This window comes from Cryptomeria japonica, chromosome 3 (assembly GCF_030272615.1).
Source record: "Cryptomeria japonica chromosome 3, Sugi_1.0, whole genome shotgun sequence".
Classification (NCBI taxonomy): Eukaryota; Viridiplantae; Streptophyta; class Pinopsida; order Cupressales; family Cupressaceae; genus Cryptomeria; species Cryptomeria japonica.
This window is the reverse complement of record NC_081407.1, coordinates 177,615,265-177,903,622: the sequence shown is the minus strand read 5'-3', so window position 1 is coordinate 177,903,622 and position 288,358 is coordinate 177,615,265. Positions and strand designations below refer to the sequence as shown.

At 36.3% G+C, this 288,358-nt stretch overlaps 2 protein-coding genes across 3 annotated transcripts; both read right to left on the bottom strand.

Moving 5' to 3' along the window:
* Positions 1-59,451: 59,451 nt before the first annotated feature.
* LOC131048568 (uncharacterized) lies at positions 59,452-239,954 on the bottom strand. 2 transcript variants are annotated; one of them, XM_057982567.2, is made up of 36 exons: positions 238,941-239,954; positions 203,783-203,933; positions 203,134-203,418; positions 202,682-202,864; positions 202,322-202,543; positions 197,829-197,923; positions 197,451-197,628; positions 196,496-196,926; positions 184,498-184,621; positions 167,576-167,674; positions 167,419-167,490; positions 167,136-167,273; positions 161,869-162,022; positions 161,402-161,769; positions 147,406-147,878; positions 146,932-147,282; positions 146,584-146,811; positions 146,171-146,261; positions 145,857-145,934; positions 145,296-145,586; positions 144,980-145,177; positions 144,338-144,823; positions 144,016-144,177; positions 143,586-143,915; positions 143,397-143,479; positions 143,142-143,246; positions 142,820-143,057; positions 114,594-114,932; positions 105,588-105,689; positions 86,548-86,679; positions 68,396-68,484; positions 67,913-67,995; positions 67,580-67,695; positions 67,308-67,393; positions 67,092-67,191; positions 59,452-59,832 (listed from the first exon to the last, which is right to left on the bottom strand). In XM_057982567.2, exons 1-36 carry the CDS (start codon positions 239,864-239,866, stop codon positions 59,767-59,769), a joined length of 7,653 nt encoding a protein of 2,550 aa, XP_057838550.1. In that variant the 5' UTR covers positions 239,867-239,954; the 3' UTR covers positions 59,452-59,766. The 2 variants fall into 2 exon arrangements, with proteins under 2 accessions (XP_057838550.1, XP_057838551.1); XM_057982568.2 differs by having other exon boundaries at positions 202,697-202,864; positions 238,941-239,953.
* On the bottom strand, positions 87,433-89,431 carry LOC131874588 (uncharacterized). The gene is made up of 4 exons (XM_059218143.1): positions 88,836-89,431; positions 88,392-88,727; positions 88,186-88,258; positions 87,433-88,083 (listed from the first exon to the last, which is right to left on the bottom strand). The coding sequence occupies exons 1-4, from the start codon at positions 89,379-89,381 to the stop codon at positions 87,554-87,556; spliced, it is 1,485 nt and encodes a 494-aa protein (XP_059074126.1). The 5' UTR covers positions 89,382-89,431; the 3' UTR covers positions 87,433-87,553.
* Positions 239,955-288,358: the final 48,404 nt, after the last annotated feature.

The window sequence follows — 288,358 nt, the reverse complement described above, 5'->3', positions numbered from 1 at the left end:
TATTCCCATGTTTCAATAGTTAGTTAAGTTGAGAGTTGAACAAGGGTGCATACTTAGTTGACAACATTACCATGAGAGGACATTTGATTCTCATGACACATATTTTGACCCCTATTAAACTAGATTTTTGATTTATTTTATAGTTTTATCACCATGACAATGCATGATTTTTGTTAGACATTCTTGAACTTGATCCTGCTACATATAGGCAAGATATTATTTCTTTTTATGTTTTTTAGATGCTCATCTTTGCTCTTCTTGGGTACATATTTTAACTCATTTGTCAATTTATAGGTAAGTATGCTTGAGGAGTGAATCTCATAATTAACTGTACATTTACATCTCATTACCATATTTTGATACCCAAAATTTTAAAATTATATGATAATACTTTATTTTTTATGACTTTTTTTATCTTCATCTCCTCACTTTATGTGCAATCCTTTGTAGTCCAGGAAAAATGGGGGGTATATTATCTATTGATCATATTTTTATTTTATGTATTGTCCCATAGGATGGAAAACCACATTTTATTGAATGGATTTAAAATTTCATTAGAGAAAAAAATCAATATCTTTTTATTATAGTTTTTTATTTTAACATATGTCTACTTTGACATGTGTGCATATAGTTTTGCACATATGCAAAAGTGCAGAGAAAATGTATAGTTGAAGAACGTACAATCTAACACTTTTATGTTGTTTTTTACACCACTTTTGGGTTGATGCATTGGATGCATGATTCTAGTTTAAAATCTGGATATTTTGAGGTACTCACTAACCCAAGATATAATCCATTAGCTAGACATGACATTGTGATGGATGAAAATGGGATCAGGTAAACTAGGACCTAGTCCTACTCTCATTCATACATTGGGATATGAAAGAGCCTAAGGAAGTGATTCTCTTTGACTACTTCTTGTGAAAGAGAATTAAGGAATACTTTTAGGGTTTCTATTCCTTTGCTGCTATGAGAGGCAAATGAGTCTAATGTAAAGTAATGATAAATTAAGCTAGTGAAATGTATGAAAGCAACTATATTAATTACAATAAAAGAAAGATACAAAAATGAAATTGAGACATAGACTACAAATTTGATAATGGAATTCTGATGTGCACATGTCACTGAAATTGTAGGCCCCTCCTTGATTGATCTTGTCTTTTGTGCATCAATAGATCATTTTGATATAACGTAGTTTACTTTATGATGATTTGATGGTATCTAACCATGTACTAACCATAATTCATGATTATATTGGATATGATGATGATTTTGATAGAGCTTGGTTGTCATGGTTGTCTTCTACTGCGTTTGTGATAGGGATGATATCATATCACTCATTGCGAGCATGATATGATGTTGTGATTCTCTTCACTTGCCTGATCATTTATGATACATGTTATCATATATATTGTTGTACGTGTATTGGTGGTGACTGGTTTGCAGGTACCAAACATTGACCCCAGCTAGCTTCACAGGTCTTAGCGTGTCTTATCCCAATGACAAGTTGATCAGAGATGACATGAAAACCCATCCTACACTCTAGGTTTAAGTTGATTACCCTTGTCATTTAGTGTCTTGGTGTGAGTTGTTGTTTAGAGTCAAGTGGTCTCCTGAGTTATCCTATGATTGGATTGCTTTGAAGTGTTATGATTATTGAATGATTTAATTATTAATTAATTAATTAAATGATTTATATAGTTTAATAATGTTAAATTAAATTAATGCATTTACATAGTTATAATAATAAATTAAATAAATAATTGATATAAATATTTACTATTAATGTGCAATTATTATTTATCCTTTGGATTTATATTTAATTGATGATTTTATATCATTGTTTTCTATCAAGGATTGTTTGTTATTTATTTATTTAATTATTAAGTTGTGGCTTTTATACTAATTTGGGTATTTGTTTATACACCTTGGTTATTTTATTATTGAGATTTTATAATTATTTGTGCCCATGGTTTTATTATATTGGTTTATTATATTATTTTAATTGCCTTTTTACCCTCTTTGTTATTTAATTAATTGTTTATCCTACCTACCCTATTTTACCATTGGCTGTGAGCTTGGTAAGTTAGATAAATATTGTTTTATATTATTGGTGCGTTGATATATGATATGGTAGGTTGGAAATATATTATTTTGGTAATAATTCTATTGACTGATGTTTTTGTATGGTTTTGGCTATGATTTTTATTTAATTATTTTTTTGTGCATTCACCCGGGTTGGTTTTCCAGGAAGAATTTTCTACACATTCAGCTGTGGCATTGGTTTTGAATTGGGTTTTGCTTGAAGATTGTTTGGCTTGGTTGAAGTATTGGATTTCTCTTCATCTAATTCCATTTGCCATAACTCCTATTATTTCGAGTTGGAGATTTTAGCCTATGCTATTCACATTTGGTTTTCAAAAGATTGTTTGCTTAGTGTCTGTAGTGTTTGTTTGGGTTGGGATAAATGAAAATTCAGTTGGATATTAATATTATGCTTTGGAATAAAATTTTAATAAGGGGCTTGATTTATATATTTATTGTGTTTGTTGTGAGAGGCTTTCTATGTTTGACACAACGAACTTCCTGCGTATGCTTGTTGTGTTGGTTTACCTTGATTGAGCCATGTTTTGGTTTCATTTGAATTGTTTGGTTTTCATTTGTGACTCTTTTGAGAGTATTTTCAAAATTTATTATTGTCCATGTGATTTTCTACTTTGATTTCCGTTTGTTCAGAGTAAATGCGCTAGACTGGGTTGCAAATGCGCCATGAGCTATACTCCCTATCACAGATGAACTTACTGTCGTAAATGTGCCAAGAGGTTTTATAAAAGCTCTATTTAGTTCTTCATATGCGCTAAAACAGTCAGCAAATGTGTTGTAGGATTTGGTATATGCGCTATTATGTAGATCAAATGCGCTATTCTATCCGTTTTCGCCTTCTGAGTCAGTTTTATGCATTTCTGAGTTTTCTGATTTGGTTTTTTGAATACCTAGAGGTTGTTTTTGATTCTTGAGATGTTTCAGGATTGTTCAATTGACTGTATATAGATCGATTTGGCTTTATTTGGTTATGTATGATTATTTTAGCCGAGCTCATTTGTATTATTTTAGCCAAGCTCATTTGTTATTATTTTAGCCAAGCTCATTTGTTAAATCATGTTGTTGGGTTGATTTGACACCTTGGTATACCAGGTCTTGTATTGTTGCAAGCCCATGGTCATGTTGAGATATTTTAGGTTATGCATTTCTTGGTTGTTACCCTAAGGTCTAGGTGCATGCTAGGGGGAAGTGGGCTTCTAAGTGAATGACTGGGATTGCAAGGGGGTAGACAACCAGGTAACCCAGGGTCTAGATCACCAGATATATCAGTGGGAGTTTGACTTTGTAATCAAATGATAACTTAATTAATAAATCTTGGGATTGGAAGAATAGTTCATCTTAATAAGATTAGAAATGATTGGTGGCCCCTCTGCCTTGCCCAATGTAGAGATCCAAGATAGGATTGGGAAGGTTTTGGCAACCCAGGTAAGTTAATCTCCCTTACCCCATTAAGGTTGAGATGGCTCCACATGTGCATCTAGGATGGTCGGGATAGGTTCCAAGGTAGGGTCGGGACAGGTTCCCAGGTTCCCATTTGTCGCATGTGATGACACTCTTTTCCTTACATGTAGGTCCCAATGCCTTGAGTCTTGTTTGATGTGTTTACTTTGGAGGTTTCATATTGGAGATTTTATGATCTAAATTCTTGCACTTGTTTTGTATTGGTCTTTCCTTTAGTTGTTAGGTGTCAGCCTAGATCTAGAGTGTGAGTGGGATCTTGTGTCATCTCCTAGCACGGGGGGGGGGGGGTGGTTCCTTATGGTTCCACATGGTCGGATGGTTTGATGCCTTCTTCCATTGAGATGTTCATTGTTGGGTTCTCTTGTGTGGTATTATGTAAAGCAATGGAAATGTGATAGACCATCTTGGGATTAGTTCATGATGTTAGAAATGCATATGTTTGGGACTAGGAACATCTGGTATTGGTTTTTTAAAATGAACTTAAAAGGGGTTGGTTAAAGTATGCATAGTAGGTGGATGTACTCATAACAAAGTATAGTGAATGTAATATGTACTTGCATAGAAGGAATAGATAATGCTAGAGTTAGTATGTATTATTTCATGACCTGGTAAATGTGTTATCATGCTTATGATGTTATGTTATTGTTTATGGTTAGTTTAGGTAATGAGAGATGTATTGCGATTATTTACACTTGTGCTATGCGTTTTTATGATTATGTTACGATGGTTAAATGTTCTTTGGTTAATGGATGTTTATTGCATTTGAGTAGTTGGTTGTGATGGTTGCATTAGTTGATGTTTTTCAAAAAAAAAAATTCTCTATTTGCATATTAGTTGTTAGTTCCTCTAGGGTATTTTTCTAGGCATTACAGAAATCCGAGCTTAACTGAGCCGGACAAGGGCATTGGGTGCCTTGGTCCTTGTTACTGTACTGAGCTGAGAATATGAAGTCTATAAATTGAGATCCCCATAGACTGAAATGCCAAAAAATACCAAAATATGTAGAGGACCAGGGCATTGGGCACCCCGCTCCCAAGGATTTGGGGCCTTCCTCTGAATCTAGACTTGTACCTACAAATTCTAGCTTCCCGAAAGTTCACAACTCTGTCAGAATCCTATACCTGCACTTGTAATCTAAAAAATGGTGTATGGGTGGCTATATAGGGATTTTCCTTAGTCAAACCCCTTGTTTTGGTGATTTCCACCTCCACAAATAGCTGATGTAATATTAAAAAGTGTGTGTGTCCTAGAATCTCATGTGTTTGTAAGATCCTAATGAGCTAGAATACAAACTAGAGTCCTACCCTTTGTTTTGAGTAAAAACCCTAAATGAACATAATGTAAATGCTTCAAATCACAAATGCAATATGGATCTACAACAATAATATAAATTTGAGAATGACTGACATGTAGATCTAAAGTTCACATAGAGATATGAAAATAATGTGAAACCATACCAAACCTTAAGGGAGAGGTAGAAGCCAATCAACAGCCGATGATCTCCTTATTATTCTTCACTATATCCTAAGCTTCCATAGATGATGAATACTTTGATTGATGATGAATTTTTTGATTGTAGACTCCACATAAACTTCCACTTTCACTTTGTAAGAGGTCTCCTTCAATTACTAATAGATGGATCCTTCAAATGAGGAAAGGAAAAGTTATATATATGAAACACTAACTTTATTTTTTATTATAGGACAACTTAGAATTGATATAATTTTGCAGAAAACAAGATTTAAACATTATAATTCTGCCAAAACATGATCCCAAAATTCAAGGAGAAAAAGTTAGGACCAGGGCAAATCACCATGGTTCGAGCAACTTTTTTCCAAGTTTTTAGGGATGCAAGGTATCATGATTACAAAGTTAATCCTAGCTTGGTGTGACAATCCAAGGTGTTTAGATATGCGAAATCAAGCCTTGAAGATCAAAATAGGACCTTATTAGGGTTTGATTAATTAATTAATTAAAGAATAAATAAAAAGGGGCACACTTAGGGTCAAGGGTGTAATTTTATAATGTGTGAAATGATAAGAGAGGAATTTAGGTTTAATTAAATTAATAATTAAATGCCTAAGGGAATATTGAAAATGCAAAATGCAACACACTAAGGCAAGTGCTAACCTAAGTGTGGAATTGTATAACCCTAATTAGGGGTGTACAATTTACAACACTACATACATATTGCCTTATTTAGAATCCTTCTAATTTAATGTCTAGTAGTGTATTCATATTGGATACAATCAATGGTATTCTCCCTTGAATTTTATCATTGGCATGATTTTGTCCCCCAATTTTATTCAAATTCTTGGTTTCCAAGGTTTACATTCTATGGATTTGGTTGTTACCCTTTGATGTAGGCACAAAAATTCAAATTAATGCATCTAGGTTTATGTATTTAAAGCATCATCCTAGGTCATTTGCATATATAATGAAATGATACAAAACATATTTTCACAAAGTGAAGTCTCCTCTCCTTTTGCGAGTACACCAGTTCTTAATGACTACTTTGACAAACATATGAAACAATGAAATTCTCTACCATTGCAAAACACATTCTTATCACACTATTTGATAATGCAATCACTCATCAACTTGCATTAGCACTTAAAAAAAATAGCAATTGACTTAGTGATATTCACTACCATGAAAACCTATTGCACCCCATTACATCTTTGCTTTTACTATTAGTTTACTCTTGGTGATTGAGTACGATGCAAGGAAGTCCTAAACTTCAATACTTGCTCATAAAGCCCCACGATACTCTTTAGCACCACCCTAATTTTCCTTACCTCAAATATTAGTAGGTGAATAGATCTTATAGGTACTAAATAGATTTTATAGAGATCACATAAAATAGAAAGAACCACTTTACTAGAAAGATAAGATTGCTAGTATGATTTTGTACTAGGCACTCAATTTCTCAAGGTTTAATTATCTAGCTGTCAAAACCATATTCCAATCTTAGATATAAGATGTCAGCCATATAGTATAACACATCATTAAAGTTCACATTTCAAGGTATGCAATCACAATCCATCTCATTTCAATTTTAACATATGTTTAATTATAATCTCAATTAATTTCCTTTAAGTAAATATTTGGATTCAAATTCCATAACTTTTATTTTTAATATAAAGTTAATTTATTAACCTTCAATATTTGTAAGAGTAGTACTCTTCACTTTGAATGTGAAAAACAATCATCACTATGTTGTAAAATAATTCTAGAAATTCACATGGATACTAATTGCCTTGATCTCCAAAGTTTATGCCAAAGTAAATTGTACATAGCCAGAATGTCAATTAATGGATCTTTTCACATGGTAGTACTAAAGTTGATCTTCATATAAACGCTTTTGATAGATGATGTCCGAATTATACTCAAGTAATAACCATTTCTTTTTTTTTATCTTGGATCCTCTACTATGACACTTATTAAAAAGTCTACTATTTCTGTTAAACTATCATCTCCAATAGAATAATAAAAAAATCAACTTTAAAATATCAATCCATTTTAATCCAAAATGTCTTTATAATCATGGAGACCATTCCCTTTTCCCTAAACCTAAAATATTTAACCATAGTGATTGATGGACATTGAAAAGGAAGGATATTATAGATTATTTTATATTAGGTACTAGGCAGCTACTCCAAAAAAAATAAAAAAAAATAGAACACTATTTTTGGGCTAGATGGTCATAATGTGTGTACTTACATCTAGAAGTTGTCTAAATAGTTTTCACCCAATAAAGTGCTCCCCACGTTTTGAGAGAAATAAAGAAATTATCATCATTCCGAGCATGAAGAGTTGGTCTATGTCTCCCTAAGAGATCACTACAATTATGTCTTTATCTAACATACTTTTGTGGCCCCATTGCAAAACCTACTCAAATGTTTCTTTTTCTATTTTAACATCAAAACAGTAATGCAACATGCAGCATGTTCTCACGTAAACATGGTCTTTTTATAATATAATTACACATTATGATTCAAAAACATGCAACCAATTCACATACAATGTAGGCCCAATGATTTGAGAAAATCATAAAAAACAATTAATTTTCATTCACTTTCTTTATAATACCTATCTTTCTTTATATATTATTCTTCCTATTTTTCAACCAATTTTAACTATTCATAAACATTACTGTGATTATGTGTGTTGATAAGACTAGTATATCTATATTTAAAAAATATAGGTAAATTATGTCGAAAGATATCTTATAATAGAAGGGAATCTGACAATTGCAACAAAATTAGTATACAAGAGGTTCAAAAATATAGATAATAATAGAGTTGCTTAAGTATGACACTCTTCCACTATCATTTGAATGTTACAGTTTCATATATTTTGAGACAAGTGGCGAGGGTTCTATTTTATTTGGAGTAATAAAATAACACCTCCACAAAAACCAAAAGATGACATATTTCATGCATTTACCCGTCATTTGCATGTCAAATTGTTTCAAAATTGAATTTTTGTTTACGAACATTTTGATGCATAATTAAGATCTCCATTTTTTATGCCGAGAGATGTTCATATAGCCACAACATAGTAGATTATTCCATGTAAACAAAAACTCTGCAAGTTTAATTTGACATGCAAAGTTTTTGTTTACACGAAATATTCCATCATGTTGTGACTGTAAGAATGCCTCTTGGCGTAAAAAATGGAGAACTTGATCTTATCAACACACAATCATAGTAATGTTTCTGAATAGTTAAAATTGGTTGAAAAATAAGGAGTATGGTGTATAAAGAAGGATAGGTATTATGAAGAAAGTGAATGAAAACTAATTGTTTTTATAATTTATATGTGTCATATTTGTGTTGTTAGGTTGTTTTTTATATTTGATTTTTAAAGGAAAAATGTGAATGAAAGAGGTAGTTTTCCAAGTGGGGAGTATTGTGGGGGTATAGTTTTTGACTAAATATTGGCGAGCGTTAAACATCACTCAAAAGTAAACAACTGAGCATCTTTGATCCGTGTAATCCATAAATATCTAGAGAGAGTCATAAGAGTTGTTGAACATACAAAAAAAGCACACCACTAATATCATTGTTAGGAGAACAATTCAAAACAAAATGATAATTTCTTCCAAGAGCCATCGAATAATCTAACAAATATCATGCTTGATTGATGAATATGGTAATCTATCTTGAATATGGAGGGGTGTGAACAAACTATAAGTTTTGTTAGGAGGATCATCTAAGTTCAAAGTATTTGGAGCTTCTTGTAACCTTCACTATGGCTAGTATAGGGATCTATTCATGATTTATGTGGAATGTGATTTTTTTAATTATTAAAAAAAGTTGAAATTGTTGATATATGTAATATTTAACTTCCTAATTAGATAATTAAATCACTCTAGTTGAGGCTTCAACTTGGACTTTCACTAGTAATGCTCTATTTTAATCAATCAATCTAGCCTGAAAAAGTCAATTTATTATTATAACTTGTTATCTATTTCCTTACAAAGCTTATCTTAACTACAATATAAGATATATTTATTTTGTACTTTATTCCATGCATGTTTGTGACTCAAATAAATGTCACATACGTAATGAGAAAAAAAACAACTATGAAATCATTCCTACTTGGGTGAATCTATTGTATTGATAGCAACACATCTTGCATCACGTAATTGAATTCCTAACCAAGTTGAGAAAGGTAGAGTGATGAAGTCATAAAAATACAGTTCAATGAAAGACAACTTATTCATGTAGTACACGTTAGTGTGAAAATAAACGTTATTTTTCTAGTTTATACTTATCTAATGCCTAGTAGATATATTCACACTAGCTTAAGATCACTTAGAGATTGTGTTATCTCACCTTATAGGCACATAACACATGTCCTCACACTTATTTCTAGTGTTCTACATGTTTCACACTTCTTGGAAGGTTAGCCAATGTTTAACTTTCACCTTCCTTCTTCATTCTTATCTTACATGCACAACGAGTTTATTTGTACATTTTGCTTTTATTTATGATATTTATGTAGGAATTGATTGGTGACTCCTCAACACCCCCAAGAAGCCTCCAAGACCAAAATAAATTCCACAAGAGATAAAATGGTGAGAATAACTTTCCTGATTATGAATGCAAGAATGGACATCAAAATGTACATGAGAGGCCTTGCTATAAAGGCAAGGTGAGAGGTAGGATTAGACAAGATGTTGCAATGTGTTATAATTCTATAAAATGATACAACTAAAGTGTTGACCTAGGTAACTAATTTTTTTTGTTAAAAGATATAAGATAAGATCATGTGACAACTAATCAATCTTCTAGAAGGATTCATAGGACATGCAAGTAAACTTAAGTCATGTGAATAAGTCCCCTTCTAGGAACTGGTGAATATACTAGGTACATGACCTTACTAGGTCAAAAACCTTATTCTCACCAATAAACCCCCTTAGGGAGTATATTATTATGCAAAGATGAAATATTAGTATGATGGGTCCCAAATACAAAACCATTTTAGGTACCCATGCACAATGCATATGCAATCTCTCACAAATGGAGAAAGGGAGAAAATCTAGTGGGATAAAACTCCTATCCATAAGAGGTAAAATAAAAACAAGAAAGGATGAAGCATGGAGGATTCAATGATATCCCCCATTTAGTAAATCCATCATGAATTTAAAATCAAGGATCCCCCATAGGAAGGAAAAAGAGAGACAAGATATCCCCCATTAATTTAACATCTAGAGTGTATTCATGCTCTCTCTTCTTCCTTTCATGAACTCATAGTTTTGCTATTGATAGTTCATAGATGATGCTTGCTTTGCTGTTTTATGTAATAACTTGTGTTCGTGAGATGGCATTTTCAAGAATGATATTAGTTGTTGAGGCATTTTGATATCGAGGTCTCTTTTGCTATTTGACTTGAGATCTTGTTTTTGATCTTTATCTTTTGGGTCTTATGTGCCTTTGTGTGTGCTTTTGTTTGTCTTTTTGTCTGCCCTTGCATATGTTTGAGTGAGTTGAGATCCTAAGATTGGGGGCCTAGTTCCTCAAAATTAGCGATATGAGTGATTTTGCTCCACATTCTTCATCTCCCTTTCTTCTACTTTACCGTGATTATTTGTGTAAGATAATACTCTTGCTAAAGTGGGGGCTAAATGTAGCATACTAAAATTGCACCCTTTGCAATTTTGACCACATTTTGGGCCCTCACCTTATTGCTCTCATCCCATGCTTGATCGGGACATGTTTGTGCCTCTTCTATGCAACCAAACGTCATATTTGCATCTTACAACTTGCATAGCCCTTTGATCCTGGCCCAAACTGGGGTAGGACCATGGCGCCATGCCCTAGTCCTCCCTAATTGGGACCTATCTTGGCCCCTAGGCCCTATCTCAATTTTGAGCAGGACATGAATCCCCTATGTTGGCCTCTGTCAAAAAATTAAATATTTGACAATAGGCAAGTATATAAGGAGGTCTTCCCCTCTCATTTGGCATAACACACGATATATATCTCATGAAGGCGGAATTAGATCTCAAGGGTTTAGGTGTTCAAGCGTTCAAGCATTTTTCAAGGCTACATATTGTTCACTCATCCATTGGAGCATTATCACATCAATCATTTTCAAGCATGTGTGTGTTAGGGTTTTTTCATGTTCATGCCATTTCATACAACATATGTGATTACATCCAAGAAGCAAATCATCATCATCATCATCTATTGCAGATCTGAAGGTATACCTTTCCATCATTTATTTCAAGTATTTGCAGTATTTTATTCAAGGTTGATTCCAAACCGGGTTTTGACTTAGGCAAACCCCTATTCCCAACCCCTTTCTATGCAAGAAGTAGGTGCGTAGTTGTACTTCTGGAATTAAGCTTTATTTGCATAGACGAAAAAACCCTTTTTGATGCGTGGAAAGTTCAGATGACCGATAGGAGGCCACCCCTATCTGGACACACGATCCCTGCAAATTTTGCCTGATTTCGTGGAGCAGCTTCAAATCATCTCAAACTTCTCAGATCCAGGTGCGCACCTAAATCCGGAATTTGTAGCTCATTGTTTTCTCATACTTTGTCTTCAATTTCAGCACTTTAATTATTCAACTTACTAAAGAGGGTCAACCACATTTTAATTTCAACCAATCTACTTAGTATTTAGTCCTTGCATCATTTAGGATTGGATCTAATAGATTCAACCCCTCTTTTGAATGTAAATTTTTCCCAAGTGAAAATTGAGCTTAGTGATTTTCCCCTTTAAGTGGCGAATTTGCTAAGCTCCAAATTTTCCAATTTATATTTTGGTGAACCTGACTCCTTACACCCTTAATTCTGACGAATTTGCTAAGCTCCAAATTTTCCACTTTATATTTTGGTGAACTCGACTCCTTACACCCTTAATTCTGATTTTTGTTTTCAGATCTGAGTGCATGCAATTTAAAATTCAAATTTTCATTTACAAGCTTGATTTCCTTGCAAATTTCACAAATTTAGAGGTTAATTTCATTAAAACCCTAATTTCTAATTTCAAAATTGGGTTTGTGATTTTATTAATTTGGGTAGATTATTTCAGATCTGAATATTCATTCAATTTGTAAATTCAAATTTTCATCTACAAGTCAAATTTCACAATTCAAATTTAAAATTAAGTGGTTAATTCCAAAAACTCTAATTTTAATTTTTTTTTAAAGCTTGTGGGTTGTTTAAATTTTGAATTTCCCTCTTCAAATTTGATTGCCAATTTCAATTTAAACTCAAAATCACAGTCTTGGATCGAATTTCAATTTTAAATTTAAATTTTAAAATTAAGTGGTTAATCACAAAAGCCCTGTTTTTAAATTTAATCTTGTGCAATTTCCAATTTTTCAATTTCCCAATTCCGCTCTTAAATCCATTTTCAAATTTAATTTTAAAATTAAGAGGTTATTTAAAAGAACCCTAATTTTTAAATTTAAATTATTTCCTTCAATTCCAAATTTCTACATTTTAAAATTAAGAGGTTACCTTTACGAGGCCCTAATTTTAAAACTCTTTTGGATAATTTTAATTTTCAATTAAGAGATTATTTTTACAATAATCGTAATTTCAAATTTCAATTGGGATAATTATTTTCTAATTTTTTTTCATATCTCACTTCTAAATTCTCATTAAATTTGTCAATCTCATTAATTTAAATAAATTTAGAGGTTTTATTGATAAATCTTAATTTATTTTGTCATGGCAATGAATGAGTTTGATCTATTTGCTATTTCACATATGATTACATTGATTTTTACATACATTTATTATAATCATGTGTCGAATAATGGCTTCTTTCACTCCATGTTACTTCTTTTCATTCATAACATTTGGACATATTGCATTTTTAGAATTTCTAAGTTATTTCCTTTTCATCAACTAGATCTCAAAGCATTCAGTTATCATTTACATTGCTTTATGGTGATAGTATATTGCTTTTGTATATCCCAATCCTAGAAATGTTCATAAAATACTTAACACTTGCACATCTCCAAGGGTATCTAATGAGAATGAATAACAAGCTAATTCTCCTATCAATGATCTCTCTAATGAAGATAAAGCATTGAAGAGCAACATGGCCTCATCTTCTTCTCACACACATACCCTTGTGCAAGGTGGGGCAAAATCAAAATATTGGTGTTTCTATCTCTATAGATCATCCTTACTCTCCTAAAGCCTATCTTAAACATCAAAACATTTGTAGAGAAGATGACGTCATGCATTTCATTCATGAGATTTCTCCCCATATAACATTGAGTAAAGATGAGGTCTTAGATGATAAGGATCTCCCTTCCCAATCTACCAAAGAGGATATGCATGATGAAAGAAAGGAAAATCCTCCTTTACAAGATATTCTTTCTTCATCCACTAATCCTTTCATCCCTTCTAAACATCCTTACACTACAAACTTCAAAGAAATTTACTATAATGTTCCCCCACCTTATCAATCAAAAGACTCTTATAGGAGTGGCTTTAACACAATATCACAACAAGGACAAGAACTTGGGAAATTTGACCAAGGATTCAAGTCTCTATAAACTGTCCTACACAAGTTACAACAAAAGGCCTAGGAAACAATAATAAATCTCCTATGGATGATCCCCTTAGGATTCAAGACTTCAAAGATCATCTTGCAAGACAAAGAAGGTGCCAAGAGGCCAAAAGGGTTTCTTCCTCAAAAGTTCCTTTTTGTTCATTTCATCAAACTCATGATCATGATGCTAGTGATTGTTTAGACTTTCAAGAAGGCATACAAAATCCATTTGACAATGGAACTATTAAAATTATTGAAGACAATCCTTCTTCTTTTCATAACAACTCTTGTCCTCAATTTTAAAAGAATAAGTCTATACCCACCAATGATTGAGAAATCTTAGCAACTAGAATCTTTTAGAAATTGAAGTATGATAAGAATGTTGTCTTTCCCTTTGTGAAGTTTAGCAATAAATACAAAGAAGGAAATGAATATTGCCTTTTTCATCATGGTGGTTCTCATTCTCTTGGAAAGTGTAAAGCATTAAAAAAATTTGTTCAAGAACAATACGATCATGCTCGTATATGTCTTTCAACATATCTTTCTCTCTTTCTAGGTGAAAAGGTAGTGCCTCAACACTCCTTTCACCCTCATGTTGCTCCTCACCCTATGACACATGGTTAACTTAATTGGGGGATCTTTGTCATTAGGGGTGGTGTTTTTTCAAATTCAATTATCTTGGGGTAGCAACATGCTTCTCTCCATTCTATCATCGTGTCACCATTTCCCTTGATAGATTGCATTATTTATAACTTGATGTCCTTTCTTGCATAGAATTATTCCTTGTTTCTTGGATTGGACTTACTCCTTGTTTGAGATGGTACACCTTTTATGAATAATCTCTCCTTAGAGAGGATTTTTGATCCCTCTTCTATCTTTCTCTTTCTCTTTGAAGATATTACTTCTTCTTGTGTGTTGTATTATTCATAATGTGATCCCCTTTCTTGCATAGGATTGTTCTCCATGCGAATACATGTACGTCCCTTGTGAGGACCTATCCCTTGTTTGAAATGACATGTCTCTCATGAATAATCTCTTTTTAGAAGATGTGTAATTCTTCTTCTTGTCCTCTTGCTTGTGGGGCAAGGATAGCTTTCTCTCTCTCTTTCCATCTAATCTACCACTATTCCCTTTAGGGTTTGCATTTTTCATGTATGGATATCCTTTCTTGCAAGGTATGTCTCTTATGATTAAAGATAGATTTCTCTCTCTTTCCATCTAATCTACCACTATTCCCTTTAGGGTTTGCATTTTTCATGTATGGATATCCTTTCTTGCAAGGTATATCTCTTATGATTAATCTCTCCTTAGGGGAATATGTTTGATCTCTCTCTCTCTCTCTGAATATTACCACTTCTTTTGAGATGCATTTTGTAGACACCTAAAAATGTCTCATCGATCTTACACTAATTATTTGTCTATTTAATTAAGTAACTCTTTAATTCTTTAATTAAACTAACCTATTCTTCTAATCAATTCAAATCATTATTAATTGTCCAAACTTCTGCATCATTCTAATTAATTAACCCTATCTCAATTATTAATTAAATATCAATTATTTAATTAATTGCGACCTTTTCCTTAGTTAAATAATCTTTATTATTTAATTAATTCAATTTCCTGAGTTTAAATAATTTCATTTAAATTATTTAAATTAATTAATTAAATTCCTCCAATTCCCCAAATTATAATTCCAATTAATTCCATCTAATTTCATTTCATTTTCTCCCAACTTTGAATTTCACTTAATTCCAATTAATTTCATTTCTTCCAAATTCACATTTCACCAAATCTAAATTTCAATTAATTTCATGTGCATTTCAGCATTTGAAAGTCCAAATTCAAATCCAAATTGAAAATGAGAATTAAATTCAATTTCAAAATCCTACAACACATGCTAAAATCAGCATTGATTGATCAAATCAGTTAACTCATCAATCATCTTTTTTAACTCTCAATCACCTTTTTTTGAATAATCCATCTAATCAGTCATCTCCCTAATCAATCCAGTCAACTCGCTAGTCAATTCAGTCTACTGATCAATCAATTGAGTTTACTAGCCAATCTATTTAGATCACTCTCCAATCTATTGAGTTAACAAATCAATCAACTCTGTTAACTGGTCAATCCAAATCAAATATCTATCAATCAACACTTGAGTTCTATTTCTCACCCCCTTTGTGTTGAAAATCTATAAATTCAACCTCATTTTCTTAATTCAAGCTAGAGAATCATAGTCTTCAAAGCTATTGTCCATCTTATGTAGGAAATCAATGCAATACTTGAGAGCCACCAACATCAACGATAATGGAGAAGAGCAATGGAAGTCTTGCTATGTCAATTGAGGTAGTTTTAGATAGATCTTTCTTTCATTTCAATTGATTTTGCATCATTCCATTGTAATTTAGGAGTAATATTAATTAGATTAGAGTTGTGATTCGCTCTTTGATATCTAATTATGCAATTTACACTTATTTTACCCCTAGATACATTTGGTGAACTCAACATGAAAACATGATAACTTCATTTATCTGTTTAAATTGATTTTGCATGTCCGTACTCAAAAGGAGATCCCAATACCGCAATTGCTTAGAAATTCACATTTGACAATATTACACCGCAATTGATAGCATATTACTCTGCAATTGATCAGTTCATGCACCACAATTACAAAAATAGTTCACAATTGCCTTGGGAATTGCAAAATTAATTTGTCTTATGTCGTTTTGTCATTATCTAGTCTTGCGCACCTAAGCCAAAACTTTCATTAAATTCTAGAAATTTTAATTTCTGCATATAAAATGTATCTAATTCAATGGCAAGAAAGGTGAGATTCTAAATTTGAGGTGCAAGGAAGGCAAAACAACATAGGAGACAACAAAGGACGTATCGAAGGCTCTTAAAGGCAGAAAGGGAGCTTTGTGAAATCAAAAGAAAAAGAGGAAATAGCTCAATATCACAGAAATATCCGTCGTTTCTTAGCCAAGTACAAATTTTATGATGACATTGATGTGATGGCTTGAGTGGTGTGGGATAATATCATTGCAGAATAATCCTTCTATATTCTGTCTTTTTCTGCTATTTCTTACAATTCAAAAAAAATATTTTTTTTTTACACTGATGAGCAATTGATCTTATATCAATTCGCAATTGATCAATCATCACATTGCAATTGCTTAAACAATAATTCACAATTGATCTGGCATCAATTCATATTTTCTCAGTAGGTAAGTTGCAATTGTTAGATTAGATTTTTTTCATTACGTTTTAGTTAAGTTCAGGTTTTTATCAGAATTTCTTTTTGTCTGTAAAAAGACAGAGCTCTGTAATTGGAAAATGAGGCTGGATAGCCCACCATGTGCTTACTAACATTATTTTCTGCAAGGGTAGCTTAGAAACACTTCAATTTGGTGCTAATAAAATAAACCACAAACAAACTTGTCTTCTTTTTCACAATTGTGATGAAAGTTAAAACTGAACCCATGCTTTTTTGGAGCAACATCTCCAAATAGATTAGAAAATCATTGCGATAAAAGGTTAAAAAGAACCCTTGTTTTATGTGTTTTTGAAGGGATAGATATTATGCACTCCCCTTCATTGGGTGATAAAAAAGCCAGACTCTCTTCTTTCATGTTTTCATTTATTTCTTGCAATTACATCCTTTAGAAGGCTTGCCCTCTCAAGTTGCCCTTAGGGTGCCATTAAGGTTGGTGAGAGGGGAACGACCTAAGTGGCAATGGCTAAAACCAAGTAATCCAAGCCACTATAAATAAATGTGTATGTGATGAAAATCATATGCGATGAGTGTTACATGTTATCACAATGATGTTATGCCTCCCTCAGTGCCTATCTAGTACGTTAAAATCTGTATAGCGTAACCTCTATAGATTGGGAAACCTCCCTCAACGAAGTGTAAAACACTGTTGATTGTGACCACTCGAATGAAACCCTGTCTAAACACCATAGAAATTAGAAGCCCAGCTGAGTTAGTAACTGGATACTTGTTTTATCACAGTGCAAGGGTGGGGAAGAATCCACCCCCAAGACACTCACCATATATCTCCCAGGATAACGGACCGATTGAGGAGAAATCTTCTTTGGTCTAATTTATGGAAAAAGGCAAAAAAATGAGTGCACCCTAGGGTTTGACGAGACTGTTTGAGTTGACAGAGTATCAATATGTGGGTTGTGGTAATACTTGTGACCTTTTGACCTTAGGAGAGTCTGTTTGATGTGATATTAAATCCCCCCAAATATATTGAAAACAAAATGAGATCTTAAGAAAGACCCCAACATTCATGGGAGTTAAAAAAAATTCCTTAAACAATTGTTCTTTTCATGGTTTTATTTTTTTGGTGTGACTGTTGTGTCCTTTGCTACACTTCGTCAAATTCAAACATTGTACAAAACAAATCAAAACCTCAACAAAGTCAAGTTTCAGTATTCAACAAGATCAATCAAAACATTAACAAAGTTTCAGTGTTCAAAAAGATCAAACAAACCTCAACAAAGTTAAGTGTCAACATCAACATCAACGTCAGATCCAAACCTTGCACAAATTCAAAGATGATATACATGTTACTTTCAAGTGATCTTAAGTCCTAGGCATTCAATTCATGCAGAAGTCCCATTAGAATTATCAGACAAAGTCCTTGCACAAGTCATTTCACTTCTAAGAGTAGTCCTCAATCAATTTTCCATTCACTAATTTAAAATTTCATTTCATTAGAGTATAGGAACCATACCTAAGTCCATGGGTATTAGAGGAGATGGCAAATTTCCATTCGAACAACCCAATCTTGGACTAGACAATGACCAATTAGAAATAATTGATAGTTTGGATAACCTCGCTTGGAAGTAAGAGTCAATCGTGCCCAATATGACATGGTTGAGGCCATCATAGATGATGAAATCCAGAAGCCTGTTCATCTTGATGAGAAACTAAGGAAAAAGATACAAAGAGCAGCTCAGAAAGAAGCCATTAGACAATTGGTAGAAAAGACCATAGTAGCATTTCCGAATCCTTGTTAATATTCTTCATAAAATTAAAGTGTCAATCATTCCTAGGGTTTGCATAGTCTGCATGGTAGTCTTCAACCTATGGGTCTAAAAGGAAATAATAAATTCCCATTTGAGCAACCCGATCTTGGGCCAAACAACGTTCAATTAGAAATAATTGACAGTTTGAATATCCTTACTGAGGAATTGATAGTTGATATATAGTCCAAGTTGTCATAGATGATGAAGTTTGGAAGTCGGTACAAATTGACATAGACCTCGAAAATCAAATCAAAGAAGAGGCACAATTAGAAGCTTTTTGGCAATACGCTGAAAATATTGTGTTTGAATTTAGGAATCCTCGATAGCAAGTCATCATTCATAGATTGAATCATCTGCACTTTAGTCTTTAGGAAGTCATAGAAGCATACTTAGTTGCATTTAATTGAGTCAAGTTCACTTTGAAACAACATTCATTTCATTAACATGTGCTCAAAAGGCAAAACACCAAATGGATCCTAACAACGACCCTTTGGTTAACCCCACATGGAATATGGATCTATCCACACAACAACAAGAATAGGGTCAGAGACCCACAATCTTATCAACAAATAGAAACATGATGCCTTCCATTGATGAAATACAACATAATTTGACAAAACAAGAATTGGAAGTAGCCCAACAAGGTCCTGCGATGCTTATGATTCTCAACGCTCTCATCAATAATGATAGAGACAAATATCTTTCACTATTAGTCCAAAATGGGGCCAAATTACCTCCAAGGGTGGACATTTTGGCTATATTGCCACCAGGAGTGACATTGGATCAAAATGTACCTCAAATGCCTATTGCTACACAGAATCAAGCAACATTTGCTACATCAACACAAGGTATATCTGAAAGTACCCATATGGCTATAACCTTAGCACAATCAATAGTGACATCAACAAGTACCAATGTTACATCTCTGACAACACCCAGTGTGACAATGCAAGCTATAATGGCTCACAACGCTACTTTGGCAAATATAACTCAACCCCCAGTTTCAGTTGGTTCCACCTATAGTAGCTAGAATGTGAATCAGAAAATAACTAGCTCATCTCAACTGAATGTCAATGCATAATTTTCATAGTTTACACCACATAGTGGGACTTATGGTACACAAATACATGGTTAGTCTATATTTCAACAAGCTCAAAGGTACTCTAACACTATCCCTTTTGTGGGAAATACTTATCAAGTTAGTGCACCATTGACCCAAACAAAGACCCTGACTCAACAAATGGAGAATATTCAAAAGCAAATGGCTAGTATGCAAGAAATTAATGATAAAAAGATCTACACAATAGAGGACCTTATTTTGTATCCTTTTGACAAAATGTTATACATGCCACCATTTCCCCTGCATTTTAAAACTCCAAGGTTCAACAAGTATAGAGGGAAAGGTGATCCTTGAGATCATGTTAGAGAATTCTTCACGACATGTATCGAAGTAGCCCACGATGATACATACTTAATGAGGCTATTTTCCAAAAGTCTTGGAGGGACAACATTGGAATGGTTTTCACACCTTCCACCTAAAATTACTTCATGAGGATAATTGGCTGAGTTATTCATATCCAACTTTGCATTCAACATAGATAATCTAGTTACCTTAATGGATTTATGTGCAATAAAGCAAAAAGAAGGTGAAACTTTCACCATGTTCTTGCAAAGATGGAGGGGCCTATACTGCAAATGTCTTAGTCACATCCGTAAAGCTAAGAAAGTAGACATTTTCAATGAAATTATTATGCCTCCAATTAAGTATCCATTGCAAATGCAATGCCTAAACAATTTTAAAGACATAATAGAAAAAGGCATCAAGTGTGAGAGAGAGGCCTGTTAGAACAAGGGATAATGAAACACCACAAGGATAGTGGACTGACCACCAATACAAACGATGAAAGGCCAAAATTTTGGCCTAGGAACAAACATGTCACAAATGATGGAGTTGTTGATGCACATATTGTAAACAAAGCTCAACCAACAATATCTCTACAAGGACCAACTAATTTTGGCAGTAAGAACCAGTCTCAGACAAACAACACCAATGCACTACAGTCAAACAATCCAAGACCACCAAGGGCAAGCATACCCAGAAGAATATTTACACCCCTTGGTGAACCTATTGAATCAACACTCAAAAAATTGATACAAAGCAATGCCATAACTATACCAGAAGCTAGACCATATGAACTAGGTCCATTCAAGCTTGCTTGGTGGAATGACAATGATTTCTGTGAGTATCACCACAATAAGGGTCACAAGACAACAAGTTGCTACAAATTGAAAAACCTCATCCAAGATCTCATTGATCAAGGTGAGATTGATGTGGATACCAATAAGGCACCAAACACAAATCATACCATTTTTAAGGATCCTTTCGTCAAACATGACAAAGGAAAGGCTTCTAGTTCCAATGCACAAAACAATACTCCCAACTATAACAATGTCGCATTCGACTATGTCATAAACACACTAAGTGCATGAGATGAAATGGTGGCTACAATCACAATAAATCCCACAAACAGAGACTGTGTTGTCATCACTAGAAGATCACATTTCACATTACAAGGGGCACCTTCAAACCCCCCTTCAACAACTAGCAACTACAATATGTTGGATCAGTTGAAGCGAACTCCAGCCCAAATTTAATTATTTGAGTTACTGCGCATCTCGTCGGCTCATAAGGTAGTCCTGGACAAAGCCTTACAAGATTCAGTTGTTGCTAGAGATATTGATGAGAACACATTCCAAACCATGGTTGGAAACTTGGCATCTTCAAAGGTCACATTCATTGAACATGATGTACCTATAGATCGACCCATGCATAATGATCCCTTGCACTTATAAGCTTTGGTTCACCAAAAGAAGGTTCGAAGAGTGCTTATAGATGGTGGAGCTGGCCTTAACATATGCACACTACATTTGATCAAAGCTTTGGGATATTCTGAACATTATATTGATTCTACCAAGAGAATCAATATCAAAGCCTATGATGATGAGGAACACCCTTCTAAGGGTGTGGTGACTTTACTAGTACAAGTGGGACTAGTTACAACAAACATCACCTTTCAAGTCCTAGACAAATAATTGGGGTACAATATTCTATTAGGTCACCCATGGATACATACCATGCAAGCAATACCATCAACTTTTCACCAATGTGTGAAGTTCCCATACAATGACATAGAGATCACTATCCATGGTGACCCAAACCCTTTTCAACACTGTAATTATTTAAGGGCAAGCACAGACAATCAAGTACCAAACAATCAGGAAGCCCCACTTCATTTACAAATGGAATCATTATCAATCAGAAAAATAGAGAAACATATACCAATCACATCTTCTTTGTAGATTAAGGAAGTTGGTTGTGGAGGATATTCTATTTCGAGTACCTCAAATGCCAAACAATCATCTTTTTCTCCCAAGTCTTTTGGGAAGCCTTAGAACACAACAATGAAGCAAGATAAAGGAAAAGAGATAGTGAAGTACTCAGATTCATGCTCTTTCATTAGATGTGGAGACTTACAAGTGTTAATTTTTGTAACATCGGTCGTGCTATTTCATGATTTCGATATATATATTAATTAGATTACATATACTAATATGTTAACTAGTGGCATATACGTTAATAAATGATATATAAATCAAAGTTAACTTATCACAGTTAACCAATGGTTACACCATTCAGGTTATCGGGTGGTAAAATGATTCTTAAACAAGTCGTTCTCCTTCCGATCGGGTAAATGAAGTTAGTTTATGAGTTGTGGTGAGAGGTATGTAGGGAAGAGGTGTCTTCCCACGTGGGAAGACGTATCTCCTCACTACGTAACCCCTCATTCACTTATACAACATACTTACGTTGAGGAGGATGCATACATCGAAATCGATAAGTATGGTGCATCCTTAAAATCACACTACAATAGTCAAGATACATAATTATGGTCATATTTCCATCTCTCCTATTTGATCACATAATTTAGAAAGAACTTAACATGGTATCAGAGCCAGGTCTAGGTTAGGAGCCCCAAGCACACAAGAGGTGTGGCTTAAGGGGGGTGTTGGTGTTGGAAAAAAGCCACCCCTGGGCCAACGATGGACTAGTCCAAGAGGGGCCAATGGCTCAGTGGTAGAACACTCCAACAACGTATTGAAGGTCCTAGGTTCGAGTCCTAGCTGGTCCATGTCTCAACATGGTATCAGAGCCAGGTTAAGGAAGATCATATTAAAGTTCTGTAAACGATCTCATAGACTTTCACCAGGCTCTTACTAGATCACATTCCTATAATCCTAATGGCAACTGGAGTTAGGTTTGAAGATCGATTAGATGGAGCATCAAATTTTGTATCTTGGAAATTCAGGATCATGCTTGTTTTCAAAGAAAATAAATTTAACTCCCATATCAAAAGTGAAATTCGTGAACCCTCTGATGATATAGAGAAAATTCAGTGGAGCAAGGAAAATGAGAAGGCTCTTAAGATAATTGTGGATTCAGTGAGAGACCACATTGAGCCAGTTATTTCTAAATATGAGACGACCTTTAAGATGTTCAAAGCACTAGCTAACATTTATGAAATCAACAACACTAGCAAGGCTCTCACCCTAAAGAATCAACTACACCATATAAAGATGAATAAAGGAGAAACAATTATTACATCCTATTTCTTGAGGATCACTGAGCTTAGGGATCAACTATCCACTATTGGACATCTAGTAGACAACAAAGAACTTGCTATGATGGCCCTAAATGGACTTCCTGTCTCATGGGAATCTTTCATTCAAGGAATCAATGCTCGTTCTAAATTTCCTAATTTTGATAGATTGAAAACTGATTGAATTCAAGAGGAATCTTGGCTTGTCACAAGAGGAATAAAACAAAACAATGGTAATGAAGATATTCAAGTTCTAAACTCTAATTCCCACAAGAAAGGAAACAAGAAGAACTTTAAGGGAAAGAGGGACAACAACTCAAATGGGAAGAGGTCTTCAAAGAAAAAGAGATACATTTCTGAAGTACAATGTTTTAGATGTGACCATATGGGCACTATGCAATGAAGTGCCCAGACAGGATCAAGCAACAAGCTTTAATGACAGAAATTAAGAAAGGGAGTGATTCCGAGAAGCTAGTCTTCTACTCAGCCCTCTCTAGTCAAGTCATCTCCAGTTCCAATACCTGGGTGATTGACAACGGAGCATCTCGACACATCACTGGATTTTGTGAGCACCTAGATACACTTGTGGAAAATTAAAATGAAGAAGTTACAATTGGTGATGACTCAAATTATCCAGTTATGGGAATAAGAACCTGCAATATCAACCTAAAGTCAGACATATCGCTACAATTGTCTAGAGTTCTATTTGTACTTGGTATTAAGAGAAACCTTGTCTCAGTTTCTACACTTGAAGATAAGGGTTACAAATTAGCCTTTATGGAAGGAAAGGCACTTGCTTGGCCAAAGAACTCCACCATCAAGAAATCCCACACCATTGGAGTAAGACAAGGGAGCCTCTACAAAATTTGCACCACTCCACCTCTAGCCTTGATTCATGAGACTCCAGATTCGAATGAACTTTGGCACAAAAGATTAGGGCAACTTCATTTCCATGCTCTACCTAAGATAGAGAAGATGGTGATCGACTTACCCAAGCTAAGTCAAAAATCTGAAGGAGCCTGCAAAGGGTGTGCCTTGGGAAAGAATACTAAAGGGTCTTTTAATTATAGCAACAACAAATCCCAAAATGTATTAGAATTAGTTCATTCTGATTTATGTGGACCTATGTTTGTACCCTCCTTAGGGGGATTTTTATATTATGTAATATTTTTAGATGATTATTCTAGGAAGACCTAGATATATTTTTTGAGGTACAAAGAGTCTGAAGAAATCCTTTCTAGGTTTAAGGAATTCAAAGCTCTTGTAGAAAATATGACAGGTCAGAAAATCATAACCTTAAGAACAAACAATGGGGGGGAATACACTTCTGATATGTTTAAAGATTATTGTATAAATGCCAAGATTAAGAGGGAGTTAACTGTACCCTATAACCCACAACAAAATGGGGTAGCTGAAAGAAAGAATAGGACTATAGTAGAAGCTACTAGGGCTATGTTGTTTGACCAAAATATAGAAACCTCATTTTGGGCTGAAACATCTAGGACAACTATGTACATTCAAAATAGATGTCCTCATTCTCTTCTTGATAATAAAACCCCTGAATAAGCCTTTACTGGTAACAAACCTGACATAATCCATTTCCGGATCTTTGGGTGTCCAGTCTATATTCATGTCCCCAAAGAAAAGAGGTCAAAGTTAGAACCTTCTGGAAATAAAGGAGTTTTTGTTGGGTACAGTGAAACCTCTAAAGCCTACAGAGTATACATACCTAGTCAAAGGCAAATTGAACTAAGTAGAGATGTCATCTTTGAGGAAGGCATAACATGTAGGAGGTCCAAAAGCTCTAATGAATTAGAACACCAAGATCCCCCTACAAGCTTGGATGAGGATTCCACCCCTAAGATTCAGAGGGAGACCCCTGAAGACGTTGAGCATGAAGTTCAAGGATTACCTTTAGAAGAACATTATCCCGAAACTAGGAAAATACCACTTTGGGCTAAAAAGGTGCTTCAAGAAGCTAAAAATTATGCTACTCCAAAGGGGACCTTCAGAGAAAGTAAGAGACCTAACCTATTTTCCAGTTATACTGCCTTGATGAGTGAGATCATTGATGCAAAACCTTCCTGTGTTGGAGATACGCTCAAGCATCAAGTTTGGAAAGATGCTATGTTAGAAGAGTATTAGTCAATTTTGAAAAATGATGTCTGGGATATTGTGCCTAGGCCTAAAGGCAAATCTGTGGTATCATCTAAATGACTCTTCAAAATCAAACATGCAACAGATGGCAACATTGAGAAGCACAAAGCAAGGTTTGTTGCTAGAGGTTTTTCATATAAAGAAGGTATTGACTATGAAGAGACATTTTCTCTTGTTGCCAGATACACTTCTGTCCAAGCAGTTCTGGCTATTGCAGCATCTAAAGGATGGAAAGTTCATCAAATGGATGTCAAGACTGCTTTTCTGAATGGTAAGATTGAAGAAGAAGTTTATTTGGAGCAACTTGAAGGTTTTATGATTCAGAAGGCCGAATCACATGTTTGCAGATTAAAGAAAGCTCTTTATGGACTAAAACAGGCCCCCAAAGCATGGTATGAAAGAATTGATCACTATCTCTTGGAATTAGGGTTTTCCAAGAATGAAGCAGATCCAAATCTCTACTACATGGTAATCAATGGTAAATTATTAATTATTATTCTTTATGTTGATGATCTACTAATCACAGGAGAGGATAATTGTATTTCTTGATGTAAGATAGAATTAGCCTCTAAGTTTGATATGAAAGATTTAGGGATTCTTCACTACTTCCTTGGATTGAAAGTTTTGCAGTAGGCAAATGGTATAATCCTTAATCAAGGAAAATACACCATTGATATACTCAAGAGATTTAGAATGATGGATTGTAGATCCATGACCACACCTATGGAGACAAATCTGCACAAGCTAAAGGAAACAACTGTAGAATCAGAGTTTGTAGATCCTACACTCTACAAACAGATTATTGGATCTCTGATGTATTTGGTAAACACAAGACCTGATATATGTTATGCTGTTAATGCACTAAGTCAGTTCATGTGTGAACCTAGGGAAATACATCTTGTTGCTGCAAATCATATTCTAAGATATCTTCGAGGAACTATTGGTTTTGGTTTGAAATATAAACATGTAGAGATTGACCTACATGGATGCACTGATTCTGATTGGGCTAGAAGCATAGTTGATAGGAAAACCAAATCAGGATGTAGCTTTAGTTTAGGATTAGGAATGATCTCATGGATATGTAGAAAACAGTCTTCAGTTGCTCAGAGTTCTACAAAAGTTGAATACATTGCAGCCTCCATGGGAGAAAGAGAAGCGATATGGCTCCAAAAATTGCTTGTAGGACTATTTGGTCAGCCCTTAAATCCCACTGTCATCTACTGTTACAATCAGAGTTGCATCAAGCTTTCAATGAATCCAGTATTTCATGACAAGTCTAAACATATTGAGATTCCTTATCACTATGTTCGAGATATGGTGGAAAGGAATGTGATCTGACTAAATTATATTAGTACAGGTGATTAGATTGCAGACATTCTTACCAAGCCTCTCTCCACGATCAATATTTAACACTTTAGAGATAAACTTGGTATGGTTGAAAATGTTATTTAATTTTAAGATAGAGTCTCATTTATTCTGATATACTAATATATTTAAATATGCTTAATGTGTAAACTCTTTTATTTTTCATGTGTGTGACTCCATGACTTCATGGGCCTTCTGTGAAAATTATTGAAGGGTGACGACTTTTCAATAATGAACACTTGTTTCAAATTGATATTGTAAGGTGACGATCTTACAACTATCAATTTAACTATCTTGATGGATATCATGTGACTTGATATCTATGGACATGTCATGATAGTATATATATCTCTGAGACATTATGGTAGATATATGTTGGTTGATATCATTAAATAAACCATAATTATGATAGAGATCTTCATGGTGAATATTATGAACATAATATTTGTGGACATGCCATGAAATCATTATCAGTATGGTAGGCATCATGTGACTTGATGCCAGTGCACATACCTTACTTGATAACTATGAGTTATGGTGAGTATCATGAGACTTGATATTCATTGTTGAACCATATCTCTAAATATCACTATGGTGTGATATCTCTTCTCTTCACAATCAATGGATGAATTGTGATGTTTTCTCTAACATGAAATATGTCCTCTCTTGTCAAGAGGGAGTGTTAATTTTTGTAACATCGGTCGTGCTATTTTATGATTCCTATATATATATATATATATATATATATATTAGATTACATATACTAATATGTTAACTAGTGGCATACACGTTAACAAATGATATATAAATTAAAGTTAATTTATTGCAGTTAACCAACGGTTACACCATTCGGGTTATCGAGTAGTAAAACGATTCTTAAACAAGTTGTTATCTTTCTGATCGGGTAAATGAAGTTAGTTTATGTGATGTGGTGAGAGGTACGTAGGGAAGATACATGTCTTCCCACATGGGAAGACATATCTCCTCACTACGTAACCCCTCAACCACTTATATAACATACTTACGTTGAGGAGGATGCATACACCAAAATCGATAAGTGTGGTGCATCCTTAAAATCACACTACAATAGTCAAGATACATAATTCAGGTCATATTTCCATCTCTCTTATTTGATCACAAAATTTAGAAAGAACTTAACAACAAAAAGAATCTCTAAGTGAAGATGTCAATCACTAGATGTACATAGAAGAAGATGACATGACCATACCCAGGTTACCTCTACATCGATATGGCAACGACTTTAAGATGTTACAAAAACACGGGTATGATGGCACCACAAGATTGGGACTACAAAAGAAAGGAATGTTAGAACCTGTTTTGCCACATGAAAACCCAAAGAATAAAGGTTTGGGATATAAACATGTACCGCAAATAGCAGAAGCTAGGCAATGTACATTAGATATACTAAACAAGCTTAGGTTACCTTCAAAATACACACCTCAGAATCAGTCATCGACAAGAGTATTTTCCTCTTCATCTTAGAAAAGAAGGAGAGCACCAACATCTCTTATTATGAAATCAGATGGTAAAGACATGAGGCAAATACTACAAGAAACTAGCACACAGTCATCTAGTAGTACAATGCCTAAAACATCTACACAAGCAAATATGATAGTAGATGTGGGGCTTAACACCAACAAATGAGCCAAATCCTTGGTTGTTGTCAATACTTTTGACGAGGCAAACAACTCCAGCTCCTCCATTTGAGTCAGATGAAGAAAGATTGCAAAGACTGATACCAGGCTTAAAAAGGGTATCCACAATACAAAGAAGATCCACTAATATGCAACAAACTCAGTTACAAGAACAAGATGAGATGAGTGACATAGAATTAGAAAGTGAAACATACATAGAAAGTGTCACAAATTCTCATGACTATGAATTACCATTTGATAATGAAGACAACCCACCACCAATTTATGATGAGGACATATTAGATCATAACCAAGTATGCATGGTATCGGGATCTTCTATGACAACAGGGAACAAATACTTACCCCTTATACATCCATATTTGATTGACTAGAAGCAAAAAGGAAAGCCACAATTAGATTGGTTTCAAAATGATGAAGCCATAGCTGAATTCTTGGGTGCAATGGATGGACTCCCTTATGATGATCACAAGGCTGGATTTGCAATAGATCTAGACAAAATTGTATATTTTGGAGAAGCAAACTCTTCTCCTAATCAAGACAATGATAATGAAGCAGAACACATTCCCATTAACATAATGGATGCTCTTCCTATTGATAAAGAACAGTCAACATTATTGGTAGAAGAAACTAAGGAAATCAACATCGGTGATGCTAAGAAAGTTCGTAACGTTCACTTAGCAAAGTCCCTAAATCCAATAGAAAAAGAGAAATTTATCCAATTCTTTAAGCAAAGACCAATCAATTTTGCATGGTCTTATGCAGATATGCCTGGATTAGATCTTGAATTGGTCTTACATCATTTGCCATTGCTTCCAGGAGTAAAACCATATAAGCAGAAGCTTAGGAAGATGCACCCTCACATAGCCTTGTTAGTCAAAATTGAACTACAAAAATTGTTAGATGTGGGTTTTATTAGGCCTATAGACTATGCTGAATGGATTTCAAATCTAGTCCCAATATCCAAGCATACTGGAGGTATCAGGATCTGCGCTGACTTTAGAGATCTCAACAAGGCTTGCCCGAAAGATGACTTTCCACTCCCTGACATAGACATGATAGTGGACTTGACAACTAGAAATGAAATGCTATCACTCATGGATGGTTTTTCCGGTTATAATCAAATCAAAATTGCACAAGACCAACCTAAAACAAAATTCACTTGCCCATGGGGAACACATTGCTGGAATGTGATGTCATTTGGCCTTAAAAATGTAGGCGCCACTTATCAAAGGGAAATGACCACCTTATTCCATGACATGATACACACAATCATGGAGGACTATGTAGATGATTTGCTAGCAAAATACAACACAAGTGATAGTCATCTAGACATATTGGCTAAGATCTTTGATAGACTTGAGCAATACAATGTAAGGCTCAATCCAAAAAAATGTGTCTTCAGAGTAACGTCCGACAAAATATTGGGCTTCATGATATCTAATCGTGGAATTGAGATAGATCTAGAGAAATTAAAATCTATTTTAAACATGCCATCACCTACTACATTCAAACAATCTCAAAATTCTGCAAGGCAGATTACAGTCCATAAGGAGTTTCATTGCCCAATTGGTAGAAAAGAGCCAACCATTTCAACATCTTTTAAAGAAAGGTGTCACATTCTAATGGACACAACAATTCAAAGAGGCATTCAAGACACTAAATGAATATATTTTATCCACACCAATATTGGTTCCACCTATGCATGGGAAACCATTACTCCTATATATAGCTGCAACAAACTCCTCCTTAGGTGCTCTCCTAGCACAACACGATGAGAAAGGAAAAGAGAAAGTTGTCTACTACATCAGTAGAACACTCATTGAATATGAACTCAACTACACACCAATAGAAATAGCGTGTCTTGCAGTAGTTTTTGCATCACAAAAACTGAGACACTATATGTTGAGTCATAAAGTCCAGCTCATTGCACAATTTGATCCACTCAAGTACCTGATGAATAGAGAAGCACTAACTAAAAGACTTGCAAAGTGGGTTATGATACTTAGTGAATTCAACATTGAATATGTCAATAGAAAAGCCATAAAAGGACAAGTCATAGCAGATCAACTTGCAGAAGCATCCCTACAAGATAATCATCCAATGGTGATATATTTTCCAGACAATCAGTATTTGTACTATCGACACAAACAAAATGGAAATTATTCTTTGATGGTTCACACACAAAACATGGAGCAGGAGTAGGAACTATGTTCATAACTCCTCAAGGAGATTCAATTCCCAAATCATTTAGGATCAACTTCCCTTGCACCAATAACATTGTTGAATATGAAGCCCTGATGGTAGGACTATGCACTACACTACAATGGAAGATCATGGACCTACAAGTCTTTGGAGACTCAAAGCTTATTATTAATCAAGTCAATGATGATTACAATACAAAAGATGATAAGATAACATCGTATAAATAGTTGGTGGAAGAATACAAGAAACACTTCACAAATTAACATTTGAATAGATACCAAGGGTGCAAAACAAGGCAACAGATGCAATGACAATTGTAGGTTCTCTCTTGGCTATGCCAAACAATGGAACACACTTTGAATTTTAAGTGGAACAACTCATTGTCCCAGCTTATAAAATACCATCCACTGAATATGTATGTATGATAATAGGACCTGAGTCCCAATGGTACAAAGATATATATGCATACCTTCATGATCAATATATACCTCCTGATCTTTCACAAAATCAAAGGAAGGAACTCATTCGACAATCATAAAAAAAATCAATTATTGTTGACACTTTGTACAGAAAATTGTAGATGGCACCTTACTCAGATGCCTCAATGTTGAGGAGGCGCAAATCACCCTAAAAGAAGTTCATGATGGCATATGTGGGGCACATTCTTCTAGACCTTCTTTAGCAAAAACACTGTTGCAAACATGTTATTATTGGCCTACAATGGAAAATGACACTTACAAGTATGTCCAAAGATGCAAGCAATGCCAAAAGCATGGGAACCTGATCCACACACCTACTCAAGATCTTTAGCCAACAACATCACCATGGCGATTTTCACAGCGGGGATTAGATCTTGTAGGGAAAATAAACCCTGCCTCCTCCAATGGACATAAATTTATCCTCAAAGCTACAAAATACTTCACAAAATGGGTTGAAGCAATCCCGATGACCTTCACAACAAGAAAGAAAATAGCTAGATTCATTTTGAATTATATTATTTGCAGATATGGAGTACCCATGTGCATTGCAATTGATAATAGACGACCCTTCAAAAATCAAGAAGTGAGTAAACTTTGCGAACAATTTCACATCCAACAATGTTTTGCGATACCCTACTATCCCCAAAGAAATGATCAAGATGAGGTAGAAAACAAAACTATTTTAATTTTTTTAAAGAAAGTTGTCAACGACAGTGGACAAGATTGTCATCTCCAACTGAATCCAACTCTTTGGGCCTATCAAACTAGTGTTTGCACAACAAATGGTACCACACTGTTCTCTTTGGTTTATGGTTTGGAAGCTATTTTTCCTATTGGGGTAGAATTGCCATCGCTAAGGGTCTCTCTGAAAAACATTATCTCAGAAGAAGACTATAAAGTAGCATGTTTGTAAGAACTAGAATTCCTAGATGAAAAATGACAAAGTGCTCTGAATAATTTACAAGGATATCAAAACAGAATGAGAAGAAGCTACAAAAAAAGAGTTAACCCATATTGCTTCGAAATAGGAGACATCATTCTTAAGGAAAATCAAAGGAACCTCGCTAAACACAAAAAACCAAGAAATTTTGAGCCTAACTGTTTAGGTCCTTTTGTCATAGCGAAAGTAATTAGAAATAACGCTTATCATTTGTAAACAATGGAGGGAGATCTACTCCTTGATCCCATTAACAACATGCATGTAAAAAGATATTACATCTAAGGGTGGGTTCATTTCAATTTTTAGTACTGCATTTGAATATGTCTTCATTTCAGAGTACATCATAGTTACTTGCATATCATTATTGCACAACATATAGTTGCATATCATTATTGTTTTCTCATATAGTGGCATCAATAAATCAAGGAGATTGTCTGAGTCATTCACCTGTCTGCACTAAAAGGAACGAAGGTTGTCTCATTTCCTAGATACTTGATCATGAAGTCTTTAGGATGCCCTTAGTCATTCATCTTCAAAGTCACCTTGTGATTAAGCTTTATCCTTGGTTGGGTAGAGGTTTCACTATCAAGTCTTGTTACCCAAAATATATCAATTTCTATATCTCACACATTAATCAAAAGCTCTAAGTCATTACAGACACCTAGTTGGTCATGTGGCTAGTGAAAAATCCAATATTATGCTTCAACACCGTTGCAATTTTCATACCTACGTAGGTTTCATTACTTACAAGTTAAGAAAAAAAAAGAAAAAAAGAAAAGAAAAAGAAAATACTATTCCAATATCCATCTCAAGGCAAAATACAAAAAAAATGATATATTACTGAAATATCACGCATACAAGTGCAACAATAAAAGCTTGACTATGGGAACATGAAAGTAACTCCATCAGGGCTATGGATGCCTACTGGCAATGGAAAAATATTTAAGAGATTGCAATGCATAACCTTGTTAGGGCCCTAAAAGCTTGCTAGCAGCAAGGCTCTATCCTGGATGCTTTTGAAGTCAGAATAACTAGCCACATAGGATTCCAAGGGTCTTTGATGGTTATAAGAGTCAAAATGAATCCAAATGCACACACATGGGTAAAATAAGATCAAAATTTCAAGAATCGATGGAGAAGTTTTTCGCGCCTCCATTCATAAATCTTGGTTACATTGTGTGTTAGGTTAGATGGTCTAAGATTTTGTGAGAACGGATTGAACTCCTGTCTCTGAAACGTTTCACACCTCCAATTCAATCAGTACATGTCGAAATGAAGGAAACACACAATCATCCTTGTTCGAATAGGAATTGAATCTTCATCTTGCATACTACATTAGTATACCTCATGTCAAAATTCATTGTCTCCACATACATGTTGCATATCATCATATAGGGTTGCATACCTGGGGGCATAACTGAAAAAATCTCTAAAAATCAGATAAAGTCATGAAAAACTCCTAAAAATAAGAAAAACCCCTGAAAAAACCCCTAAAAATCATAAAAAGACCTGAAAAAACTCTAAAAATCAGATAAAGTCCTGAAAAAACCCTAAAATCATAAAAAGTCATGAAAAAATTCTAAAAATAAAAAAAAGTCCCGAAAACACAAAAAATAAAAACATTCAAATATCAATCCACAAAATCCAAAAACATTCAAATATCAATTAAAAACTTGCAATAAATTGTCTCGCAAGAATCTAACACCCTAGCAGATATCCAACAAACACTTCGCACGAAGTTAAACAAAGGATATAACTATCTTGTCAAAACATCTGCAATCAAGCTGATCAACTTTCTAATCTATCGAATCACTATCAAACTATCAACGCGATCAACATCTTCTCTTAAACAAAATCTGTACACTCGAAACCAGACATGTCAGTCTTAAACGAGCTTGTCTTAAATAGAATCGGTACACTCGAAACCAGAAATGTCAGTCTTAAACGGGCTGCAAAACTTTTGAAACCAGACATTATCAAAATCACATCAAACATATCAAAGCAAAGGCACAGTCAATCCAACTACTGAGTTTTGTCTATTTTGGTTAACTCTTTTTATCAAATTGGCGAAGATCATTGCTTTTGGCTACTCAAGGATGTCCAAAAAGTGACTAGAGGAGCCGTGATGGGAATGATCCTTTTCTTTGTTTGTTGTTTGTGGTTTGAACAAATGAAGTTCTGGGGAAGTTGCTCTAGTGGGTGTTTGTGATAGGAGCATTCAACTTGTGAATGCCACACATACCTCGACCCCTAGCGTAATTCCCAGAATGGAGGGTTCATTCCTTGTCTGCTATGTGTTTGTTTCTTTGCAATGGGATATCTATACATCTTGGCTGCTCATACCCTGGTGTAATAAGCTCCATTGCTAAATAATAAGGATCAATGATGATAATGTATTGCACTACGAATAAAACAATGAAGACTTTCTTGTCAAAATTTTGTCAAATTGTGACTTTCTCGTCAAAATTCTATCAAATTGTTTCTATCATATCCACTTCTGGAATAAATAAAGGTTGATTCAATTGATTTATCATTTCATATCATTCCTTCTAATCTATTCTCTATCTAACAACTAACAATTCTTCCAAATTCACGATTTTCAACACCTATTTTGACACAACAAAAAAATTCATGATCTCATTTTCATATAAATCATTTCACATAATGTTGCATTAGTCCATTGCATTATCACAAGTATTTCATCAATATTCACATATACATACATAGATCACAAAATAATGAAACATAACTACATTACCAAGTAAGCATAAGCATAAAAACAACAAAGAAACATTAGACCATGAAGTTCATCATCAAATAGCTCATCAATAATGAATATCATATATCTAATAGAAATGTGTCAAAATACATCATATCTATAATACAACATCAATAAAAAACTCTCAACCTATGCTACCTCTATCAATAGTTGCATCTCGCCTAACTCCAGTTTGTCTCGATGATGCCCTAGGTGGACCCATCACTCCTCCACTACTAGTCTGTCGAGAGGTAGATTGACTCAATCTCCTCCCCATGAAAGAACTAAAACTAGGCTCCCTGTGAATGGCTCCCTCATAAGCCTGCCTATACTAAATAGTCTCCTGTGCAGCAGTAAAATATCTATCTGCCTGGCTTCGTGCCTCTGTCACTGGCCCAAATAACTGATTGTATGCATCCATGGTGATCTGAGCTCTCTTAACTTCCTCATCCCTCTCCCTCTATAGTTGATCTCTCTCAGTGGCTATCTGATCCCTCCCTATAGTCAACTCCTCCATCACCCACTGATACTGATCTCTATCCTCCATCCGTTGCTGCCGCAAAGTAGCGACCAAGTCCTCTAAACTCCTAACCTGATCTCTCAATCCTTCCTCATCTCCTCTCTCCGTACCTCCTGACTCTGTAGCCTGGGGCATGTCAACATCATGTCCACTGTCCCCACCCTCATCCCCATTGCTTCTCGATGAGCCTGATGCTGACTCATCGCCCTCACTACCACTCCTATCAAAACTGCTCATAGATGCAGTCTCCCTCTCTACCTGCTCTGCAACTACTGCTATCAAATCTATCCCACCTCCATATCTCCCTCCTCCATCTCTCCCCCCACCTCTCCCTCTCCCCCTGGGACCCCTGCCATGTCTAATTTGTTGAGCAACAATCGAAACTGTCAGATCTGTCAAAGGTATGGGCATGTGTTGTATCCACCATATACTATACTATGATGTGGTCCCTAGATCCACTACACCAACCTGCCATCCCCACTGAACAGGAGCAAAAGCATCAAACTCAATAATAGCAACATGAGGCTGCATGCAAGCACCCCAATCACCAACCTCTCGAGTAATGCAAGCAAAATAAGTTGTTACATCCAGAATACCCTGTATCTCCCCGAACCGTCGGAGTACATGGATAGGAAGATGCATATCAATAACCATATGACCACCCACATCTCGACCAATAAGATATCTCTATTGTCTACAAAAAGGAAGATGTTGGGCATCATCAGCCCAACCGAGGCAAGTGAGATAAGGTCTCCATGAGAAATACTATAAGATATCAATCTGATGACACCAATACAAGATATTACCCGATGCCCTATGTCGCACACCAATAGTGTACCTATAAGCATATGGCTGATCTGGCTCTAAATCAACATGTAACACAAGATGAAATATGGCTATGTGCTCCCAAGCCCATATCGGGAGCAAAGTAATGCCACATACAACTAATTTCTACCGCAAGTAAACAATCCCAGGCATCTAATGATATAAAGTGGCAAGAAGACAGGGACCCCAAGAAAATACCCATCTATCAATAATCATATCATGCATCACTCGTCCCCATCCAACATGGAAACCATGGGTACGTCTACCAGGGACCAATAATCCAGCAACAGTACAAGCAAGAACAATGGTGAGATCATCATAATCAAAATCATCCCAATGAATCTCATAATGACCATGAATATGGAGATACTCCTTCGGACACTCAAACAGTGTACGCAAAGAAGATACACCATCACGAGGATCAAAAGTAACTCGTGTACCAAATATTGGAATGTGTAAGATACGCCACACATCCTCAAGTGTGATGGATGCCTCACCTATTGGTAGATGAAAAGAACATGTCTCTGAATTCCACTGCTCAATCAAAGAAGTAATAATGGCCCTATTGGTCGTAACCTCAGGAAAATGCGCTTTGTGATACAATCCAACCTGCCGCAACAAAGCGGTATCCTCTGCATCCAACTCATGATGTCGATCAAGACCATCTAGCCTTGTCTGTCTAGCAAGCAATACTCGACAATGCTCCTGCATTTGAAGGAAAAGAAAAAAAGAAAAAAAAATTAGTTACATCATTCGCATCATCAAGACACATGAATAAATGCCTATCATTATCAACTATAAATTCAAAGTTTCAATTGCGAAATACTTAAACCAACTGCGAGATAATATTTACAAGTGAGAATTAAATTAAACAAGTACGAATTAGTATTGTCAAGTGCGAGCTAAAAAATCAATTGCGAAGCATTAAAAGCAAATGTGAATCATTAATATCAAATGCGAAAAAATCGACATGCAATTGTGAAGTGCATAAAATTGGATCTATCAAACATCGATGAAAAAACAGATAAAACTGAGCAAAAAATCATGACAACTCCCCATGCCACCAGTGTTGGAAGGTCTCTGATACAACCACACTCGCTCGGACAAATGCAACCTCGCTTTGTGACCTGCCATCTCACTCCAAGGATGTCGAAAGCACTAATATCTTTAAGTACTTCTTACAAAGCAAAAGAGTGCAAATGAGCTCAAATCAATACCGATTTTAAATTTATAGCTCACAATTAGGGTTTTTTGCCACCCTGACGGTCGTGGACCCCTCCAACTTCAACGCAATTGTAGACATACCAAACGAGAACAAAACCTTACCAAATTGCACATTATCACTATTTAGCACATTTTCGAAAAAATTGTCTTTATTCCACAATTTTTCGACCACTTTTTCCAAGGGGGCATATTTATACCCTAAGTGTCATCGGGGCATACTGGGGCAAATTTTTTTGTTTTCTTTGAAACAATGTCGTTCTGAAATTGTGTCAAAGAGGGGCAAATGTAGATACCTAAAAATGTCTCATCGATCTTACACTAATTATTCGTCTATTTAATTAAGTAATTCATTAATTATTTAATTAAACTAACCTATTCTTCTAATCAATTAAAATCATTATTAATTGTCCAAAATTCTGCATCATTCTAATTAATTAACCCTATCTCAATTATTAATTAAATCTCAATTATTTAATTAATTGCGACCTTTTCCTTAGTTAAATAATCTTTATTATTTAATTAATTCAATTTTTGAAGTTTAAATAATTTCATCTAAATTATTTAAATTAATTAATTAAACTCCTCCAATTCCCCAAATTATAATTCCAATTAATTCCATCTAATTTCATTTCATTTTCTCCCAAATATGAATTTCACTTAATTCCAATTAATTTCATTTCTTCCAAATTCACATTTCACCAAATCGGAATTTCAATTAATTTCATGTGTATTTCAGCATTCAAAAGTCCAAATTCAAATCCAAATTGAAAATGAGAATCAAATTCAATTTCAAAATCCTACAACACATGCTAAAATTAGAATTGACTGATCAAATCATTTAACTCAATTAACTCATCAATCATCCTTTTTAACTCTCAATCACCTTTTTCTGACTAATCCATCTAATTAGACATCTCCCTAATCAATCCAGTCAACTAGCTAGTCAATTTAGTCTACTAATCAATCAATTGAGTTTACTAGCCAATCTATTTAGTTCACTCTCCAGTCTATTGAGTTAACAAATCAATCAACTCTGTTAACTGGGCAATCTAAATCAGTTATCTATCAATCAACACTTGAGTTCTATTTCTCACCCCCTTTGAGTTGAAAATCTATAAATTCAACCTCATTTTCTCAATTCAAGCTAGAGAATCACAGTCTTCAAAGCTATTGTCCATCTTATGCAAGAAATCAGTGCAATTCCTGAGAGCCACCTACATCAACAATAATGGAGAAGAGCAATGAAAACCTTGCTATGTCAATTGAGGGAGTTTTAGATAGATCTTTCATTCATTTCAATTGATTTTGCTTAATTCCATTGTAATTTAGGAGTAATATTAATTAGATTAGAGTTGTGATTTACTCTTTGATATCTAATTATGCAATTTACACTTATTTTACCCCTAGATACACATTTTACATATACTAATGTTTTTTCTTGCATTGAATATTCATTCATGTAAGATTATTGTGCATTTGCTTCTACCTAATCTCTCCTTAGAAGATTGTGTAATTCTTCTCATTGTCCTTACACTTGGGGAGCAATGATTTCTCCTCCTCTCTTCTCTCTAAGGAACTACTTTTCCTTTGTAGAGTGGTGTTTGTTCATGATTTGGTGTCATTCCTTGTGTGAAGTTATTGTTTTTTCAAGGATTCTCTTTTATATAAGAGGTGTAAGTCCTTGGCTACAACCTCTTCTTCACTTGGTAATGTGTATCTATCATAAACTTACCCCTCGCATTGGGCCAAACGTATGTCATCCTTCATCAAGAATCTCTTTCACCTAGCAATAGGAGGAAGACATGAATTCTTGTTCTCCTTCCCTTATTTTGGTAGAATATGTTATGTTTGTTCAAGGTAACTCCTCTTGGAGGAAGATGTCTTTTGAGAAAAGATCTCTTCTCCTCCTAGGATCCCCTTTACACTTATGGCAAGATATCTCTTTTTCAACTATCTTTTCCTTGCTTGAAGAGTATTTCCTCTCTAGCCCGGATTTATGACATTGTTGCCTAAAGGATATCTCCTTGGTTTTGAACGTAAGGTATCCTTTTTTCTAAGCTTTCTTAAGACATCAACATAAAACTATGTTGATATCTTAAAGGGGGGGCACCCATATCGCTCCCTTATACTATATTGTGCTATGCTCTTGCATATCTTTTTTTTTTTTGCATGTCTTAAACAGGGTGTTCATTCTCAGAACCAGAGTAAAAATCTCTTAGAGAGAGACGCTTCACAATCGAAACCAGACACAACATTTGATATATGTATTAGACGGGGTTAACACATCACTGAAAAAAACAAAGTCTTAAATGAGATGGCCTCAAAACCAGACATGTATCTTTGCCACTTGGCATTTACACATTTGCACACACACAATCATCCCTTGGCATTTGCATTTACATTACATGTCTTAAACAGGTTGAAGCACACTAAAAAATAGAGCAAAGACTCTTACACTGGGTGCTATACACTTGAAACTAGACATCACTTGCACACACACATGAGGATGGGTAAAAATAGCTAAAAATAGCTAGACTATTCTTACTCTCCTCTCCACATGGATCACCTAGATAAAAACATCTAGGGGCGAGTATTCCATGTCCTTTCTCACCATGGGTCACCTAGACAAAAAACATCTAGGGGTGAGTAGTCCATGCTCTCTCTCTCTCTCTCTCATCATTCTTCTCATGGATTACCTGGATAAACACATCTAGAGTGTATTCATGTTCTCTCTTCTTCCTCTCATGAACTCATAGTTTTTCTATTGATAGTTCATCGATGATGCTTGCTTCGCTCTTTTATGTGATCACTTGTGTTCATGAGATGGCATTTTCAAGAATGATATTAGTTGTTGAGACATTTTGATATCGAGGTCTCTTCGACTAGTTGACTTGAGGTCTTGTTTTTTATCTTTAGCTTTTGGGTCTTGTGTGCCTTTGTGTCTTTGCCTTTGTTTGTCTTTTTGCCTTGTTTTGTGTGCCCTTGCATATGTTTGAGTGATTTGAGATCCTAAGATTGGGGGCTTATTTCCTTGAAATTAGTGATCTCTTATACTCTGTAATTTTGCTCCACATTCTTCATCTCCCTTTCTTCTACTTTATTGTGATTATTTGCATAAGCTCATACTCCCACTAAAGTGGGGGTTAAATGTAGCGTCCCAAAATTGCACTGCATTTTAGGCCCTCACCTTACCAGTCTCATCCCCATGCTTGATCGGGACCTATTTATGCCTCTTCTATGCAACCAAACCTCATATTTGCATCTTACAACTTGCATAGCCCTTTGATCTTGACCCAAACTGGGGTAGGACTATGGTGCCATGCCTTGGTCCTCCCTAATTGGAACCTATCTTGGCCCCTAGGCCCTATCTCAATTTTGAGTAGGAAATGAATCCCCTATTTCAACCTCTGTCAGAAAATTAAATCTTTGACAAGGCAAGTATTGAAGGAGGTCTTCCCCTCTCATTTGGCATAACACACGATATACATTTCATGAAGGCGAAATTGTATCTCAAGTGTTCATGTGTTCAAGCGTTCAAGCATTCATCATCAAGCATTTTTCAAGGCTGCATACTCTTCATTCATCTATTGGAGAATTATTACATCATTCATTTGCAAGCATGTGTGTGTTAGGGTTTTGTCATGTTCATTCCATTTCATACATATGTGATTACATCCAAGAAGCAAATCATCATCATCATCTATTGCAAATATGAAGGTATACCTTTCCATCATTTATTTCTTTAAGGAAGTTAAGTGGCGGAACAACTTCCTACACTAACCTTGAGAGGAGGGTTATGCAATTTTTTTACAGATTGTCACAAAAGTTACAAAAACTTAACAAAAATACTCATAAACAACATTCATACCACAACACAGTGATTTACGTGGGGAAAACCCTTTCGGGAGAAAAACCCCACACTCCAAAAGCAGCTCAATATATTATTCATCAATCAATTACGGATTACAATATACTTGTAGAGAAATCTCTCCACAGGAGTAAAACTAATCAGAGACTCAGAGGTAACTCAATAGCCATAAGACTCTTACACACAACCTCTATCTCACACACCTCATATATAGGAGATACAACACAAGAAACCGTCAAATGGTATTACAAAACCATGGGCTAAAACCACCCAATAAAGTTTAGCCAACCTTATCTCCAATCTAGATGCCTTGTCACGTGTTAAAAAACACATCAACACGTGTCCCTCCCTTTTACAACTCATTTATGTGTCCGATGCATTTTATATTTCCTATTTCAGGAGTCTAAACTTCCGAAGGCCATAACTTGTCAACCATGAGTCCGATTGACGAACCGTTTGAAGCACCAAAAATCTCATGGAGTTCTCTATCACCTCATAAAATGTTACACCATTTAAGACCACTTTTTAGGCAGTTTCAAAGGGTATAAATTCACCAAAATTAAGTTTAAACCTTTAATCGCACCCCTCCAAAATGAAAACTTTAATATCTTCAAAACTAGTAGTGATCTTGCAACAAAACTTTACCAACTTGCTTATCTAACCAACCAGAATCTTCTTGAAGAATTTTATACCATTCTATGCTCAAATGAAAATCCACTATAAATAGTAACCTCGTGTAAATGCAAGGTTGAGACACCATTTTCCCAACAATTTCAAGTATTTGCAGTATTTCATTCAAGGTTGATTCCAAACCGAGGTTTGATTTAGGCAAACCCCTAGTCCCAACCCCTTTCTTCTTCTTTATGTGTACAGGAAGCAGGTGCACAACCGTACTACACAGAGATGAAAAAACCCTTTTCGACGCATGGAAAGTTCGAAAGACCGATAGGAGGCCGCCCCTGTCTGGACATACGGTCCCTGCAACTTTTACCTGATTTCGCGGAGCAACTTCAAATCATCTCAAACTTCTTAGATCTAGGTGCACGACTGAATCCCAAATCTGTAGCTCATTTTTTTCTCATACTTTGTCTTCAATTTCAGCACTTTACTTATTCAACTTACAAAAGAGGGTCAACCACATTCCAATTTCCACCAATCTACTTAGTATTCAATCCTTGCATCATTTAGGATTGGATCTAGTAGATTCAACCACTCTTTTGAATGTTAAGTTTTCCCAAGTGAAAATTGAGCTTAGTGTTTTTCCCCTTTCAAGTGGCGAATTTGCTAAGCTCTAAATTTTCCACTTTACATCATCAAAGAGGTAAGAATCCACTCAAGTATGTCTCCTAAATTTCTAGTATGAGACTTACAAACAAGTCTAAAATCCCTATCAAATGATCATCCCACAATGCAAGATTTCAAAGACTATGAACATCCTACTGAAGAGAAGCATCTAAAGATGAAGAAGTAGGAGTTATATGAGTAGTGAGCTCAACACTAGGAGCTAGAATACCAAGATTCAAGTGACCAAAATTCTCCTTAGAAACATGATTTATCCTTGATGAAAGGGTGTGTACTATTGGTGTTTCCAACTAATTGCCCAAGAATTCCTAGGAATTAACCAATTTTTATCAATAGATTCCTAGATCAATGGACAACGAATGACATTCAACCATATACTAATAGAATTCTCTTGCACTTCAAGCTTTGCTAGACCTAGGTGGGTATACCTTGCAATATTTAAAATTTTAACATAGATTCACAAATATTGCACATTAACAAGATAATTATAAATGGAATTCAACCATGGAAACAATGTTTAACCCTTAAATGGCTTCATTCACAATTATTTATCATATTTGCACAATTGAGATCATAATTCTAAACCTACCTTACTCCTACAACATAAATGTAAAAATGATTTATCGATTTGAATTTTCTTTTGAAAATGACAAGGGCCTCTCAAACAGATTGGTGCCTAAATCCTAGGGAGATGGAGTGAAAATCCTGTACAATGAACATGTTTAGCTACCAGAAGTAATTCTAATTAGTGGATTACTTGCAATTATGCATTAAATAACTGAATCCTCTCATGTGATTACAAAATTCTATTTATAGATCCACACTTTCCTTCAAATTCACAACAATCTATATGAAAAATTTAATTCTTTACTTCAAAGACACCCACACAAAAATCACAAAACCACAAGAAATTTGTAGGTACAAATAATAACATTATTGATATTTATTAATTCATATAAAATATGAAGTACAGTGTGGAGAAAAGTCTGCAAGTGTTTTCATTACTTGTTTATATCTGATTGAAACTGTTATCAAAACATTACATCATCAACAAAAATAACTTCAACATTCTAAGCTAGACACTATTCTCTATTTTACCTACCGAAATAATTTGTTTTAGGATCCTTATAAATAGTGTTGGGCTCCCTTTTATAAAACAAGGGAAGAAACAAGCTTCAGACCATGTACAACTGTCACATTTTCGTTTGATAATTTTTAAAATTGTGGAATATACCCTAAGATATTTATATTGCATACAAGACAAACACCATTTACATGATGCAATAGGGAAATACTGAAAATGTGTTGTTTGAACCATTGATGTTGATTCAACTCTAGCTAATTGTATTGCTAACATGAAGAATCTTCAAACTGAATTTGATATGAGAAGAAACAAGGTGGCAAGTTGACAAGTGCTAATTCATAATTGGATACCAAGACACTGAAGTATCATGATAACTCATCGATGTGCAGGTTGTGTACACTCAGTTGCTTTTAATAAAATGTGAGAACCTATGATCTGACTGATCTGGCAAGGTCTCATCCTTGATTAGCTAAAATGCAACACAATTCTAGATCTACATCTACTCTTTTCTCAACTGAATATAAAGTGCCTTTTAACAACAATCTTTAACATGAAAAGGAAATAAACAGATTGGAATTAAAAAAATGGAAATTGAGAAAATTGACAAGAATGCTCAATTGAATAAAATGATGTTTGCTTGAAGCTCTATAGACACCCATGACCTTTGGGTCTGGCAAGGTTCTATATTCTGCTGAGTATATATCCAATGTAATTATCTCTTCCTTCTTATCACATGTATCGAATGGTCAATAAATTGAGTTGGGACCAATTTTCAATGTAATCCTAGCTTGCATGGATGATATTCACAACATTAATTGCTTCATTCCATATTCCAATGAAAAGATTGTATCTTGTTGAGCACTTGTGCTTTCTACACATTTTTATTTATCACTGTTAAAAATACTAGTAGTTCGTGGTAGCATTTGAATTTCCATTCCTCTTGATCCTTCAACTTTCCATCTTCATTTCTAAGGAAAGAGGGAAGAGGAGCATCTCTCATTTGATCATATCTTTTGAGCTCTTTAACAAGCTTGTCATGATATTTTTCATGCTCTTTCATCCATCAATTGATCATCCTCATGATATCACCAGTGATCATCATAATCTTATCATAGGATTCTTGATCATAGCTATCCTTATTCCTCCTCAAAATATGTAACACATTGTGTGGTTTCATTTTTTATTCGAGCTCCTTCTTCATGCACATTAGCCCACCTTCAAGTCTCCTTTGCTCATTAAAGGCCTTATGAGTTGCAACAAATATTAACCAAAAATTTTCAACATGTGTGAGAATCCTTTCAAAATTATGGTTTATCAACCCAATGACCTTTCAATTCCAAGTTGAGTTGTTCTTCTCGCTACTTTATTTTTATTGTTTCCTTTTGCCAATGATTACTTTCTATTAACATCTCTATTAATTTGTCTTGTAATTATGAAGCAATTTGCATAGTTGATAGCGAAGTAGATCTTGAGGAACGTCCCAACTTGTCTCTTAGCTACATGTTTTCATGTCTCATTTTTTCATTTTCACTTTTACACTAGGCAATTTTTCTGACCAACTTTTCAATATGAGATTTGGTAAATTTTGTTGCATTGATTGTCAAATCAACAACATCATCTGGGTTGTCTTAAGCTCTATGGACAACAAGTTGTCCATATATCTTTCTTGGGTCCTCAATTGTGAGTGGAGAAAAAGCATGAAGCTGTGTCACACTTGGGGCTAACAAGGGGTAGTCTGGTTGGACTGAGTTTGACCGGACTACCACCTTGCCACGTGGCACCCTGTGTTGTTGGCATGATGCCTAAATGGTACCAAGAGTTCGCCTGAACTCTTAGCTCCATTTAGCCACTTTTGGTGAGTGCTTGAGCTCAGAATTTTTCAAAAAAATTCAAAATAGTTCGACCAGACTCACCTATATGGTAGGTGATGTCGCAACCAAATCACCTATTTTTTTTGCATTTATGAAACTTTTCACTTCTGCTCAATTTTTCTTCAAGCAAAATATTTTTTTACAAAAATAAAAAAATACCCTTTTGTAGAGCTCGAAGTCACAAATCTAGACATATATTTTTTTTAGTATATTGATTAAATTTAATATTTTTTATTAATTAAACATTGCGAGTAGGTTTTCTAAGCTTGAAAAATGAAGTTGATTAGAAATTAAAAAAACATTAAAAATATATTTTTCACTAGATGAGAGAATCTTATCCAAAAGGTTTTTTTTTTTTTATAATCATAAATTTAGTAGACAAAAGGTGATGTCGAATGAAAACTACCAAATTCAACTATGTTGAACTTTAAAATATTATCATTTTAAATTTTTTTTTTAACATTGCATATATATGTACTCTATTTAGAAAATTAAAATCAGCAAAAAATAAGTTCGTTTTCATTTTGTTTGGTGACGCCGACCAGAACCCCTGATTTTCAGCAATAAAAAATCTGTCTTTGAATATATAAAAAAAATGCCATATCTTTTTATAAAAATAACACATAAATTTCATTAATATTTCTATATTTGATCAGTTTACATTATTTTGAAATTTAATTTAGAAAAGTCACTTTTATGCGGTCGAAGTTAAACAGTTTTAGTTGTGTTGGCCACTTCTTTTATAAAAGTGTGACACAACACTGTGCTTTTACCTAGTGGTCTCTTCCTTGGTAGATATAATGCCCAAGTAGACAAAGAGACATTATCAAGATTAAGTCTCGACCTAGTATATATTTTATATGTAACATCTATGCTTAACCTTTATGTTCTGATTTTCTCTCAAACTATCAAATACAATAGTTGAACTAATGTCCCATCCAACCAGAATAAATACACCCGCTTCTTGCATTAATCTCATCTCTTTCTTTGGAGTCATGCTCTACATTTATTCATCCACCTTTTTACATAGCTTCTTGAAGATTCGATCAAGTCTAATATCTTTCTCTTTATTTGATATGCCTTCCTTTAAACTCCAAAATAAAGGCTTGAAATACTTTGGATGTGATGAAATTATCATCAAAGATAAATTTCTTGCTAGCCAAGTGTCTGACATCAAAAAATTGATTAGATGGTTCCATAACAAGGTGTTGTATATCCTTAGGGGGCTCATATCTTTCAATTTCCAACTCTTATATGATTTCCTCTTCACAATCATCAACTTCCCCTTCCTCATCCAACTCATCATCTTCTGAGTCACTGATGTCAATAAAAAAATTTCTTTTAGGGGTACGTTGTGGTGACCTATGCCTTATTGGTGTCACCCTCTTTACTCATGTGGGTTGAGCAACATGTGCTTTAGGTTCTTCCTCTAATAATTCAAAGATATGAGGTGGAACATTGGCTAAGAGCTCTGATTCATGTTGAAGCAACATCTCAATTATTTTTATTTTATCTTCCTCTTGGTCCACATAAGAACTCTTATAAGAAGGATTATGCCTCATCCTCCATCTCTCTAGTACCATGATCCTATTAAAAATTGCAATCCTTCTCTATATGTACTCATGTTTTTCCAAATTTCTGATTAAATCATTTTATAAATAACATCTCTGATAATATGGGCCTAAACCCACTACAACTTTGGCATTGCTAATGAAATGTTCAAGATCAAATACTCTCCTTGTCTTATCAACAAACAATTTGTAATACTTGATATTTTCTGCCAAAATAGGATACCCCTGAAATTTCATGACTTTGAAATCCCAAAATTACAATGTAGTGGACATAAATAATTGTTTGTTGTTAACCTTGAAATGCATTCAATTGGATTTTCCAATTGCGTTACTATCTCTAAGACTGCAACTCTATCAAGTACTATCCTCGACAACAGGTAAGGAACTCCTTCAAATCCATAAACTCTAAAGTTTTTGCAATGCTAAAAAGAATACCAATCACTCCAATTATGGTTATTCACCACCCTATCTTAATAACCTTGGGGCCTCAGAAATTTCTTGATTATGGGAGACAATCTGTAATCTCAAGGGTGTACTAACTCCATGTAGATTTGTTTTACAAAGAATTCATCAAAGTAAAAATAGTGGAGCTTCTCACATATGTTGTCCCACATAGTTTTCCACATGATCTAAATGGGACACATGTTTTCATTATTATTATATGGTCTTAAAACAAAAGAATCTTTCTAAATACCATTCTCCCATCCTCTATACAAGATTAAATGCATCAACATTGAGTAATGTTTGAAACTTATGATATCATTTCTTCTCTTGATGGAAGCTAGACCAATGAAAACTTTAATGGTGAATATTTTGTATCGGCCATTTAAAAATTGGGGAATAAGTTGGACCGAACAGGGTGGCTGAATCGCCTCGACTTTATCAATTTTTGGTCAAATGCATTTCAATTCGCCTTCATTTTTATTAATTATTTGTAAAGATTTAAATTTTTTGCTAATAGAGTCTACGTTTTCACAATGGTTTGTTTAATATTTTCACTTGCAATTTCGGAAGTCTGCTTCAATTCACTACCATATTCGCCTATAGCCATCAATAGTTTAATTTGCACGAGGACCCAATTCACCTAACATTTTTGGAAGTGTGTCTTAATTCTCTGCAATATTCGCCAATACCATTAATTGTTCAATGTTGTGGGAGGATTGATTTTTCCAATTCTATTATAAGTCCATCCCAATCGACGGTCCATAATTACCTAGTAAATTAAAACATATATGTTTTGTCAAGGTTTGATTTGCCCTACATTTCCTTAAGACATGTTAAAATTAAGTTGGATTCGCCAAATATTTGTATAGCTTTTAAAATTCCTACTGAATTCACCAAATATGGATTGGTATAAGATTGTATGAAGGATCAAAATTATTTTTATACAATTTGGTCGGTTCCAAGATCTCAATTTGGATCAATAGCCAAGTTCTAGACGAGAACAACCATTGCTACATTTCTGACTACTAGTGCTATTCACTAAGAATCTAAAGGTAAGTGATCATTTCTTTGAAATGTTATAGCATTATTCATCTCAATCTATTTGCAATCTTTATTTCATTCTAATTGAGTAGGGAGACCTTAAACATCTAGATTCTAGGCTCTAGGAGCAATGAATCTTATAGTCTATTATTTCTTCTTAAACAAATAGACAATTTTTTGTAGTCTTTGTTTTGTTGGATATGTCAAACAGGAAGGAGGGTAAGACTCCTGAATGTGGTGAAGGCCAAGCGAGGCTAGCAAAATGCAGAACCTTAAATTCGCTCTTTAGCAATGTTTGTGGTAAAAAAGATGAACGTATATCATCACAACTACCACATTCACAAATTATACCGAATATTGAAGAAGGCGGTGAATGCGATATCTCAGATGACAATAAAGAAGAAGATCTAGTAGATATCTAGGTAGCGGGAAAGAGATAATTGACTTGGTTGACAATGTTGTAGTTGATGATGATGCACGAAAGGAGAAAATAAAATCCAAATAAAAAATAGGTCAAGAGTGGGATATGGCCAGGCATTTTCAAATTGATTGGGTTTCAAAGTATCCATTCATTGAACCCAAAGAAAGGTGACCCTCCAATAGAATGCAGGTGTAATATTTGTAGTTGGAAATACAAAAAGGAGAAAAGGTTGCAATTTAATCTTGACACAATAGAAAAACATATCGACAAAGTTTACGAAAAACAAATCATAGATGGAATTGAAAAATCAATGATAACATGGAAAATAAAGGAGCAATGTCAGTATGTTAAGAGTGCCTTAGAATATGATGCACATTTGAAAAGATAGGCAAATCTCACTGAATGTGGAGGTTATCTTGAAGTTGTTTTTGGAAAGACAACGACAGTAGCACAACTGGGAAAAACTATTCAATTAAGTGTTGTTTTTTATAATTTGACTAGAAGGCATCCTATGACAAACTACCCAGAATTTAGTACTTTATTATACTTTTTGCACTTTCCTAACTTTCTTAAAATTCATTGGTCAATATACAGTGGATGGAAATGGTCAAGTTGTCTTGCCGAGGTTGAAAAACAAGATATAAAGGAAAAAAAAAAAGAGTCAAACTTTATTACATTGTCTTCAGATGAAGTTATGATGATAGATAATATGCCTTGGGTATGTATGCATGTTTATACTATATAGAATCATGTCTGCCAACCTCATCTACTATGTCTCTCTAAATTGAAGGAGAGTGTGACAATAGAAATTATATTTCAACTAGTTTAGAATTCTTTAATTGAATATGGAGGTATGGATGAATTGACAATTGGAAAACAACTAGTATGTGTAGGAGTAGATGGAACTTTAGTAATGCAAGGTCATAGGAATGATCTTTGCATAAAGCTACAAACTTCTTGTTCACCCTACATGATTGTCATTCAGTGCATTGCCCACATAATAAATCTAGATTTTAAAATTGTGAGCCAGTATCCTCTAGTACCAAATGTTGAAGATTTAGTCAGTGAGCTGTACTCATACTTTTGTCGAAGTCCCAAACAATTTTGAGAATTTCAAAATTTTGTTGATGGAATAACCGAGGGGAACAAGCTTCTTAAGGATGTCGATGCCAGATGGATCCACTTGCATGTTCCAATGCATCGAGTTTATTTAGAATATCGATCCTTGACTGGATTAATGTACGAACATTGCCACACAGTAGACAAAGCTCCTGACATGCTTCGTAGGTTAAGTGATATAGAGACAATCTTAACTTTACTAGGTCTTCTCCCCATGCTAGAGGAAATAAACCTTCTTGTGAAAAAAGACCAAGAAAGAGCTATGTATATTGCAAAATATACTAAGCTATGTAAAATGACATGCATGACCCTCGATAATCTCTATCAGTCAGAATAAACATTTGTAAATGAAAAATTTGCTAGCTAGTAGACATTGACAAATTTGAACAATACTAACAATTTTTTTCAATTTAATGCAAATCGGGAGTTATGTGCTAGTGTACATGGAATTGAGATACCTATGCACTACCTTTCCACGATCATAGAACTAGGAAAGTGCTCTACGAAGCAAGAAGTAAGTGTCACAAGTGAAGATTTTAGCAAGATTGTTGAGTCTGTGACTGCTAGTCTGAAGAAAATTGCCTCTTTTGTTTCCTTAGAAATTAAAAAATGATTCCCTCATGATGAGTTACTTGAAGCCATGTCTATTGTGTTTCGTCAATATTGGGAACTCAATAGTCCTCATTCATTCTATCATGCCTGAATTTCTTGGCTTGTAAGATGAGTGGGCAATCTTGTCCGCAATTAGCATGAGCTTTGCCTTTTGCAATTTCCTCAACATCGTGTTCGTCGTCCTCAATCCATTTCACTCCACTCCCTAGCTCCAACACCCCTATAATCTTATTTGCATCTACCTCATCATATTCATCTTCATCTAGGAACCCTTTAGTGGTTAGGTAGTCCCAATGCCAATCGTCCTCCTTCGGTTCCTTGATTTTGGCTACATACATGAGGAAATTGATACTACTGAGTATCTCACTCCTTCAAGCCTACAAAAACTCCACATTTTGTCTTTGCACAATCGGAAATTTACGCACCTCACCCCTCCTAATGCAATAGTTTTGCATGATGAGAATGAGGAGGTTCTCATCCAGATTGTCAATAGCCACATCAATGTTGCATATTGTTGAACACCATTTGGGTGAGTTTTTTCGCCCACTCCTTGGAAACCCTCATATATAACACCATGGAAAGAAAAAAGGATAGAATGTCCGAACTGACCCTATGCCTATGATACGCCATCAGAAAATCCAACCCCAACACTGTCTTGACCTCATGCATTATGTATAGGTGGTCATTCACTATGCCCCCCCCAACTATTGACCAGTGACTTCACCCATAAATGATGCTTGTGGTTTCATTCCCCAAAGGATAATCGACATGTCCATCACTCTCACCTCAGCGTTTCCAACTCGAACATGTAATGTGGAAATATGGTAATACCCCAATTTTCAATTTAATGGCATTCGATCAACTTCATCATAAATGTCTCATTAAATGAACCCTTACCATAAGTTTCCATGTGTGATATTTATTAATAGTACATATATATTCTTTTTTTATTTTTCTAATTTTTGATACAAGTTCAGAAATCCACTACAATACGTGTGTAGAAATTTAATATCTTCCTTGAAAATAGAACACAAACAAAATTACACTTTCACAAGAGATTTGCAAAGACAAATAACTTGATACTATTATTCATGTGAGATCAAGAAGTACATTTTGGAGACAATATTAGTAGTAACTATACTGATAGTTCATAAACTAATTAATACTGCTGAAGGAATATTTACATTCTCAAATTGTGAAAGACTCCACATTCTAACTTAGACACTGCTACTCTACTCTTTTTCAAAGAGACCAAGATTCCCTCCAAAAAAGATCTCTTAATTACACCCTTGAAATTCCTTTCATAAGAGTAAGGAATGCAACAAGCTTCAAGCTATTTACAACTGTCGTGATCTCATTTGACATTTGTTTGTTTTATATGCATGGAAATGAAATATTTCCAATATGAAACCTATAACAAAAAAGGATAACTTATCAAACCATATGCACTAAAACTGATATGAAATTGTCATAGACCATGGTGAAGAATAATACATTGTTGAAATTCAACTGCTTGAGCCACACCACCATCGCACTGATAACTTTACTAATGCAAGATTCTAACTATAAAAATTAGAAGAGGAGCTCAAGGATGCATCTCGTCTCTATAAGAAATAGAGGATGAGCTCCATAGAGAAATGTTGTAAGTAGAACAGGGAGTCCGACTTTAGTTATCAATTTTAACTAAAAAAGCTTTTTGGCAAAGCCGACTCTCCCATGTCCTAATTGTTCTCCTCCCTGCTCTCTTTGGCTCTTAGGCTTCAGGAAACAAGGTGGTGAAGGTAGGCAGCCAGGGAAAGGTCATCTGCAGCTGCAATGGCCTTTTAATATCCCTTTAGCTACCTCTCGTGATTTCAATGCCCCTTTAGCTACAAAGCCATTTGTTGTGCTGCTATAAACACAACCTTCCTGAAATATTCTCCACCCAGTGTCATTAAACCTATATCTTATGAACACACATGAAACATCTACATATGGGCATTCCATTTCAAATACTGTCCTTGAACAAGTTTAGAGGGAAATATTTATAATGCTCCTTGATCATCAACAACTACTGATTTATGAAAAACCTCGAAGCTCTAAATTTAGAAGTTCTAAATATTCCTTTTTGCCTTTTTTCCATTTCAAAGAATCAGAACTTAAATCTTCTATAATCATTTTTAATTGCCATTTCAATTTATTCTTCAAGAACAATCTAACATTCGTACCCATGTTAGCATGCAACTCTTCATGCCCCCCCTCGATGAAAGGATCAAAACTTATCAATCTGCTATAATTATTTAATTATAAATTCAACATTTTCTTCAAGAACAAGATAACATTCGTAATCATGCAACTCTTCATCCCACTGACATGCATAAAGTCCTTTGACAGGCGGAATGTTTTCTATGTGAAAGGATCTCTTAGAATCTTAGATCAAGATTTCATACGTGCAAAAAAGTATGTTTCTAATTCCAACAAATCATTTCAAATTAGTGAGCTACTTGAGCATTAATTCCTAACAATAACATAATTCCATGTGTACTTGCACAAATTATTATTCTTATACATCCTATAAAGGGGAAATTTTGATTTGGTAGTTTGCAACATAGAAGGAGAAATCACCAAATCAATTTTCGCTCTGGGGAGGAATTCTTTTACATTCAAAAGAGGGGAGGAATCCACTAGATTCAATTACAAATCAGATAAGGACTAATACTAAGTGCATTGATTAATTATGATTTGTTTTTACCTCTGTTGTAAGTTGAAATACTGATTTAGGGTAAAGTGTTGGCATTGAAGACAAAAGTGAAAAAATACTGAGCTACAGGTTCAGAATTTTGTCGTGCACCTGGATCTGAGTAATATAAGAGGATTCAGATCTGCCTTGTGAATATGCCCCGAAAAAGAAGGGACTGTAGTGCTTCCTCTCGGTCTTTCAAATTTTTCACGTGTCAAAAGGGTTGTTTTGTCTGTGTTTGAAGCTTATTTCCAGAAGTACAACTATGCACCTATTTCCTGCACACAAAAAGAAAGGGGAAGAAGGTTCGGAATAGGAGTTTGCCTAAGTCAAACCCCAGTTTGGAATCAACCTTGAATGAAATATTGTAGTTGCTTGAAATAAATGATGGAAAGGTATACCTTTAGATTTACAATGAATGATGACGATGCTTTGCTTCTTGAATGTAATCACATATGTTGCATGAAATGACATGAACATGACAAAACGCTAATCACACACATATGCTTGCAAATGAATGATGTAATGTTGCTCCACAATGGATAGATGAAGAATATGCAGCCTTCAAGACCTCTAGAAATGCTTGATGATGAATAATTCAATGCTTGAATGCTTGATTGCTTGAGTATAGTTCCCCTTGCCTTATTGCCTTATGTCCAAATGAGAGGGGAAGACCTCCTTATATACTTGTCTTTTGTCAAACATATTAGGTTTCCAACATAGGCCAACGAGGAAGTGATTCCCTCTCAAATTTGAGATAGGGCCAAGGGTTTAAATTAGGGCCCAATTGAGGAGGACCATGGCACCGTGCCATGATCCTGGTGAGGACCAGGGCACTACCTCAATTTAGGGCTAGTGAAAGGGGTCCAGACAAGGTAAGATGCAATATTGATGCCATTATTGCATGGTAGGGGTATAAATGAGTCCAAATTGAGCATGGAGATGAGAACACTAAGGTGAGGGACCCAAATGCGGTCAAAATTGTAAAGGGTGCAATTTTAGGACACTATAGATCCATTACATTACTCCAGACTTACTGTACCTTGCAAATAGACTTTAATTCCTTCCTTCAAGGAAACCCACATACACACTTTACAGTCACATATTGACAAGGAAATTACCAAGAGAAATGAAAATATCTTTGATATTATGATTCATGTAACATCTGAAAAATACAAATGGAGACAATCTTAGCAACAATATAGTAATCTATTCATGAACTAATTGAAAAACTACTGAGAGAAAATGTACATTCTTTCACCATGAATCCACCCTACACACTAGACAAGACAAAGCCATGTTTCTACTCTCCTGAGAGATAAGAAAATTATAGAATCCTTCTTTACGGCCTTGGTATTCCTTTTATAATCATAAGGAATGCAACAAACTACCAGCCATTTACATATGACCCCCTTTTTACCTGCCATTAGTCCATTCAAAAGAGAATGTTCTCCCAACAAAACTCATTTTCTCTATTTTGTCTTGAAGAAAAATTGCTAGGCCAGTATACATGAAATCTTTAGTGCCGAGACATAGAAAGCTTCAATGAATGCCAACTAGCTTATGAGCCATGCCACAATCGCACATTTGTGGTTATTGATGCAGAGAATACCAGCATGAAAGATTCTCGTTGCATTTCCTAGTAGGGGAGAACTTGGAGAGTTTTGATCAAGCAAGGATGCCTAACTCCAAAACCGCATCTCCCATGTCTTCACCCATCTTTCTCTCCGCATTCTACCCATTCTACCCATTATAAGGGAGAAATGACGGTTGGTAGAGAAATTGGAATTATTTGCAATTGCAGCCGAAACCTATAGTTGCACTCAAGCCTTTTAATATCCCTCTTGTTACCTTTGGCAATTTTAATACCCCTCTGGCTACAAGGTAAGTCATCACTCTGATTTACTTCATGGCATCTTCAAACCTTCGACAATGTAGTCCTCTTTAGCCATATCTCCTTATGGCAAAATTCAACTACACCTTCTATGCACTTCATTTTACAACCTCTGCAAGCAAGGCAATAACACTTCCTAACAACTTATCTCTAAAAATGTGTATATCTTCTACATTCTGAAATGCAACGTGTGAATAATGTAACCACTTTGTTGAGGACTATTAATTGGAAACGACTAATGAGTGTATTAATCTGTGTGAGATGTACTTTTCTACCATTTCCTGAAATAAAATTTACCATAAGCAAGCTTTCATTCCAATAGTCTTGCCACTTGTACATGACTCACCGACCTCAAGATCTCTCATATTAGCAACTTCTCATTGAATATTAAATTTGTGCTATCATCCATATTTTTCTTCTTCTAACAAGCGAAGTGTTTTCTATGTGAAAAGGATCACTTAGAATCTTAGAGCAAAATTTCATGCGTGCAAAAAAGCAAGTTTCTAATTCCAATGGATATGCAATACACTTATAGTGAAGGTGTGACATGTTTGTTATATTAGTTTTTTTCCCCAAAAACCAATGAAAAATTTGCCTTAATTATTCTACAATTTTTATGCAATTGAAAAACATTTGCCAATGAAATTATTATTTTCCCCATAAATAATGGAATATTTGCCTTAATTTTTCTACAACTTTCATGCAATAGGAAAAAATTCACCAATTTAATTATTATTTTCCCCCAAAAATAATGAAAGATTCACCTTAATTTTTCTAAAATTTTCACGCAATAGAAAAAGTTTAGCCAAATAAAATTATTTTTTTTCCCAAAAAGAATAAAAGATTTGCCTTAATTTTCATAGAATTCTTATGCAACTAAAAAACAATTCACCAACAAAATTTAATATATTTTTCTTTAAAAAAAAAATTGCCAAAAAAATTAATATTTTCCTCCAAAATAATGAAAGATTCGCCAAAATTTTATACCTTTACCTAGGGCAGTGGTTTCTTAAAATTATCCCTAGGGTCGTACCGCCTTCAAAAATTTGCATCTCAAGCCTCAATTATCAAAATCGGATGAATTATTTATCAAAATTCGTCTCCCAACCTCCCTAAACACAACATGGGGTTTGTTTTGTCCCACAGGGTCAAATACAAAACTTCACCCCCAAAACCCCCATAAAGAAAATCCATGGAAACCCATTTTGAAACATTTTTTTTATAAAACCATATCTATAATAATGCCCACAAATTTACAACCCCAAAAAATGCAACAAACCCTCATATCTTGCTATGTCCTACACTCTTTCATGCATTTCATCAGTTCAACATAGGGTTATAACAACAAAAACCATGGCTCTAATACCATTTGAAAGGAAACTTGTAGCCTCATATAAGACAATTTCCACATATCTCAATTGAGATATCAATCAAATAAATACAAAAAATCCATATGCAAAGAATAGACAACATACCCATTGTAAAGGGGGGGATTTGATTTGGCAATTTCCAGCATAGAAGGAGAAATCACCAAATCAGTTTTCAGTGTGATGGGGAATTGGCCTTTACATTCAAAAGAGGGGAGGAATCCACTAGATTCAATCACAAATCATATAAGCACTAAATACTAAGTGGATTGATAGATTATGATGTGTTTTTCCTTCATTTGTAAATTGAAATGTTGATTTAGGGCTAAAGTGCTAAAATTGAAGATAAGACTAAAAAAATATTGAGCTATAGATGCGAGATTCAGTCATGCACCTGGATCTGAGAGATATGAGTTGATTCGGATCTGCCCTATGAAAATGCCCTGAAAAAGAAGGGATTGTGGCATTGCCTTTTGGTCCTCAGAATTCTTCGCACATTAAAAATGGTTTGTTTTGTCTCTATGTCTGAAGCTTATTTCTAGAAGTACAGTTGCACACATGTTTCTTGCACATAAAAAGAAAGGAAAATAAGTTGGGAATAGGGGCTTGCCTTAGGTCAAACCCCAATTTTGGAATTAACCATGAAATTGAGATAAATGTAAATGAAATGACTGAAAGGAAATCTTCTTTCGAAGAAGATGTTGAATTATGACTGAAATTGAAATGATTATACTTTCTTGTGAATTTTTGCTTGCCTCCACATGTAATTAGGGTTTTATGAAATAGGATATAGATCTCCACTTCAATGCTTGAATCTTGATTTCATTGCTGCTCCAAAGCTTGAAGACTGAAGATGCTCAATTGCTCTTGAATGCTTGAGTGCTTGATGTTGTGCGTGTGCTCTTTCTAATTGATGGATGTTCAAATGAGAGGGGAAATCCTCTTTATATACCTGTCTGTCGTATTAATTGGCTAATTTTTTGACATAGGCCGACACAGAGAGGAGAATCCCGCCCAAACTTGAATTGGGAAAAAGGGTTTAAAAAGGGCCCAAAATGAGGGGAACCAAAGCACCCTGGTCCTACCCTATTTTGGGGCTAGGATCAAGTGCAAAACAAGTGTGAGATCGAAAATTTTGACATTTGTGATGTGCAAGAGCATAATTAGGTCTTCAATCAGGCCAAGGGGTGCAAACACTAAGGTGAAGACCCAAATGCGGTCAAAAATTGAAAGGGGTGCAAACACTAAGGTGAAGACCCAAACGCAGTCAAAAATTGAAAGAGGTGCAATTTTAGGATGCTACACCCATCAAAGATGACACAAGATATACCCTAGGAAACCCTCATGAGAGAAAAACTCAACCTCCAAAAATATCTATCATCCATTTATTATCAACAATGCAACATTACAGATACATCATGAAAGCTTTCAGAACCTCAACCATCAACAAGCACTCCATGTGAATAAGCATGTAACCACACGTTCTATGCCATGCTTTTGACCTCCAAAAATGCTAAACTTGGCTCACCCAAACAATTACCCTTGTGCTTGCTTTTATAGAGACAAGCTCCCACAAAACCACCAAGTGGCATTACATCAAAATCGTATGATGCACCTTTGGCAATCAATTATTAAACGGATGCACTTCATGAACTAGGAAATATTTATTTGGCTATCAAAGGGTAAGGGATACATAAATCTACTCCATCAAATTCCCCTGGAAATCTCATCCAACCTCGAACTCTTTTTTTTTACCCTTCAAAAATTTGACTTGCATTAATGTAGGGCAAGCCTAGCAAGGTTTGATGCAATTCATCATTGCAATACCCTTTCTTTTTTCACCCTTCAAAATTTTGACTTGCATTAATGTAGGGCAAGCCTAGCAAGGTCTGATGCAATTCATCATTGCAATACTTGCCCATTTTACTGCTAGGCAAAACCAAATGGACTCTCTCAATCCTTCTTAAAATATTTTATCAATGGCAGGATCCAGAGATAAATTCAAATCATTAATTTTCTTCACATCGTTCAGATTTCATCTTCTACAAGACATCTAGAAAACAATTCTCCATATAGTTGAGCAACTTGTCCTATTCATATGTACATTATTTTCATGATGGGTTTAGCAGTGGACTTGAAACATTGGAACATAATATAAATAACTGAAGCAATCAAAGAGAATAATAACTCTACTTTGTTCATGCTTGTACATGATTTTGTATATTATAAGTACTTTTCCATCAATTAAAGATGTAACTATCTGTGATTGACTCCATAAATTAAAGATTGTCATTAGTTATAACCTTGATGGGTCCTGTAACTAATTTTTGCGATTGTCATATGGTCCTATAGAAGAGAGCTTTCTAGTATTGACTTGTATGACCATCATGCAAGGGCAATAAAATATCTAAAGCTTTTTATGTGACAGATGTAGCTTGGCTAAATAATAATTCATTTGTAAACCAGCAGTTATTGTCTAGATTTCTTTATAATGTAAGAGAAATTTCTTTCACACGGGTCCTTTTGATGTGCAATTAAATGACAAAATTTAAAATTATGTTGATTCTGCCATGAAACGCTTGATCAGGACTCCAATTATATTGCTTGCTTTTCCTTGGCATAATTGATCATATATTGGAAGCATGCATCAAGAAATTTACATTAAATGTACATGTTCATCTTTACAAAATCATACAAAATCAGTGGAATCTTTTCAATAAGCTATATTACTCGTAGTCATACTGTAACATGAACGAAAATATGAAAAGAAATTCTGATTCACTTTAGGCAAAATTTGGTATGTCATTTTTTCCCAAAATATTGGCGGAACTCACACAGTGAAGAATAATGAATACATAAAAGTGTCTCTCGCATACCTTTACATTTTCCACAAAAAAATTGGCAAGCAATCAACCTGCTGTCAAAACTAATGAAGAAATCATTGATATCATACAAACTGGACGTTTTAATTGCAAGGCAACAATAATTGTCTCGCCTCCAGCATACAGCTATTGCTACATATATTGTGCCAGCCACTGTTTGCACATATCCAACACTGGAAGTGCTCCACTTTTTAAAGCCTGCAAGTCTCAATGAGTTGAATGATCATCAAAAAAAGTTTTCCAATTACATAAAATGAAAAATATATATATGCGAAGATTATGAACATAGAAATCATTGTCATGCATTCATAGTTTCAAAAAAAATTATGATTAGTGTTTTTAGATAAGCAGCTTACACATGCATGATATTGTAAAACAGACACATTAAGTGTTTTAAATTTGTAGCAACTTGCTTATGTTTCTTTGTGCAACTTTAAAAAATTTATGCCACTGCTAGAAAACCTTCCTTGAAATGTAAAGAAAACATTGTAGTTTTTTAGATACTTTCCAAATTTTCCTCAGAATATTTTCTGTTTTTTTTGAGCAAATTGCTACCTAGGGGTAGCTACCTTTCATTAAAAGCAAAGAAAATTACATAGTCAAGTACATAGAGAATGAAATAAGGTCCAGATAGCCTCTATGACTTCCGCAGACCTCTCAATCTGGTCATCTGGGAACAGACTCCCATTGAACTCCATGACCGAGCTATAAGTCTCCATGTTTCTTTTCACTCCATCTCTCAGAACCTTCACTGTGTCCACCATGTGCTCAGAACATTTTCATATGTATTTATTATTCATAAAAACATATCCTCGTGTAGAACTATTTTCTTTCACCAACTTTTGAATGTGATGTAGTCTAAGATACATGTGTACAATGTCTTAGCAGATAGATGAATTGGAGCTCTTTAGAACTAATAAAATAGAAAAACCCGTATTCATCCAACTTTAAAATAACACACACACATACCCACACACACCACAGGCTAAATTAACTGTTAAGGGGTTCCGAAATTCTCTTTAAAGTAAAATATCTCTCTTTCCATATATATTATATATATGAATAAAATCTCCTAAAGCATAAAAAAAAACCTACAGAGCAACTTAAAAACAAAAGGAAAAAGTCTTAAGACGTGTTGAAAGGCATTACAGGGATCAAATAGATTGTATAAAGGAGGTTCATCTTTCCAAGCCAAATTTTTTTTTTAAATTAATTTCCAAGCTTACTACAATTTTTTTAGACATTTTATGTTAGCATTCCAAAGTATGATTCATTTTTAATTTTTTAACATTTCGTAAGGCATTACATTGTTATTTAATATTTATTTTTTGATTTATGTTAATGTAACACGGGATCACATTTTTGTACCTGTTTATATTTGTTTATTTTAAAAGGTATAGGTAATGATATAGTTTATAATGGCTGCTAGTTCTAGTCCAAGGGGCCTAGGGCAGGAAAGACTTTCAAATTTGACCGAGAATCTCTCTTTGGCAACGTGTTGCCATGATTGAGTAGCTTCACAGAGGCACAAGTTATCTTTGGCATTATAACCAATGCCATAACAAGTATACAGGCTCATATAGTTGAATGAATGCTCACTTTTGTGCAATGTTGGCTAAGGAATCAGGACTCACTTAGGGCCTGCCAGGGCAAAGGAGCAAATTCTCTTAAGTATCAAAGAGCAAGAAGAAAAAAGCACAACCAACAGAGAAAAATCCAAATTCCATCCTTTAAATAAGAAAAGATCATACAAACTACTTTCGAGGCCATCTTTTGCTTTGTCAATAATAATTAGAGCACATCCTTAAATTGCAACACCAAATTATAAAAACAAAAGCCTCTTTATTTCCAACAAAAGAGGTCCATTAGAAATAGAATTTCAAAATCAAACATGGGGCACTATAGATGAGCACACTGCACATTTCATTTATGCTGATGGGCATCCTTTCAACCTTGTGAGATCACTATATTGGTCAAAAATAGTTAACACCTAGTCAAACACCTGCAGGTTATATAGATCCTAGCTAAGAAAGGTGTGGCCACCATATTGGCAAAGGAAAGAAATTTTGTAGTGAGATCTCTGAAGTCAGCCAAGGATTCACAGGTCAAAATGGGACTGCCCTTCAGTTTTTTATGGATAAAAGGTTTTTAAGAACATGCCCTTCATTAATGGCATTGGAGTGTTCCCTCAAGGAGTATTTTTAAAGGTAATAGATTGCGACAAGCAAAAGAAGGATGCAAACTTCATTGGCAACATCATCACAGACACAATAGACATGGTGCTCAAAACATTGTCCAAGTCAAAACTGGCAACACTTAAAATTACAAGACAACAAGTTTATAGGTGGAGGCAAAATACTAGCAAATCTTTTGGACACCATGTGTGCTCTAGTCACTCAATTTGGTGATGAAAACAAGATTGGTATATAGATCAAGTGGATCAAAGAGATCTACAAAGGTTGAGATTCAAATGCTTATGACAAACAGCCATATATCGTAAAGCCATTTTCAACTACTCCAAGTTGAATCCCTCTGAATCTCTGCTAATCTCTATTTGTTTCTGTCCTGGAATGTAAATTCCGTAGGCTTTTGAAGTTTCACCGTAGCCCACAAGTATTCCTCTCTTGCCAGAAGGTTCCAACTTGGTCCTTTTATCTTTAGGTACATGAACATATACAGGACAACCAAAGATTCTCAAATGACTGACTTCAGGTTTAACCCCTGAAAAGGCTTCTTCTAGAGTCATATTCTGCAATATCCGATGAGGACATCTATTCTGAACATATACTGTTGTTCTGGAAGCATCTGCCCAAAGAAAGGTTTGCAAGTCTTGGTCATGAATCATGGCTTTAGCTGCTTCAACTGTGTACCTGTTCTTTCTTTCTGCAACCTCATTTTGTTGTGGGTTGTAAGGGACACAAAACTCCCTCTTAATTCCTGCCTCAATGCAGAAATTACGAAAGTTTGCGGAAGTGTATTCACCCCCATCATCAAACCTTAAGACATTAATTCTCTTCCCAGACAAGTTTTCTACTTGCACCTTAAACTCTTTAAATCTATCTAGGACTTCTTTAGACTCTTTAGACCTTAAAAAGTAAATCCAAGTCTTCCTAGAGTAATCATCTATGAAAATTACATAATACAAAAATCAACTTAGGGAAGCCATTGATATTGGACCACATAAATCAAAATGTACAAGATCTAATATATCTTTTGACCTACTTTCACTACTATGAAATGGACTCTTAGTATTTTTACCCATAGCACAACCTTTACAAGTGCCATTATGCTCATGACTGAGCTTAGGCACACCTTTAACCATCTTCTCCAATGATGGGAGGGCCCTGAAGTGCAGATGAGCAAGTCTTCTATGCCATAGCTCACTAGAATTGGAAGAGTCATGTAGAAGTGCTTGAACTGGACAAATGGAAAGCTTGTATAGACTCTCATGCCAGTTCCCAATCACACGTGCTGACTTGATGCTAGAGTTCTTTGGCCAAGCAAGAACTTTCCCTTCTGAAAATGCAACTTAATAACCTTTGTCTTCCAAGGCTGAAATGGAGATAAGGTTCCTCTTGATTCTTGGCATGAACAAGATATCACTTAGATGAAGGGGGATGCTAGATTCTAAGTTGAGAGAGGTAGATCAAGAACCTTTCACGGAGCAGCATGCATCATCTCCAATTATCACTTGAAGATTGGTCTTTCTTTCCACCAAATCTAAAAGATGTTCCCTATAACTTGTGATGTGTTGAGAGGCGCCACTATCAATCAACCAAGTGCTGCTATCGGTTGGAACATTGCTTGATAGGGCAAAGATGAATAGAAACCCTTCTTGGTTGTTCCTTGATTCCTTTTGAGGAGATACTTCACCAACATCTGCGATAGAAGCATGTTGCTTTGGCCTTGTCAAACAATTTCTTGCATAGTGACCATACTTGTCACATCTAAAACACTAGATGTGAAAGAGATCTTTCTTCTTCTTAGAATTAGGTGTGGAAACTGAACTTCTATCTCTACTTCTCTTATAGTTGCCTTTTCTCCCATCTCTTCCTTTCTTATTTTAAGTTTGAGAGGCTAGAACATGATTGTCTACATTGTAAGAGCTTCGGCCATTTCCTCTCGTAGCCAACCTAGACTCTTCTTGGATACAATCAGCACGAAGACGATCAAACTTGGGAAATTTGGATCTCCCAAGAATACTTTGAATGAATGGTTCCCAAGATTGAGGAAGACCATTCAATGCCAACATGACTAGATCTTTTTCCATAACTTGATCTCCAATGGCCGCATAGTTGATCTCTTAGCTCAGAAATCTTCATGAAGAATGATATGACGGTTTCTCCTTTCGCCATCTTGATTTGACGAAGTTGTTGCCTTAGAGCAAGAGCTCTACTAGTGTTGTTGATCTCATAAAGTCCTTCCAAGGTCTTGAACATATCTCTAGCAGTTGTCACCTTGGAAATAAGTGGCACTAAATGATCCTTCATTGAATCAATCAACATCTTCTTGGCCTTTATGCTATTCTTCTTCATTTGAAGTTTCTCAGCTTCATCGGCTGGTTCAGACATTGCATCTTTTTCTACGAACTCAAGTAGATCATTTTCTTCTAGTGCAATTAGAATTCTATATTTCCACGAAGTGAAGTTTGATGCACCTTCAAGCCTATCCTCGACTTTAAGTTCATTCACCATTTTCGCTTGCTAAGAATTACTCCTTAGAATAAGAATAAATTGCTGCTTATAAAGAAATCTGATCAAGATCTTCTTCACAGTGGCTCTGATACCATGTTAATTTTATGATCAGATTAGGAGAAAGCAGATAGAAGATAATTCAATCAAATTTGCACAGCATATACCCTGGGAAAACCCTCCAACATGAGGGAGAAAAACCCAGCAACAAGTATCTTATATTATATATGTCAAATAGTAAGATGTGTCTACAATCTGAATCGCTTCACTCCTTGAAGCTAGATAAGTACACTTGATAATACACGGTCTGATCTGAATGTGCAGATTGTTGTGTGTACAAATCGATAATCTCAGGATGATCCACGGACTGTTGTAGAGGATATACGAACTGTTGATGGAGATATTTGATCTTCCTTAGGAGTACAAACTGTTGTATTTATTCATTGCAAAGTGAGTAGAGTAGATCTCCTTTTATATCCTAGTGGAGGTGACCCTTCACCAAGGGTCGGCTCCCTTCAAACCAATGCTACCTTTCATTAACCATACGGTGACCTTTAAAAAGGGTGGCGGACTTTCCCAAAAATCACCCCCCCTTAATTATTATATTTATTTACAAACAAATGAAGTTGCACATCCATAATATTCGGCCAACCCCAAATGTGCAAAGCTGAAGGCTAATTGCACATTTGGTGGAATCGGCCCAAGGATACTCCCATAGATACATATGTCAACAAGAGGTATGGTCCTTGATGACCGTTTTTGGGCTGATATTAAATTTCTTGTGGACTTTATTAGGCCCATATGTGAAGTGATTAAATTTGCAGACTCAAACAAGCCATGTTTGGGAGAAATTTATGAAGAAATAGATTCCATGTGTGAAAGAGTCAATAAAATAGCAGATGCAAAAATATTTCTTTATATCCTTTGATAGAAGAAATGTTACATAGGTGGAACAAGCTTAACACACCCCTTCATTGTGTTGTCTATGCCTTAAATCCTAATGGTATAATATACAAAAGACCAATAAGGGGGCTCCATACGAGGATAGAGGGGTAATGAAGGGGTTTTAAGTTGCAATTAAAAAGATTTATGGTAGAGGTGAGGATGCTTCAATTATGAGGACTCAATAGAACAAGTTTTCATGGGGGCATGGTTATTTTTCTTCATTGGAAGCTTTATATGGTATGCAAGCAAAAAAAAAAAGACCCTATAGAGTGGTGGTGGAACCATGGGTGTGAAACCCTTGAATTAAAATATTTTATAATAATATTGCTCTCACAAGTAGCTAGCTCTTCATCTTGTGAGAGAAATTCCAGTACTTATGGTTTTCTTCATTCACTAAAGAGGAACTGATTAGGGTTAAAGAAAGAAGAGAACCTGGTGTACATTCATTGCTCACTTCATCTTCTCTCATGTGCATCTTGGATACATAGAGGGTCCTTCAGCAAAATGGGACCACATTTCACTTGATGGAGAAGTTGCACTCATTGTGGAGGAAGTGGTTTAAGCATATGGCCTTAATGAATTACCCCCAATTCTACTACCATCAAAGTAACCTCAGTTTGAGAAAGATGAGTATCTAGAGAGCATCATAGCTAAGGACCTTCATATAAATGATCAAAACGTAGAAGAGTAGATGACAGATTTCTGATTTTTGTTTTTGTTTGTGTATCAACATCAAATTATCAAGATTTTTAATTTCAATATGTATTACAATAATTTGATATGCAATATGTAGCGTGAACTTTGAACTCCTTGACACAATGACATTTGACATTTGTTTATTTAAACTTTAAAGTTAATGTTAAACTTTACCACTGTTCTTGTTTTGAAAGTTCATGTCATGATATTTTCTGAAAATTATTAAATTACATTAAAAAAAATGGCATCTCCAAGTACCCCCATCTCCTATTTTAAAAATTAGTTGTATTGGAACTGGTACTAGTACCATACCCATCTCTTGCTAACCTTGTCTATTATTTAAAATTTAAAATTTAATATATTTATTACTTGTGTAAATATATTTTAATTTATTTTTTTAACATATTTATATTATAATGTATTTAAATTTCATATAATTTATTATTTAATATAATAGTCTTATTTTTATGGATTTATTATTTATATTTTTCAAATCAAATTGTATATAAGACGAATTTAACCACAATTTTTTTTTCCTGAATTTTTCCTTGTTAAACTTTATGTCAATTTTATTTTTGCCGAACATGAACATGAACTCAAACCTTACATATATACTAAATTACCAACAAAGCATACAATATCTGGGAAAGGATATTTATGTGCTTTCCCAATGCTGAAAATAAGTCAGGGATGTATTCTTATAGGTTATGAATAGAAACAAGTGGATTTTTTAAAATTAATATATTAACGACTGCAGTTGAAGACATGTTACATGTGTTTGTGTGTGTGTGTAAAACTGCACTCGGTGCTTAACATAGTCATGATGCATAGGATGGCCATTGAATCAATTAGTATATGCAAACTTTTGGTTGTTCTCTATGCTACGTTTTCTAATCATGCAATTTATTTTGTATTAACTCTTTGCTTGTACTGTAACATATTCAGTCCGGTACACAAACAGACATAAAAGCTTGATTTGAATAAGAAAACCACAATAATCTAACACAACGTATTAATCTACTTGCCACTGGTGATAGATTAAGTAAAAAAAATGACATGACAAAAAGGAATTGCTTAATGGTAAATGACAAAGTCTTCTGGGAGAATTTTCAAACCAAATATTACCTGGTGAGCAACATACTGAACATCTGCAACATTTCCACTTCGAGAAGCAATCTGAAAAGCACTTTTTAAGCGACCACACACAACACATGCCAGAACTTTCCTGTATTATGGTGACAAAGAAAAATATGATGAGTTTAGAGAGGCAATCTTGTCAGTAGAGTAAGTCACTAATGCAGATGAAGCAAGAATAGCAGATTAAAACAGTCAACGGAATACCTGTGGCTGCTAGAGAGCATATCTATAAGTTTATCTGGGCGCTCTCTGTGTCTATTGGCAAATACATTTATAGCTGCCCCTAACACCTGCCGTAGACAAGCATATCCACAATTATCATCAGAACATCCATTTAAGCCTTAGAATAGCACCATGTTCTTTATCCTTCCACAATTTGAATGGCTTGAGTCAAAGATATTTACCAGCCTAAATAATGTCATTTCATTGGAAAATCATACAATAGCATGATCCGAATAGAGACATAACAGCTTTACCTGATCCCAGTCGTCCTCCTCAATAGTACCCTTAATGTTCTTTAGAAATTCAGTCAATTGATTTCCTTTCTTCCTCTCTGCAAGTGAAGCTGCAACACCAGCATAGATGTGGACAGCTGCATGAAAAGTGAATTTGCAGTAAGTATTTGAAGAACAAGAAGAATATGTAGCTTGAAACAGGGTGTAATTACAAATGAAAACTTTATCCAGATTTTGTTTCTAGAGTCAAATATTAAATTTGATGGATTGCACACCAGCTGCTTAATATAATTTACAATGTGAGGACATTTTCCAGGAGAGTCAAAAAAAGATGTGCCTGAGATTGACTCATACCGGGAAGATTGAATTCATAGATTATTTGAAAAGCTAGATCAAAATTCCGCTCAACAAGAGTTTCAGCAATTTCACATCTTCGTCTGCACAAAGTAATTGGCAACTATAAAAATGTCCAAAATGCGATGAAAAAGGATTAACTTTTACAAATTTGGCATATGTCAAAACATAACAGTGAGAATACAAGGATATGCAGAGTCAAAGTATCAGATTCATTCTCATACCCCAATATGTTGTAAATTAAGGTAGATTGAACATATCGTCAAAACACAAAACACAAAAATAGAAAATACACATCAATCACACAACTATCATGCCAACCTTCATTGAATGATGTGTGAACATTAGTTAGTTCTTTTTCAAAGATAAATTTGATTAGGCAACTATTTAAATAATTTTTTACACATTCTAAATTATAATAAAGTTCTCTGTGGGCATTAAAATAGTTCTAAAAATCTGGTTTGCAAGTCTAAGGTTGCAAACCTGAATGTCTCAGAATCATTAGGATTTCCAAATAGTGAATGCTTCCATGGTGGGAATTCTGCATCACTGAAACACCGAACTACATCCATCTGCAAGTTTGATTCCATTACAATAGTTAATACTTGCCCATACAAACGCAACTGGTTGAACTATCAGATTGTAAAGGAAAGCATCAAATTTTATGCTTTAATTTAGAATGTGTTGTAAAAAAACATCAAAAATTCACATCTTGCAGAGAAATCTTTTTCAAGCTTTAAAGAAAGCATCATAGACATTTCCCTGCACAAAGCAAACTAATGGCCTTTTTAAATTACAACATTTTATCCTGTAACACCAGTCTTTCTGTCCTGGGTACTATTATAATATGTTTCAGTCTTGACTTAGTATCCGACATTCTATGAATAGGAGCTCAGGCATTAGGCCATTTCAAGATAGGAATATAATATAGAATTATAAACATTTTCCATGTATATCCTCTGTAAAGTGCTCTAATCTGCATAGTCACATACCTACAACAGAAAAAAAACAGAAAGAATACATAAAAAGAAAAGAACACAAGATATGCAGACAAAAAATTATGAAACGGAAACAATAAGACAGCAAAGAGAGCCACTCAACACACGGGCACACAATCCAAATCACAACATACACGTTCATGTTCAAGTTTGGAGAGGGAAAAATTGGAACAAGTTTGTCAAGCCATAGAAATTGCATAAGAAATTGTGATCACTTCAAATAAGATCTATATGAATTCTGTTTTTTATTATTTTAATTTAAACAAGAAGATAAATAATAAATTTAAGAAAAATCAAAGACAATCTCTAATACAAAATATAAGTTAGTAAATTGAAAAAAAAATTATCAAAAAATATAGGAGCATAAAATGTAATGAAAAATAATATTAACAATTTTAAAATACTTATAATTAATTTATCATAAAATTAACAAAAAAGAATAAGTACTATTTAAATAATTATAAATAAAATAAAAATAAATATGATTCTGGAATCATTGTTTAAGGCATAGTTCTAAAAGTTGTGATTTGTCAAATCTCTGGAAACCCAATTTTGAATCCGGAATGGCAATTCAGCAAAACGTGGGAAATTAAAAAATATACTTAAATCATTAGCTCCTTGAAACTTCAGAGTACTCGCCAAAACTCAACAAGACTCACCAAGATTTAGCAAAATCTCACTGAATACTTGGCAAAACTCACCAAACACTAATCAAGATTCAACTATGCAAGTTAATGTGCAATTTACAGAACTAGCTGAGTACTCAACAAGTTTTGAAACTATGGTAAAAGCCAAAGGTATGAAACAAGAAATATCTTCAAATATCTTCAACTAGTGGTTTCAAAATCTCCTATCATAGGCAAAATCCCTTGTTTGGCAATTTGAAGAATGTTACCTTATTCACACAAGAAGGCAAAGGAATAATCAATAAAGCTGCAAACTATTTGACAAACTTGAGTCTTTCAACCAGTTTACTTGGCAAAACTTGGCCAAGTTAGTTAATGTGTAGTTTACTCAACTACAAAAATAATTCACAAGTACTCATGCATTAGGTAAGTGCTTGCCAAATTTTAAAATTATGGTTAAAAGCATGTTGAAGGGCAACACCTTCAAGTGGCAGCTTCAAACTCTCTTGTTCAAGGAAAAATCCTTTGTCCAAAGATTCAGAAAAATGTGACCTTATCCACAGAACAAGCGAAAGGAAAATAAAGTTGCAGATTAGTTGAAAAACTCATCTTTTGGCTAGTTTCCAATAGTTCATTGGCGACAGTAATAGTATATTGGATTTGGGCCATTTAAAGGATCTACACAATATCCGATGGAACAAAGTTCAAAAACTCGGACTCGCCACAGACTCGGCAAACCAAAAATTTGGACTTGGACTCAGACTCGGCAAAGATTCACGAAAGACTCGGCAAGGACTCGGCAAAAAATAAAACCGTAGTTTTGCAAAAAAACATAAAGAAATTAATGCATTTAGAGAACATAGGAGCCATAATTGAAACATTACACATGTCATATGATCTACAAACGCGCAATATTTGAAATTTGAAATACTAAATCTAAATACCCAGATTTCTTCAATGCTAATTATGTTGTTATATGGAGCCTAATCAGACTCGGAGGTTAAATTTTCACTACTTCCATCAACGCAATTTCCCCCTATATTTTTCGACAGAGGTTTGGGGGCAGCTCCCCCAATTTGGGGTCAAGGGGCAGCGCTCTTTGTGGCGATACAGGGCGGGGTCGAGGGGCAGCACACTGCGAGGCCAAAAATACTTTTATTATTTTATATAGGCATCGGGTGTTATTTCTCAATTGGCAAAAAAACCCTTCATGAGATATTTCACTCCCTCAATTACACCAAATGAAGGCAAAAAAATAAAAATAAAAACTCACTTTTAAAGGTTGCATGACGTTTTTTCTGGGTCGTGTGAGTCGATCGAAAGACTCGCAAGTCCGTGCAAAAGACTTGCGCGAGTCCTTGCAAAAGACTCACAAGTCTTTCAAATGGACTCGCCTCGCGAGTCCTTGGCGCAGCTCCCAACAACTCGTGAGTCCGTGGCAAGTCTGCAATTTTTTGAACTATGCTATGGAAGATAGAAAATGACATTACAAGAATGGGACAATCTGATTTTTCTCTATCTCTGTCCAAATGGTTATCCCTTTCATCTAGTGCTTTTCAGTTGTTTATCCTTGCTCCCCATCCTTTCCGCTTCCCTTATGGGGTTTGAACTCCTTGCTTCAAGGCCTTCTCCTCTCTAGCTGCTATTCTTGTGTTCCTTACCACTTTAATGCTTTTCACTTTTCCATCTGCATAGTGTTGTGACGTTTTCACACATCGTCCCATTGCAAATGGGGACCCCCTACTTTTTAGATTGTCTTGGTCTTTTGGTTGTGTTTCTCTGGGTCTTTTTGCAACAATATCTTCAGTCTCCTCAATTTGGAAGTGTTTTAGGTGAATTTGATCAAGTCTGCAAGTCATTTGAACAAATTCAGCTAAGTCTAGAACTCGTTTGGTCCATTTTGAGGTTTTACCTTTCAGACTAGATTTGAGGTCTTTTCCTTAGGGTTTTAGAAAAACTAAACATTGCATTGGAATCAAGACCCTTCAAGGAAGCTACCAATGAAATTTGAGCCAATTCTAAGCAACTTTCTATTTTTAGAAAGTTCCCATCTTTTAGGGATTTCATTGCCTCCCAGAATGTCTTTATTTTGCCAAAAATTAAACTTATATTTTTAGCAATATCTATTTTTAGTAAGTGTCGTCTTGCCTCGATTTGCCCTAATTTTGACATTTTGAAATACATACTATTCTTAGTAAGTCTATTTTTGGCAGGATCTTCACAGGCAGGGGTCCTGACATTGAAGACTGAGCATTCCTAAATACTTGTCTAAATCCATAAACTCTGAAAAAGCAAGCTTTTGAGCAAGAAATAGCTAAGTCTGGATAGATTCCAGAAGTGGAAAGCATTGGAAATCTTCCAAGGCAGAGAAAATCCACTTCAATTCTAAGTATAGCATCCTGATCTGGAAATGAGCAAAAGAAAATTGACTAAGTGTTGGAAATTCCTTCCTTCAAGATAGAATTCTTGGAAAAGTGAAAAATTGACTAAGTGTTGGAAATTCCTTCCTTCGAGACAGAATTCTTGGAAAGTGAAAAATTGACAAGTGTTAGAAATTCCTTCTTTCAGGACAAAATTCTTGGAAAAAGTGAAAAACTGACTATGTTAGAAATCCTTCCTTCACGACAAAATTCCTGGAAAAAGTGAAAAATTGACTAAGTGTTGGAAATTCCTTCCTTCAGGACAAAATTCCAAGAAAGTGAAAAATTGACCAAGTGTTGGAAATTCCTTCCTTTAGGACAAAATTCTTGGAAAATGTTAAATTTGGCTAGGGATTGAAGAAATTCCTTCCTCGAGAGTAAAGTAGAATCAAGTTCAAGATTGGGCACCAAAATGAGGCTAAGGAGGAATATTTCCTCCACATCAAAATTCCTTCACCATGGAGAAAATGTGCTCTAGGAAAGGAATGGGCTCCAAAATGACATCAAGGAAGAAAAGCCTAATTTTCAGAATTCCTCCACTTCCTAGCAAATGTGCTTCAAGACAAGTAGAAAATACAGAACCTTGATTTGGGAGAAAAATTTCAAAATTTCAAAAAAAATTCCTTCCTTAAGGAAGAAATGCACCCAAGGTGAAGAATTTCAAGGCACGAAGAAAATTGGCTAAAGTTAGAGGATTTTCTCTCTCCAGGACTCTGGTTGACAAAATTCCTTTAACATGGAAAATGATCAGTGGTCAAGAAAATCTTCCTTTAGGACGAAGTGTGCACATAATTTGTCCTTAAGGACTAAATCTCTCTAGAAAGATTTTCTCTCTCCTCGAATTTCTAGGCGTACAAGAGTCCTTCAAAAGTGGAAAAGATTGTTAAAATTTTTCCAAGGCAAGAAAATCTTCCAAAATGTCCTTTGTGAGCCCAGAATAGAAAGATTCTTCCAAAAGATGAGTTGGCGACATGCAAAGAGAATATTCCGTATTAATGAAGCACAACCCAAAAAATTATAGTTCCTATGACAACGGGGTCCACTTGCATGTATAATCTATTGAATGCATGGTGGCGTGATGGCACATTTACTATTGATGGAATAGTTGACCAAGTGGCGGCAAAACGCATGGCAGTCGTCATATTTAATGTAATAATGAAGCATCTTTTGCCTATTGGGCAAACTTTGCATAACGGAGCATTTATTGCATGTAGCTGATTTTGGAGATGATGGAGCATTTATGACATTATGGGCTAACTTGATAGATAATGGTGTATTTAATGCACAGTGGATGCCATTTTTAGCAAGCAGGAATTTATTGTAAGTGGGCATGATGGTCATTTAATGTTTATTCCCACCTTGTTGCATCATGTGTGTGGGATCTTTTGGGTCGAACCCTAATTAGGGTTTGCATGTAAACATGGTTGGAAGCCTATTTAAGGGGGTGACCCCTTCATTTGTAAGCAGGGAGATTTGTGTGAAATTGTTGTGATAAGTTTTTGAGATAATAACAGTGATGCATTGTTCTCTAATGGAGTTCGCTTAAGTTACTTTTCAAAACTTCAATGGTTTCAACTTCCTCACTTAGAGTAGAAGTAGAGTAGTGCTTTGATTTCAATGGAGAATGTAACGGTGTTTGATGAATTTCCACAGTTCATACTTTTTGCATCTTGTTGATTATAAGTTGCAGTGTAAAGTTAGCCTGAGCCACTAAATTTGTGCTAAGTTAGAATGTGGAAAGTCGTTCGGATTGCGCTGATTTGGGTATTCAAATGCACTTTCTCGATGTGAAAATCCTTCAACATCCTCGAAAGATTGCACTAGTTCTTGTGGAGTTGTAGTTGGCGAAGTAGAACTTGGTTTATTTGGAATTCGTCCATTAGAGCATTATCTATTGATATCACTGCCCTTAGGAGTAGATTTAGATCCTTCTAACCCTTTCCCCTTTAATTTTAGTTCATTCCAGTTCAATTCATTCGAAGTATAAGCATCACAAAACTGCTATATCCGATGATGAAGTTCCAGCCACAATAAAGAAGTGAAAGAATGATCCAAACGTAAGCCCCCTTGGATTACCAACAAACATCAAGCCAAACGAGCCTATATCCACATAAAGTCGCTAGTACGCAGTTGGAACCTTGGAGTCAATGTATGGTCTTCCTACAATCTTAGCATACATTTGATTTTGATCAAGAGGGGATAAGGTAGCCGTTGGGAAACTTTATTTTGTGTTGTGCATGGTCGCAAAACGCACATCAACACACAGTCTATTTTTTTCTTTAACATGTTTGTTTCTATTTCTTTCTCTCTCAATTCCTATCTTATTTTGGCAACTTCAAGTCTCCATTCTTCCCCTGCATGTTGCCTTATCCTTTCCTCCTCTAGAGACAACATTTCAATTATTTATTTGGTTGTGGCAAATCCCAAGCATAGTCTTTTCCTACTCCTTTGTTATCCAACATCATAAGACTATTTTAATGCTCTATGGTTGGCTTACAATTTCCTTCTCTACCATTTGGATGGTTCCATGTTGCCCTTATGCTAAGTTATAGCACTACTTGGTCTTTCTCTCGCTACAAGCATCCCTCCTGTTCATCCATTTTTCTCCCACATTGTCTTCATATGTTCTCTCCCTATCTTCAACATTGCACATCTATTGTAGACCTTTCACTCCTCTCCCTCTACAATTTGCCTTTGTCGATTAATGTCAAACTTCTACCTATTGACTCTCAACTAACCTCTGATTCTTCTTTGAAAGTCTCTAATCCCTCTCCTTCACCCTAATCTTCTAGAAGGTAGTTCTGCCAATTCTCTAATCTGCGAGATGGTCAAATTTTGGAAGATAAGCATGTTGAGCTTACCAATCTCTACAAATTTATTGCCTTAAATCTCCAAATATCCAATTAAGTTACAAAGGATAAAGGAATGCAATTTTTCATGAGCATTGGAAGCAGTGTTATTGGACTCAATCTAGACTCGACAAGCTGATTTTTAACTCAGACTCAATGCCCAGACTCGACGTAGACTTAGCAAAGACACGACGAATTGAAAAAATCAAGAAATTTAGATATTTTTATGGATTTAAAACATGTTTCATGCACCCTTTAACAAATAAACTTTAAAGACACAATAACCTCATTAAATAGAAGCTACTTTGATCACATACACAAAGTATATATTGATCACATAAGTAAAAATGCAAATTTTACCTGAAGGAAATGACACATCTAGATATATAAATATTGTCAAATGTATACAAGACTCATGGAATATGAAATCCATGGCATCAAAACTAAAAATATAAGTCTATGGCTCAAAGGAGTCTACATTACTCATCCCAACATCTCAACAAGTTATGCATAAGTGTCCAAGATAGGTCTTCGATGATGATGTAGCCATGATATTTTCTTGTGTCTTAGTGACTGGTGTGAATATTCAAGTGAGGAATTTTTAAGTTTTCTTGAAGTCATCAAGATTGAATGTTTTGTTGTCAAGCTCATTCACAAAGAGGAACAGCTATGCAAAAAGGTAAATAATTATGTTCTAGTTTGACCTTAGCTAGGATATTAATAGATGGAATTGTTCTATGAGTTGTCTGTGCAGAGCATTATGATACATTTATGCATTATGAAAATTTAAATTTCTTGCCAACTATGACTTAACTTGTATTCAGCGCTACAATGATTGTAACATGCCAACTTTGCCTATGGCAATCCTTGTATACTAATCAGGTTGTCCAATGTATGAAACAAGATAATCCTTGATTGTGGCTTTGACTATGAAGATGCAGAGATTTACAACAAGGGATATGTACTTTGTAGATTTTATGATCTTTTAAAGATATTGATTGTGGTCATAGGTTCAAATCCCTAACTCCAACCACCACATGAGTAGAGGAAACTCATGGCTAGAGGTTACAGGGGCCAAGAAATTTGGGCCTGCTATATGGGTCTAGGCTAGTGCGAATTCCTCCATACTAGAAATAAATATAAATAAACATATATATAATGCTTTTATTTTATTAACTAAAACGGCTATTTCAAAGAGCCCCAACCCTTTTACAAAGCTACTTAAAAATGAGATAAGCATCACTCAGAGGCCATAACTACAACAATGTTGCTAGAACAAACAATGGAACAACAATTCCACAACATGAAAAACAACAACATACAAATTAGCAAAGCTAATAACTCTTTACATCAAATGAAACCATAGAAACACATCTGTAATCTCTTGACTTATGAAGTTGGAACCAAGTGTAGGGAAACCACACCTCCTATAGACCACAATCCAAGAGTCAAAAACTCCAACTGCGAGGCACTTCAAAGTTGCATTAGGATCAACATTATCAAAATCAACACACTAAGGAGTGCCAAAAGCAAGAAGAGGAACATCCACCATAATGGCACTTTCAAGATCAATAGAAATGCATTATTTGGCATAGATTAAGTAATGTTCCTTAGACAAATTGTATCTAAGGGGATGATAACAGATCCAATAGTTGAGGCAATCCAATCATTCTTTGGATGAAAAAAAAAGTTAAAAGGTTCATTCCTAACTTTGCAAAAAGAAACAAAAGCCATTTCCAAAGTGCCAAAGAAGGGACAATCATCGAGTTAGGACAAGCAATCAGGTGATTTCTTTGTAGAGATTAAGGAAGCATCAAAGGCAGTGTAGGAAATCTGAGTTATGTCGTCATTGATGTCAAACTTGTTGGTCTGGATGTCGTCTAGTCTGGATATAGTCTTGTGTCATGCAAACTACTGTTGGTGACAATTGGTGACAGGTGAGCTGTTATAATGTTATCATGCAAGAATATGAAGGTTTCTCTATTTTGTATTGTTGATTAAGAAAGTCGGAAATGCAAGTATAGGAAGGTTTCTCTATTTTGTACTATTCATTAAGGGAATCAGAAATTGGTGTCTCAGTTGAGTTTGTTGTGGAAGATGATCAGAGATGTATGATGTCAATATGTGCTACTTGGTGTTGTTGTTGAGTTTGATTGGTACCTAGTTGAGGTTGTGCTAACATTGATGTTACAGTAAGTTATATAAAGTTGTTGCAGATGTTCAGTGGTATATTTGGTCTTGTATTGAGTGTTCAGATGTAATGTCCCCACTTTGAAATAGAATTTAATCATTTAATGGTAAATAATAATAATAATAATAATAAAATTGAAATTCAAATGAATAAAAATTAAATTAAATTAAAATTAAAATATAAAAGAATATAATTAAATATAATTAAAATTTAATTAAGTTTATGAATGGTCAAAAGACATGGAATGAAAAGTTGCAACTCCCTCAAACATGGGATATAAAAGGGAGAAGAGATCCTCATTTGAGAGGGGCTAATTTTGGGAATCAGAAGTGCAGATCTGATTAATATAAGAAGTGCAGATCTGACTGTGAAAGGTTGTGTCCCTTTCAAAGGCAGATATAATGAAGAGTTGCACTCTTTCAAAGGGTGCTAATTGTGAAAGGGTGTGTCTCTTGCCAAAGGGCATATATGATGGAGAGGTGTGACCCCTCCCTAGAACTGAGAGATATAAAGGAAAGAAATCAAAAGCAATTAGTGACATCACCATCGATCAGATCAGATCAGAACTGTTATGAAGTTACAGGCTGTCTCCATACTCAAACAAAGGCACGAATGAGACTGAAGGAGGAAAACAAAAAAGAAAGCAGATTGAACTCACAGCAAATAAAAAATTCTTTGTCATATCAGTGTTTAAGATGTTAAGACACTCTGGTACGTGATCCTGTGCACAATATTCCTACAGCACTCTCTGCATACTATTGTCTGATAACAGTCCACTGTTATGTACATTTACACAGCATATTTTAGAGTTGCTTATGGTTATGGTTGCTGAGTTTTATTGTTTATCTACACGTTTCATTTAGAATCGGCTTTGGAAAACGAGGGTTTGGGGGCAGCGCCCCCAAGTTGGGGTCAAGGGGCAGCAATGCCCCTTAGCCCCCAAAAAAGTCACTTTTTTTTTTAAATTTTAATTTTAATTTTTAAACATTGCATATACTTGGGGGCGATGGGAGACGTCTGGGCGTCTCCCCGTCCTTCGAGAGGCGTCTGCACGTCTCTTGAAGGACGAGGAGACTACCAGTTTGGAGACACGGAGACACGGGGCCATCTCCCCGTCTCTGGTGGCGCTAGGGTGGTGGTGGCGGGACGGCAGGGGACGTCGCGTTCCCGTCCCCCCGTCTCCGAGACACGGCCAAAAAGGGGGGGGGGGGGGCACGTTCCCGTGGAACACTGTCATCAAACCAAGCATTTTCTAGAAAAGAACTTGTTTTCTTTTTCCTAAATTTTGCTGATAGCATCTTTCAAGAATCTCTTCAATCATGCTTGTGATTCATGGGTTATGAATCCCTTCTTACACTTTTCCTTATTTTGCATTATTTGTTTCAAAGCTTCTATGAAGGTAAAGCGGTTACCTTGGGTTAGTAATACATTTCCTTTTACCAAGTGTGATGATTATGTTGATCTACTATCAAACGTTGATTAGTTTTTGGCCAAAGCAGATTAGTACAAAATGGGCTGTGAACTGATTTTAGCTCCACAGGAAAAGCTTCTATTGTTATCTTTGTTATCCTGCCGATCAAGCTTTGTGAGAAAATGACAACATCAACAAAACTCACACCACTATAGCTTTTACATGTGAAATTACCAGATTTCTTCCACCTAACCATACCATTACATACAAGCAAGCCATATGTGCCAAATGAGGTTAGTGATTCTTCACCAAAATAATTAGTAGCCCCACTATCTTCTAAATATCTGGTTCACTAATAGTTTTCCAGTTGCTTCAACCATAAAGGATTGTTATTCTCCTTGTTCCTCAAATGTTTGGATTTCTCATTTGCAGTCCTAGCATTGAAATCGCCAATAAGAATGACTTCCCCATATAGAGAGTACACTAATATATCTTTTTTTAAGGCTGCAAAACGGTCCTTTCAATCTAACCCTCTATTTTTTGTAGGTTTTTGAAGTTTGTGGACCAAAATAGCAAGTTACAGTTCTGATGTGCCTTCTGTTTTCTGTTATTCTAACCCAGATATATTGCTTATTTGTCCCAATTCTTTCCAACAAAATGTTCGTGCCCAAGTTTTTGCTTACTAATACCATGATACCTCCATATCCTTTGCCATTTCTTGTTGCTTCATTCCAAATTGCCAATTTCATATAACCTTCAAATAAAGGATTCTTGCAACCATTGTACTCGTGTTTCCATGAGAGACATTATGTCCTTTCCATCTGCAAAAGGCCCTAAGCAAGGACCCCTACTCCAAGAGCACACTCTATAATTCCAACACACCAAGTCTAGGTGCTCCTGGATTAGGCCTAACTGCTATTTAACTTGCAGTCGATGACTCAGTTAGCAACCTCACCTCACTTTAGCCATGCATGCTTTGATTCCTCTCTTGCTTGCCCTAATTCTGCTGCCCTTTCTTTATTGCCTCCCTGCTATCCTGTGGTGTTTTAAGGCATGGAACTTGTACTAATAGCTTTACCATTTTGTAAACACACCCATTTGCCCTCATTCCTTGCTGCTCTTACTTTATACAATTCTCCCCTTCAGGCCTCTTCTTGCATTGGTGTTAGGTCCTTGTTTTGGAAGAAATGGGAACCTTTCAAGAGACCTCTTTTTCTTAAAAGTTGTTTCCTGCCATCATGACAACTTTCATAGGTCTATTACTTTCTTCCTTTATCTTTCCCACTCTCCTCACATGATAAATTTCCCATTACCATTATAACTTGTCTCTAAGAAAGTCATTGGTAAGATTGAGTGTGTTTTCAATTTCTCCATAATCTCTCACTACCCTAATAATTAAACTTTTTATCCCTCTCATTCCTTGCTTTGTTTTCTCTTGTGATTTGTGGTACTTTGTGTTTGCTTCCAATGTCTTATCTTTTGGCCCTTTCACAACCTGCGCTCCTAATTTTGTTGCATTTAAAAAAGTTAGCTGTGATAGTTTCTTTCATATTTATGCCAGGAGTATTTGCTCGGTGTGGTATTTGCATTTGATCTCTTGTACCCTTCAGATTTGTCATGTCTATGACTGTTTTTGTGGGTTCTTGCATGAGTCCCCAAGCTCGTTTAATGATTTGAAGCTCATGTTTCCCTGCTCTTATTGTTTCTTATGGTATTGCTGCCTGTTCCTTTAAAACTTTGTCATGCTCTTCTAGAGATTAATTCGTTGTAATGAGACTCAAAGCTTGCAGCTGTTTCCTTTTTCCCCAGTTTCCAAACTTTCCAACCTTCCCTTGAAATTCAATAGCTCCTTCACCCTACTTTTGACACTTAGTAGCTTTTGAACATATATGTTTGGTGACCATGTATGAGGAATTGATGTGGGGCTAAAAGATTCTTCTATTTCCCTTGGCCTCCATTCCCATTTATCTCCAAACTTTGCAACACAATCTTGATTTTCTGAAATTTTTCAGTAGCTTTCTTCCTATCGGCCAATTTTCTTAAAATTTTATTTTTAACCTGAGAAAACCTCTGTTTTATTACTCTTCTGTATTACTTTGCATTGACTCAAACCCACTTCCCATTTTATCCTGTAATGCAAGTTTTGCTTGCCCTAGACAGTTTTTCCCTAAGTGATGTGAACCTTGCCAACCTATGTCTGTTTGAATTTATTCCATAAGTTTCAAAAAGTTTTATTTATGATATTGTGTTTGCCAATGTGTTGCCCTCCATCACCCAGACCTTTTCACAAAGAAATGAAAAATAAAATAAATCAAGTAAATAAATATACATAAAAATTTAAGAAAACAAAACTTTTGTTTGCCCAAAACCCTACATAGGACCCCACATTTTCAAATGATAACCAATGAATTACAAAGGAGCGAAAGACTCCTTAAGTAGAGATTACACATGATGTTTCTTAAACAGAAACGATTGAGAACAAGAAATAAAAAAAAAGTTACTAAAACAAACTAAACAACTAAAATGACCACTGCAAGCTAAATATAACAATATAGATTTAATACCCTCCCTTAATGGTCACTCTACTAGCTACACCAAGTTGGCCCAGACTCAAGGACTTGGTAAGAATGTTTGCAGTATGATTCTCAGTTGGAACATATTGCAACATCACTGATCCATTTTCAACATTTTGTCGTATGAAGTGACAATGGAGCTCTACATGCTTTGTACGCTCGTGAAAGACTGGATTCTTGGCAAGCTTTAGCACCCCTTGATTATCACAAAACAAGGCCAGAGGCCCTACTTGAGACATTATTCAAGTCAAAAAGCGTCCTTTGAGCCATATTGCCTCATATGTTGCTTTAACAGTTTCGCGATACTCTACTTTTGTCAAGGAAAGAGCTACTACCTACTGCTTCTTACTGATCCATGTGACTACACCCATACCAAGACTGAAAGCATACGTAGAAGTAGACTTTCTTTCATCAACAAAACCTGCCCAATCTAAATTTGTGAAACCAATCAGCCAAAGATCTTTCTTCTGCTATACAAAATACCAAAGTTAGGTGTGTTTTTCACATATCTCAATACTCGCTTTGCTGCAACCCATTATTCAACTTTAGGGGCAGTCATGAAATGAAAGATGTAACTCACAACACAACTTAGATTAGTTCTAGTGGCAGTAAGATAGATGAGGCTGCCAGCCAGTTGCCAGAAAGATGACTTATTAACCATTGGTGAGTCTCATTTGGCTGAAAGTTACAACCCTTTTTCCATAGGCGTAGATACGATTTTGCAATTCATCATCTTGAACTTGTCGAGCAAACTCCTAGCATATTTAGATTGAGAAATGAAATTACTGCCACCCGTCTGCCAAACTTCTACACCTAGACAATAATGTAGAAGGCCCAAATCTATCATATCAAACACCTGACACAAATACAATTTGATTTGCTCAAGAAATTGTGCCTCGCAACTAGTAAAGATGATATCATGCCCATAGATGACAAGAAGAATGATGTGACTACTAGTGCTCTTGATATATAAATTGGGATCTAAAGGACTCCTCTAAAAGCCCTATGCATCCAAATATTTGTCAATTTTTATGTACCATGCCTTGGGGCATGCTTTAGGCCATAAAGAGCCTTTACCAGTCTGCATACCTAGTGCTCTTTGCTTGCAACCTTGAAACATTGAGACTCTCGCATGTAGACCTCTTCCTCCAAATCTCCATTGAGGAAGGCACTCTTCACGTCCATTTGATGGACTTTCCAGCCAAACTAAGCTGCAATAGCTAGAACAAGTTGGATGATGCTCATCTTTGTTGTAGAAGCAAAGGTCTCCTCATAGTCAATGCCTTCTCTCTACGAGAATCCTTTAGCCACCAACCGAGCTTTGTATTTATCAAGAGTTCCATCAGCTTCGTACTTGACCTTGTACACCCATTTGTAGCCAATGGGTTTCTTCCCTGGTGGAAGATCTGACATAACCCAAGTTTGTTCTTCAAAAGACTATGATGTCCAGATTCCATACCCTTTTCCCATTCACGTTTACCACATTTTGAATGTTGGCCATAAGAGAAAAGTTCATTGTACTCTGCTTGCTCTTGCCTCTGGATAATCTACCCTCAACTAGTTCATTATCCTAAACATCACCAATGGGCTTTTCCCACCACTTAGACCGTAGAGTAGAAACATCTTCTTTCAAATCAGGATGATCATCATGAATTCGGCTACTTGAAATGAAATCATTTGGATGTTGACCTATGTTAAACTGAGGGAAATCTACTACTATAGATTCATGCCTAGGAGATTCCACAAGTTTGGAATCGTTAGAATTTCTCCCTTCAGGTGGAGCTAATGGAAGCCTAACACCCAAATCTTTAGCCAACAGAGGCTGATCTTTAGGACTCTTGATCGAAGAAGAGAGCTGAAAGGGCCCACCTTTTTCATCAAATACAACATCTGTACTAAGACGATCAGTGTCCACATCAATTAGTTGATAGGCCTTATGATTGTCACTATATCCTATAAGCGTCAAGTTTTGACTTTTGGAATCCAATTTGGCCCTCTTAGCATCTAGAATCCAAAGGTATGCGATCAAACCAAAAACCTTGAGATGGCTGATTTTTGGTTTCCACCTAGACCAAGCTTCCTCTAGGGTCATCTTCTTGATGACCTATGTGGGAGATTGGTTAAGAAGGTACACAATAGCATACACTGCCTCAACCCAAAACATCTTTGGAACATTTCTATTCTCCAACATACAACGAGCCATTTGTTGGCATAACTGATGAAGATAATGATGGGGAGATTGTTGGCATATGGAGATGATGATGAGATGAGAAGATGACCGGTAAAGTTATTGTTGGCATAACTTGTAAAGTTGATGGAGATTGTTGGCTAGATGATGATGATATAGTTGTAAGTTGTTTGATGACTTTATTTGTGTTGTCATTGTTGGCAACCATGTTTGTTGAGTCATCTAAGTCATCTAGGCCTACCGGTATAACCTAACCGATAGAGGAATGTGTTAGACATTAAAACTGCTAAGTTATTGTAAACCGGTAAACAAGAACAAAGCGATGATCAAGTGACTAGTACGAACGATCGGTGAAGAGTTAGATGTTGTGGTTTCGAACATATGTTTATGACATTGGCATGAGTTTGTGATTGCAACCGCATCAGCAGATTTGGTATATTGAGTGAGTTATGATTGACTGTTGTGAACTCTATGAAGAAGAATGTATACCGGTAACAAATCTTTAACCGATAATGATTTAAGGTTTGGTCGTGGATCTTATCATGATCATAACTTAGTGATGACGTGTCAGAAACCGTGTGTAATGATAAAATGGTGTTTGAGCATGTACAAAGATCGGATTTCTTGGGAAACAACAGAGTGCTTAGTAGAATGTGACAAGGGTTTGATTGCTTATCAAATCAATGTGCGGTGATGTGCAGTGATCATTCAACTATGGAAATTGTCTAGAAATTTGTTGTAATGATCTGTAATGTAAATTCATTGTATTTTGAATGTAGTTAGGGTTATGTAGCCGACCTAACTGAAAAGTGTATTTAGGGCTAGTTGGAGAAGAGATTTTGTGTCAGTGATTTGAGAACAAGTTGTTGACGAACTAGATTGAAGTGTCTGCATGTGTGTAGCAGAATTGTGCTGAAAAAGATCTGTACTAGCAAGCAAGGAAGTGTTGTGATCAAATCATTTGCCCTGTTGTTCCCTAATCATTACAACAGTTTGAAATCCCTTAACCGAGTAGATCCTACCAAGTCTTCTATTGTAAATCCCTTGACCGGATGGCTCATTAACTTGAGTTCAAAATCCTCTAACAAGGTTACTCCTAACAAGGTTACTCCTAACAAGGTAGAGCTCCTAACAGGGCTGAGGCAAATCCCTTAACCAGGTGACTCCTAACAGGGTCTGCTCTTAACCGGGCATATTGTAAGCTCCTAACCGAGCTAGGCCTTTAATCGGGCGCATTCCGAAAGAGTGCAAATATTTTTGCTAAGAGGACTTGCCTTTGCATTTGTCTTTAGCAATAAATGTTTGTTCCACATTGACTATCTCATTGTTGCTCCCAAAACTACTTCCATCGATCCTACTGCAAGAGCTTGTTGCACAATTCATCAAACTTTTGATCAACATTAGTATGGGTGATGTTGAGAGTTTCAATGAAGTGCTCATAGGATCATGGTAAGCTTTTCAACGTGATAACCACCATATCCTCTTCTTCCATCTTGAGACCAAAGGCCTCCAATTTATCATGAACATCCTAGATCATCATTAAATGATCCTACAAAGACATCTTATCATCCATCATAATTGAGAACATATTTTGAAGGAAAAAAGCTTGGTCTTGGTCAGAGGTCTCATGTAGATTCTTCAGGTGTTCCAAATCTCTGCAATAGTCTTGCCAAAAAATATTTCTGGAAGCATCTCATCAGTGACAAAAAAACTTCAGCAACATAACCGCTTCATGATCAACACTCATCAAACTTGTCCTTGTTTATAGCTGCAACTGTGGGACACACATCATTAACAAGAACGATCTAATCTAAACACCCATACTCGAAAATGGTGAGCATCCTCTATTCCCTGGTATTATAATTTTTACTGTTGATTTTTTGGCTGCTTTCCAACATGATGTTGGCCAATGACACTATCCACCTAATGTAATTTTTATCATTAAATCTTTATGCAAAAAACAGTGAAACAGTCACGTGGAATAATGCCCCATTTGCGACTAGAAAACCCACAATTTTTTTATAAATCGTTCAAAAAAAATTAACAACAATGTTGTGCATTTTTTTTTAAATTCCGTGATTTTGGAGGGTGCCGTGATCAGAAATAAGACCTAGAAAAGAACCCACAATTTTTGAAAGAAATCGTGCAAAAATAAACACCACAGATGTCATGCAATTTTGGAAGAAGAAATCCACAATTTCTAAAATGTAATACTACCATGTTGTTTGCATAAACAAAGCCTGCGAAAAATCCCCATAAATAAAATTGCGATTTTGCTCAAAGATTGACACAATTTTCAGAAGTGAAAAAAAAAAACAGATCCCACGATTTTTTTTTTAAAAATCGTTCAAAAACTCCTAAAACTTCTCACAACACTTTCAGGAAAGAAAATCACGAGTTTTGAAAGACAAATCGCCAAAAAACTCTTAGAGAAATCTCTGCTCATATACAATGAAAAGATAATCAATTAATTAGAAAGGAGCAGAAGACTCCTTAAATAGAGATGACACATGATGTTTATAAAACAGAAACGATAGAGAATAAGAAATAAAAGAAAGTTACTAAAAACAAACTAAACAACTAAAATGAACATTACAAGTTAAATATAACCATATTACTTTAATACATTCAGCCAAACCCACCTCCTTTCACAGAAATCAAACTTTCACTACAAAATCTGCTACTATGTTTGGCACTACCAAACAAAATCCCTATATGTTTGAACCCTTTGTCTATCTCCAATATTATTGTAAACCTGTTCAAAACCTTTGCCAATTTCGTACTTACTGACTTTCCACTACACAAATAAAAATAAATATTCCTATTTGGTCTTTCAGTAACATACTATCATCATTTGGAGCTGCCTGTATGTGATGAAAATAACTTGTAATTAATTAATATTTATATGCTTTAAAAGTTCATTTAGATAAGGGTGCAAAGAAAATAATGTAGTTCCTTCAAAAATCTCTATACATAATGTTTTTTTTCAAATTCCTAAGTTTGTGTTCAGTTTGAGTCCAAATTTAAAATTAAGCCTACCAACTTTGAGTTTTGCTACCATAATTTCTACATCAAAAAAATCATTTTTCCTAGTTAAGATTTAACTAGGATTTAAATTCTGTTTTTCTTTTGTGGACTAAACAAGATTCATTCATAATTTCTATATTAAAAAATCACATTTTCCTAGTTAGATTAAATTCTTTTTGTTGCCAACAATAAGCTAGTCTGTTATTCAATCTAGGTGAAACATTAAAATATTTTCAATCGACTATCTTAGATGCTACTTTATATGTTCAATTAGATTCTTTTAGATACTTGTAATATTCTTCAAATGGCAAAGCACAATCACAATGAGAAATCAGTTTATAGATATCCATACCTGTATAGCAACACGAGCAGAAAATTTCACAAGCTCTTCTTCCGTTAGCTTCTCGGAGGCACTTTTTCCTCGCCCAGGCTTTGGAATGCTTTTCAATTTATGTCTTGCTGTGAGCCCATCCTCAAAATGCATCTGGATAAAAGAGGTTAATGCAAAAATAAGTTAAGAATTAAAAAAACTAAAAATTAAAAATTACATTAAATTTCCACGTTTATACATTGAACTCTTTTACAAGTCCATGCTATAGGTTATCAAAAAGCATTATAGAGCTATTTAAGATCCAAGATAATTCAAAATTGTGAAAAGGAAATCTATGTTCCTTTCATTGAAGCAGATCCTCCTAGAAAATGATTTCACATTCAAGATACTAAAACCATAGTCAATGCATATCTTCCACTGCGCCACGCAAATAATTAGCTTATTGATATTTTATGTTATTTTAGCACTTGTTTTGTGTTTCCCGATCAAAAATAAATTATATATAAAAACCACACCATAGGCTATAAAAAAGCATTATAGAGGTATCTAAGATCCAAAATACTTCTAAATTGTCAAAAGTAAATCTATGTTCCTTTGACAGCCCACACTATAGGCTATCAAAAAGCATAGTTGAAAATCTCGGACTCGCCTCGGACTCGGCAAACCAAAATTTTGGACTCGGACTCGGACTCGTGAAAGACTCGCGAAAGACTCGGCAAAGACTCGGCAAAAAAAAAAAACCGTAGTTTTACAAAAAAACATAAAGAAATTAATGCATTTAAAGAACATAAGTGCCATAATTGAAACATTACACATGTCATATGATCTACAAAGTACAAACACGCAATATTTGAAATTTCATCATTCATGGCAGCATATTCAAGTTTCAAGTTTCAACTCTAAAATGTATAATACTATAATGGCAGCATAAGTATATAAATGTTCACAAAATTACATATAATGATATGTCCAAGTCCAACTGCAAATGTGAAAAACAGCAATGTGAATGAACAAACCAAAGAGAAGACTACATCTTCCTCTTTGTATTTTTCCTAATATAGCTCAATTTTTCAGGCCTTGAGCTAGAAGTAGTAGGAGTGGGTGTTGTGGTATCTAAATGGTGAGATGATTCTTCTTCAAAGTCATAGTCCTCATCATCATCCTCATCTTCGTCCTCATCTTCATCCAATCTTGCTCCTTCTGCATCTTGTGCTGCTCCTCTCTCTATTTCTGCAATTTCTTCTTCGGTAAGGAGGACATCATCACCATCATTTTGTTCATTCATGGTCCAATCACCATATGGATCAATTTCATCCAAGTCAATGGCCTCATGTGAAACACCCTCCACCTGTCTAACTCGAAGGCGAAGGTTGTACCGAACAAATACTAGATCATTGAGCCGCTTTTGTGACAATCTATTTCTCTTCTTTGTGTGAATGCTTTCAAAGACACTCCAATTTCGTTCACACCCAGAAGCACTGCATGGCTGAGACAAAACACGGATAGCTATCTTTTGAAGATTAGGCGTGCCGGCACCATAATTCTCCCACCATAAATCTACAAAAAACATTTAGAAATATTAGAATTGAGAAAAAAATGTAACAATCAAGTTTGTAGATTTTTTCTTGCACTATTGAACTAAGTTACTAAATGTTTTACCTGGTTGTTGTTTTCCTCTCCTATCAATTGCTAGTTGTGATGAGAAGAGTCTCCCCTCTGCACTTTTGTAGATCTTGAACAATGGAATGAACATTTCCAAATTCAGAAATAGATACTAGATAGTCAAAGTGTCAAACTCAAATTCAATAATGAACATTTCCGAATTCATAAATAAAGATAGAGCAATTGCAAATGTCAAATCTCACCTCCAACTCATCAAGAACCTTGTCTCTCAACTCAGGATCAGGTGTCATCTTATCAATGCATGTAATAACACCTGCCATGACCTCCTCATCAGCCCTAAATGAATCAGAGAAGTAGAATTTCGGGTTCAAAAAGTAGGCGAAGGCATGTATCGGTTGGTGGAGTTGGTTTGTCCACCTACGATCAATGATGCGCCAAAAGATTTCACATTTTCTTGCATTTCCACGATAGTAATGTGAAATGGCCTCTTTGGCCCTATCCATGGCCTCATAAATGAAACCCATTGGCATGCCCTCTCCATCCACCATACGAAGAACCCTCACCAAAGGTTCTGTCACCTAAAAAAATTAAAACAAATTTTAAATTAATACAAAATCAACCCCTAAAAAATAAAATCAGCAAATAGACAAGATTGTATAAACTTTACTTTTGTGTTTGTTACTTACCGTAGTCAACTCCTCTCCACTTTTATTGAACCCATCATCAAAAACAATGGTCACAATCTTCTCTGGTTCAGGTCTTTTGGAGTATGCAGACCCCAACCAAGCATCTGACACAAACATTTGCTTAAGATGAGGAATGGCACTAAGAATGCTCTGCAAAGTGATGAAGTGGCTAGCAAATCGTGTCACTCCAGGTCGCACAAGGTCCTTGCCATTTGTGTATTTTCTCATCAAAGCAAGCACCCAAGTATGGTTGTAGATGAATTTGGTGACACTTTTTGCATCTTCAACCACCTTCTTCACCCATCCAATCTTCCCAATGTCCTCTAGCACCAAGTCCAAGCAATGTGCAGCACAAGGACTCCATGTAATCGAAGGATGCCTCTGCATAAGCATTCTACCTGCAGATACATATGCAGCTGCGTTGTCCGTGATAATTTGGACAACATTCTCAACTCCAACTTCCCGAACCACACCATCCAACAGATTACACAAAGTCTCTGCATTTTTTATTTCATTTGAGGCATCAACAGACTTTATGAATACCATTGCACCATTTGAAGCCACCAAGAAGTTGAGAAGAGTCCTATTCCGTCCATCTGTCCATCCATCAGATAAAATGCTGCATCCTTTTCTCTTCCAATACCTTTTCTAATCATCAACCACACCTTCTGTATTTTTCACAGCTTTCTCTAGCAATGGCCCACTGAAGTCATGACCTGTTGGGGCCTTAAACCCCTTACCCGCCACTGTACATGCATTAACAAAACTTTCCCAATACACATTGTTTGCTGCATTGAAAGATAGATTATTGTAAAACCAAAAGTTTGAAGCTGCTATCCGTGCTTGTTCATGCTTCTCTTTATTCCATCCTGTACCTTCAAGTGAAGGTTGTGCACCTGGAACATTGCGTGGTACAAAAAAATTAGGGTCTGATCTAACAGGAGTGCCACTAGCCTCACCCTCATTGTCACCAAAAGATGAAAGTGACTGACGACCCCGACTATGACCAATGGGACCCGAAGTGGACAATGTGGGATTCATTGCAGCTGCTATGGCTTCTCTTGTTTTTTGCCTTTCTTCCTTATGCATATCATTCTCAGCAAGAATGGCCTTCATCTCTCTAATAATTTCAGGAGTTGATTTGGGGCATGCCTCCACACCATATCCAGGTATTTGTGCAAGGTGGTATTTTAATCTATTGATTCCACCAGTCATCCATCTTGTGCATTTGGTGCAAGTGACCTCCCCCTTTTTGCTTCCTGCAATCCCATATTTCCAAGCTTTATCTCTTTGTCTTCCTGACCTTGGGGTTGCCCTTGGAGTTGAACTTGCCATTGCTGATTTAACATGAAAAAAAAAAATCAGCAGGGTTTTATGGAAAATCAACAAAAAAAATGACAATGAATCATTTGGGAAAAATAGCATTCAAAAACAAGAAAAAAAAAAGAGGAAATAACTTAGGAAAGAAAATAGAAAAAAATTTGGCAGCATATCCCCTTGTTTTTCAAGATTTTTTTCAGTTTCAAAACAATGAAATGATTCAAATGAAAAAAAAAAAGAAAGAGAAAAATCCTTACCTAGATCTCTCTTGCTCATTTTTCCTTCTTCCCTCTACTCCTCCAAACCCTTCTAACCTGCTCCAGCCAAAAAAAACCCAAATTGAAGTCAAAAAATGAAAAAAAAAAGTGGTTTTAACCCCCACGGGCGCGTTTTTTCTAGGCCGGCGAGTCCCTGTGAAAGACTCGCGAGTCCGAGCGAAAGACTCGCGCGAGTCTTTGCGAAAGACTCGCGAGTCCGAGCGAAAGACTCGCGCGAGTCTTTGCGAAAGACTCGCGAGTCTTTGCGCAGGGACTCGCCTGGACTCGCCACGCGAGTCCTAGGCGAGTCGACTCGGCTCGCCAAAGGACTCGCGAGTCCGTGGCGAGTCCGAGGCGAGTCAAAGAGTTTTAAAACTATGTCAAAAAGCATTATAGCACTCATTAAGATCCAAGATACTTCTAAATCGTCAAAGGGAAATCTATGCTCCTTATACAAGTCCACGCCATAGGTTATCAAAAAGCATTATAGAACTATTTAGGATACTTCGAAATTGTCAAAGAGAAATCTCTGTTCCTTTTATCAAGGCACATCCTCCTAGAACAAGATTTCACATTCAAGATGCTAAAACCATAGCCAAAGCATATCTTCCACTGCATGATGCAAATCATTAGCTTATTGGTATTTTATGTTATTTTAGTAGTTGTTTTGTGTTCCCTGATCATAAATACACTATATATCAAAAGCCCATTAAAGCATTACCTGCTGAAAACATGCCTTCACAATTGTAGCCTCCTACCAACACTTATATCATATTTCAATAACAGTAAAATACAAATCAGCTTCATACTAAATACAAGAAAATATTATGAACAAAATTACAAATAATATCAGAACTATATTAATAGGAAACAACAACCAAAGATATGAGCACTGATGAATATAAAATTGTCACAGAGATAGGCTATATAGATAACATCATTGATTAATCTCATTAAACTTATTTATAATACTTATGGCTTAATCTAAGGATGAGCATAACACGTATGATAAGCTCATGTATATTTGGGGAATAAAATGGAATATAAAATAATTAGGATTTTAACCCTATCCTATTATAGTTATACAAATAGATAGTTTTAGGAGGAAATTATAATAGATGAATAATCTACTTCAGACAAGAGACTTGGGTGGAGGCTAAATTCTTTAGATGTCTCATTGAAACTCAGTTAACATGTTAGAATTTTAGTTAAGCATATAAAAATTAGGTAACCAAATAATTAGTGAAGCTTCTGCATGTAGACTCATCTTCTCTCTTCAGCCTTCTTTCTTTATAAAGGGCTAACAGTAACCGTTTCAAGAGTTGGAATATAAGATATTCAGAATTATGTACCAGTTTTTTATGAAGATTGATTATCTTCACCAGTTGGGAGTTGCTCACCTCAGACCTTGGGCTATTCCAGAAAGTCTAGAATAGAACTATTCCTCTCAATGTTCTCCTTTTCTACTTTTGCGACATGATAATGATCCAGATTAATAATAGTCTTCTTGAAATGCATGTATTGAAAAACAAATTGTCTATTTTAGTTTAGATTGCAGAAAGGATCATTACTATAGTACCAAAGCCTTGATCCTACCAACCCATAAAATGGATTCAATATGTCTAGAACAAAATTTGAACAAAGTAGTAGTAGGAAAAAAATTCAGGATATGATGCAAGGGACATTTCTACCCCTGATCCGATATATAAATTGCATCAGTGAAGACCTGAGTGAAATGACCCAAACCATGCAAGTTCTAATACAAACTAGGGGCCATAGATTCTCTCCTTCCTCTTTGTTCAGATAATTAAATATTCCATATTAAATAGAGGAGATGAAGGCTCCTTACATGGAGATTACATGACGATGTTTCTAAAAAGAAACAATCAGTTAACAGAAGCTAAAAATAGCGACAACCCTTCAGAAGACAATCTGCAGGTCTTTTGATCACAAACAAAAAGAAGGCTGCCCCTTATCCTCAGAACACTCTGTTGCTGTTGAGACCCTCCCTGGATCTGCAGAATGTTAATGACCAAGAGTACCAAAATCCTTCCAACCTGATGTAACCCTCACACGTGAATAGAGGTGGAAAATCCTTCACGTGTGCACCTGTTCTGACCATTTCACACATCGCCCCATTAGAATGGGGACCCCCTCTGTTTGCTTTAGGTTTTGCTTTCCCTTAGCTAGTTTTTTTTTTTTTTTCTCTGTCTGCTTTCTAGGTTTTTGAGTGAGTGAGTGATTTGCTTGGGCTGGCTAGATTAGGGCTAATCTCTAGAAGCTCGTTTAGGGTTTCTTTCAAGCTAAGTCTAGTCTTGTTTTTGGGAGTTGATTAGTCGTCTGCCTGGAACCTCAAGTTTGCCATAATGAAGCATGCCTTTCAGGAGAGTCAAGTTGGTTAGATCAAGGAGCAGGGTGAATAGGTCTCAGGTCAGGTTTGGTCTAGATTGAAGGTTTTCTTGTTAGGGTCCTGTTTGTTTCCCGGTCTAAGTCAGTTGAGCAGAGTCAATGAAACAAGGGAGTTGATTTGATCAAGATCGATGAAGAATGAAGTAAACTGAGGTAAGACCTGGCCTTGAATATCAATTTCGCTCCTGACCCTTCCAAAGGGTCCAGAGCGAAAATCATTGTAGACCTCCTTTTCTTCTCATTTTTGGCTAAGTGTTGCTTTCTAGGGCATGTTTGAGGGTGAATTGATATGTTTTGCCTGGGGATGGAGTTGATTGATTTTTGAAGAACAAGATTGTTGCCTAAAGGAGAATTTCGCTCCTGACCCTTCCAAAGAGTCCAGAGCGAAATTCATCATAAACCCTATTTCTTGCCTTGGATAGACTTGCAACCTTGTTCCTAGCTTGGAAAATGACCTAACTTTGCCTTATGAGGTGGTTTGAAACTTGAAAAGTGAGCAATATGGTCTGGAATGAGATTTTCACTCCTGAACCTTCCAAAGGGTCTAGAGCGAAAATCTTCTTAAAGCTCATTTCTCCCTAACTTTGGCTAAATTTTGATGTGCAGGGTATCTTGGAAGGAAGGTTGGACATTCTTGTCACCTTTGAAGATTTGAAAGCATGAGAAAATGAAGAATTTTGGACAAGAAGGGAAATTTCACTCCTGACCCTTCCAAAGGGTCCAGAGCGAAATTCCCAAAGGCTCTTATTTTGCATTGAAGAAGGTCAAGTTTTTTGACATGGATGGAAGAAGAATAACTTGCTTTTGCCTCTTGAGGTTGTTTTGAACTGAAAAAATGAAGGATTTAGCCCAAATAGTGAATTTCGCTCCTGACCCTTCAAATCTCTATAAGAGACATTTCTTGCTTGGTTTGGTCAAATTGAGGTGTCCAAGACATGATGAAAGGAAGAATGAACATATTGAAATCCTTGGGCATGTTTAGAAGTTGTGAAAATGAAGGATTCTGACCAGGAAAGGAAATTTCACTCCTAACCCTTCCAAAGGGTCCAGAGCGAAATTCCTTGTAAACCTATTTTTAGCCTTTCTTGGACGTGAAACTTTATTCCTAGCACAAAGAAACATGAAATCCTACCTTGCAAAGAAGTTGAAAAAATGAAGATTTTTGGTCAAGATTGAGAATTTCGCTCCTGACCCTTCCAAAGGGTCTAAAGCGAATTTTCTCAAAACTTCTTTTGCTATCAAAATTTTGCTAAGTCAAGTGTGGGATAAGGTAAAATCAAGAAGGAATCGCCCCTGGGAGTGACTTGAAGTTGCAAGAAATCATGAAAGATGAAGGAATTGAGCCTAGAAGAGATTTTCGCTCCTGACCCTTCCAAAGGGTCCAAAGCGAAAATCCTCAAAGTCATCTTTTCTTCCAAATTTTGGACAAAACTAAACTTAGACAAGGGTGTGAGAAGGCATTTGGTTTGCCTTAGAGTGGATTTTGGTTGCTAAGAAGGAAAATTTTGAAGCCTAATGAAAATTTTGCTCCTGACCCTTCCAAAGGGTCCAGAGCGAAATTTCTAAATTCTTCTTTTTTCCTTGCAATTTAAGACAAGATTTTGGTTTTCATGACTTGGAGAGGAGTGAGGCAAGATGTTCTATGCCTTGGAGGTGATTTGAAGATGAAAGGATGGGAAAATTGCCCTAAAACCTGATTTTCGCTCCTAACCCTTCCAAAGGGTCCAGAGCGAAAATCCTAAAACCTATCCTTTCAAGTTTATGCTACGACAAGACTAGACCAAGGTAGAAATTGCCCTTGAGACCACCTTTGAGTTGATGTTGGCTTCCAAAAGTGATGATTCTAGGTCAGAAGAAGATTTTCGCTCCTGACACTTCCAAAGGGTCCAAAGCGAAAATCCTAAAATCCCCTATTTTGCCTTGCAAAAACAAATCAAACTTGGATTGGGTGAAAGAAGAGGACTATTTCCTAGCCTTGAGTGGTGGATTCAAGATAAAATGATGGAGGAGTAAGCCCAAGCAAAGAAAATCGCTCCTGACCCTTCCAAAGGGTGCAGGGCAAAAAACCCTAAAGTCACCTTTTCCTCCAAAATTTAATTAAAGCTAGGCCTGGACTACAGTGAAAGAAGCCATTTAGAATGCCTTGGAAAGATTTGGACATTCAAAAAATGTGAATTTTGAGCTCAAGAGAGAATTTCGCTCCTGACCCTTCCAAAGGGTCCAGAGCGAAATTCAAGATAGGTCCTGACCCTGGCTAGGTTGTTGAGCAAAATTGACCCTTTTTCCCTTGTGAAGATCAAATCAATGATAGCAAGTTGAGAAGTGGATTCAAACTGAGCAAGTTTTGATGAATTGAAGTGAAGGAGACTAGAAAATTGACCTGAGAAGTGAATTTCGCTCCTGACCCTTCCAAAGGGTCCAGAGTGAAATTCCCAAAAGGGTGGTATTTCCTTCAAAATATTGATGAGTCAACTCAGTATGTGAGATGAATAGATCCTGGAAATTGTCTTGGAGGAGGTCAATGATCAAACTAAGGTGAATTTTGACCTAAAAAGAGAAAATCGCTCCTGACCCTTCCAAAGGGTCCAGGGCAAAATTCACATTTTTCACCTAATTTACTCATGTAAAATGCTAAAATTTGAAATGCAAGACTTTGATTAGGTCAAAACAAACATGAGCTCGCCTTTCAGAAGATTTTGGAGTCAAGAAAACAAGGTACTCAAGTCCTAATTAGAAAAATCGCTCTTGACCCTTCCAAAGGGTCCAGGGCGAAATCATCAATAAGCCTATCATTCAACCTTGTTAGATTGAGTCAAAGGCAAGTTACAAGATTGTGAAGACAAGGACATCAGAATTTGCAAATCTAGGTTGTGAAGATTTTGATTTATGAAGTGAGCAAGTTGGGATAAGGGGTTCGAACCATCACTTTGGATATTTTGATACCTAAGGAGGAAAGAAGCTTTATTAAGCCTTGATCAAACCTTAACATTCCTAAGCTAGCCCTTAATTTTATTAAATTCGCCAATTTCAAGACATTTGGGAAGCTAAATCAAGTTTGCATGAATTAAGGCATTTGCAATTTAATTAATTAATTTTTTAAGCCTTAAAATAAATAAAAATTCACCTTTCAAGCCTTGAAATTAATTTTAAAATTTTAAAAATTAAGGTGAGCGCTCAAGCCTATTATTTTGTTTTTTTAAGCAAGTTGGCCATCCTTTGAAAGGGATTTTGATTTATTTTATTGCTAATTGACTAAGTCGGCCTCATGGAGAATTAGGGTGAGCGCCCTATATAAGGGAGATGTATTGTAGCAAATGTAAATCATTCAATCAATTCTTCTCATGTGAATTTGAAGAGCAGATTAAAGGAGCGAATTCTACCTGATTTGGAGGCAAATTTCTTGCTAAGTTGGAGGATAATTTCCAGAATTTGCCAAGTGTTTGGAGGTTAGTGGAAGGCGAAGTTTTTTGAAGGCTGATTGAAGCATAGTTCATCCAAAGGAAGACCAGAAATTCAGTCCTTATCCAGCAAATTCTGATCTCCTTTTATTCATTTTCCAAGGTTGATAGTTAAGCATTCAAAGAGGAGGTATGAAGAATCAGCTTTTTGAAGTTTTTATTCAAGGTTTATTCTGATTTCCATAGCAATCTTTAAAAATCTAAGTCTTGAAAAATCTGATTTCCATTCATAATTAATTTGAAAATTCATAGTTCCTAGATTTATCATGTCATTTTCAAATTAATATCTAAATTATTCCCTTGAAAGGTCTTAGATCTTATACCTTAAGATATTATGCTCAAAGCCTAACTTTAATCTTTTATGTAGGCATCAAATGACGACCCCCAAAGCCGGAGGATCTACTACTCGGCAGGCTCTCATCAAAGAAGATCAGAGGAATGACGAATTGGAGACCAGGATCGTGTCCAAGTGGAGTAATATCGGAGACACCAACCTAGGAAACTTCAATGTGAGGAAGTTTCGAGAGGCCCCCTACATCAGAAAGCCATCACCTGTTGCAAAGAAGATAATTGAGAGTGGCATCATCAAAGCTGCAGGTTTCCCTCCCGCAGTAAAGTGTCATGAGTTGATGATTGAGTGCGCCCAGCACTATGATTCACACTCAAGGACGATCGTGGCCGATGATGGAACTATCTTAGCCTATCTTTCAGAGGAAGCTATAAGTGAGATTTTTCATCTCCCAGAACATAGAGACATGGTCTACAAAAGTCTAGAAGGAGCTAGGTCCATCTATGAGGATGATCCTGAGTCCTGCTTGAACTTCATCAACAAGAATTGGTTACTCAAGAGCAGACCTCGCCTGAACAAGATTCCCAATACACCGCACAGAATCGACTTCCAAGAAGAGTTCAAGGATTTGATAACCTTGCTCAATCGGGTCACAAGTGCTTCTCAAGCTTTCTTCTTTGATAAATGGATGTTCTTATTCATACAGCTGATCATCCAAGGAAAAGGAATGCTCAATTGGGCCAAAATCATTAGTAACAGTCTGGACGTACAGTTGAGAAGACTAAGACCTACCAAGTCATTCCACATGAGTTCATATGTTGCATACGCCTTGATCAGAGGTTTTTAGCATGCAGGACTACCTCACAGGGGAGTTGTTGGAAGAGGACCCGGAGAAATAAGAGTTTGTGATTTTTATGTTCAGCTTCATCATCCGCCCAGAAGTGACTACAAGCTAGTCAACAACACCTTCACGATGAATATCACCAGGATATTGCAAGGTGGGATTCACAATCGACTGTCTCTGGATGCACAAGAGCTCGTGAAGAAGCATGGTGCATGGTTCATTCAGTTTCCAAAATTCACATACATCAGAGTTCATGGGTGTCCTTCACCTCCCTACATGTTGCCAAGATATCCTACTGATAGGATAGTACTACTTGAGGTGACTAGACAGTTGGCAGCCTATGCGAAGGCATCTAGACACAAGCATGGAAATGGAATTCCCGTACCCATCATACGAGGGAACTCAGTTGAAGTGTGTCCTAATACTCAAGCCGCTGAAGATGCAGAGAAGGAATTATCTCTATACTCATTCACATCTTTTGCCTCAAGAGAGAATTTTGATCCCCATGGTCATATAGAAGGAACAGTGGGAAGATATACAGGCATGAGTCTCAGGTGGAGGACTTTTGGATGAATGTCCAAGATGATGTCGAGGTCAAAAGAAAGATGCATTCCAAGTTGCCTTTGGATCTCATCAGGAAATGCAAAATTTATAGAGTAGCCGATCAAGCCTAGGATAATGGTAGATACCTCCAGTCATCCTATGAGAAGGAAGACAACGAAGTGAAGATAGATTGGAATGAGCCCGAGGTTTTAGACTTCAGAGCTTTGATGGCTCCCATTTTATCTTGCACTCGCAGATGGGTGGATGTACAGCATCAAAAGTTGAAGGAGCAGAATGTATCTATGACATTCACCTTGGAAGCAAGACCAGAAGAAGGAGAAGCAAGTGTGAGTGAGAATACTTCTCATTCCAAAGGCTCAAAGAGGAAAGAAGGACCTGAGAAGAGAGAACCTTCCAAGAAGAAGCAGAAAACGAATCCTGATCGCCCACCAAGCACATCTTCTAGGCATGAAAAGGAAGCAAGTCAAGGGGAAGATCAGAGGCAGATAGTATATGAAATTGATGAGTCTATGGAATCCATGGTACAAAATGATAAACAAGGGAAAGGATAGACACCTCAGCATTCATCAAGTCAATCTCCCCAAGTTGGTGCTAATGAGCAACATGAAGAAAAGAATGATGATGAAGCAACATTTCCTTTCCAGGAAGATAGACCTCTACCTAAAGAAATACAAGTGAGGGAAACAAGATCTGCCATTCCTGATTGGCTGAAAGAGAGGCTGACAAGGGTAGTTGTGGTTGAAGAGGAAGAAGATGTATTTGATTTGGAGAGCCTTATAGGAAATTCTCATGAAGTAATAGAGAAGAACAAGGCCACGAAGATGTCAAAGGTAATTAGAGATGAGACAGGATCCAGAAAAGTGCAAATAGTTACACCAGTGGTGGACAAATATGAGGATGAGATTCTAGCAGAAGAATACGATCTAGAAACATTTGATCTTGGTCCACTTTCCACCAACCAGGCTATGGAAGAAGCAACTGATTCACTGAAAACACTCAAAGACAAACTCAAAGAGGAAGTGGAAAAGAATAAGAAGCTTGAAAAGGAGGTCAGTGCTTGGAGGAATTATTTTAGCCATCTTAACCAGCCTTTGAGATGACAGGATCCAGTAATATCTCCTTTACATGCACTTCCTCTTGAATCAATAAGTGAGGTAGAAAGGGTGAAGAACCTAGTTCAACTCATGAGTTCTTGGATTGATGAATCAAACAAGGGAGCCGTTGAATTTGCAACAAGAATGATGAAGATAGTTCATTGAGCTATCTAGGTCCTTGAGATTATCCATAATCTAATGATAACTGTGGCTGCATTCACTCACACTAGAGATGTTATCATCCCAGTCTTACAAGTGATAAGAGAAACACCAAGACCGATTCTGACGCAAGAAAAGATAATGGATGGAGGAACCCATAGCCTCCTGCAGTGGTCAGCTCTGCTCCAGATGAAGGAAGTCCTTTTTGAAGACGTCAACACCAGATGCAGCCGAGTTGAAGGCATCATCCATCCAATTCAAGATAAGGTGTTTGAGGTGTTGTGTACCATCCTTGATAAGCGGATTGAGATCGAGACAGATGTGGACATCCAAGAGTTGGAGGACAGAATCAAGGTCATCTTTTGCAAGGAAGAGAACATCATCACAGAAAAGCAACGAGATCAAATGTATACTACTATGTTCCTGATTGAGAAGACCAAAGAACTTGAACCTGGATGGGAGACGACTCTTCTCACTGCTTTTGATCAAGTCCTTCACTCAGAAGAACGAATGAAGAATCTTCCTGAGATTCCCATTGCTGAGATTGAGGGAATTGTGTCCAGATTCATTGAATATGCTAGAAAAGAGCATAGGAAAGGGAACAAAGTTCTAGATGAAAAGTTGTTATAGGATGATGTGGCAACTTAATTCCTATTGGTCTATGTCTCCTCAGTATTTGTGCCAATTTTTTATTGGCTATGGATTAATAATGTTTATCTAAATGGGGACTTTTTTGTAACAAACCCTAATTAGGGTTTAGGTGTCAAAATCTCAGCCGTTGATCTTCTTTTGATCCGGGCCATTCATTGTATTTGAAGATGCTATATAAGCCCTCACTCATTTCATTTTAAAGGGTTAGAGAGTTTAGAGTGAAGAAAGTTAGAAAGTTGGAGAGAAATAAGTTATTGTTGTAGCAAAATTGAGTAGTGAAGAGAGAAATTTGAGCAATTGTTGTCCATTTGGTTATGAGATCAATATAATATTGAAGTTATGGTATTTTATTGCAATACTTGTGGCTATCTTCATGATTGTTTATCTTCTTGAATCACTTTCAATTGAAATAGCATTTAAATTTTAAGTTTGAAGGACGAATTGTTGTGCTTGATCTTTGATAAGATTCACATTCCAAACCACTAGCTTCTTACTGATGGTAAGAATGCCTTGTGTGGTCAACTGGAAACATTGAGATTGATTAAGAATTCAATCATCATTAGAAGTATTGATAGGTATCTCCTTGATAGTATCTATATCCTTCCAAAAAATTACAGAGAAACCCTCAAAATTCTTGCTAGGGGAAAATCTCTGCTGAAAATCAAGAGGCATGGCAAAGTATGATACACATAAATTATGAAAACTATATAAAAATACAATTTTATAATATAATATTATATTAAAAAATATATAATATAATATATAATTTTGAAATAACATAGTATTTATATTTAGAAATTATATTATATAGAATATTATAATATATATAATTAACATATAATATATTATTTATAGACTATATTCTATAAATAAGAGTAGCGTGATGGAAATATTGGCATTGATGTCAAAGATGCAAGAAGACAAATTAGCCATGTCAAAGGTGATGATTTATATGAATTGGATAGCTGTGATTTATATGAAGAAGACATCCACATGAAACAATTGAAGGATCAGAATTGAAGACATCTCTATGATCAGATTAATGATCAGAATTTAAGGCATCTCCATGATCAGATTAATGATCAGAATTGAAGATGAACTCCCTATACAAGATGTAGGTATGCAGTGATCATATGCAGCAATGACATATAATAGAGGGCAAAGAATAAAGAACTATTGCAGCAGCTACATGAAATGGCAGTGATCATGATTGGAAACTACAGAGCAATTAGTTTGATTACCAATTTATCAGAATCAGTGATCAAATCGGTTTAATAAAAGATTGAGTTGAGTGGCAGAAATATCAATTGATCCATATAATATTGAAGACATCAATCACTAGTCTCTTAAAGATGACGAGTTGCTTTCAGAATAAATGGTGCAGTGATAACAAGAGAAAGCCAGTTTGAATGAAAACAACAAATCTAATAAAGATATAAGAGACCAGCTTAGAAGGCGATTAAATGGTGAAAGTTTGAATTACAAAAAGAAACAAATATACTGTTTCTTATCTAATTCATGTTATTTAGATTACGGTTATAAGCTCATAATGATATTATCATTAGTCATCAAGACACTACGATGTGGCAAGACAAAACAATATTCAGCGATTAAAATAAAATCCAGTGATCAATTAGTAATGAGCAGTAATTGGCAGCAATAATTAAAAAAAAACTAAAACAGCAATTACAAAAGAAGTTTTGTTTTGATAAAAAGAATTACAAATAAATTATTTATTGGGCCCACCTCCTCATGTTAGAGCTCCCCACTAGAAGACATTTATGGAGCCCACCTCTCAATGTTAGAGCCCCCACTAAAAACAAAAATAAAGAGAAGGGACTGAGATGCATAAAGCAGCAACTAATATATTTAGAGGTGCGATTCATTGAAGACAGACAAATCAGCAAGAAGACGAAGACAAGGGTGCCACGTAACATACAAAGACAAAAGAGTGATTCAATTAAAAAGCGATATAAACAGAGTACCCAGCGATAACTATACAGAGTTGAGTATTATTATTTTTATTTAAAAAGACATGGTGCGATTTTATTATGTTTATCAAATGATACGATTTCATTAACCAAAGGGTGTGGTGAAGAAATAAAGACAAACGGTGAAATAATGATTTGTTAGTCAGCAACCTAATATAAGTGGTAATCATGAAAAGTCAAACAAATATTAAACAAGCTTATTCAAGAAAGATACAATGATAGTATCATTTGTTTGAGAACAGGGATACATAGAAAGGTGCGATATTTTTGTATGATTAAAGAAGGCAATACTATTTTCTTATGAGGTGCGATTTGTTTAAAGAGGCAATTTTTGAAATGTCTATTCCCCAAAAGGTATGACACTTCATACGTATCATAAAATATATAAACGGCACTTGCAATTCATGTGAGGGTGTTGGTTGGAACGAGCAGAATATAATTATGAAATTATCCTTGAGATAGAAGGAGAGTTTTAAATATATTCTATATGTGTGGTATGTGAGTGGCTGTGTATATACATATTTTTGTAGACAATCATTTTTGTATACTAGATTATGGGAAGGTTGTAAATGAAGATATTGTACCAGTTTTAGAAGAGGATTAAGAGATGAATGATGAGTGAAATATCAATCAGACATATACAGATTTGCATATGAAGACATAAGACATATCAATGATGATAGAAGAGACGTGTATGCAGATATAGTGGGAGGATTATGCAGCATTTCATGCAGAGATAAAGAAGATTTATTAGCAGATTTATATATGGAATTTGAGAACATATTTATGACAGATTTATGAGAAGATTATGATCAGATTTATGTGACTGATTAGTAATATTCATCACAGCAGATTTGAGAAGATCAAATTGTCCATAATTCGTTGTTATAGCAACATTGTAAAGGTGGAAAATCAGATTTATGTGAAGTGGGTTGGTGCTCACGAATTCTGAAGCGGGAGTTAGTGCTTCCAGTGGGTTGGTGCTCACAAAATTCAGATTTGGGAGTTGGTGTTTCCAGTGGGTTGGTGCTCACAAATTCAGAAATGGGAGTTGGTGCTTCCAATGGGTTGGTGCTCACAAACTTAGGGGTTGGTGTCTCTAGTAGGTTGGTGCCTACAAACATTGTAAAAGAAGAAATTTATAAAAGCATTAATTTGCCATGGTTTTCTCCTGTAAGGGTTTCCACGTATATATCTTGGGTTCTACTTGTGTTCATATTAGTTAAATCACATATGAATGTTGGTATGCAATGAATATGTTAATGAGATAAGTTATATACTTGTGATTGAAGTTGAAAATGTTTAAATTGGTTGTTATGCTGATTCAACAAACAAAAAAACCCACCCTCTCAGTATAACCGTGTGCTCTTCATAGCGATTCCGGTAGCCATAATAATCAAAGCCCATAATTTTATTGCTTGTTAAGGGGTTTGTAACATATGCCATAACAATGGAGAATGGATGACATGGGTCATACGTGTAATGACTATTGGCATGCTATATCTCCAAAAGGTGGCTCAAGACCTTCCAACTCTCGTATTTAATGATGGACTAACATTATTATTTTGCATGACCTGTGGTCATCAAGGTATATGAATTTATAGCCATACAAAGAAATCACCCTCCCTCATGTATGAGATGGCTATCAACAAGTAAAAGGACAAGTCTTACAGAGAGCACCATGATACCTTGCCCAACTTCCCAATGATGGATTCCCATTTATGTTTACACCCATGTTTTTTGTGCTCCATCTTTTTGATATCCCATTCAGGAACAGTAAGTGCAAATTATGAGAAAGGAATCTCACAGAAACAAAGGATGCCAATAGGGTGGCAGAAAATTTTGCAGAGTATATGAAGAGAGAAAACTCCAATCTGAAGCTGCATATTTGGGTGCTCAGAATGTGGGAACTGGCGAAGGCCATGGACACCATGCCAGGCTATGGGCCTAAGGAAGGCTATGGGTTCTCTTCTCCTAGATGCTGGGTAGTCGATTGGCAAGTGTAACATCTTCAACATAGCTCAGATGCTTAGTTGTGTTCATGGTGGCAGTCAGAACCTTCATGTTGCATGACAGTTTCTGAACCATTTTCACCATTTCTTGGCTGCAATTGGCAAACTACACAAAGGTTTAAATAAATTGGCTGCCACATTGAGTGTTAAATTATCTATCGATATGGAGCTGGGCTTCTGAAATGTTGTGCTTCATCCTCTAATGAAGAAATGGATAGAAATATCAATTAAGTATAGGCCTCTTTGTTTAGTTCCTATGTCAAGGACATTCAAGGTTTGAAAATCTCTTTTTGTACATACAAAAATCCTCTGATGCATCTATACAAAGCAACTGCAGAAGATAATATAATAGAAAAAAGTATTTTCCTTATATGTAACAGTTTCAGGTCTTTATGAAGGATCTGGTGTACCATATGTAGCGATAATTCAAGCTATTTTTGCAGTCCCTAAATGTCTAACTCAGGTTCCATAGCAAAAAACAAATGCCCATATTTTTATAGCCAAAAAAATACTTACTACTCACCCATACTTTAGTGTTGTAATAATGATGAGTAGTCCACATTGCAATAGCACCCTCACTAAGCTACCCTCACCCTTCTAATTGCTACCATATCTCCTCGACAATTTTCACTTTGCAATAGAAAGAGCTCATAAATATATTTCTGTTTTTTTACGTTTTTCTGTGCATCTCCACTTCCACCACCCATTGTTGTTCCAATCAACTACAAGACAAGCTGAGACAACAAGGAAGGAAGCAACCTACATTGAGCCTATATTGCTCTTGCATGGTAAACATGGCAGTTGAGCAACTGCACTAGCCATAGGAGTAAACACCATAAGGAACACAAACAGGAGGTTGCAGCTGAAGCATGATAGGAACAGCTCATAGTGTGCAATGGACCATTAAATGTTATTTAGAATGTTTTAGGCATTTCTTTCAGATTTTTTTGCCAAGATGGCCTAGGTTTACCCGAGGTCCAGCCTAATCCCCTGGGCGACCCCCCCCCAGGCCATCCTAGACCCAAATCTGAACCAAGATCAAGTTTTTACAAAATATGGGGCAAAATCAAAGAACCTGGTAACTTAGATTGAGGCAACAACTATGTTTTTGGTGTTATCTGAAGTAAACTATGTACAGATATCTTACATAATTTTCATTTTAACTCACACTCTTGATATATCATATGTCTGTTGTTTGGTTATCTGAAGTTGATTCTTATATTTGGGCTAAAACATGTATATAATTATATTTATGATTTTTATAGTTTTTGTTTGGACACACCTACAACATATTCAATCCCCAAAAAATGCCATACCAACCTACCCAAATCCCTATATCTAAATCAATAATTTAGCATTACTGATAAATTGAAACAATTTATACTATCGTTTGTAGTTAAGTTTTTAGATATCAATTTTATAAATCATGTTAATAGCTCTCCCCCCACAATCACTGAAAATAGGGAAAAGAAAATAGTCATCTCCAAAACTCATCCCCCAATACCAGATACTCTGTGGAAGACTGATTTATATGTGTTTTCCTGACAAAATGGCATTTCCTAAGATTAAAAAACAAATTATAGGTGCAGTAATTATTTAGATGACTACCACTAACATACAACAATAAATCAGGTGTTTATATTTTATGCTTTATTTAACTTAGAGGTATAGCAAAACAGTGATCTTTATTGGAACAAATATAACCTTTGCATGCTCCAGATGCTTAAGTGCTTGTTCTTGGTGAGGTGAATTGAGAAAGAGTTGAATACAACAGAGGCCTGCAGCAACATGGTCTTTTCGTAAAACCTGCACAACAATAAAAAGTGTCATTTAAGCATTAGTCATTTAGATCCTAGTAAAACAACAAAGAGCATGGTGTTAGTGTAAGGACAACTTTCTCTTCTCTGAAAAATAAATACAGTTATTATTGTGCAAGAGGTTATTTTCTATATAGCTCAACCTCTGTCAAAACATACAGCAAACCTTTGAAACAAGAAATGGACCAGATATTCAAGACGCAAGAATGATATAATTGGTATGCCAAAATACTTTGATTAGCTCAGATAAATGCCAACCATAAAATGATATGTGGGATTGACAACATACATCCGCACAACAACAAAGAGAGAAAATATTTGGGTACATAATTTTATAAACTAAAGGCAGAAAGATAACATACCAGAAATTTTTAAAAAGCCCAAATAAATAAATGGAGTGGAAAAAGGTCCTTATTTATGGAAATTCAGTACATACAACATAAAAGTGGAATACTATCGAATATGGAGAAAAGGATTAACAGTGTCAACACAAGGGTCTGTCAAACCTGTTAAACATCATAGCTCAGTGCAGAGGTATTTTTCAGCATGTTTAGAATGGCATTCAAAGATGTCCTTAATAACACAGTGATAACAACAGCTTGGGGATCATGAGCATGGAGGGATGATAAGATGGAATACTACAAACAAGAACTATCTATCTCCACCCACTCCCCCACTATTCTTTTTTTTATTTTGAATAAAGGTAGTGTTTCTATTGCTTACAAGTATATTTACAAACCCAGATCCAACTCCAGAAGGATTGCAGAATGATATGAAAAACCAGGATGCTTCTGATTAAACATTCTATACATATTCCTAGATGACAAGTAAAAAGAAAGAATCTATACATCTATTAACTAAGAGCATGATAGGCAAAGGAGAAGCCTATCAACTGACATCATTACATTGAGTAATATCCATACAAATACCTAACCAGCAACATGCTAGAACAGTAAATCATTGCAACCCCCGAAAAAATAAACATGGTAGGACATGTTGACGTCGCTAAATCACGAAACTATGACTCTATTCAGCCAATGCAGAATAGAATGATCTCGCCAAGTATCCTATCCTCTCTTGTATAAGGAAGCCCTAATGCTGTTTTAGTTGATCAAAGGGGACAACCTCAAGGTTCCAAATGTCAGTTCTTGACTGCAGGATAGCTCAACGGTTGATGTGTTTTGTTGGGAGCACAAGGGGTCTTATGATTTGCAACAAGATGGTCTGCTGCGATTCTCGGACTGCGAAATCAAATCAAAAGGGAAGTGTTTAGGAAACCTAAGGACAAGAATGATAACAGTTGATGCAGCGGGTAGACAGATTTTGATAAACCAGTTCTTGTTTCGCTAGAGACACTCACAACTAGACAAGAACGGTGCAAGCTCCAAGGGATGAAGGATTTTCAGACGGGAGACACTTGTTTTAGGCACCCAATTCTAGCGCAACCTAAGAGGAACACCTGCAGTTGAACTAAGCACAGTTTGGGTTCAAAGTTTCAAACTAACTATGCACGGTGACCTACAATCAGCAAACCCCCAATGGTATGAACCAAAAATGCATCAAATACCCCTCTACACTTCACCATTAAAATCCTTGCACACTAAAATTAATCAATTGAAAGAAAACATGCAAACAGAGTAAAACAAAAACAACAAAGACCATATTTCAATGTTCATATATTTGCTTCAGCTGCCTATTATAACAATTTCTGCAGCAGTTCTACTCTACTCCTAATCTAACCTATTCCAACTCTAAAATCTAACTACAAAACTCTAACCCTTTACAAAAGAAAGGCCTCTGCCTTTTATAAATTTTACATGTCGAACCGATGGTCAGGGTTGACTGCATCTAAGGGCTGCAGCCTGCCATCTAGAACTTGGCAGCTTTAACCCATGCCCACTTAATTCTTAGTTATCCCTTCAACCACTATCTCAACTACTGACAACTGCTTGGCTTTAATTTAGGTCTATCTGGTAGTTGAACATAATTGTCCACAACTGACCTGTTTCCCCTCTATTTCAAAATATCTTAAGTGGGGCCCATAGACAGTTTTACATTAAAACAATTTCAATTCTTAAAACTGAATTCTTGGAATTAAATCCAGTTGTGTATTTCTCAGGAATGCATACTTTGCAGCATTCAGAGTGTTCTTTGTTTTTGGTCTCGGTGGTAGACTTCAACTTGTTGTTCGGGTGGCACACTTCCCAATGCTTGGTTATGATCTCGCGCTCCTGCATTTTCATCTCCAGCTTCCAGTGCCTAGCTTTGATCTTGCATTAAGTCGTTACTTTAGCTCCTCCCGATGTCGTTTTCTTGCGAACAATCCATTTCACCTTTAATTAATAAATTTGAAAAATCAATTAAATTAATTTAACAAACATTAAATTTAACTTTAAACGGTGTCGGACTCCTTCGATAGAGTTTGAGCTGGAGAAGCTCTTTGTGAAATGTATCTTTTGAATGCCTCTCTTCATACGTGAAATCCGATCTTTCGTCTTGACTCTTCAACTAGCTGAAATTCAGGCCTAAGAGGTAAGCTATGAGATGTTAAGTTTAAATAAGCGACCTTATTCTAAACGAACCTCTTTCATAAAATTTGACCCTTGGGATTAAAGTGAGAAATTCTGATATGTTAAAGACAATGAGCGAACGTAAACTTGCGGATTAACCTTCAAAATGTCCCCCTTAGCAAAATTCAAACATTTCATAAGGAGCATGTGATTTTTGAACACCATTCCTTTGGCATTTTCGTCCTGTTTGTTTCCCTTGCAAACTCGGGCACTGTGAGGGATATAAGCGATTTTAAACTTTGTTATTCCTTTGACAATTCCCAAAATACACGACTGGTTTGAAACGAAACTCAGGCTTCTCTACTTGAAATGCATGACTTGTCTTGTGTCCTCTCTGACTTGCACGATTTGGAAAACTATTTGAAGTTTTTGGTTTGTGAGATGACTTCGTGCGATTTTTTACTGAGAACCAGTTTCGGGAAATTGGTTTATTTTGCGAGTTTAACGTTTTTCGGCTCTTTGAAGCCCTTTTCGCGCGACTCTTCTCACATTTCGGCTTGTTGAGCCGATTTGCGGGCTTTGAACTTCACGTTTAGGAATTTCGAGCCTTTTTGCAAGAATGCGTGATTTAGTTTGAACGCCTCCCTCCATACTTCGGCACCTCACAAAACTTACAAAACTGCCGAGTTTTTCCAATTTTGGGTTTACTCCCTTTCACACGGGGATTTTGGTGATTTGGCAAGCTCATTCGAACTTTGAAAGTTTCCGGCCTGTGAGCTTGTTTTGCGAATTTCAGCCTACTTAGTTGGTTCTCAAACCTTTGCTAGCATTTCGGGAAACTTAGCCAATTTGTGATCCTTATATCCTTGAAGATTTCGGCCTCCAAAGGTTATATTACGCGATTTAATACTTTCTCTAGTTTTCGGCCCTTTACACAACGACTGAAACTTTGGCCATTTAAGGTGTTTTGCGTGATTTTCACTCTTTGGTGAATTTCGGCCTAGAAGTATGATTTGTGCGAACTTTCCTCAACTCTATTTTCGGGAAAGAAGGCTCTTTTGGCAAGAGTTGTCCCTAAATGATTTTTCGGACAAATGGAGTTATTTGTGCGATTTTTGATGTCTCATGTCTTTTCGGCCCTAGAGACCGATTTGAGAGTTTAAGTGGTTTTTCTATCATTTTCGGCTCAGAAAGCCTGTTTACACAATTTGCCTTGGTGGATTTGTTTCTCACAAAATGAATGAAAAGGCCGAAACTCCTTTCCTTCGCGTGATTCTGGCTTTACAAATGAGAATGCAAGACTTTGGGTTTACTTAGCTCGACGATTGGAGGGTATTGTGGTGGATTCGAGTGACTTCACTCCTTTTGTTGCCTTCAAATTTTTCGGGATTTACCTTTAGCTTTGAAAGCCAATGGCTTGAACTCCTCTCTACCACTTAGGCAGATTGCAACCACGAGGGTCCCTGTCAAAAGGACGGGGTTGCAGTGCAGAGCACAACAGGGCACAATATACCAAAAATTTTGTGCCAAAATTGACCCTTTGCAGGACCGAAACTGATCACTAAGTTTAGTTATCAACCACCTTGAGTACAAGATTTATCACTTTCAACATTCAAGGAACCAGTTTGAATTGTTCAAACTATCTCAGGCCTATGAAGCCCAATCAGAGCCACATATAGTGACCTCCCTTGATCTTTGCATTTGGACCACCTGCATTTTAGGGTTAGAAAGGGCACCAAATTACTCCTGTAGAATTTACCCAATTTTCTTGTTGTTGTTCAGCAAAGAAATTTTTCTGGTTTTGTCTTTCAAACAGCGCTGCTGAAAACTGACAAGGTGCACCGCATGTTATAGAGGACATCAACCCCAGTCTATTGTTGTTGCATGCAGTGAACAAAATTGGTAATGCATCTCCCTACAAAGTGGTTATAAATGCAACTTTCCCTAAAAGATATATTCATCTGTTGAATGTTTACAGTAAGTGTTTACAGCAGCAATAAGCAAGGATTCAATGATAGTCCCTTATCAGTACCTAGCATTTCCCCCCTTGGAATTAGAGGTCTAGACTATCATTTGGGCAAAAGTCAAGGTTTAATGCTCTCGTACAGCCAAGTATCCCTCCCTTTGTATGGATTGCCCTCATACGGCCAAGTATCCCTTTCTCCATACGGACTGCGAAGATTTTGTGGCATACAGTCCTACGTCTAAATCCTTGCCGTATGGCATGAGGGTCGAGGGATGCCATCGCCAAACTCTTATAGTGTTATCCGCCAAATGCTATCGTGCCCTCCGTTAAATTTTTTAATTTTTATTGACTCCATTATATTTTGCTTTTTCATTTCATTTTCCCTCTTCATACTGTCAAATGTATTGTCCATAACTTTACACACTTGCATTGGTCGCTCTTCACCGAGGGTTGCAGCTTCAAGGAAATTACATGTTGGTGAAAATACCTCGTAGTCCTCCATTTGCCAATGGAATAGTCCATTCAGGGAACTCGTCTCATCTTCAAAGCAATCTTCCAATTCGAGCACACCTTAATCATTGGGTTCCATGCCTTTCCTCCCTTCGTCCATGCCTAGCTCTCCACCCTGGGACTCTGAGTCAGAGGATGCCAGTTCTTTACTCACTGCCTGGTTCCTCAAGTCGATGACGTACTTCCTCCTGTCACTCACGATTGAGAGTGTGTTCCGCATCCAATTATGATTCGCCTTCACTGTAATCGACCATCCCCTCCCGAGGAGTGCGTCATACGCCTTCTTCTGCAATGGGATGACTACAAAGTCCAAGGAAAATTGTTGTGTCCCAATCATTACTTTTTGTGCCATCAATGTTCCCAACAACTCGATGTCATGCTGGTCGGCACCTACCAAATGGAAGGTCGACGACTAGAGCGTCGGCTTCCCCAAACATTTCCAAGTGTCTTGTGGCAGTATGTTTACTCCCGAGCCTCCATCGACGATGGTGTTTGTCAACTTCTTCCCCGTCTACTTCCTTCTGATGCTCACCGTCAGCAACATTGGATCACTAGCCTCACTCTCTTCATGTGGTGATTTTCTTGTCGGTTCTTCTTGTGGTTTGCATTGTTTTTGGCTAACTATGTTGTCACTGACTGTGTTAGTAATTGCCACTCTCGATGTCTCTCGCCCGATTGTAAGCACCAGCGTACGAGGACAAAGGAACAACTTTCATTTTCCTCTTGAAGGATGGAACAAGTCCCTCCACAAACCACCTCTTCTTCCATCCATCGACCGGTCGGTGTTCCATCTTGTTCAACAATTCTTTGAGCCTACAATTGTAAGCACGTACACACTCACTTTTCCCTTGCTTGGTATTATAGATTTCAGCTACGATCTCATTGTCATCCCTCAGGAGTTTGAACTCCTCCTCGAATGCCTTCTTTAGCTCACTCCACCTGAACTTGGCCTTCACATCTAGATCTGTGTACCAGTCAATGGCAATTCCCCAAAGGGTGGCAGGAATTGCCTTCAGCCAATAATCGTGGTCATCTTGGCCACTCGCCTCCCATATCGTTATACATGTCTTACAATGTCACACAGGGTCCTCTGACCCATCTCCTGTGAACTTCGGGAGTTTTTGCCTCTTCGGGTTATTGCTCCCCACATTCCTGTGCCTCTCTTGCACTCTCGGCCACACACGAGCTCTCTACGCATCCACCTTCTACGTTTTCCGCACCTTGGTCAGCTTCGTTCCAATTCTCTCTCCTCCATGGATTCTTCGACTTAAGCCCCCCTATTCTTAGTTCCTCAACAAGGGGCGAGTTTGTGCAAACTGGTTTCTCACCTTCTTACTCCCTTGTGTGCCAGACCTGGGTGGACTGTTCTGACCAAAGAAGCATTAATCGTTTGGGGAATTAATCGGCAAAACAAAAGTATAAGATTTTTTGAAAAAATCGGCAATCGGCAAAAAATCAGATTAAAAAAAAGGTAAAAAATTATAGAAAAAGAGACAGAATACTTTCTTTTTAAATTTAAGGGCATTTCCATAGCACAAAGATGTAGGTAGGTTGCCGAATTGGAATCAGAATCGAGGTAAGTGGGTACAATACATCAATATGTCAAAAAACTTTGGAGGAACTCAGTACATTCGGTACATCTGTACAAAAAACATATTAAAAAATAAATATATTTTTAAAATTAAATATAGTATAAATTAAATATATTAAAAATGATATAATATACATTATAAATTAAAAATAAATATTATTATATTTACATTTATTAATGGTCTATAAAGATACAAATTTATAATTTATAATTTTTAAATTATTTATATTTCTAATTTACAATTTTATTAAACTATATAATTATTGTATATAGTTTAATAAATGACACTAATATAATATATAATAATTTTAATTAACAAATTATTTTATATATATTAATTAATATTAAAAATTAAATAATATACATTATAAATGAAAAATAAATATTATTATATTTACATTTATTAATGGTCTATAAAGATACGAATTTTTAATTTATAATTTTTAAATTATTTATATTTCTAATTTACAATTTTATTAAATTATATAATTATTCTATATAGTTTAATAAATGACACACTAATATAATATATAATAATTTTAATTTACAAATTATTTTATATATATTAATAATATATTAAAAATTAAATAATATACATTATAAATTAAAAATAAATATTATTATATTTACATTTATTAATGGTCTATAAAGATACTGATTTTTTATTTTTTATTTTTTATTTTTTATATTTTATTTTTAAATTATTTATATTTCTAATTTACAATTTTATTAAATTATATAATTATTCTATATAATTTAATACATGACAAACTAATATAATATACAATAATTTTAATTTACAAATTATTTTATAATGTTAATTATTAAAATATTACTAATTATATATTAAACATATAGTAAATAATAATATAAATGAATGTAAGGATTGTCACTTATAATTTTTTTTATAAATATATAAAGTTTATAATCCCCCAAATTAGATGTCATAGTTTTTAATTTAGAGTTCAAATTTTAATTTAAAGTTCTCGATAATATAAAGTTACCAAAAATAAGGAAACCACGGAAAGCTTATTCTTGTATTTCTCAAGCTTTATCAGTTGCAGAAACGTTATTTCCGATTTTTTATTTATAATTCCCAGGTGAAACAGCAAGACAAGGTGAGGCTCTTATTCAAAATGCAAACAAAAATATTTAAGGTTTCAATTTTCAGTGATACAGAAAGTCATTAAAGTTTTGTAGAGATCAAAATGTCCGGCAAAAAATTAAGGACAAAAAATTTGAACCCTAACTAATTCCATGCAACCTATAGCCAGAATCGATCTATTTTCACATGTTTGTCATTTTTTTAGCCGAGCAAATATTTCGCAATTTTTAAACACGATTTAGCAGAGTTCTACCCACAATTAATCGGCCAAAGTCATTGACTGATAGTCAACGATTTTTTGGCCCGACTTTAGGGAAAAAATTGGCATTTCTAACGATTCACGATTAATCGTGACTCAATGCCGACTTTTGCTTCTTTGGTTTTGACCACTACGATCCGATGCTTTCCCTGCACTCTCGGCCACGCGTGCATCCTCTACATGTCTACCTCCAGCATCCCCAACACTTCGGGTACTTCTAGGTGTGTCGGACCTGGGTGGACGGTTTCGACCGCTACATTTTAGTACTTTCCTTGCACTCTCGGCCACACACGCATCCTCTACACATCCACCTCTAGCGTCCCAACACTCCGAGTACTTCCAGGCTCTAACTCGTCCCTATGCTCCCTCCAACTGAGGGTTGGCGAATCACCTAATCACTTGGTCTTGACCACCCTGTGGCCTCTTCTCACCTTTATTAGGGTCTATGAACATGAATCACTCAAGGCGCCAAAATGTTTGCTACTATATCTGATAAATCAAATACGGGAAATAATAATATACATGACAACGCATACCAGATGCAGCAATAAAATATATCTTTATTCGCACATGCAATTATTACAGAGGAGAAGACCAAAGACGATCGGCCAAGGATTACAATTAATCCAACTATACCGTACTACCTTCCTTGGCAGTACACAACATGTTTAAAGGACCCAACGGTTGCCGAGAGGAACACAACCCTCAACCAACCGATGCATTAGCTGCTCGAGAGTGACAACCCACTTAATACAAACAAATCATACATTGTTGGATAACCAATATTATCAAACATAACAATAAGCAATTTATGCCAACTACAACCATCAATTATAGCATCTCTCCAAAAAATCTTTTATAAAACTGTATACAAGTTTATGGAAAGAAAGAACCAATTGAACAAATAAAGATACCAACAGCAATGTCTTTCATAAAGGGATGAAATACAAACCTGAAACCTGTATAAATGGTTGAAATTGCGATGTGTTTCACAGTAATTGCATATACGGGTTAAAGCATTAGCTGTATGCTGATTCACAACTGTCTCCTGTGCACTAGATCCAATACTTCTCATTGCAATAACATGCTCTAACACAGGCATAGCTCCATGGCTAATGCATAACTCACAAAGATCATCAATTGTCCCATAATCTGTTGCTATTGAATCCTGCCTTTGTGGCAATGAAGGTTGTAGAGGTGTAGGAACAGCATTTGGAGGAAAGAAAAGCAAGCATGCATCTTTATAATGCCCATGTCTAAACATGAACTCAAGTATCTCTGCACGTGCATACTGAGGAAAAAAAAGTATATCAGTAGGATAAATAACCAGTATTCTTTTAAAAATTAATCAGGATTATTCAGCATACATGGTAACTATTTTCTACTACCCTTGTAAGAAATAAGTAGAACCTGCTTTGCCACATTTGAAAACAGAATACAGGTGAAATCACGTAATATAAGATTTTAATCCTCAAGGCTGATCCCAATCATAGGCAATATATTTGACCATAATCATAAAAATTGAATTTCTACTGTGTACACACTGCACACCAATTCCACAAGCTATACCTGTAAAGGCTGTAAGCTACATTGCCTCCAAGAAAATGGCAATTCAACATTTTAGTGAGAAAGACAACAAAATCAAGAATTGTGAACATTTAGCTCATGGAACCTCAATTTGCAGACTATAAGTGAACAGCTCTTGAGAAAACATAAACATCAAAGACATAAAAAAAACTAACACAAAAATTTGGAAAGATGCACATGATATTTATTATTAGTGCTCAATATAAGGAATGATCATTCAGTTGTAAAAGCCTAAAACTGTTCATTCCAAGCAAATTCATTTCTTTGATTGGCTGCAACTTCATTACAATTTAAACTATGTAACATTGCTCCATAATAGTAGAGAGACCATTGCACCAATCTAAACGTAAACTCTACAAATTTAGAAATGACTCCTACAATTATTCCCAAAATCAACACAAATACAAATACCAGAAGGCCTCGAGCAACCAACAATTATCACCAAACTCAAGACAAATGATCCAAGATCAATCAGCCATACAGTTCAAGGCACTCACTCCCAAAATTGGTGGACAAGGTGTCATAGACCTTGCATAATGACACTTAGTGTTCTTGCTAGAAAGATGTGTTGTACATCTTTTTAATAAATATTAAATATCGTTGTAAGTTGTGTTCCTCAGGAAATGGGGCACCACACTTGGGTTTAGGTTAGTTTCTCCCGTGTAATGTTGTATATAACATTGGAATTACAGATATTACAGTGGTTAAATAAGGCCAAGCAAAGAGACAAAGGAATGGAAAGTGAAAGGTCACATGCAACAAGGGAAACCATATTGGATGCCTTGCAATGTAGAAAGACTCTTGGAGGATGTCGAGAGTCACACATGGGCATTTGGATTAACCATGAAGTCACCAAAGAGAAATGCAGTGGGCCTGGCAATTAGGCAGGCAGAAACTTTGTAAAGGGTCATTAGTACAATAAATATGGAATTGGAGAGAAGATTGTGTATGACTATGGGACCATGAATGATAAAAGCTAATAGACTACAATGAGATGAATAAATGCTTAAAGAGTGATATGTCATGCCTGGAGGTAAAGGAATATCATGTCCCCGCCATCTAGGAGAAACGATATTATTTTAATTTAATAGTGTTTCTTTAAACACTAAATAACAATATAAAATTAAAATAATATTAATAACATTAATAAATAAATTTAAAATAATAATAACCTTCCAGGTAGGCCCCAAAAGAGTTTCAAAAACAAGGTCAGCTTATTTGAAAATTAACCCTAATCAGGATAAAAAGGGTGCGCTCAAAGCTCACTGGGGTATCCAAGGGCTTGATGATAATTGAGTTTTCGACTTCACATTGTCTGATGTTGGGACGAAAACCCCTGCGACAGAAAATAGAGATATTTGGATGAAACCCCATATTTCTCCTTGGTGACTTCACTTCTGGTGGAGCAGGTCAGACCAATAAACTGCATTTTTAAGAAAATGTTAAAGGAAATCAGTGAGAGCGCAAGATAGAGATGACAGTCATTGGGAGCTAGCAGCATGCAGGCTACAGAAAAAGTGTCTAAGTTTCACTTAACATCATTTCAGCAACATTATAAGAAGTGCTATTATTGTAGAGTAATTGGACTTCCTTTATTCATTCACAGTTCTGCAATCCTTCCCTTTTGTCAGGATTAGGGTGTGTATATTTGAAGGAGTTGACAACCTTTATAAGTGTCTCCTACACCAAATGGCAAACAAATTGTTGGTCTTACATCTCAGCAATCTCTCCTTGGGACTGGCATTTTGGGAGTGGATACAACCAAGGTATACTGGAGCAGAACACAGGATCAGTTTGGTCAAAGAATCATTCCTTCAAATATCTAGGCACATGTACTGCACAAACCCAAACAAGCCCAACTGAAGCCACATTGTATGTCTACTCAGCTACATGGATCAGGTTCTAGATTTTGATATGTAATGTTTGAATCTCTATTTGTACTCAGATTGGTTCAGAAACAAATGTTGGGTCTTGGTGAATAAATCATGTGTATCAGATTTGCAGTTAAACAAAATTATTGTTATTTCTACTTGCTATGCTGAGATGTTTATACCCAATAATGATCAGTAACTGCCATAGTTGTGAAAGAAACATATTGATACTTCTATATTTCTGTTATTGGTTATTTGACTAAGTTAGTCGCAGGGAGTCTAAGTTGCTGGTCCAGTTTTGCCTAGATTAACTCTTTCTGCTATATACCTTGTGTATGGAGGTTTACTTGCCAGATATCTGTACAATATATTTGCAATCAAATACAGATTTAGTTGAAGACTTTTTATGGACTGAACTGATTTGATTGCGATTATTCTCCCAGTCTGGATTTAAGTTGCCACTATATGATTGATGGAATAATGTCCTGTTACGGTCTCACAAGGCAGTTAACCAGCTGCTAATAATCCTATCAGAGATATTACAGTGGTATTAGAGCACCTTTCTTGCCAGCCTGTGAGTGTATTGTGATGCAGGTTAATGATAATAGGTGATTGGGAAATCAAGTACTTATGGAGGAAGCTATGGGTTCAATGCCATTATTTCAATTGTTCAGAGCCAAATTGCTAGAAAGACAGGACGCAGAGTCCCTAAAGAAAGAACGACAACTAGAAGAAACTACTAAAGAAGTGACAAGATATCATGTTGAATATATGAACTTAGGTCCAGCCGTCTGTTGAGACATGACATTTGTTGAATATTTTGAGTTTCAAATGAATGTTGGGAGGAAAAGAAGATATGGAGAGCAGCCTCGCAAGGAAAATTCTGGAATGGAAAGATGGGATAAAGAAAGGTACCCATTTGAAGCCTTTAAAATCTTTGATGAATATCAAGAGATGTCTGATGAAATCAAATCTGTATTTCCTTTTGATGATTATTTGAGATATCTAGAATGGATAAGTCCAAATAAAAGGGGACTTTATGAGTGCATATGACAAAGGAAAAAAGAAGACAGACATTCAAAAGCAGTTAAAGAGGATGCCAAAATACAGGAGCCAAAAGAATCATTCTTGGAAGAGGGGGAGCCCAAGAAGGTGGAACCTGAAACAATGAAGAGTACACCAGAGACAAAAGCACAACAGGAGGTCAAGAAAGAAGTGGTGATAGTAGAGTGGGGAGAAAGGTCAGATTCTCAATGTCTTGTTCTCAATAGAAGATAGTGATGTCCAAGAAACATCAACCCCATTTTTAGGTACGGACATAATTGCACCAAGTGATGATATGCAAAATATTAGATGTGCTGTTGTGAAGAATGATTTGTTTGAGATTGAGCCCCATGAGAAGGAATTGCATGTTTATCTAGAAAACCCCATGATTATGCACATTGACTATATGGAGGTTGACCCAGAAACATTCTAACTCCTTTGTTCCAAGATTGATAAGATTGTCAATGGGTTAGTTTTGTAATGAGAAGGAGACTTCTTGATTGCACATGATGGGTCTAGGAGAGGCCAACATGGACACTAAAGGACAATGGATGCATTTACCAAGTTGTCACTTCATCCCACTTGAAGACCAAATGGAGATAGTTACCTCGAGGTGTTTGATGCTAGATGACGGTAAGCAATGTAAGGGTCATTTTGATATTCAAGATTTTAAACCAAGCATGATGAGGTGCTTGTGGATCCAAGCTACATACCGGTTGTGATATACCATGATGGCCCCACTATTCCTTGCATCATGAAGATACAACTACTTACTATCTCATTGAAAGGACACAAGGATGAAGGTGTTGGGGATACAATTTTTGATTCAGCAAAAGAAGGTAAGCATTTTGATTACAAACTTTTGGTCATGATGAAAGGGTTAAGGATACAACTTGCAATAAAGAGGATAGACATCCTCTTGCCCAAGTTCAGGTTTGTTTATACAAAACGGTATGGGACCCAGGGGACATTCTGAGGCACAAGGAGGAACATAAAGAATATGTTGTGATCGCTAACAAATTCATTAAAGTTTAATGGTTGCAACCCAGCATGCCATCACCTATCTGCCCATACCTTCAAGGCAATTGTCAATAGAGCAGCTCAAAGACAAAGTTTCATGAACATAGATCGCCCAATAATAAATGATCAAGTATGCACATATTTTAGTGACCCATTACAAAAATGGGCTGCATATGTTGATAGTATAATACTTGTATGGATTGGTAAGCTTCATGCACAGATCAATATGGGATGCACAGATCAATATGGGCATTTGTCTATTTGTATCAATAGGTGTTGCCAAAGGCATGGATGTCTCATCTTCTGTTGTAGAAACTGCAACAATTGCTGCTGCATGTAGATTAGATATTTTAGCAAGCGATTTGGTTCTGCTTTGTCAAAAGATGGAAAACCATGATGATGCAACTCCCTGTAAAGTACTAGGTCAAATAACTCCAGCATGTGATGAAACTTGCAGCCAAGGCCAAGCAATAGAGTCCCAAGCCCTTCTTTGTCTTTTGAAAGATACAAATGTGTAGTTGCTATTTGAATTGGTGAAAGAAATGCCAAAACCCGCAACAACTTTAAGGCTGAAGTGGGCTATAATGGAATTCACTATTTGGTTATACAAACATGAGTTTGCAGATCAATTGAAGCTCAAGATGTAATTACTTGTTAATGCTGGTCATTCTTGTATTTCTCTTTGTGGTGTTGATTATCAAAGCCGAGGGATCTTTGTCACTGTATTTGGCAATAAATCTGAGTCTTTTCATACTTTTCATCCATCCTTCCTCCTTGCATGCATCATAAAAATAAAAATAAATTTTTATTTTTTTTTATGATGCATGCAAGGAGGAAGGATGGATGAAAAGTATGAAAGAAGAACTTGAACAAATTGAGAAAAATCAAACATGGGAACTTGTTCCCAGACCTACTGATAAGAATGTCATGAGAACCAAGTGCGTATTTCAAAAAAAAATACACTAGTTCAAGTTAAAAATTAAAGGACTAGGATATGAGGAGACTTTTTTTTTTATGATGCATGCAAGGAGGAAGGATGGATGAAAAGTATGAAAGAAGAACTTGAACAAATTGAGAAAAATCAAACATGGGAACTTGTTCCCGGACCTACTAATAAGAATGTCATGAGAACCAAGTGCGTATTTCAAAAAAAAAATACACTAGTTCAAGTTAAAAATTAAAGGACTAGGATATGAGGAGACTTTTTTTTTTATGATGCATGCAAGGAGGAAGGATGGATGAAAAGTATGAAAGAAGAACTTGAACAAATTGAGAAAAATCAAACATGGGAACTTGTTCCCGGACCTACTGATAAGAATGTCATGAGAACCAAGTGCGTATTTCAAAAAAAATTGAACGAATAATGAAAAGTGACAAGGAACAAGACCAGATTGGTATGTAAGGGACATTCTCAAGTTGAAGGTATTGATTTTGAGGAGACTTTTTCTTTGGTGGCTAGAATGGAGGCAATCAAAATGTTCTGTTTATTAGTTGATGAGAAATCTAATGATGATAGATCAGATAAAATTGATACAAAGGAAGTAGTTTATGTGGCTATCAAAGATGGATCAGATGAAGAAAGGGATGCTATGAAAAAATCAATGTCTGACATGTAATTAATTAGGGATGCTAAAATTCCAGAAAAAGTCTCCTCAAAATCAATACCTTCAACTTGAGAATGTCCCTTACATACCAATCTGGTCTTGTTCCTTGTCACTTTCCATTATTCGTTCAATTTTTTTTGAAATACGCACTTGGTTCTCATGACATTCTTATCTGGAAAGTATGACTAAAATTCCAGGGATTACATCGATTGCAAAACCAATGCTAATACCACCAGAACACAATATTTTGTCCTCTCTGGTATGGAATCCAGATATAGATAATACCACAAGTTGATATGGCAGATATTCTGGTTTGGTGAACCATTCAGCAGTTATATTATGGGCTTTGAAGAATGCAGATCTTGAAGCTATTGCTTCAGCAAGAGGATCAGAAGTTGTTGCTTGTTTGGCAAAGAGTGTTGTAGTTGTTATAAAGGCATTTGGAATGGAACTCCAAGCATAGCTAAAATGAAAAGAATGAAAATGTGTGTGAAGCTGGTCAAGGATTCACTTCAAGGTAAGATACTCCGCTACAATAGCATTTGGTCCATTTTGAACATGTTTAGGATGGAATACAAAGGATGGACACCCTATGGACCCATGGGGTATTGGCAGATTAAGACCTTGTGGGAAAGAATCATCAACTTGGTTGGGCTAATTGGACTCTTGGTATCAAGGATTATAATATATGGATCATTTTGAGTGATGTTTTCCATCTCAATACTGCTGATTCTGACATTCTCAGCCTTTCCCACATATCCCATGATAGCCATCCAAGGAAAGTTTAATTTCATGGAAAATGCAATTTCTATTATATTTCTTCAAAGAGGTGTTTGGGTTTTATACAGAGAGATTTCCAGCTATTACAACTTTATTTCTAAGAAAGGAAAGGAATGAGGACAACCATGTCAAAATGCTGGAGCTCATTGCATCATGTTTGGACAGTGTTAACCTGGCAAGTGTTGAAGAGTTTCCTTGCTTGAATGTAGAGATAGTATAGGAAAATGTGATAAGAAAATGGAAAGGACCCACAATCGATGAACCTCAGTCTATGATATGCTGCATTGACATGAAGAGGGCAGTGGTTCAAGGAGTTGTCATTGCTTGGGGACAAGCAATACTTGGGACAGGAGGACTGTCATATCCCCTCTTTCTAGGGGCAATGATATTATTTTAGTTTAATAGTGTTTCTTTAAACACTATAAATAATAATATACTAATAAAATAATATTAAAAATTTTAATAAATTAATTTTAAATATTAATAATAATAACCTTCCAAGTAGGCTCCAAAGGAGTTTCAAAAATAAGGTCAACTTACTTGAAAATTAACCCAAATTGGTATAAAAAGGTAGTGAGGTATCTGAGGGCTTGATGATAACTGAGTTTTTGAACTTCACAATGTCTGTTGTTGGGACGAAAACCCCTGCATCAGAACATTGAGATATTTGGATAAAACCTCAAATAATTCTCCTGGGCTTCACTTCTGGAGGAACAGGCTGGGCTAATAAACTTCGTTTTTAAGAAAATGTTAAAAGGAAATCAGTGAGAGCGCAGCATAGAGATGACAGTCATTGGGAGCTAGCAGTGTGCAGGCTACAGAAAAAGTGGCTAGATTTCACTTCATATTATTTCAGCAACATTATTAGCAGAGTTAATATTGTCGAGTAATCGGGCTTCCTTTATTCATTCGCAGTTCTGCAATCGTTACCTTTGGGTATATTTGAAGAAGTTGACAACATTTATAATAAGTGTCTCCTACACCAAATTGCACACAAATTGTTGGTATTACATCTCAGCTATCTCTCCTTGGGATGGGCATTTTAGGAGTATATAAAACCACGGTCTACTGGAGCAGAACACAGGATCAGTTTGGTCAAAGAATAATTCCTTCAAATATCTAGGCAACTGAAGCCACATTGGATGTCTACACACCTATATGGATCAGGTTACTAGATTTTGACATGTAACGTTTGAATCTCTATTTGTAATCCGATTGGTTCAGAAACAAACTTTGGGTCTTGGTGAGCAAATTATGCATGTATCAGATTTGCTGTTAAAGTAAAATTATTTGTTATTCATGCTTGCTATGCTGAGCTGTTTATACCCAATGATGATCAGTAACTGCCATACTTGTGAAAGAAACGTATTGAATCATCTATATTTCTGTTATTAGATATTTGGCTAAGTTGGTCCAAGGAAATCTAAGTTGCTGGTCCAATTTTACCCAGATTTACTCTTTCTGCTATGTACCCTGTGTATGGAGGTTTACTTGCCAGATATCTATGCAATATATTTGCAATCAGATCCAGATTTGGTTGAAGACCTAAGTTGCCAGCATTGATTCAGGAATGGTTATGGGTACGAGAACCAGGCATGCCAGTACGGGCAAATTTTGTTGCCCTTGGGTATGGTACATTTTGGTACGTGTATATATAAGAAGGTTTAAAGAAATATACAGAATTGTAAAACTAAATACATTTGATAGTATGTTACTTCATCATTGATCAATGCCAAATGCAAAAATGGTAGTGATAAAGATAAATATTAAATGCCAATTGATAGTTAAATATTTAATATTTATCTTTATCAATTGGAATTTAATCGTGATAATTTTAAATTTCTTATACGAAAAGAGATCCCAATAACTAGTGGGAGTTTGACAGTGGAGACCCTAATAGGTTTGAGGGTCAGCAATGATAAGCTGCACAAAGTGTTAGGTGAGAAAAACCCCACGATAGAGAAAATGAGAAAAGAGAGAGTGAAAAGAGAAAAATGATCTTTGTAATGGGTGATATGATGCTTTTAGGGGCATTTTAGGGTTTTTGGATGCCCAAAAAAGTCAAAAACTGTCCCTTTTTGTTACTTTTTGGTGCTCAACACCTTTGGGTACGCTGGATATGCCCGGTATGTACCCTAGGCATACCTAGACGCCCAGGTACTTACCCAAGCATACCCCCGGGCAATCCCTACCTAGACATACCCAGTACAGGTGTGGGAGGCCTTAAGGGCGTACCAGTAACTTAGTTTAAGACTATTAATGGACTGAACTGAATTGATTGCCATTATTCTCCCAAATTGAACTGTGAATTTCAAGGTTTCTGCATTGAATAGAACTGATTTAAGTTTCTACTATGTGATTGATGGAATAATGTCCTGTTAGGGTCTCGCACAGCACTTTACCAGCTGCTAATAAATCTAGCTGGGAAAGAATCATACAAGGGGATATTACAAGGGATTATATTGTAGTGCATGGTGTTGTATGTAAAGTGAAAGTAAGATGAATTATGATGTTGATAGATAAGGGATGGTCAAGTGGATACTTACTTACGAAAAAATTAAGAAGCATTGGGAATGCTAAGGAACTTTACAAAAGATTTTGTTATTTTAGAATTTTGATTTCAGCCACCTTTGTCTTTGATCACAAACATTGCAACCTTTGACCAAAACATTGCAGATGATCTAAGTGGCAGCTTTGGGGAATATGCTAAAGATTTTTGGAAAAATATTTATTCTGTATTCTACTACATTTTTTAATTTTGCAATTTTTTAGGCCCTATGGAGCAAATTTTGGCTATGTGATATTTGGACATTACTTATGTCATGGGAGTAACTTGATTACCTCATTACCTAATCTTTCCAACATATAGACATACTCTAAATTTCAGGTAAAAAGCTAAAGTTATAACCCTAAAAATTATCATAGGATCAAAATTAAATCCAAAAAATTATTTGAGTGTCCTAATAAGTTTGCCCTTATTTGACTATCTATTTCTAGCTCCAAGGTGTAAATGGGTCACTACCAAATGTGATGACTCTCATTCTCACTAAGAAACCTAATTTTGTATAAAGTCGCAGTTGAAATAACAATCAATTTTCTTCAGCTTTTTCGTAATTGTCAATCTCGTTTGGTTTAAGTTTCATTCAATTGTTGCCTATAATAAATTGCAGTGTTACCCGAAAACGAGTTTCCACCCTAAAGGCACACGTTTCGGAAACGGAAACGGTTTCAAGTACGGGGGGACGGCCGAAAACATTTCCAAGTAGTCCACGTTCAAGCAAAATTTTCGAAAACGGTCATGGAAACTTGAAAATGGTCAACAATGTGGTCAGAGACCATTGACAGTCCCTTGGACAGCTGGGGATGGCCAAGCCGTCCCTCAACTGTCCCAGGGACGAACAGTCATTTCCAGCAACAGGAGGCATTAAATAACAAAAAAAATTATAAAATCTATTTTTTATATTAAAACAGCAATTTTTTTAATATCGAAGTGCAGCGATAATCAATGGAATTAATAATTTAATAATTAAATTATTAAATTAAATTTTAATATCGATATTAATCAATGGAAGCGATATTCATCTGAAATATGATATCGATATCATATCATTTTTTATGTGATATCAATATAATATCGATATCATATTTGATATTTCATATTTCATATTTGATACCCAACAAAATTTGCAAACTAATAAAGAATTCAAATTGCAGCAGTAACCCTAATTTTATATTTGCATCAGAATTACAAATAGACAATGAAGATACATGGAAACATATCTGGGCATTATCTACTTAGTTTATCATTAGAATAGAAATCTTTCCATAGATCAGATCTGCCTTATAATTCATCAGACAATTTTCTATCAGATTTTTCAACATAGATAGATTGAGTTCCTCAATTAGTAGATTGTCCCCTAAATAACCAATTTAATTCAAATCAACCTTGTCCAAAAGCTGCTTAAGATTTGAAAAAACCTTAGCAAGTCATATCCTTTGAATCGGTTATGGCCCCACTGGCTTGCATATCAGCTATCATGTTCTCACCTCTAGACCATGTTGAGTGTAAATTTCTTGCAACTAGCCAAGCATGTATTGGATTTGTTAAGAAGATTTTAGATTTTCTAATAGGATGACTCTTGTATTTGCCTCCCACTTTTTACTATTTTGTTCTAGACAACTCTATATTTCATAAGTAGCTAATTTTGAGATTCCCTCTCTTTGCATTTCTCATAAAGTGGTAGCCTCAATCAAATAGATTCCATGGAAGTAAGCCTAAAACTTCACTTAGTTGTTTGTAACTATTCCTAAATATTTACTACATGATAGTCATTGAAGCATGTTTTCTTATCAATCTTCCTAATTTTTCAAATCCCTTATATTGTCAAGGTTGTCTTTAGCGGCGCCATCAAACTTGAGTTTAATCCAACCATCTGGAGATGGGTAACATTGAGGCCCTTCTTTGGCCTCGAACTATTTGATATGGTAGTAACATGTGAGTTACATTCCCTCATAAAGTGGTGGTCAAATGTAAGATTCCGAACTGACATCTTATTCAATCTACTGATTTTTGTTTCCAATTTTTGTCTTTGGCCAGTAAAGGGGTTTTGATTGATTTAGTTTTGTTTTGATCTATTTCTGATATTTTTGTGTTTTTGACCTGAATGAATATTGAATGCAAAAATGTAAGGAAATAATTGACTTAAAAATGATTCCAGAATTCTGAATTTTTACAACAGCAAACTATAATTTCAAAAAGAGTACTTATTTCACTAAATGAAACAAATATCATACCAAGAGTCCAACGCCTAGCTTGGAAGAGCACTTTTTTATTGATGGATCACACAAATTAACAATATGGGGGCTTCCAGGTTGTGACAATACCTCCAATGAGGTTTATTTGCACTAACTATAATTATCAAAAACAATTATTACCAAACTAGACAAATCTAATGCTGATTCCTTCAGGTTCCCAGGCAAGATCACTGAATTTAGCCAAATTTCCTCACTAATTTGCTCATATCATCCAGCTATGCTGTAATAAGCCTAAAGAAATGATTTATTTACCAATTGCTACTGCTAACAATGAATTTCCAACCAATTTCAAACCCTAACTGCTGCTGATTTATTTATTCAACCTTGTTGATGACATCATGATGGTACGGCCACCATAGGAGGACCACGTGGGGCTTGAAAATGATATTTGCTGCCCTAAATTTCCTCCAATAACTGATCTTCTTGCTGTTGCAGGTCTGGAATTCTAAGTGAATTCCTCTCAAATATGGCCTGGGGTTTCGTCCAAGCTTGCCTAGAATTGAAGAGTGTTCGTTATCCAACACCTGAATGCTGCTGATCTGATCTCAAAGCTGCAATTTCCCAAAAGAGAGATAAAAATGAACAATAGAATGCCAAATGATTGCCGTACACATTCCTTTATGCTTCTCCAAAACTCAACACCCAAATTAGGGCTCCAATATGCCAAGATGCCAAAGAATATTCTCTCAACTTGGGCATCTAGCTTGAGGATTATAATTCATCATTGATGGGGCCACTTTTTAATTAAAGTTTATTCATCTTTCTTGCCTAGATAGGTGTGCATAAGGGGTAAACTTTATTTTATCATTGACAACTTATTTAACCCCTTTCATAAAGTTACTTTATAAAACATGTCTAATTTTAGAAAAAGTAACTTTATAATGAAATATTATAAAGTTACATGATATAAACTTACCAAGGCCAAAAAATGACTAAGTATAAATCCCCTTGGTTAGCCAATCATCTCCTAACCTGTAAATTTGCCTGCGGAGATGGCTAACAGGCAAATCCATGCTCCTGAGTGGCAACTAGTGGAGAGGGGACATTACATCAAACATGATGAAGTCATAGGTTCCATGTTGATCAGAAGTCAATCAAGATGGTTGTGCCATTATTGGTTTTACTCGATCCGAGATGTTGGGCTAGTGAATTTATATAATTACAAGAGGGCATATTGTTCCTCTCTATCCATATGTGCCAAAGGATATTGCAGGTAGAACTCTTTTGTAATGTCCCCTCATCCTAGCCAGTTTAGTCTTCAAGGTTAGTCTATTAATGAATCCTCATAGACTAATGATATGGATAGAGGACACTTGATTTGATGATTTTCTCCTGATTCAAATGGCACTTTAGAGCACATTTGGTGAGAATCGGTTAATAATAATATTATCACCAAGTTGTCGGTCTAGAACTACACTAGAACCAAGCAATACACCTCCTAAAAGTGACTTAACTCTAGAGAGAGAGTGAGGTGCCTCCTTGCCAAGTACCCTTAAGGAGAGAGAAAAAGATAGCTCAAAGAAGGTTTTAAAAAGTCAAAGTTAATATTTATTAACTAATGTATTTCTCCTAAAGTGACTTTATGTTATAAGATCATTTATAAGCTTATGTTGGATGCCTCCTTAAGAGTGAGTTAAAACAAATAAAAGAATAAAGTAAATCACTTAAGTGGGAAAACCTAATGAGGTGTTAGAAAAAGAAGAAAGCCTAATTAGGATGAAAGGAGATGAGAGAGTTATAAAGACATTGGGATTCATTTGTTAGAAATGTTCTGTTGGATTACTTCTCTTTCTTGTCTCTTGAGAGGAGCGTGATTGAACCCTAGAGGTTAGAGCTGCTTGTGGAGACGAAAACCTCCATTAGCAAAAATACTTGCAGCTGTGAGAGACCAGCCAAGAGTGTGCAAGGAGAATCTACTTCAGGGATCTCAGTTTGGCTACAAAGAAATCAGTTCTAGAAGACTTTTTGCTGGTTGAAAACTTAAGGAGTTGCTTGCTTGAGAGGCCGATCCATACTTCAGCTTGTTTATAGTGTAGGAGAGCACTTTCCTTGCATCTTCAGCATTGAGTTATCAAGTCACATCATGACCAGCAGATTTGAGTAAGTTTATATCAGTTTGGAATCAGCTTTGGATAGTTTTTGTTGTTGTTACAGAAAATCTCAGTGAGGTGCTTGCTACCAACTGCCCCCTTTCTTGACAAAAATAAGAATCCAAAGAGTTCCAATCTACACATGGTGGGTTAGGGCTGCAGAGAAGAGGGTTTGTAGTGTGCAACAGCAAAGACTCAAGTTTAGAAGGTGTTTGGAACATATTTTTTGAGTGACCTGCATGCTTGCCTAGCCGACCCATTCCTAGGCATTTTGAAGTTTTTAAGAGGTCAAATCTGCTATGCTCAAGTTGGAAAAGAATCGGCTGTCCAAGAAGAAAGTTTTAAGAGGTTTGAGCCCTAGGATTTGGGAAATTAAAGTGATTTATCATCAATTTTCTGAATAACCAGCTTGCTTGGCTGGCCATACCATTCAAGAGAAATTTTAAAATAGTAATAGGAGAAATACATATTTTATTTGATGTGAACTAGTGAACTACTTGATAATAGAATATTAAAATAATGTTAATTTTAGTATTAATGCTCAATAGTGTATATTCTATTTTAGTTAGATCGTCTACGATCTTCTCAGCAGTTTCTTATTAGAAACTTGCTATTCTTGTAAATATTCTTGTATTATTTATGAGCGTCTTGCTCATTCTGATAATTAATCAATTCTTTGAAATCCATATGCTTCTGCATTTGTTTTATGGTATCAGAGCGGTAGTGATCTTGGGCGGATTTTTTTCCTGTAATTCACTTTTTCGTGTGAGGACCTGTAATACACGTCTATGTGTGAGGACCTATAATTCACATTTTTGTGTGGGGGCTATCGCAAAGTTTTCTTTTCTGTGTGTTTGTGCCCGCACTGTAACTCCCGCGTGACCTCTGCTTCGGTGTTCCGTCTGTCCGCGACCTCCATGCGTCTGCGACCTCTGTGTGTCCGCGACGTCACGCGACCTGCAACCCTCGGCGACACGACGCGACCTGCACCCTCGGCGACACGACGCGACCTGCACCCTCGGCGACGCGACGCGACCTGCAAACGCGACGCAATCTGCACCCTCAGCGACGCGACCTGCACTCTTGGTGATGCGACCTGCAATCTCGTCACGATCTGCAGTCTTTTTTCCTATGCGTCAAATTTTCTAAGCAAATCATGGCTTCCACGTCCCTCTGTTTTTTCTATTAAGGTGTTTACCTTCAAGTTTTTATCGAAAATAAATTTTTCTTGCAAATTCTTGGTGGGTTTTTCGAAACCTAATCTGGGTAGTTGCCCGATTTTTCTGGGTGCATCGTTTTCCATGCCTCGATTTTTGAGCCAACAGATTTGAATTTGGTTTTCAGATCCCTTCTAGTTTTTCTCTCATCTTTCAATACATTGGGAAACGTGCAAATGGCTTCTCTCACCAATCTGATGTTAGAAGGCAGTCAACACTTTAATGGCCACAATTACAACATCTGGAAACAGCATATGTTGACCATTTTTTAATATAGGCGTCTTGACCAGCTTGTTTTGGGAAAAGAGCTCAGTCCTGGTACACCTGGTGCAGATCAAGATAAGTTTGATGAACGCAATCGCGAGGCAGTTATGCTTCTCAAACTCTCAGTGACTGATGATCAGTTTCCGCAGATTCCTTCCGGCAAGACAGCTTCCGACATCTGGAAGCATCTGAAGGAATTGCATGAGACATCCGACAAGAGCCGAGCATTCTTTCTAAAGAATCAGTTGTTCTCCATTATGATGGACAAACGTATGTCCTTACAGGAACACCTCACGAGGATTAAGGATATTCGAGATCAGCTCGAAGCTATTGGTCGGACTATGGAGGAAGAAGACATGGTAGTAATCACTTTGAAAAGTCTTCCAAAATCGTATGACCACTTCATTGAGACCCTCAATATTACTTCCACTAATGTTGATCTGAAGTTTTCAGAATTGTGCACCAAACTTCTACAGCAGGATCTTTGGAAACAACAGTTTGGTAGTGGTACTACGTCAGCCTCCTCGAAAAATGCCTTCACAGCCCAATCCTTTCACAAGGATAAAGGCAAATTTCAGTCCTCTCAGTCTTCTCAGCAGAAAGGCTCTTCTCAGACATAGGATGGTGCTAAGAAGAAAAATGTGCAGTGCAATTACTGTCACAAGTACGGCCATATGAAGAAAGATTGCCGTCAGAGGCTTGCTTCTGAACAAAAGAAGTAGGGAGGGTCACACCAGAAGGCGCATGTTGCTGAACATTCCGAGCAAAAGGAGTCTGCATTTTATGCCTTTATGGCTAAGCGGTCTTCAGATCATGCCAGGTCTTCTGCTTGGTACATCGACTCTGGTGCATCACGTCACTTTTCTCATCGGCGTGACTAGTTTACAGACTTCTCATCTTTCAGTGATTCCATTGTATTTGGCGGAGGTGAGGAGTATACAGTTGTTGGCAGAGGCATTGTTCAAATACAGTCTGGTGGCAGGAATCTCATCTTCCTGAATGTGTACTATGTTCCTGGTATGGAACTTAATCTGCTCTTTGTCAGTCAGATTATGAGGAATTCTCCTCAGCTAGATGTGGTGTTCAGTGCTCACAAGTGTTCCATCATTGATCGGGAGACTCGTCTTACTGTTGTTGTTGGTCTAGAGGATCATGACCTATACAGGGTTCTTGACACTGGTGATTCTCCTGAAGTGGCTTTGGCAGCTCGTGTTTCTCCTCTCAGCACTTTGTGGCATCAGAGATATGGACATCTCAACATTCAGTATCTCTCTCAGCTATCTCGAGAGGGACTTGTTTCAGGGTTACCTAATATTCAGACTCAGCATCTTGGAGTGTGTGGCCCCTATCAAGCTGGCAAATAGCATCGGACTTCATTCACACATGGAAAGTCTTAGCGCGCATCTAAGGTACTTCAATTACTTCATGCTGATATTTGTGGTCCTATGAATACATCTTCTGTTACTGGTTGCAAATATTTTTTGCTTATTGTAGATGATTTTAGTAGAAAGATGTGGGTGTACTTTCTTAAACACAAATCAGATGTATTTAGTATCTTTCAGAAGTTTAAGTCCTTTGTTGAAAAAGAGTCTGGATATAGCATCATTACTCTTAGTAATAAAATATTAAAATAATGTTAATTTTAGTATTAATGCTCAATAATGTATATTCTATTTTAGTCAGATTGTCTTCGATCTTCTCAGCAGTTTTTTATTAGAAACTTGCTATTCTTGTAAATATCCTTGTATTATTTATGAGCGTCTTGCTCATTCTGATATTGAATCAATTCTTTGAAATCCATTGCGTGTCTCGCATTGTTTTATGGTATCAGAGCTATAGGAGAAATTTTTTCGAAAATTTTTTAATCCTAATTTCCAATTAGTGGAAATTTTCGAAATTATTTTCTGAAAAAAAATTCATCAAAGATTTTTTTTGCCTAAGCTTCTAGGGTGGATCGTCGTTTTTTTTCTCCCCACGACCTGTGTTTTTTGACCTGCAGGATCGTCGCGTGTTGCCGCGACCCTTGTTCTAGACCTGCAGGGTCGTCGCGTTATCGCGACCTGTGTGCGACATCGCGGACAAACTCCGGCGTCGCCTCCACCGCCCCCGTGACCTGCAACCGACTTCGGCGTTGTGTGCAGGCTTCGGCGTCACCACCTCCAACGTCACCATCTGCAACTCGCCCTCTCTGCCACGATCCGCGACCTGCAACATTCCCGCGGCATCGCGACTTCAACCCTCGGCGTCTCTGTCTTCGGTGGTGTCCGTGGCTCGTTTCTGTGTTCCGCGTGAGGTCTTCCTCCCCGAGCCACGTCTTCTTTGGCCTGCAGATTTTCTGTGAAATCCATGGCTCCCACGAACTTCGAAAAAAATTTCGATTAAGGTGTTTACCTTCTGTTTCTTCATCGAAAATAATTTTTTCTTGCAAAATCTTGCTGGGTTTTTCGAAACCTAATCTGGGTGGTTGTCCGTTTTTTCTGGGTGCCTCGATTTTCGTGCCTCGATTTTCGTGCCCGCGGATTCAGATTCTGACAGCAGATTCCTTCTGGGTTTTTCGCACAAATTTGTGGGTTGTCTTTGGATTTTTCTGGGTCAGCCAGAAATTTTTTCTTGGGAAATGTGCAAATGGCTTCTCTCACCAATCTGATGTTAGAAGGCAGTCAACGCTTTAATGGTCACAATTACAACATCTGGAAACAGCATATGTTGACCATTTTTGAATATAGGCGTCTTGACCAGCTTGTGTTGGGAAAAGAGCTCAGTCCTGGTACACCTGGTGCAAATCAAGATAAGTTTGATGAACGCAATCGGGAGGCAGTTATGCTTCTCAAACTCTCAGTGATTGATGATCAGTTACCGCAGATTCCTTCCGGCAAGACAGCTTCTGACATCTGGAAGCATCTAAAAGAATTGCATGAGACATCCGACAAGAGCCGAGCATTCTTTCTAAAGAATCAGTTGTTCTCCATTATGATGGACGAACGTATGTCCTTACAGGAACACCTCACGAGGATTAAGGACATTCGAGATCAGCTCAAAGCTATTGGTCGGACTATGGAGGAAGAAGACATGGTAGTAATCACTCTAAAAAGTCTTCCGAAATCGTATGAACACTTCATTGAGACCCTCAATATTACTTCCACTAATGTTGATCTGAAGTTTTCAGAATTGTGCACCAAACTTCTACAGCAGGATCGCTGGAAACAACAGTTTGGTAGTGGTACTACATCAGCCTCCTCGGAAAATGCCTTCATAGCTCAATCCTTTCAGAAGGATAAAGGCAAATTTCAGTCCTCTCAGTCTTCTCAGCAGAAAGGCTCTTCTCAGACACAGGATGGAGCTAAGAAGAAGAATGTGCTGTGCAATTACTGTCACAAGTACGGCCATATGAAGAAAGATTGCCGTCAGAGGCTCACTTCTGAACAAAAGAAGCAGGGAGGGTCACACTAGAAGGCGCATGTTGTTGAACATTCCGAGCAGAAAGAGTCTGCCTTTTATGCCTTTATGGCTAAGAGGTCTTCAGATCATGCCAGGTCTTCTGCTTGGTACATCGACTCTGGTGCATCACGTCACTTTTCTCATCAGTGTGACTGGTTTACAGACTTCTCACCTTTCAGTGATTCTGTTGTATTTGGCGGAGGTGAGGAGTATACAGTTGTTGGCAGAGGCACTGTTCAGATACAGTCTGGTGGCAGGACTCTCCTTTTTCTGAATGTGTACTATGTTCCTGGAATGGAACTTAATCTGCTCTCTGTCAGCCAGATTATGAGGAATTCTCCTCAACTAGATGTGGTGTTCAGTGCTCACAAGTGCTCCATCATTGATTGAGAGACTCGTCTTACTGTTGTTGTTGGTCTAGAGGATCATGGCCTATATAGGCTTCTTGTCACTGGTGATTCTCCTGAAGTGGCTCTGGCAGCTCGTGTTTCTCCTCTTAGCACTTTGTGGCATCAGAGATATGGACATCTCAACATTCAGTATCTCTCTCAGCTATCTCGAGAGGGACTTGTCTCAGGGTTACCTGATATTCAGACTCAGCATCTTGGAGTATGTGACGCCTGTCAAGCTGGCAAACAGCATCGGACTTCATTCCCACATGGAAAGTCTTGGCGCGCATCTAAGGTACTTCAATTACTTCATGCTGATATTTGTGGTCCTATGAATACATCTTCTGTTATTGGTTGCAAATACTTTTTGCTTATTGTAGATGATTTTAGTAGAAAGATGTGGGTGTACTTTCTTAAACATAAATCAGATGTATTTAGTATCTTTCAAAAGTTTAAGTCCTTTGTTGAAAAAGAGTCTGGACATAGTATCATTACTCTTAGGACAGATAACGGGGGGGAATTTTGTTCTTCTGTATTCTCCAACTTCTATGATACCCATGGCATCAAACGCCAATTGACTACACCCTACACTCCTCAACAAAACAATGTTGTCGAGCGTCGCAATCGTACGGTTGTTGAGATGGCTCGTTCTATGTTACAACACAGGAGTGTTCCGAATAAGTATTGGGCTGAAGCAGTGTTTACTGTTGTCTACCTTTTTAACCGTTCTCCTACTCAGGCTGTTAAGGGAAAGACTCCAGAAGAGGTTTGGTCTGGTCGGAAGCCTCAGATCAGCCACCTGAAGGTTTTTGGCTCTGTTGCCTATGTTTGGATTCCAGATGCTAAGCGTTCCAAGTTGGATTCCAAAAGTCAGAAACTCATGATGACAGGATACAGTGATCACCATAAGGCCTACAGACTGATAGATAGACACTGAACGTCTTATCTTCAGTCGTGATGTTGTATTTGATGAAGACAGAGGATTCTTTCAGTCCCCTTCTTCTGAGCAGAGTTCTGAGGATCAGCCTCACAGTGTTCTTATTCCATTAGGTTCGCCTGATGGGAGGGATGATGCAGAATCTATTTTCGATGATGCACTACCTGAGTTCCCTCCGGAGAATAATCCTCCTCTTGCTGCTCCTGTTCCTGATCCTGAGCCTCTTCCAGCTCCTCCAGATGTTCGCACTTCTACTCTCCGGCCTAAATGGTGGGCCAAGACCATTGGTGATCTCAGGGATACTGAGCTCATTGAGGGTAGAACCTCCCGTAATAAGAGCAAACAGCAGCATACAGTCAATTTTGCTCTCATGGCTAACATACATAGTGTTTTTGAGCCTCAGACATACTCAGAGGCTAAAGGTATACCTGAGTGGGAACAGGCTATGGAAGCTGAGTTCCAGAGTCTTCAGAAGAATCACACTTGGGCCCTTTCTGATCTTCCTTCAAGGAAGAAGCCCATTAGCTGCAAATGGGTGTACAAAGTACAATACAAAGCTGATGGAACCTTAGACAAGTATAAGACTCGCCTTGTTGCTCATGGGTTCTCACAAAAAGAAGGCATTGACTATGAGGAGACTTTTGCTCCTACAGCCAAAATGAGTACCATACGGCTCGTTCTTGCCTTGGCAGCCCAGTTCAGTTGGAAAATCCATCAGATGGACGTCAAGAGTGCTTTTTTGAATGGTGACTTACAGGAAGAAGTCTACATGACGCAACCCCCAGGCTTCAAGATTGCTGGTCAAGAACAGAAGGTCTGTTAGACTAGTCAAAGCACTCTATGGTCTGAAACAAGCTCCTCGGGCTTGGTACATGAAAATTGATAAGTACTTGACAGATCATGATTTTCAGCAGAGTCCATCTGATGCAAACTTGTATATCAAGCATTCTAGTAATGATATTCTGTTTGTAGTTGTCTATGTGGATGACTTAATCATTACTGGCAGTTCAGCACATTTGATCTCTGGGATCAAACAGGAATTGTGCCGCACCTTTGATATGACAGATTTGGGACTTCTACATTACTGCTTAGGAGTTGAAGTCTGGCAGACTGAGCACAGTATCTTTCTCTCTCAGTCCAAGTATGCTAGAAGTCTTGTGGACAGGTTCAGAATGCAGGATTGCAAACCTGCCTCTACTCCTATGGAACCCGAGCTCAAACTTTCAGCTCAATCATCCTCACCAGTTGTGGATGAATCTCTATTCAGGCAACTAGTGGGCAGCCTCATTTACCTTACTGCCACTAGACCTGACATCAGTTTTGCAGTGAGCTACATTTCACGCTTCATGACAGCTCCCAAGGCTGATCATTGGATAGCAGCGAAGCGTGTGCTGCGTTATGTGAGTGGCACTCCTGATTATGGACTTCTGTACACTCGGAGTTCTGATCCTATACTCAGTGGTTACACAGATTCTGACTGGGCAGGTTCGGTTGATGACCGTAAGTCTACAGCAGGGTATGTGTTTAGTTTGGGATCTGGTGTTGTCACATGGACTAGTAAGAAGCAGCATGCAGTGGCTCTCTCCTCGACAGAAGCAGAGTATCGGGGAGCAGTTAAGGCATCTTGTGAGGTGGTTTGGCTTCGATGAATGCTTGCGGATATGCATGTCTCCCAGGCAGGTCCTACTCCCTTGTTCTATGATAATCAGGGAGTGCTCAAACTCGCCAAGAATCCAGTCTTCCATGAAAGAACCAAGCATGTGGAAATGCATTGTCACTATATTCGACAGCTGGTTGAAGACGGATCCATCCAGTTGCTGTATGTTCCTACCTCGGAGCAGCCAGCAGTCATCTTCACCAAGCCCCTTGGTCCTGATAAATTTGTAAAATTCAGGGGGTCTATAGGTGTAGTTAACAGATTGAGCATTAAGGGAGGGTAATAGAATATTAAAATAATGTTAATTTTAGTATTAATGCTCAATAATGTATATTCTATTTTAGTCAGATCGTCTTCGATCTTCTCAGCAGTTTCTTATTAGAAACTTGCTATTCTTGTAAATATCATTGTATTATTTATGAGCGTCTTGCTCATTCTGATATTGAATCAATTCTTTGAAATCCATTGCGTGTCTCGCATTGTTTGAATCAATTCTTTGAAATCCATTGCGTGTCTCGCATTGTTTTACGTAGGACAGATAACGGGGGGGAATTTTGCTCTTCTGCATTCTCCAACTTCTGTGATACCGATGGCATCAAACGCCAATTGACTACACCCTACACTCCTCAGCAAAACAGTGTTGTCGAGCGTCGCAATCGTACGGTTGTTGAGATGGCTCGCTCTATGTTACAACACAGGAGTGTTCCGAATAAGTATTGGGCTGAAGCAGTGTTTACTGCTGTCTACCTCCTTAACCGTTCCCCTACTCAGGCTGTTAAGGGGAAGACTCCAGAAGAGGTTTGGTCTGGTCGGAAGCCTAAGATCAGCCACCTAAAGGTTTTTGGCTCTGTTGCCTATGTTTGGATTCCAGATGCTAAGCGCTCCAAGTTGGATTCCAAAAGTCAGAAACTCATGATGACAGGATACAGTGATCACCATAAGGCCTACAGACTGATCGATATAGACACTGAACGTCTTATCTTCAGTCGTGATGTTGTATTTGATGAAGACAGAGGATTCTTTCAGTCCCCTTCTTCTAAGCCGTGTTATGAGGATCAGCCTCACAGTGTTCTTATTCCATTAGGTTCGCCTGATGGGAGGGATGATGCAGAATCTATTTTCGATGATGCACTACCTGAGTTCCCTCCGGAGAAAAATCCTCCTGCTGCTGCTCTTGTTCTTGATCCTGAGCCTCTTCCAGCTCCTTCAGATGTTAGCACTTCTACTCTCCGGCCTAAAAGGTGGGCCAAGACCATTGGTGATCTCAGGGATACTAAGCTCATTGAGGGTAGAACCTCCCGTAATAAGAGCAAACAGCAGCATACAGTCAATTTTGCTCTCATGGCTAACATACACAGTGTTTTTGAGCCTCAGATATATTCAGAGGCCAAAGGTATACCTGAGTGGGAACAGGCTATGGAAGCTGAGTTCCAGAGTCTTCAGAAGAATCACACTTGGGCCCTTTCTGATCTTCTTTCAGGGAAGAAGACCATTAGCTGCAAATGGGTGTACAAAGTAAAATACAAAGTTGATGGAACCCTAGACAAGTATAAGGCTCGTCTTGTTGCTTGTGGGTTCTCATAGAAAGAAGGCATTGACTACGAGGAGACTTTTGCTCCTACAGCCAAAATGAGTACCATACGGCTCGTTCTTGCCTTGGCAGCCCAGTTCAGTTGGAAAGTCCATCAGATGGACGTCAAGAGTGCTTTTTTGAATGGTGACTTACAGGAAGAAGTCTACATGACGCAACCCCCAGGATTCAAGGTTGCTGGTCAAGAATAGGTGGTCTCTAGACTAGTCAAAGCACTCTATGGTCTGAAACAAGCTCCTCGGGCTTGGTACATGAAAGTTGATAAGTACCTGACAGATCATGGTTTTCAGCGGAGTCCATCTGATGCAAACCTGTATATCAAGCATACTAGTAATGATGTTTTGTTTGTGGTTGTCTATGTGGATGACTTAATCATTACTGGCAATTCAGCACATTTGATCACTGGGATCAAACAGGATTTGTGCCGCACCTTTGATATGACAGATTTGGGACTTCTACATTACTGCTTAGGAGTTTAAGTCTGGCAGACTAAGAACAGTATTTTTCTCTCTCAGTCCAAGTATGCTAGAAGTCTTGTGGACAGGTTCAGAATGCAGGATTGCAAACCTGCCTCTACTCCTATGGAACCCGGGCTCAAACTTTCAGCTCAGTCATCTTCACCAGTTGTGGATGAATCTTTGTTCAGGCAACTAGTGGGCAGCCTCATCTATCTTACTGCCACTAGACCTGACATCAGTTTTGCAGTGAGCTACATTTCACGCTTCATGACAGCTCCCAAGGCTAATCATTGGATAGCAGCGAAGCATGTGCTGCGTTATGTGAGTGGCACTCCTGATTATGGACTTCTGTACACTCGGAGTTCTGATCCTATACTCAGTGGCTACACAGATTCTGACTGGGCAGGTTCGGTTGATGACCGTAAGTCTACAGCAAGGTATGTGTTTAGTTTGGGATCCGGTGCTGTCACATGGACTAGTAAGAAGCAGCATGCAGTGGCTCTCTCCTCGACAGAAGTAGAGTATCGGGGAGCAGTTAAGGCATCTTGTGAGGCGGTTTGGCTTCGACGAATGCTTGCGGATATGCATGTCTCCCAAGCAGGTCCTACTCCCTTGTTCTGTGATAATCAGGGAGTGCTCAAACTCGCCAAGAATCCAGTCTTCCATGAAAGAACCAAGCATGTGGAAACTCATTGTCACTATATTCGACAGCTGGTTGAAGACGGATCCATCCAGTTGCTGTATGTTCCTACCTCGGAGCAGCCAGTAGACATCTTCACCAAGCCCCTTGGTCCTGATAAATTTGTAAAATTCAAGGGGTCTATAGGTGTAGTTAATAGATTGAGCATTAAGGGAGGGTAATAGAATATTAAAATAATGTTAATTTTAGTATTAATGCTCAATAGTGTATATTCTATTTTAGTTAGATCGTCTACGATCTTCTCAGCAGTTTCTTATTAGAAACTTGCTATTCTTGTATTATTTATGAGCGTCTTGTTCATTCTGATAATTAATCAATTCTTTGAAATCCATATGCTTCTGCATTTGTTTTACTTGAGGCAACACAAGGGAACATCAAAAAAGTGGAAAATCATCACCGAAGGAGCTGCTGCAAATCATTTTCTGAGTGACTTGGTTTGATGCTAACTCAGTTCCAAGTTGATCATCAGCAAGCTCAGACTACAAGCTATAGTGATTCCACAATCGGGTATGCTTAGCTGAATTCTTTGTAAGGCTCAAACTACAAGCTGGCCACCCTTTTCAATAGTACCTATATGTTGTAAATCTTTCAAAATCAGAAAAATCAGTAATTTTGTGACTTGTACGCAAGTTGATTTTCAGTTGGCTATTCACTCTATATATAATATATATATAACTAAGTTGGACTCTTCAAAACCAAAACAACACACCTTCTGCAACTTCTATCTAATTCTAAAAGATCACATTCAAAAAAACATATGGTATTATTAATCTAATTAAAGAACAACCAGGTGTTCTACTGTTCAAATATTCAGTGTCCAAGAGAGAGTGGCACATTACATCTTTCCAAGTGTCGTAGAATTGTAGCTTCACCTTCCATTATATGGAGCTTTTTCATAGGCATTTTCTATGGATGTGAGTTGTACACCTTTGGAATTAAACATTTGACCAAGATTGATCTGAAGATATATTTTTAAAGAGCACTGAATAAAAAGATTGTCCATTGCTTCAGCATCTGCTTAGAGATTAGGCTACTGTGCGGATCAATAACACCCTTGGCTTGAATATTATCTGCTGCTAGGATTTTTCAATGATAGAGCACTATATAGTGTTGAGACTCAATGAGTCTCCTTAAAGATTTGTGAGTCTGAGTCGAGCCTGGCAAGTCTATGGCTTTGACTCACAGACATGGCAGAGTATGTCAAAAAACTAGAAAATCAAGTTGTAATTTTTTAATTGCCAAATTTTATCAAGTCAGCTTTGGCACAAAATGTCGAAGGCAAAAAATGGCTTGCCAAGTCCAAGCCTCGACACTATGGTCCTATAACAAAGCTTTTATTTTTGGCCAATTATCAAACTGCCAAAAGGTATTCCACTTTCTGGATCTGTTGGAGTGGTTGTCAACTGATAGTATGCCGAGCAGATCATTTGTTTCTGGCCATATTTTTTGGTTCTTCTTGGGAAATGAGACATTCTTATACTTCATAGTTCTTGTTTTAACCTTTGGCATTATGTTTGTAGTGCAGCATCAAGAACCCCAAGATGGTTGAATTTCCACTCTATAAACCCTTACCGATCAGAAATGCAGAAATCTACAAGAGTTATAATATCTTGTTCCTCATAGTTGTCGAAGTCTTGGAAAAAAATTAGATTGAGCTCTTGTAACCATTTCACTGGTCAGGCCAAAACATGACTTCAATTCCATTTTCTAGTTGTCAAGTTAGGTGATCATGAAGTATCTCGATGTCTATGTAAGTCTGTTTGAAGACACATAAGTATTGCATAGCCATTGGTGATGAGTTTGAAAATAGTATTTTCCTTTCATAATTTGGACTCGAGTGAGTTGTTGAAAGATGTGAAGTCTCCAAGCCATTTTCATAGAAAAGGCTACTTACAACTGCTCCAAGTTTCTTTCCAAAAAAAGTCTTTAACTTGCTTCAATTTTTCCCCTCCAAGTCATGTTCAGATTTACTTTCAGATTTTACATCCTTATTGTTTTAGTGTTAGTTGATTTCTAAAACCTAGGGTTCCTTCTACCCTAACAATTTTCTACAGTAAGTATATGTACTAGAGAGTCTCAGTTATATACTTTGGGCATTATAGAAAATTCATTTCAATTATTCTATTCAATTTTAAGGGACTGTCTTCTTACAGCTAATGACATTTTATCTAGCAACTTTTAGGTTACTTTGTCTTGGCCAAAGAAACGGCAATCGCCCAAAATCACCGAGTTTGGGCGATTTCCGAGTCGAGTCATGCTCGCCGTGTCCAATGGGCTCGGACTCAGACTCGGACTCGGAAGAGTTCGGGTCAAAAAATCGCCCAAGATCGCACTCGCCCAAAATCGCCGAGTTTGGCGAGTCCCAACTCCCAAACTCAGCCAGCGGCATGTAACTTTAAGTTAAAAAAAACACAACTTCTAATATGTTTTGAATTGATTTTTTTTGGTTTATATTATGCTTTGAGCCTAAAAGTGAACTTCATTTCATTCATTTGGCAAAATAGGAGGAGAAGGTTGAGTTGTGAGGAGAAACAATAGAAAAATAACACCCAACGCCTGTATAAAATAATAAAAGTCTTTTGGCCAGGGGCGCTGCCCCCAAACCCCCGCCATAAAATTAGGGGGGAAATTGCGCTGATAAAAGTAGGGAAATTTTAACCTTCAAGTCTGATCAGGCTCCAATTCCATATAACAACATATACTTTCATTTGGTGCATCAAGAGTTGGAAAGGAAGAGTTTGCATCTCATTTGATCATATGATGACATGAATTTTTTATTCCACGAGTTTTGTAACATTGTATACATTTGACAATATTTTTATATATATGATTGTTATTTCCTTTAGCTACAATTTGCGTTTATGCTTATGTGATTGATGTATACTTGTGTATGTAATCAAATTAGCTTCTATTTGATGATGTTATTGTGTCTTTAAGGTGTATTTAATAAAGGGTGCATGAAACAAGTTTTAAATCTTTAAAAATCTCTAAATTTCTTGATTTTTTCACTTTGCCGAGTCCAGCAGAGTTTTGACTCCCGAGTCCGAGTCCCATTTCTTTGGTCTTGGCATACCACCTTGTAATTTGGAATTTATTTTACCACCTTTAAACATAAGAGATCCTCCCAGAATTCCTTTTAGGCTATAATTTAAGCTGCATTGTCAAGTCCCGTTGACCTATTTGTGTCACTTATGGACATCAAACTAATTTTTTTCTATGCAATAGACATTTAGAAACTCACTGCAAACAGTGCTTGGGTTACCATATATATAACACTGTTTAATTTCTTGTTTAAATGTATAAATGTTCATTTTAATTTGAGCCTTTCCCCATATTTAGTTGCACCAAACATTGTTTTACATGTACTAATGTCAAATCGAAAAACTCTTCAGAACTTGAGCTTGTACTATTCTACCCTTAATAATACAAAAAATATTTTTTGTTTATAATTATATACTCATATCTAACTTTATTTAATTATTGGCCAAAATATTGTCGTCCTTCCTGACCAGGATGTGAATCAAAATCACTAATAACTCAACATGTATGATATAATCCAGGGGATTAAAGACCATAATGTCAGACCATTTCAGAAATGTTATCTCAAACAGAGTGAAAAATTATGGCCAAACATAATTGTCCCTTTATCTGATATCATATAAGTCACAGCTTTCCAAACTACCCATTATAACCCACCTAAATATATTATAGCTTACCTCTTGTAAATAACTAACACATTCCATATAACGAACATTGTCCAAGTTACTACGAGGGCCATCTTCTGCCATTTCTTGGGTAGAAAATGGCTTGTAGGGATCAGCAGAATCTTCAGATGACCTTCTTAGTCTTTCAGACCTGGGGAATGATGAAGGCATGTACAGCACATTTAAATATGCATCTGCAGAAAGAGAATCGTCCAAAATGGTAGGTGCACTTTTTGCTAAGTGATCATAGCTGCAATGAACAGAACAGATGAAATAAGTCCTTTCTTTCTGGTTCTTCTGAAAGCATTCGAAGTGCATGGTAGAAATTGCTTACAGTGAATGCACACCAGTTTTATCTACGGGTGGACCTGCTTCAATTGTATTTATAATTTCGCGAATAACAGGTACAGGGTCACCTTTGTGCAACTGAAGAGCCTGCCTGTAATTCATTAATAATAAAATAAGAGACAAATTAGTTAAAGTTTTTCTTCAGTAAAATGATTCTAATTCTACATATAAATGTTGTAAATTATTCATATTTGCTTATCATGCATCACAGGTGAATGTAGTTGTTCCATCAGAAACATACTTAAACTTCACACGAGCTTGGGTATAGTGTTCCATGCGAATTAAAGCGTGACCCCATGCATTCCAGACAGGAAAAGCTTCAATCTGTACAAACAAAAAGAACATACAAGTCATTATGCTAGAAGCTCCATATAAGCTTTTTAGCTACTGTAGTATATTACCTGCGTAAAGATTAGGTTCTCACAAATACCTTACACTTTTTGCATGTATATACAGCCATGCTATACCGTTCATCTTTAATCAATCTGTCACGAAGCTGAGCAGCTGATTCTTTATCTGCAACATCATCCAATGACGCAACTACACCTGATCCTAGCAAACTTTGAAGCAACTCAGCATGACTTAACCACAAATCTGCTTGTGATAGAAGTTCGGATAACTCATCTGTAAGCTGATTTCCAGTGCTAGAACTACCAGTATCAGATGATCCGTCATCAGTCTCACGGCTTTTATTCATGCTAGTTGATGACTCTGCTTTTCCAACAAATTTCCTCAACTCTGTTTTTGCATGTGCTAGAACCTTTAAGTAAAAAGCACTAATCGTTAGTATTGCTCTTTTATGAAAGAAAAGTAAATAGTCATTTTGTACTCAGAATTACATGCTATAAAATAGTTAACACCTGTACAAAAGTCTCTGTAGCATGATATGCCCGACCCACAACTTCAGTTGAAGCATTCAAGGGTATCTGTTGTGCACTAAGTACATGCTTCATTTGTGTAATACACAATTCCAAAGCTCCTTTAGCAGCTACAGACTGATCCGAGCACAAAGAAAGGAGGGCCTACCAGTAGAAAGAATGCTTGAACTCACAAATTCCAATATATATACTCGTAAGAAATTATAATGTTCAAACAATTCCACATGTAAAACATCACTAGAATACATTTATTCTGATATAATAAATCATAATCATAGAACATAACAAAATTGATGATATGCACCTTCAAAAGAATGATGTCAGGTGCACTCTCATATCGGTGAGAAAGACGAACACCCTCGTCTTTAACTGGATCTCCAGTCAATACCCACCCTTCAGCCATCGCTACCGACGCAAGACGTTCTTGCCCATCCACAGAGAACACAGGTGTTCGATCCTCCTGGATACCAGCCATTGCTTCCCATGCAACTCTTTGTGATGGAGGCAACCCTGAGCTTTTTCTTTTCCTGTTCATTTCTTTTGGAGCAATTTTATTTCCACTATCACGGGAGGTCCATGAAAAAGCTCGACGAGCCTCTTTTTGCAGATTGTTTAAGCTGTTACTAAAATTTGATCTGTTTGATGCACTTGTGCGAGGGCTTGGTTTGCTTGCTACATTTGCCATTGATAAGCGCCGTTCACTAGAAGGATAAGCACTAACAGTAATTGCCTTAGCAGCATACGTAAGAATTAAAAGTTCATCTCTCAAGGAAGGAAACTCGTTTAGGAGCTGCAAATGAAACCAAATTAAATGACATAACAATCTCATTCATTTCAACAATAAAAACTAGACAACACGAATCCAATTTCCTTACGAGTTACAACCCAGATTTAGATTATAATGTGCGCACGTACACTTTATGCCAAATAGTAGAAAATAGAATACCTGTTTAGCAGACTGCAACTGTTTCCACATCAATAGAGTCTCCAATATAAGATGTGGATGCTCATGCAATGCTGAACACCGCTGCTGCCATGGCAAAGGCAAAGCCCCAAGCACCCGGAGACCCAAAGCCCACCTGTTCAGTCTGGCAGCTTCTGTATCTGATAGTGTTCCCATTCCCCTCTTCAGAAAAAAATGGACCTACACAAACCACCATTATGGTGTTTTCATGGACACTTATATCCACCTTTTTTGCTTGATAGACAAAAGATAAAAGGCCCTACTCAAATGCAAACTGAGCTCTTAAGTTCACTCATACCAAAAGTTGTTTAGATTGTAAGTTTGGTAGTTGTTGCATGGCACCCATTGCAACAGGCAAAGCATCTTCTGGTTCATGCAAAGAACAAAGAAATCTAGAAGCTTCTGCAGGACCTCCACCACCAATAGGATCAGCTGTCAAAAGCTTTACAAGCTGCCGTCCCTGCAACTCCCGACGTAGTTCAATTGATAAACCGGCACTTTCAGCTACTTCTAATGCTGCTGAAACTGCTCCCTTCCCAGCCAAACGAAGTGCCAGCCCTTCTGGATCTACCTTGCACTCAGCTTCAACCTGTCATGTTAATATGAATAACAAAGTGAATAAACAGTGTTTACTAGAGGAACAAATTCAGTTATACATAAGGTTATAAATATACATTTCAATAACAATATAATCCTAGGTATAAATATAAGTTATACATAAGGTTATAATTATACATTTCAATAACAATATAATCCTAGGAATAAATATAATTCATCATCAAGAAAAAATTCTTCGCAGATTACATCATAAGGAGAACAAAACTTTCATTATATTTTTCATAAAGGCGAAACTATGAACCTCTTGCCAACTGCCAAACCGTTCATCTACACACAAAATGTGGTTACATCTCTGCAGTGCTTGCTTCCTGTGTACCACCTGGAAAAAAGCATAAAAAGAAATACACAATTTACATAAGTTTAGTACACTGAACCACATTATATTTTGACTTCATCAAAGTACTAATCTAGCCAACATAGAAAGGAAAGAACCCTGGTCCCCAAAGCATCTCCCAAAATTCACTAAATTATAAAACATCCAACAGGGGAAAACTAAAGGGATAATCACCATTCCATATAACAAAACCACATGAGATGGTAAAGAAATAAATATACCTCACGTCGCAAAGGATCTTTTTCATCTAAGTGGCAGCTGCACATCGTAAGAACATCCATAGACTTATCTAATTCCCAACGGTGCAAATATCTACAAGCAGCAATATACAAAATGACCACAAAATTATATGGATCTCACATCATTAAAAACACTGGATCCATGGACATATCATCAAAGATAAAATTCAAAAATATAGTTTTACAAAAAGAGCCAAGACATTTTCTTTAAAGAACTGTCCCATAGCAAAATGCAGATGCAAAAAATATTGCAGCCTCTAATGCTTTGAGATCATCATTGTACTAATTAATATAAGGAGTTTTTGTGCATGCAACCATTCCATAAGGAATAATCCTTTATTAACACAGAAAAAAAAAAGAAAAAAAACTTATTTTTATAAAAATCTAAAGAATACTTGAGAGCCAGATTGGCAGCAAGTCTTTTGTCACGAAGCCGAATACAGTATTGCCAGCTATTACTCCAAAAATTTTGATGAGTTCCATATCCATATAGCTGACCAGACTGTAAATGGCCCTCTTCTCCTCGCTCAATAAGCAACTGTAACAAACGATCTGAAGCTCCATCCCGTAAACAGCGATCTGAAAGAGCTAGAGCATCAAGCAATTTCCCTTCCTCTATAAGACTGTAAGAAATAGAACAGATTCAATTAAAGAAATATAGAATGGGACAAAAATTGACCTAAACAAAAAACAAACACTCTAAAGACTGTAAGAGCAAGGAGAAGGCAAAGATTAAGATGAACCTCTCTACAGCCTCTTCATAAGGCACCTCATTGTCCCAATCAAACAATAATGAGTTTATACTGTCTGGCTTTAGATTCCTAGAATTCATAACATCCAGTGGTATAGCTGAAGAGGTGGGATCATCCTTGGATTCAATGTCAAAAACAGATTTTGTAGATGGCATTCCAAGGATAACATCCTCATCTTCTTCTGACTCATTGCCTTCAGATTCACGAAGTCGCTTTACTGTAATCCGTTTATCTTCCTTGTTTTGCAGATTGGTTTCAGTCACACGCCTGGATGTGATTGGGGAGTCAGACAAGCGATGCAAATTTGCTTGCATTTGTATCCAACGGTTGAGAGTCGGAAACCTATTTCAAAATTTCACAAAATAAAACTAGAAAATTAGAAAACAAAACCAGATAACATATCAGATAAATACAAGAATAAATACAAGCATCATTCTGAACAGCTGAACTCAAGGTAGCAAATACCGATATGATTGGTCAAGCGAAAACTCATAAAATATTCTATCTGCATCTGATGAGTCTGATGAAGACTTTTTCATACCAACTGTGTCACAGTATTCATATCCAGCTGAAAAAATGCTACTCCCAAAAACACATGCCAATACAGCTCTAACAGGGGAGATTGTAGCTAGGTGCCTGACTACATTCAACCGAAGAGGATAAAATTGAGCTTTAACATCTTTTGATTTGCCAAAAACAGAGGCGTGAGATCTGGAATGCATTGAAGCAGAAGAAGGATTGCCATGAAATCCATTTTCCACATTTTGTTGGGAATAGGCAGCACGAGGAATGCATGCCCAACCATTTTTAGATCGTGGTGGGAAGACCAGAGGCACACAAGCTGAAATCACCTCATGTACCAAATCTGCCCCCATAACATCTGCTACTTTACCAGCTGCATCAGCACTTCCCCTCTCAAACACCAATCGAGTCAATAACTGCAAAATTAAATTCCAAAGTTAGAAAAGTTAGCAAAGAAGAGCACCCTAATTAACATATACACCAAGCTAACAGAATCAAAGGTATGATAAACATAAGAAATCTATGTACCAGTTACTGGTCTTTAAGACTCTGGCAGCTCCAAAACAACCAATAAAACATCTCATTGGCACATACATGGCTCACTTATGTTTGCAAGTCATGGCATATTGAACTGGAAAAAACAAACTTTTCTTGCACTACAAACAAACCATATGAGAGACATGACACAAATATGGTCCCTCATCCTCACGAGAGGCTTTTACATTAGCTAAAACTTGCTGAAAATACCCCACATAAATATGTATTGTCATTAGGACCAACCTAGACATTGAGTTTTACCCAAAATGGGTGCCTCATTCCAGCAAAGTCATGTACAAGTACATGAACTAACTCTCTACCAGATATTCCTAATAAATATTACTTCATCCCTATGTATTGCACTTTTCCTTACTGTTTACTGTTTGATAATTACTGGACAATCTTACGTGGTTTGGTTTATGATGTGTCTGTTTGTTTGAGAGGTATTTGGACATAAGTTACCTGATGGTTAAGGCATGAGTAATGGAGACCACATCTTCAAGTCTGAACAGTCATAGGCCTCTACATTTCAAAACAATATAAATCTTAATCTCTGATTTTTCAGCCATTAACAAACCAGATCCAAACATATTTAAACCTGGACAGGAATAGGCCTCTACACCTCAAAATAATATAAGAAATGCAAGACACCTATGTGTATCTTCCAAAACTTAAGCTCTAATGTTTCAACCATCATCAAACTAGATCTGAACTATCTCCCCAATCTCCTGCTACTTGCTCATCCCCCATCTGATCTGCACGAGTTTCTCCATCTTCTAGCCCCACTAGGGGTGGGATGGGGTGGAGTAGGGTGATGGGGGGGGCAATTGCCTCCTCACCAGTGCTACACCATTGCAAGCTCCAAATTTCAGCCAAATCCTCACAAATGGCTCAACGTCGGTCAACAGATCCAGGCTGAAATATTTCTTGCAAGAAATGCAGACTGCAAGAATCTGATACGCTCAGTATCTAAATGTCTAATCCAATGGAAACCCTACAAATACCAAATCAAAATATCTCAGCTCCTTCAATGGGGCCTCTTGATGTAACTTTGATTAATACAAATAGCAGATCTGCTTTGAAGTTCTCAATATTTGGTGGCTCATGCACTTACAAGAATACAAATCTATCTCCAATCTTGCACGATTGATTTCAACACCACACATTCGAGAAGGAGAAGAAAGGGAGCACTTCATTCAACCACCGGGCAGCACCATTCTAGCAAAAATGGAATTCTTACAAGGGCAATTTACTTAGCTACATCCTTCCCTCTTTTCCATGATCTTTTAAACTAGTGTTACAATAAGTGGTACACTCTCTGATCGCATCTCTTTGTCCTAAAGTTTTTTTTAAAACCTCTGGATTACTCTCCATGATAAGCTTCCCACTGCAGACAATTTCTCCCAGAGGGCCTTCTAGAATTGGAAAACCATTCGCAAATGAACTATCAATGTTAGCAATATCTAACAAATGTGCCACAAATTGACGAAGATCAGAATTGACATGCCTGTTCTTTGTAAGATTTCTGAATTAGTTTTGAGTTTCACCATGTGGCAGATATTGAAGATTGGCATGCTCATCTGTAGAAAGGGAAACAATACATCATCCAGCATCTCATTCATACAACAAAGGCCAACATTCATCTTACAGCCATGACTTTCTATGGTTCTAAAAGACAATACTAAGGGAACAGCTATTAGAATGGATGTCCAAGTTGCATGACAATGACACATTCCTTTCCATTATAAAAATACTTGTCAAAGTATCCATCTTGGCAGATCCTAGATGGATTCTCCCTCCACCCAAGATCGATAAAAATATAGTCTGATGCTTTCTTCCAAAAGAATCCAAGACTAGCTGTCATTGGAAGCATGGCTTATGAGTCACACACACGTGATTTTGATGATTTTTACCTTCTCATAAAGCATTGGCATGCAAATCAACAATATGACTAAGTTCTTAGATCGCCTTAATGAAGTCCAAATCACCCTCTAGCTTTAGCTTTCGATTACTTTCCTCGAAGGCTACACTCAATTAGTTGTCCAAAAGCTTTAACATTTCAACTCAAACATGCTGCGTCACTATGACACACACTGGTCTTCATGTGCTCTTCCAACAACTAGTTATTGGAACTTTATGGCTCTCAAAAGCAGGAACGAAATCATTGGTGGTCTACCTAAACACGCCACCAATCTCCCCCAAACAAGTGTAAACCAAACTTGGAATGAAGAGAAGGGGACCCCTTTATCACGTTAATGAGTACTATCTTATGAAAAAGTTAAGGCATATGTATATGTATATGTATATGTATATGTATATGTATATGTATGTATGTATGTGTATGTGTATGTGTATGTATATATATGTATATATACATACATATGTATGTATGTATGTGTATGTGTATGTGTATGTATATATATGTATATATACATACATATGTATGTATATATACATATAGATACATACATACATACATGTATAGGTACATACATATATATGTATGTATATGTACATTCATATACATATAGAGAGAGATCTAATTACCATAAAAATCTCAAATTTTTCACATTTAAAATCTTAGTCACTAACTAAGATAATGCCCTATGTCCTCCCTACCCTTTTATTCCCAGGCCAATAGCATGCCTCTTACCAACCCTCAACCCTAAAAATAAACCGAATCAATCTTAAAAATCCTTATTTATTATATTAATATATATAATAAAATGATACATCTATTTACCATAAAAATCTTAAATTTTCAGCATTTAAAATCCCAGTCACTAACTAAGATAAAACCCTATCTCCTCCCTACCCTTTTAGTCCCAACTCAATTACCTACCTCTTACCCAGCCTCAATCCTAAAAACAAACCAACCAATCGACCTTGCCTCCCAATACTAACTATTGTTGCGTTCACACAACTTCAACACCACTCCCCGTACCATCTTTCTCTCCACTACCCAACACATCTAAATAAAACTACATGATTATTCTTTTGAATATTGTGTCTCATATGCAAATAGCCCCTCAGCAGCCTCCCAAAAATATCACTCCCTCCTGGAAGACAGGAACAAGATCACCACACCTGTTCGCCACTTCATGGAGATAAACAAAATGAACACCCTTGGACAGTGGCACACAAACATTTTATTTCATACTTTGCAGATCATACTTATTCTTCCTTAGCAGTACAATAAATATTATTACAGGGAACAAAGCAGATTGCACTAGGCATAACCTCCATATTTTTTATTTGAAGGACCCCATTTGCACCATCCACCTCAAAATGGATTGGCAGCATGTGAATGATGGGTCTGATTATGTGCTCATAGGTCAATGGAAAAACATAGGAGCTCCTCCCACCTGAGCACCCTCATTATTTTACTGCTTCTAAATCCATTATTCATCTTCTCTCCAACTCTTTCCACCCAACTCATCGTTCTATCTTTCCACAATGAGATTTTGACCAATTTCATATTATTAACATCTCCCAGCTTTAACAATTATTGGAAGATCACTAAGGAATTGTCACTCTTTTAACAATAAACGAATATACACATCAAGTATACAAGAAGTGGAAGAATAAAGGGTGCAGTAAGGCCTCACTTTTGTCAACCTATTCCTTTGGACAATGATGTGCATAGCCCATATTTAAAAATAAACAGTAAACCTTCATCCACTACTGTCACTACTTCCAAGTAGCATGTTAAGGAAATAAATTTAATTCTAACAGGTGAATCCCCATTGGTTGCCCTTCTTATCCATTCTCAACTATGTTCCACAGTGTTTCAGGGACGGAGATGGGGGGATGGCAGGGGACACGTTTCAAAGATGTCCCCTAGAGCGCCATTTCTAGGGGATGGCAGGGTACAGCTATATACATATTTTTAAATATATAATATATATATGAATTTTTCAAAATATATCAACATATTATATAGAGAGAGAGGGAAAGAGAGATATGTCAATAACTAATATCATTTGTAAATAAAACTTTAGAAGTAGTAGTACAACAACACATTAAATTTCAGTAAAGCATTATAACAGCAGTCTCAAACATCAAAAAACCATGGTCTATCAATATCCAAAAGTCTCAAACATCAAAAAACAATAGTCTATGAAACTAAGCCTCATTTGAGCTATCAATATGCAAAGACTTTGAGCCATTTGACTTAATATCACCCTCTAGCAAAAGTGGATCATCCAATGGTAACCTGACCAATCCTAGTTGTTGGGTTAGTGTTTTGTTTGGTTTTAACTCTTTGTCATTTTAGGGTTCCTCTGTGGTTTAGAAGTCCTTGTGCTCTCCCCACAAACTAATAGAAGCAGAGAAAAAAAAATTTAAAAACATTAATATTTTTTTGTTTTTGTCTAAGATACCGGATTCTCTTTGGGCAGGCTTGGATTCGGGTCCTAGTTCTCTTTGGCTCCTGGTTCGAGCATGGTCCTCCGTGGATTCGCCCCGGGTTCCTCCCAGGCAGTTGGGTCCTTTGTGAATCCTGGGTCTTTTTTGCAATTTTGGCGCCTAGTCTATTCCCTCAACCTGCAGTTGTGTAACCTCTTTTGGTGTCCACATCTAATATCTTATTTGGCTGGAAATTATGTATTTCGAATTTGGAATTTGCATAAAGGGGTGACTTTTGATTCAGCATGTACCTTGAATCTACTAGCTTCGGCACTTTTGGCGCCTAGAGGTCAATTTGAAGTTTGAGTTTCATTTGTCATTTCAACCAGCAAGGGTGGACATCATATTGGTATGGATTCCAGGCTTAGTTTTTTATTTAGCATGGGCAGCAAAAGATGGCAAAAACCAGATTTAGATGCATCTTGCATTTCAACTACTTTCTATTTTCCACTAATAGAATATTAATGACATTTTAAAACTTGAATATTATCTTTTTTGCAAATTATGAATATGATATTACATTTAGTATTTACGATATATGAATATTTATTGGCAATTATGGATTTATCATTTATCATTTATGTATGGGAAAGTTACATTGTATATTTGTAATTTTGTATGGATTGTATCATTGTAATAATCAATAATGGGTAGTGATTGTTTATATAATTATATTTTATAAATTTGATGTTTGAACATATATTTGTGTGTGTGTGTGTGTGTGTGTGTGTGTGGGCGTACCACCCAAGGAAATCTTTTTTTGCCAAATCCATGATTATGTACCCAATTTTGTATCCATACCTGTATCCGAATGGGTAACTTAGATTTTTGTAAGCCTGGAATCATTCCCAGTTGTAGGGGACGTCTAGCCATTTTGGGTATGGGGGACACCAAGGGGATGTCCCCTTGTCGTCTCGGGGACAACGAAACGTCCCCAAATGGCTTGAAGCATTTCTTGGGATTTTTGGTCAAGTAGGGATGGCAAGGGGAGGTACCCATGGCATCCCCCCATCCCCAAAACGGTAGGGGATGGGGACGTCGGGATTTGGAGTAGGCGACATGTCCCCGTGTAACATAGATTCTCTTGAATTCGCATCACTCCTTCCCTTTGCACACAAATCCATCCCCTCATAGTGTGCAATTCTCATCCCCTTCCACCATTGTCACAACATCCCTTTTCCCGATTTGGGCCTCTCCCTTGCTCCTCCAACTTCTCTTCCTAAACCCACACCCATCCTAACCCCATCAACTACCAAATGTCATGCTTTACACTCACTAGTTAGTATAGCTATCTGCAGAGATCTGGTACTCCAAATGCAGAAACCCCTCATAAAACTAACACCAACATGAGATTGTCACATCATCCAGGCTCAAGGAAACTATATAAAGGGATATAAAGCCCACAATCCATTCATGGAGACCAATGTTACCCCGAGTTTCCGAGATGGGGATGGCAGGGGACGGCGGGACGCATTTCCGAGACGGCAAATTTTTTTGCCAACTTTGGGGACGATGGCGGACGGCAAAGGGGATGGCTATATAAAATATAGGAAAAATTTAAAATATATAGGAAAATTTCAAAATTCTAAATGTTCATATGAAAACATGGATAAAGCATGCATACATACATTATATTCATATGAAAACAATAAAACATGGATATAGCATGTGTATGATACTATGAAAAGTTGAAAACATTTTAGAATGTAAATTCTGAACATACAACATTGTTAATACTCAATAGACAATATGCAATTATGCATTCATAAATCAGAATTTCAATTCATTCACATTGTCAATATGCATATCATAATAGATATTAAAGAAATAACATACAAAATGTCAAAACAAAGAGGTTAAATTTTCCCTACTTCTATCGACGCAGTTTCCCCCCATATTTTTCAACGGGGGTTTGGGGGCAGCGCCCCCAAGGTGGGGTCAAGGGGCATCGCCGAGTTATTTTTCTATTGACTGGCCGAGTTTGGCAATTTTTGGGCAATTTTCTAATCTTTGTGTCAAAATGCCCAAAGGCTACACTACTGCCATATAGTTTCATTGTCAAAATTATTAATTAAATTAATAAATTTAAAATTTAATTAATGTTATCTTTTAATTTTTTTATTTTTAATAACAATTTGAATTAATAAGGGGCCTATATTAGAAAAAAAAAATTTAAAATTGAAAATACAACTTTTTTTATTTTTTTAATATTTTTTAATGGCCTTAGATATGGGGGACATCTAGCCATCCCCGGGACGGATTGGGGACGTCCCAGCGGTCCCCAGCCGTCCCCGGGACGTACAGACGTCCCCCAGAGCTAGGGCAGGCGTCCCCCCGTTTCAGGGACGTCCCCTCAAAATACAGGGCAATTTGGGGACGGGGAGAAACATCCCCTGGCTGTCCCCAAGTCCCAGAAACGTCCCCAGGACGGGGACAGGGGTTTTCAAGTCGGGGACGCGTCCCCAGGTAACTTTGATGGAGACCAATCCACTATGGTTGGAGCACATTGTGAGAGAAGCAACAGGGAGCAATAGACACAAAGAATAATAACATCACCATGCATAATGTTTCCTATTATTGGGTTAAGGGCTAACAAGATTGCTTGGAACAATATGTAATGGGCTAAACCACAGTTAATCTTATAAAGCTTGACTTCGATGGAGCTTCAATGGGTAGCCTTAGCTTAGTGGATACAGGTGTCATTATCAAAAATAATCAAGGATGCTTTGTGATTGGTAGATATTACTACCTGAGGATATGCTCCAACAAAGAGGCAGAATGGAATGTTGTGGTTGACGAGCTCAATTGTCCTGGAACGAATGGTTGTAAAAAGTTAATTGAGAAGGTGACTCTTTAGTTGTAATCCAGCATTTGTCTAAAAGCATCTACAAAAATTGGAAGGCCAAGTCGTTCTTGTTTGAAGCTCTATCCATGTGTACCAATTTTCAGATCTCTAATTGTTATTGGAAATGTAACAAAGAAGCAGATCTCCTAGTTTCATGGGGTGGATCTTAATCCTTTTTTGAGTTTGATGGCAGATAGAATTGCGGCGTGGGAATGATTAGACAAGATTATTTTATTTGATAAGCAACAGTAATCATTCTTTTCTACTCAGCTAATATGTTAGTGGGACTTGGCTATCAAACCACCCCTTACTTTTATTGAAAAAATGTTCAATAAATTTAGTGAGATCTCTCTCACATTTCTGAAGTAATCATAAATTTAAATTTAGGTAGGGTTTTCACAATGTTTCAAATTATATGATATTTTATCGAGATTCAATTGTGTAATTTTAAGTCAACTTTTATTAACCCTTATTTCATGAGTAGTGACTCACAAGAACCCATATCTCATGAGCATGAATGCTCTACTTAGCACTCAGTGCATCTAGGTGATGCTCGCATGGGTAAGCATCAAGAATTCTTGCGAGGTTAACCATTCCAATACTATAACTCAAGTGTGCTTAACCACAGAGTTTCCTCCAACAAGTTTTGTGCCTTAAAAACCATTCATTATTGAGCCCCCTAAGTCATTTACTTACATTTAAGTGGTGTTTCCACTAAGTATAAAATTATATGATGGTTTGTAAAGATTCAACTGCATAGTTTTGAGTCAATGCTTATTACCCCATTGTTTCATGAGTAGTAGTTCAGAAGAACACATATCTCATAAGCACAAATGCTCCACTTAGAACTCAACACATCTAGGTTATGTTCAGTGGGTGAAGCATCAAAACTTCCAAAAAGGTCATCCATCCTAATACTACTCTGACTCAGCTGCACTTAACAACATAGTTCCGTGGAATTTCCTAATGGGGGGACACAAGGGCAGACCGCCAAGGCCCTAAGTTGGTGGACAACAAGGGGACAACGAGGGGGAGCAGTGCTGAAACACATATATTACATGAAAAAATAGTTATAGAAAACATGTATAAGAATTATAAATGGAACTTTGGCAAACTAGTAAAACTAAGAATCTACTAAACTTTGAAGTAAACATTAACAATTTAACATTGAACAATGAAAATGTCAAATTCAAATTTTATCTTATATTCAAGATTTCAAAATGCTGATTACAATATGTACAATGATGATTACAAATGTTCAAAATAACAAAATGGAGTAAAGTGAAGCCTCCAGTTATCCCCAAACTCCTCATTACTATAATTATTCGACTCAACATGGTCACTCGTCTTCTCACTCTTCTTCTTGCTCCTCCTCAACCCTCTTGCTCTTCACTCTCACTCTTTCACCTTGCACTTGCAACTCTCGCTCACACTTAGACTATCAACTTGTTAATTTGTTTTTGTGAGATGAAAAGAAGATTTAGGGGTGTTTAATAGGGCTTTTGGGGTTTAGGTAGGACCCATAAGCCATTAGGGTTCGACCTTGTGCATAGGGATCGAAAAAAATTGAGTCGTTCTAAAACAGATTACCTTTTTGGCAATTCAGCTACAAGAGACTCTTGGCCATCCCTAAGACTTTAGGGAGACTCTTGGGTGTCCCCCAAATGTCTCGAGGATGTCTCAAAGTTTTCTACGTCCTATCAACATCTTCGAGGCAATAGAGGTGATGGCAGTGCAGCGAGGGGATGTTCCCCCCAAGTCCCCGAATCTCAAAAACATTTGTGTCCCAAAAACACAGGGTTTCCTAAGGGGGACACATCACAGACTACTTAAACATGAAATTTCCCTCAAGATCAAGCCCACTTAGCTTGCTACCCCATTTGCAAAGCCTCAACAAATGCTAGCATATGTGCTCATAATGTATGTCATGTGCGTTGAGGCAAGTGCTAACATGGGTTCGCCTGGCATGGGAGTAACGTAATTATTAGCTCACAAGTTCTACATTTTTGTTATACTACTAACAAATGTTCTAGTCTTGATGACATAGTTGCCTTCTTCTAATTGCAATCTTTGAAGTTTTGTGGTTGTGTTTTTCTAGTGCAAGTTGCTCTAGGCCCCTTGTCTAATTGCCCATGGTACGAGGAGATCAAAGCCTCAAGATTCCCCTCCTTCGTCATGTCATATCTAATAGGAAAATAAATCTTAGTTTTGATTGTTCAGTAGCAAATATTTAGTAAATCCTCTAATCATGAAGAATTTCCTTTGTATTTGAATGGTAAGGTGATCGATAGAGAGGTTGAGAGTTGGATCCACAACTTTATCATTCCTAGGGATTTGGTGTCTTTCCGAGATACTAATACGCCTTCCACCTAAGCTAGTTTTGTTTTCCAAGAGTTGGTGTCTAAAAAGGAGGTTTAGGTTTTGAACAAATAATTGCTAAAAATTTATCACTAATTCCAAGACCTGCAATCTATAGTGTGGAATCTTGTAGTCACATATTACGATGGAACTCTAGAGGTTACAGGTGTGTTTACTGATTACTCTTCTACAAATTGTTCATGGTGCTCTTCTTCATTCTATTCGGCATCAAGAGATAATACATGGGATCAACTTATTCCAATTGTCGAATAAAGGCTGCTTCACAATGAAAAATGAGAACAGTTGGGTTGCTATTTTGATGGTGTCAAGAAGGGCATTGTTTCTCATATGTAATTCGCTCTTTGGTTTATGTTTGCCTCCAACTCATCTTTTGGCCTCTTTGTTTGTTTCACTGACCCAATCTATGGTCTACACTACCTTGGCTTTAATTCTCTATTGTGTAAGGGCTTTGTCCCTAATTTTGGTACTATCATCGTATGTAGTTTCTATATTGCATGTGTGACGGATCCAACAGAATCCCTATGCAAGATATCAAAAAATCATTAAAAAACTCTATTTATTATCCAAAAGCTCTACTCCTTACAAATGCCTCCCCTACCCAAAATGACTACATGCATTATAACGGACATTTTGGGGTACTAGAACGGTTAGGAGACATCCCTACCCCATCCGCTTTTTTTGAAAATTTTAGGAACATCCTTGAGATGGAAAAGAAATTCAACAGACAACTAGCCATCCCCTACAGCCCAAACACTTTTTGAGGTCTTTTTTAATTTAAAAAACACTCCCCTACCCCAAATGAACCCATCCCCTATAGGAGGCATTTTGGGTAGATTAAACAATGCTGATATGAAAGAATGTCAAATGATAAATTATTGAAATAATTCAAAGCAAGCCCGTTTTTATAATTTGCCTCATTTGCTCAAAAAAAAAATCTCTTCTTCAATCCACAGATTTTCCTTTAAAAAAGACTATAAGATGATCGAAAATAATACGCCCTTCCACATTACTTTTATATAGGGTTTCCCATACTCCAAATAGGTGTCTTGCTTGGTGTTAACTAAAAAACATCCTTATTTCATTCTTTTACACAAGGCATAGGAAAATTGGCATTGTAAAATTCTGCCAAAACAATCTGTACTCTCTTCTTAAGCTGCTGTAACAGGTTTTGAACATAACTGAGACTTACAGCTGTTGTATATGAATAGATGTTACTTTTAGTCCCTTCAAACAAAACAGCCCAAAATGGAGGCATGCTATAGAGAGAGTCAATGTGAATGGCCACCTTTGAAGGCCTGATGTGGCTCATTATATGTTTGAATGCCTGCTATCTATTGGTGTTATAGACATGGAGTCATAAGCAGATGCACTGAGTTGGTTGGAGCCATAAATTAGTGATGGTAGCTTATCTATGTTACACAAAGTCTCAAGATAGGGAAACAAGGGGATACAAGGGATATGTCTTGGGCAGGAAGGGACCAAATGCGAGGTCCCCAACCAAATTTATTTTCTGATTTTTCACTTTCACAATGATCAAGCACACAACATTAACAACATTTGATCGCCAACATCCTGATGTGGGCAAGTTGAGCATATAGTGAAAGGGGTTAAGACTTAATATTACAAGAAAATGCTTGTTGATAGTAAGCCACACAGCTCAATATAGCAATCTATACAAAATTTGAAAGTAAAAAAACTCTTTTCTGGTAGTGAGCCTTCAAGATTTAATACAACTGAAAACTGAAAATAACTAAAGTTGGTTCTATGGCAAGATGACCAAAAATATTACAAATTCCCAATGTGGTGGTTAACTGCTCAGATTAACATTAGATATCATAATATAATATATTTGAAATATAATGATTTTTAATGTCATGGCAAACTTATCCAAACTTGCAATATTTACAAATACTTCTAAAATTATAATATTTGTGTCACTAAACCACATAGAAAATTACAATACAATCAAAAATGAGATTAATTTATTATTGTTGGTTAGTGAAAACATAACCAAAAATACTTATAACTATAAAATTATAAATCAAAGATTAACAGCTGCTATAATACTACCAGAAATTCCCTTAGCAGTGGTATGGCTGCACTTCAAATATTAATCATATTATCAGCAGCTACATTTATTATGGATTGCCCAATAAAAGGTTGGTATGGCAGATGATTTCCTTTTTGCAAAGGCTGCGACCAGTCAATGCGCAATTGCTATTGCCTTTTTAATTTCAATTATTAATATGAGAAAAGCCCAAGATGGAATAACACCATTATCATTTGGTGCAGCAACTTGCTCCCAGTTTGATGTTGCTAGTAAAGAATGAAAGGTTGTGATCAACCCAACATTGTACGGTTGTACCAATTCAAAGTTGTCAACTTAATATTAATTAAAATGAACCATAAACAGCTACAAATACAACACAAAATCAACTAGAAAAAGGTATGGTCAATCTATGAATGGTCGTTGATAATATTTACGATTTCAGATTAAAATCTAAATAAATAAATAATCATAAACCATTAATAATTGCTCACAAGCCAAATCTAGAAACTTCACAAACACAAATCTTGGAAACTAGAAATCTTCACACCAACCAAAAACCTGCAATTGCTCAACTCAATGGTAATCCCTAAATGGAATTACTAAACTGAATAGGAAGGTTTTCATCTTTGAATTCATTCTTTGCAAATGGGTTTGTATCCTAGGGCAGGAAAAAAGAAAAATGTTCAGTCTTTAGAGAAATGAATATGACAATATCAGTTGGTAACCCTCTCCATTCCTCAACTCCTCTTTATACTAGCTTTTAAATGAAAAATAATTATTATTTTCTTTTTATTCTACTTTTACCCCCAGACATTACTTTTGAATTTGGACCCCATTCTTAACATCACTTTTGGTCCCTCTTTTAAAATAGTTTTTAAATAATAGAACATTACTTGTCTTTTTATGAATATAACTTAAAGCTACTTCTTCAACAACTCCAATTATTTAATTATTTCCCTTGCACCAGCCTATTATCCTATGGGAAATAAAGTAATGAGGTAAAGGTAAGGTGAGATCAAAGGGCAGAAGCCCCACTACCAAGCACACAGATTAAGGCCTTCAAAACCACAAAAAAACTTCATGTTGCACACCCTTTTCACAATTTATCACTTTATTTTCAACAACACCGAGCCCTTAACTATTTTTTAAACTTGGGCGTGATTTGAAATGAAGCTTAGATGCCTATTTATAAGTTTTTTGTGACTTCTTGGGGTGGAGGTGGGCCCCATAGACCATTAGGATTATGGTTTGTCGTACAAAGATCCAAGAAAAGTTGAATTTTTTTTGTTAAATTGACTTTTTCGTTGATTTTTTATAGGGCACACCTACAAGTCTTGGGTGGGTGCAGTTGGGTGACGAGGGGGTGGCATCCCCATGGAACAAGACTGTTCATAAAGAGTGTCACTAATTGGAACCTACAAGAAATGTATTTTCGTTCCTATTTCAAATATCAGATATATTACCTTAAAAGCAGAAAACATCAGATTTAATTATAGATATTAACCCAAAAAAATGCTACAGATTGTTTTCCAAATTATCCATGGTCAAGAAATAATATATCCTATACATTTATATAAGTGTCATATACACATACAGGAAGTGAAATGCAAATTAAATTAATTTGAAGTTTCCATTTTACAACCTGCTTACATTTACATCAACTTGATAAATGAAACAAATTTGAATATTAGTTTTTCAAAAGAGATACATGATGGACTCACATCATTTGGCCACTCGTAGACAAGGGAAAAGAAGTTAAAATCATGAGTGGTATCGATCCCATCAACAATGTCACCAATAGTAGCAATGTAACGTATGAACGCAGCTAGATATGCTGATTGTCTAGAACTCAAATGACCAATCAAGCGTTTTCCAGCACTCTTGATGCCAAACTGTAAACTCTCCCCACTTTGATCACTAGTTGGTGCACTGGATGGAACCTGCCTAGCTGGTCGAAATCCAAGTCCTAGAAATATCTCTTGCTCAGGAGGCAGAACAGCTTTTCTTTCTGCATAGGTGTTCCCCACTTTTGAGTTGCTTTCATCAGATTCCTCGTCAGTAATAGCCTTCACAAGATTATGTAGTTTACCTGAGAAAGAATAGAACATCACCTTGAGTTGCTCAGAAAAGATTAAGTTGTGCTAATAACAACCAATAAACAAAAATTCTTTCCCATGGAAGCACTAACCACTAAGAAACTGCCGCTTTCCCCTGTGTGCATCTTCAATTATCTGCTGCAAACTGAGTAAAGCACGGTGCCTGTTACCTTGTCTGTTACTCTCATAAGATGCAGGTACAACAGTTTCTCCAGAAAGTATTGCCTGCAATGACCCAGTCTTATACTGGAAATCAAGATATATATCAGTATCATACTATAACATTGAGAAATTTTGGACAGATGGATCCGTTAAATGTGTCTCAACTAAAAACTCAGTCAACAATTTGGATAATTAATCTCGGTGTGGATGATAGGTTACCTTAACATTGTAGCCTGTAAACGAGGAAGATAAAATACTTTGAGTTGTCAAGGATTGAAACTCATACAAATTAGAAGTGTAGGGAAACTAAAAGATCAAAAGAAAGTTGTAATTCTCATTTGTAACTATTTATAGTTTCTTTCTGTAAACTTACAAGCACTCATTGTAAATCTTTTTCTCTAATGGCATAGCATTTGCAATGTGCAGTTTTTCTTTTATGTTCATATACTCTGCCAATCCCAGTATGTGCTATCAGTCACTATTAACCTTGAATCTTTTGGGAGTGAAGGTTGTTAGGGATGATGCCAATTAAGCAATAGTATTGGAAGTGAAAAATTCCAAACGATTTTAGACCAAAATAATTTCAGAATCTCATTAGAATTACCAAAGCAGAAGCTATATTTAGAATCTATAATCCATAGTTGAAATATTGCAATAGAAAGCGATTGCTGATTGATACAAAAGTTCTAGCTAAATACAAGTTAAAGGTTATGTCCAAAGTCTTCCAGCCTTTGATGATTCTTGGTAAAATATATCATTTACTAGGATATTTTTCAAGAAAACTACATTATCTATACCAGTATCATGTCCTTTGATACAAGATATTTTGTAAGGTTCCAGCTCATAGACATGCAAAATGCACCAATTACTATAGTGCTGTCTAGAATTCTTTAGCCCGTCCTAGTCTATTATGTTTTATCTTACTTGTGTTAACAGTGCAAGATGCTGAGTTTTCGAGAGATCATTTGGAACCTTTTATAAGGAAGATTGTGAGATCAGACGTAAAAAGGAATTGTTAAAGACACTTCAGAAGTTATGCCATGCTTGATTGAAATTTGAAATTAATGTGGTTTTACTTTTTGGTCATCCTCTTAGTCACAAAATAAAAGAGGATGAGTTATTAACTGAAGTTATTGAATGGCATTATAAGCTATAAGCTTGTGAAATTTTAAAACGAATGGAGAAGATGCTAAAGACCACCGGTTGGAATGCAATGGTCTTATGGGAAAAATAATGTAAAAAGTGATCAGGAGAGACGCATCAATACAAATCAAGCATTGAGTTGATTTGTAGGTTGACACAATCCCAAATAAAAGAATAAAAAATGAATGTAAATACATAACTAAGCTATACTAAGGGTTGATGAGTGTCAGCTTTGGCAAAATAGCAATAGCATCAAGCCAAGGGGCACAATAGCATTTGGAATACAATCAAGATTGAATTGTCAAGAAGTGCAACAGGCCTTGACAACTACTAGGAATTTGATAGTAATTAGAGTGAAAATTTGGGTTATGCAAGCATGTGAGAAAGTGGCTTTTGTAATTATTTGTAATGTCCCCTTCTTGCACCTAATCAAGTTCAGGTTTCCATTAGCCTATTCCCGGGTTCCCATGGGCTACATGGATGTGGTTAGGGGACTTAATGTCCTGAAGAGAGCTCTAGCAGGTGTTTTTAAGGTATTCCAACAGAGTTTCTATTTTTAGCATATAGCTTATTTTCATAAGTTCTATTTTTAGCACTAGGTCTTGGCTTCTATATCCTCTCAATTCAAGTGCAATGCTTTCCAATTCAGTGCCTTCATGAGTTCTAAGGTTGACAGGATGATATTTGACTCATTTCACTTAAGTGTTCTTTTATAAAATTACTTTATAACTTAAGCGAAGGGTGATGTGCTCATAAAATATTCCCATTTCCCTACGCCTAGGAAAGTGGGCCACTTTAAGTAGTTTTTGAAAGGCAAGTTGGACTCCTAAAGAATGCCAAAGAGGAGGAACGTAGTTTTGAGAGGTATGTCTAATGGAGGACCATGAGTAGTGTCTTCCAAACGCATGGAGAGGATCTATAGACATGATCAGGTAGAGTGGGCAGCAGAGTGTGTTGTTATGCCTACAATTACAGAAGAGAAGAGATCATACCCTCCTGACATTAAGGCTTTGCTATCCAAGCGAAACAAGGTTTTCAATAGCATTCCTCCAAGCAAGTCTCCTAATAGGGGCATTGAGCATGTGATTGAGTTAGAGAAGGGAGCTAAACCAGTTATCACCACACCATACAAGCATCCTAAGAGGCTCAAGGATGAGATAGAGAAAGCAATTAAGGAGCTTTTAGATATGGGGTACATTAGACAGAGTAAGAGTCCATTTGATTCTGTTTGTTTTATTGGTGAAGGATGGTACCATGCACATGTGCATAGACTACAGGGCAATGACTAAGAAGATTATAAAGAACAAGTACCCCATTCCATGTATAGATGAGCTCATTGATGAGCTACATGGAGCAGCCTATTTTTCTAAGATAGACTTGAGATCTAAATACCAACAAATTAGGGTCAGAGAGGGCATAGAGAAAACAGAATTTAGATGTCACTTTGGCCATTTTGAGTTTCTTATTATGCCATTTAGTTTGACCAACGCACCTGCCACTTTTCAGTCTTGCATGAACAGGATATTCAGGAAGCAATTACGTAAGTTTTTTTTTATCTTCTCTGATGACAATCATTTTTAGCAGATCATGGGAGGAGCATTTGATGCATTTGGATGAGATTTTGGGCATCCTTGAGAGTGAATCACTGTTTGCTAAAGAGTCCAAGTGTGAGTTTGGGATGACAGAGTTATTATATCTTGGACACATAATCAATTCTGAGCTAGTGTTGATCTTGAGAAAATCAATGTTATTCTTGATTGGCTTCCATCTACTAATCTTTTAGAGTTGAGGGGGTTCTTATGTCTATGTGATTCTACAGGAGGTTTGTCAAAGGATTTTCTCAATTGGCTGCTCCACTTACAGATTTAACCAAAAAGGGAGCCGTTGCTTGGTCTGAAACAAGCACAATTCTAGAGACTTTGTTTAAAATCGGTTTGTCGAAGGATTTTCTCAATTAGCTGCCCCACTTACAGATTTAACCAAAAAGGGAGCCATTGCTTGGTCTGAAAAAATCACACTTCTAGAGCCTTTGTTTAAAATCAATCTGAAAATAACAATCAGCAAACAGTTATATTGCTATCATTCCTTGCAGTTGCAAACATTTTCAAAAAAAATCAGGGGTGAACATTTCATTATAGTTCAGGAGCCGGCACTTGTCCAAGATTATTAATTATAGAGGATATTGGCGAATAGTAATGTATAGATTTGGAAATTAGAATTGCAAATTTTACATTTAGGAATATGAAAGATGAAGTGAGGCTAAGGTTGAATTGCCTAAAAATTGTACTGCAGAGAATTTGAAAGGTTAAGAGAGAATTCTTGTTCTACCTATGCTAAGCTTCTTAGTCACAAAGTCAAGTATATGTTGCCAACAATAATGAGCTCAAATTACATTTCATTGTAAGTGCCATTCACAAAATGGACTCCAGGGAAGTAGCATAGCTAAAATCGTGTATCCATAAGCACCATGCAATTAAGCATAATGCAATATTAAATATAGTAAAAAGAAGTTAGCACAATTAAACACATATACAACACAAAACATAAAATCTGGATATAAGATAAAATCATTTAATATTTATATACAAAGAATAGTAACATTACATAATATGATAATTCAGATTTATAAATTAAGAGAAATTCAAACTGAGAAATCAAAACACAAATCAGTCTACAAAAATACAAGACACAGTTTCCAATATACTTCCACTCTTCAGCCACCACAAATAATGATTTTGTGCCCATGTTCATAGTCATTTTATTTATCCCCATATTAAATAGGCTGGGATACATAATAGCAATGACAGCCTTATTGTCACATACAGATTACGTTGAAATGGATATTTATAATAAGAACAAAAACATTAATCTAGCAAAGGGTAACAGGTGAGAACCCTCACGAAGACTAGATCTAGGTCACTCATTGAAAAAAGCATATTGAGGTTCTAATCTAATATGGGTATGCAACGGAACCCTTTAGGTGAGTAGGTCCAGAGATCGACACTGAAGATTATGCTAGCAAATGATATGCACAACGCCACACACACATACACACACAGATGTACATGATGTACACTTATTTGTATTTTAGAAATATATAGAGAGAGAGAGAGAGAAAGAGAAGGAGGGATTACAAAGGATGCACAAGGAAGCTTCTAAAAAAGGATGCACAATATTGTGTGACAGTCCACAATATTTAAGAATAGTACAATGGCATTTAGTTAAACAGGCACACAAATTGCAACATCTAAAGATTTGTGTGTGTGTGTGTGTGTGTGTGAGAGAGAGAGAGAGAGAGATTGCCACAAATATATATTTGCCGCAATTGTATGTGTTGTACACATATAGAGAGAGAGGGGGGGGGGAAGGAGGGAGAGAGTTTGTCACAACTCTGTGTTTTAGACTCATACACACATGCACGCAGAAGAAGAGAGATTACAAAGGATACACAGAGAAGCTTCTAAGAAAGGATGAACATAAACGTGTACAACGGTCAAGAATATACACTAGCTATTGTGACTGTGTACAATATTTAAGAATATACAATATAACAGAACATACATACACACACACACACACAAACAGAGAGAGAGAGAGAGAGAGAGAGTACAAGGAATCTTTTGAGAAGGTATATACATAAAGATATATGGAACATTTAAGTATATACACCAACAGGGTGACTAAAAAAATTTAATAATATACTATATTGTTTAATAAACTTAATATCTATACATATTGAACACATACAGACAAGGAATCTTCTCGAGGAAGAAACTTCTACAAAACAATGTGCATAAAGATGTGTACAACTATTAAGAATATACACTAGCACTGATACTACAATATTTTAGAATATGCAAAAGCATTTTAATAAAATATAATAGTCCATGTGGCTATCTCTCATTGATTTCTTGTGGCTATGTATATTATTTAATTGGAAAATCAACTTCATTGATTTCACTGCTATCTCAAGCAATTTAAGGAATGAAATTATTCATGCTATTTAAGGAAATTATCAAATCATTGTTCACATTAATTAGCAACAAGGAATTACCTGATCCAGAAGCTCCTGTGAACGCTGGAGGACACGCTTTACAACAGAAATGATGCATAGTTCTTGAATCTGTTCCCAGTGAATTAAACCTTCTCTTTGACTACCTCCTGTAGAGATCTCAGAAAGTAATGATCGAGCCTGCAATTCGTATCCAAGCTTTTATAACTAAGATATAAACAGCAGACCATCTTGCATAAGTCGAAGTTCGCAAGATAGAAGTTTCATTCCAACAATGTACTCAAACATGCATACAAAATGCATGAAATAAAAGATAAAGGTTTACCTGATCCAATAACTGTGTTGCCATATTTGTAGATCTGGCTGAAGTTACAGCTACATCAATGCAGAGAAGAACCTGAGCAATAAATGTGCATGCAATAAAAATCTCAGATCAATACATAGATTTAGCAACTGAAAGGCAGATGTATGAAGCAACTTACTGTAGCTAGAGTTCCTAAATGAGAACGGAAAGTTGCAAAATCAAGGCCACCTTCTGAACTTAGCATTCCCTCTGCTACACGAGACACAGCATCTTCCACCTGTTTGCAAGAAAACAAATGAAATTTTAATCTCTAAACAAGATTTATTCTCAAGAAGATGAAAAATTTATGGCATAATCTTCCATTTAATGATCCTGACTGTCAGATCATCAGCAGCATCCTTCTAAGATAGACACATATTAGTTGATATCAACTATTGCTTCATTGTATTTTTACAGTTATCTGCAGATAGCATGTAAAATCAAAGAGCATTTATGATGATTTAAATATATTGTAAGAAAACAAGCTCAAATATTTGAGAGAAATCTCCAGTCCAGAGTTTTCATATTCCACAGCATACTAATTCCCGAAATTGTTCTTGGCAAATTTCACTTCATCTCATCCAAGATATTTCATGTCTAAAAGGTGCAAACTTAACCTTGGTCATACTTCAACATGAGAGCAAATCATGAGACGAGCCAATGTAAAACTATCATTCTTTGCTTGTTCATTGTATACAGTCTCTCAAATCGGCACGTATCAACATAAATTTTTTCCAGTGATCTATCAGATCAGTTGAGAATTTCTTGGAGCAATATTTTCAAAAGTAATATCAGGACCAGGGTTCTAGAGGTGGGATCTGGGTGACATCCCAAGCATCCTGGACATCCACAGGACTTTGAGGGGGATTTCATTTCATCCAAGGCATTTCATGTCTAAAACATGAAGAGCTATAATTTTAAAATGAGAGTTATTCATCAGAAAGATCAACCTAATGGTAAAACTATCATTATTTGCCTGGTCATTGTAGACAAACAGTCTCTCTCAATAACTATTCAACATAAATTTTTATTCAATGGACTATCAGATCAGTTCATATATTGCCTTACTTTCTTCGGCTGATATATTCAAATTTTAAAAATAGCAATAGTGCCAATTTTCATGGGGACAACCCCTTTTTCCAGGAGTGGATATCCTGCACCATTTGGTGCAAAGAAATTTTAAAATAGTATCTTTTGAAAGGAAAAAATTATTGAAGAACCCTTAAAATCTAAAAAGGGAGGATTGTCCTAACAAATTCAGCATATCGGATTATTTTTTATCATTTCGGCTTCTATGGTTTCTATAAGTTATTTTAATAGCCAATCTCCTTGCCCTCCCCCTAAAATCGGTAAATGTTAAGCCATCCCCAAAACAACACTCCCCATCCAAGAAAATCAGAGAAACACTGATCAAAACAGATGAATGTTATTGACCTTTGAACCCTTAACACAGGAATGGAGCATTGTCATTATACAAAACTACATTTCTGAAGCATAACCAAATACAATATTCACTAACAACACAACAGCTAATGGGTATTCTATATGAAAACAGAAAAAAAAAGAGAAGAATCCAATAACTGAAGACAAAAGTATTTTGGTACGTGAAGATAACAAAAAGTAAAATTTTAAACCACCGGATGGAACTGTTAAGAAAAGCTGAGTAATAAACCAAAATACAACTTACTGAACCAGAAATGGAAAAAAAAGGGATTCCAATGCTATATGCCCTACAATCCAAAATCAAAATGCTTCAATCCTGAGAAGAATTGAACGTTGAGACATTGAAATACTTAGCTCCACATAATCATTCTTCATTCATAGATTAGCGTAGACAAAGAAACTTGAAACAAGATATATCTTTGCCAAAAAAAACCCAAGACATTATCAGATGGATCCTCAATATGATGGGGGCTGCAATGTAAACTTAGCTAATCCAATTTCTCATAAATCATAACATACCTTGATACCCAGATATATGTAGCAAAAGCTCTTACATAGTAATCCAAGTGAAGAATAAAGAGACTCGTGTCAAATGGCACAAAAACAAACTGAAGACTGAAAAATGTAAAGGCCAGGATGTGTCTGTGTACTATGTAAGAATGCAGAAGAGACAGTGGTTCACCTTTTCATGCATGTCCCTATACCCGACAGCAAAGAAACAATGTGTGAGTTAATATGAAATAAGAGACAAGAAACAAGGTGAACACCATCTCAAGCATGAATGTTCTCATCCTCCAATGCACAAAGATAAGAAGCCATCCAAAGAGATGCCACACTTATTGTCACAACAAAGCATAAGTCCTGCCTCAATCGATACCCCAAACACATACACTCAATCAGTACTAATATATATATATATATATGTTCGAGCATCAAAATTATAAAATATTATTACATAATTTATAAACTATCAATACCATTATTGATTATTACAATGATACAACCCATACAAAATATACAATGTGACTGCTGCAATGATATATTACAGCAGTTATAAACATATCACATATTACAGAGAATAATATAATACAACATCATTCAACCACGAAAAAAGGATCCTAAGTTAGAGCACGACAGAGATGAATAAGAATAGAATTAGGACAAAAGGATGAATAGAATTAGGACAAAAGGATGAACAGAATAAGGACATAAATAAAAGCAGATCTGCAGTAGTCTAGAACAACTTGGTGCGATAGAACAAGAGAATATATGAGCAGCCTTATGTAGAGGATAAGAACAGAATTCAAAGCAAACCGGTGAAGCATATTGGAAAAGATCAGAGAGACATGGGTTTACATGTTAAAAAAATATTAATAAAAGTGTTTTTTTTTTTGGTTTTTGTGTTTTTATGACCCGTAGGCCCTGTTTTTGGGAACCCATGGGCCTGGGTTCTCCTCGTCCACCCGGGTCCTGCCCAGGTGGATGGGTTCTCTGTGGGTCCTTCGTGACCCAAGTGGATGGGTTCTCAATGGGTCCTACCACGAAGGACCCACAGAGAACCCATCCACCTGGGCAGGACCCGGGTGGAACCCAGGGAGAACCCACGAAGGACCCACAGAGAACCCATCCACTTGGGCAGGACCTGGGTGGAACCCAGGGAGGACCAAGACCGGGCAAGAACCAAGACCCGGACCCAGCCTAAAATGCCAAGAACCGGTATCTTAGCTTTTGAACTAATAGTTCACAACATTTTCTTGCAACCAAGAAAAAGCATTGAAGAAATAAATGTAATGCTGTAAAAGCTATGTTATCTTCAACTCCTTGCCACAGATCTCACTGAAATGTCTCTCATCTGAAATGCATTAATTTAGTTAGTGAAATCAAATAACTTATCCCATGAAGGGTCTCCCTTGTATTAGACATTCCTAATGACTCATACAGCAAAAAAGACACGCAAACAGAATTGGAGAGGACAAGTAATCAAAACAAAAGTGAGGCAAAGATGTTTTGAGTGATATGGACACTCAAAATGTTGACATCATAATGAAACATAGTCATCACTAACAGAACTAGAAAAACCAATCACACCAGTGTGTAGTGCTCTAAACAACCTTTCCAACGAGTATAAGAAATTGAAAAAACAGACAAACCAATCACACCAGTGTGTAGTGCTCTAAACAACCTTTCCAACGAGTATAAGAAATTGAAAAAACAGACATTGTATGGCCAAGTTATGCTCCATTGCAGAAATTTGTCCATTTTGCTATATGCATAAGACAAAGGTGGCCCATCGGTAGCCCACAAATGGCAATGCCACCCCGGGTGATGCACCGGCCATAGGAAGGTGGCACGCCATTTTTTGTAGCCAGACCTGACATTCTATTAAATTCATTTAAATTTTGATTTAAGCAATATTTATTAAAGTTGGCGGATTTAATTTTGTTTTCAGTGGCTTCGGTATTACCCCACAGGACCAGCCCCATTGCCGAACCAAGGTTGACAGCCCTACCATGGCAAGGTTGTCAATTCCTACGTAGTACACAAGGCAGTGAGCATGGGGGTTTGTGAACAAGAGAAGCTCTCAACCCCTTAGCCAAAATGGCCAACTAGCCAACCTTAGACAACTACCCTTGTGTTTGCTTTTATAGAAACAAGCTCACACAAAACCACCAAGTGATATTACATAGCACGATGCGACTAATACCATAAGATCACAAAACCATTGACCCCTTATTTAATATTGGGTACTAAGTTTTCACTTTATTAATATTTCCCCAATATTTAATTAAATACATTTCTCATCTGAAACCCCACATTAAATATTTACCAATGTTACCTACAACACATAAAGTGGCCCCAAGAATGTTAACTCCTAGTGATGCATGTATCCCTAGATCCCCTAGGTGTACCACAACATAATAATAAACAAAACAAACATTATGCAAGGTGTACAACACCTAATTCCTAACAGAGACTCTTAAATTCAAAAAAATTTACAGGCTTCCATCAGATGAGATCAAAAAAGTTACAGCACTCAATATATAATAAAAGCTGCACTTACAAGAAATGTGGCCACATAAAGTTTGCTTTAGTCACAACAGATCACAAACATTTTCTCTCGGAGAGACCTAATAATATGCCAAAAGCAAAAAGTGAACATAGGATAGACAGTTTCCATACATTTTGTTGCCAAAAAGGCTTTTATTTGAGTGACAGTCCCACATAAAGACACATATCAGGAATCAGCTTAAAGACAGTACGGAAAAACAGAAGACCAGAGAAATAAAGTCTTTCCTGCAAATAGAACTACTGCAAAGCTGGCAAAGGCAGAACTTTCAGAATCTGGGGTCTGGGTGAAGCTTCAAAACCTGCTACTACACCAACGGAGACAAGCACGTTGCACTGGCAACAACCTGAAGAGCATTATAGTGAATCCATCGCTGGAAAAAGAGGAGTTATACCAAAACATCCCAACTACTTCCCACACTAATATGTTGCAGCAACAGCTTTCCACATGACCCAGGTGTGCCGGGAGAAAGATTTTAAATTTATAAGGCATCTTAAGAAATTTATCAGTGTCATCTCAGATTCAAAGGTCTGGATGGATATAGGATTAAGAGAGACATTGATGAGCTCTCTTATCAAACAAAGAGACTACAAGAAAAAAATATACAAACTCAAAAACATGCAGAAAAGAATACTTGAGCTCCTCCACAAATTGGCAACTCTCACTAAATTAAAGAATCGTTGCCTCTATTTTTCATCAACTGGTTAATGCTAGGGATTTCCAGTATCATAGATTTAAGTTTTTAACTACATGATTTGGCTGTTTGCACGAGTTTCTTTTGGTCTATTAGACATGCTAAAACTATAAAGGTTGATTCTTGATGTTCCTTTGTTTCAAGTTCCAATGGACATGGCTGGCAGTCTTGGTGATGTCTATTATTTTGGTCAGACTGAGCTTGTTCTGCGCTTTCTTAAAGTTTTTGATTAAATGGCTTATGGTTTTTGGTTTCCCGACTTATGTTTAAAATTCTAAAAGCTGCCACTCCTAATGTCGGCTTAAGTTCTGTCTGATGGTTGGAATCTTGTGATTCTGAGATCTTTGTTCTCATAACATGGTGCTGGTTCTTTCTGATTCTTGATTGTTCAGATCTTTGAATAAAAAATATGCCTGCTCAAAAGCTATATATTTTTAATATTTCTAATATGATCGAATGTCCCTTGATAATGTTGATCCAACTTATTCTAATTTAATGATAATCTTTCTGTACTAGCCTAATACTTTTGAACTAATAGTTCACAGCAATTGTTGCTTGCAACCAAGAAAAAGCATTGAAGAAATAAATGTAATGTTATAAAAGGTGCATTATCTTCAACTCCTTGCCACAGATCTCACTGAAATGTCTCTCATCTGAAATGCATTACTTTAGTTAGTGAAATCAAATAACTTATCTCATAGAAGCTCTCCCTTGTATTAGACATTCCTAATGACTCATTTAGCAAGAAAAACACACAAACAGAGTCAGAGAGGACAAGTAATCTGTAATGTCCCCTTCTCAGCAGTAAGCAAGTCAGTGGCCATTAGCCTATCTCGGAGACCCCTAGGCTAACTGTAAGTGGAAAATTAGGGTTTTTTATTTTCTAGGACTCCTCGCAGTTTTCAGGGATGTTCTGAGAGGAGTTTGGCAGAATGAATTGAGATTTCCTTCTGGGTTTTCTGTAAGCTTCGCAGAGCTATGACATGTAATCAGTTTAGGGGAGTTTGCAAAACTTACTATTTTCAATAACTTGATGTCAGTTGTCAAGATTACTGGGTTTTTCTGAGTTTCTCGAGCTGAGCCACAGGGTTCGAAGAATAGTCTTTTTGGTGAAGTTTCCTGGACTTACTATTTTTAGTAAGTACTATATCTGACAGTTCTATTTTTAGCAAGTTCAATTGTTCAAGTCAGTTGACTTCGTCTCAGCTCTTTTTGGTAGTAATCAATATTTGGAAGGGAAAAAGTAATTTTTTTAATAAAATACTTTAATTATCTTTGGCCTAGGCGTAATTGGTGTTCTGACTTAAGGGGTTCAACATGGTATTTTAATTAAAAAAAAATATAACTTAAAGTGAATGGGGCGATTTTGTGCCTAAGTTATATTATTCCTCTAAAGTCATTTTTTGAGCGCCCACTTTACACTTTATGTTATAAACTATAATTAATCCAAAGTGGCGATTTTGTGGTGAAATTTGCATTGGGCGTGTTAAAATATAGAACCAGAAAAATAAAAAAACACAGAAATCCGAAACAAGAATTCTTACAAGAATACAAAGACATGAAACTTATCCTGGGAAAACCCTCCACCTGAGGGTGAAAAACCTAGCCACACTAGAAATATCTTTATTATCAAAACAAGTCTCATACAAAGCTAGTACACTTAGCAAGAAATGATTGTTATCAATTTAACAATCAATCGAATAAGTCAAAAATGACTTCTACAATGTACAATGCATACAACATATATCATCCTTTACTACATATATATCTCTTGAACATCAATCATTCACACAAAGGTTATATATAGAAAGGTACAGGTTGCCCGCCGGCAACCGTCAGGTAACCACCGACCCTTAACATTCTAATTACGACATGACATAATTACCCGACAACATCATCCCCCCCAGAAAAGAAGGTCGTCTCCTGACGACTTACAAACAAAATGGGGAATGACACCAAGACAAAACAAGAAAAATCAAAGTTGAGGTGGTACAGAGGGCATCCCTGATGACGAAGGGGTCGACGGTGCTACCGCTCCCTCGGCTGGTGGACCTGCTGTGTCCGATGCCTCAGATCTCGCTCAGCCACCAATTGCCTATCCCTGGATTTCTTCACCATAAAAACCGCTTCCATGAGCTCCTTCTGCTTTTCGTCCAACTCCTCTAGGGTAGATGTGAGACGGGTCTCAAGGGTTGTCCGCTCTGCCACCTCCTGTGCTCACCTCGCCATCTCTTGGGCCAATTCTACCTTGGCACGAGCCAACTCCTCCTCCAGACTGGTCGCTCGAGCCCTCTGTTGTGCCAACTCCATCTCCATCGTGTGCAGGCGAGTGACTAGCTCCTCTCGAGCAGTGATGGCCGCCACCTGCTCTGTCTCTATTGCAGATGCACTATGCTCGGTACGCTTGAGTTGGTAGTACCCATCCCGAAATGCTTGCTTTACCCTCTATAGCAGCAAGTGTACTCCACTAGCCCCAGTTGGTGCCTCGCACCTCCATCTTGCCAACATCTCCGGAGTCTCCACAGCAGGCCAACCCCTGGCCTCAAAACATCTCCCAAACTCCTCAACACACCACCTATTGCAAAGGCGAGGAGACCCTCAACCACAGGCTATTCGAGAGCCTACTCCTGAATAGAGGCTGCCAATCTCCATGCATTGGCCTCTACCTCCACTGCCATTCTCTACGTATTGGCTCCCATCACCACTATACTACAACAATGCCAGACGTTTTGCCCCCGACGGGTGTGTGCATTCAGTGCATTACAGTACAGAGATATAGGAAATGTAGCAGTACACAAAGATGCAAGTGAGAAGAACTCATATGTCTGTATTCATTGATTCCAAAACATAGTTTCCTTAAGCAATATCCACGTCCTGAAATAGAGAGACAAGTACATATATATAGGTGTCGGTACAGGTTGCCCGGTGCCAACTGTCAGCAATCGTCAGGTAACCACCGACCCTTAACACACTTAACATTCTAATTACGACATGACATAATTACCCGACAACAACATTCACTATGGCTACTCCCATAAGTGAAAAGAGCCTCAAGGGCTTTCACCTCAAATTTCTTTGTCACAGAGAAAAGTGCATTACAAGGGATTTCACCTCGAACTTCTCCTTCACAGAGAACTTATTAACAACATGTACAAGATTGATTACAGGTGAGATTCTCTCTCAGCAAGAGCATCATTCTCCACAATACCAAGCTTGTCTCGGAAATAACAAAACTTCACTCTAGGAAGTGGCTTGGAGAGAATATCTATTGTTTGCTCTTCACTGCAAATGTACTTGAGCTCCACTGTTTTCCTTTGAACCATATCTCTCAAGTAATGATATTTTATTTCCACATGCTTGGATCTATCATGGAAAACAGGATAAATCGAAAGCTTTACACAACTTTGGTTATCACAAAGAATCACTGTAGGTTCCAAAGGCTGCCCAAACAAACCTGCAAGCAATTTACGAAGCCACGATGCTTCTCTTGCAGCCACACCTACAACATATTCCGCTTCAGCTGTAATTTGAGCAACACATGATTGTTTTCTGTTGCACTAGGAAATCATAGCTAAACCTAGGCTGAAACAACATCCTGAAGTGCTTTTCCTGTCAGTAACACATCTTGCCCAATCTGAATCAAAACAACCCTGCAATTTCAGAGCTTCACAAGAAGTATATTTCAGGCCATATCCCACTGTACAACGCACATATCTCAGTATATGTTTAGCTGCAACAAATGAATCTATCTAGGCTCACACATAAACTAACTGAGTGTTAACAGCATAACATATGTCAGGCCTTGTATTGACTAAATACATCAAAGATCCAATCAATTGTCTATAGATAGTAGGATCAACTAAGTCTGAACTAGTTGCAACCTCGTGTAACTTTTTCAGATTTATTTCCATGGGGGTTGCCATAGACTTGCAATCTAACATACCAAATCTTTTCAAAAGATCAATGGCATATTTCCCTTGACTCAATATGACTTCATTTGGTTTTTGCCACACTTCTAAACCAAGAAAATAATGTATCAAACCAAGATCTTTCATCTCGAATTAAGAAGTAAACTCTTTCTTACATCTAGCAATGAGATCATCCTCTCCAGTAAGAAATAAATCATCAACATATAGAACTAAAATTAAGGCTTTATCATCAATTACCTTGAAATAGATATTTGGATCTGGATCATTTTTTAGAAAACCCAAGCTCAACAAATACCGATCAATTCTTTCATACCAAGCACGTGGAGCTTGCTTAAGGCCATACAAGGCCTTTTTCAATCTACATGCATGTGATTCTTTCTCATGGATCACAAATCCATCTTGCTAGTCAATAAAAACTTCTTCAATTACACCATTCAGGAATGTTGTCTTTACATATATCTGATGCAATTTCCACCCTTTAACAGCTACAATAGCACTAATAGTTTTGATAGAAGTGTAACGTGCTACAAGTGCAAAAATCTCTTCGTAGTCTATGCCTTCTTTTTGTGAAAAAACTCTAGCTACAAATCTAGCTTTATATTTTTCTACACTCCCATCAGCTGCATGTTTAATTTTGAACAGCCACTTAGAAGAAACAACAGATTTACCTTTGGGCCTGGGAACAATATCCCACACATCATTTTTGATAATGGATTGATACTCCTCCATCATGGCATCCTTCCACACCTATTGATTTAAGGCTTCTTCAAAATTAAAAGGTTCGGATGCTATAAAGTGACTCATCAAAGCTACATATCTTGCAAACTTATGAGGCCTTTTACTCTCTCTGAAGGTGCCACGAGTGGCTGCATATTTTTCAGCCTCTTCCATAGTGTGTCGAGCCCACAATGGTCTTTTCTTATTAGCTGGAATATTACTGAGACCTGCAGAAGTATCTATAGAATCAATTGGATCAACAGGATCAGCAAAGTCTTCTAAATCTATATTCTCCCTTTGAATCTCTGAAGATGAATCCAAATCAGCCATATCTATGTCTTGAGGAGGCTCAAAGTCTTTTCTATCAGATTCCATGTTAGACTCTTTGGATTTAATGCAAGCTACATCTTCATCAAAAGACACATCCCTGCTGATTTCAATTTTCTTTTGACCTGGAATGTAGATTCTGTATGCTTTTGAAGATTCACTATAACCAACAAAGATGCCTTTATTTCCTGAAGGTTCTAACTTAGTTCTTTTCTCTTTTGGAACATGAATATAGACAGGACATCCAAAAATACTGAAGTCACTAATGTTTGGTTTGATACCTAAAAAAGCTTCTTCTGGAATCATGTTGTCTAGGATTTGATGAGGACTACGATTCTGAATGTATATTGTTGTCCTGCAAGCCTCTGCCCATAAAAATGTTTGAAGACTTTGATCATGGATCATAGCCTTCGCTGCCTCAACAATTGTCATGTTCTTTCTTTCAACTACACCATTTTGTGGAGGATTATAAGGGACACAAAACTTCCTCTTAATCCCAACTTCAACACGAAAGTTATGAAATAAACCAGAAACATATTCTCCCCCATTATCAGATCTTAGAACCTTTATCTTCTTGTTAGATAAGTTTTCAACAAGTGCTTTAAATTCTTTAAATCTGGATAGCACTTCATCAAATTCTTTAGACTTAAGAAAATAAATCCAACACTTACGAGAAAAGTCATCAATGAAGGTAACATAATACCAAAAACCACTAAGGGAAGCAACTGACATAGGGCCACACAAATCAGAGTGAATTAACTCTAGAATATCCTTTGCTCTATTTTCACTACTATGAAAAGTACTCTTAACATTCTTACCTAGAGCACATCCCTTGCAGATGCCTTCATGATTTTGATTCAGCTTTAGAAGATCAACAACTACCTTCTCCATTGAAGACGGTTTTGAAATTTAGGTGACCAAACCTTTTATGCCACAGCTCACTTGAGCTAATGCTTGAATAGGATAGGCTGAAAGCTTGTAAAGACTGTCATGACGAACACCAATCTCACGAGCTGACTGAAAGTTGGTGTTCTTCTTCCATGCAAGAACTTTTCCATCAACAAAAGCAACATGATAACCCTTGTCTTCTAATGCTGAAATAGAAATCAGATTCGTCTTAATACCAGGAACAAGGAGAAAAATGCTCAGAAGAAGACGAATACCAAAATCCAACTGAAAGGAAGTAGAACCAGCACCCTTCACAGAATAACATGCATCATCACCAATGATAACTTGAAGACGAGAATCTTTTTCTTTCAAGTTGGAGAGGTGTTCACAATAACCAATAATATGGCAGGAGGCTCCACTATCTATAAGCCATGTATCACTGTCAGTAGGAATGTTACTGGAGAGAGCAGAAATAAATAAGAACCCCTCTAAATTTTCACTAGACTCTCTATGAGGAGAAACATTTTCAACATTTATTGTTGCAGCTTGTGGTTTGGGTCTAGAAGGACATTCTCTAGCAAAGTGACCAAACTTGTCACATCTGAAGCATTGTACTCTAGAGAGGTCCTTTCTTTTCTTAGATTCAAGAGCTAAATTAGAATCTCTCTCTCTGTTCCTTTTGAAGTTTCATTTCCTTCCTTTTCTTTTAGACGTATGGGCAGCAAGAACATGATCTTCTTCATGATGAGATTTACGTCCAATTCCTCTTGAATGCAATCAGCTCTCAAATGATCAAACTTGGGTAACTCATTTCTTCCACTAATACCTTGAATGAAAGATTCCCAAGAGTGAGGAAGGCCATTCATGGCCAGTATAACCAAGTCTTTATCGTCAATAGAATCTCCAATAGCATTGAGTTGATCCTTCAATTATGTAATCTTCATAAAGAAAGAAACAATAGATTCACCTCTATCCATTTTGATATGAAGGAGTTAACGTCTCAATGCTACAGCTGTAATGTCCCCTTTTCTAGGTGACATGAGATGAGCAAGGGTTGACCTACCATTCGAGTTCCCGTAGGTCAACGACATGGTTAGGGGACTCATTCTGAGGGTCATGGAGCTTTGTAGGGGCTCTGTGAGCCGTTTCGAACCTTCAGACGAGGTCCTCTATTTTTTAGGGAGAAGTGGCAGTTGACTGAATGACCACCTGGGGGACCAAGGAGCAGAGCAGGATCCTTTTGAGCAGTTACAGGTGTTTGAAGAGAGGTTCCTACTTTTTAGGGAGATTCCCTACCTTTTAGGAGGTTGTGGCAGTTTCCATATTTGAGGTTCCACGAGACCATACTATGGTTTCAGTTTCAGGAAGATTGGGTGTGTTTCCTAGTTTCTAGGAGCATCCCTAGATTTTAGGGATGGGACTGCCAGTTAGCTCAGCTTTTCCGGCATCGGTCACAGATTGGTGACAAAGTTATATTCATGATTGTTTGGTTATTTTGGGCTGTTATTGGATATTTGGAGATATTTTAATATATTTAAATATTTCCTAAGTTAGCGATTTAATAAATTAAAATAAGGCTATGTATTTAGTCATTTCAGAGTAATAAGGGGTTTCTGGCTTCATCTGGGTTGATATGCCTATGTGTTATAGCTCGTTGGAAAGGTCTTGAACTTTGCTACATGATTCTCACCTTCCGGAGTCTTTTTGGATGCCTGACGCTATTTATTTGCAATTTAGTGTTATTTTCCTATAGTTGACGCCATAATTAGAAAATAACACTCTTTTCATAATGCACCAACTTTACTCCCTTTTAGGGTTTGGCTTGGAAAGAAAAGGAGATATAAGGAGATGAAGACCTAATTGTTCATTATCTTTTTACACAAACAAACTTATTTTGTGAATTTGCTATGAGTGAATGATTCTTCATCTAGGACGCAAACCCCAAGATCTGGACTGGCTGGGACGTAGCCCTCAGCAGTTATTGGCATTGGATTCTTCAGGCAGAGTGCATAGTTGACAGAGATTGAGTACGCCATTCTTCATTGTGGATTCAGCATGGCAGAGTAAGGGTTTCAGCATGGCAGATTGATTCTTCGGCTTGGGCATGATCCTTGCAACCTTAGGGCCGCCATTTGCAGCATGTACATCCCATGTGGAATGTAAGGAATGCATGTATTCAGCCTTAGAGGTATTCTTGATTCATGATATATTATTTTGTGAAGAACTTGGAAGTTGCAGGTCTGAACTTGGAAGTTGCAGGTCTGCAATTTACAACAGCAAGCAGGTTTGCGACGGAAATCTCATATTCGGTCTTCAGGAGGACGGAATCCCTTCTACAGGAGGCACGTGGAACACATCAGAAGCTTGTTTCAAGCATATTGAGGGTCATTTCAACAAGCAAACTCAGTAATCATTAGCAACAAGGTCATTACATCAGATCTGAGCAAGAATACATTCAATTTCAGTGCATTACTTATTTCTTTTGGCAGCTGTACTGTTTCCCAAGGGGGGCGTGCCATTACAGATGGCTGTGGAGTGATAATAAATAAAATGGAGGGTTTTAACTCCATTTCTTGTTCTTAACTTCATTGTTAGGATCAGCAAGGACTATGTAGAAGAAATCACAGTCATCAGGCTTGAATTGAGATCAGGGTGAGCAAAACAGTGAGGATTTAAGGCTAAAATTGTATAATTTTGCCTGGCAGAATTTGGAATTCCAACTGGTAATTGGGTTTTTGGCCCAATTTGTTATTGGTAATTCATTTCGAGCTAGTATAAGTGTATTGGTACATCTGGACTGCCCTTGTACCTTCAACTCATGCCTGCATCCATTTCTGGATAGCAAATCAGCAACAAACCCCAGCGTTGGATCCGTGGTATGTTTCTAATTGTTTTGGTGAATGTATCTTCACTCCTAGTTGAATGTAATCAACTGTCATAAATAAAATCAGAAGCTGATATCTTATTTTGAGTTTAATTCTATGTTATTATTGGTTAATGGTTGCAATCCCCATCACCAAAAAAATAAACAACACTTTCTGCATCTTTTGTCTAGTCTCTAAGAACACCAAAAGGCTCTAAAAGATAGTTTATTAATTAAAACTTATCCAGGGCAGCAAAGAACCCATTTAGGGATCTTTCAAGAGCTCTACTAGTACTGTTGAATTCATACAAGCTTTGAAGGCACTCGAACATATCTTTGGCTGAAATCAACTTGGATATAACAAGTACTAGATGATCCTTAATAGAATCAATTAGAAACTCTTTAGCCATGAGATGATTCTTCCTCCATTGAGCTTTCTCAGTGTCATCTGAAGGTTCATCTACAACAAACTTCACATAGTTAAGAAGATCATTTTCTTCTAGCACAATAAGAATCCTGAAATTCTATTAAGTGTAATTGGTTGCACCATCCAATCTGTCTTCAACTTTGAGTCCATTCACCATGATGGAAAAACTTGAAATAAACAGACTAGAGCTTCAAATAAAGAAAATTTTCAAAACTAAGCAATCTGGTTCTGGATCTTTTCTTTATACCCACTCTGATACCATGTTAAAATATAGAACCAGAAAAATAAAAACACAGAAATCTGAAACAAGAATTCTTGCAAGAACACAAAGACACGAAACTTATCTTGGGAAAACCCTCCACCTGAGGGTGAAAAACCCAACCACACTAGAAATATCTTTATTATCAAAACAAGTCTGATACAAAGTTGTTACACTTAGCAAGAAATGATTGTTATCAATTTAACAATCAATCGAATAAGTCAAAAATAACTTCTACAATGCATACAACATATATCCTCCTTTACAACATATATATATATCTTGCACATCGATCATTCACACAAAGGTTATATAGAAAGGATCGAGCAATACACAAAAACTACTGAAAAATACCTCCTTCGAACTTAGTCATGACTGAATACCTCCTTCGAACTTAATCATCAAAATACATAAGATAGATAGAATGCCTGAACTCAATCACAGTCGAAACATAGAGATATATAAAATGAATTGAAGAATTATAACTCTCCACCGAGTGAAGATAAAAGACCACACTCAAGGGAAAGACGACAGTTACATGACGGACATCAGGAGAAGAGAACAACGGATGGAATCCAAATCAAACAGTAACTGAAGCCAACGCACAAGACTCCCACGGAATCCAGATCGGATGTAACAACAGCCAATGCACAAGACTCCCACGGAATCCAGATCGGATGTAACGGCAGCCAATGCACGACACTTCCACGAAGAGATGCGAACAACATATACATATGCAGTGATGGATACAGAATTATCACAAACAATCAGCAATACGAATCTCACAGACATTGTATGAAATGATGTCTCTCGAAGTTACACACATTAACAAGACGAACTTTGCCTAGGAGGTTAAATGAAATGAATTGTATTTGGGCGCCATGTTAAGGTATTTGAATTTGAATTTGGCTTGGCAAAAGCTATAAATTGGAGCCTTGGGCTCTCATTTTGGGGGATCCATGAAATTCGTATAACGAAGAGCTGTCGGAATCGTGCTAGACTTGTGCTTCGAAGTTGCGAGCTTCCTAGCCTGTGTCAGTTTCGTGCTTGAGATATAGCACCTAGCTGTGGAGAGACTATTTCTCATTCAAAGGAATAGATAGATCATATTGAGAATGGATTGCATCAGTTGGTTTTCTGATTTCTGTGTGAGTTTGTGTGTTTCCTGGTTGTTGGATGGTGTCATGGCTGAAGCATATTTTCACTCCCAAGTCTTTGTGCGGGCTCCAGCTTATTCTAGGTATTGGCTCTAATTATTTATATGCACTGGGCGATGGAATTTGTAAGTTTTCAGCCCCTCGTTTTGAGTCTTCAATTTTTAAATGCAAATCGTACCTCTTCAGCCTAGCCGTACTTTTTAGGGGGTGCATTGGGATGCATGATGTTTGTCTAGGGTCATGTTGCTGTTGTATTCCAGTTTGTACTTGGTCACTTAATGCATATTGTGAAAAAAAATTAAGGGGGGATATTACATAATCAGAGAAAAACAAAGGCAAAGGCAAAGGTATTTTGAGTGATATGGACGCTCAAAATGTTGATATCATGATGAAGCATAGTCATCACTGACAGAACTGACCCCATCCAAAACTGTCAAACAGAATTGACTGCTGTCAAATTTGGCAGGATTACTAAAGATAGTTTCAATAGTTGTTGAAACTGCCAAAGACTGTACGAAAAGTCAAAGTTTTCAGTGATTGAAAATGCCAAAACGTTAAAGATTCAAGAGTTTTGGCTATTGAAAAATCCTGAGATCAACTACTTTTCTTGTAATACTTTCTCTATGATACCTCCAAGAGAGGTTATTGTGACAGCTCCATCTTAGTGTTTTTTTAATAATTTGGTTGAATTGAGCTTATACCGGTTCAACCTATGAGTCTCTCATGCTAATTTGCTTGAATTGAGCTTATGTTGCATTAACCTAAGTGTCTTAGAGGATTGTAGTAGTCTTGCAAAGTGTGAGGGAAGTTGGAAGGTTTGTAGTGTTTGGACATCAATGTTTGTGAAAAAGAAGTCCATTTAGGACTCTAAAAGGTAGTAACCATTGTAATAGTCCATAAGATAGTGGCTTGAGGAGATCTCTCATTTTTCTAGAGTTTGCTCCCATTTTTTATTTCTCCAAGTCAATTGTTGTTGTTTACTTCATTCTACATGCATTATGTGCTCTCTAATTTGATTATTTTACATAGGGACTGTTTTCCAATATTTTCCGTATGAAACTGCAACTTCATCTTTCAATGTCATTAAGGTAATATTTGTGCTGATGAATTGAGTAGAGGAATACCCATACTAATTATGGTTAGTCTCACATGCCAAATAATATCTATAATGACAAAATAGTTCTATTAATTTCATTTTCCTAGTTATTGATTTTCTTTGTTGAAGAAACGAACAAAAAATTGATCTTTCCTTTTTCAGAACAAAAGAATATAAGAGCTTTAGAATCGTACCGATGCCCTTGTGAAAGCACTGTCAACCCACTCAGCAAGTTGCAATGCTACTTTATCCTCTGGTGGCAATGCAAAACGATGAACAGCTTCTTCTCCAATATCATATTGGGCTCTTTGCATGCACCTAAAAATAAATAGAATTGAGAAAAAAAATTATCATGTTATCCATCAGCAACCATAATACCTCTAATAATCACATTTTCAAACTATATATAGTAAGAAAAAAGTTCATAACATTGGAAGATTTTTTTACAAATGGTTATGTAAGTCATAACTCGCAACAAACAAAGGTTAACATAGAATGAAATACTTCTTCTAAAGAGAAAAAGAAAATTGGAATGACATAATGGACAAATGTGAACAACTCCTTGGATGAATATTTGACCCAATCATTCTACAATTATCAACATGAATAGAGCCTTCTGAGATGGGAATATATAATATAAAATATCAAAAAGTATGCATTAAATAATATAATTCTAATGGCATCCACCAAACCTAGTAATCTATGGGACCACCAATGTTACATCAGTCTCAACTTATGTCACAAGGTTCATGTTGTTATCGTGTTTGGCAGAGATAAAATTCAGATAAAGTTCTCTAAAGATAAAATTTGCCCAAAAAATCACCATTAAATTCAAGTAACAGATTCAAAGTTCTAAATTTATTCAATTTATTAGTTTAAATATATTTCATTTAGATTATAAATTAAATCACAATATCAAATTTTAAAATACTAAAAATTAAATCAATATTAATACATTTTAAGAGGTTATTGCACAGTTCTTCAAACTCCTAGTCAACACTAGTAGATGTGATGATGAGCATCTCAATAAAATGTTCATAAGCGTGTGGTAAGCTTTTCAATGTAATGACCACCATATCTTCTTCCATCTTCCGACCTATGGCTGACAATTGGTCACAAATGTCTTTGTTTTTCATCAAAAGCTCATGTAAAGACATCTTCTCATCCATCATGATTGAAAAAAAGCATAGTTTTCAATAAGGCCCTGCCTTCATTTAACATCTCATGTGAATCTCGCAGGTGCTTCCAAATTTCCGCAGCGGTTTTGCATGTTTGAACCTCTGAAAGCATTTCATCTGTTACTAATAATTTGATCAGCATGACAGCTTCTTGACCACATTGGTCAAACTTGTCCTAGTCTTGTCAGTACAGAGGACAATCTTATTGAGGCATCTATACTCGAAGATCATGAGCATGTGTTGCTTCCACGTGTTTTAATTTTTGCTAACGAAAAGTTGGTTGCTTTCCAACATGAAGTTGGGTCACTAAGCCAATACCTCCCACAACTCGTAATCATGAAATACACTGCCCTAGAAACCCTAAAAATTCTTGAAAACCTTGGAAACCCTAGTCAAAAAATTGAAACCCACAATTTTGTAAAAAAATATCCAAAATCTGCATAAAATTTGGCTAAAACCCTACCCACCATAGTTTGCAGAAAACACCCACAATTTTGTTATAAGAATACTGTCACAATCATGTCTCCTAGCTATTAGATTGCAAAAAAATTCAAAAACCCTAGGTGATTTTGTAATGTCCCCATTTTTGTGCCTTTCTAAGCATCAATTTTTTTTAGAGGTTAGCCTATTATCAATGGTCCCTATAGTCTAATGTGGTGATTAGGGGACCCTCAAAGGGTAATTCGGGGTTTTCTTCAACTGACACTTTAGTGTCTTTTCCAATGTTCTCCAACTCAATTCATCAGTTGGTTCATGGATTTGCCTTATAGGGATCATTTAGAGCTATTTGATAGACACACACTATTCTTAGTAAGTCAATTGGATGTTGGGGTCCATACTTACTATCTATAGTAAGTTATCTTGACAGTTGGAGGGTACCATGGCTATTACTAGGTAGTGTTGATGTGTGTTTTGTGATACCTGTCAATATAGAATAAAATACTATCCTCTCTTGAACAAGGAAACCTCAAATGCTAGACAATGCGATCAAATAAGACAACCCCAAGGTTTACAATGTGAACAATGCGACTTTACCATGGATAGACTCGGTGAATGATGTGATTTGTTGTTCTCACAAAGGGGCTTACACTTAATTGGAATGGGAATACATAACTGATTCGAACTTCAAATAAAGGACAAAAGGATAAAGGTTAGAGAAATCTAAGCTAATAACTAGGGTCAATGAAGATAATGAATAGTGTTTAGATAGATGGATTCCATAAATCAAGCTTTGCTTTGCCATGAAGAAACAACTAAACAAAACTGATGCAATCTCCAAAGGTAACGAAGGATTTTCATATTGTCAACATTCATCCAAATACCCAATGCTGGCACAATTCAAATGATCATCCACAATCAAACTAAGATGAAAATGAGGTTCAAACTAAACATACACTACAATTTGCAATCAGCAAACAACAAATGGTATGAACCGGAATTCCATCGAATATAATCACATTTCTCCATCAAAATCAATGAGCCTCAACTAAAATTTGAGAAGTAGAACCCATGCAAAATGTTGAAATAACACACAAAGATCCACCATATCTTCAATGAAATTATGTATTTATTTCGACACAATCTTGGCAAAAATCTCTAATCTCCTCCTACTACTACTTCTAAATGCTTCTTCTAACTTCTCATCCTTTACAAATGAGAAGAGAAAACCTTATATAGACTTATTGATTACAGATGAAAGGCTCAGATTGATTCTAAATCAATGGCCAAGATAATTTAATGACAACCCTAGAGTGAGGTAGTTATAACTACCACCTCCTTACATTTGATATCCACCAATGAGAATATTACATGTCCTTGAATACATATCCTTCTGAAGAAAAGGACCAATGATAATTAACATATAGCCTCAATGGCACATTTTACAAGGAGTAGATGATGACACTATATTCAATGCATCCACATGTCCACTTGTCTTCTTCATAGGATGAATCTGATTCAATGAATCTGAACATGTTGATCTTTAATTATTTGATTGGTTGATGATGAGTAGGCACCACCTCGGCTCGCTTATCTTGTAAACTTTCATCCTTCATCACAAAGAAGTCTTTGCATCTCTAACAATACCTCTTGATACTCAACATCTTCCTTCTTTTTGACAGATAGTGATGATTCATATTCCCAAATTGCATCATCATCTTGAATGCGAAAAATTAATTGCTCAAATAATCTATGTATTCAATAAAGGAGACGAAGGCTCCTTAAATAGAGCTTACAAGATGTTTCTAAAAAGAAACAATCGTTAACAAGAGTTACAAGTAACGCTAAAAATAGAGACTACCTGACTAACTCTAAGACTCTAAATAAAACTTAAGATGACAATTATGTCGACAACTAAGATGAAAAATCACGCAAGAATGAAATCCGAGCTGCCGAAGGAAACACAGATCACAAAAAAAATACCCAGTATTCATCGGCTGCTACAAAAAATTGCACAGAATGAGATCGCGTCACCCGGAAGAAGAAAAAACGCGTCGTCAAAAAAATCGCGGCAAACACACAAAGACGTCGCAAAAACAAACGGCGCAAATATTTTGCAGTTCGTCGCGACACGAAATCCTTCAGAAAAAAATCGCACGCCAAGAAAAACCCTACGTGAGAACAACGCATGTTATTCTTGGCAATCTGAAGAAAAAATCCTCCTAAAGTCCGATACAGGAACAAAAACATAGGGAAAAGAACACTGCGACTCAGCAAAAACCCGTGATACACGCCCACAGGTTTGAAAAAATTTTGAATTACAGCTTCAGAAAAGCCCACAAACCACCAATTAGAAGTCGCCTTTGAATTTGTGAACAAAGAAACCCTGCCACGAGTTGAAAAACAAACAAAACCCTCGAAAACCTCACACACAAAAACCTTCAAACATTGCACCAACAATTTTTTCATTAAAAAATCGGAAAACAGAATTCTGGAAAGAATTCCAAGTAGAAGACCTCAAATTTTCATAAACCTTCAAATCTGAAAAAACTCCCAAAATCCTGAACCCTCCCATGAGGGAGTCAAACCCAAACGACCATCTCCCGCTCTAATACCATGAAAAAAATTGCTCAAATAATCAATGTATTCAATAAAGGAGAGGAAGGCTCCTTAAATAGAGTTTACATGATGATGTTTCTAAAAAGAAACAATCGTTAACAGCAGTTACAAGTAATGCTAAAAATAGAGACCACCTGACTAACTCTAAGACTCTATATAAAACTAAAGACGACAATTAAGTCGACAACTAAGATGACAACTAAGATGACCATTATAGAATAATTAATGGAATGTTGTTCTTCATCTTCATAGTAATCTTTGATGTTTCTTGAGCTTGTCCTTTTCATACTTCCATCTTCACATTTGGAATCCCTCATCTTGAACATCATCTTGCCTTGATCTTGTGAAGTCTTTCACCTTGATCTTGTTGAGTCCTTCACCTACATTACACACACTCATTCAATGTATCAAACCTGAAAAAATAAAGAAAATACCTTGGATCATAACCGTAAATGAAACAAGTAAATGGAATGCGAGAAGAATATGATAAACAAAAACTAAAGGCTCAAAGTTCTTGCATTTGTAATTCATATTGAATAAGTTTAAAAGAAAACTCATGGCAATCAGTCCTCAAAATGTTGTGAAACATCAATAATAACTTCAATAATTCATACAAAACCCTTGTTTCCATCTCTTTGCATGCAATTTCCAGGAAATCAGACCTTAATACACTCTGATTTTGTCCTCAATAATCTAAAAAATGCATAAGAATTATGGAAATTGTGTTCCAGGTCTGAAAAAAAAATTTACATTTTCACTCAAATCTGCTTGTATTCCCTCCAAAATTGCCCCCTTTCAGTTCAGGTCTGATTGCTCCCTTGCAAAATTCACCTTCTCCTTGCTCAACTCTTGATCTTGAAACCTGATTTTTTGCATTAAATTCGCACCTAATTCTGCTCCTAAACTATAATTTGCATCCTCTTTCTTGCATTGCCTCTGATCCACTATGGATTTCTCTTGGTTCTGATTTAATTCACACTTTCTGCTGTCTGAATTCGCACCTCGTCTGCCTTGAATTCACTTTGTATTAATGTGGAAAGTATTTGTTTTGATCCTTCTTTATAGGTGCTCAATGTAACACCTGCATTCTTGACAAGGAGGTCAGCTGGGACAGGTTTCACTTTGTTTTTTCATATTGCAAATTACTTCTACCCCACGTCGGCCACTTTAGACATTTGCATTTTAAAATTGAGATTAGGAGGAAATTTCATTGCTTTAAACTCAGGTCAGCCTCCACTCCTGATTGCACGCTTGATTTTAAGGGCTATTAATGCCATACTTACAAGACTCTGACTGGGCAAGCTGATTTTTGACTCAGCACCCAAACTCTTTTGAGACTTGGCAAATTGAAAACCCCAAGAAATTCAAAGATTTTTAATGATTTTAAACTTCTTTCGTGCATTTTTTAATAAATAAACATTAAAGACACAATAATCTCATCAAATAGAAGCACATACATAAGTTTACATTGATCACATAAGTATAAATGCAAATTTTAGAATTGCACTAAAGGATATAAGATAAACTAAATAACAAATTAGAAATATAGAGTGTCAAATGTCTACAAAATTCATAGAATATGAAATTCATGTCATCAAAAGTTCAAAACATATATCAAGTTCAACATAAAAGCTGGAGCCTAGAAGTCTAAGGCTCAGAGGAGCCAATATCAGTGATCATTGATCACTCGAGACCGCAACCGTCCTACGTGTCCACCTAAGATAGGTCCTGTAACATTTTGCAGCCATGATATATGCATGAGTCTCAGGCTCGGGCTCAGCCTCAGTGACATCAACATCCTCATCCACTATTGTTATATGGAGCCTAATCAGACTCGAAGGTTAAATTTTCCCCACTTTTACCGGCGCAGTTTCCATCCAAATTATTCAACGAGGGTTTCATTCTTCTGTTTAATCTTTATTTTCATTTAATTGATATTTTCTACATGCAATTCCTAACATCCACGTCATCCTTGGACATATTCACCTTTTATCCCACTTAAAACAAAGACTTTTTAAATTTTTTTGGGTTTTTTATTGTTGCCTGGGCGACAAAGTCCAGACCTCGGGACTCGGCGAGTCTGCCAAGACCCAGCCAAACTCAACCGAGTCCGAGTCCAAAGGCGCCTGGCCTCGGCAAGGGCGTCCGGCCTCGGAACTCAACGAGCCTTGCCATGACTTGCAGAGTCTTGTAACTATGATTAATGCAAGGTGAGCGCTCATTATCTCTTGGTGGAAATCTGACTTGCTTCTGCATTTCCTTGCAGATTTCTCATGTGTTCATGTATTACAAGGCAGAGATTACATCTTGCCATGCATTAAATGGCGGAAATCTTAAGTGTTCATGCATTTCAAAGTAGAAAATAGAGGTGTTCATGTATTCAAGGGTGGAAATTTGCCTCTCCCTTGCATTGCAAAGTGGAAATTTGCCTCATACATGCATTTTTGGGCAGAAGGCAGAAAATGCGGGTATTCTTGTATTTCCAAGTGGAAATTAGACTTGCTCATGTATTACTCAAACAAAATTCAACTTTATCCTTGCTTTGCTGGGTAAAGATGAAGGTTATGCATGCAATATTGAGTGGAAATGCAAAACTCACAAACAATTTCAAGCGCACCTTACCTTAAGTTTTGCATTTTCAGGGCAGAATTTCAAGGAGTTCTTACATTATTTGGTGGACATACATATGATCCTTGCAATTCCAAGCGGAATTGCAAAGACATATTACAATTTCAATCAGCACTTCACCAATTACTGGCAATTTTCATTTTCAAACTTTATTGTCACTTCCACATTTCTTCACTTTCAACATTTCATGTTGTGAGTTATCACTTCTCAATATAGCAATTTCTTGATTTTCATCCTTGAAATTCAGCTCTACACAAGATTTTGATTTCACAATTTCATCCTTAATCAACATCAAAATCAAACCCTCTTCTCATCTCTAGGGTTAGAGACCTCAAAATTATTGCCAAACCTAAACTAAACAAACAAAACACTAAGCTACCAAGCGAAAAGTGGGGGTCCCCATTTGCAATGGGGCATTTGTGTTACAACACAACACATAGTTGGCATAATTAATTAGATGTTCCGATATTGGCATTTATTGGAGTTAATGATGAATATTAATTTATTAAAGTTTTGGCTTTAATAATATTAATTAAATTAATGACTTAAAAGGGAATATATGGCATTTATTCGAGTTAATGATTAATATAAATTTACTAAAGTTTCAACTTTAATATTATTAATTAAATTAATGACTTTATATTGAGGGAATATAAGGAGTATTAATTGCATAAGTTATTTTAACAATTATAAAGTCCTTTTTAAGCCTTTATGGGGGTGCCAACTACATTAAATGATTAATTGAGATGAAATGAAATTATAATAGCACATTTCATTTCCTCCAAGTTGTGGGTTTTTCAGAAGGTTATAAAAGGGTTCTTGAAAGCTCATTAATTCATTCTTTTTTACAAATATATGAAAGAAGAGCTGAGAAGGGTTTGCTGGTTGTACTGAGAGCAAAGGCTTATTTAGGACGGAATCCCTCAAGAGGAACAAGTATTTGCAGTTGTGAAAGATCACCCAAGAATACCCTGCTGATAACTCCATTTCAAGGGTTGTGCTTGCACTTCATTTGAATTCAGTTTGATAAAGTATTGATCAGTCATACAAGAGGAAAATAGAGGGCAGATTTGAAGAGGATGAATTGCAGATTAGTGGTGTTGAGCATTCATCTTGCTGGTCGTACCAATTCAAGGGCTGGTTGATTCATCTCAAGGACCCAACGTAGGGTTACTAGGTTTAAACCAAAACAGATTTGGATCAGAATTATCAGTAGACCCAAGGGCAACAAAATTGTAGATTTTTAGTTTAAACCCTAGGCCATACAGATTTGTTGCTACTGCTGATTATTGGCTGAAGTTAAAATAATTTCAAAGAGTGCCATTCCGTGCTGACCCTTTTTACCAGACAGAGCACACAAACAGGGTATGTAATCATTCTAAATTTAAGCAAATATTTAATTCTGATTTGTGGGGTGATTATTTATGAAAAGGTCGAGTTTTAATTTCAGTATTTTCATGATTATTTCCTGTATTTCCATTACATGCAAAATATATCAAAAAAATCAGAAATTGTAAAAACAAAAAAAAAATAGAAATTAAATATCCAAAACAGGGTGAGATATTTCAGATTTCTAGAAAAAAATCAATCACAACAACTAAAAGATTGCCACCAATATTCATTCAGAAAATTAACTGCACAATTTTCACAATGTAAAATCTGAGATTGAAAAAAACCAAGTCATGCAAATATTTTTGGCAAAAATCCACATTTTGCGGAGACAAAAAAGTGACTTAAAACCATAGCCCAACATTGATACCCATAGTGTGAAATAAGGCACAAGTTGGAATGCATGTAAACTAACTCCTCTAACGAGATGAAAATGAACTCACAACCTATTGAGGTAAAGTTAGAGAGTTAATAGTTACAAAATTATAGATGAAACTTCAAACTTGAAAATATTATTTCAAAATACCATTAAAAGAATTCAAATTTAGAGAATTCCAAATAAAAATTTGAAAAAATCTTGGCTAAAGCAATCCACAAGAAAGAGTGTTTTTTAATTGGTATATGGATGTGATGTTGTTCCCCCTTCCCACAAGCATCTCTCACTTATGTTGTTGCAGCCCCATTATAGAGTAGGGAGATTCCAATGATCTAGACAGCATGAAACAGAGGATTGACAAGAGCCAAGGGTGTTATCCTATTATATCCAATTTCTTGATATCACCCAAATGCTTCCATCCACCTTTGCTCACTTCATAAGGAGGAGAACATATAGATCTCAATTTCATGATGAAAGGAACAAGTTGAGATACACCCCACTAAAAGGGATGGACTTTCATAAGAGAGTCGGTATTCAAATAAGTAGTAAGTATTAAAGAGCAAAGGTAGTGGCTATTGACCTTTTTCAAAATTTTATCACAAGAGGCTACGAGTATTGGAATGTTTGGCAATGTTGTAACATCATTCTCCTTGTCATGAAGATCATAAATACTTTGATCATAGCAATGTCCCAAATCAGCAAACTCGTTTGTCATTAAATCCTCCACATTACAATCAAGGAAAAATCTACCAAATGCTAGCTTGTACGCTTTGCTAATCCACATCTTTGTATGGTGCAACCCTCCTCAACAAAAAAGGGATTTTAATCCTTTAATATTTTGGGGTCAATGCGAAGGCGAGAAGATGTAGGGGGTTGGTCATTTTGTTCCACCATTCAACAAAAATTGTCTACACCTATTTGAAGAAAATTTCTTTAAGTTCTTGCTTTTTCTCATTTATGGCAATTTTCATCTTCTCAATCATCGAGAATTTGAGTCAATGTCACCATATACCTCTCTCATGCATAGTTTATCCATGTCAATAAAGGAATCATACGAATGATGGGTTACATGAAACTAAGAATATATTTCGCACAATTACATGAAGTGTCATCTAAGATGATTTGCTTAACATTCATTGTCGTCTCACTATAGATTGCCTCCATACAAACCAAAGTTGGTTGATGACCATGTTAGAAAGTGCCTCGCATACTTTCAAGAGTCATCTCAACAGGATTATGTTGGAGAAAAATCAGGTCTCAACAATCTATTATTTTTAAATTACCAAAGTCAAACATAACATTGTATTGTTTCATTTAGTTTCGGTGGCTCCAATTGCAAGAATGATTTGAAAATGACTTGTAACATGTAGTGGTTGGTAATGAACATTTGGGTCTCTTTGGTCTTAGCATGCACTTGTCTAATCTAATCAATTTTGTTGTGCATCTTTTGTAACATAAGGTTGGACAAGTGGACAATATATGGTGTCCAAAAGATATGTGAACAACATGCCTCGACCAATAAACTAATCGTTCTACAATTTTGTGCTATCTATTATGACTTGGACAAAGTTATTAGACCCACTTACTTAATAGCTCATATGAAGATGTCAACAATAAATTGTTCATTCTTCATCTACTCACAATACAAGGCTTTCATAAGCATTGTCCTTTAGAGGATTTTCCAATCAAATTGATCAAGGGCCTATTTTTGGCATCCTTCCATCCATCATAAACAATAAAGATCCCTCTCTCAATCCCCAAATCCCTAATGGAATTCCATGAATCCTATGCAATTTTCACCTACTTTGTCAATAATGTGCCATGCACCTTCTCTAAACTTAGACCCTTGTATTCTTTTGGAGCCTCACTAATTTTCTTCCTTGCCAATGTGGTTGCTTAACAACATCTTACAATGTATTGATTGGCAATCTCTTGTGACACTTTGAACTGTCTTTCCAATGACCCCTTCTTTCTCTTATGTGAAGCAAGCTCTTCTTCATGTGTGGCCAAAAATGGTTGGCTCTCTACCACAACTTCAAGAATGCTATGAGATGGAGAAACAGGGGGGTTCCTTGACCAAGATCATCTCTTTGCAAAATAGTGACTTATTCTAAGGGTGATTTCTCTGTTTGCTTGCTCCAACTCTCTGATATCTTCCAACACTCCAATTGCTGACATAAGTGCATCCTTCTTGGTTGGCAAAATTTGATACCCGTGCAAGTAATACCACACAAATGATCTTTCATTCGACTGTATGAGCTTGTATATTTGACACTACTCCCATTACAAATCCAAACATATCTCCCACCACCTAGAAACTGTTATATCGTGTCAACATTTTTTCACAATGATGAATTTGGGTCTGTTTTGAAGAAAGGTTGGCCCATGAAGCTACAACTAGCTGCCACTATAATTCCTAATGCAACAAGTTTGGAAAACAACACATTCCAAACAAATAAAAACCAGATATATATAAATATCCCAACTGACTCAATTTTTAAAATCTGTAACACTGAAATACAAAAGAAAAAAAGGAAAAAAAAACAATAGAGTTTATATGGAGATAAAAAAATAAGAGAAAAAACCAAAAAAACTTACCTCCAATCCAAGAATCTTCCTCAACAATCTCCTTGGCTGCAAATAGACTCCTTGAAATGCGTAGTAACAGCAATTCAACTTGCTTGGTACTTTCAGTTATCAATCTTCAGTTGTATATGTGCAATGACAGGTAAAAACAGAAGTTCAGCAAGTGTATTTTGTTTGTGTACTTTGTTTTCAAAATGAGGTAAATCTGTTTGGTTTTGAGTATCAAGTTGTTCTGAGTTCAAATTTAGGGTTGAGGATTGTTTTTTACGTTGAGCGGTTAATTCATGAGATCAAAAAGCAAAAAGAACAAATAAAGGTCGCTTCTGCCTGGGTTCACCCTTGGTGTTGAAGGGTGTACCCAGATAAACCCAGATGTGTTTTACAGCACCCTGTACACACCCACAGTAGAGCAAGACCCACACATGGACCCGATAAGAACCACACTTGTATCCAGGGATATACAAAAACATGTCCTTATCGGAGGCCAAACTATCAAGATGAGTACGAGATGCTAAAGATGTACAAGAGAAACATTCATATGGGTTTAGTATAATATAATCCTTATAATTGATGGTTGTCAACAAGTGCTCTCTATTAGTGAGGCCCAAAAATGATAACTGCTATCTGGTTAGTTGTCAATGTCACATTTTTATCCAATGTAGTTAACTTATTTCAAGTAATTTGTACAACATATAATGCTGGCATGGTTTTTGGTTTCTATAAGGCTACCAGCTTTAAAAAAAATTCAAGTAGGGCATAACTGTTGTAATACAGTATATTTTAACAAAAGTTTAGAACTCTCCCGAGAGGGGGAAAAAAGGTGAAAAGTGTCATCTAAGTCCAAAAAATGGGTACTGGTTTAGTTGGCGTAAAATGTCCTGAGATACATCATTGTTACTAAACAAGTATTTGCAATAGTAGTACCCAGATTCAAAGCATGCACAAAATTGAAATAATGATTGAATCTAATGAACTTACAAATTTAACAATGTTGAAGGTGCTGCACGCAATATTGCCAAAGCTTCCTTCCAATTCCACTGTCGTTCAGGAGACGGCAGAAGACGCTTCAAAACTGAGAGGCGCCATTCCCAATCCTCAACAAACTGCTTCACAGTAGAAGCTCTCCATTCCCATGCCTGCTTACCAGCTCCTACAACTGCACTCCAGGATGGCTTGAGTTCGAGTTCAAACCCGGCAGATGGTAAAGAATGATACAGCAACTTGAGGATAAAACCAATCACTGCAACAACTGATTGATTTTCACTTTTATTTGGGCTTGGCAAGGCAAGTTCCTCCCTGGCAGATGCACTTGAAATTCTTGCATGTAGGTAAGATAACTTAAATTGGTTCGTATTTATAGAAATATCATCCATATGAAGAAGTGAAATAATGATGTTCATCATCCACAGCTGCAGCGAGTTAAAATCCATCACAACAAATAGATGAATCAAATCCATGGCATTTATTTTAAAGAACGGGGAAATTTGTTGATAGAAAAATACATCAATAAATACATAATATATTCAGTACCAAGATACAAATATAATTAAGAGCAGATAAAACATGTATCTTCTGGGCTGTGAAATGCTATATTTTTTAAGCTAATACTCACAAACACTTGCTTCTGTGGCCATAAATAACAGTCATAAAGACTTTCAGCCCAAATACAGAGACCATACAGACCTAGGATTGGTACATCCTATACAAATATTTGCCAAAAATGGAAATGCCAATAATATTCCTATATGCAAATTGCCATATCTTTGTTCTAGGTAACTAAAAATTTTGCATGATGCAAACATATTTAGTTAATGCCAAATCTGTAAATATATAGTTTAAAGAAACGGCAAATAGTATATGGTGCTATGCAAACTGCAATTGACAGAAAAGTTAGTATCCAAAAAAAGAACATAAATTAGGCAAAAAAACATGCCTTTCGTGGAGGACTCCCAATTGCCTCTAAATGATCCTGAAGTTCTTTCAAAAACCACAATGCCACCTGATCATTTGTTTCAATACCATCATCTGACATACTTATCTCCATGACCCCCAAAGCAAGAACAGCAGACTGTAGGCCATAGTGCATATGAAGCAGTTCAACATCCTGCAATCTAAATATCTCCCAACAAGTACACAATGAGATTTTGCCAGCCATACTCCCATCAACTTGACAAGAATAGCTCAAACAAAGACTACAAGAAATGACATGATTTTGGATTAAAGGGTTTATACATTTAGAACATTTGATTATTTAAATCTAATTAGCAAAAGAGTGTCAGGTACCAAAAAACGTTTCATGATCTTATCTCACCTATGCCATGCTGCAGTTGCAGATGGAACAGGTTGCATATTCACAAGTTCCAATGCATCCTTAAACTTAATGTCTGGAACAACATCAAATAACACCTACAAAGAAGAAAACATGAAATACTTGATTCGTACAGCATTATGAACAAATAAAAGCAAAAACCTGATTATTACAAAATTGTCAACAAAATAAAAACAATTATATAAGAGCATCCTCCCAATGAAATCCATATTTTTTAGTCATAAAAGAAATGATTGCATTATATTAATCCCCAAGCTAATCAGTAGTACAAAAAAAACAAGAACAAAAAACAAAGCACATCTAAAATTGAAACTAGGAATTTGAAGAAGCAAATAACCGTGTGACTAACCCCAGATAAAATATGCAAAAGCCATATACTACAAGATAAAGGATTATCTTGCACCTTCTTGTATCTATAGACAAAAATCCTCAAAATGATAATGCACATCTGTGCCTTTAGCCTAAGATGTGAACATAAGAGGATAATTCATAAATAATAAGTGCACAAATAAGATCTCTTGAATGCAATGGTGGCTGCCAGAAAAGGAAAACTTCATCTAGCACATAAACTGCCATATGTACTCATGAATACCGTAACTATCAAGTGCTTGACACCCCCAATAGCTGAAAGAGGCTAAAAAAAGGAAGTAATCAATCTAATGACTAATATTCTTCGAATTTCCTTGTTATCCCCATTTCTGAAAAGAACTGCTTTATATATTACAGGACCAAACATCTCGACTTTAAATAACAATAAGGAGTACAAGGGCCCCTGAGCTTGTAAACATAAAAAAGGCACTTAATTATATTCCAAGACAACGAGGGTAGGCACCAAATTATGATGATAATCTAAAAGACTCAGAATTTACAACAGATCATAGGCTAGAGAATGAGTTGCTACAATATCTCAACATACAACGACCTAACGGGCCCAAAACTGGGACACAAATATTCAATCAGTATAGAACAGTGCAAATTAATGGTTGTGGTGAAGATGAATATCTTTAAGGCCATATCCCATGAAACCACAAATATGCCGATTGCTCAACTCTTAATGGTCAACATAGTTGGGACATAAAAAGGTTGCTATCAACAACTTAAAAGAAATGCTCAACATGAGAAGCCATCTCAAACTAAGAGGGTTATCTATGAGATATCCAAGCTAACTGAATTTACTATTGATTTATGTCGTTTGTGACAGAACTGGATTCATTGCTCAGACAATCTCCAACTGAACCAAAATGCACTCACAAACAAAATGATAAAACATCAAATACTTGGCATCCATTTTGCAACGACAAATGCAAGAATGTGAACAGGAGGGCATTTCTGGTTAGACGAAAGGAATAAAACAAGCAATCATTAACTTAATTAAGTGATTTGTTAAATGGAAAGCAAACTTATGATCTCATCATATTGGAAAAGATCAAAGGCTTATTTAAATGCCAGTTAAGAGCTTTGTCCTAGAGATCAAGTCAATTTTAAACTACTAAAGCATAGAAAGCTGCCCACAAGAAGAGATACCTATCCTATGCTTTTCCAAACAAAATACATTGAATGTGTTTATGAGAACAAACAAACATCAATCAAGAAAGTTATATTCACCAACATTATGATTGAGTAAGTTTTGGACTGATATTGACTCAGGCACCTTAACCATCATGTTTTCAAAATTTCAAATTCTTTTATTTGTTTCAGTTATTTTGAGGTAAGATTAATTCATTTGTATTTTAAAGATTTGAATATTACTGTTATCACAAAAGCTTGCACCCTTGCTGAGCTATCAACTCAGCAACCTTATGAAACATGGAAACAACCCCGAAGTGTGGGACCTTGCGCAAGGGGGTTGAATCTCCGGAGAAGGCCGGCTTCCTTCTGTATCTAGGTGTAGGTGTTGAACCAACTCAACACTTCAAAGCTAATTCCTAAGCCTACCCTAACAACTTGCAGAGGAAAAGAGAAGAGAGAAATTGCTTGAAAACAAAGGGAGGTGATGCACCAAGAAGAGATAGTTCCTCTCCCTACCGAAATGACACAAGTAATTAACTGAAACACCCTGAAGATGCACAACTTTCAGTTGTATGAGTAACCCCAATGCATAGATGAAGGTTAGAATCCACTGAATGCCAAGAGGGGAGAAGAATTCCCACAAGTCACACTCAGAAAACCAGTTAACACAGCATATATGAAGAGAAAGAGCCACAACATACACCTATGATGAAGGTAAGAAAGCATACACAACATATATAGGTTGAAAGGCGGCAAGAATAGTGTTCTTCAATTAATCATAAGGCCAAACGCCAATCTTACAGTTGCAGAAATGCAAAGATTACAAGTCTTCAAGAGAAGAGGAGAGCATAAGAAAACTCAAGGCAACAGGGAGAGAACCTTTACAATGAGGCTTAACAGCCTTATATAGAAAAAATGGGTTACAACGGTGATCATGACCCCTGCATGTCAGTCTGGAAGTGCAGGGAAGTGCATGCACCTGACTTGTACATGCAAGCAACCTAGCCATACCTCCAAAGGCAATTCTCAAGAGGATAGATTGACTGACCTTCCAAAGTCAGGCATGACATAAGTCACCAAGCATTGCCCCGTACCTCCCTTGATGGAAATCCTGCCAAAAACATTAAATGCACCCCTGTGGCTCCACAAAAAAGTGCATAAGTCACCAAACTGTCGGAGCATTTAAAGCCTTTAGTGTCGATCACGCCATTCGGAAGTGTTGCAGGTCGGAAGTAGTTTGGAAAACTTCGAACACCGGGGTCACCATAGTTGGGGAACTTCGGAGACCGAGGTCTCCGTAGTTGGACAAGGAACTTCGGAACCTGGGGGTTCCGGAGTTGGACAACGAACTTCGAAACCTGGGGGGTCCGAAGTTCTGGGGTTGAAGACTAAGGAACTTGGGGAACTTCGGGGACCGGGGTCTCCGTAGTTGGGGAACTTCAGAGACCGGGGTCTCCGTAATTGGACAAGGAACTTCGGAACCTGGGGGTTCCGGAGTTGGACACCTGGGGGTTCTGAAGTTCCGGGGTTGAAGACTAAGGAACTTCGGAACTTGGGGGTTCCGGAGTTCCAGGGTTGAAGACTAAGGAACTTTGGAGAGCGAGGTCTCTATAGTTGGGGAACTTCGGGGACCGGGGTCTCCGTAGTTGGACAAGGAACTTCGGAACCTGGGGGTTCTGGAGTTCCGGGGTTGAAGACAGAAGAAAAGCTAAGGGAAGGAAGGGAACTTCGGAAACTTGGAGTTCCGAAGCAGGAAAGAAAGAAGCTAAGGCAAAGAAACTCGGAACCTCGGGGTTCCAAAGTTCCGGGCTAGAGGAAGAGAGGGCCAAGGAACTTCCGACAAGACAACACTTCAAACCATGATTTCACTACTTTTCTCCTTGATCAACTGGGTAGCGCTGGTCCATGGAACATATCTCTGATCAGTTCTCACTGATGGACCGAGGGTGTCATAAAATGGCAACAACTACCATTTTTGTATTTTTATAGCCATACTCCGACTATCCCCAAAATCCAGGAAAGTTTTGCAGTCCCGAAAACTTAGAGAAACAAGATATTTCAAGATTTGATTATAACTTATTTTGTTTAACTTATTACGTGGATCCCTACAATAACATTTATATATTCAAATTCATATCATTAGTCCAGATTGTTACATAAATGTGCACCTGCAATTGTCATATCATTAACCATTGCAAGCATTATTTAAATATTATATAGCATAATAAAATGGTATGTGGTGGGTTAGAGACAACTCTATAAGGAAATATGTTGCTCTTTAGGGTTGGGTAGTCTCAAAAAATTCAAAGGAACGACAATCATGAAAATTATTTGCTAGACTCGTAGTTTCTATGATGATTTGGCAGGTCAAAAAAATATATTTTAACTGACAAGCAAGAATATGATGAAAGCTGTTGAAAGCCTTCTATTGTTCATAAATTTACAATCACCACGTACTTAGAAGAATGTCAATGAGCCATGCCAATGAAGATGTGCCATACAACCTAGGTTATGAGACACTGGCCTTGTCAGTGATTTCTTTGCAGCAATTTCAAGGACCGACCCTTGGAAGATAGAAGAGAAAAAAGGTATTCAATGCAAATTGATCAAAATTCATGAACTACCATGAATTATCAAATAGCAAAAGATATCACTTGCATTTCCATAGGTGAAAATACAAGTGGTGAAAATACAAGTGCTGCTTGTAAATCAGTATGAAACATAAAGGTTGACCTCTTCTCACTTCTATGTTCTTTACTTGCACCTATACCATTTTTATCATTTGCAATGTAATTAATTACAGCATACGACAGCATGACATATTTTAAATGGACATTCCACATGTATTTCTCATTATCATTTTCCCATTACTATCAGCCATTCTATAGTTAAAGGCTTCGTTATAGACTACTAAGCTTGGCAAGATAAAAATTCGGCAAATTGTGCTAAACATCAACATTACTTACCCTTAGAGGAGTTTGCACAGCAAGACGTTCAAGTACAAAATTGGCAACAAAGGGATCTAATGGCCCTCCATTTATATCCTCACTTATTCTCTTCCCCTTTTTGCCTGAAAATAGTAGACAAGTCTTGGGATCCCAGTTCTGACCAGAATTATTGCAAGCAGCAAAGTAAGCAAGCTCCAGACGGAAGCACAGATGATCACAAAGATACTCTACACAACAGATCTGCATCCAAATAATAATTGGCATTAGAAATCCTGAGAGAGAACTGATAGCATATTACTGTCATAAAATTAGAACCTGGGAAAAAATAAAAAAACAGTACACATGCTCAACTCTAATAATGCACAAAGTATAACTTACAGTAGAAAATGTTACCTCTTCTCCTTGCCTTCCATAGATAGAAAGGTCTTCTAGCCTTAATTGAGTCGATTTGGTTGTCCATAAAAGCTCCATCATTTTTCTTCGAGCTATTGTCTTCCCACTCAGTAAGTCCCAACCCATGGCAGCAACCAGTGGTTGTAGACGAGGATATAGTGCAAGGATCTGCTTTGAGAAAAAAAATTAGTCATTGTTATATGTTAGAGGCTGTCTGAAAAAGATAAAAACAATGCATACAAACAAGTCTTGGATACAACAAAATTTGCACTAACACCACACAGAAGCACAAATGATTTAATTTCATAGAATTCTTCATTAATGAAGAGAACCATTTAGCTATAAATCTAGATTCTCCAACAATGATAAAGTATTGCAATACTACAATAAGTTCCTAGCAACTATAACCTTATTGAACTGTCACTATTAAATCATACATTGCTAGCCTCCTGCAGGTGTTCGTTCTTGACAGCAAAAAGAGCTGCCTTCAGTACAACCTCAAGGACATGTTCTCCAGATACTCGAGCAAAATGATACAGCTCTCGTTTGCAAGATTTAACTACCAGATCCTCAGCTGTAGATAAATTTATTGAAAGAGTAATGTGCCCAGAACCTAAAGCCTTTAGCAATCTATCAAGCTTTTGTAGTGGGGGAGGGAAAGAGTATTCATTGGAAACTCTCTTGACCTCAACCTCTTCATTAATCAAATCATCCTGTATATCCTGAAAAACAAAGCAGATTTTCAACATTACTTCCATACAAAGGCAAATAGTCAATCATTTTAACTAAATCCAAAATGTGGTAAACCGTAAACCAAACACAGTCTAAAAATCAGCAAGCTATTCTGCTTTTTTATTAAAAATAAGGACAAGAAAATTCAGAATCATAAAATTGTGATGCGAAACCCTGGTGAAACCAATCAGCCCCAGTATCTCATCTTTATTTTGCCAAAATAGATTTTTGACTTTGTAACCACCACCAACCACCAGTAGCCATCTAAACAAATATTTACAAACAAAAGCCATACTGATGGTAAATATTTTTGTCAGATAAAACTCTAGCTAAATGATATGCAAGGATTACTACCTCGACCATTTTTGTGAGTTGCTTGCTATTGGATGTTAAGACTTCTTCATAAATCTTCAACATCTCTTCCTGCATTTGCAAGTGAAACCATTGACTCCCTATATCATCATCTGGGGTCTTCAGCACCTTGATGAGATCATGTATAATCGACCTGCAAATCATACACATTTGACAGGGATAAAAATTTCTTTCAAACCAAAATCCATTCTTAGGACCAAAAAGTTTCAGAAATAAATTCAATTCAACAATACGTGGAACCCATTCTCTAAAAGTCTAACAAAAAATACAAACACCACCATTACCAAAATCAGATGTCACATACTTTCCAATTGGTGACAGTGTGGATTCACTTGCAAGAGGAAAGAGTCATTGAACCTTACTACAGAATTTGGCCTCTAGATAACACCCCTATACTATCACTAAGAAAGTTGGTCAGTTCAAAAATAAGTTTACAAAACTGCCATGTTCATTCAACACATTCAACAATAAGTGTGAACCATTCTCTAGAAGTCTAACAAAAAATACAAAACAACACCATTACCAACAACAGATGTCGCATATTTTTCAGGTTGGTAACAAAGTATGGCTTCATTTGCAAAAGGAAAGATTAATGGGACCTTGCTATAAATTTTGGACTCTAAGATACAATCTGTATAATATCACTAAGAAATTTGGATGTGATGCTTGCAAGTTTAATATTCCATCTGATCTTGATCTACATCCAACATTCAACGCATAACTATTGCATCCTTACCTCCCACCTTTGTTGGAACAATTGATTTTGCAGAATATCTTTAGTTTGCAGAAACCGAATCTGATTGCACTACACCAACAAAAATTAATCAAATACACTAAAAATATAGAGACACCTCTTTATCAGATCATCAAAGCAGGTAAAGTGCCTTCCCAAGGAAAATGGTTCACATAAGTTCAAGTTCCAAATATATGTTCACAAATTCTTCCACAACTTAATACAATGGGTACCAGTGCTTTTCAAGGGTACGAGCTCTTCCCTTTCATCCCTCATGCATTTGCCTAATATTCCAAAAATTTCTAAATTCTAAGTATGGAGGCATTGTCAATTTTTGAATTTAGCATAAGCCATCAAAGTTGCAGAGTTTCCTTCCCAGCATCAATTTTCCTCCCAAGTCCACTTTCTTCTATACTCCTGTCAAGGTTTCAAACCTTCTCATGCAAGCATACCTCACAACCATCCCCCATCTTCATTCCCTTATATTGAACCACCGAAATTGTCTATCCCATCATACCTCTCCACAAAATCCCGCTACTACACAAGCCCTATTATAAGAGTCTAACTTCCTCTCATCAAAAATGCCTACCTTTCGAACCCTAATCCCTAACTTGTGGTATGGAGGACAAGGTATCCATAATGCCCCATCTCCAACCACTCCCAATTTCTCAATATTCATCCTATATACTGCCTAACACGTCAGTGTGCTATAATGCTTATTCTCAACACATAACTCAACCTATGGTACCGTATCACCAATGACATTATTTACTTCGAGGATCTAGCTCCACCTATATTTCCCACCACAAGAACTAAGTATGGGGTTTGTAGCCACAAATCTTCACACCTTTAATGTTGGGAATTGTTGAAGGTTTTGAGTATCTTCTTCAAAAGAAAATGATATTGGCTAGTATCGGTGCCCCGATATATGCATTTCTCTAGTAATTGACGATCTCTATGTCGATTTTGGTCTCCTTATAGATGGTATTTTGAGTTGGAAGCCAATGAAGAAAATCATCTTTGAACAAATACCAAACCCTAACCAAAACTATCTCGAGCACTGATGTTTAGACAAATAGGTTCAAGGACAAAATCTCAAGGATTTGTACAATATAGAGGATGAAAACCCTACTAATTCAAGAGGCATCGAGGACGAAACCCCTATTGGTTAAGGGGTGATTCTCATCCAAATGTTGCATTGAGCTTTAATGGTGTTTAGCACTGGTGATCGCAAGATGACTCAACACATGTTGTCGAAAGAGAAGTTATTCCAAAGGTGTTCTTGGTGGTGGTTACCCATGGGGTAAAGCCAAACCAAAGTGCAAAAGGGTGTAAAGGCCAACCAAAGGCCGCCCCGCCCAGTTTGGAGGTGTAGAATACTAGGTACCCAAGTAACAAAATATTTGACAATTGTGATTCTAATGTGTTGTGATGTAACATGTTAGGGATCAAGGTTTGGGCATACTTCATAATTGATACCTACATAAGTGGAAGGTCAAAACTCCAACTCTAACAAGATAATTAGTGCACAAGGTCGAGTCAAGGTTTCAAAGATCAAGAAGACCATGAAAAGGGTAACCAAGTAAAGGAAAATTCAAAACTTTGATGCAAAAAGGAGTTAATGCAACGGATCAAGCATCTAGAGTTTGGGGGTGAGAAGGAGATGGTACCTTAGAAAGAAAATGCCCAATACTCCAACAAGAATAAAGGGAAAGTGAAATTGGGTAAAAATGCATACCATGAAAGAAAACCCCAATACTCCAATACTTGCAATTTTGCACAGACTTAGTGATTTGAAAAAGGAGAACACATATGCAAACTTTGACCCAAGGAGACACTAAAAATGGGGAGTAGAACTTTGGTCCACAAACACAAATTTGTTTAAAGGGGACATTACAATTCCACCTTTCCTAAAATTGCTTGTCCTCAAGCAGTTCAAACTCAAATTGTTCTAGTTTCCCTAATTCTTCCCTAGTAAGCATGCTCTGTGTGTACCTCCCTCTAATGAATTGAATATTTTGAGAAGGCTTCACGTGTCAACTTTTTCACCCTTATGACAATGACTGCATCTGCTATCCACATGAGTGGCACTCTACTATCTATCCATTGAAATAATTCCTACAATGAGTAACTAACAAATCTGCCATCTCCATTACTAACAATAGTTTTAAGCAACTATTTTAGCCCAATCACCTCTCTAGAAATTAACTTAACCACTTGATGTGTTGAATCCACAATAAGCGATTAAGAAGCATCCATACTCATTTATCTTATTCACAGCACAAATGTAATCTTTACCAAGTTCCTTGGGCAAACTCATGATGGGGTCCCTAAACAAACTTTCCTGATCTTGATGGGGAATAAGCAAAAGCTGCAACAAACTTTCTAAAAAGTCATGCTCTTCTCCATTCTACTGGTAGGTGATGTCCTCCCTGATGTGTTTGAGATTCTCCTCCCTAGAAATCCTCTATGATAATCTCTCTTATAGTATTTCAATTATTGTAGGATCTAGAGCGTCCCACCATGAGTGCATCATGCAAAGCCTTCAAAATCTTCTACTTCATTTTGGAGAGTGGGTTATTAGGTTTGAAGTCATCATTTTTTATTCTCAACTAATGGAATCATCCTCAAGTAGTTTGATTTGTTGACCTTCAATTCCTTGCATAATTGTCTAAATTAAGCCCAAGTGTATACTTGCCACTTCTAGTAACCCTAGAAACTATATGAAAACCCTCTTGAGTCCTATCAAGCTCTTGGATTACCTACTTAATTTCCTTAGCCCGTGCTTTGTTCTCTTGATCCCTGAAATTTGCTGCAGCATTAAGTTGTCCTTCTCCTCCAAAAGTGCCACTTGGGTCTTTTCTAAGGATTTCTTGGTTGATTTAAGTTCAAAGGTGACTACATCAACCCTTTCCTTCTTCTCCTTGGATGCATTTATGGCCATCTCTGCAATCATGATGACTGTTTCTTTGTCTTTGATCAAATGTAGGTATCATAATTCCATCCTCTCCAAGCTATTCTTCACTACCTACAAATCTGCAAGAGTTGTTGTATGTTTAGTCGCACTAACATTTACTTCATTTATCTTTTGTGTCTTCTAAAAACTTATAATTAGCTCTTCAATGAACCTTGTCATGTCCAGCTCAGTTAAGACTTACACCTCTTCCTCTTGTGTTACTAACAGTTGGCCCTTTCCATTCATGTAGCTCTTTAGGCCTCTATGTAACCATGGCAAAATGGCATTTCTTGTCTTGCTTTTGGCTGCAAACTCTAGCATCTCCACATGAGTTGGTCTTCGAAGTGTTTTCATAAATATAGCGAAAATTACTGGTGTATGCCACATAACCTAACTGGCTGAGATATCTTTCCCTTTGTGAGAATGATCTACATACATGAGCTGATGTAGTTCTGATGCTGCTGAATTCTCATGTGCTCTACTTGAGTTAACCACCTGAGGTAGCTTCTTTCAAAACATCATCATCCACAGCCCTAAGAGTTGCCTTGCAATCTCCTTAATAAACACCCTGAATCATAAAAAAGCAAATAGAATGAAACACTAGGAAAGAACCCAATAGAAACACTATCTCAAACTTCAGTACTAGGTGTTTCGGAATGTTACCCAAATCCCATGCCATCATGCATGAGCATTTTTTAAGTTGGACAAAAGGATCTCCTCTTCATTTTGTACCTTTCTTCCTTTCATCATTGTTAGAATACTTCTCACGATGACAAAAATGTTGTAACGAGAGAGTACAAGGATGACGCAATACATCCTTGCTACTATTATCCTTTTTATATCTTGAGCTATCATCTAAGAAGCAATCAAGAAGTTTGCCTTTTCTTCCAGGATGAGGTTATGGGAGATCACCTTTTCTGGAATTGAGTGGATAACAAGATTAATCATTCAAACTTGGAAAGCAGGAACTATGTAATTTGATTTGGTAACATTTCCTGCCTTTCTCCATCTCATTGACTTCAAACTTAAGAGTTCAACCTTGCATATCTACTCCATAAAAAGGGTTTATGTATACTTAAAAATGTTTGGTGATTTTTTCCATTTCTGCTTCTCAGTTAGGAGTTGTAATCTCATAGAAGGGATTTGTGTACACTTTGCTGAAAGTGGCAACCTTTACCATTTCCTCACACTTGCCATGAGGGCAAAATTCTTTCAAAAATATCAATCCTTTGCTAGAATCAGTACCTCCGTGCCTTAATTTATGATCATGGAGATAATCGATCTGCTTACCATCAGTTGCTGGTCTGAACATTTCAGCAAGTTGAAAACCAACAATAGTATTCATTGAGGCACTCTTTTCAAGCACATGCCTCTCAGCAAGGTCATCCCAGGACTCCACTTCATAAGCTTCTTGATTGTCAAATCTGAATTCATGGGGATGCTCAGAATGGATGTCTACCTTCACTGGAGTGTCTAATAAATATATTCTCCTCATCTTCATTTGTACAAATATCTTGCAAATTTCCTTTGACTAACATAGATTCAATCATTCGAGGATTGAAGGGCGTGTACAAGGCAAGAGCATCTATCTCACTTATGTGTTTAGCAAGTGATATTCACATAACCTTTATTTTCTTCCTTGTTATGGCCAAGTTTTGGATTTCTAAGCCATGGTTGGAAGGACTTTGATGCGTTCTTACCTTTGAAAGGTGAATTGAGGCGATGGAATAGTGAAAATCAACCCAAGATAGGAATTTCGCTCCTGACCCTTCCAAAGGGTCCAGAGCAAAATCCTCAATTTGACCCCCTATTTTGCCTAAGGCATTGAAAAGTGAGGATTTTGAGCTAAGTAGATGGCAAATAGACTTGATGGTGGTAAGGAGAGGTGAGTGTGATCAAGTTTGAAGGTGGATTGGATCAAAGAAGTGTGAAATCAACCTAGAATGTGAATTTCGCTCCTGACCCTTCCAAAGGGTCTAGAGCGAAATTCTCTATAGGTCCTGTCCTTGGCCATGGTTTTTAGCGAAATTCTCCTTTCAGACCTTTTTGAGGTCAAACAAGTGTTGCCTTCATGGGAGAGGGATCCAAAGATGAGAGTCCAGGTAGAAGAGAGTGAGAAGGATAGGGCAAAGTGAGAAGAATGGAGCTAAGTAAGAGAAAACAAGCAAATCTTGAATTTTGCTCCTGACCCTTCCAAAGGGTCCAAAGCGAAATTCCTCAAACCACTTATTTTCTCCTTGTGTGAAGCCAAAACATTGGTTCCTATGGCGTGGTTGGTGGTGGAGTGATGTATTTTTGCCTTGCAAAATGAATCGAAGTTAAGGAAATGAAGGATCAAGTCTAAAACTTGAATTTCGCTCCTCACCCTTCCAAAGGGTCCAGAGCGAAATTTCAAAATCTCCTCTTTCTCTCAATTTTATGTTAAGACAAGTGTTGATGAAGGTGAATTGGACTTAAAGGTGGCCATAGGCATGTATTTGAATAGGTTATGAGTCCAAAAAGTAAGGATTTTGAGCTAAAGAATGAATTTCACTCCTGGCCCTTCCAAAGGGTCCAGAGCAAAATTCCCAAAATCACCTAATTTGCTCATGAAGGCCAAGAGATGGATTCCTAGGCCTTGGTGGAGAGAAGACTAGTGTATGCTTGTCTTGGGAGGAAATTTAGAGTAAGGAAATGATCGAATTTAGACCAAATCATGAATTTCGCTCCTATTTTTTACCTTGCTTGAGCTAGGCAAAGGGCTAGTTGTGAGATTATGATGAGAAGAGGTTTGAAGGCTAGGCCTAAGATTATGAAATGATGAAATGAGGTCTAAATTGAGCAAAATAGCAAATTTCGCTCATGACCCTTCCAAAGAGTCCAGAGCAAAATTCTTATAGGGCATGTCCCTGGGGAGGATCCTAAAGGAAATTCCATTTTGATCCCTTTTTGTTAATGATTTAAGGTAGAAATACTATGTTAAGATAAATATATTATGTGTCCTTAATCGTCTTTTGGTTTGTTTTGTAGATGGAAGAAAATCAGGCCAGGACAAGGACGACCTATTCTGAGCCCATCATCATCAAGGACGTTCCAAAGGCATGGAGGAGGACTCAAGATGCTTCTAAAGCGTTGGAAGGCTACAAGTGTTTGAGGAGTTCCAGGCTATCCTTAAAAGACTCCATTCTACCACACAAAAGACCCACATGATGACAGAGAAGAATGACCTTACCAACACTTCAAGGCGAGGTATGCTACCGGAGAAAGAACTTGACAGTAAGGAAGCCTCATCAAGCAAATAGAGAATCAAGGAGTGCATCATTCATCGCATCAAGGACAGAGGAGGATCAACGTAGATACAAACGTCAGACAAGGTGGCATCCCAATCACTTTTCCTCCAGTCGGATTGGTCCACCTCAGCATGTCCAAATTCAATGTACCTAATTTATCAGGGATGACACAAACTCCGGTGTACCTACCCCTACTTCCTATTGGTCCACACTCATTGAATGTAATTTTCTCATTGGCTAAGGAAGTTTGTTATAACAAACCCTAATTAGGGTTTCTATCTTGTAATCCTAGCCATTGATTCTAAGTCAATTAGAGCCATCAATTTGTAAAGGGCTCTCTATATAAAGCCCTGGCTCTTCATTTGTAAAGGTGAATAGTTGGGGAATAGTTAGAGATAGTCAATAATCAGTAGTGGTAGTTCAAGAGCAATTAGCTTTTAGGGTAGAGTAGAAAGAGAAGGCAAAGATTGTTGTCAAGACATTGTTGCAAAAGACATGTAAACTTCATTGAATTCTATGTGTTGATTCGACAATTTCATGGTCTCTATACTTCTCAAATTTAATTTCATGTTATTAGATGAATAGAAGGAATTTGTATGATCAATGGTGAAATTTGTATATCCATACTACTAGCTGTTTGTTGATTGCAAACTTGCCTTGCGTAGTCAACTGGAATCATTCAACTTAAGCTTAACTTCAATTATCGCTTCTTCATTGATATGCATCAACCTGACAGTGTCTATGCTTGTAGCGGTGATCTGAACATCATAAAGCTATCCTTAGAAGATTGCACTAACCTTGTGGAGACGATCATAGCATGTCAAAGCAAGACTTAGTTAGAGTTTCATCAAAGGTCATCCATTGCTCCTACATTCTTAGCATTAGAATTAGATTCCTCTCCAACCTTTATCATTTATTCCCTTTTTTAAAAATCAAGGATCAGTAAAGACCCACGTTCCAATGATATCCAAAGTAAATCAAACGCTCAAGTCATCAACGTAAGTCCCCTTGTGATTCCACCAAATCACATCATACCGCAAGAGCTTATTCACAAGTAGAGAACCTACATACAAGAACCTTGGAGTTGCCTCGATTGATCCTTCGGCGAAATCTTCAGCATTCGGGGAAACTTTGTTCAAGAGAGGAGAAGATACTTTGGTATTTTATTCAGTGTTGGCATGTGCATAAAAGACATATCAACATACTCCCATTGATTTACTACAATAGGGTGTCTTTGAAAATGATTTATATTTTGATTCTAGTTGTGACTCTGGTTCTAAATGCTCTTCATTTTGCAGGAAATTTTTCTTTTTGCCATGCTCAATGATCTTCTACTTGGCAACTCCTTTTGGTTCTGCCTTTTCTAGTTCTCTTTTTCGCACTTGTCAACCTTTTCTCTATCCTATGTTCTTATCCACTTTTGGAAGTTTGGGTAGTAACATAATACTAATGTAAAATAATGACTTTTGGAAGTTTGGGTAGTAACATAATACTAATGTAAAATAATGACAAAGTTGCCTTCTATTATAATAGATTATGGTATTTTGTAAACCATTTAGAAATTTCTTCTACTGATGATCTCATCAATGTTAATTTTAGACTTTCAGATTAATACAATACTCAGAAAATAGAATTCTATCTTAATTTTCAGGTTAATGTTGATTGCTGTTAGTGTTAGGATTTTCCAGAATTAGGCATAAGTAGAGAAAATGAACAGAATGAACTCACAACACACAAGTACCCTGGGAAAACCTCCTAGGAGGAAAAACCCAGCAAGAAAGATCCTCGGATCTGATTATGTATTGAGCATAATGTTCTGATTACAACAATTATCTCTGATTGCTGTCCAAACAGCAAGTTGCCAAGGTGATGAAGAATGATGCCCTAGCTGTTAGATGACCAAGAAACTAATCAGCAGAAGATGACTTCAACAGGCTGAAGCAGCATTATAACCAAATGTCCTTGGAGTTCGTCAAAGAGCAGATTCACCAAGTGTAGAAGGGCAGATTGCATTTAGGAGCAGAGCAGATCACATTTGCTGATGATGTGTGTAATAATGAATGACCTACTTCATCTTAAAGTACACATATATATACCTTTCTCTTGGCGGTAGACCTCTAGGTTGGCTTGCAATAAATATATTATTTATTAATTACTTTTCCCTTAACACGTTTCATGAGAGGCATATCATGAGGCATGAGTTATAGGGTCGGCCCTATTGGAGAGTGCCGTGTGTGAAGGGCCCAGCCCTTGAGGGCGGATTCCAATGTTGCCTTAGGCAATTGGAATCCACTTGGAATCCACTCTTCACCCTAATTAAAACTAACAATCAGTTCCTTGAAATGTAGAAAAGAAATTTCTCTTTGAACCTCTATAGATAGAATTTCATGTATATAAAAATTGATTTGAAGCTCTAGATTGAAACTGACAACAACATCTAATAACCCCATGATTCACAGGCTGGCCAGAAAACTAGCTCTAATACCACTGTAATAACCCTAACGTTTATTTAAAATAAATAAATTGCAAATTTGGATATGTAACTTGAAACTTATAGAAACCAAAATTTCTTTCACAATTTACCAACATTATTAAGCTAACCAAAATAGGGACATCCCCAGCAGGAAATGTTTCAAGTATGTTGGGATGGATCAGAATTGTCCCTGCACCATCCAAAAGTTTTTTTAAATCTGGAAACATCCTAAGGATGTTTATGAAAGTACCAAAACCTTGTTGATGTATAGTCGCGGGCCTCATACTTCCAGCAGCAATCAGCAATAAACTCGTATAGCCGTTGGCTATTCCTTTATTGTAGATGAGTTAATTTCAATATAATTTATATCTAGTCATTGGTGTCGACTTGTGAAGGGGCACTTAATGTGAATATAAAATAACATCTGTTTGTGGCTGACTTTGCATCTAGGAGGGTCGCATCCTTTGGAGATATATCCTATCGATATGTATAAAAGGATGTTGCTGTTTGTTTCTTCAAAGGATACACATTACATTCATTTTAAAAAGAGAAGAGTGAATCAACACAACAGATTGAATATTCAAGGGCTCGGGGGTGACAATAGGAGTCTATTGTCTATGGTTGGGAAGGCAACAGTGATGGTTTGCCTGTGGTTAATCGAGCTCTACCATTTAACATGGTATCAGAGCAGGATCAATTCCCTGCCTGTGAAGAGAAAAGAAGTTTGTCAGATATTCCTTTTTCAGTTCCTATACCTGTGTGAGTGTGAGAGGTGTCAGCCTGCATCAAAGCAATGGGATAGAAGACATGATAGACCGATCGAAAGCTTGTGATCCACCGTTTAGAATCCTTCATGGAAAAAATATGCGCCTGTCATGGGTGAGCATGGTCCATGACTGCAGCAATGCACATTTTATAAGATGATTAACGCTACGTATATCAATTGTCGCAGTTGCAAATATGTTCTACCATTCTTTCTGTAGTGGAGAGCAGCAAAGAATATTTCATTGTTGCATATAGATGAAGTTTGAAGTGACTGGTCTTTCCCTGAAGTCGTTTTATGCATATCGTGTGATAATGACATGTTACAACTGAAAAGAGAACATGAGTCTTCCTTTATGCAGATTGTGATGCGATTCCCAATGCATTCGAATGGGACATTTTCATGGCATAAGTAGAGATCCCAAATCGTTTGTTGCTGTGTGAAAGGGTTTTGGTTTCACAGCTTGTCTTTGTGACTAAATAACTTCTTCTTTCTTTCATTCTGTGAGGTCGTTTCTCAAAATGAGTTTGGACCCTGGTTCGTGACCGCTGCTAGAAGAATGCAACATAGTTACCGCTGTGAGTATCTACAGAAATTGGAAGCCGTCATCTTATTTCTATGCCTTTTGTGAGTCTCTTGCACAGTATTATGATTTAGGTGTTGCCTGAGTTTCTTCGGGTATTTTTTGTGAATATATCTCTGAATAGAGATGATAGTCATTCTATGTTGCCTTCATCTGGAGCGAGTGCCAATCTCTACCTCTGGATCCGCTCTTGAAGTCACTGGTAGAGGATATCGAAGACTCTGCATTCTGGAATAAATCTGTGGATATGTTAATGTCTTGCTCCTCCCAACGCAGACACTAACTCTTGTATCGATTCCATTCTGGCATCTATCAGCCACTGTCAATAAGGAATATGTAACTTTGGCATCCTTGGCTGGTCTCTTTATCATGGGAGAGAGCTCTTGTTGCCTTGCATCAGACATTCATTTGGGGATTTCTGTTGAATTGTCGGACTCAAGAGTTTGATGCAGAAGAAATCCTTGACCAAGATCTTGAGTATGGATTGCTTGTCCAAGTTCAGGATACGACTTTGGCCATTAACATGAATAATGCTATTCCAAAGAGTGATGTTAATAGAGAATATTTTGCGGAGGAGCAGGATCAAAAGGCTAGAGTAGGTATAGATTATGAGTCATCATATGGAAAGGTCCATCCAAATGATACAATATTGAAACCTCAAAGAAGAACACCATATTATAAAAGAAAACAGTCTTGTGAAGAAGACGATGCTGAAAACCTTACGTTGAAGTTTGGGCGGAGCTCATATGGTGATGACAGTAATTAAAAGAACAACAAGCGGTTCAGATCTGGCTCTGCCATCACCTCATATCCGTCATGCCAAGTAGACAAGCGCAGAACAGATTCACCGCTGCGAAGGATTATCACAGAAGACACAAAGTATGCAAGGCTCATTCCAAGGCTTCCTAAACCCTCGTTGGAAATATTTTGCAGCGGTTCTGTCAACAATGTGGCATTGATCCTCCCCGCGACGTGCTGCTCTACAGACAGCCGAGCACTGGCAAGACCATGTTGGCCAAGGTCATTGCTCACCACACCACTGCTGCTTTCATTCGCATTGTTGGCTTGGAGTTCGTGCAGAAGTACCTTGGAGAGGGGGATTCATTCTGGTACGAGGTGAATGTAAGAGTGATTTTCAATTCGATAGGGATGCAATTGAAGCGCCTGGCCGACGGCTTGCACCCATGGGACTAAGTTGGTTGCACACAACTGAAGACATCTCTTGAAGAGGGAGAACCTATACAGATTGCCATTACAATCAGTTTCTTCAAAGAAGAGGAATCAACATTCAGAGGGAGTCTGATATTTCATCATAGGCAACCTTGGACAAGGAGGTCAGAAGGTTGATATTAGCTTCAAGAGGGAGCCTGACATTTCAGCTTCAGAGGGAGCCAGACATTTCAATTTCAGAGGGAGTCTCATCGTCTTGAAGATTTTGTTAATGCATTCTTCTCTACGAGAGAAGATTGAGGTGCAAGCCCTTGTTAGTGCATTCTTCTCTACGAGAGAAGTTTGAGGTAGAAGCCCTTGTTCCACCCTCTGCGAGTAGGTATGGTGGATCCACCCTCTAGGAGTAGCCATGGTGGATGTCATGTGTGTGACGCCATGACAACATCACGTGAGAGAGTCCATGATGATTTTCATGTACTTGTGTGTTTATCCTCTGGATGAGCCATGGTGAATATCATTGTGAGGTGACGATCTCACAATAATGGCTGATATCTTGTGAGGTGATATCTATGGATAAGCCATAATGGTGGATATTACGTGAGGAAATATCTATATATAAGCCATAATGGTGGTTATTACGTGAGTAAATATCTATATATAAGCCATAATGGTGGATAGGTGATATCTATGGATAAGCCATGATGGTTGATATCACGGTGAAGTGATATCTTTCCTTTCCACATATGGGAGTAGCCATTGTGGTCAAATATCACAATGAGGTGATATGATATCATGATGAGATGATAAGCTTCTTTCATTCACATGAGTGTAGTCATTGTGTTAGTCATCACGATGAGGTGATGTGACTTGTAGACATCTAGAAGGATTCCTCCCTAGCTAAGAGGGAGTAGGCCTGTCGATGACATAGCGTTGGTCGTAATCCTATAGGCCGACTAACTAAGACCAAATATATGAATGGCCTATCAGCCTTACATATTTGGTGTTTCGATTATTTGTATTTTAGCCATGATGGACAATATCACGTTGAGTGACTCCGTGATAAGCTCCTTCCACATATGGGTGTATCCATTGTGGGTGTCATGTTAAGAGACACCATGACCTTGGTTATCTAGAAGTATTCCTCCCTAGCTAAGAGGGAGTGTTGATGTATAGCCACGGGCCTCATACTTCCAGCAGCGATCAGCAATAAACTCATATAGCCGTTGGCTATTCCTTTATTGTAGATGAGTTAATTTCAATATAATTTATATCTAGTCATTGGTGTCGACTTGTGAAGGGGCACTTAACGTGAATATAAAATAACATTTGTTTGTGGCCGACTTTGCATCTAGGAGGGTCGCATCCTTTGGAGATATATCATATCGATATGTAAAAAAGGATGTTGCTGTTTGTTACTTCAAAGGATACACATTACATTCATTTTAAAAAGATAAGAGTGAATCAACACAGCAGATCGAATATTCAAGGGCTCGGAGGTGACAATAAGAGTCTATTGTCTATGGTTGGGAAGGCAACAGTGATGGTTTGCCTATGGTTAATCAAGCTCTACCATTTAACAAAACTGTAGGGGACAAAGGTCAGGGAATGTTTAGATGTCTCCCAACCGTCACAAGGATGGCTAGACATCCCCTACAACTCAGCAAGTTTTCATTCCATTTAAAAAAAATAAAGGGGTGTCATATAGCTTCATCCAATCATTCAAGAAGAATAGGCTTACCTCTAGATAATTGGAGAAGCTAATGTTTGTGCATAGTGTCTTGCGGATTTAGGATTGATAGACTCATGGGGATCATGAAACTCCAGCTGCATGTTGGAATGTTGATCCCATAAAACTCGAACTGAGCAAAAACTCACCAAGCCCAAAAAACACAACTCAGCAAAAAATCAGCAAAACTCAACTACTTAAAAACTTGCTTAAATTTCATTAGAAAAACTTTTGTGCAAAATTCAATGACAAGTTGTATCCAATGAGTACAAAAGTGTTTTCTATTAAATTTGATTGATTAGAATGCAAATTGAATACAAAATCGCATCCTCATGTGGAATCTTGATATAATAATTAGCTAAGATACCGAATTCTGCTCTGGAAGGCTGGAATCGGATCCTGGTCCAAGCCTGGTCCGGGTCTAAGCCTGGTTCACACCTGGGTTCTCCCTGGGTGCAACCCAGCCACCTAGGTCACACCCAAGGAGAACCCACGGCGAACTCGAGCAGCCCTGTGAGAACCCAAGCCTGTGGGTGCCCAAAAAGAAGGCCTGTGGGTCAAAAAGTGTTTTTTTTAATTTTTAAAAAAAAGTTTTTTTATTATTTTTTTTCTTTTCAACCCTAATTTCACCCTTATTATGAATTTTATTCCTCTATACACTCATTCTTCTCATTTTATTTGCATTGTATCATTGTAATAATGGTAGTGATAGTTTATATTTTATAATTTTAATGTTTGAACATATATATAACATATGTATATATATAATTAAATATATATATATATATATGTGTGTGTGTACAGACATACCCATACCCGTACCCAAGAAAAAAAAAATTTGCCAATTCCGTGATTCCATATCCATACTTGAATCGGTAACTTAGATAATTAGCTAACAACATTTGGCATATTACAACATTTTAAATCTTCCTCTTCCTTGGACTAGTGTAAACTTTGGCAAAGGTTCTAAGTTTCTAATAATCACATTTGAATCTTTTATAATGACAAAATGTATCCAATGAGTCCATAAATGAGTATGGAAGTGTTTCTATTAAATTTGATTGATTTGAATGCAAATTGAATACAAAATCGCATCCACATGTGGAATATTGATATAATAATTAGCTAACAACTACTATGAATTTCTAATGATTGCCTTTGAACATCATCATGATTCATGATAATTCATAAATTGCATATTACAACATTTTAAATCTTCCTATTCCTTGGACTAGTGTAAACTTTGGGAGAGGTTCTAAGTTTCTAATAATCACATTTGAATCTTTTATAATGACAAGATGTATCCAATGAGTCCATAAATGAATACATAAGTGTTTTCTATTAAATTTGATTGATTTGAATGCAAATTGAATACAAAATTGCATCCTCGTGTGAAATCTTGATATAATAATTAGCTAACAACTACTATGAATTTATGATGATTGCCTTTGAACATCATCATGATTCATCATAATTCATAAATTGCATATTACAAAATTTTAAATCTTCCTATTCCTTGGACTAGTGTAAACTTTGGGAGAGGTTCTAAGTTTCTAATAATCACATTTGAATATTTTATACAGATAGTATGATATTGCACTATTGATCAAATATATTATGATAGTGATAAAATCAGTTGTCTAAGTTCTCAATTCTAGTCTCCACTCCTAGACCCCCTCATTGTAATCAAATTTATTATATGATGAGATTCCAATAACTAGTGGGGATTTGGGAGCGGAGACCCCAATGGGTTTGGGGGCAGCCATAGCAAGCTGCACAAAGTGTTAGATTTGAGAAAAACCCAAAAAAATTGAGTTTAAAAATTTTAGAGTTTAAAAATTTTGTAAGGATCACTGGCAGCTAAAGAAAGAAAACAGAGAAAAGAAATAGAGAACAGAGATTTAGCAGAAAATCATGAATCTTTTATTGAGTTTGTTCAAAACTAGTTTCGCCTATTCAAGGCTCATCAGTTGAACTCAAGAGAAAAAGATACAAAGGATGGAGAATATATAGAGGCGTGGAGACAAATCCACTAGCCGTTACATCTTCCAAGGCCGACACTTGACCATTGGAAAAATGGCCATTACATGACCGTTCAAATTCTCCAAAAGCTAAATCAAAAATTCAAAATTCAAAATATTTCCAAAAAATAGAAATATTTCAAATAGATCGAAATCTACTTATCCAACAACGGTTTAGGAAGCCTTGGAATGAGCCTTGCATACTTTGTGTCTTCTGTGATAATCCTTCGCAGCGGTGAATCTGTTTTGCAATTGTCTACTCGGCATAACGGATATGAGGTGATGGCAGAGCCAGATCTGAACCGCTTGTTGTTCTTTTAATTACTGTCATCACCATATGAGCTCCGCCCAAACTTCAACGTAATGTTTTCAGCATCTTCTTCTTCACAAGACTGTTTTCTTTTATAATATGGTGTTCTTCTTTGAGGTTTCAATATTGTATCATTTGGACGGACTTTTCCATATGATGACTCATAATCTATACCTACTCTAGCCTTTTGATCCTACTCCTCCGCAAAATATTCTCTATTAACATCACTCTTTGGAATAGCATTATTCATGTTAATGGCCAAAGTCGTATCCCGAACTTGGACAAGCAATCCATACTCAAGATCTTGGTCAAGGATTTCTTCTGCATCAAACTCTTGAGTCCGACAATTCAACAGAAATCCCCAAATGAATGTCTGATGCAAGGCAACAAGAGCTCTTTCCCATGATAAAGAGACCAGCCAAGGATGCCAAAGTTACATATTCCTTATTGACAGTGGCTGATAGATGCCAAAATGGAATCGATACAAGAGTTAGTGTCTGCGTTGGGAGGAGCAAGAGAACGGCTATGCTGGGAGGAGCAAGAGAACGGCTATGCCCCCGAAAGAAAAAAAAAAAATAGATAAGTTTTTTACGCGTTTGGGCCTTTTTTATTGATGCAAACGAGTTTTGGCCACAGATTCAACAAGTTTTGGCCATAGAATCATCGAGTTTTAAAAATCACCAAAAGCTCGGCAAGTTTTTCACACATTTTTGCTTGAAAAACTTGACGAGCAAAAAAACTCGCAAGTTTTTAGAAACTCACTGATTATTCACCGAGTCTTCCATCTATGGTTGATCCCAAAGATACTACAAAGGTTGATGTCATGTCCCCACATTTGTAGAAAATATAATTGATATGTTTTTACCATAACATATGTAAAATCATAATGAAATTATTATATTGCATTATTGATATCATATTATTAATTTACACTTTATATTGATTAATGATTATTTTAATTAGCAATGTTCAAAAATACATTATAAGCAATAGGAAGCAACTTACTAATTCTATTTCCTAAGGCCCAATAACCTTTGGTGAATCGGTGGGATGATTAAGTGTTACCCACGTCACATAGTGGAGGGCCCAGCTAGGTAAAGGTGGTGTCCCTTCATACTGGCTACCAAGAGAAGCATCGCGACTTTCCACCACGATGGTTGGGGAGGTTAAATACCCCTCCTCCCTGTGCAAATCAGAGGAGGAGGAAGATCAGAAAATCAGGGGTCTGCTGGAAAGGAAAGAAAAGAAAGGAATCTCCAGGGCTGCCAACAGGGATAAGGGAAAGAGTCAACAGTGACAAGTATGTATAAGTCTGACTTTTGATTTAATATTAGAATATAACCAGTCAGCAATTTATATATATTAAAATCTTATTGGTATGTAATTATGTATAACTGCTGTGTGTAATCTTAATCAAATGGGTGACATTTATATGATATTAAGTTGAGAAGCAAATAATATATAATTATTCAAACAGTATTGAAATGATTATACATAACAGTACTGTTTGTTAAACATAATACATATAGATATACATCTGTTAATGAATCCATAAGGAATAAGGCAATCAAATGCAGTTTGTAATAAATTGCTATAATACTGTAAAATGCTATTAATATAAGATGCAGCAATGACACTTAATGAATAATTCTGATTTAAAGTAATACTAACAGAAAGAACTGTTAACAATCTGATATAAGACACTAAGCAATATGGTATAATGGAAGTATAATAACTATGTCAAATACAATTGATTATCACAATTAGTTGAGCTGAATAACAAATATGATTTCAGTGGGAATATCATAATTGGTTCATTGCATATGAGGGACCCTCTCTTAGGTACGCCACTCCATAGTGGATGCCTAACCCCTGCCACATGGAGCCAAGAGGGATGAAGCATCTACTCTTGGGCTTAAGAGAGGCGGTGGTTGTGATGAGGGGGAACGGCAATAGGACACCTCGCTGGGTATGCCACTCCATGATGGATGCTTAACACCTGCCATATGGAGCCAAGGGGGATATGGTATCTGCTCTTGGGCCTAGGAGGGAGGATTGGACACCCTATCCAACTAGCCTACCCTACTGTAATGAGGAATTGGATAGCTAAGAAAAGTAACTAGCCTAGAAATCTGATTTTATCTAACAAATCTGACTGTATTTGACAGATATAACAATCTGAATTTATTTAATAAATCTCATACTAATGGTAATTAATGCATTAAGACATACATCATTCAACATACTTTTTAGTGTGTGTTTCAGTTTTATGAGTATCATTACATATATGTTCTCTGGTTTTTTATATGCAGGAAAACAGTAAACAGAGGTACTCCCATAAACTTAAATTATTTTAGACTTGGGTAAATTGGGATTAACTTTAAAGGTATAGCTAACTAGGGGACATTACAGTGGTATCAGAGCCAACATCCTGCCAGCCTAGGGATCAATAGTTGATGCAACCAAGTCAAAGAACCTTAAGGGCCCTTGAAAGAGAAAGAAAGAGGATTATGGAGCAGGAATTAAGAACATTTATGGAGAAAAATGAACAGACAAATCAAGCCATGCTCCTAGCCTTGCAAAACATAAATAATACCATGCGTGACTTAAGACCAAACTAGGGAAACAATAGGGAGGAAAATTTCAGCCAATCAGTAAGTGACAGTGGGACCACTCCCGCAACCACACTGCCTCCCTTCATACCTGGGGAAAGATCCTCAAGAGGATATGAAGAGATTAATAACCCAAATGTAGAAGCACTTGCCATGGAATATGCTAGGCTTGAACCAGAAATCAAAAGGAGCATCCCCTTCCCAGCCTATTGTGAGGCAAAAATGAAGACATCCCAAAGAGATAGGGACAACCACCCAAACCGCAGTATCCAAAACAAGATAGGGAAATTGAGCATTCCAAATTTTGATGGGACAGGAAAAACTACAGCACATGCATGGACCCAAAAATCGGAAACCTATTTAACCCTTAGTCCCATGACAGAAAGCGATGCTATAACATTTACCATATTGCACTTAGATGGGATTGCCCATGATTGGTGGCATCATGGGTTGGTCACACAAGATCATAAGAACATAAAAACCTACGAGTCCTTCAAAAAAAGACTTATTGAGAGGTTTGATCAAACGCACCCCCAAAAACACTTTAGGGAGTTAGCCAAAATAAGGCAACGAGGGTCCCTTGAAGAATATATCTCCGAATTTCAAAATCTAGCAGTCATGGTTTCAAGAATATCTGAAGAGAGGCTTACCTACCTTTTCGTAGAAGGGCTATCCAATAGCATTCGTGGCTTAGTTAGTGCCTTTGATCCTTCTACCCTACAAGGGGCAATCCAAAAAGCCACTCGCCTAGATGTTGCCCAAGCAAAGGGAAAATCTTACTCAAGTAAAACATCAACAAAAAACAAACACTTCCATGAGAAGGACAAACACAAAAAGCAGTACCTTCCCATAAAAGATCGAGAAGAACTATGAAGGAAAGGACTATATTTTGATTGCAAAGAAAAGTGGGGACCAGGTCATTTGTGTAAGCAGAAGGAAGGACGGGAAAGGGAGAAATGTTTCAAATGTAAAGAATCATGGGGCCCAAGACATGTCTGTAACCAAAAGGATTTTAGGAAGAAAAACCTATGCTTCAGATGCAAGGAAAAATGGGAACCAGGGCACAGGTGTGGGAAAAGAAGTCAAGTTCACAATATTGAGGCCATGCTCCAAGAAATGGGAGGAGTGAATCCATGCAAAAGGACAAGGGGGGATGATAATGATGATGATGATGATGAAAAGGAAGCTTGCATTTCAAAAGCATCCAAACACTATCCTTTTCGAATCCGAGGAACGATTAAAGGACAAAAGGTAACGGCCTTAGTTGATAGTGGGGCAACTCATAATTTTATTGATCAAAACTTAGTTGCAAAATTGGGTCTTGGAACTGAAGTTTTCAAGGGATTTAATGTGACATTGGCTGACGGATCCACCATTTCTAGTAGGAAGAAGATTCCCCTACTCAAGATTACTCTAGGAAGGCACCCAGTTGAAGACAAGTTTTACATTGTAGATATGGGTGACACAAATGTAATACTAGGAACTCCATGGATACATTCCTTGGGGCGTTTAATTTTTTATCACCCAAAATTAGAAATATGCTTTGTACATAAAGGAGAGAAGGTTACTTTAAATGGAATATCTGACGGATCACCTAGAGTAATTTCATCAAAAAAAATGGAGAAAGCCTTTAGACATGATCAAATTGAATGGGTAGCTCAGTGTCTGATTTTAGATAGAACTCCTCCCAAGAGGAAAGCAGCTCACATTGACATACAACCAATATTAAGAAAACACAAAAAGGTCTTCAGTGATATCCCACCCGGACTCCCTCCAAAAAGGGGCTTTGAGCATTCCATTGAACTAGAAGAAGGAACAAAGCCAGTTGTTACCACTTCTTATCGTCATCCCCGTGGATATAAGGAAGAAATTGAGAAAACCATAAAAGAGTTGTTAAGAATGGGGCACATTCAACCCAGTTCTAGCCCCTTTGCATCATCAGTTGTACTCTCAAAAAATAAGGATGGCACTATGAGGATGTGTATTGATTACAGGGCATTAAATAAACAAACAATTAAGAATAGATATCCCATTCCTCGAGTGGATGAACTTATTGATGAACTACATGGGGCCGTCTACTTCTCCAAAATTGATTTAAGATTAGGTTACCATCAGATCAGGCTAAGAGAAGAGGACATACCAAAAACAGCTTTCCGGTGCCACTATGGACATTTTGAGTTCCTCGTCTTACCTTTGGGGCTAACTAATGCCCCAGCTACTTTCCAATTCTGTATGAATCACATTTTTAGAGGGAAGCTGAGAAAATTCTTATTGGTATTTTTTGATGATATACTGATCTACAGCAGAACATGGGAAGAACACTTAAAGCATATGGATGAGATACTAAACATACTAGAGCAGCATTCCTTATTTGCTAAGCAATCTAAGTGTGAATTTGGCATGGAGGAAATTTTGTACTTAGGCCATAAAATCAATGCTCAAGGGGTAAAAGTTGATGAGGAGAAGATTGAGGCTATCTGAAGCTAGCCAAAACTCAAAACCCTCACTCAGCTCAGAGGATTCTTGGGACTATGCAGCTATTACAGGAGGTTTGTGAAGGGATTCTCAAAACTGACCTCACCACTCACTGATCTAACCAAAAAGGGAGCTTTCTCTTGGAATGAAAAGGCACAAGCAGCCTTCGAAAGGTTGAAGGAAGTGATGAGCTTGTGCCCTGTATTGGCAATCCCTGATTTTAACTCACCCTTTGAACTATATTGTGATGCCTTAGGAGAAGGTGTCGGAGCAGTATTGATGCAAAATAGACATCCCATAGCATTCGAAAGCAGGAAACTCAAGGATGTAGAAAGGACATATTCAGTCTATGACAAGGAAATGTTAGCTATAATGCATGCTTTGGAAAAATTTAGGCAATATCTAATCTGTGGGAGGTTCATTGTAAAGACAGATCACAACAACCTTAGATTTTTCTTAAGTCAAAAGGGTTTGAATGACAGACAACAAAAGTGGGTGAGCAAGTTGCAGGCATATGATTTCGACATTGAATACATGAAGGGCAAGAACAATGTAGTAGCTGATGCATTATCACGAAGACCACATCTTGGTTCCATGTCAGCAATATCCATAGAATGGAAAACATCTCTGATCACTAAATATGCCAAGGATCAATTCTCAAGTGATTTGTTAGAAGGGAAAATTCAAGATAATAAATACCAAACTGTTGAAAGCCTCATCCTCTACAAGGGAAGAATTTACATCACCCAAGGGTCTCGATTAAAGCAGGAAATTTTGAAAACCTACCATGACAATCCATTATCTGGGCATCAGGGGTACTTTAAAACTTACAAGCAGATCAGGGAAAGATTCACATGGAAAGGACTTGAGGGAGATGTGCTAAAGCACACTAATGAGTGTCTTGTATGTCAGAAGAACAAAGAAGAGCACACTTTCCCAGCAGGTCTACTCTAACCTTTGCCCATACCAGATCAAAAATGGGAGAGCATCTCTATGGATTTTATCACGGGATTGCCCAAGGTGCAGGGTAAGGATTGCATTTATGTAGTGGTAGACTATCTCACTAAATATGCACACTTTATGGCCATATCGACAGATTTTAGAGCTCCTTAGGTGGCTGAGATATTCTTCAAGGAGGTGTTCAAGCTACATGGTCTCCCTCGAAATATTGTTAGTGATTGGGACAGCCGCTTCCTTAGCAATTTTTGGCAAGAATTGTTCAAATTAGCAGGGGTAGAATTAACCCCAAGTACCAGTTATCACCCCCAAACAGACAGGCAGACGGAGATTGTGAACAAATGGTTGGAGGGGTATTTGAGGAATTATGTCACAGGGCAGCAGAATGGTTGGCTTAAATGGTTGCACTTGGGAGAGTATTGCTATAATACTACCCACCACATGTCCATAGGGATGAGCCCCTTTCGACCATTATATGGATATGAGGCCACATCCTTTGGAGATTTGGTTCAGATAGAGAGTCCTGCCCCGGGAGCCAAGGACTTCATACAATAGAATGTGGACATCATGAACTCACTCAAGGACAACCTTCATCACACCCAAAATTAGCAAAAGGTATATGCTGATAGGGAAAGGACTGAGCGCACATTTGAGATTGGGGATATGGTCTTTTTGAGATTACAACCATATAAGCAATCATCCATCAAGGTTAGTGGAGCTGAAAAACTTCAACCCCGATTTTATGGACCATACAAGGTATTGAGGAAGATAGGAGAAGTAGCTTATGAATTGGAACTCCCTCCCAATAACAGAATTCACAATATATTTCATGTATCCTGCCTCAAAAAGGTTTTGGGGCAGCACACCATCCCATGCTCCGAATTGCCACCCTTGGATGATGAAGGGAAGTTGATCTTGGAACCAGAAACTATCCTCAATGTGCCAGAAAAGAGGTTAAGAAACAAAACTATTGAAGAATACCTAGTCAAATGGAAAGGTCTACCAATGGAGGATGCGACTTGGGAAGGACTTGAGATATTTGATCATCCAAATTTGAAATTGCTTGAGGACAAGCAATCTCGGGAAGGGAGGACTGTCATGTCCCCACATTTGTAGAAAATATAATTGATATATTTTTACCATAACATATGTAAAATCATAATGAAATTATTATATTGCATTATTGATATCATATTATTAATTTACACTTTATATTGATTAATGATTATTTTAATTAGCAATGTTCAAAAATACATTATAAGCAATAGGAAGCAACTTACTAATTCTATTTCCTAAGGCCCGATAACCTTTGGTGAATCGGTGGGATGATTAAGTGTTACCCATGTCAGATTGTGGAGGGCCCCGCTAGGTAAAGGTGGTGTCCCTTCATACTGGCTACCAAGAGAAGTATCGTGACTTTCCACCACGATGGTTGGGGAGGTTAAATACCCCTCCTCCCTATGCAAATCAGAGGAGAAGGAAGAACGGAAAATCAGGGGTCTGCTGGAAAGGAAAGAAAAGAAAGGAATCTCCAGGGCTGCCAACAGGGATAAGGGAAAGAGTCAACAGTGACAAGTATGTATAAGTCTGACTTTTGATTTAATATTAGAATATAACCAGTCAGCAATTTATATATATTAAAATCTTATTGGTATGTAATTATGTATAACTGCTGTGTGTAATCTTAATCAAATGGGTGACATTTATATGATATTAAGTTGAGAAGCAAATAATATATAATTATTCAAACAGTATTGAAATGATTATACATAACAGTACTGTTTGTTAAACATAATACATATAGATATACATCTGTTAATGAATCCATAAGGAATAAGGCAATCAAATGCAGTTTGTAATAAATTGCTATAATACTGTAAAATGCTATTAATATAAGATGCAGCAATGACACTTAATGAATAATTCTGATTTAAAGTAATACTAACAGAAAGAACTGTTAACAATCTGATATAAGACACTAAGCAATATGGTATAATGGAAGTATAATAACTATGTCAAATACAATTGATTATCACAATTAGTTGAGCTGAAAAACAAATATGATTTCAGTGGGAATATCATAATTGGTTCATTGCATATGAGGGACCCTCTCTCAGGTACGCCACTCCATAGTGGATGCCTAACCCCTGCCACATGGAGACAAGAGGGATGAAGCATCTGCTCTTGGGCTTAAGAGAGGGTGTGGTTGTGATGAGGGGGAACGGCAATAGGACACCTCGCTGGGTATGCCACTCCATGATGGATGCTTAACACCTGCCATATGGAGCCAAGGGGGATATGGTATCTGCTCTTGGGCCTAGGAGGGAGGATTCCTTGGACACCCTATCCAACTAGCCTACCCTAGTGTAATGAGGAATTGGATAGCTAAGAAAAGTAACTAGCCTATAAATCTGATTTTATCTAACAAATCTGACTGTATCTGACAGATATAACAATCTGAATTTATTTAAGAAATCTCATACTAATGGTAATTAATGCATTAAGACATACATCATTCAACATACTTTTTAGTGTGTGTTTCAGTTTTATTAGTATCATTACATATATGTTCTCTGGTTTTTTATATGCGGGAAAACAGTAAACAGAGGTACTCCCCTAAACTTAAATTATTTTAGACTTGGGTAAATTGGGGTTAACTTTAAAGGTATAGCTAACTAGGGGACATTACAGTTGATGAGGAGGAGGCACGTGATGTATTGCTTGGGGTGCCATTGGATCAAGATGATACAGCCCATCATAGTGGTAATGAATCAAACTCTGATTTTGATGCAGTGTTAGGAGATGCTGACTAGGGAAGGCTGCATGTTTCTATATTTTTGTCATTTTGTAGTTGAAATTTGTAGCCTTTGGGCATTTTGTTGTAAATTTTATATAATATATATGTGCATTGTCAATGAAGGCAATTAAATTTTGATCAAACTTAATTTGTTTATTGCTTTCTATGAAATAAAAATATCAATTAAACTCATATGAATATTTCAAATTTTTAGAAAGGTTCTACGATGTATATGTTGATTGCCTTATCAACGCTCTCATATGAATATTTCAAATTTGTATTGTCCCCTACTGGGAGGCTGCCAATTCCCAATGATTAACATACATCACTATGCATGATTATGTCTTAAATCAGATTATTAAAATTAAGGAACAATTAGGATTCATAATACATTTGACAGTTACTATTCTTAAGCCCCAATTCCTTGCTTCTCTATTAATCATCAACCCTAAGGAGGATGGGGAATTACTTGTCATAGGGCGCTTGGAAACCAATCTACAAGTAGCCTCCCTCAAGGCTTCAGGACCCTGTCCATATCCCATCTTGGGATTCACCTACCTTGTGAGGAATTACTCTGCCTCTCCCTAACAAAACCAACCTATCCTCTTAAGGGACAATAACGAGTGATTAAGGAATGGGCTACGAGAGTACTAACTTCAAATGTATTATGAATGTACATGAAATTGAGTATGGCTGTCATACATATTGCAGTCTACATCAATAGTACTACTAAATTATGGATAAGAACATTATCAAGCTTCATATATTAAGCACATCCCCATGCATATCACCAAGAACAAGGATGTTACTGCCTGTAACTTAATTACAGTTCTGATCTGATCTGATCTGATCGATGGTGATGTCACTGGATGCATTTGATTTGTTTCCTTTATGTCCCTCAATGTCAGGGAGAGGTCACACCTCTTCATCATGTATGCCCTTTGGCAAGAGACACCCTTTCCACCCTTAGCATCCTTTGAAATAGTGCAACTCTTCATTATTTCTGCCCTTTGAAAGGGACACAACCTTTCACAATCAGATCTGCACTTCTTATTTAAATCAGATCAGCACTTTTGATTCCCAAATTATACCCCCTTCAAATGAGTTCTCTTCTCCCCTTTTATACCTCATATTTGGAGGAGTCACAACTTATCATTTCATGCTTTTTGACCATTCATGAACTTTAATAAAAAAAAAAAATTTGTTAACTGCAAGAGTATCCCCACGATCGAGCCCAGCGCCCAACCTGCCTTACCTTGGTCTTACTTATTGCCAAGTTGGAGTTAGAAAGGGGTGAGCTGGGGCGAGACTAATCCCCTAGGGATGCACACAATAGCCCGGAAACCACGTGTATTGGGTAAGCCCGGGCCTTGGAGTTGAACCCGGAACCAATGGGGAGCAACCCCACAGCCCAAGCCAACTCCGCTACCCGTGCAGGCTAACTTTAATCAAATTTTAATCATATTTAATTCTTTTTTATATTTTGATTAAAATTTTATTTTTATTCTTTTGTATTTTAATTTTATTATTATTATTTATAATGAAATCCTATTCAAAGAGGGGACATTACAAAATTCTATATTTTTTTAAATTTTCCCTTTTTTAATAGTTGTCCTCTATCGTCCCCTAAAAAATGGCCTACCTGCTGTCCCCATCCCCAAAATGCACCCCATGTTGTCCCCATCCCGGAAACTTGGGATAACATAGTATACAATTCATCTTCTAAGAACAGAACTTTATATGGAGTTCCAACTCCTTGATACTCCCTGAGAGGACTTTCATAAATAGTTCAATTGTGCATTGAGGTACTCTCCATCATGTGTTCTTTCCTCCTGCAACTTTGGTGTCCAAATCTGTATCACACCTGCCAGTGTCTTGTCTTACTCCATCAGATCTTGCTATCCAATTTCTTTTGGCAAGTGTTTCATTTTTTCTTCCATACTAAAGATTACTCTTGTTTAACATTCATAGCATGGTATTATGTTCGTGCAATTGCTCATTTGTCCCTTTGATGGACTTTTTGTCGTTTGGAGTTCTTATTTATTTGAACTTGATAAAAGTTGAAGCTTATGAAAGAATAAGACCAGCACTGCGGACACATTTTTTTGTATTTTCTATATTGTTTTCTCTTTGGATTCCATTTTTTTATTGACTTTAAGAGCAAAAAAGGATTCAATTTTGTTACCTGAGTTGACCATGTATCCAGATCCTTGTTCTCTCTTGCATATGCTCTTTGAAATCAATGCTATGTTTCTTTTTCCTTCTCTTTTTGATGTGATTAGAAATATTGATTTTACAAGATGGATTATCCTGACTTTTGTTCTTTGGATTTCCTTCTTCCTGATTCGCACCGAAGATCTTGGTCAAATTTGAATGAGAACAAGTCTAGCCAAATGACCATGTTCATGACATAACCTGCATTGAATGGGACGCTCTACTCTACCTGCCATTCCCATTCTATTCCTCTTAATTCAAAAAAAATGTGATCTAGAAGCAACATTTCCAGGTAGAGGTTGTCATATGCTCTGGATAGTAAAGTTCCCGAGTTCATGGTAATTTGCAAAGCAATAGTGTATTCTCCAAGAGCACTGCCCATCCTTCTAAGAGCATTCTCTTGCCAGTATTTATTTAGAAGAAGAGGATTTATTAACCTAAGAGTCACCACACAAGGTAGATCATCAGAGAGATTAAATCCAAAGACCAACACTTAATAAAACATGCATGTTTTCTTCATAAACAATGTCTCACCTTACAAGTTAAATCTTTGGCATTAGGAGAAGTTCAACTATTCAAATGGGTTTTCAATTGCCCTGGAGAAAGATCTTGAGGGTTTGGTTCCAAGAAAAGCTCCCGCACATGTGGGTGTTAGTTCAATTCAGTACCAAGGACCAAGGGGTGAAAGGCTAGGATTTGGTATGGTGAAGGCTAGGTTTGGAGCATGAGAGTAGAATGGTAAAACAACTCTAAGTCCATACAGACACAACCATGTGGAGGAACGAATAACAAATATTTTCTTCCTTAAAGCCATGCAATTTCTTCACATGAATTTCATAACTTTCCTCCAAACTATTAAATTGTCAAAACACCTTGATTCCGATCCTTGAATCTCTAAGACCTTATTGTCTCATCCTATCTATTAAACTCTTAATGAAAGAGTTTCTTGAGTTAAACTTTATTTCCTTGAGATTCTATCAACTGATTTGCATAAGCAAAGCTCTTCTAGTTTTTCTCATGTTAAGTTTTACCTTGAGTTCAATAGCTAGGCTATTCCAACATACAATTATTATAGGCAGCTTGGGAAAAAAAATATACTTTTTACACATGTTCCACCACGTTTTTGCATCTTTAGTTCACAAAAAAAGGAACTCAATCATATCAAGATATCATTATTTCTTTGCCCCGGATAAGCTCTGTAAGTCCTTCATATTATATGACTTGTGTAATCTCATGACTCATATTGCATATTGCAACTTTCCATATCTTATTATTTTTTTCCAATCTCGTGACACTTTGTGCCATGCAACTTCCTGTATCTTTATAAATTTTTACATCTCATGACTTTTTGTGTCTCGCAAATTTTCAAATATTCTGAGAAATGGGTGATGATTGAAGCTAAGTGAATGTCAAGTGAGCAACAAGCAAAGTGTCAATCAATACCTACCAAATCTAATGGTCATTTAACCATCAATTGAGCACCAATCAAAAGAAATAACTATTAAAAATTGAAAATATATATTGCTACAACCCAAAAAAATGATAGGCAACAAATTATGAAAATATGAAGGCCACAAACTAATCAAAAGAGGCTGAAAATATAAAAAGTACAATAGCAAGTCATCGATTCCATAATCTATATGACAGACCATTAATCATAGATATAATAGGAAACATGATTTATAATGAGAGGTGCATCATGCATAGTACATATGTACATTGAGTAACAAGCTTAGAAATTGGAGTAGTCATTTGAATTTATATCTTGGAATTTACTCCTCTTCCTCTATGTTCCCCTTCCTTCACTTCTTTTTTTCTATTGTCCTCTTCATCTCTTTTTTTCTTCTCTTTTGGTAAATGCAAAACGGCTGGAGGCCATGGGTTTAAAAACGTTTTTGGGATTGGAGGATCTTGGTAGGCCTTTTTTTTAGATTTTTATTTATTTTAGATATTTTCCCTTAATTTTCATGTGTTTGATGTGGGAAGGGCCCTAAAGTCCACGGGACATCAAGACATTCAAGGGAGGGCCAAGGGATGCAAAAAAAGTCACCAAAAAGACCCCAAAAGGGGGAATGGGGAGGGGGCGTCCCCTCCAAATCCCCATGTCCCCAACATGTCACTCAAAGCCATGGTGACACATCACCCATTTAATGTTGTGCACTCGTAATGTTTGAAACTTTTAAACCTTTTTACCCACCCTTTTTGAAAATTTTCAAACCTACTTAACATTGCAACCATTGTAACAGCAATGTCAATATTGGTTAACATAGTGGTAAGCACTAGGGCCAAAATCACCAAACTTTTAAAAAATATTTTCTCTCTATCTTGGGAGTTGCATAAAAGATCTGGAAAATTGAAATTGCCAATTTTGGTGATGATGATCAATTGGAGTCAATGGTTTACTATGAATGTGATGTAGGAGCACACCAAGATATAAGAGCAATCTTCCATCAATCAAAAATATTTTCCTTTTACTTTTTGCCTGCAAATTTTTGACAATTTTCCTCAATCACGTGAGAGCCATTTCATGAACATCCACTAGAAGTTTGTTCAGTCTACAAGATTGTGGATTTCTGTAAAATTCTTTAGTGGAAACCAATACAAAAAGACTGGATCTTAGTTAGGTCTAACATGGATCCCACGTTCTATTGATTATAATTAGGGAATGGCGGATTCCAATTGCCTTGGGCAACATTGGAATCCGCCCAAGGGGGCCAGCCCCTTCCCCAACATGTAGGGTTGGGCCCTATACCTCACGGCATCTAATAAAAGACCCCACGCTACATACAAGCCTAACACGCCATCATGATAGGGCCAACCCTATCCCAATATATTTCGCATTAAATAAATTAAAAAGGTTTTAATTTATAAGGCAAGCCGACATGTTTAGGAGTATTGCTCCACATATAAATAAGCATAAACCTCACATCACAATTCACTCATTCAGTTTTATCATTCCATGCGAATTATACCTCTGCCTAAAATGCGAAGTTTGAAGAAGTAATATTGGCGATTTGTATCTATCATAAAAGGTGCTAATATCAAGAGCAAATACAATTGCAAGGAGAGCAAACTATTCTGCAAATACCATTACAAGGAGGGCGAACTATTCCAGATTCAAACAGCTAGGGTTGCAGTCCAGTTTCAGGCAAAGGGGCAGACTTCAGATACAATAAAGTGCTGACCTAGGGTGTGGATCTGATTGCTGATTATTGTGTTAAATGGAGCAGGCTTGAGACTTACAAAAGTGTAGACTTGTTAAAGACCTTATCAGCCCTATGTGCAATCATCTTCAAGTACTAAAGATAAGTGTTGTAATCTTCATATGAATATAATCCATAATCAGATCTGAGGATCTTTTCTGGCTGGGTTTTTCCTCCTAGGAGGTTTTCCCAGGGTAACCATGTCTTGTTCTTACTTTGTTCATTTCTATGTGATGCCTAAACCTAGAAAACTCTAAATCTTGCATCTAATCAATTTAGTTGGAAACTAAAATCTGTTTTCTGAGTTTATATTAATCTGAAAGTGCTAAAAGTTAACACCTTCAACAAGAACAAGCCAAGACATTCAATGTTCCTAATGAAGAAGAAAAATTTGGCAATACTAGCATTGAGTTTCCAGAAAAACATGGTTTGTTGGACTTGTTGGATGTGCTGTAGGTGCATTTCCCGTGTCTGGCAGTAGATAAAAATTTGACGAAGTGCATGATCACAAACTAGCCTCAAAAAGGCCACAGGTCATTTCATCAATCACATGGTAGTCATTTCATGAATCTCCATTAGAAGTTTGTTCAGTCTACAAGGTTGTGAACCTCTGTCAAACTATTAGGTGGAAACCAGTACAAAAAGACCTGGATCTTTGTGAGATCTGACATGGATCCAATCTTCATCAAGAACAAGCCAAGACATTCAATGTTCTTTGTGAAGATTGAGCTTGTGGAAAAATAGGGGTTATGGGACTTGTTGGATGTGCTAGAAGTGCATTTCTTGTGTCTGGCAGTAGCAAAGGATGTTACCAAGGAACATGACCACAACCGGACCAGAAAAAAGGTCACGGGTCATTTCATAATCACCTAGTAGTTACTGAGATTTTGATTAGGTACAGACTGACCAATTATTTAAAGCACATCTGTTAAGACTTGATTGATGCCTTCCAAGCATCTTTGTGCTCGATAAGGACATGATTTAAAAACCTAATTTGGTAAAATCTCTATGTAGATGTTGCCCAAGAGTTTGTTCATGCCAACAACTAAAAAACAATTCTTGACATTAATTTTGCCGAGTGTCACACTTAATTGCTGGCAGACTTTTTGAACTTTATTAAAATGTAGATTGGAAATTCGCTAACAATCTTAGTGGAAACAAGTCTAACTGCAGCTATAAAAAACAGTAATTGTGATCAAATACAACTCCAGAGATGATGTCGAGATTTGAGATATCCTTTCTTTGAAAGTAAGACACAGAAACAAAGAGAAAAAATTAACATTTTATTGTAAATTTAATGATTTGCCTATGCCAAATTGCTATGGACATTTGAACTTGATAGATAATTATGATTGAACATACACTACAATAAAGGTTCTTTGTCCTGAATCACAGTAAATGTCAATTGTGATCAAATCAAATTCATTTCTAGCGATCATAATTTTGAGACAAGAATCTCTGAAAAGAAACAGGAAGTTAGCAACCCTATTATGAATTGCATGGCCACCTTTCCTGCCTGCTAATGGAATTAGTGAATCTTATGATCGGAAATGTGCTAAAATTTAGTTTTTCAGGGCTAAATCAACTCTATGCACAACTTATAATAAACAACAATTGAGCTTGACAATTCTATAGATATGGCAGTACAGGGTGAATGTTTGATTATTATTGGGAGTACTGTGTCATAATGGGGGCATAGGATGGTGGCGTGTGTACTTATTTTATATTGCAGCTTGAAGGTTCATGAAAGTTAATATTTTTTGTGGTGTGGAGATATCTCTAGCAATGGCTACTAGGTTATGGTGCATGGAAAAAGGGGAAGGAATGTGAAAGAGAAAAGGATAATGGTGAATGGTGTGCCAAAGAAGCAGATGAGAAGAGTATCTGGTGAGGAGGTGGTGGCGGGTTTTATCTCAATGATTGATGCAGAAATCGTTAACCTTAGCTTGCGGTTTTGGCTGGAGAAGATGTGGATGCTAGCAAAGGAGATGGATGGGGCTCCTAGGGTCTGTACCATCCAGCTATGGCCAAGCTTTGGTTAGATCCTGGCTATATGCAGGAGCAATGGAATACATTTGATGCTGCCCATACTTCGGATTGTGCTTCAATTTTGTCATCAGCTTCTGGCTCTTTTCTACTACATGATGAAATTGGTGACGTACTTTTTTTTAAAGACTGCAGGATTCGGGTATAGCACCCCCCTATAAACTGCAGTACACCAGGTAAACTTTTTAATGTGACCGGTGACACTAGCGTGACACATCCTCCGGTACCACATGGGCCGGGGGGAGACTATATCTTGTGACCTCGTGCTTTACCACTGGAAGTTCTCGCCAATCAAGCTAGACCCCCAGCCCAAATTGGTGATGTACTTCACTGGGGCACACTTTGACCATTTTATGGAACATTTTCATGCTATCAAGAAATGACAAATGTGTTTGCAGAGGGCTGTCAAGGCAATAGCTTGGAGTTTGAAGATTTTTCTACCATCAGATACCATTTCGGATCATTCAGTTTGCTGTGACGAAGACAAGGTTTTAATTGTGGAGGATGATAGCAAGGGTGCAGCACCAGAGGCGTCGTCAAGTGGTGATAAATTTTCCTTAAGGTGCAAAAAAATGTATGTATATGTCAGGGCAGATCGGAGGCCTGTATAATGTGCCTCAGGCCTTCAGCACATCGGTTAGGTTTTGTGTTGTCTGCTGAACTTGAGATAATATTGTATGGTAGTATGTTATAGAGTAGCAAGTATGGTAAAGATGTTAACGTTTGTCTACGTAGTAGGTTGTAAATAATAATCTTATCCAACAGCTCGTTGGATCCTTAATCAATCGAACAGTGTGACATTTTTTTGTAGTTCCTCTGATTCTATTCATCATGGTTTTGCGGCATACCTGTCTGAAAGTATGACACAAGGAAACATTGTAATGTCCCCTACCTGATTAACACAATTAATCTATTTCAATATACTAAAATTGATTGCTGCCTGTGGTAATAAGACTGCTGCTCTCTTTTAATGCATGTATTAATAATTAATTGTTGCAAAGGCCTACAGATACGACATGCATCAGATCTGGTCTGCCACTAACTATGTGATTGCTAATGCCTTAATCGATAGGATGTAGCCAATAGGAATTACCTTCAGGTATGATAAGTCTTCATTGTTATTTGTTATGCTAATCAGGTTTTGCCTATGAGACCTTCATGAGTACTTGTGTGACATCAGTATTATGGTCACCGATTCAGTATGTTCTCACATCTTCATTCCTTGATCATGGGAATGGGTGGATATCAATTCCTTGTCTTCACCACTTCATCTTATTCTCTATGTTTCACTTGGAGGCTTGATACGAAGATCATGAAGTCTTATGGAATAAGACAATTTTCCACAATGTCTCTATGCTACAATTGTTATAAATATATAGCTAACTATTAGTACTATGTACAATTGTTAATCTGATTATTGGGTTAAGGATGGGGACATGACAAACATGTAGAGAAAAATTCGCATCTTTTCTATGAAGTTAATTTTTGCCAGTCAAAATACCAGCAGAGTTTTGAACTTGATTGATGTTTACCATTGGAGATGTGCTGTAATCAATATTTTTTCACCTCAAATGACAACCAAAGTATTTTAAAATGAAATGCCAATTAAGGTTTCCACAAAACATGTCTACACTCTTCATACACCTTTCCTGTCCTCCCATTCACATCCCCTTGCTATTGTTGTACTCAAATACCATTTATATGGCTTTGGGAGATACTTCTAGGTATCCTCTTTTTGCATTACTGCACTTATTGAAATTTAGATTGGAAATGAACTACAATTCTAGTCAGCAAAGTTTTGTGACATGGCTGTCTGAGAGTGTAACACAAGGAACCTTGAAGAGAAAATTGGAATCTTCATTAGAAAGTTAGTATTGACTGTCGAAATGCCAGCACAACGTTTTGAAGTTTATTGATATTAATATTCAAATATGTGCTGTAAATAAGATTGTTTTCATCTAAATTGACAAATCAGGCTTTTTAAACTTAATATGTCACTTAATGTCTCCATGAAAACACATCGCCACTCCTCATGTGCCTTCCATGTCCTCCTGTACCCAAAACCAAACTATTTCAAGTTTTTCTGGATATACTGTAACTTACGTTTTTTCATCTGAAAGGCCATTGAGCAGTTTATAACAAATATGAATTTTAGTGAAACCTAGTTCTATTGTTTTAGTGAAATTGAAATATGATTCGTAGATATTGCTACAAATAGATTGTGGTTTTTAGCTTTTGCTTCATACTTTTGCCTCTGTAAAAGGCCCCATATCAAATAATCTAACTCTCTGAAACAAGAACTTTTGAGGCAAATCTTCTACTGTTTTCATTTGTGTCCCTTTCTTAATTTCTACAGTATGTTTGGAGAAAGCTATCGGTGTTGAGACATGCCTGTCTGAAAGAGTGATACGGAAAATTTGTCATTCATCTAATGATCAACTTGTCCACTTAACAACTTAATTATCGATAATTAGTCATATTTAAGGTTGCAGATAATAATATAAGGTTAGTTTTGGACATCATTGATATATATGCGACTGGAGACATGCCGTAATTGGCGTGCATATACAGAGCTCTAGAGCTTTCCACCATTCATAATAAATCAAAAAAGCTTAAAGGGCAAGAATTAAAAAAAATAGAGTGCTCTGAAATATCGAGCCAAATCATTTTCTATGTAATTTTCACTGAAAGCTTTCTTTGAAACCAACGTGGATTGCAGACATTTTAATTCTCTAGCAGCAACGTGTTGCAAGATATTGTAACTTACAGGTACATGGAAGAGTGAAATCCATTGTCTTGCCTCACTTATTGATAAACGATTTTGTAACTTACCAGTACATGGGGGAGGGAAGCCCGTTGTCTTGCCTAAGAAATCTGAGACGCTGAATCGCGCTCTCCAGATCGTGGCGCTCCAGTGACTCCTTCAAGACATCCAGATGGGCCAATTGAGCTTCCTCTTCTATCCTTAACCCCAACCTGAAATCATCCCTCGCTTTTTCAAAGACCGAAGAAGACTCACCGGGAGGACGATCCCCCGAACTCTGCAAGCGATCATCCTCAGCCTCCTTCAAAGCTTTGTCGTGATCATATAAACTAATTGCCAGCTTAGATGCACAATTCCTCTGAAAAATCACCTGCCGCTGAATGTTATCACAGAGAGCCGCCATAAGCTCTGGATGATCGCGCGCTATTCGACGAAGGGATTCCACTTCCGATTCTGTTAAGGATTCGGGTAAATTATTAGTGGATTTGAATATTTCTGCCTGTAGTCTCTGCAGGCCGTAAGAAGAGAGAGACTCGAAAAATAATAAGCTTCCGTCTCCCTCAGATGACGTGGCCTTTTCTGGTTCTGGCGCCTCCGCCGGTTCTCCATTTCGATCATTTGATGGCCCCTGGGGTTGGTCTCTTAGGGTTTGTGGAATAATGCGAGACTTAATGGATTCGATTAGGAGGAGGAATTCGGCCTTTAGTTGAAGGGCCTGTGGATCGGCAGATGTTGAGGTTTCGAAGTTAAGTAATTCAGCGATTGAAAGCCAGGTTAAGTGGGCTGGGGAGCTGGTGCGACTCGACCACGCTACGCCCTCTAGTCTTGCGCCCTTCTCTATAACTGTCTGTAGAATGGCTGCCGCCAGGGCCGGGTATTTTTGCTTCAGCCTCAATAAAGAGGCTCTGAATGTTTCAAACTGCGCAAGGAACAGGTAATTTACAGTGGCACGGACCAGCAATTGCTGCTCTTTCTTTATTTCCTCTTCCGCCATTACACTACTCACTGCTCTATGCCGTGGCTCTCTCGCTCTGTGTCTATATGCAGTTATGTTTTGTGTTATATTTCTCTTTTGCTTTTCCTTTAATTTGTTTGAATCGGGTAAAACATTATTATTTTATTATATGCTGGCCGGAAAAATGCTTTGGTGGATTGAATGAAACGTACGTCCTTCCCGTCGCCAGTCTACATGCTTTTATCAAAAAAAAGTGCTGTATAAATTCTTTAAGAATTAAATGAATGAAGATTTTTAATACTTGTAGTCTATGGAATTAAATCTGCAAACTAAATAATCAATCAATCAACAAAGTTCATAAGTAAATATAAAGGGACTTCCTGTAAAAGGATCACTAATTCTTATCGATCAAGTTTTTTCTATTGTGGTATGAGTTTTTTATAATCTACATAATATTGAATACAAATTTTTGGATTAAATTCATTTAATCATATCGAGTGATCTATTATCAAGAAAAACTGTCTTAGGATTGATTTTAATAAGAAGTTTAGTTTGAAACTTGTATAAGAGATTTTTTGGCATGTTAAGAAGTGTTTTTTTTATTTTACAATGAATATAAAGAAGTGAATTGTGAGATTGGAAAATTACTTAAATTCTATTTGGTCTATTAGTAATTCTAATGGTGCTTTAAAATTGTGAAATATCTAGATTAGCAATATTTCAAGCATCAAATGGAAGTAGCTAGAGAAAATCCAAAAACACGTAATCTTAAGTAAATTCAAATAAAAAAATTGCTCTCTTATGAGACTCTCTTAGTTGAAACAAGTAGAATTCATATTAAAGTCGTTGTTATGGTGGGTCTCTTAAAATATCTAGAAAATATCAAGCAAGTGGAGACAAATACATATCTCAAGGTTGTCTTTAAAGATGTCTTTAGCATGACAAACAAGTCATGGATGAAGCAAAATAGCAGGTGGATGAGCAAATGACACATTCACTTTAATGTGTCTTAATTATAGAAAAGAAAAAAAGACATTTGTTATACATAAGTTTCACGACTCTATGTGAGAAAAGGTGTTAAGAAGAAAGAAAAATATTACCTTGAGGAATTTAACTCCTTCCAACTATCGACAAAAGGCATATTTAGGGGTCCATGTGGTGCAAGAGCACCTAGTTTTTAACCAGATTGTTGATACATTTTGCAAATTTTGGAGTGAATATCCATATTTTGGATCAATGTTTGAATAATGGACTACTTAGAGGTCCACATGTGTGGTTGATAGTTATCTGAAGGGTGATTGTCACCAAGGTTGTTTGTTTTCCCAAATTTGGCCAATGAGCCCTTGTAAGCCTAGAATGACATAAATTTGCATTATGATGTAAAACGTCTTGTAAAGCCTCATTCGGCATTTAGGCATGACATTTTGATGATAGGGAGTCATCCTAGGAGGTTTAGTATGAGTAGAAAGGCATAAAGGGCAAAAATGCACATTTGAGCAAAAGTTGTCATTGTTGCGACCTTTGTTGCAATGAAAATCACAAAAGTGCAAGTCATTCCACCAAGGTGGTTTGATTTGTGGTTCATAGTTGTTGATTGTTGGTAAAGAGATAATTTTGTTTGCTAGGAGTTCTCTGAATGCTGACTCCGGTGATTGTCCCAGTGGTGTGTAGACACGTTTTTGAAAATTGTTGGTGTTACCTCACGAATTGTTATTAGGTCCTTGACTTGTGTGATTGTTTTGAGCATTGTTGGTGTTGTTTGTGTTGAGAGGATCTTGATTAGTATTTGGTGCATAAGTGTTAGTGCCTTGGTTAGCACCCTTTGGATTCTTTGTAGCTTGGGGATTTCCTAATAAAGCCAATACTGGTTGTTTGGATTTAGCCTCATTAGCTTTAGTGCCTCCCTTGTTACCAGTGTTCTTGTTTCTGGTCCAGAATCTGGATTCGTCCAAGTTGTTGTTGTTTTGGTTATTGTAATGAGAGCTGGATGAATTCGTTCCTTCTTTGAAAAATTTCAATGTCCCTTTCTTAATACATGCTTCTTCTACTTGGATGCCATTTTCAATTAATTTGGCAAAAGATGGTATGCATTGGAGTTTGAGTAGGTAACTCATCTCGCTATTCAAGTTGTCGATGAAAATTTCCATCTTTTATTTTTCGGGTACATCTCAAGGATATCTCGAAACCATCCGTCGCCAACGTTGAAGGAATGCCATGAATGTTTCATTGTTTTTTTGTTTGGTGTTACAGACGTCTAGCATGGTGATAGCATGTTGAATGTTATACGAATATTGAGTTATGAATTTGTTGACTAGTTCATCAAATGATCTGATAGGAGGTGTGATTTTGGATAACCATTCTATTGTTTGTCCTCCCAAGCTTCTTGGGAATAACCTCATCAAATAGGTATCATCATGAGTGAATTCAAGACTCATGGTACAGAATTCTTGGATATGATCACGCGGATCGCTTTTACCATCATATTTGTCAAATTTTGGAATGTCTGAGTTTGGCGGAAAAGGCACCATGTTCAACCATCTATCAAAAGGATAAGGACAAATTTCATTTAAGGAATACTGTATTGTTGATCCTTGTTGCATGTCTTCCATTTATCTCTGCAGCATTTGCATTTGTTGTGTAAGAGCAACCAAGGGTGCATTTGTTTGCTGAGGGAAGAGTTCTTCCCTTGCATTAGTTCTCAACTGAAATGGTGTGTGAAATGGTATGTTTTTCTCTGGGATGTTTTGCTCGGGTAAATTCTATGTTGGCATATTTTGCTCTGGTGTGTTTTGTTATAGGTCACGTGCTTCCTCCTCTCTTTGTCATTCTTGATAGTCATAATGTTGGGACTTTGTTCTAAAAATGTCAGTGTCAAAGTCCTCAGGAAGTTTAACTCCTTTGCTTGTGAGCATCAGCAGATATTTTTCTTTGTCGTTTTCTATGAGTCTTTCTACAAGTTTTTGAAATGAAGTGCTTTCTTGACACTCTTGGAGGAGTTCCTCAGAAATTTCAGCGTCCTCTAGATTCAGATGCTCGAAAGGATTTGATAATCTCCGATTCATGCTAGATTCTGATTGCATTTCGCTTTGTTTGTTTTATTGAGAGCGAGTAACAACATGCATCTAGTAGAAGCTTTATGTGACAAAATGAATGAACTCTTATTCAATGTTTTGCTCAGGGGTTTGTGGTTCAAATCAGGGGATGTTGTAAGTAATGCACTCGTCGGGAAAGAATGTTGGATTGATCTTTCCTCCACAATTTATTTGTTGACTAAATGCAGATTTTTGACAAAATGCTCTAGTCTTCAAATGTTCCTTGTCAAATTCGTTTGATTTGTTCTAAATATATAATCGTACATGACGAAGGAATGTTCGATGAGATACGAAGAGTTGACGATTGATGTATAAAAATTTATTTCTCTTGGAAAGTTTCGAAGAACTTGGTTGTTGTTTCTTCAACTTAATGTTACGATAAATATTATTTCTTCTCAGAATATGAGGATTAGTCATGCACAAGCGATCAATGGTTTCCTTTGAGTTGTTTTGGATTCAGTTTATCTTGTTTTGGTAACTTAATTTTTACTTTATCAAAGTGAAGGTTTAGATGCCCCCTCGTGACAAAGTGCGTCAAATGATATGGAATAGAGCTTTCCCGATATGGAAACTCGATTTGACAACTTGGAGTTTTAAACAGTGTGTTTTGGGATAAAAATCTGTGAGATAAAAAGGACATATTTGCCACTTGTGATGATGCTTCCTGATTTTGATAGGATAGATATGTTTATCGTGCAACCAAATTTAGATGCTGGACAACTTTTGTTTGATGGGAAACTTGCTTTGGAAATAGTTTTTGATACTCTATTTTTGGTATTTTGATTTGACGAAGCTCAAGCTGATGAAAGGAGGTTTTCGAAAATGTTTTCAAAATTTTCCAATTTGACCTCTGTTTTGCCCCCTATTTCCGGTTTCTGTCACGCACTAAAACAGAGATGTGATGCACTATAGAAAGTTCTCAATGCGCTAATGAAAAGACCCTACGTGCTATGCTACCCCCTTATACGCACTAACTAATTTATATTGTTTAACTTTGTTTTAGTTTCTGCTTAGAAGGTCATGCGCTAATATGGGCCTTCTATGCGCTAACAGTTAAACTTTATGCGCTAAAGGTTGACTTCAACGCGCTAAGTTGATGCTTCCATGCGCTAACTGCTACTGTTGATTTTAGATTTTTGATGAAGTGTCACTGTTAAGACTTGATGCGCTAAAGAGAACATTTAATGTGCTAAGAGATGGTTCCTATGCACTAAGAAGTCGCTCTTACGCACTAAAACTGCCCTGAAAATATTGACTTGGTTGTTTTCTGCCATTTTGGAAGTTTGTTTTGAGTTCTCAGTACTAATAGATGATTTTCTAAGATAACAAATGAAAGCACGACACCAAAGAGACAACCATTTTTGCTTAATCTAAACAATAAGTGTATGTTTTGCGAGGATGTGTTCAAATCCCCAATGTTTTTAACAGGTTTTGGATACAAAGAATACACTTCAAAAAGACTATTTATTCAAAGGTCATAAGCAATATCATAGCCCACTAGTCTCGATACTCCGTCAGCTCAAACAATCGTGTCACCCCTAGGGGGTGCCCTTTTTTTTACCTTTTGCTAAAAATTAACTCAAAGTGAATTGCTTCACAATTGAGTAGTTATCTTGGGAGATATATGGTGAGTGATCTTGGGGGCGGATTCTTCCCCACCCTTGCACTATAATATTGCAAATGTCTGGTTACTGACTCGGCTCAAAGTTTCTATACTATGGTTTGTAATCAAGCTTCCCATTCGGTCTTCAGTGATAAACTCCATCGGGAGGCTTTCCAACCTTTAGAACAAAGGCTTTACGTATCTCAAGGATACTAGGGGAAGGCTAATCGCTGAACAAAACCGTTGAAGGGACTTTCGTCAACCTCCACTTTTGATTATAGTGGGTTGGAACTCTTTGGCAACAAAGTCGTTCCCCACTTAGGTCGTTCCCTTCACACCGGCCATAAATGGCTTTAAGAGTTTTTTAACCCCTCGGGAAGGCGGGCCTGCTAAAGGATTTAAATGTTATATGACTAAAAGCGTAAGAGTAGTCTGGCTTTTTTATCACCTAATTAAGGGGAGAGCATATACCTTCTACTTTCAAGACAAGGCAAACAAGGTTCTTTTTACCTTTCAAGTCAATGATTTTCTAAGATCTATATGGAGATGTTGCTCCACAAAAACATGGTGTTTATTTCAACCTTTCATGGCAATGATTTTCTAATCTATTTGAAAAGAAAGGGTCAACAAAGTAAATTTGACGTTTCGTCAACAAAATAAATTGATTGTTGGTCAACAAAATAAATCGATCCAAAGGGGAAGATCTTCCCTCTTTGGTTGCAAATGACCTTTGGACTTTGTGTGATTCTTTACTTTGCTAAAACCTAAAATGGATCCTTTTATACACCAAAGGAGGGTGAAATTATTTTTAAGCCCTTTGATTTTGCAAAAATGAAAATTTGTGTTGTTCTTTTTAGAGCCCAAATTGAGAATTTTTCTCCTAGAAAAGCAAGAAAAGATTGTTGTTGTGGTTCATTTTAAAGCCCAAACAAAAGTGAGTTCAATTTTAACAAGAATCAAAAGAAGTTTATATCTTAACTAACTTGACTAAGTTAGTAAAAATCTAAACTAATTAATGATCCTACAATTAAGCTCCTATCTGCAAGAAATTTGTTAGAACCCTGCAAAATAACAAGCAAAATTGTTAGACAATCTGTGGACTTCAACAAGTCTATTTTTTTACATTTGGTTACAGTTTTTAGTTTTGTCTCTGTCTGTGATGCACTACAGAAAGGACTTCACGTGCTACGATATAATTCGGATGCGATATCAAATAGTCCTGACGCGCTAAACTGTGTTTCAGATGTGCTACTCTGTTTTCTGGATGCGCCGCTCTGTTTTCCTCTTGCACCAAGACCTACAAGAAATATTAGTGAGAATGATGCACTAAGATAAAGACTTCACGTGCTATAGAATAGATGCAACACACTAAACAGTGAGCACGATGCGCAAGAATGTTAACTGGATGCGCTAAGGGATGTTCCCCACGCGCTGATTCCTGTTTCCCACGTACTTGCAAAAGTGATTATTTTTAAAAACCGATTTGATTAATGGGGTAGAGCCCCACGGTTGGCACCAAAACTGTGTGCAGAAAAAGCGGGTCTATGAAACTCAAAATGTGAAAAAGTGGTCTCAAAGAGGCTTGCTCACACACCCACGGGACTTCTTGGTGCAAGTTATGGAGTCACGAAAAATGACTCAACTTCCCAAGGTTGGTTCCATGGTTCTCTATCTCACAAGGTCCCTCGAGCCAATGCCTTTGCTCTCAGATCGCTGAGCAAAGTGACTTAGGGATGGCTAATGCAAGAACAAGGGATGCTTTAGATTGATTTACTTATGGAAATGCATCCTAAGCTATGTGTGATTCTACAAATGTAACAAACTAGATTATAAGATGACAAGATTAGTAGAAACACTATCCTAACATGATATACTAGTTGATGTTCTAAGATAATGATAAAGAAAATACTCTAAAAATGCTTATTTAGACTATTTCCTAATACAAAAGAGGCTAAATGTGTTGATAAATTTGAGCATAAATGAGATACTAAAGCTTGCATGGATACTTAAAATGGAGGAAGGAGAGCTCTATTTATAGTGAAAATAGGGCAATGGATGGCTAAGATTGAAAGAGTTAATCAAGGGTCAAGTTTGAAAGTTGGCAATCCATGTTTACAATTTTCACCAATGAAATGGTGACAATTGTCAACATAAGACCAGTTGAGAGGAGAGGTAGGAAACATTAAATGCTTGAGAAGACCTTATGGTTACCCTAGGGGGTAAGGGTTAAGGTTAGGTTAAGATTATCCATTGGATAAAGCTTTTACCCAAAGGATAAACTCTTGTGCAAGGGTTAAATGGATAACCATGGTCAAAGCATTGAATGCTTGATGAGACCCCTGGGTTAGATGTGGATTGGGTTTAGAGAAAGTCTCTAATCATGTTGGAGGGTTGAGTTAACCATTGATGGTTTGGAAGACTTTCAAAGTTGAGTTGTTGAAGCCTTTAATGGTTTTCAAAGACTTTGAGGGTTTGAGAAGTGACTTCCCCTTGCTTAGGGATGTGACAATATTTAGGAGATGGGTTAGGCTAATTTAGAAGTGATTAGAAGAGTCTGGAAGGGGGTTTAGGAGGCAAGTGGGAGATGTAGGATTTTGCAAGTGGGTGAGGGAAAATAGGATTTAATTAAAATAAATTGTTTTATTTCAATTTGGTTGCAAGTTGCATTTGTAGGATTTTGCAAGTGGGGGGATTTTTAAATAAATTTAGATTTATTTAAATGCAAATGAGATTTTAATTAAATGTAGATTTAATTAAAATGGGAAAGGGGATAAATTGATATTTTTAATTAAATGTAAATTTAATTAAATGGGCTAGAAGGGGGATTTTAATTAAATGTAAATTTAATTAAATGGCTTAGATAGAAGAAGGGTATATTTATTAAATTTTAATTTAGTTAATAGGTGATTAGAAGAATAGGGATATTAATTAATAGGAAGAATTAAAAATAATTAAATGAATAAAATTCACTTAATTCATTGTGCAACTTTTAGGTGTCTACAGATACTTTTCTTGATGAGTATCTATTTGCAATATCTGATAAAATTTATTGGTTTATTTATTGCAAACTATTTGGTTATGTTGGTTCTACCAGCTGATTACCCAAGTTCTTCTAAGGAATTGCCAATTCTATGCTCAAGGACTTTGGGGCAGTTGCTAATGATGAGGAAAACAACTTCAAGGTTGATTTTCTCTACACTTTTGGCTCTGCGAGGCCAAGGAGGGTAATCCTTCAACAATACTTTGTTAACCCATACACTTAACAACTCCGATATTGTTGAGCTTTTTAATTGTAATTGAGGTTGGAATACTAATTCACAACTTAGGGATTTATATCCACACTAAGCAACCCTTCATGAACTAAAAGCTACATTTAATTATCCACCCAGGGACGTGAACTTGAAATGAGACAACAATATATATATATATATATATATATATATATATATATGCACTATGGAAGCCTTCTAAGTTGTTATTTCAGTTGTGTATAGAAAATAAACTTAGAATAATAAACTAAATTGAAAACATGACAGTGCTAGAAATAAAACTAACTACACAGCAGTGGCTACAGGAAGACTGGTTATTTGCAACAGCAGTGGCTGCAGGCTGGTTGTTCTAAAACTAGTGAAATTAAATATGTTGAAAACAAAACCTATCATAACCAAATCACTATTAAAATTAAAGCATGATGAATAAAAATCTAAATTATGATTAAAAAAAAAACAGTTCCTCAAGTGGCCCTTTCTTGAGTTGCTTCAATTTGTCATTAGCATTCCATCTTCAATAGACAAGCTTCAATGCTCAAATAATCTTCTTATTGCAAATCAAATATTACATGGACAAATATTAGACTTTTTTATTGAACATGAACACCACTGACAAGACTCAACACTAACTAGAAATTCTCTAAACACTCTTTACTCACAACTCAACACCACTTACTCACAACTCAACAAAATCTTAGATTTATTCTTGAGGCTTGAGAGTTTGAGTAATTAAAAACTCGACAACTTATTACAAATGTCATTTCTCCTATGACAACAAGGAGATAACTTTTTCTATTCATGACTGGTAATAAAGATTAGACTAACAAGAGTTGAGAGAGTTCTAATCAACTTCAAAGTCTACAATTATAAAATACAATCATGGTTGAACACGTGTACAAAACATGTTAAAATTATTTATGAATCATCAAATATTGTTTTCAAAAGATTCTCCAATGTTCCTTGACTTTAATAACTCAAAATACGTGAACTCATGAAGAGCTAGAAGAGTCCAAGTTGAATTAGAACTCAATCCTTAACTATTGCCTGGAAATCTACTAGTTTGTCTCAGTCAACGTCTGGTGAATTCTTCTCGTTAACTACTACGAATCAACTCAAACGGTTTAAACCCTTTTCAGGTATCCTTTTAAGATTACCAAATAATTTTAAAAATATAAATTTTCATAATAAACGAGTGAGATATGCCCATTTTACTGAAACTGGTCTTTTGACTTTTTCTACACTTTCAGTTAATTGCTACATCTGTCAATTGCCAACTTGCTCCTCCTTTCTTCTAGTTGTATGAACGACTCAAAACACTCAAAAACAACATCTTAATCATTCCAAAGTACTTTAAATTCAATAATAACATTTATTATAATATTTTGTCATCATTTAGCATCAACTAGCTAGACACACATATGCATATCAAACACCATTATTCGTAGTTAATGTTGCACAAAACCAAGGTAGTGTTTGGAAATGACTTGTAAGGACATTATAAACATGAGGTAAAGTATCATAAAACATGAAATAATATGGTTAATTTATGGGCTCATCAGGTATTGTAAAACATAAATGATCTCACTCAATTAGACCAAGAAACATAACATAAACAACAAATTTGGCTCAATTCTTGGATGGGATACATTGTTAGTCCCAAGAGCACATATCTTAACTTAAAAAGTAAACATGTGACTTTTCAAATTGAGTTTGATCCAAATGTCACAAACAAAACTTCTTGGACACGTGCCTTTCAAGGGCTACAAAGTCAATATTAGAAAGAAAATAGTACCTATCTAGCAAATTTAGATTTAAGTAGTGAGTTCACAGTACCAGTGTCTTACATTAATACCCCTAACTATGAGTCCATCTCATTTCTTCTTTAGATCCTTAATATTTTACCTAAACTTTTATGTTATATATGAAACATTTTAACCTTTACTTGAAAAGAAGCAGATAATAGAGCATACACCATAAAAACATCATGGAGCTAAAACAGATGAAGCTTGATCAATACATTTCAAAAAACTACTTAGATACAATATCAAGGAGACAATTGGAACAAAAGAATGTATGAGTTTCTTTGCATTTAATCAAATATTTTCTACATAGACACTATACTACCAAACTATCACTTTTTGCTACAACGCCTATCTCTGACACTATACAAAGAAACCTGACCTGATAACTTTCTAAATGGAATTGAAATCCCTTGTAAAATAGCTTGAAATTCCCTTTTATATAAACAAGGGAGCAACTAGATTTAAGCCATGTACAAATGATAAGTTTTCACTTGACAATCATACAACAAAAAGAATCTACAAAAGACATATTTATTGCTCCATAGGACAAGATAGCACTTTATCTTCCCTATAGAGAACGTTGATGTTATTCGAAGTTGGTTAAAGATGTGCTCAAATCCTAAGGAAGACACACCACCTTTAAAATTGATTACGTACTACTTCTTGAAACTGTTGGAACTGACATGGCATACATGTGACCTTTAGTATTGATGAAGCAAAAAAAAGGTCCCTAATTAAGACCAATTGAAGTGCAAATCAATTTTGTATTTATCTTGTTTCAAAATTCAAAAACACCTTGTTGGAGAGAGTAATGGACCTTTTCCAAGTGACCATTATATGTATCTCCTAAGAGTCCTTTTATTACCATGGTAACTATGATCATTCCATGTTCCAACTTAGAGAGTGTATCTAAATATGTGCTTAATTTGTCAATATTTGTTTCTTCGTCACCATTTATATCAACAAACATAGGGGTAGAATATTTGTAAGTTATGCCTTTCACTCAATAATATCCTCTACATCTCAATTGTCTTTGAAAATTGAAGTTGCGATGCACTATCAACCCTTCAAAATTTGTCAATTCTTTGGTAATAAGACTGTCATGCATCTTGTGATATCCTAGTAATGTTTTTACATACATGTAAATTCTAGTGATACCATAGAGGACTTGAAAATTATTATTCTCAAATCCTACGTGATCAAATAATATATTAGCAAAATCAGTCCTAGAAGCCAAATGTAATTGCCAACATCTGAGCTAGACTCTCAATCTAGCATGCTCCTAGAATGTGTTTCTTAACGAATTGTAGTATTACGAGGCATTATGAACATGGCTAAGAATTTATGGCAACATATTTTGAAGTAATGTATTTGTCATGTCAATCCTCACTTTTTCACTCTTCTCCTTGGATTTCTTGTCCACCATTTTACTATCCTCAAGGTCTTTTTCTAAATTCTTGACCTTGACCTTCATTAATTCCAACCTTTGCATCAATGTTTTTTTGTTTTTTGTTTCGAGGCAAGGAGCACAAGTCCCGTATATAAATATATAATAAAGAGTTACAAGATATATATATATATATATATATATATATATATATATATATATATATATATATGAATATGTTTTGAGAGCTCTTTTTGAGCCAGATAACAGTCATTTCAATTACAATTTAAATCATGGCACATATATATTGCACCCTTTTGCGAAATGGTGATAGCTTAGAAGCTTTGTAACCTTGTAAAAACACTATGTTAATCTTCTTTACTAACCCAAACCATCAACCACAAAAGTATGGTTAGTGAGGGTATTCACTTTCTATGATGTTGGCAATTGAGGGGTAAACTTTAAAGTTGTAGTCTTTAAAGATTTCAAGATCTTTTCCCTCACATCCCAAATTAGCTAAAGATCAGCTAATTTGTTACCTTCTTGATATGTATGAGAGATCACAATCGAATCAAAGCATGATAATAAATACCAACATCATTGTAGAACATAATCTAGCTCCCAATTATGAATAAATTGTTGCTTACAAGAATTGACAATCAACAATGAATCGCCCTCAGTTTGGAGATTTCTTGTACCAATATTTTGAGCCAACTTTAAGCCATTTAGAAGAGCTTGAGTTTCAGCCATATTGTTCATGCCTCTGGATAACTGAATTGATTTAGTTACAAGTAGGATTCCCTTACAATCACAAATACACACACCTTCTCCTGACACTTCAGGATTGCCACACGAAGCTCCATCAAAGTTAAGTTTGCAAAAGTTGTCTTGAGGGGGTATCCATTTTATACATCTTCATTCCACTTTCTGCTTAGGAGGATGTAGTGTACTGCATTTGAATGGGAGTGAGATGAATTTCCAATTATTTAAAATCTGATTATCCCAACTGGTGAACAAGGAGGCATTGGATTTATAAGTAAAAACATAAGAATTCACACATTCTGAGACAACTTTCTCAATTATAACTACAATTTGCTCACCTGAGTACTTAAAGTCTCTAAATATTCTAGTATTAACACTCCCACCAAATGGTCGATACGAGTATTGTTGGGACTATTCTCCAAATACAATCTTAAAAACCAAATTTATATAGAATGGGCCAACTCAAGAAAACGTCCCAAAGGGAATTAGGAAGAACACGAAGATTCACTTACTTGTTGTGGTGGTGGAAGCAATCTTGTAATTGTAGTAGATTGATCCCTCAACTTCTTGTTCTCCTCATTTAGCTTGGCAATATCAACTTCTAGCTTCTTGGTTGTTGCCTTTATGAACATGGTTGTATTCACTATTAGTTGTGCAACCTATGAGAAACACGTGGCTCCAACCCTCTGAACAATGAGGTTCTGAGTGAGTTCCCTAAGATCCTTAACTATTTGTGGCTTATTTGTGCCTCGACAAACAAACCAAATAGCCAAATCATCATGTCTTTGATCAAATCTGAATCCAGAGTAGAGAACTTGGGCTTCTACATCAATTGTTAAGGGCTTATCTACATGTTGCCTCTTGAAGGTGTCAAATGCTACAGTAGAGGAAATGTCCAATCCTTCTGGCAATAGAATGTCAACCATTTCTTCATGAATTTTCTTTCATACTTTTGTTGACACCTAATATTTATTCTCATTAGTGAATTTTTTCATTCTCATTTCCTTTTGAAACATTTATCCTTTAAGCTTGATGATAAATTGTTGTGATTCTTTTTTTGAAATTAACTTATCATCGTCCATAAATTTCGTTCATGCCACCTCCCTAATATCATCATTAAGACTACCTCCTTCTTTGAAGCTAACCAGTGCTCTATCCATAGGAGGGGGTCCCACCACAGTCCTTGATGGGGCATCATATTCACTTTTTTCCTCTTGGCCACTTGTATTGGCCTCGTTGAAAGATGCCAATTGAATCTTTTCCAAATCTGATAGGTTTACCAATTGAATTTCTTGGACCAGTGGAGGTTTTGTTTCAAGTTTTGAATGAATTTTGTGGTTTTATAGTTTTTAGGGTTTTTACTTGAGATTTGGCAATGTGAATTAAAAAACAATTTCAATACACAAAGAGTAATTAACTGAAATGAAGCTTTGGAATTCTAACTTTTATTACCAGCAATTATAAAATCAAATGAATTCACCACTAAATGCATTAAAGCCAAAATTTGCCTACCAGAAGTCCTAGCTTGCCTGGTTGAGCTTCCTTATTTGCCCGAACTGAAGAAATCGTTGAATTTGACGCTTCCAATGTGGATCAGCAATGCCAATGAGTTTTATTGTTGCTAAAATGAATTACCAAAACACAATAATAAAGAATATTGTTGGACTAGGTCAATTTTCATAATATTGTCTAACACACCCCTCTGAAAATGACAATTTTCCTAGATGAATTGTTCATACAGGTCTTATGCTTGCTGGGACCACTGATCTATTGTTCTGAGACCCTAACCATGAATTTTGAGCAGTTTATTGAAGTTAAAACCCTTCTATTTATTTCTTATGGTCCCCAAGCAAGAAGTGATGACACGACCTGCAATTAATGACACCAAAACAGATGTAAACAACCTGCAATCTGCCCAGACTTGTTGTCTTTGATCAGTCGATGTCAATGAAGGATAGGTTTCATTGATTCTAGCCCTTATTGATCAAACCCGAACCTTGAATACTATGTGGGAATGCTAGAGGTGATGGGGGTATTGTCCCAACTTCCACCAAAGGAGGATTTCCACCCTCTTCATGCTCCCAAACCTTAATATCACTGCTGCAACTCATGCTAAACCAGGAAGATGTCATAAAAATGTAAATTGACCGAATGTTTCCAAAAATGAATTATCCTTACATTAAGCATCGAACCCTAAGGAGGCATCTCTAAGATGCCAAGGAATCTTTTATTCCTTCCAATTGATCACTCAGCTATGAGGGTTGTCTCATCATTAAATAATTGACCACGTTTTAAAAGGTTATTACTTGCTTAGGAGTGGGGTCATGTAACTTTTTTAGATAAAGTTACTTATTAATCATCATTTAAGAAATTAACTTTTCAATTTTTAGAAACTTTATATTATAAAGTTACCTTATTATCTTCACCAAAGACATAATTTATGTCTAAGTAAAAGTCCCCTTTAGCTAGTCGATCACCCCTTACACTATGAACTCGCCTATGGGAATGGATGTCAATCAAATTCACACATCTTGATAGCACTAGAGAAATGGGGACATTACACTTGTATCCACTAGATGGGAACTCAGTTGCAAGGTCCCCACCAAGTGACAATTGTTGAAGTGGAGTTATTGGTTTGGGGATTTGTGGCACTAATGCAAGTGATGGTGTAGAAGAAGAGCTAGCTCATCTAGCCTGAGGTAGTTTTATGCTTTCCAGTGTATTTTTATATTCATCTATCAATAGCTTGATCTTTAGGATAGGGTCATATCCAATACATTTCTCTTATCGTTGTCATGAATATTGTGGTGAACTTGGTGAAATTATTGTTGCTTGGCATCTATGTCACATGACTATCACATCCTTCTTATGTTGAACTAACTAATTCATTGTCTCTTCGGTTGACCGTGTCTTCATTAAAACTTAGTATTTATTCTCCTTTGGTCTGTTCATGTTTGACTTTTTATCAATGTCCACTCAACTTTGTGCCTTCCTATATAGTCACCATAGTACCTCTTTTTGCTCTTTCAAGGCTAGAAGGAACTCCACCTACTAGTCTTGTGATGACTATCATTCTCTACTATCATCACAATCACGATTAATTTCCATAAATGATTTTTTCTTTTCAAATATTATTGATGGACTCTCTTCAAACTCAAGCCATTGAATGTTCTTTTTCAGTTTCATTTACCACATTACTATCATTGGCATCTAAACTCTTAGTCTATCATTTTTTTTCCAATCTTATCTATTATGCTGATAACTTGTAATGTGACATGATTGTCATTGATTGATCATTTGTGAGGAATTGTTGCTTGTCATTATGATCATATTATTGACTATCATCCCTACACCAACCTTCTCTAAATTCATCCATTCAAGGACTGTCACTTACTATTTCTCTTTGTATTAGGGTCCATAAAATGGTCTTATCATTTTTTTAACATTATTCTCTTACAAGGTTCCACCACTATGCTTAAAATTCTCATTGTTTAGTCATTTACAGGTGCAAAATTCTTGATACCCTCTTATCCTTTGTGTCTATTTTATGGCCATTATAAATTGCATGTCCTCTTTTGTTGATTCACACCCTAATGTTTATTGAGCACTTTTCATGAGCTTGATATTTTAATATGTATCTCTTTTTCGTATGATTGTGTCCTTATTTCTATGTCATTCTTTTCATGAATATATTATCATTTGAAGAATTGTTATCCCTCTCCTTATCTAATTTAGGAATTCCATTTCATGTTGACTACTTTATTAAGGTGTAGTGTCCAAAATTGTACTCCCTTACAATTTTGTCCTCACTTGGGCCCTCACCTTAGTGTTCATCCTCTAAGGACTTATTGAACCCTAGATTCTGCTCACACTATGCATTTTCACTTAAGTTTTCACGTCATGCACTTCATTCCCTAAGATCCTGGGCCTTTGATGTCCAGGATTAGGGTGCTAGTGCCTTCATCCTCTTCAAAAGGGCCCATTTGGGGCCTCTCAATGGTAACATGAATTGGGTGGGAACCTAAATCCCGCGTCGGCTCATGTTGAAAAATTAAATTATTTTTTGACTAGCATGTATAAAAGGAGGTCTACCCTCTCATTTTGATAGACATCCAATCAATCAAGCATTCATGATTCAAATTCAAGTGAGCAAGCAATCAATCTTTTTTCAAACATTGGAGCAGGAGTAAAGTCAAGATTCAAGCATTGGATATGACATTCATGTTCTATGTTTTATGAAGACTATCTACATGAAACCCTAATTCCTCATGAAGACAAACAAAACTCCATAAAGAGGTATACCATTAGTATTTCAGACATTTTTCAGCATTTCCCTCAAAATGAAATCATTTCCATTTCAATTATATTTCATGGTAATTCCAAAATTGGGCTTTGACCTAAGGAAAACCACTATTTCCAACCATTTTTACTTCTCTACCATGTGTAGGGATAGGTACAGAGCTATAAGTTTTAGGATCAACATTATTCACAGAGATGAACAGATTCCTTTTTAGACGATGAAAAGTTTGGAGGACAAAAGTGATGGGCATTCTGGTCTCGACAATTTAGGTCTATCTCATGGGAACAGATCCGAACACTCACATATTGCTCAAACCCAAGTTTGTGGCTTTGTTTGATGACTATATCTCACTATTTATGCATATTTAATCCAATTTACATACATTACCCTGATTTCAACATCATGAATCAAATCAATTCGATTTAAAGTGAAAGAAGAGGCACATCTAAGGCCCCTTAAATCTTATCAAAATCTAGATCCATTAGGTTTAGATCCATCAAATTCCTATCTTTACCTAATGTAATGGTCCCTAAGCTAAAATTAGTGGTTTTACTCCATTAATGGGTGAGACCCTAATTTTTCCTCTATTACAAAAGGACTGCCTCTATTCTTCATGCTATAATTACATAATCTTGCTCACTACAAAGTAATAGTCTATTATTTCCATGAGGTTCTTGAACTATTAGCATTGAGAACTAATGATCTTGTCAAAACTCATTGTGAACTTATTTGTGAGGCCCTTCTGTACATTCACCATTATCATATTCCCATCCTTTTAATTGTATTGTGTCTTATGGATACTAAAAATCATTACACTTTCATACATTCAAATCTCACCTTTATTCTTCACCACAAACCTCTTTCCTCATGTTTTTAATAGTTAACAAATGTATCATGAACTACGTGCCTTGATTAGGATTGTTATCTACATCTTGCTTGTCCACTATAGTCATTTCTCTTGTGCTGGCTTATGTGGTGACTATAAATAGTGGACATGTTGTCCTTACCTCACTTAACATCCAAATACCATGATCTTCCAAGCTTGCCACTCTTGGATTTGCCTGCTAACAGTGAGAACTAGAAGACTCATCACATGCTCTATTGATTAATGTCAACTTAGGTATTGCACTAAACTATTAACTCCACCCTGTTGGGTGAATTTTTTGTAAGCTAGGGAAGTTCACAAAATTGTGGTTTTAGCCACAGTGTGTGATATTGAATCTCTTCTAATTATAAGGAAAGCTTCCTCTTTGCTTACTACTCTCTTTACTTTAAACACAAATTTAACTATGAATGATATTCTAAACTTGGGTGGTACATCATCTTATTCTCTCTGTAAAATGGATGTTATTCTCTCATCTTTTTTCAGTAAAGGATTTACAATGTGGAGTGGTAATGATTAACTAACTTCAAAGTTACAGAGGAATAACTTAGAATATAAGAATGAAAAATACAAATAAAGAAGCAAAGTTTTCGTGAAGGCTCAAAGTCCTTCGTTGCTTCTCCGTGACGAGAAAAACAATGTTCAAGCTCAAAGATAACAAAGGAAAGCACAAAGTCTCTATCTTGACATCCTATTACAATTTTAATAATCTTTTCTTGAAAATAATAAAATGAAGCTCAAAGTCTTCAGATCACTACCTTCTTACCAAGATGACAAAGCAAAGCACAAAGTCTTCAATCATTACCTCTTGCACTAATTACTAATTCTATTTAACAAGAGCTGAAATGTAACACAAAGTTTACAAACCAACACTTGTTCTACTCTTTAATATTTCCTCAACACAATGCTTTTACTTGATCACAATAATATTTGATCACGAACGGTGTAAGAACACTCTCACCATAAATCACAAAGAATCCAACACAAAGTCTAATGCTAAAGGTGTCTTCTTATTTGATCAATTTTGTAAAACAACAATATGAACTCAAAGTTTCACTTTTCTCTTCACTTCGGTAGAGTTTCGTTGCATAAGATTAAAGATCAAAATTACAATAAGCAACCTCATATATACAGGTGAGGCACAATGAACAAATCTAGGAAAACTATGACTAAATCAAAGAAGAGTCCTATTTGACTTAGGACTTGTACATGTTCTAGATGTGAAAAATTGAATACAAAATGACACTTAAGGTGTCAAAGTCTTATTACAAAAATGCACATACAACTCTAGAAAATATGAAAATACTAAGTGTCACCAAACACTCCATTATGATCTTGCTTCATGAATTCCTCAAATTTCTGCAAAATTGACTTCAATTGTTCTTCATCAGGTCCCTTAGTGTGGCTTGTGATAACCTTGACCTGAGTGATGGAATCTATGAGGCTCGTGTAGCATTTCTTGTGCTTCTTCAGAAGAGAAGCCAAATCATCCAAATTGATTTGAATTTATATCAACTTTTCAATTGAAGACAATGAGAAAAACTCTTTGACCTCTTCCTCAATAAGCAAGTTGAACTCTTTGACAATAACATCTTCATGAAGAGGCTTTTGATTTTCATCAAGTAATATACAAAGAAGTACTGATATCTTTTCAATGATATCCTTCCCTTTGTCATTGCATTCCCTTTGATCTTTTCTCATATATTTGACAAGCATTTCTAATGTATTCATTTGATGTTCTAATGCCTCCCTTTGTTTAATAAACATATCCCTCGAAGGAAGTACTCTATTATCAACTAAAACATCTATTTGAAAATCTTCCAACTTCAACCATGAGTCTAAGTTCTTCTCATATGTCTCTAATTCATTTGAGAATAGATCTAAAGTTTTATCTATCACAGGCTTTACATCTTCTAGATTATTGATTATAGTAACTGCAAAACATAAGAGATGTGTACCTTGACTCGATATTTTGTCTATCCATTCACTAGCCGACCTTCCCTATGATGTAATGCCCCGCCAGGAAACCCCGAAGGGATACCACTAAAACACAAGAATAGAGTGCAAATATTTTTTTGAAAGGTAAAATAGAATAATGATACATCGAGTTAACATTATGTTCAGATTACACAACGAAAGACTTAACTAACACCTACAGGGTTTCCCAACGTGATTACTTGATTCAACACTTAACTCAACTCACGCTAATTAATCCAATTAAATTGATTAACTTAATGACATGATTATACTTAAACAATGGTTGAATTTATTCAATAGGTTAAAAATATAGATAACAAGATTAAGTTCATTCATGCAATTTAACCATACAATACATCCAATCTTAAATAAATTAAAACATATGTCGTACATTTAATTTCCATACATACTTTATTTGCATTAAAAGCTAATGAAAACTTTCCATTATACTAACCTACATTCTTCATGATCCATATTACTGCATTTAATAAGATAAATTCATACATACATTTAAGATTAATATCATCTAATCCACATTATACATTTTATCCATAATGCCATCCATACATGCAAAATAAAAAAGGAACTAGATGAACACAAACACCAAATTGATATCGGAGTTCATCCCTAATGGGCTACATCTTCAGGTCTTCTCAACTGCAAGACCCCTCTAATAAATAATACAGTGAAGAATACAAAAGGTTCACATCAATTTACATCCAGCCAATAAGGCGTACATAAACAAATAATACATATGACCACATCGGTTAAAAGATACATGAATGATCCCAGAAGAAGGAAAAGGATCCATCTGAAATATGATAAGAAGCAAATACAAAAGGACACATGGAGCACCCATGAAACTAAGTCCTCGCAACCCACCATAAGCAACCCATGGTCTAACATGAATATCAGGTACTCTCAAAGGCATAAACAACCAGATATGACTCAACAATAGTGCTCTTATCAAAGACAACACAAACTGCACACTAGTGAACATAAGGGACAAGTGTTATCACATAACTTGGTATGGTTACCCTGGTAGGCCTCTATAGGTTCCAGCCCCATCCACTGGGTTACCCTGGCAACCTTTCTCGAACCTTCGGCCCATCCAAGTCTCATGTGGACCCAACACGTCCTTTCGTGAAGACAAGGTTGTTGGTTTGCCATTTCAGGCCTTCTCATTGCATTCTGAGTCTATACTAGCACTCATCCCATGCGTGAGGCACAATTGTCTTACTTAGTGTTTTCATCTACTAAACTCCCTAATAAACTATTAAGCTATCACTTATTTAGACACAATTTCGATGGGTTACCCTGTTACCACTTTGGGCACGACCCCCAGTCAAAAGCCACTCTCCCATATGACACTAAACCACAATCAAATGAACTCCTAAAACCAAGGTGTACATAAGGAAAAGCATACAGAGTTCAATACGGTAGGAATACCCACTTGGCCAAACAAGTCCTCATACGAGGTGTATTGACTGACGATTCTCTGACTAAAGACATAACCAGCTACAATCAACCACATAACAACATCCAACACTCGCATTTAAGGACATGACCATATACAAACAGTCACATGAAAATAATCAATACTCGAGAACAAGGACATAACCAGATACAAAATAACCATACAACAATATCCAACACTCACAGTCAAGGACTTATCATTTTTTTAAAATCAAATGCGAATACAAAAAATTAAACACGCACTGACATAAATCTGTAATGACAATCATTTTTTCATATCGCTGAAAATACAAATCGATCCAGTTTTATAATTGATCTAAATTGATTGCAATCTGTCTACCTCGTTAAGATACATGTCGCCCATGGTTTACTAAATCAATTATAATTCAATTTACATCATAAAATAATATAAATACTTCACGTACAACTTGAGTTGGCCTAGTGGTGGAGAATTCGTGCTCTTGAAATAGAGGTCACAAGTTCAAATCCCACAAAGGGGATAGAGTATGTACACCTTATCGGCTTCGGCCCATTATCTATCAAAAAATATATATAAATACTTCACAATGAATTTTCAAACCAAAATCTCATTTATATAATAATATTTATATGCTATACATACAAGGATATAATCTAATTTATATAATAATTAACTAACATTGGTATTTATTTTTCAAATAAAATCATCATTTCCATTCCTTTTCGAAATAAATATCTAATCTCATCTTTACCAAAACAAATATATACTTTCCAAAATATGGAAATATAAATTTAAAAAGAAACTAAAATCGATGATCATTTTTCCAAATAAAATAATATTTCCTTGCATATATATAAAAAAAATATACAAACTTAAAAATATATATATATATAATTTAATAATAATAAAATACTATTTAAAAACTTTTTAAATTAAATATTATTTGAAACTTTATTTATTATATATATATATATATATATATATATATATATATATATATATATATATATATATATATATAGTTTTAAAAAAGCAAAATGGCAAATAAATTAGGGTAGACCAACGTGGGCCTCCCTTCCACAAAGGGAAGGGGTTGTGGAGACCATGTCGTGGTCTCTACCCAGCCACGACATGGCCTCTCCCCATGGTATGGGGAAGCCACGACTCTCCCCAACCATGGGTCAAGGGCCATGGTTCCCAAACAGCGCCGCAACAATATTTAATATAATTTTATTTATTTATCTTTCTTTTTTTCTTCTTTCTTTTTTTTTAAAATAAAACCTCCATTTTTTGGGTAGTCTCAGATTGAGATAATTTTGGAAAATAAATTTCCAGAATACAAATGATATAAATATATAATTTTTATTATTTTAAAACAATGAATTCCCAAAAATATATAACTCAGAATATGACAGAGAAGATGAAAGATAATGCAGTCTTTTTGAAAATAAGCAATCCCAGCAAACTAAAATTGGGAAAAATTTACCAACATACACAAAATCTTCAAATTTGAATACATTCATATGAAATTTTCAACCAAAACCCATTGTGAACAACCACACCCAATTTCCATTTGAAATCCATTTGAGCAAACAAGAATTTGGTTTGGAAGTGGGAAAAGAAATCCAGGAGGGTTTAAATTCAAAATTTAATTTCTACTCTTCCTATTCCATAAATTTAAGGGATTCTTCAAGAAAAACACACCCAGATTCCTTTCAATTCAAAATATAAATTTTTTTAGCGAACAAGAAATTAGACAAGAATCCTACCTCTATAAGCAATCCTAGAAGTGATTTGGTGAAGAGCCCAACCTGCAAGTTCAAGAACTTCTTCTCCAAAAAATGCCCCAAAATTTTCCATCCCAAAACAACTCTCCCCTAATTTTTTTGAAAACCTAAGTCAAAAGGAAATTTTTGACCAAAAATCCATTTTTAGGTTGAAATTATTTTCCTCCCAAATGAAAATCATTTCCCAACAATTTAATATGCAAAAAAACAAAATTCTTGCCAAAGTGGTTTTCTCAAACAAATTAAAACTAACATTTCTCTTTCCAAAATGCCAAAGAGGGTGAAATATTAATTTTCCAATTTCTAATTAACCTTTTCTTTCAAAATGCGTATACTTAATTAATTCATCATTTAAAAATGACCATTTAACCAAACTTGCTACAAACATGAATTTAGCAATCTAATTATTGATTAATCACACAAAGGGTCCTATTTAATTTAGTCCCTTTAATTTACAATGTGTAAAAACACATTTAATCTAATTAAATACTTAAGATTTAATAATCATGTTTTACCAAACGCATAACACGCAACTCAAGAAAACCAAATAAATACACGACCCGCCTACTAAACCAAAGGGGAAACTGACATACGACTGACGACGCTCACTTGAGCACGACTAGGATAAAATGTAGGGTCTTACGACTACCTAAACCACTTCCTTTGGACCAGTAAGGTACACTCAGACCTGCGAAGCCAGGTGGAGACGAAACCCCGTACCTACATAGTACTGTACCCACAATCTCTTGCAACAATGAACCACGCATGCATACATATATATTCAATGAAAGTGTTATCTCGGGGTTAATAACACGAATCAAAAGAATGACTAATTATACATAAGAATCGATACGACATCAACATTTATGGTACACACGTTAAGCATAATACTTGACTATAACATTACAACATGGTAAAACAACCATCCAAGAAAGCCACTTTAAAAAAAAAGTCAACCAAGGTCAAACCGGGTTTAAAAATCTGATTAGGGCAGGGGTACTACATCCTCCCCCCTAGGTTCTGACTTACTCCTGGAAGTTGTAAGGCTAGAAGGAAAACATGCAACACACAATAGCCCTGAAACTTATTTAACAAATATCAAATTGCACATATGAATCTTTTCACAATTAAATGAAACATTACTGCTAAATCCTTTACAAATGCCATTGTCCATTGGTAAGATACATCCAAATTCATACATTTTATAACATTCTAGGAACTATCTATAATCATAGCAGTGAAACACGAATTTTCTTCCTTTAATCACACCAAATTAATGCATTAATTAAGGTAAACAACAATTACAACACTCATCTACCAAATACGACAATAAAATATGCCATCGTGATCCATTTCTTTTACTATTCCATTCTCTTCCTAATATTTTATCGCATAGAATGAGCTTCAAATTTCAAATTATATAACCAAGTCAAATTTCAAATTATATAACCAAGTTAACTTTCATGAAATAGGAGCAACATATATAACACAATTGCTTACACTTGCCAGGCATATAAAAACTTTTTTAATGACTATGTCCCATAACATAGTGACCAAATAACACATTTTACTCCATGTTTACACATAATATTCATCCACATAATTGGAATGCACAACTCAAAAGGCCACATGTGAGCATGTCTAATGCTCAGTCATAGATAACATGCACGATCAACATCTCTATGCCCAATCTCAGATCAAAAATAACATGATCATAAATATCCAACATCTCACTCAAGGGCTTGATGGTGCTAGGGCACACACATAGCGGTGATACCTTCCATACAAGACCCTTGTGACCATCCCTTGTTGAGTAAGGTGGTTAGCCTCCAAGAGATAGTCACCACACATAGGTAGGTAGTGGATCCTAACTGCATCACAGCCTCACATACCCCCATCCTCAAGGCTCCCTACGTCTGCTTCCTCGTATACACTCAACCAAGACCGCAACTTATGTCCTTGGAGAGGAATTCACATTTCAACACGATTGACATACGAAAACAATAAGGATAAACCAGTTTAGCTACCAAAATACAAATGAATAAAGATAATAAATCACCGATTCCAACAGTAAGGCAAGAAATATCTGGAATTGCAACACTAAATCAAGTAAACAAAAGATCACAAGATCGTGGCTAAACCTTCAAAGTCAAAATAGAATAAATTTCTGGTCCACGTAAGAAATAAATAAGAATATCATATTTGCACATAACATCACTATGTGACTAGAATCTAGCCACCAATGAGGAAGGAGAGAACAATCATCTAGCTATCGCAACAGCTCATCGTGTGGTGTGGCCTAGTCACACATCCACATGGCATGGCAGTGTGCACCTCGACATCACTCTACATCACGTCGTCACGCGGCATGGCTCTACCCTAAACAAGGCGGTAGGCTGCATGGTAATGCCTACTACATCCCACATCGTGTCTCAACACAGCATGGCAATACTCCAAGTGGAAAGACACACAATCGACGTATCCTGCATGGTAGTGTACCACGCGGAAAAAGGCACATGCAGGTCACACCCCACATAGCGATGTACCTCTCAGGATACTCATCGTAAGCCAAAGGTATACATGGCTAGGGTACAACCACATGTCTACCAACGCCTGCCAACTGGCAACTCATGTGGAAATAACATACCTGTCATGAAGACAAGGCAGAAGATCCTCCAAGATACACCATCACTATGCTCAAGAACTGCCATCCATATGCTCAAATAAAAGAGGGGAATAGGCTGGCACACATAAATCTTATAAATTGGTTCATGAAAAAGGGAAAGTATTGAGTACACCTTTAATATAGTTTCATTATATACCTATATTTTTCTCGAAATAGAGAAGCTAAAGTCGCTTCGCGCCGACATTACTCGTACGTCGATCCATACTATTCGAGGAATGGTGACTTCTGATACTACCCCTCCACATACTGAATTACCAACAACCCGTGGGTTGGCACTCAGTAGGGTAACAAATAAGCAACATCACATAAACAGTATGGTTTCCCCATACTCATAAGTAAACATACCCTCCATGGTTGATTACTTCACCATCCCATGGGCACATATAGCAAGCACTGGTTTCTCACAATACACAATGAAAGCACCAGTACTGGTTTATTCACATTTACGGGAGTACTCTTCAGTAACACTATCATCTACTCAACGAAGTTCTTAATTATGCTTCCCACATGAATAACTGAATATAATTTTATTCCTAGATACAAGTACTGTAACTCTTTATGATTCAAATTAAATAAGGAAGTAACGTCATTCCTATATCTTTCACTAATACCCCTCAACATTCATATTCTCATTACTAACCATGCAAATTTTCTTTCCAAAGCGTAAGACTTCCATATTTCAATATGAAGCCAAAATGCAAAAATACAATTTCATATGCTTTATATACATTCTATTTAAATCGATGCATTCTTTAGTAGCATTTCTAAAAATCTTATAATATAGGTAGGGAGGAGGGAAAGAGAGTTTGATAGTCAACCCATTTCATACATATGCACAAAAACAACAAGATCACACAAACATGCTTAAATTTCTCACTATATGCCTATCATCTTTATTATACGGTTTTCATTTCACTACTGTTTAAGAAGAATTCCAATTGGCCTAACATGAGATTTCCAAATACTATGGTTGCAACTGAATGTCCTAATTTTCCAAATAATGAAATCTAGGCAGACAATCTTTTCTTTTGTGCAAGACCTCTTGCGAACACTTACTACTCTTAATTAATACGACATGTATCATAATCTGCAACCTTTCATCGAAAATCAAAGTACGACAAGAAGGTGGAAGAGGATCTGTCAACAAAATAATATATAATTATGCATGCACATCAAACATGCTTTTTTTTTGCACTTTCTATTCATACTAAGTCAATTATATATATCCAAAAGCAAGTTCAATGTAGCATTGTTCAAATAGGTCCTCAATTGAGACGGTATTATGAAACACATAATGAAATCTTTCATGAAAACACATCATTACACTCCTAGCCACTATAACATGTTTCCTTTCACACAACTTATTACAAACAAGGCAGTTTCACATATCAACTATTCGTACAAAATCACACATTACCTAAGATAGAAATTCCATTATGTTACTCCTACAACACACGTGGTGAATTCCTTTATGAAAACATGAAATTTCCTCCCAATAACCATTATGCTCTTTTAAACCCATAGCCCCCTTACTATCTAAATACACAGTAGAATCATTAGGCTCACACAAGGGTTCAAGAAGTCACAACCTTTCTCTCACAATTAGAAAACTTACATAAGTGATAAATACACATATAACAAACATTTTAATTTCTATAGAGAAAGAGGAGGAAGGATGATAAACATTCAATTCGCTACATCATAAGCACTCAAAATCTACCATACAAGTCCTTCAAGTTAACAACACTAAGCTAGATCATAATCATAATACAAGCACATTTCATACTTCTAGATTCAAGACAAGCACTGACCAACCTAATGGGTTAGTCTAAAGAGTACAACAATAAAAAAGGGAGGTACATACGAGTCTCTCTCTGAATAAGAGTAATAATAGACCAAGATATCTAATAAGCAAACAAAGCACACAAATCACTCAAAAGCACCAACATCAAGAAGGTGAAAGCCAGGTGTGAACACACATGTTACACACAATTAAGATTTTCTTGAAAGAATACGCAAAAAGAACAAAGCACGAGTCCTCAAGATCTTCAAGATCATATGCCTCAATCACAAGCATACAATAGGATAACAAGCATTAAATGTAAGGTCTATACACCTCACACCAACTAAGGGAACAAGCGACACCAGAGATCCCAGTGTTTGCAACATTCACTCTGATACCAAATGTAATGCCCTGCCAGGAAACCCCGAAGTGATAACACTAAAACACAAGAATAGAGTGCAAATATTTTTTAAAAAGGTAAAACAAAATAATGATACATCGAGTTAACAATAAGTTCAGATTACACAATGGAAGACTTAACTAACACCTAAAGGGTTTCCCAATGTGATTACTTGATTCAACACTTAACTCAACTCACGCTAATTAATCCAATTAAGTTGATTAACTTAATGACATGATTATACTTAAACAATGATTAAATTTATTCAATAGGTTAAAAATATAGATAACCGGATTAATTTCATTCATGCAATTTAACCATACATTACATCCAATCTTAAATTAAAACATATGTCGTACATTTAATTTCCATACATACTTTATTTGCATTAAAAGCTAATGAAAACTTTCCATTATACTAACCTACATTCTTCATGATCCATATTACTGCATTTAATAAGATAACTTCATACATGCATTTAAGATTAATATCATCTAATCCACATTATACATTTTAACCATAATGCCATCCATACATGCAGAATAAAAAAGGAACCAGATGAACACAAACACCACATAACACCAAATTGATATCGGAGTTCACCCCTAATGGGCTACATTGTCGGGTCTGCTCAACTACAAGACCCCTCTAATAAATAATACGGTGAAGAATACAAAAGGTTCACATCAATTTACATCCGTCCAATAAGGCGTACATAAACAAATAATACATATAACCACAACGGTCAAAATATACATGAATGATCTCAGAAGAAGGAAAAGGATCCATCTGAAACATGATAAGAAGTAAATACAAAAGGACAACTGGAGCACCTGTGAAACTATGTCCTCGCAACCCACCATAAGCAACCCATGGTCTAACATGAATATCATGTACTCTCAAAGGCATAAACAACCAGATATGACTCCACAATAGTGCTCCTATCAAAGGCAACACAAACTACACACTAGTGAACATATGGGACAAGTGTCATCACATAACTTGGTATGGTTATCTTGGCAGGCCTCTATAGGTCCCGACCCCATCCACTGGGTTACCCTTGCAACCTTTCCCAAACCTCCAGCCCATCCAAGTCTCATGTGGACCCAACGCATCCTTTCATGAAGACAAGGTTGTTGGTTTGTCATTTCAGGCCTTCTCATTGCATTCTGAGTCGATACTAGCACTCATCCCATGTGTGAGGCACAATTATCTTACTTAGTGTTTTCATCTACTAAACTCCCTAATAAACTATTAAGTTATCACTTATTTAGACACACTTTCGATGGGTTACCCTGCTACCACTTTGGGCGTGACCCCCACTCAAAAGCCACTCTCCCATATGACACTAAACCACAATCAAACGAACTCCTAAAACCAAGGTATACACTAGGACAAGCATACGAAGTTCAATATGGTAGGAATACCCACTTGGCCAAACAAGTTCTCATACGAGGTGTACTGACTGACGATTCTCTGACTAAAGACATGACCAGCTACAGTCAACCACATAACAACATCCAACACTCGCATCTAAGGACATGGCCAGATACAAACAGTCACATGAAAACAATCAATACTCGAGAACAAGGACATAACTAGATACAAAATAACCATACGACAATATCCAACACTCACAATCTAGGACTTGCCATTTTTTTTAATCAAATGCGAATACAGAAAATTAAACATGCATTGACATAAATCTGTAATGACAATCATTTTTCCATATCGCTGAAAATACAAATCGATCCAGTTTTCTAATTGATCTAAATTGATTACAATCTATCTACCTCGTTAAGATACATGTCGTCCATGGTTTACTAAATCAACTATTATTCAATTTACATCATAAAATAATATAAATACTTCACAATGAATTTTCAAACCAAAATCCCATTTATATAATTATATTTATATGCTATACATACAAGGATTTAATTTAATTTATATAATAATTAACTAACATTGATATTTATTCTTGAAATAAAATCATCATTTCCACTCCTTTTCGAAATAAATATCTAATCTCATCTTTACCAAAACAAATATATACTTTCCAAAATATGGAAATATAAATTTAAAAAGAAACTAAAATCGATGATCATTTTTCCAAATAAAATAATATTTCTTTGCATATATAAAAAAAATATACACAAACTTAAATATTAATTAATATATATTTATATATAGTCCAAGGGGTTGAGCTTAACTGGTTAAAAGATTGGGTTCTCACTGTGGAGACCCAAGTTCAATTCCCAATAAGGACATCTAAAGTGGAATTCTAAGTTGTGACTCTTGGCCTTCCATAGGACGGGGAAGGTCTTAGGTCAATCTCATCAAAAATAATAATAATAATTCAAAATATTGCAGCTACGACCTATTACCTATATATATATATATACATTAATTAATAATTTAATAATAAAAAATACTATTTAAAAACTTTTTAAATTAAATATTATTTAAAACTTTATTTATTATATATATTTTTTTATTTAAAAAAATAAATCAGGGTAGACCAACGTGGGCCTCCCTTTCCCCAAGGGAAGGGGCTGTGGAGACCATGTTGTGGTCTCCACCCAACCACGACTGAGTGGAGGCCACGACATGGCCTCACAGCCATGGCCTCTCCCCATGGTATGGGGAAGCCACGACTCTCCCCAACCATGGGTCAAGGGCCATGGTTACCAAACAATCCCGCAACAATATTTAATATAATTTTTTTTTAATCTTTTTTATTTGCTTCTTTTAAAAAAAAAGAAGAAAAAACAAAACCCCCATTTTCTGGGTAGTCTCAGACTAAGATAATTTTGGAAAATAAATTTCCAGAATACAAATGATATAAATATATATATTTTTTTATTTTTAAATAACGAATTCCCAAAAGTATATAACTCAGAATATGACAGAGAAGATGAAAGATAATGCAATCTTTTTGAAAATAAGCAATCCCAGCAAACTAAAATTGGGAAAAATTTACCAACATACACAAAATGTTCAAATTTGAATGCATTCATATGAAATTTTCAACCAAAACCCATTGTGAACAACCACACCCAATTTCCATTTGAAATCCATTTGAGCAAACAAGAATTTGATTTGGAAGTGGTAAAAGAAATCTAGGAGGGTTTAAATTCAAAATTTAATTTCTACTCTTCCTATTCCATAAATTTAAGGGATTCTTCAAGCAAAACACACCCAGATTCCTTTCAATTCAAAATACAATTTCTTTAGTAACCAAGAAATTAGACAAGAATCCTTCCTCTATGAGCAATCCTGGAAGTGATTTGGTGAAGAGCCCAACCTGCAAGTTCAAGAACTTCTTCTCCCAAAAATGCCCCAAAATTTTCTATCCCAAAACAACTCTCCCCTATTTTTTTTGAAAACCTAGGTTAAAAGGAAATTTTTGACCAAAAATCCATTTTTAGGTTGAAATTATTTTCCTCCCAAATGAAAATCATTTCCCAACAATTTAATATGCAAAAATTGCTTTTCTTGCCAAAATTGGTTTTCTCAAACAAATTAAAACTAACATTTCTCCTTCCAAAATGCCGAAGAGGGTAAAATATTAATTTTCCAATTTCTAATTAACCTTATCTTTCAAAATGCGTATACTTAATTAATTCATCATTTAAAAATGACCATTTAACCAAACTTGCTACGAACATGAATTTAGCAATCTAATTATTGATTAATCATACAAAGGGGTCCTATTTAATTTAGTCCCTTTAATTTACGAATGCGTAAAAACACATTTAATCTAATTAAATACTTAAGATTTAATAATCATTTTTTATCAAACGCACAACACGCAACTCAAGAAAACCAAACAAATACATGACCCACCTACCCAACCAAAGGGGAAATTGACGGACGATTGATGACGCTCACTTGAGCACGACTAGGGTAAAACGTAGGGTCTTATGACTACCTAAACCACTTCCTTTGGACCAATAAGGTACACTTAGACCTTCAAAGCCAAGTGGAGACAAAACCCCATACCTACACGGTACTGTACTTGTAATCTTCTGCAACAATGAACCGCACATGCATACATATATATTCAATAAGAGTGTTAGCCCGAGGTTAATAACATGAATCAAAAGAACGACTAATCATACATAAGAATCGATGCAACATCAACATTTATGGTACACACGTTAAGCATAATACTTGACTATAACATTACAACATGGTAAAACAACCATCCAAGAAAGCCACTTAAAAAAAAAAGTCAACCAAGGTCAAACCAAGTTTAAAAATCTGATCAGGGTAGGGGTAATGCATATGAATTAACCTATTCAACTTGCTCGATGATCTGCTCATCAATTGATGAAGTGATTGATTCAATTACCTCTGATGATTTTGTTATCTTGATCAAGATACAAGTGATTTGCTCCACTTGTTTCTTCAATTTATCTTTCTTGATCTTCTCTTCATTATAACTTGTCACAATATTGTCAAAAGTTGCTTGAGCATCTTCTACTGTTTCTTGATGTGTCTACTTGCCCAAATCGATCATGTTGATAACATAATTTGTAGGCCGAACTTTGTCCAAATCTATATTCGGGGGAGGAATTTCCATTTATACATACTCGTTCTTTGATTTATCCACCTTTACCCTAGATAAGGTCTTAGTTTTCTTTGTACCCTTGGGCTTCATAGGAATCAACTGATTGAAGTCAAAGTCATCTTGGAGATGGCTTGCTTTTTCCTTTTATGAGTATTAGAAACTAACCAAGGTGGAAAAGGTGTATCATCTTCTACTTGAGCAGTCAATACTTGAGATGCAAGCTCTTGATTCTGTATAGTAGTGGTTACAATAGCAGGAGTATAAGTCACAATGGTAGGTGGATTTTCAATAGTTGGAACCTTAGGGGGAAGTTCAATTCTTGACACAAACTTATCAAAATCATCCGACATAGAAGAAGACACTTCTGACGAATCAGGAAGAAACACATTTTCAATGTTGTCATGTGGGGTGTCAAGAGCTTACTCACTAGTTTTTTTTTAAGGAAGTATGGATTACCACATTAGGAGTCTCAGATGCATATGAAAAGGTAGAGCCAAAAGGAATGGGGTTAGAAACTGGCATTGAAAGAGGATTTGTACCTGGAGCATCATGTGATGAAGGAGGGATGACTTGTTTTGTCCCTTCGAACTAGGAAGTATTGGGAATTTATTGTAATCCCTCTTCATCACATTCTTCTTCTTCTTGTTCAAATTCTTCATTGAGCAATTCTCCTTCAACTCCATCATGGGTTCGAGTCTCTTGGGTTGAGGATTCCCCTTGAATCTTACCTTTCCCAACTATGAATTTGAATTTGGGAGCCTTTGGAACTATTGGATCTTATTTATTCTTCATCCTTAACTCTGAAGTCCTTTCCACCGATTCTACAGTTGCATCTTTGAATCCAATTTGGAAAGGCTTCAATTGAATACCTTTTTGAGTTAGCCAAACATTGGTATTATCAAGAATATTTTGGAAATTGGTCCTTATGGAAGTTTTTTCTTTTGGGGACCATTGAATAAGAGGCAGTGGTAAATTTGCAACCTTATTTTGTTCATATGTAGGATCTTAAATATCATTATCATCCTCGAGATCCTTAAGGATATCAACAACATTTAGACTCTCAATTTTCTCTACAATAAGGCAATAGTGGTCAAGTCTTTCGATATCCTATTCAATTCTGCAATCAATCCAAACATCTTCTACTCGATGGACATGAGTGTAACTTTTCTTTAATTTGTTCTTCAAACCCCTTTAGTCAAAGTGTTTCCTAGCTTTGAAAAAACTCATTGTCACTCTCCTCATTTCTTCTTCCATGGCCCAAGCCTTGTAGATGGAATTGATAGAATATCTTCCAATAGCGATAGAAAACTTGAGACCAGTCTTATGTGAACCAGATTGGCATTCATGCACTGCTATCATCTGTCGAGCTAGCTCCATGAGTACAATATTGTTAGATGGGTACCTAAGAAGCATGAAAGGCTCTCCTTCAAAACATCTAATTCTAAGATATGTAAAAGTGGGGAATTGAAGGAATATGCAGCCATACTAGTTCACCACATTCCAATCTTCATCTGATACTCTCCTCTTTTGAAGATCTTTATCAAACATACACATATATTGAGCAAAGAAAGCATCATTAACCCTCCTGAAATGATGCAAACTATTCTTAAGAGTCGATTGTCTTGTCTCCTATGGTAGATAACCTTAGGAATTGTCTCATTAAGGCTACTGCATATACTAGATATGAAGTCATGTAGAACTTCAAGGTGGTAGGAACTTTAGTCAGTTGTTCACACAAAGCATTAGGTATCTGTTTACCCCAATAAATGTTCTTCTTAGGATAATGTGAATGTATTGATACATCCACATATGATAGGTATCTGAAACAAGAAGTCCTTTCACTCTACTAAGAAGAGTAATCAAATCATTTACCTCTTCAATGAAGTCACTCCGGTGAATAGTCCCAAGCCACCTTACAATAGTGGGCCTTAGAGTCTTTGACCAATTCTCATTTATATTCCTTTTGTATTTATTTGAATTGTTGTCATAATAGGTTATTGTTGACTACATACCAATATTGGCATATTGATCTATAATAGGTTATTTGATAAGAGTCTTCTTTCCTTCTGCATCCTTAACTGACCTACTCATTGGATCATATATGTTAGCTAAAGCTAACACAAACTCAGGGTTTTGTGCTGACATGGGAAGGTTGCAACCAAATGAATGCCATTGTTTATGGTTGCCTCCATTTTGTAATATTGTGGCGACTCTTTGACCCTTTTCAAGAATTCCTCGAGATCAACGTGCCCTATCTTTGTGTCCCTAATGTTGTCAATATTAGATGACACAGATAGAGGTGGAAAAACCAGTTGAGGGTCTTGTTTCTTGAACTTAATTCCTTTATTTCTTGGTGATGGCTCTATCATTTGAGTATAGTATAACAATAATGTTTTGAGAAGATCATCACCACATTTAAGCACATTAAAATCTCCTTATTAGGATCCTCAAAATCCCAATTTAATAGAACAAAATGCCTCATTGAGTGCAAATTTGCATTTGCAACTCTAATATGCAAGTGTGTCCATCGAGTGTAAATTGGACTTATAAGTGCAATTTGCACCAAAAATTAGTGAAAAAGAAACAAGGTGCATATTAGACTTATAAGTCTGATTTTTACTTTTGGCATAAAAAAGAACTAAGTTAGTGTATATCAGACTTATAAGTCTGATTTATACTAAAGAAAAATCAAATATTGAAAAGAATAATAATTGGGGTTTAAACCCTGCAATGCATTATTCGAAGGGAAATGCAACATTCGTAGAAAAAAGGTGCGGGTCAGGGTTACAACGCCGCCATGCACCATGAGAAGGATCGATGGTGTAGGTTGGATTGAACCTACTCAAAAGGAGACCTAAGAGTAGCTTCATGATCCACGTGAGGAGGATACCCAGAGGGAGAATTTGATTGAGAATCTAAAGAATTTGAAAGAGTAGTATGAAAATGAGGAGAATTGGATCTCCATAAAACATCGGGTTCGGTCTAGTAGGATTATGTATAGCTTAAGATATGTTCAAGTTTTTAAAACTTATTCTCACTATGTTCCTAGAAGTTGTAGACTGGTCATGAAACTCATAGAAAATTATCACAACACATACTCCTACAAACTTCAAAAAGAAAGAGAAGAGGATTTGAAAGAAAAATATTTGTGTTTTTGTTTTGAAAAACATATTTGTTTTAACGAGTTTTACATAAACGTGAGTTCACTTTGGGTTCACCAAAATTTACAGTGGGAAAAGTGAACTACTACGAAGGATAATCAGTTCCTTGAGAGCTTAGGTTTCCTACACTCCACTCAGATAAATTTATAGGTAACTACAACCTTTAGGTTTATCCAATTATTAATGAAATATGTGTTTTTAGTGTGTTTAGAGTTTTATAAAAATATTGGGACTTTAGGAACCAAAAGTACTGACTATAGAGGTCTTCTAGACAATTTTATTGACTCTTTATCTAAGATGTTTGCGTGATGCATTGATGCCTTGTATGAATAGAGAACCCAAAATATCACAAGAAACGTCAAAAAGACTTGAATAACACTCTAAGTTTAGGAAACAATGAACTGTGTCTAAATATCAAATTATAATGGTTGAAAGGAATACTATAAATGAAAGCAAGCTATTGAAATGACAAAGAAGGCAAGAGATCCCTAAAGACACTGAATGAACTTGAAGGCCTTCCCAAAAATAGCTTCTCCTCCAGTACCTTTGCAGAAAAAGGCCAAAGAGATGGGTTGGAGTGGTTGTACAGGGGCTTGCAATAGTTAAACTCTTGCTTTGGTTTTTCCACCTCCACAGATAACCAAGACAAGTGTTCAAAGATAACAAACATAAAATAAAGTGAACAATATGCCATAAAAGACTACAATACAACGTGCTCAATACACCTCAAAGATATGCCATTCCTCAAGAATAAGAAACTAAGTAGTTTGCAAGTGTAATGAGGAATTATCAATATTCTCCCAAGGCCACAACGATGTTTTTCATATGATGAGAATAAAGCTTCAAGATATAGTTGTGATGAATAAATGGAAAAGAAAAATGGTGTGCCAAGCTAAGTAAGAATGTTAGAATGTTGTTTAAGAGTGTGAGAGTGCATAACCAACCAATAATGGATATATAATAGAGTTTAAATCTTGTTCTTGGAGGTAAAGAAGAAAGGTTTGAGTTAAAAATCGCAAGGTCAAGTGATTCGTGATGTAAGCATAGGTTGGTAGAGGCATTACACTATTGAAAAATGACAATTGTAATGTCTAAATGGATAGTATGACCACTTATTTTTGTGAGATACTAATGCATCACAGAAACATCTACACATGGCTCTCTCATCCAAACAAAAAATAAGCCAACGATTGAGGAATTGGGACATGATTGGAACAAATGGAATGTTTTGGAAAGCTTAAGGAAAATGAGCATATTTTTCTTAAGTTGTAATTGAAGAGAAGACCTATGTAATGTGAAATTGTATACAATGCAATTTACAACATTACAAATGCATATAATTTTTTATACATTTTCAAAATGCTCTCAAACAACTCTCTACCTACTCACTTGGTTTCTTATAGGGTTGATAACCTATCCCATGACTCACATTCTCTATATGTGTCTTTCAATGTAGACTTATTATCTTTTTATCATCCACAATTGCTTAACATTTCTTCTTTGTATGATGGTGTCGTGTCTGGTGGTGAATTGTAGTGTCTATGGGTGTGTTTGATGACTTTGTAGGTTTTTCTATGTCTTCTCTTATTTTTGGTAGGGTTGCTTTGATCTTGGATGCTAAGATTTGTTCTCCTTTTGCATTATTTCCACCTTTGTCTATTATGGACCCTCCATTCTGAGAAAAAGGGGGTGAAGCCTAATAAAATTCATCAATATTCTTTTGAAAGTGATGGGTGCCCATGCTCTTTCACAACTATGGTGGCTTATATTAGATTTAATATTACAAAGTGTTGTTTGGTTTGACATCCTCCACACAGGAAGGTGAAGCCTCTTTCCCACGTGGTTGCATCTTCCATGGTGACTTTCGAATATAAAGTGATTAAGGGTGAGGGATATTTTGCTAATAAAGGACTTATCTACCACTTCAACCTTTTTTAGATAGGTCTCCCTAAGCTTTGCTAATGAGTTTCAAAGTCATGGGGCTCCCTCATTGATGTAAATATAGAGAGATACTTTAATTATGTTATCAATAGGTACATATGCAATTCTTGGTTGGTGAGTTTGGATGTGGCTTTAACACTCTTTAGTGTTGAAACCTCAGTTCCCTTTTGTCGACCATTCTATTGAGCCCTTAATTATCATGCATAGATTTGGATTAGGATGTGTAACCTATCACTTTACTTTTGGCTTGACTCTTATTATGAAGCCATTACAAATATGTTGGGAATTTTTTTTATGGTTGATCTTGCTGCCTTGACTTATGATGACATTATGGTAATTACATAAATCTCTAAAAGTATTTTGACAGGTATTATGCTTTAAATGGAGGATAGATGGCAGGTTCAACTTCTAGATTATGAAATCATTTCCTTTCATTGTTTTCAACACTTTAAAGTTGGACATGTAACTTTAGACTTTGTCAATTCTAAATGCACGGTCAATTGTATAACTTATTGGTGGTGAGATTCTCTTCCCCATTATCCTACTATTAACAACCCTCTTTCTAATCAACCTACATAGATATCTTACCATTAATAACCCTCCTTCAGATCAACCTATATTTGTGTCACCACATTGTATGGGTGATCTTCTTAAGTAGGTTACACATGCTCCTATAAAGCCACTTATAAATGCATAAGAATAATTGTGTGTTTTGGAGCTAGTTGCTCTCATCTTGTTGTATTCGAGTGCCCCTTATTTCTCATTGCAAATTACTCCTTGTGTAGATAGTCAATCTATTTCTGCTCCCAAGCCTTTCGTTGTGGCAATAGTTATAGATCATTTAGATTGCTCTATTGTGGAGTGTGATCCAATGTTTCATGAATCCTTTTGGAGAGGAGGAAGAAAGGCCCTCCATAATTTATTTGGAATCAACACATTGTGTCTCCTTACTTCTAAAGAGCCAAGGGAGCTAGATTTGATTTAGGGATCCTTTAATTTAGGTCTTGTCCTTTAATGTTATTGGTTTGTTGCCTAGTCTTAACTTTATTTCATGTAGCTTTATTGTTTGGTTGGTTTGTATTTGGCCTCTTGGTTAGTTAAGTCATGGTTATACAAGGGTTTCAACCCTTTCAAAAATCCGCCTTTATCATTTTTTTACGCAATAATTTCTATATCTAGGATTTTATTTCATAACTACATTATTGAGTGAATCCATGATCATTTGATCTTATGTGCATGGTTAAATGTGTTTGGATCAAAATATATTATAGGAATTTTAACAACTTGGCAAGCCATGCCATTTTAAATACATTTGTTTATAAAAGTTTATGTCTAGGGAGCAAAGCCTTGGTATACAATTATCACAACAATGTAGAGATACATCCATCTTCACGGGTTAATGATTATCTTTTCTCAACAAATTATAGGCATTCTTATCGTGTATGCTTTTCATGTCTTAGGATGTCTAATATTGTGGAAGTGATGTTACTTCTTCGTGTCCTACCAATTCAAAGAAGTTATTCAAGACATGCAAATACAATTAGTTCAAAGGTCTCAATTGGGGATGTTTTTACCTATATTTTAACAAAATTATAGCTAAGCTTCTTGCAATGTACATGGTAATAGAATTTGGTAGCCAATCATATTATTGGTTCAAGATAATATCTTTTGCTATATTGATTAGTCTATTTGAAAACAAACATTAAACTCTAAGAGGCCTTGTATCTTTTTCTCATATTTATAAATGGCACACCTATAAACTAATGGGCGCGTAGAAGCACTTCTTAGGCTAGAACCATGGCTAGTTAAGCATGCCCTTACAAAAGATAAAGACTCCAATCACTATTTTAAAGGATTTGGATATTTTTTTTGAATGTATACACCTTGAATTCTCTTCTATATATACTTATTAAAGATAAAATGTCCTTTTGAATTTGGACAAGTTTGAACCTCCCAACAATTAAATAAACTCTAAAGAACAATCTAATAAGACAAAGCATCACAATGCCTACAATTAAAATTAATATACTAAATTATTATGCCGAGAGGTATCTACAATGACATACAAATATCTGTAAACAAAAAATTGATTTTGAATAAATTTGACTTATAGATGACAAGGAAATACATGCATGTTTTAGTTTCTCTATAAATATTTTTATTACACTCAATAAAATATAAGTATTACCACTTATCTCTAAATATATGAAACTGTTACAATCTTTAATATAAATATACTAGTCTAAAATTAATATCATATAATATAAAATACAACTACTTCCATTCGATAAAACTTGGTGTCAAGTGATCTTGACGATTCTAGTAACACAGACACGATCGCACCCACGCTGCAGAAAGTTTCAAAAAGTGCACAAGAATAAATTTAGTTAGAGGCAGTTGTCGCATCGTCTGAGTCGGTGAGTTTCACCGGAACATTCCAGAACATTGGGGCGAAAGCATGGATTTGGCAATATGGATTTATTTTACCCCCTCTCCCTGCCTGTGCATGAAATTGAAATTGAAGCTGTGCAAGATCAACAAGAATGTTCTTCTTCTTTGTGGGAGGAGTGAGCCAGGAGGTGCGGCGGGTTCTCCAATCAAATGTGGGGCAATGCCTGCGCTGCGGATCGGAGGCGTCGCTGGTGGAATGCGATAATGTTCTCAAGCTCTTCTTCGTACCGGTGTGGCGATGGCCAGCTAAATACTCTGCAATCCACTGCGACAACTGCGGCTTTCTCATGCCTAACGCCTTGTCCAAGGAGGGCGACAGAGCTTCGCAGCAGAATAACGGTGCTTCGCTTTCCACCGAGCTACGTTGTTGGTCATGTGACCGCCTTCTGGCCCGGGACTTTAAATACTGCCCTTTCTGCGGCTCTGCTGTGTAGTTTATTTTTTGTTGCATGTATGTATATAGTTGTCTATGCTATGTTGAACCATCTATAATAATTGAATTTTCTTTGTACACAAATCTCTGATTTGTTTCTTTTCTGGTTCCTAGTCTGAAATTTTTAGTCTCTTCTAACGTTGGCTTAGACAATCATTTCACTGTGGGTCTTCATCTCATAACTTTTTGCCACTTACTTGCACTCATTTTGTTTGTGACTAAGAAGGAATAAGTTGGAATGCATGTAGATTTGAGTGGCCTACATGATAAAACATTAGATTTTGTAGTTATGTAGCTTAAGCTGAACATAGCATAGATTACACAAAAATTGCTCATTGATACGATATGCTTAAAACTTTTAAATTGTATGATTAATATTAAATTTTTAAAATTTACATTATGATTAATATAAAATTACTTTATTCTGTTTGGCCTATAAATCTCATAATGATGTGTGCAAGCACCCCTTTTAATGAATTGTGCACACACTAAGTAGATGGTAGTGGATTGCTTGGTGTAGATGGTTGAGTCCATTGTTTGTTGCAGGGCTTGGTAGCCAAGTTGTTTCTTTGAACATGCCTCCTCTCCTTTTCCTATTTGTACCTCCCCTTTTGTTTTTATGGTAAGTGCTGCCAGAGGGGCAGCTCCCATTATATTATTCAAAGAAATAATTACAACACTTGGTGCATGATGAACATTAAGCCCTTAGCGCACTCATAGATCCTCTCAAGTTGAGAAGGTGAGAAGAGATTCCCATGAATACTAATGAAACTACCAAACTACATCAGAGATCTTTCCTCAATACCAGCCCTATACAACAACAAAGCTTGCTCAGTGACTTGCTTATTGTTCACTGCTTCTGCATCGATGATACCAATGATCAGGCCTCTATTGAGATGTTTAGGGATGGTGGGCAAAACAGCCCTCACCACCACTTCATTTACATTAGAGACCAATCGGTGAGCATAAATGCTTCCTCAGGTTAAGCATCCATAATCTGCAGGTTAAGCATCCATAATCTGCAGGTTAAGCACCCATAATCTGCACCATGTTGGTTAAGAATAATTTATATACTCTTTCGTCGTGGATATGCCCCTCATTCCACTCAGCAAAACCAATCACTGCAGCAACCACCTCCACGGTCTCATGCTCATCCCTTGGTTTGAACTGTCTTCTCTGAGTTCAGCTCGGCACTCACAGCGGATCCCAAATCTGCAAGACATTGTTTCTTCGTGGATACATATTAGGAAACAGGAGCTTGTGTATATATCTTAAGCATCTGAGCAGCAAGAGATCCTGAGTACTGCTGTTGTACCATCCAAGGTCTCCCATAATAATTGTCCCAGCGGACATCCTTCACCATTAGCATCAAATCAATTTTTTAACGATTTTGTGGTTGTGCATCTCTGCTTCTAGCCTTTTCTTATCTGCACAATATTATTTCAACATTTTTACATCAATCTGATCGGACAGTTGTAAGTGAATATCTTTATGATTTTGTCTGAAAATAAATAATCCAAGTTTGGATACTTGTTTTATGTGATTTTCGAGGGTATATTGCTGCTGTTAATTGTTGTATTTGCTTATTTTACTGGCTGCAATCGTTGATCATCAGCATTAGTTATCAAATTTTCTGTTCATGATTAATTGTGAGATGTGTTTGAGGATTTCATATTATATCAGCTGTTAGTACATCAGATTTGCTATCATATTTATCATATATTCGTCATATAAAGGTTTGCATGTTTATATCAGTTATCACATCTAGATCTGCTGCCATAACTAAATAATTTTTCGTATTTGAGGTTTTTCAAATTTATATCAGCATTTTGGATTATTGGATCTGTTGTTTCATTTAATTTATTTTGATAAATAAGGGTTTTGTAAATTGTTTACTGCTAATTGTATTGCTTATTATCATCTTCTTTATTGGAGTTTGGCATCTACATTTGTATTTTATATCTATTTATGTTTGCATTCAATAGGAAAATTGCATATTTTTTAAGATGTCCAACTGGGACATTACATATCTCTAAGTTGTATCCTTGAAAGTTTTTGAGTGAGGCTCTAGGATGTCCACGTTTGGTGAGAACCATTCTAATTGCAAAGTGTGATGTATCAGTTTAAATTTCAAAAGGAAGGTTGATGCTAGTGATGGGGAGAATTGGTGCAAAGCACAAACATTCCTTGAGATATTATAATGCGTATTGTGCAAGTGTTTGGTGAAATGTAAAATCTGACACGTGATTTGATTTAGTGTCCAGGAGATATTGGATGAATGATTGAATCATAAGCTATATTTTAATACAAGTTTGCAAGTCCAAGAAAACTTTTGAATTCTTTGAGAGTGTGTGAAATTGGTTTTACTTTCATTTATCTTCTTCCAGTCGATATGTATATCTACATTGTTTTTACATATTCTAGATATTGGATTTTGGTGGCATCCAAGATACCCTTCCCAAGTTTGTTTGCACACGCTTGTGTGTTCTTCCCACGACTGGCAGTAGAATATGAGAATGCTATCCAAATTGATGATGAAAACGGGGCTAGTGAAGCCCTAAATATGTCCTTTGTCAATTTGCATGAGTGCTAGTGCATCAAATAATTCAAAAGGCATCACTAAACGATCCATAAGTCCTTTGGTTTAAAAAATTGTCTTCCAAATATCTGTATTGATTGGAAGCTTGTGGTAATATGATTTTAGGCTGATCTTTGTAAACTATTATGCAATTTGAAGAATTTTTTTTTGATAAATCAATGTAGGAGTAATTTTGATAAAATCTTAAATATAGCAGAAGTTAATAGTGGCACACTCACATTATAGCAAGAGATTTTTCTGTGGAAGTCCTTTTAGGATAAAAAGAACAAAATAACTCACTTATTGTATTAACTCAACCATTCACCATAAAATAAGACACATTGCACTTGTGCTTAACCCTGATCCATGTGTGAGCATTTATAAACACACCAAAATAGGAAATTGCTAAGTGGTATTACAATACAATGGAATAAGGGCTCCTATCTCTAAATTCCTCAAGGGAGTCCGAATTGCCCCCTTCTCAAGGTGATGCCTTGAGTCCCCTAATTGTGGTGACGTGTATTGTCTATAAGGGGTATAAAACATGCAAAGTATACACTACATCTAACAAAATTTGAACAAATAGTGGTGCAGTATTTGTGACATTTTTGATGTGTTTTTTTCACATCTTTTTGTAGAAGATGAGAATGTCATCTAAATTAGTTTTGACAATGGAGATGGTGAGGGCCTATATATATTGTTCATTAGGTGCATGAGTGTTAGTGCATTGGTTGGAATGAAAGGTATTGTCCACCATCCATGAAGTCCTTTGGTTTAAAAAATGTTGTCTTCTAGATATCTCCATTGATTGGAGAATGGTGGTAACAAGATTTTAGCCTAATGTTTGTAGAGCGGCCTAGAATTTGACTCAATAGGCATCCATTTTTTGAGAATTTGTATTGCTTGTTTTTTGTGATTTTGGTCAACTTACATAGCCTATTGACAATCACATTTTATCTGCCTTTCTTTGGTGTGCTCACAATTGTTTTAGCACAAGGCAAAGCGCTAATGTCAAACTTAGTCAACAAGCTCTTGGATTTTGTGATGAATCTTATTATTCTTCTAAATGGATCGGTCATAGAGTAGGCTATTTGGAAGTGCAGAAATTTGGATGAAGTTAATTTGATGTTTGATTGTGTAGTATGACAGAATGCGTTTGTCCTATTAATGTATCAAGTTAGGGTAATATGAAACAATTTTTTTGTCCTATTAATGTAAGTATCAAGTTAGGGTAATTTGTTGCATGTGTTGCACAACGAGAATATGCTTCTTAGCATCAATAGGGCACTTTGGGCAGATCATTAGTGACATGACATTTTATGCATGAGACAACAATCATTTGCACTCTTGTTGATATCAATGTGACCTTTGTTTTTGACAAACTTGGGTATGTGATATATTTATGACTTTGATGGACCAATGTTGTGGCTTAGCTTTGCAAGTTGCATCGAGGTCATAGACAAATAGCTTACGAAGCAAAACAGTGCTTAAATTTAGTGATGCTATACTATATACAAGTATCACACATGGGCATAATGCCATGCTCAAAAATACATTATGGCTTGACCGAAGTCTCCTTTCCTGCTGCAGGCATCCAAGGGATTAAGGGTTTGTTGTGCTTTAGTGGTGAGGCCTAGTTGGTGCACAACATTTTGTGCAGTGATATTTATATGATTCATAGAAGTACACATCTTTAAAAATTGCAATATATTTTGATATATCTTTTCTCGGCAGGGTTCAGACATTTTCTTGAAAATATTTTGAAGTTTTCAAAATATTGTTCACCAATACTTTGTCATTTATCACCTGTAATATTGCAATAAATTAGTTTCTTTCTTTATTTATTTTTAATTAAATAAGCACCAGACCTGTGATCTTTCTGATCATTCTTTCTAGAAACTTTAGAAATGGGTTATACACCTCGATCAGTGTAAGTAGCTGTTAAGATTTCCAGCTGCCATTATTGAATAGCAGTCAGGTTTGTTGAAAGGGTCAACGGCAATTGTTGCTGTCATTATTTCAAAAAATGATGTGGTTATCTACAGTTGTGAAGACACTGGTGAAATTGGGTTTAACAACCTTGTGAGTAGGGAACATGACTGTTGTACTTGTTATTATGATAATTGATTATCACTGTTGCCTTGGACAACATCAAATACTGCTGTCCTTATTTATGACTTATGAGGGTTGCTGTTGCCAGACAAAATTGTCAAATGATCATACTATCCTTTGAGCTGTCATTTTTATTGCATCACAGATGTTAGTGCCATTGTTGACTTGCTGTCATTTCTACATACTGGTTGATATTGTTGTTACTTCATTTCTAAAAATAGTTGTATTATTGAGGTTTATGTTTGGGAATTTTCATTGTTAGATATCAGTTGTTAATAATGTTGTATCAGTTGAGATTGTTGTTATCACTATTGTCTTTTGAAATAAGTATCCTTCTGTGATTATTAATCCTCTTATGATCACTAATTGGTAGCATTCTATTGTTATTTTGATCTGTATCATTCTTGATCAGAATGGTATTCACTATCATCATTATTAGTACTGTGACCATGTAATATGGGCATTGTTATTGCTGTCAATATTTTAGGCATTAGGAATATTGCTGATCAAAATGATTAATACGGAACATTGTTATTAAGATATGACTTTGCTGCCATGAAAGGCCAGGCATGATTGTTCCCACTCCTGTCAATTGTAACTACCATCTTGAGTATGGATGATTTTCTTGTACTTAATAATCAAGGTGATTGGTAGGGTTAATAGGCCCTATTTACCTTAGTTGTGTTTAAAGGGTGTTCATTATCATCCTGGCAGAGTTATTTATTAACATTTTTAAAGAGATTTAGATTACAATTATCTGTCATCAGTGATCTTAAAATTAATAAGAAAAATGCATATTTAAAAATTCATGATCTATAGTCTTGTTTACTTTCTCTTACTCTATATGCAATTAGGATGACATTAAATATAATGAACCTCAGTTATTTCTCCTTTTGTTCTGAAATTTTCAGTGTTTTTAGGTTCTCTATATTTTCCCGGGTTTTTCCTGATAGCATCCTGAGTTGAAATTATCTTTATATTTTGATATGTGAGGAATTCCTGAGGAAAATATTTGCCTGTATGTTAAGACTTCCATCGTTCTTTAGTGGTGCTAGATGCGAAGTAGTCCTTATTGACACTAAATTGTGGCATTTGTGTTTGTGCCCTCCTCTTGCACCTATTTCAGGTAGGGTTTGAGAGGTTTGCACAAACAGATTCATTTCTTTGTGGCAATCAATGCATAATAGGAAATCATTTCTCCACTTCTTATGAGCATCGGCAGAAAATAGAGCATTGTGGTGAGTCTTGGGGAAATTTAGGAAATGCAATTGATAGCAAGAATTTAAAATCTTGCAGAATATTAATACACATCTGTGACATAATAAGATTATAATAATTTTACTTTTCATTAGAATAGGTTGAAAACAATGTTTTTGATTAATGTCAATGCAAGAGTTTCGAATGTGGTCAAACTTTGAAATGGATGATGAGTCCCTCACTCGCAGTGATGCTCTCTTAGATATATTTATTTCTTTTGCAGAATATTACAAAATTTTTGTCTTATCTATGTAGACAACTTTCACGTTCTTGCTGCTGACCTGTGTGTGTCTGTAGCACGAATTTCCTCTGGTACTCTTGTTTGTTGTTCAGACATTCCTTGATTATTTTGAAGCTTTTGGTGTGCCTGTTTGAAGCAATTACTCTTGAAAGAAATTAAGTTTTTTTTCCCAATACTTTTTGTTTAGCTTTTGTTACAAATAGTTTGCAAGGAAATGAAGATTCAAAGAGCATCCAAGGTCAAGACACATGGTTACAAGATTTATGGACTCGGAAACCTGCATTTAAAAGCAGGATGATTTTGTTTTCATGCTCTGAAAGCTCTGATTACTGAGTAGCCAGATTTCTTCTAGGAAACAAAGGCCTCGGATTTATTGAAATCAACACATGTATCCAACCAGATCGTAAGGTGAGAAAAAAGGGCTCTTACCTTCCAGAAATCTTCTTGAATGAAGTGTTTCAATAATAATGATTTAGCAATCACTTTTGCACAATAGAATAACCACCGCCACCACCATAAAACCCTAAACAAACCCTGGAAACCTTTATAAAACCCAGATTACCTCATCAAGTGTCTTCTAGACCAAAATTTGAGGAAAAAAACCCTAATTAATGTTTTTGACAAAATTTGAAAGCACCACTACTTGCAGGCAGGTGTGAAGGTGTCAGGAACACCGAAGAGGATGATCTTGCCATCTGCCAGAGGGTGAATAGAGGCTTGGTACAGATTGCCCTATTCATTAAAGTATTAGAGGGTTTCGTCTGGAATCTTATCACCAACATCAGTAGGGGCCATTATAGGATTCGATCTCTTTTTTTTTTTTTATTGGAATACAGAATGAAATACAGCAAATTTTTTAACTGCTGTAGCAGCAAAACACAAGAAGCAGCAAAATCAAAACATAGTTCGAGTCATGCACCTCAAAACAGAGATTACAGTAGGAGTAAGATCAATTTTCTCAGACCAAATGACAATCTGGAAGCTTCACTGTCATTGATTTCATTTTGCTGCTGATTACCAACATGCTGTTCATAGTTTTCCTTCACTACCTGATCATAGAGATCCTTGTTATATGTTATTTAAGCTGCAGCTTCTCTATATAGCAGATTTGGGTAGAGCAATAGCTGAGGAAGAGAATCTTCAAAAGTATTTACAAGAACAAACCAGAGACTCCAAGTCTGAGTAATCGCATACCAGCAAACTGTCTGAGACATATCATCAATGTCAAGATGGAAGATCCTATTCACTAACCTTATTGATAGAGGTTTGTATGAGTATGCCTTTGGAATTTGCACGAACTTTCCAAACTCCCCCATGGTAAGGGCTAACTGGGGGTCTATCGAATAGGACATAGAGCATGATGATTCCATTGAATACCATCTCCACGCTTCGGTCTTGAAGAGCAGCAAATTCATCATCCCTGCAATCAGCTCCTGTCATTCTGGCCTCAAAAGAGTTGACTTGAATTTGAATCATGATGATTCCATTGAATACCATCTCCACACTTCAGTCTTGAAGAGCAGCGTATTCATCATTCCTGCAATCAGCTCCTGTCATTCTGGCCTCAAAGGAGTTGAATTGAATTTGAATCTCTCCCAATGTGGCATGCAAGTTAGGGTTGGACTGGAGAGAAAATTGCAAAATACTGAAATGGGATGAGAGGTTCACACAAATGGTTTGGGCTTCCAATTGAATGGTATAGAAAGTGTGGGAGAAGATAGTGTGGCAGCGAAATTTTCAAAAGGTTTTCAAGATTATGTGCGTGAAGGTCTGTGATATGATATTTAGGTGAGAGGAATGCCCAAGCAGCCCAACTTTCCAAGACCAAAGCGAAGATAATAGGCAGGGAGGTTGAAAAAAGGTACTAAGCATGGGGACAGAATAAAAAGCATGCTTGGTAGTCTCTTTTTAGCATAGAAAGGAGTGCAAGGGAGATGAAGGAGACATGATCACCAATAGGAATCTTAACATGATGAATTTTCCAGGCTATCAATTGGGCATGAGCTTCAGCTTTGTATTTCCAAATGAGAGCACCTAATTTGTTCCATTTTGCAAGATTGAACTTGCAATGCCACTTACAATTAAGACGGGCCATTAAGGAATAGGCTGGAAGGATTTGTCTATATACTGGTTGAAGTGGGAAAGCACAAAGGTCACAGTTATTTGGCCATTTCCAATCTGTCAGACAGTTCAGGAAAGACAAGTCTTTGAATTTGAATAAGTGGAGGTTTATCTGTAGGGGATAGCTTAAACTAGATCTCGTTGTTGCCAAGTTTTACAGTTGAATCCAAGTGGATCCTAGAGACCTTGAAAAATTTGGATGCCTTTTTAAAAAAGGTGTTTACCTTAAAGGAATTTGTTCAAGGCGATTGGGGCATTTCAAGTTGAACAAGACGGTTCCACTATTAGGAGGAAGAAGCAAAGCTTAAACCATGTCTCAAAGATTTATCATACTATGCTAATTTTTTCGATGTAATTTGCCAGGCTTTCCAAATGGAATTGAAGGGGGTTGAACCATGAGTTTTGAAGTAGCAAGTAAAAGCTTATCCATCCAATTTACTAATTCCCAAGATTGGCCAATTGAAGCTGTTTGA

What these genes read in the sequence shown, in the direction of transcription:
- LOC131874588 (XM_059218143.1), bottom strand. Translation starts at nt 89,381, where the DNA reads ATGGTATTCATAAAGTCTGTTGATGCCTCAAATGAAATAAAAAATGCA. An exon ending in GTGGAGAGGAGTTGACTACG is followed by an intron (nt 88,728 to 88,835) that starts GTAAGTAACAAA and finishes TAATTTTTTTAG; the next exon opens with GTGACAGAACCTTTGGTGAG. An exon ending in GAGAGGAAAACAACAACCAG is followed by an intron (nt 88,084 to 88,185) that starts GTAAAACATTTA and finishes TGTTTTTTGTAG; the next exon opens with ATTTATGGTGGGAGAATTAT.
- LOC131048568 (XM_057982567.2), bottom strand. Translation starts at nt 239,866, where the DNA reads ATGGCGGAAGAGGAAATAAAGAAAGAGCAGCAATTGCTGGTCCGTGCC. An exon ending in TCGCTTGACCAATCATATCG is followed by an intron (nt 147,283 to 147,405) that starts GTATTTGCTACC and finishes ATTTTGAAATAG; the next exon opens with GTTTCCGACTCTCAACCGTT. An exon ending in AAAACTGGTGTGCATTCACT is followed by an intron (nt 143,058 to 143,141) that starts GTAAGCAATTTC and finishes TGTTCATTGCAG; the next exon opens with CTATGATCACTTAGCAAAAA.